At 41.8% G+C, this 288,358-nt stretch overlaps 3 protein-coding genes and 1 long non-coding RNA gene across 4 annotated transcripts; 3 read left to right on the top strand and 1 right to left on the bottom strand.

Annotated features, from left to right (window-relative positions):
- The first annotated feature begins 1,723 nt into the window (after positions 1-1,723).
- On the top strand, positions 1,724-45,609 carry Ankrd29 (ankyrin repeat domain 29). Its single transcript, XM_038331725.1, has 10 exons — positions 1,724-1,744; positions 9,588-9,698; positions 14,355-14,453; positions 19,936-20,034; positions 22,977-23,075; positions 26,848-26,946; positions 35,982-36,080; positions 37,256-37,351; positions 40,316-40,414; positions 45,502-45,609. The coding sequence occupies exons 1-10, from the start codon at positions 1,724-1,726 to the stop codon at positions 45,607-45,609; spliced, it is 930 nt and encodes a 309-aa protein (XP_038187653.1).
- A 22,753-nt stretch (positions 45,610-68,362) lies between these two features.
- Positions 68,363-115,510, top strand: Npc1 (NPC intracellular cholesterol transporter 1). The gene is made up of 25 exons (XM_038329409.1): positions 68,363-68,547; positions 80,010-80,132; positions 81,064-81,170; positions 85,617-85,792; positions 89,382-89,549; positions 90,139-90,388; positions 92,520-92,593; positions 92,976-93,346; positions 94,197-94,423; positions 97,449-97,549; positions 100,497-100,599; positions 103,143-103,332; positions 103,537-103,719; positions 104,351-104,465; positions 105,601-105,728; positions 105,808-105,948; positions 106,489-106,578; positions 106,965-107,155; positions 107,599-107,714; positions 108,190-108,319; positions 110,540-110,740; positions 111,529-111,760; positions 112,667-112,780; positions 113,831-113,993; positions 114,759-115,510. The coding sequence occupies exons 1-25, from the start codon at positions 68,491-68,493 to the stop codon at positions 114,839-114,841; spliced, it is 3,834 nt and encodes a 1,277-aa protein (XP_038185337.1). The 5' UTR covers positions 68,363-68,490; the 3' UTR covers positions 114,842-115,510.
- On the bottom strand, positions 115,165-147,134 carry Rmc1 (regulator of MON1-CCZ1). The gene is made up of 20 exons (XM_038329408.2): positions 146,935-147,134; positions 146,495-146,571; positions 144,594-144,678; positions 142,001-142,057; positions 140,923-141,009; positions 128,387-128,527; positions 127,983-128,086; positions 125,703-125,792; positions 125,502-125,607; positions 124,447-124,558; positions 120,791-120,835; positions 120,553-120,606; positions 119,530-119,658; positions 118,815-118,921; positions 117,006-117,125; positions 116,710-116,787; positions 116,397-116,501; positions 116,238-116,306; positions 115,933-116,158; positions 115,165-115,371 (listed from the first exon to the last, which is right to left on the bottom strand). The coding sequence occupies exons 1-20, from the start codon at positions 147,034-147,036 to the stop codon at positions 115,292-115,294; spliced, it is 1,974 nt and encodes a 657-aa protein (XP_038185336.1). The 5' UTR covers positions 147,037-147,134; the 3' UTR covers positions 115,165-115,291.
- A 1,070-nt stretch (positions 147,135-148,204) lies between these two features.
- On the top strand, positions 148,205-192,223 carry LOC119815557. The gene is made up of 3 exons (XR_005285530.1): positions 148,205-148,450; positions 169,153-169,223; positions 191,733-192,223. It is a non-coding gene; the product is annotated as an uncharacterized LOC119815557 (long non-coding RNA).
- The last annotated feature ends 96,135 nt before the right edge of the window (positions 192,224-288,358 follow it).

Here is a 288,358-nt window from a genome sequence, read left to right on the forward strand (position 1 = left end):
TTTCTCTCCTTCTCCCTTGTGGGTCCTGGAGATCAAGCTCAAATCATTAGATTTAGTGGCACCCCCACCTGCTGAGCCATCTAGTGTAACATGATGTTTCTGTCCTGCCTGGTCTCACAGCCGTTCAGTACCGAAGAAACACACAAAGGCTTATATTAATTATAAACTGCTTGGCCTATTAGCTCAGGCTTGTTATTAACTAGCTCTTAACCCATAATTCTTGTCTATGTTTAGCTATGTGGTTTGGCACCTTTTCTCAGTAAGGCATTCTCATCTTGCTTCCTCTGCATCTGTCTGATGACTGCATCTCTGTCTTTTCTCTTCCCAGAATTCTCCTAGTCTGGTCACCCCACCCATACTTCCTACCTGGCTACTGGCTAATCAGTGTTTTATTAAACTAATATGAGTGACAAATCTTTACAGAGTACAAGAGGATTATCCCACAGCAATCTAGCTGGCCTACTTCCTGTTGATAAAATAAATTCTCCCTTAAGTTGTCTCTGTCAGGTATTTATTGCAGCGATACAAAATGTATCGTATATAATACAATAATATAAATAATTGTATATAATACAATTATTCAAACAAAAGCAACAGACCCTTAATACATGCTGCAATGAAGGATCCTTGGACACAGGGTAGGTGAAAGGAGCCAGATATACTGTGCTTCCTCTTAAATGTAATGTGTAGAATAGGTGACTCCTTAGAGAGAGAAAGTAGATTAGTAGTTAGAAGGGCTAGGAGAGGGAAGGAATATTAATATGTAAATGGGTATGAACGTTTCTTTGTGGGAGTGATGGGACGTTCTGGAATGGATAGTAGTGATGGTTTTATAACCAAAACATATAAAATTGCATTTTTGAGAGGATTATATAGTATGTGAATTGTGTTGAAACACAATTCACAAAGTGGCAGTTGGGAGTGTCTTGAGTGCTTGGGAGTAGAAGGGACGATTACAACCACATGATCTTTGCAGGAGGTAGAGGTGAAGTAACTGAGCAGAGGGCTCCACTACCTAGAGCAATGAGCTAGAAAGTGGAGGTGACCTCCCCCTTGGGGATTAAAGGAAAAGAGGGGAAGTTGATCCTCAACTGAGACTTGGGTAAGTGGAAAGGAAGCTTCTGGGCTGAGGTAATGGCTCAGTTGGTAAAGTGCTTATCTTGCAAACATGAGGACCTGAGTTCTATCCCCCAGCCCGGTGTGTGGCACATGCTTATAGTCCCAGGTAGTCCCAGCACTGAGGAGGCAGGGACAGGCAGAGCCCTGGGGCTTGAGTGCTTGGAGTCTCCACACCAATCTCTGTCTCAAAGAAAAAGATGGCCAGCTCCTGAGGAATGGCCTCTGATCTCCATATACATTTGCATACACATAAACACATACAGACAGACAGACACACACCACACACACACACACACACACACACACACACGCTGCCTGGTTACCTGCCAGTTTTCAGTGAATAAGAAAGTATGGTTCGGTGGTAGCTGCTAGGTGAGGTGAGATAGGTTATAAACTGGGATGGACCAGGTGCATGAACTGGCTTTTTGGAGCCCATTCCCTATGGAGGGATACCTTGCTCATCCTTGATGCAGCGGGGAGGAGCTTGGTCCTGCCTCAACTTTATCTGCCAGACTTTGTTGACTCCCCAAGGGAGATTTTACCCCCTCTATGGAGTGGGAGGAGGTGGGAGTGAGAGAAGGGGAGGGAAGGGGAACTGGGGTTGATGTGTAAAATAAAAAAAAAAGTTTTTAATAAATAAATAAAGTGGGATGGAGATCCTTCTCTAGCATCTAGCCAGATGGAGACCAATACAGAAAACCAGGTTGTATTTATGTATTTAGGAATATATATATATACACATATATGTCATATATATATGTGTCAAATATATGTGTGTGTATATTTGACACATATGTGTATATATCATGAATTAATGAAAAAAGAGGCCATGAATTTGAAGAAGAGCAAGGAGGGATATGGGGGAGAGTTTGGAGCAAGGAAATTGTTTAATTATGTTATAATCTCAGAAAAGAAAAATTTTGTTTGTTTGTTTGTTTGTTTTTTGAGATGGGATTTCTCTGCATTGCCCTGACTGGCCTGGAGCTCACTCTGTAGACCAGGCTAACCTTGAACTCACAGAGTTCCACCTGCCTCTGCCTCCTGAGTGCTGGATTAAAGGTGCACAGTACCACCACTTGGCATTTTTTAAGACCATTGTAAAGTGACTAGCTTGAGTCTTGAAGGAGCAGAGATCTGTGCATCTGACTGGAGGGGTGGGGGTCTAGAACCCAGATGGGTGTATCTTGTGCTGCAGTGTGAGAAGACCCTGCCTCTACCAGGAAGGGGAACTGGAACTGGGGAGGTTGGAGCAGATGGAGAAAAGAGAATTGTGTGCTAGGTAAAGAAGAAAAGTGGATTTAGCAAGAAGCAGAGTGGAGTGGAGATCAGGGGAAGGACCAGCGTCTCGGGCCAGATGTGACTTCTGTTGGCAATGCCCCTCACCCACCTCCCATCCGACCACGGGTACTGAAACACACTCAACAGCCCACAATAATTGTAGAGACTTTATTGTAAATTTCTAGGGGATTTTCATGGCATTTGTGTTCTAAACTATTTATTTAGCCACAAATAACTTACCTTTCAACAATGCCATTTTTCTACGGTTGTTACCTACACTCAGTGACTGGAGGAAACAACCAGGCCTGCACATTATTTTCGCATGGGATCAATATTATAGCAAATTCAGCAGTTAATGTTGTGTTCTTTAATAATTTCATCGACAATTTATTAACTTTAACTTGGAGCCAGGGGTTCAGCTTTTTATTTTCAGCCCAAGTGTTTGGGTCTTCAAACCCCATGAACAGAAAGTCAGCATTGTTGCTGCATCCATGCGAGAGTCTGCAAGGCATTATCCATCAACTCATGCCTTTTGTGTTGAGTTGAGTGCTTGTGGGCAGTGTGAATCTGAACCACATGGACCCCTCCAAAGCTCCCCATTATGGCTTCATTCTGCTGTTAGCTGTGACTTCACTTCATACCCGGGCTAGCACAGGGCGATCAGGCTTTCTATCAGAGCTCCACCCCAGCCCTGCCAGCACCCACTTCCCTCGGTTGGCACCTACCAACTTTCCCCCAGCTCTATCTTTCCTAATTGGCAGTTCCTAATCTGTTCTGGCCAAGGAAATAAGCTTATATATAGTGTGTGCTGTCTAGTTTTATGTCAGCCATATAAGGGCTGGAGTCATCTGGGATGACTGGCCTGTGGGGCATTTTCTTAACTGATTACTGATGTGGGAAGTCCAGCCCACTGTGAGTTAGTAGACCTGGGCAAGTGGTCCAGGGCGGTGTAAGGAAGCAGGCAGAGCAAGCCATTAAGCCGCCTCCTCCATGGCCACTGTTCAGTTCCTGCTCCAACTCCTCTTAGCAATGACTGTTAGCTGGAAGTAAAAGATTAAACAATAGTAAGTTTCCTCCCCAAGTTGATTTTGGTTGTGATGTTTTATCACAGCATTAGAAAGCAAACTGTGACACAGAGTAAAACAGAGTTTTCTTGGGATTGGTGGTAGTGGCAGTGGTGTGTGTGTGTGTGTGTGTGTGTGTGTGTGTGTGTGTAAGGCCCGTGGATTTCAGTGCATTGACTTTTGACTTTAACTGCTATTCCAACCACTCAAGTCTTGGTCTTCAGAACTGAAATTGCTAAGAAAGAGCCTTTCTCATTTGTGGATGTGAGAAGTTCATGATCAGAGTTCACTACCAGCTAAATAGTGAACTATTTAGAAACTAATAGTTTCTGGGACTTTTGCCAGGAAGATGAAGTCTCTCACTACTGAGCTTTATGGTCATAGCTGAAGCCCGCTGTGCCAAGCTAGATGAGTGCAGGGGCCCATGAGCTTCATCCAAGTCCTCAGATATAAATTACCTCATAATGAGCTCCAATTCACCACTCACTGGAAATTACCTGGAGAAGCCACAGGAAAATAAATGAACAAAACTGAGTTTGTTTTAACCTGGCATATAATTCACTCATTTAAAGTATCACCTTTTTAGTTCCTTTATTTTTTACAGAGTTTTATAGTGTGTGTGCCGTGTGGTGGGAAGTCCAGGAGGAAGAGGGGATGAGAGGAAGGGGAGAGACAGAGAGCATCGCCTCCTTAAAGGCCGAAGGACTTGCCCAGCCCCGCCATACATTTTCTGGTTCTGTACATAATGTGTGCAGAGGAGATTTGGAAGTTACCATGGGTTATGATTCCTGTAGACTCCCCACTGAAAGGAAATTTGGGGAAACTTTCTGTCTTGGCAGGAGAGGAGATTAGAAGGGAGGGTGGGAAGGTCATTGGAGGTCCCTGCAGCCTTATTCTTTGCTGTCTACTAAGGAGTTTGTGGGCAACAGAACAGTGTGGTGGTTCACAAAAGGAGCAGCCTGGAGCAGCAGCCTGCCTGGTGTCGGTGCTTGACTTGCCATTTCTCTCTCATCTTGTCTGAGATAGCATGTAGCAGCACCTAGCTGAGTGTAAGATAACATGTAACAGCACCTAGCTGAGTCTGGGATAGCATGTAGCAGCACCTAGCTGAGTCTGAGATGGCATGTAACAGCACCTAGCTGAGTCTGAGATGGCATGTAACAGCACCTAGCTGAGGACTGAATGACATCTAAGCAGACATGCCATGTGGCATGGAGTGTGGACTCCATAAGGTTAGCTCAAGATTGCCCGGCCTCCACTCAGTCTGTGGCCACACTGCCAGAGGGGCATATGCCCATTTCTTTGCTAGACATTTCTACCTGGGTGCTCCCATATGCAGTGGAACTTAGCATGTTCGAAGTTGAGCTCATTGTGGTGGCGCATGCCTCTAATCCCAGCAGAGGCAGAGGCAGGTGGATCTCTGTGAGTTCATGGCCAGCCTGGTCTACAGAGTGAGTTCTAGGACAGCCGGTTTCTCCTGTCCCTGTTCCCACAGCGGTCTGTGGCTCCAGCATCTACATCGCTTGCCTTCTAAACGCCAGTGTCATGTTCTATGACAGTCACTGGGACTTTTCTCATGTGCGAAACTGGTATTTCTCACCTTTAAACACCTCCTTGGCTCCCCAGGATAAAGTCCGAGTTCATGGATCTGCTCTGACCTGGATCGCTGGTCCCCTGACCCCCACAATCCCATTCCTTTTTGCTCCCTCATGGCCTCTACGTTGCACTTTTGAGGGCGATGCTGGGGTAGGCCTCAGGCAACAGTGACCATTGTCTGCTTCCTGTTCTTACCATTAGCAGCCACACTCCTCTGCTGATCTTCAGAACTCAGGCCTGTTGATGTGGGTTAACCTGTGAGGCTATAAAGCCTTTGTAGGCAGAGATCAAAAGCTGACCTCTATTCCTAACCCCTGGCCACTCCCTGTCCCTAGCACATGCTAGGGACCATGTATACTGCTTGGACAAATATATCAAACTCTGCTTGTGCATTGTAGATAGGACTTCTCAGTCAGATAAAGTGCATGCTTTTGTGTTGTCTCGTATACTCCTCCAACACAGAACAGAGGTGCTGTCCCCCCCCCATCTTACTGGGGTCAGGAAGACATAAGGAACTCACTTAAGATATAGTGCTAGAAAGAGGTTCAGACTTGAACCCCGACTCTCTCTTACCCCACATCAACCTTCCTCCACCTCTCAGAAAGCCAAGCCCTGGAGGGAGAATAAAATAGTTACAGCTTTTTACTAAACTCGTTGCTTAGCTCCTTGGAAACTCATCTGTCCAGCCCAACCAGAAAGGAACTTCCAAAACCTTCTTAAGAAGAGAAGAGGCCCTGACTCCAAAGCTTGTTCTGACAGTAGACACATGCTGTTTGCAGGTGTTTTTCCAGGTGTTTGAAGTTCAATTGAAACAGCAAGCTCAGTGTTTGTGGTGGTGCACGCCTTTAATCCCAGCACTCAGGAGGCAGAAGCAGGCAGAGCTCTGTGAGTTTGAGGTCAGCCTGGTCTACAGAGCTACTTTGAGGACAACCAGGACTACGCAGAGAAACCCTATCTTAAAAAATCAAAAACAAAAGAAAGGAAGGAAGGAAAAGAAAGGAAGAGCAGGCAAAGTCACTGAATAAAATGCTATCCCACCCCCGTCTTAGGGGTTCAGTTGCTGTGAAGAGACACCATGACCACAGCAACTTTCATAAAGGAAAACATTTAATTGGTTGGCTTATAGTTTCAGGGGCTCAGTCCATTATCATCATGGCAGGACATGGTAGCATGCAGGCAGACAAGGTGCTGGAGAAGAAGCTGAGAGTTAATTCATCTTGATCCACAGGTAACCAGGATGTGAACTGTCTCACTGGGTGTAGCATGAGCATAGGAGACCTCAAAGCCTGCCTCTACTGTGATACACTTCCTCCAACAAGGCCACATCTCCTAATAGTGCCACTACCTCGGGGGTAATTTCTTTCACACTATCCCACCCCATCCCACCCCATTCCATTCTCCTTTTAGGAAAAGCCTGCAGAGCTATTCCATGGTAACACTGAAGCAGCCCCTCAGCTCATCCTCCTAGATTTCATCCTGGCCTCATGTGATCTCTATTAGAAGGCAATATCTCATGATCTATTAGTCACATCAGTCCCCCTTGCCATGGCTTCACTGGGGTACTAGTAACTAGCAAGTTAGACAAGCCCGGGGCAGATGTGAGAGGCGCTGGTGTGAGCACCTTGACACAGGTTAGCTTGAAAACTCAAGAGAGTCAAGTTTATGCCTTCAGGGGAAATAAATGGTTACCATGGATATGTTGCACCAGGAAACTATCCACACGTGTTTGTGGCCTGTTTCTCACTCTGCGCCGTGCGCCCTCGGGTTTGCACAGCAACACCACTGAGCTCTACTGAAGGCCTTCGGAAACAACCGCTTGCACCAGCGAGCATTCTCTTCATCTCCAGCACTGCACGCCCACTGTCCCTGGCTTTCTTCAGTAGCTGAGGTTAATGGCAGTCACTTTAACTCAGGGAAGCACTGTATTTAATGCCTTTATTCAAGACCCAACCCCCTCAAGAAGTTACCACAGGAATTTACAAACCTTTCATGTTCTGTTTTTCTATACATACATGCTTATGACAGTTCCTAAACTAGACACAGTAAAGATTAATGGCAAAATTAATAAGGTAGGACAGTTATAACGGAATACTGTAATAAAATCCCCATGTCACCACTTTGGTCTTTGGGGCTGTGGCCAGGTAAAGTAAGAGTTACCTGGACACAAGCACAGTGGGTGTCGTCACCGAGGTGGCTAATTGAACAGAGGGTGCGTGGCACACACAGTGTGAATCCACTGTGCACAGGAGAGAGTCCATCCCGGGCAGGTCTCGTCACACTACTCAAAACAGTACTCAGTTTAACACATTTTAACACTCATGTATTGCTCATTTCTGGAACTTTCCACTGAGTATTTCATGCCACAATTGACTGTGGGTAACTATAGCTACATCCACAGCCAAGAGGGACTGCCACATGATTGCCATCCTTCACTCAGTAATAGATGTCTTGAAAAATGGTCTTAGATGGTTCCATAAAGGGAACAGAATGTGTGTATACAAACTAAGATATCTGGTGTCACTGGTCAGAATAATCCCAGGAGACCATCATGGTATATACAGCTTGTCATGGACTAAAATATTATTGGGCATGCGACTGTATTTAAAAGTCGTTCGAAAATAGGCCTCTTGGGCTGGAGAGATGGGTCAGAGGTTAAGAACACTGGCTGCTCTTCCAGAAGTCCTGAGTTCAATTCCCAGCAACCACATGGTGGCTCACAACCATCTATGAGATCTGGTGCCCTCTTCTGGTGGGCAGGCATACATGCAGACAGAACATTGTATACATAATAAATAAATAAATAAATTTTTTTAAAAAGAAAATAGGCCTCTCAGTCAGAGAGATGTTTTTCTCACATTCCCCAAATATTTTTGTTAGATAATGTGAATACCGTAAAATGTCTTGAGAGTAGCAACATTCTGTAATAGTACTAATATTAGGAATTTAAGTTTCCCTATGATTCTAACTTCATAAAGGAAAGCATCTGGAGAAATGTGCGTTGGTGTTGCCTGCCTTTCGTGCATGTGTTTACCCCACATTGAACACAGAGGACAGAGCAAAGAAACAGTTCCTCCAAGTCTGCCTTGGTGAGTCGTGAGCTTACAAGACCATGAGTGACTGAAAAGCCTACCCAGCATGGGTGACGACCCCAGAAAGCTGCCTCCTGCTTGGCTCTCCTGGCACAAGTGGCATGGGCTCGGCTGGCTCGAGAGATTTCTCTCCTCAGCAATTGTTATCACTTATAACCTCTAGGAGAAAGCCATGTGAATCTTGTAGGTCTTAGGAACTTTCTGAGCCCTTCAAACTTTGTTTTTACTTCTTGAGACTTCTGAGTTTCCTTCCAAGAAGGAGTGTTTTAGTTCGGAAAAAAAATAGAGCCCAATTTTTAGGCAATAAATCTACCCTCAGCAGCATCTCTCTTTCTCTCTCTCTGTCTCTCTGTCTCTGTCTCTCTCTCTTCCCCTCCCTCCCTCCCTCTCTCTGCCTCTTTCTACATCCCTCCCTTTCTCCCCCCCCCCCACAAACTTCAGGGTGGATTTTTTGATCTATATCTAAAGCAAAAGGTGACAATGATTCCCATGGACCAAGGCATTTTTGTGTGGCAGTCTGGACCTCAGAACTCTCCCATCTTCAGCAATTCTCCTTTTCAAGGATTCTTTTTTTTTGAGACAGGGTTTCCCTGTAGTTTCTAGAGCCTATCCTGGTACTAGCTCTTGTAGACCAGGCTGGCCTCGAACTCAGAGATCCTCCTGCCTCTGCCTCCCGAATTCTGGGATTAAAGGCGTGCGCCACCACCGCCCGGCTTCAAGGATTCTTCTCTACAAATCCACCCCAGTTTGTCTTAGCACAGGAAGTTAAACCGACTTGTTTCTACCCTTCCTTTTAGAGGCTTTATTTCCAGTCCCTCTTCTTCCACAGGTATGGCCCAAATTTAATTTAGCCACTTCAAAATGTCCCAGCAATGGAGTGAGGGGGAACACAAAACAGCGTTCTCTGCCCAAAGTCCCTAGTTCTCACCCAAAACTTCTGGCAAGTTCCAGGTGAAGAAAAACTTTTGGGTGGAGGGGAAGTGAATTGCCTACCCCAATAGCTGGAATCGCTCAACAATGTTGAAGAAACAGAAAAGGTACCACTGAACTCCTTTCAAGGGTCAGGAGAGAGAAATTCTGCTTCACTTGCAAGGAAGGGTTACACAGCATGCTTCAGAGAGGAAATGGCATCTGGGCAGAACCTTGTCCTTCTAAGATGGGGAAATCCATTTCAAGTTAAAAGGAAACTGTGAACAAAGACCCAACAGAGGCAGGAAGTCAAGGCTTTGATGGGAGGTGGGGCACTGGTTGTGGTTCGTGGGAGTGCTGCTCTGGGGATAGCCTTGGGCCAGAGGAATTCTACTTACTGGAGGAATTCTACTTACTGGTGGTCACACCGCATCCGGAAACTCTCCCTTGGCGAAGGTGTTGTCTGTGTGCACAGAAGCAGCCATGATCACGGACATCTATCTTAAGACCCTGTTTGTTTCCACTCTTGCAGAAGGAAACCCCGCTTGCCAACGCAGCATTCTGGGCTGCGAGGAGGGGAAACCTGGCCCTGCTGAAGCTGCTGTTAAACAGTGGTCGTGTGGATGTGGACTGCAGAGACAGTGTATGGAAGGACATGGTATCTGCATGCCAGAGCACGCCTGTGCACGCACCAGGCATGCATGTGCTTCCTTCACATGCTTATACTTGCTCTTGTCTTTGCTTGCATTATTCTTTCCCAAGAATCCTAAGGTGCAGTGGTGGGCCCAGAAACATGCTGAGCAAGTCAGAAAGCAGTGGTTGCCCACACAGAAAAGAAGGTCTCCAGCATAGTTGGGAAGGAGACTGGCAAGTTCCAAGAATAAAGGGTTGTCTAGTAAACAACTGTTAGAAAGGAAGGGAGGGAGGGCGGGAGAGGGCAGGAGAGGGCAGGAGGATAATCTAGAGCACATGTGGGCTGCCGTGATTGCTGTGATTTTCATACATGGATGCAAAACCCAGAAACTGAAGCCTCCACGGCCTCCGGTCCTTTCACTTTGGAAAAATGAGAGCTGCTGCCACTGGCAGGTCTCCTCCCCAGCCAGAAGCCGTCAATTCTCTGTGTTTAGCAAGACTTCTCCACATCCTCGGGCACAAGGAGGACCTCATATAAGGAGATGGTTTTGTGGTCTGAAACAAAATGTTTTCAAAGGAGCCTTATTTCTTCCTTGACACAGGCTCTGCCATTTTCAACTTGGATGCACAAATTTGCTGAGTGAAAACGCCCAGCAACCCCAGGAAGAAATGGCAAGATTGGCCCTAGTGTGTTCACTGGGTCACCAGGAACATCCTGATCCATTCTGTACCTTTTTCTGGATGGTTCTGGGCCCAGAATCTGAGTCATAAGAAATGCCCAAGAATGAAAGTGTCTTCTGGAAGCAGAAGGAGGAGGAGAGCAGGCACAGTGCCCTGCTGTCACTCAGTCCAAAACTACACAGCCAGACCACGGCTCTATGTGTAGTCTCTTGTTAAATCTCCCTCTGATTGCCCCAATTTGAATATACCATCTGCTCTTTGTCAAAACCCAGGCTTAAAGGGGACCCAGGATGGGAACTGCCGTCCTGGTCTTCCTTGGGTCTCAGTGGACAAGTTCCTGCCCCACACTGATCATCATGAAGATGTAGGAACCAGATGCCACCTGCGACCTTTGTCTCTGACCATGTTGGTGCCCACTCCCCCTCTTTTTTCCTTAAGTCATCCCTCTTCAGACACTCCTGTGACATTCTCCAAGTTCTGGCTTTTGAAGGTCACCCTGCTGGACCTCACAGACCCACCTTTTCTGGTACCCTGAGTTACCTGTGCTACCACCACCCCCACACGCAGGGCTTACGCTATGTCTATCTGTCCAGCAGCTGTTTTGACAAGATTTTTGCTACCACCAATAGATGTTGAACTAATAAGTATGCTTATCCATTACTCCTCTGGAGGGATGGCTCAGCAGGTGAGCGTGCTGGCCACTGGTCTGGTGGACTGGGTTGGAGTCAGGAGCTCATAGACAGGCAGAAGGAGAGAACAGACTTCACTGAGTTGTCATCTGACCTCCACAGGTGTGCTGTAGTGTGCACCCCTCCCCCAACGCGTGCACATCATACAGATAAAGTAATAATAAAAGAAATAACATTTTAAAATAAATTTAGTAGTTACTTACCAGGAGCTTTCTGGAAATCTTAGGAGGTTCCTGCTTCACACAGGAGCACGTCTAAATGACAGAGGTCTCAGGCATCTTGCTGTTCCTGAGGGCGGTCAGAGGTACGGAGGGACAAGGAGCTATGTGGGGACACAGTACAGGACTTCGCTCCTCTTGGAATCTGCCTCTTCCCTGTGGCACCGTGGAATCCGGGTCTAGGATTGTCACTGATTGTGGTGACTGATCTCTAGGCTGCCACTTCGCACTTACATCACCTAAGAAACCAACAGGGAACTTTCAGATACAAAGAGTGCCCCGAGAGGGCTTTCTGGGGAATTGTTCTCAATCCAAGCAGCCATTTTCAGACTTTTCCAAAGATGTAGAACAAATATTGAGTCTCTAGACCACATACTGCTTGTTCAAAGCTTTGATTTGCTGACACTGTTCACCTGGGTTTCCTAGATTTTTGTTTTAATTTTCTCAAATAGAGTCTCAGTGCACAGCCAAAGCTACCCTGATACTTGCTGGACTCGCTGGCTGGCTCCATCTCTTGCTTCAATGGAACAGGCTTTTACTGCCATGCCTGGGGTCCTAAACTAATCCCACTTTATACTGCCATGCCTGGGGGGTCCTAAACTAATCCCAATTTATACTGCCATGTCTGGGGGTTCTAAACTAATCCCATCTTTGCTATTTTTTTTTTTTGCTTTGCTCATCTATTTAACAATATTGATGTGAATTACAAGATTTTTGGAACTTCTTTTAGATATATTAATGCATGTATTTCAATGCTTTTTGTTTTGGGTCTCACTATCTTTATATACATTTATATATGCTTTGTTCAAAACCAGTTTGTTTTAAAATATATTTTTAACTTCAGTCAATAAAATGAAATGCTATTCTAGGAATCAAAATATATTCTAGGAATCAAAAATCTGTCATGCTAATGGGTTTTAAATAAAAGAGAAGTTATTGTATGTTTACTAGGATACCTTTTATGCTCTTTCTCTAGTGAATCAATTTATCATAGTATAGAACTGAAATGTAATTAATCTATAAAGGTATATTTTTGCTATTTATTTTATTCATCTTTTCTTTCAAATGAATTAGCCTAAGTTTTTTTCCTTTCTCTTTTATAGATTAACTTTATTTTTAAGGCTATTTCCCCTTTTAAAATTTTTCTTAAAATTGCATGCATATATATCTGTGTGCATTTATGTCACATGAATGAATTCTTAACCCCTGTGCCTCTCCAGCCTCTGGAAGCATGGCCCATCTGCACTGGCAGTATGTGATCTTAGCCTCTGCGCCTCTCCAGTCTCTTTTCTCTTTTAAATGACCAAATTAAGTGCTTGATACTTTCTTCTGCTTCTTCATTTTAAACGCAGTGTGATTTGTGAGATGTGTATATATATATATATATATACATATATATGTATATATATGTATATATAAAACATCTTATGTAGAAGGATGTATTTAAAGTGTGTTTAAACAAATTGTCTTTAAACCAAGAGTCCACTTGAGGTCTGTAATAAAGTACCTGAGCCTGAGTAGTTTATAAACAACAGAAATTATTGCTCACAGTCATGTTGGCTGGGAAATCAAGACCCAGGTGCCAGCAGATTTGGTGTCTGCTAAGAGCCACATCTGTAGAACAGGACAGGAGCCCCCCCCCCCCCCCCCAGGTTATTTCCTATGAGCACTAATCCCACTTGGGGACAAGTCCCTCCTGTCTTAATCACTTCCTAAAAGGCCTGCCTCTTAAAGCCACTGCAATGGGAATTAGATTTCAGCATGAATTTTGGAGAACACATTCATTCCGGAGCACCAAGGATTTGCCTATTTCTCGTCTAAATAAAAGTTGTCTGCATTCAGGAAGAAGTTAGAGATAGGAAGATTGTCACGCTAGTCAGGACGACTCCAGGGGAAGGCGTTCAACAAAAAATAAACGGAGAAGCCAGAATTAAAAGACGTCATCCATGAAAAGGGCCTAACAGCTATCTACAGAACATTCCGCTCAGGCCCCAAAGAATATACATTCTACTCAGCAGCTCATGGAACTTTCTCAAAACAGACCACATTCTGAGATTCAAAACCACTCTTAACAACTCAGAAAAAATGAACTAACCCCATGACTACTCTGACCATACAATGCAATAAAAGTTAAAGTCAGCAGCTAAAGACTCTCTAATAACTACAGGAACTCATGGAATTAAACAACACATAACTGAACGAGACAAAGAAGAAATCAAAAGATTTTTTAATTAAAATAAAATGTGGTTGACTCTTAAGAAGCCAATGTCCATAGTTGAGGGTATTTTGTCCTTTTCCCGAGATTCTCTCTCTTTCTCTTAATTTAATGCCTAAATCTGAGTTAAAACTTTTTCTAAATAAACTCCCACTTCTTCAAAAAATAAATAAATAAAACAGAAAAGTTTTTTAGACACAGACTCGTTATGTAGTCAGAGAGAGAGAGAGAGAGAGAGAGAGAGAGAGAGAGAGGACAATTTAGACAGTTTAAAAGACTAATTAGTTCAAATAGTGTCCTCTGGACAATGACATGGTCACAGATCTCATGAGCTGTGGTCCCTGCACATGGAACATGCCTGCACACACCTGCACAAGAACAAACCATCAGTCAACATTGTAGCAGACAGCACTGATTGAGTTCAGCTTTACAGAGAGGAGACAGGAGAGGACGTGGAGGTATGAAGGGAAAGAGGGAAAGGTTGGGAGTGGAAATGATCAACTTACAAGAACAATAAAACCCAAATGAAGAAAAGCAGCTGGTAACATTCAACTCACTTTTGAATTAATAGCAGTGTTTTGAATCAGGAGTTCTGTGTGAGTCATAAAATGAGAACATTGTATCATTGTTGGCTTAAAATGGCGCCCAGATGTTTCACTCGCACTGTTTCTGAAGAAGATGGATGCAAGTGAATTTGTAACAGTGGGAATTTATCAGTTTGCTTTTCCTGTGGAGTCGGCATCACAGCTACTTGAGCCGCTCATCATGTGCCTCGTCTGGGGGAAGCTAACATCTCTGTAGTGTCCTCCAGGCTCCCTCTCTACCGTAGGAGCATAACGTTCATCTCTTTCCCCTCCGTGCAGCATGGCACCACGCTCCTCATGGTCGCCTCCTACGCTGGCCACATAGACTGTGTGAGGGAGCTGGTTCTGCAGGGCGCAGACATCAACCTCCAGAGAGAGGTAAGTCAGGTTGTGCACATGAACAAAAATGACCAGGATAAGAGGTCTGCGGTCTTTAAGGCAGTAAACTGCTTAAGAGGATAGAAGTTGCCATTGCTTTGCTCCACACCGAAGCCCATTGAAGAATTTATTGTGCCTAAAATAAACTCTAGGAATGAACCATCTTCAAGTATATTCATTCGTCCGTGCCGTCATAACAGAATAACTGGTGCTGGGTATTTTATTTTAAAAATACAGGGCTACCTAGTTCACAGTTTTCAGGACTGAAAATCTCAGGTTAGGAGTTGCGTCTGTTTGGCATCTGTGAGGGATTCCTTGGCTGCCTCACAACATGACACAGTTACAGAGAGGAGAAAGAAATAACCACAAAAGAGACCAAGCACAAAGTACTCTTTCTTTTTATCAACCCATGTTTATGAGAACCAGCACCCTCTAGATCACACTAATCCTTACTCTACTGACACTCACTGTAGCTCTACCCACAACGACCTCACTCAGTTGCCTGCATCTTAAAGGTTCCACTTCCTCCGTATCACCACATGGACCGCAGCTCCTAGCTCTGAATCTTTGGACGACACATCCAAACCATGTGTGGTCCATACCAGCATAGTTATAAAGATGTTTTGATGAAAAAACTTGGGCAGAATCAAAAAACTTGGTTCTGAAATAAAATTTAGAGAGTACCCAGGATTCTTTCTGTTTTTTTTTATTAAGAGAAAATATTTATTTTTCAGCAATTATTGATACATTAACTAAAATGATGATCATAGCAGCTGAGGTAATTTTTATGTATAAAGTCAGTCATGTAGTTGGATACAATAATCCCTAGCTGACAGGATCTAGATTTCATTCTGAAAGTGAATTAAGTCTTCAGTATACAAGCTTTCCTCCTGAAGCCCAAGACAGTCAAACATTTTTGTCTCAGACATGAATCAGTACTTCTTCCTCTCTTGGGATGAGATACTGTGGAATTTATAGGAATTTCCCAGATATCACTGAATTTTTTTGGCTACAGCCTATTTATCATGAAACTTGGTCCTCACAAAACAGCACTTACAAATCTCTTTTCTGCCTGGCACTGGTATTTAGAAGGTGCTCCAAAAGGGTCACGTGGTGGGGACAATGAAGTAAAATGTGAGCTCCTTGATCAATGTTGAGGGCGTGGTCTCACCAGAGGCACCAGCTGTGGCCTAACCTAGAGCAGCAGCAAGATGGCGGCAGCATTTTAACCTACTTTGGAGGTCAGGTCCAAGCTGATGCAGGGCCTGGTTAGACAAAGCCTTGGGGAGATGTGTAAATTTGGCCTCTCAGTTCACACAGACCCAGGTATGAGATAGACATCCAGGGACAGGTCCTAGACATAGTGGACCCTTGACTTTCTTCCTTTGGCCTGATTCCACAATCTGCCTTACCTCCGACAGGCCTTCACCTACAGCTAGATCTTAGAGGCCTAGTCTGTAGACTGTGAACGAACAACCATTGACCCACAGCCCTTGCGAGACTGGTCTTCAGAGAGAAGCAGTGTAGACACAGCCATCGGTTTGGCCCGTCTTCTCACACACAGGTTCTCCTGGGCAATCTTCACAACACTAGGTCATTGTTTCACACCGGTCTTCACATCGGCTGCGGAAATAAAATTCTTCTCTGGGATAAAGATGTTTAAGCTCATTTAGAGTTATATTTTAAAATTACCCACATATTTTTCTCTTTCTGCTTTATAGTCCTTGTTTAAAACACAAAATGGGTTTTCTCTAATAAAAACAATGCAGTCCAGAGCTCCTTATTCAAAAATTCAGTCCCAAAGGGCAGGTATACCGTGTCCAAAAACTTCTTGAAAACAACTGAGAAAAGCAAAGAAAAGAGAAACAGTGGGCTTCTAGCTGGTGTGTGGCTTTGTGATTTTATGTTTATTCAATCATTTGGTCACAATGACTCAACTGAACTAGCAGATGGAAACCTTCGTGCCCTGAGGACAATAGCTCTTGAGGATTAGACTGAAGCACATTCAGTCCAGAGGTAAATTGTGTCCCAGATGACAATGCTGTGGGCATTTCCAGCAGCTGCTCTAAGCTCCTGAGCCCATGCCAGCCTCGGGCTATATAAGTACTAACCTAGAGGAGGACTCCATCAGGGAGCTTTGGAATATACTTTTGCAGCAGGCTTAAACCATGACCCACTGTTAAGCCATTTGCAGTATCAGAATGTTTTCTTAGAATTTCCATAACCTTGCTTTCCTAGACATACAGAGTTTGCTAGACCAACTGGAGATCAATGGTCCTGAGGTCAGACACTGTAGCGATCCAGCATGGTGGCTGATTGAAAGCTTCCGGAAGTTGGCCTGGAATCCTGGGCTTCAGAAGGAAAGCTTGTATACTGAAGACTTTATACATAACAATTACCTCAAGCTGCTATGATCATCATTTTAGTTAATGTATCAGAAAAATTGCTGAAAAATAAATATTTTCTCTTAATAAAAAAACACCAGAAAGAATCCTGGGTACTCTCTAAACTTTATTTTAGAAGCAAATTTTTTGATTCTGCCCAAGTTTTTTTCATCAAAACCTCTTTGTAACTATGCTGGAACTTAGCACTCTTTGCTGTCAGAGAGCAATGCATGAATGTTGAAGGCTCAGGTCTGTGGGAACACGGGGGAAACCACTCAGGGCACGCAGAAGGGCTCTGGGAAAGGTGAGGTCGCCTTTCCTCTTGGGGCACAGATGGAGGTAGGGTACTAAACCTGCAAAGCTGTTAGTTGCTGTGACCCAGTGTCCTGCCCCCTTCAGAATGGACCGCAGAGTGACCAGTGCAGTTCACAGGACCTGGGGTGCTCCCTTAGCCCTCATGCCTGCTCGGAATCAATACCCTCCCATCCAGGTGAGCTGTGGGAAGAGGGCTTTTCTCAGAGCCCGGAGAAGAGGGTCAGTTTCACCAAAAGCCAACTGTAAAGGTGATGAGCATCTTCTCTTTTCTTCTTTTTTTTTTATTTTATTTTTTTTCGATTCCTTGTCTGTGTGCAGCGTGATTGCATTCGCTGCTGTTGCCCCCTTATTCCCTCTCATTCCCGCTGTGATCCCTCTTCCCAGATAGTCCCCATGATGAGAAACTTCATAGAAATGATATATGCATTGGTCACGGCTGCGCTATCAAGAATTTGTTCATGTGACACTATGATTTGGATACCAGCCTTTGACTAGGCTTCGAAAGAAACATGCTAAAAATACCATGTCTGAGCCGGCTGAAAAATGTGCATTTGACTGCTAGTGGTTAATATGTCCAGTTTTGAAAAAATATTCTGTCCATTTCTGCTCTGACCTCCAGTTAGAGAATCTGTAAGTAAATTGTTTAGATTCCTTCCCCCTCCCGCCCTTTTCTTTCTTTTCTTCTTTGCATTGATTGTTTGCTACTCTGGATTACTAAATTCTGGAACCACAATCTGCCACCAGAATTCTTCCATGTTTTAATTTATTCTGGTTTCCCCAAACACTGTACCAAGACTACTTGTTGCCTATAGCCATTACAACAGATCACCATGAAGTGGATGGTTTAAAACAACAGAAATTAATTATTATCTGGTAGATCTGGAGGCCAGAAATGTAAATTCAGAGTGTAGGTTGGGCCCCATTCCCTCTTTAGGCATAACCAAGCCATGGCCTGTAGGCCATATGCACCCCAGAATAATTATGAGTGGGGCCCAACTCATAAGGAGACTTTTGGTGGATTATTTGCAGCTCATTTACACAGTTCCCAAGCAGGGTCTTAGGAGATGACAGTGTTGGGCTACAGTGTCAAGGTTGGGCATGCCTGCTAGAGGTCTCTGCTGCCTCTAGAGCTGGTGCTACCCCGTCCCATGGCTGTGCCTACAGCACCCCAGGCATCACATGTGTGGCCTCTTTGTCTCTCCTGACAAATATCGCTCTTCATCAATCTTATTTATTATCCTTACCATAGTAATATACACAAACCTGACCATCTTAAGATATGCAGTTATGGTACTGTGGACACATTCACCATGCTGTGTAAGCACGGCTGCATCTTCTCTGAAACTCTTTCCAAGTGGCTGTGCCCACTAGACAATAATCCTCCTCCTCCCTCCCCCAGCTGCGGGCAACCATCTCCTTACTTTCTGTCTGCATGAGTTTGTGTTCTTCAGACGCCATAGCAAAATGTAACAGTGTTTGTCCATGTGAAACAGGCTTCCTCCGTGTAAAAAATCTTTACCTTTCATCCATGTTGTGGTCTCTGTCATAATCCCCTTTCTTTTTAAAGCTAAATAACATTCTGCCCTTGTAGGCAATGCCATGTTACTCCTCCATTTGCCCACAGATGGATGTTTCCACTGCTCCCATGTTTTAGCTCTTGCAAACAAGATTTTTTTTTCTCACTCTTTCTGGGCTCTTTGCTTTCTTTAGTTTGAGCTTAGTTTGCGTTTCTGAGACAGGGTACATTCTGAGGCCCAGGCTGGCCTCAAACTTTCGATCTTGTTGCCTCAGCCATCTTGTTGCTGATGGCTGGGATTATAGGCCTGTGCTACTGTGGCACAGTCCACAGAGCTTAGCAGGGAGTTTGGTTCTGTTTTGCACTTAAAAGGACACTCATCACTGTCCAGGTGATGCAGAATGAGTTCTGTAGGAGGAAGTTTCTGTCCCGCAGCCACTCTCCAATAAACACACTGAAACTCATATTAATTACAAATGCTCAGCCAATAGCTCAGGCTTTTGCTAAACAGCTCTTACATTTTAAGTTAACCCATATTCCTTATTTATGCTCTGCCACATGGCAGTACCTTAGCATGGCACATTCATCCTGCTCCCTTTGCGTCTGGTGACTCCTGACTCCACCCTTCTCCTTCCCAGCATTCTCAATTTGGCTTTCCTGACCAACTTTATTCTGTTTAGCTATTGGCCAGTCTGCTTATTTGTTAAACCAACCACAGTGACAGATGTTCAGAGTGTACAAAAGGATTCCTCCACAGCACAGCGCCTCCTCTCCAGATCCTCGATTTCATCCTTCACGATATAGAGCAATGGTATGTCCTTGAATCGGGACGCAGTCTGATCTTCTGGGGGAGGACCATTCTCTCGTACAAGAATGAAGTCCTCCTCTCATTTTGTTTTACTCATCAAGAACTAGCAGCAGGGGTTAGAGATGTAGCTCAGTGATAAGAGCACTGGCTGCCCTTCCAGAGGACCCAGATTCAGTTCCCAGCACCCACATGGTAGCTAACAACTGTCCGTAACTCCAGTTTCAGAGGGCCTCCATGGGCACCACACACACACACACACACACACACACACACGGTGCACTGACACATGTGCAGACAAAACACATTTAAAAAATAAAATTTTAAAAAAGGAAGAAAATCACAGCAAATCAAATGTGGTCCTCTTGGAGCTAGGAAGTGTTTGTGCAATGATACTACTCTCTGTTTTATTTGCAAATTAATTTTGTTAATGTCTCTTTAAAGCCATCCTCTCTCTCCCAGTCAGGTACAACTGCCCTGTTCTTTGCTGCCCAACAAGGCCACAATGATGTCGTGAGATTTCTCTTTGGATTTGGAGCATCCACTGAATGTAGGACCAAAGTAAGAAAATAGAGATCTTGATTTTTTACACCCTTTTAAGACCTTCTGCAGCCATGCATTCATTTTCTCCTAATCTGTGGCACAAATATGTGCTTCTCTTTTTAAAAAAATATTTATTTATTATGTATACACTATTCTGTCTGTATGTCTGCAGGCCAGAAGAGGGCACCAGACCTCATTACAGGTGGTTGTGAGCCACCATGTGGTTGCCGGGAACTGAACTCAGGACCTTTGGAAGAGCAGGCAATGCTCTTAACCACTGAGCCATTTCTCCAGCCCAAATATGTGCTTCTCTTGCTGGAAAATTCTGAAGCCGAAGGAAGTGGGTTTCACGGGGTGATTTCTTCTAAGTTTTACACATGGAAAATTTCATGGGGAATTACTTTAGCTATTTCTTGCATCGTTTATTTTCTGTTCCGGGACACTAAATTATAGCCACGTGTCTCTCTGACAGTCCTGTTTCTGTGTTTATTCTATTTTTATATTAGTTCCAATAGGAGTTAATGGAAGTATGGCTTGGTCCTAGTGAGCCAGGCACTGTGGCATGCATCTATACTTTCAGCCCTGAGGGTGAGGGGCAAGAGAGACATGAGGACCCCAAAGGCAAGCAGTGTAGATAAGATGATAGGCTCCAGGTTCAGTAACAGACACTGTCCAAAAACATGACTGCAATTGAGGAAGATATTATGATGTTGACCTCTGGCCTCCACATGCACCCACATGGGCACGCCTGTGCACATGCATGCACATAAGCTCATATGCCAGCTCACACACACGTGTTACAAGTTCACTGACCCCAACTCTCAACCCCAGAACTAAGTCAGAATGATCATACATGACCACATGTCTACTCCAGTCAGCTTCTTGCTTAACAATATTGGCTAAAGCCTTTATGCAGGAGCCAGTTTGCCCCCACAAATCCACAGAACACAGAATCCAGGATGAGCAGTTCCATGAGGTCAACCGCAGCTGTTTGAAGAGCTTTCCGTAGGCAGAAGTGAATGTCGGGAGGTTCTGAGCTTTGATGTGAACCTGTCATCAAGACTGACTTGGTTTTAATAATCACCCTCTTTGTTATTAACTGCGTGTAACTTGTAGCCTGAAAATGTTTTTATAAAAAGAGTTTGGTCCTCTGTCAGAGCCACTGTATTTTACTATTCTCTTTCCTCATCAGGCAGAGGGAAGCAGAAAGTTGAGCTTCAAAGGCGCAATAGTCATTGCTGCTATCAAGCAATGTATGTTCCCCCTCTTGTTACCAGCCCCAGCCTTCTGCCCCTCTCCCCTCCATCTCCCACCCTTCAGGGCTGGTTCAGCCCTAATCCTTAGCAGACAGTCCCTCCCTCCAGGCCTTCTCTAGCTACTGCCATGCACCAGGATGGCCCTTGAACTAGAACACAAGACCTCTGTAGCAGACATTTTACAGGTAAGGCCACCTGTGCCTGACTACAACAGCCATCCCCCACATGACCTTATGAATCAGACCTTCTGAGGGTAGAATTTGCTTTAGATAAAATTAAAAAAAGACCCTATGCCCAAATTTAGGAACTAGACTATCATATTTATAGTTAGTATTTTAGTTAAGTCACATGTATTGAATTGCTCCTAATGAGCCCAAGTCTCCACATCAGAGCTCACAGAGCCAAACTTCACTCCGAGGTGGGAAAGCTGCTGCCTTACCAGAGGCACCTGAGGAAAGCCACTAGTGGCTCCCTGACCACAGACTCACTGAGTCAATGGTGTGATGTGGTTGGCATAAGTGCTTGGTCTAATTCCTGCTGCAGAGATAAAAGTGGAGTTGACAGAACAGAGGGATGCCCTACTCTGATCACATGTGATTACAGCACTCTGCTCAGTCTCAACGCCCGTGCTTTAGAGAGACCCAGACACACTGGCACATGTTCACGGGAAATACTAAGTACCACAGTGAGAAGCACGTGGACCATGTATCATCCTCCGCTCTTTTAACAGAGCCCCATCTTGTCCCATGAAAACTATGGCTGTAGGCAGTTAAACATCTTAAACTCAGTGGCTTAAAACTAAATAGCACCATAAGGAGACACCAACGCTTGCACTTTGGGCCCTTTGGGCCCTTTGGGCCTCTGGCAAAAGCTGTGGAAGGCTTTTCTGGTGACTCTGAAGTGGCTTGACAGTGCCGGGTCATGTGCTGCACTTCCTCATTTGGTACAGGATATTTCATATTGATAATAACTTGGTGAGGTAACTGCATTGTGTCCCTGGCAGGTTACACAAGTGCACAACATGTGCACGTCCTCAAGATGAAATCTTTCATGATTGTAAAGAAAATGTAAGACAGGCAGTGGTGGCACACACCTTTAATCCCAGCACTCGGGAGGCAGAGGCAGGCGGATCTCTGTGAGTTCGAGGCCAACCTGGGCTACAAGAACTAGTTCCAGGACAGCCTGGACTGTCACACAGAGAAACTCTATTGCAAAAAACAAACAAAAGACAGGAAGGAAGGAAGGAAGGAAGGAAGGAAGGAAGGAAGGAAGGAAGAAAGGAAGGAAGGGGAGGGGAAGGAAAGGAAAGAAAAGATGAGCCACTGGAGGGACAACTCCATGGTTAAGAGCATCTGGCGCTCTTCCAGAGGACCAGCGTTCGGTGTCCAGCACCCATGCTGGGTAGTTCACAGTCTTCTGCAACTCCAGTTCTGGGGGACCCAACATCTCTTCTGACCACTGTGGATTCTCCAGGCACCCCACATACACATGCCATACACTCAGACACACAGGCATATGCATACATACAAATAAAATAAAATAAGTCTTTAAAAAATGAAAGACAAGGTAAAAGAGATAACAGAAAGATAACAAGGAAGATGTGTTATTATCTCTGGGAATATTCTCTTCCAACTCTATGTGAAGAGTATGCTTGGTAAAATGCAAGTTGCACCATATGCAACGCAGTGTCCTTTCCTTCCATAGGATGGCGGCACTGCCTTGTTGGCTGCCAGTCAGTATGGGCACATGCCAGTGGTGGAGACCTTGCTGAAACATGGAGCCAACATCCATGACCAACTTTATGTGAGTGTCATGCCACTGACCACATCTAACATTCAGTCTAATCCCAATGTCAGGAATGTCAACTTCAGGTACTTGTTAGAGCACAGTGGGGTTTTCTCTTTTTGAAGATTTGTTTTTGTCATTTTAATTATGTGTGCAGGTGTGTGTGTGTGTGTGTGTGTGTGTGTGTGTGTGTACATGCGCGCACACATGCGTGTGTGTGCCCACAGAGGTCAGAGGTGTCAGGTGTGCTGGAACTAGGTTTACAGGCAGTTGTGAGCCACCAGATATGGGTGCTGGGAATTGAACTCAGGTCCTCAGAAGGAGCAGCCAGTGCTCTTAACCACTGAGCCATCTCTCCAGCCCTGCACAGTGGGATTTCCATCTGAGACATCAAGGGAAATGGGCTGATGACATGAGCTTTGTCTGTCATGTGAACCATGTCCCTTCTAAATCTCCTGGACATCTGGCACACTTCTCTTGTGCAGTCAGCTCCCCCCGCAGATATGTATTTATTCGAGCCGTGATGAGCCATATGGTCCAGCAGATGGACTGTACCCTCCTTTTGTAGACATTAGTGCAGAAAGGCTTCGAGAAGAGAAACCAAGCTGTTTGAAAGAGAAACGAGAGGTGAGCCTTGGAGATGCTTGCACAAGGTAGGACCTTGAAGGGCATCTGCTGCCACTGGGAGTCTCTTCCCAGCTAATTGGCAATTAGTACACAGCCCAAGGACTTTTTTAATTGTCACTGTAATTCCATAGGCTCTCTGACAAATGTTATTATCCTGGTTTTGTAGGAAAAATAAAATATGGAAAGATGAGATGACTTGACAGAGCCTGGGGGTGGGGGCAGGGGAGAGTCCTGCTTCCAATTATACGGGAACTGTGTTTTAGGCCATTCCTCAAGTACACTGTGAGCCCTTATACTGAAGGCACCAGGTTTTTATAGCCAGGTAATGTGTGGGTGTGCAGGTTTCCATTTGGATAGCCTTTCCAGAGCTTCCCTCGTTAACTGACAAATCACAGGCCTCTTTGAAGCCCAAAGCAACTAGCCTTACCCTCTGGCACTTCAGAGTTTATAAGGTTTGGGGCCTGAGATCCTTGCTAACTCTCTAACAAAGAGATTTGCCGTCTGGCTACCCATTAGACACACCTGTTGGCGTGGTACAAACTACCAGTTCCCAGGCCTCTCCTCAGACCAGCAGAGCCAGGCTCTGTGGTCACAGCTGCAGCTTGAGGAGGTTCTGACACGTGCTCAAGTCTGAGCAACACAGGCAGAGATGAAGAGATGGCTCAGTGCTTTGCTGTGCAGGCTGGAGAACCTGAGCCTGGATCTGGAGCACCACATACAAAGCCAGGCTCTTGGTGTGCACTTGTAATCCCAGCACTGAGAAGAGGAGGGGGAGGATTCTGAGGCCAGTCTGTTCAAATTGGTAATGAGTTGTGGCTTCAGCGAGACCCTAGCTCCAAAATTAAGGTGAAGAGCAGTTGAAGATGCCTACTATTGACCTTTAACCTATACACTTGAGTATGCATGCACACATGTATCCACACATGAGCACACACATAAACACATACTTATACCACACACATACACAAAAAGGGAAAATAAATGTATGTTCAGAGCTTTGGATACCTCCCTATGGATTGATGTAAATAAAGAATAGCTGAGAATCTGGGCTACTGTCATGTGGGGCTGGATAGAATCGGCTTCCAGAAACTTCACAAATAGAAGTTTTATTTGCTCAACATGACCCAGAGTTATCAGTTCGAATTGAGGGTGGATACAAATTTTGTACTCATTAGACAATATTCTTCCAGAATGCTCTTGGAAGGATAGACTTCAGTTAAATTCATAAGAAATTCTTCTCTGCTGTAAGGTGAATTGGGAAATTTCATGTGCTGTAAATTCATTTTTACTTTTTGTAAAATGGTACAAATATCTCTATTAAAAATAATTGGCCTGGATGTGATGGTGTACACCTTTGATCCCAGTACTAGGGAGTTCAAGGACAGCTTGGTCCACATAGTGAGTTCTAATCCAGGCAGGACTGCAGACTGAGATCCTGTACCAAAAAATAAAATAAAAATGATGGGGGTGGGGTACATGCCAAAGATCTCTGGAAAAAAGTAGGAGATGAAAGTTGTGATGCCCCGCAAGGGACTCAGTGTGTGCACAGTCCAACTCAGAGAGGACCAGAGTTAACCACAGCTAAGGCATGGGGACTTTCTGTGCCAATAACTGAGGAGCCGCTAAAAATCTGTAGCCATTACCAAACATCTTCCTAAAATCTGTACAGGCTGGATTGTTTTTAATGATTGCCTCGAGGGTAATCTGGTAGCTACGCAGACACCCAGTGGAAATCCAGCCCCGCCCAGGTGGCACGCCTGTTGGGCTTGTGCTCAGAAAGGCCTTTGGGATCTCAGCTTGCCTTGCACTCCCAGCACAAGGTGTGGTGATTAGCTGAGTGTTAACTCCACAAGGGCGCGTCCAGGTTTTCTACTGTGGAGTAGAAACATTTGCCCTGTGCACATGTACTCTGCAGTGAGTATGGACAAACGCAACCTATAAATTTGCTGAAATCAGGAAGACATGTGTTTGAGAAAGAAAACAAAGAATTGTTCCCCAAACACAAAAAAGTTCACAGATACTGGGGCTCTTGCTCTGGGCGTGGTGCAAATTTCCCTTTGTGTTCATAGGCTTTGCTGGCGTCTGCTGGCCTGACAGGGAGCAGCGAGGTGGAGAATCTTTCTAAGGCAGGTTTCCTGAAATCATTGTGTGTGTGTGTGTGTGTGTGTGTGTGTGTGTGTGTGTGTGTGTGTGCTTGTGCTTGTGCTAGGCTAGCACTCTGCCGCTGAGCCACCATGCCTTTTAATACTCGGAGAAACTGCATGTTGTTGGACATGAATAAAGGAGGAGGAGGGAGATGCCAAGGGAAAGATACTAACTCCCAACTCATAAAGTCACAGAAAGTGGATTCTGGGGAAATGGCTCAGTCAGTGCAGTGTTTGCTTCCTGGTATGAAGTATTTGATCCCCAGAACTCAAGTAGGAAAGAAAGGAAGGAAGGAAGGAAGGAAGGAAGGAAGGAAGGAAGGAAGAAAGAAAGAAAGAAAGAAAGAAAGAAAGAAAGAAAGCTGGGTCTACTGGAGAGATAGCTCAGCAGTTAAAAGCATGTGTTGCTCCTGCAAAGGACCCAAGTTTAGTTCCAAGACCCCACATAGTGACACACAACCATTTGTAACTCCAGTTCTAGGGGATCCAAAGCCCACATTTGGCCTCTGGGTAACTGGATGCATGGCATGCATACATACATACATACATATGTACATACATACATACATACATATATATTTGTGTATATATATACACAATAAAACATTAATACACATAATAAAATAAATCTAAAAATACATTTTAAAAACCCAGGTGAGGTGGCTTTTGCGTACAATCCCAGCATGTGGGAGGCAGAGAGGAAGATCCCTCAGGGTGGCCAGGCAGCCTGGAGTGAGCCAGGCTTTGAGTGAGAGATCTCAACAAAGTGGACAGTGCCTTCCTGGGGAATGACACTAGAGGTTGTCCTCTGACCTCCGTGTGTGTGTGTGTGTGAGTGCGCGTGCGCGTGTGCGTGAACACACGTCTGCACCATTTGTTTACATAATAGCTCATAGGTATTAATTGGCAATAGAATAGAAACAGAAAGAGATGCAAATGGGGAGCTTTATTAAGTATACATACCTTAATTTTCTCTTTAAATAAATATGAAGCCTGAATCTGAACTTGTTCTCTCTCAGGATGGAGCCACTGCCCTCTTCCTAGCTGCCCAAGGAGGTTACTTGGATGTCATTCGACTGCTGCTGTCTTCAGGGGCAAAAGTCAACCAACCAAGGCAGGTAATGTCATTGCCAAAGTCTACGGAGCATGTGGCGGGAGCGCCAAGGGCTAAAGCAGCATACGTCTGGCATAGAGCAGGCACCAAAGACATCCTTCAGCTCCTTCTGCCTCTGTGATAAGAAGTTAATCTTTGATTAAGATGGCTCGTGCTCTGTGCTTTGAGCTCAGCCAGATGCCTCTGAACTAAAGCTGACGTCACGTCTCAGTATTTTGAAAACTTGAGTGTTTAATGTCTGAGGTCGAGTACACACTCTGTCACCTCCTGTTCAAATAAATTATGACTGTGCTGAAGTTAGGAGTGTTGGCTGACCTGGGACATAGGTAAACAGAAGCAAGTCCCTGCCTGTTCTCCCTCCTGATAGGCTGCTGCTGCCGTATCTCCTGCCCTTGACATTGAAATCGTGAGTAGGTCCTGTGCATTCCTTCATCGCTCATAAGCACACTGCCATTGAGACTTCATTTAACAGTACCTGCCGTCTGTCATCTGCTAACATCTGGCAAATCAATTGGCTGTTACTTAAAGCTTTGAATGCAAGACAACACTGGGGCCAGTTGGTAGGTGATAAATGTAAGGTAGCCAGCTCCTCGTGTCATAGGACCCTCTGGCTCTGAGGGTAAGGTCACACTGCTATGAAGGTTTGCTTAGAAAAGTCAAACTGATTTCCTAATCAATAATATACCCAAGCCAGGTTTCTGTAATTGATCTGACATGGGAATACCTGGGACTTTACATAACATATAGCAATGGGGACCCTCTAGATGAGTCTGTGTTCTGGCCATAGACTTCTCGGGTCTTCATTAACCTAAGTGCATAATGAATAAAAACAGCCTGGGTATAGTAGCTTTGCCAACAACAATCTAGACTTCTAAACCAGTTCTGCCAATAACTGTTTTGGTTACTGGCGGTTGGTTTTGTTTTTAAGGTAGGGTCTCACGATGTTGTCCAGGCTTGTCTCATCCTCATGATTCACCCTCTTTAGCACTGGGATTGCAGGCATGCACCACGATGCCTGCTTAGCTCTGTGGAGATTTTAAATCAAATTAAATGTATTGTGTGTGTGAGTGTGTGTGTGTGTGTACATGTGTTTGTGTGTGTGTGTGTGTGTGTGCTACAGAACATATGTGGAAATCAAAGGACAACTTTTATGAGTCTGCCCCTTCTTTCCACCTTGGATTGTGGGTTGGATTCAGGCCGCCAGGCTTGTGTCACAAGCACTCTTGACCCCCAAGCCTCCTCGTGGACCCAGCTCTGTGATTCTGAGAAGCAGGATGTGCCCATCAAGCCCTTCAAGCTTCCGGAGGGCTTTGATAATTGCTTTATCAGCATTCGGTCAGTATCCTCAGGGCAGTTACCATCCACCAGATAGAGCCAGAAGATGAATTACACGTTTAAGCTTGTAAAGACTTTCTTAGTTTCAGATGGTCCTAGAAATTCTCTTGGGATGGAAGCAGTTTAGAAAAGCTGCACATCAGGATGAAGAGAGGACTGTCAGTAAAGCAAGCATGCCAACCTCTGTCTGGGCCCAGAACCCATGTAAAAATGCCAAACACGGTGGTAAGCCTTTGTAAGTCCTAGCACTGGAGAGGCTGAGACCAGCAGACCCCTGGAGCTCACTGACTAGCCAGCCTCATAGGTGAGCCACAGGCCAGTGAGAGACCCTGTCTCAAAAAACAAGGTCAGTCGCTCCAGAAGGACTACACCCATGGGCAACTTTTGGCCTCCACATAAACATACATATATGTGCATGTAACACACACACATCTACATATACATGAACAGATACACACAAAGAAAAAGAAAAAAATGTACATCAGGTCTTGCCAAAACTGACATTTGGAAGTTGGAGTTTAATATCTTGTTAACTGGTTTTATTTTGATGCAAAGGCTTCATTCTGTCATAATTGATGGAAGGAGCTGGTAGGCTTTTTTTTTTTTTTTTTTTGGTTTTTCGAGACAGGGTTTCCCTGTAGTTTCTAGAGCCTGTCCTGGAGCTAGCTCTTGTAGACCAGGCTGGCCTCGAACTCAGAGATCCGCCTGCCTCTGCCTCCCGAGTGCTGGGATTAAAGGCGTGCGCCACCACCACCCGGCTGAGCTGGTAGGCTTTGAGTGACGTGGATTTGATTTGGAGGTGACAATTCACCACAGGTGCCCCATGAACTTGAATGCCGGGGATTATTGAGATTGCCAAGTGTCTTTCATTTTATCTTTGCAAAGTAATTTCTGTCACTTTAAGAAGCCCGTGTGTAAAATTCATTTCATTATTCTTATTCCTACAGTCATGCTTGCTTAAAAAACAATACCCAAGCTGATATGAGTCGAGATTTCAAAGACTGCATGGGTGCGTATGCACTTGAACCTGAGCTGAGTCACCTGGTCATTGAAGCCAGGAGGTTAAAAAGCAAGCCTGCATGGCAGCAGTAACCACAACCCATCTCCCTTGTTTGCATTCCTCTGGAGTGAGGTTCACCTGGCCAGTGGACAGCCTACTGTGAGGACAATGACCTGCCCTGTGGTTAAAAAGCAAGGGACAGCCGGGCGGCGGTGGCGCACGCCTTTAATCCCAGCACTCGGGAGGCAGAGGCAGGCGGATCTCTGTGAGTTCGAGGCCAGCCTGGTCTACAAGAGCTAGGTCCAGAACAGGCTCTAAAAAAAGCTGCAGAGAAATCCTGTCTCAAAAAACCAAAAAAAAAAAAAAAAAAAAAAAAAGCAAGGGACATACCCTCCCAAAGACCGTTTCTAATGAAATGTTTTGGAACTGGAAGAGTCCAGGTCTGAAAAGATTGTTATTCAGGCAAAGTGTTTTATAAAATTAAGAGCTACTTGGGGTGGGGGAGGAGGGGACATTCCCTTTGTGTTGCACACTCTCACTCCGTGCTGCTCCATGGACTCCGCAATCAGTTCCATTGCCGGCAGGAGCCTGCAGTTCTCTACTTAGAGACTCAGCCATGCAGGTCAGTGACTCCACGTTCTTCCTTCTCTGACAGTAGAACCCTGCTGACGCCATTCTGTTTAAGAAAACAAACATCCCAAGCATGACAAAAGTCTTGTACATGGCTGCTTGGGAGCCATTATTTAGAGGTTTGAGAAAAGCATGGTTTAGAGTTCTCACTAAAATGGCTTGCACAGGGTAGAACATTGCAGGCAGGGCATATGGAAATGTTTTTTGGTCCTGAAATCCCACTGACTCATTAGATCTTCATCAGAGACTCTTGAATTTATAACTGAAGACAAGGATGTGTACCTGATTTTCCAATTTTTAATATTTTTAGGAAAGCTTGATGTGTGTGTGTGTGCACACACGTGTGCGCACATGTGAATGTGTGCAAGTGCAGCACATGTGTGCAGAAGCCAGAGGTCAGTCTCAGTTGTCCCTCCTTAGGAGCCATTCATCTTCGGCTTTGAGACAGTCTCCCCCTGGAACCTGAGAACTTTCAGTTAGACTGTCTGTTCAACAAGGCTCAGGGATTCCTCTCCTTTTCTCTCCCCAGCCCTGGGCTTAGAAGCACATACCACCACACCCAGCTTATGTGGTGCTGAAGGTCAAACTCAGGTTATCATGCTTCTCACACACATGCACATGTGTGCGTGTGCACACATATACATGCACACACGCACACACATCCATTCTGCAGAGTCCTGCCATTAGCATCCGTGACAAGACACTAATGAAGTAGCCCTGAAATCACTCAGCTTACATTTGATATGAGCTTCAGGGAATCTGAACTGGTAACGCTATCCCTGTGGTTTGTGTTGAGGAAGCATGATCAAAGTACCAGCCACACAGATGCTGGGTGGTGTGCAGCTTGGGTTCCTTCCACGTTGCAGAGTCAAAGGGATCACTGAATCCCATTGCCACTTGAAAAATTCGCTTTTGTTTCTTCCATGTGTCCTTCAAAAGGAGAACCTGACAGGAGCCAAAGCATTTTAATCACGTTATAACAAAGATGTCTACTGAATCCACTCCTCTCTCAATCACATGCCTTGACACACACTTTCCCCAGCTCAGCTCGCCCACATTGTTAGAGCAACATTTTCTAGAGTGGCCAAGCCTGGTCTCATTTGCCCAGCATCTGGCTGACCTGTCTCACTCACCTCTAACTAGTCCTCCTTTGCTTGTCAGTGCTTCTATGGAGTTGACAGAAAGACCATCTAATGAGTGCAGTCCCTAAAACAGTGGTTCTCAACCTGTGGGTCGTGACCCCTTTGGAGTCTAATGATCACCCAAGACCATCAGAAAACACAGATGTCTTCATTACAATTTACAGCAGTACGGAAATTACAGTTAATGAAGTAGCAATGGAAATAATTTCATGGGCTGGGGGTCACCACAACATGAGGAACAGTATTAAAACATCTCAGCATTAGGAAGGCTGAGAACCACTGCCCTAACAGAAACCTTCAGCTGGACAGAGAATTGCAAGAACCCAGAAAGTGAATATTCTCTCAGGTCACAAGTTTGGAGACACATGGGAAATGGGAAAAACAAGAGTTTCCAGATTGCTCTAAGTTTCCAAGCATGTGGATACTAAAGTAGACTACCACAGGAACATTTGTGGAGGGCACTGGCTGTCTTAGTCCCTCTGCATTTGGTATAGGCATTTGGAAAAGGCCTATTGACCACCAAAAGACACCGTGACTTGGGCAGAACATCAGAGAGGTCTAGTGGCAGAGAAAGACCCATGATTGGAAAGTAGACATGAGTGGTATTATATATCTTCTATCTGTAGAATATATTAGCTATAGCCTGAAAATAGCAACAGATTTGATAGGGAATGCCAAAGTCACTCTATTAACCACCCATTTGGTCCTTGAGTTCTTTCTGCAATTATCGTCCAATGTTGAACATTTTCAAATACAGGCAACACATTGATATTTATTGGCTTGTTAGTCTTATTCAGCCCTCATGTTTCCTGTTCTTTCCTTGGCTTCCAGTCCCCATGTGCCCTTCATCTATTAGTGCTCTTGCTGATCTACAAAGTAAATCTAAATCTTCTTTCACTGGTGTGAACCCAATACTAAATGCCAGTTACTACTTGTGAATCTTTGTTTTTCTTTTTTTAAGCACGTTTGGGGTGCTGGAAAAATGGTTCAGTCATTAAAGTGTGGCCATGCAAGCATGAAGACCTGAGACTCAAACCCCCAAATCCATACACAAATCACAGTGCAGCTGTGCTCTTCTATGACCCCATGCAGAGATGGCAGGGAGGGCAGAGGCTGATTCCTGGAGCCCGTTGACCAGCCAACCTATCAAAGTGATGAGTTCAGTAACAGATGCGGCTCAAAGCAAGGTGGAGAGTGATCAAGGAAGACACCTAACGCCAACCTCTGGCGTCTATGCATATGCACACACATGCACGTGCACCCTCACCTCATGCTCTGAGCGCACACACACACACACACACACACACACACACACACACAGGAGAGAGAGAGAGAGAAAGAGAGAGAGAGAGGTGGAGTGCCCTTCACAACATAGTAATTTCTTCTGCTTAATATATTTTAAAACTATTTTTTGTTCAGAAGTAGCTAAAAGTATTTAAAAGTTTTAAATATCTTTTTTTTCCCATTCCAATTCACTTCAAAATCCCAGAAAAGAGAGACAATAGATTTGAATTCCATCTTTTTTATGATGGTGTGGTGGTGCATGCCTTTAATCCCTGACTCAAGAGGCAGAGGAAGCAAGTGAATCTCAGTGAGTTAAAGGGCAGCCTGGGCTACATAATAGAGAGACCCTGTCTTTAAAAAATTAAAATAAAAATAAGAAAGAGGAAAGCACAGACTATTTCACAGAAATGGTGGGGTAAAAGAGGGATCCCCCACTCAACTAGACAGCTAGGCTTGGCAGTGTGCTCTGACTCACCCTCCTGGGTTCCAGCGTCAGTCTGGAGATGTAATCATCTGTAATGAGATCACTGGTGACCCATGTGCCCTGTACCAGTCAGTAGGACCCAGCTGCTCCCCATCCAGTTGTTGTACAGGGCCACCTGGGGACTTGGGGAAGAAATCAAGTGGATGAGCTTGCAGATCCAGAAGTCAAGTCAAGGCTTTCTGTTCATTGTTCATGGTAAACGGCACCTGGACCACTTTCTGTTCGTGGTAAATGGCACCTGGACCACTTTCTGCTGTTCATGTAAATGGCACCTGGACCCCGTAAGCATTTTCTGAGCACCTGTCCATCTTCATGCTCTCCGCCTGTCCACGTGTTTGCTCATCAGTGGGTCTCTGCAAGGTTGACATGTTTGCAGAAAATGCTGAGCCTGAGAGGCATTGCCCAAAGCCGCACAGGCAGGAAGTGCAGGCTGGTTTTTTTGTTGTTTGTTCTCCAGTTAACGTGACAGATCTGAGTGTTGCTGTGACTGTTATGAGTTGAGAGTTGTGATAATTGTCCTCACTGAGGATGTCTCAGCACTTTTCCAGGGTAATTTTGCTAAAACAGCCAAGCCCTGACAAGCCCATTCACGAGGCAGTCAGCCCATCTCCCTTCCCTGGCTGCCCTCTGGTGGAGACATCCACAAAGAACAAAATAGACACAGAACAGGCAAGCAACAAGCATACTGATTGCTCATGGCTAGGACATGCCCAGAGCTCTTCTGTTGTCCCCAGGATCCCACCTGTACCCGTGTGCCAAAGTAATAGGATTGATTGTTTGCTCTGCCTGCCACACCATGACTGTGGAAGACACTGTAAATGTGTGCTTGCTCTGCTACCTGACAAACCCTGGCCCTGGTCTTCCTTCAAGACACAACTCAACTATGACCCCATCTCTGGAGCCTGATCCAACGCCCACAGCAGTAGGGGCCTCTCCTAGTTCACTGGGCACATTTGGCTCACTCGTTATCATCTGCAATTGTATGGACATTTCAACATTATTGCCTTCTCTAGAATTTCCTTTGAAAAGAGAGACTTATTCCAGTATTCCGCCTGAGACACAGAAGGGGTTTCATAGTTAATTATTGATTGGGTGAATACTTAATTAAATCCTCAATTGGGAGAATCAAATAAAAACTGTGGAAGTTGTTTTGTTATAAGCAATTCTTTAGTTTGTACTCTTAATTCGTGCCTTTAGTGCAAATTATAATTTGTTAATAATACACAAGTATACAAGAGTATACAAGACACGGAGAGAGGTGTAAAGGAAGCGTGGAGCTGGCTCGCTGTCTTCAGACCTCCTCAGTCCTCCAGCTCCTCTCTTCTCACTCTCCCAAGACACAAGCACCGATGCTGTCCCCCAACACTGCCGCCACCGCCTTTCAATCCATCCTCTAGCCCTTTGCCAGGACGCAGGCTTCCCTGTGTGCCTGCAATAGGTGGTATGCTATGTAGTATCTCCACCCTGCAGCAGGTGCAGCTGCATAGCCTACCCTTGCATCATCTTGCTCGCTAGCCCTCCTTCCAATGGAGAGGTAGGTATTCCACACTCTTGGGACATACTACCATGATGACCTCAGCAGTTACATTTTTCCAGTTCTGGATCCTGTGCCCTCCTCCTGCTTCTCTTCTCAGAGGTCAGGTATCAGGGGAGGGGTTGGAGAGACTCCTTCCTGAATCTGCTGGACTCTCTGGTCCTCAAGCGTCTGCACTGGTTCCTAGAGATTCTCTATGGTTTCATCCTAGGTGTTGGCTCTGCCATAGACTCTGCTCAATCAAGTCATTTCTGTGTCTTTGTCTTCTCAACCTCAATCTTACTTCAAGCCACTCTTCCCTCAGCACGGTAAATTCCTGAATAGCCAGATGCGAGATAGAGATAGAGATAGAGATAGAGATAGAGATAGAGATAGATCGCTGTTGGGGAATCTCTCGGGCACCCTGTGGCCCAGAAAGCTCCCATCCATCTTTTCACTTTCAGGCATTAGCCTAGAGCAGAATTTCTTTAAGGCATTTCCCATTTTCTTGAGTTCTGTTCTATGAAAAGGAAAAAATTCTCTTTCTATCTGAGTTTCCCAGCTTTCCCTAGGTGTTTGTGCCACCTAGCTACCCACCCTTGGGCCCTCCACACAGCCAGAGTCATGCCAGGCAGGGAGGAAACGTGAGTCCCTTTCCCTCTCCTGCTTCTTCCTGTACTACAAAGACTTCCTGTCTGCCAATTGACGGCCTTGGGATCAAATGCTTCCCCTTCCTTCCTTTCTATTATTTCCCCGCCTTCTCAGCCTTGGGGAAAAGGGAGTTAGCAAATAATATACAGAAAGTGTTGCCGTAAATATCCTGTTACACTAGTTTGCGTGTCCGTTCCTAGGAAAAGCATCACCGTCTACATAAGTCTATGCTTGTTTAAAGCATGACATAACTCCATGGACGATTTGGGGTACCAAATACAGAAGTAAGAGAAATGACCCTACTTCAAAAGAAACCGCCCACTCTTCCATGATTGACATGTGCTGGCAGGATACACTGCCTCATCTGAGCACAGGAAGTAGAGAAGTGGGTCATCTGGGGCTGGGAGTGAGAGGAAAGACAAGCTGCCTTGTTGCTAGGGGAGTTCAGTTCTGCAGTGTGGGGTGCATCTTAGCTGTCCTGTGAATAAGGGTCCCACAAAACCTTCCCAGCCTGTTCTACACCCTAGCATCAAAGAACCAGCTCTATGGAGATGTGTCTCAGTTGGCAGAGTGCTCATTTAGCTTGCATGAAGCCATGGCTTCAATACAGTACTAATAAAATGGTGTGGTGGCTCATGTGTGATCCCAGCTATTCTGTAGGTAGAGGTAGGGCTGACAGGATACTGGTTACCCTCGGCTATACAGTGAGCTCTCATCCAACTTAAAATACACAGAACCCTGTCTCTAAGGAGAAAAAGAAAGGCTGTTTGTATAAGACAGATGTGTGGACATGAACAGTTGCTGAGGTCATGCCTGCCGAACACTGTTCTGTGATCCTGCTCTCACTGGGCCTCCTCTTCTCCACATTCCCCTTGGATGGGCAGATTGGCTGGAGAGGGTATCTTCTCCAGGGTTTTTGGACTCGGAGATCTGGTGTTCCTGAGGTTCTGGGATGGGTGAGTAGAACCCCTGTCACACTCGTTACCTCCTTTCCCCACAGGACGGAACCGCACCGCTGTGGATCGCGTCCCAGATGGGCCACAGCGAGGTGGTGCGCGTGATGCTGCTAAGGGGAGCTGACCGTGATGCTGCACGCAACGTGAGTAGACAGCACGCCCCAGCCCCAACTGGGCTCAGATATGGCCCCTGAGCGTGTAGTTTACCACTCAATTGGGCTTCCAAAGCCCTACCTGCTCTTTAGCAGGAAAACAGTCAAAGTCCAACTAAGTGGAAATTTCCCAGGTGCTGTTGCCTTCCTGCCTGTCCGTCTGAGATGGCTTCTAGGGGAGCTGGGGCGGGGTATGGTTCACTTGACCTCTGGCTTGTCGGGAACATGCAGGATCTATGGCGTAGGTTCGGGCAGAGCCCACTGTTGGATGTTGCACCTCATGCTTGCTCCCCACTGCAAACCCCTGTGCTACATCCCTCAAGCACCTGTTCTCCACAGTCGGTTTCTGAGGTTGCTGAATGCCGCCTGCCTGTGCCAGCTTCAGAGCTATAGAAGGAGAGTGACTTGGGAGATTCTACCGGCTTAGGTTGTGACCATTGTGAGAACGAGGTAGCTCGTGTCTGATCCCTTGTCCCTTCTCCTGCACTGCTCCTGGTGGCCTAGCAGTCTAAACTCAGAAAATGGAAATCTGAAGGCATCGTTCCTGACCTCCCCCTCTTCCGTTGTCTTCCTGTTGTCTCTGAAATTAGAAGAGAAAAATCCCCATTCCAGATGGAGACAGCTCAGAAATAGTCCTCCAGACACAGCAGGAAACTAATTACTTGGAAAGGTCTCTCTTCGAGCCAAAAATGATCACTAAAGATGGATTTTTAAATTTGTCTATGCAATTTTTAAAAGATTAATCAAATTTTGACCTATTCCTCCTGCATTTCCACCACCATACATAAGCAAACAACTGCACAGGGCAGATGACGTCAGGACTGTGTGAATTTTTAAGACGGTTCAGTAACATAGACCACTAAAGGCAGCCCAGCAGTCTCCGCTGTCATGAACAACAGAGAAGGTCTCTTGGGTCCATGGTAACCACAAGCTATGGTCCTGAAATACCCCTATCCCTGAAGCACTGTTCTCGGGGACTGCAGCAGCGTCTGCTCCTACGGTACCACGGTCACCCACTGTGGATGATATCCTCCCGTGCAGTTACTGCCCAGTGTGCCCCTAGCCTGCCCTAGATTAGACATTGCTGACTTGTCAGCCGGCGTTTAGTTCTCGGCCAACACAAATGTATGTTGATAATTAGTTCCCATGATCCCCTCTCCCTGCAGGACGGCACTACAGCATTGCTGAAAGCGGCCAACAAAGGGTATAATGACGTCATAGAGGAGTTGCTCAAATTCTCCCCTACTCTCGGCATTTTGAAGGTAAGACCTAAAAAGAAAGTATGCCATTCTATCAAAAAGAGCTAGTTCAGCCAAGAAATATTGGCGACTGAGATAGAACTGAATTGTCATTAGCTCAGGATCCCTGGGTCCTGGTGGAAATGGAAAGATGGTGAAGAGAACACTCTCCTAATACATAGCTTTTCCGGGAGAAAAATATAATTGACACTAGACACAGGAAAGTGAACTGTTGATATCACTTGAAGATTTGTAAAATCAAAGGAAAACATGCCCTTCTCTTCATCCCCCCAATAAAGACCCGTTCTGCTTGGTTAGTTTCAGTGTAAAATTCAAACATTGGGAGCCTCAGACAGTAGGTCTTTCTGGGGAGTTTGATCACTTTGGATGGCAGTATTTCTGTGCTGAGGCGTCTGTAGCATGGAGTCAGCTAACTGCCCTGTAAGGCACCAGATGTGCGTGGGCTTTGTGGGCCTGCAGTTCTTGTTGCGGATTCTCAGTCCTGCATCTCAAGAGCAGCCAGAGAACGTGACAACAGCAATGAAGGCGGCTGCCATCCACGGGTACGTGTTTATGAAACTGCACATTTGGGCGGGCACGCTGCAGAATGTTCTAGGCTGTCAGGACATGCGAGAAAAGAGCAGGGGATGAGGCTTAGCCCCCAGGCAGCCTTGCTGGCTGCAGGAGCGTTTACATTCCTGTTCTAAGTTGACTCCATGGCTTAGCAGTTTGGAGGTTGTGTCCTCGGGACCCATCAAGACGTCCAAGCTCGTCTCCTCGGAATGACTCCGTAGCTGTGCCCCGTCCACCTGGAAACATTGTCTGCCTTTCACATGTTAGACCCATTCTTGCTGGCATCTAATGAAGAATTGTCAGTCCCTGTTTCTTCTCCTAATGAACCAGTGCCAGTCTTCCACGAACTTGGAAATCAGGAAGTTGAACTTCCTGTAGTCATTAAGAAACAAGAATTTATCTCTGAAGGTCAAACTGACAAAAAAAAAAAAAAAAAACTCACGAGCAGACTAGGCAGCATCTACTTGTGCTTCACACACCTTTTTTATTTTTATTTTTATTTTGCCTTTTTATTAACTATTCTGTGCATGTTGGCTAAAACTGAAACATTTGAACTAGTGCCAGTTTAGTGAATTAGCATTCAAACAGGGAAAGCAATCAGAGAAAGGCTGCCTTGCTACAAATTTTTTCCAGATGTGATTTTTTTTTTTTACTTATACCTAATCATAATGATTGTGAGTCATCAAGTAGGAAACCCAGCTTGCATTGTAGTGTTCTTATAGCTATCTGTGCCCACTGGAGCCAGCATCCTATAATTGTACTCCATTATTATAGTGATGAGCTGCGGGCAGTGTTCCTGCCGCCTGGCTCCCAGCCGCCTGGCTAGCTTATGTCCCGAAATAACAACACACAAACTGTATTCATTTAAACACTGCCTGGCCCATTAGTTTCAGCCTCTTATTATCTAATTCTCACATCTTGCTTAACCCATTTCTAATAATCTGTGTAGCACCACGAGTGGTGTCTTACCGGGAAAGATTCAGCATGTCTGACCTGGCGGCTGGCTCCATCACGACTGACTCAGGTCAGAGAATCATGGTGACTTCCCAGAGAGGAGAGGCATGACGATTGCCCGAGGCATCTGCCTCACTCCCAGCATCCTGTTCTGTCTGTTCCACCTATCTAAATCCTGACCTATCAAAGAGCCAAGGCAGTTTCTTTATTAATCAATGAGAGTCCTCCATCACATTATTCTCTAAATTTGGTTATAATCTTCCTTTCCCCTCCCCATATACTTGTACATCTAGCCATATACAATAAACCTATGTATCTGAGGATATATAGCCCTATATGTAGTATACTGTAGTAGGTACTGAAGATGCTGTAGTAGGTAATGAGGACGCTGTAGTAGGTACTGAGGACTCTGTAGTAGGTACTGAGGATGCTGTAGTAGATACTGAGAACACTGTAGTAGGTACTGGGGATGCTGTAGTCAGTAATGAGGACTCTGTAGTAGATACTGAGGACGCTGTAGTAGGTACTGGGGACGCTGTAGTAGGTACTGGGGACGCTGTAGTAGGTATTCGGGACAGTGTAGTAGGTACTTAGGATGCTGTAGTAGGTACTAGGGATGCTGTAGTAGGTACTGAGGACAGTGTAGTAGGTACTGAGGACTCTGAAGTAGGTACTGAGAATGCTGTAGTAGGTATTCGGGACAGTGTAGTAGGTACTGAGGACACTGTAGTAGGTACTAGGGACGCTGTAGTAGGTACTAGGGATGCTGTAGTAGGTACTGGGGACTCTGTAGTAGGTACTGAGGATGCTGTAGTAGGTATTCGGGACAGTGTAGTAGGTACTGAGGATGCTGTAGTAGGTACTAGGGACGCTGTAGTAGGTACTGGGGATGCTGTAGTAGGTACTGGGGATGCTGTAGTAGGTACTGGGGACTCTGTAGTAGGTACTGAGGACGCTGTAGTAGGTACTGGGGATGCTGTAGTAGGTACTGGGGACGCTGTAGTAGGTACTGGGGACACTGTAGTAGGTACTGGGGACACTGTAGTAGGTACTGGGGACTCTGTAGTAGGTACTGAGGATGCTGTAGTAGGTATTCGGGACAGTGTAGTAGGTACTTAGGATGCTGTAGTAGGTACTAGGGACGCTGTAGTAGGTACTGAGGACAGTGTAGTAGGTACTGAGGACTCTGTAGTAGGTACTGAGAATGCTGTAGTAGGTATTCGGGACAGTGTAGTAGGTACTGAGGACACTGTAGTAGGTACTAGGGACGCTGTAGTAGGTACTGGGGATGCTGTAGTAGGTACTGAGGACGCTGTAGTAGGTACTGGGGACGCTGTAGTAGGTACTGAGGACGCTGTAGTAGGTACTGAGGACAGGGAATGATAAGGAGGAGCAAGGCTGTGTTATTCCCCTGGCATGGTGAAAGCCAGCCACTCCTGACACTCTCTCATCTTCTCTCAGAATGGAACTTCGGCTCTCCATGCGGCAGTGCTCAGCGGGAATATTAAAACAGTTGCGCTGCTCCTTGAAGCAGGGGCAGATCCAGCCTTGAGAAACAAGGTACCCATTCAACCTCTCCTTTAACTACCCTGGGCCCTGTGCAAAGAGAACACCTTTCATAAGGCAAGACCAGCATCTCTGAGGCTTCTGTCTCTATCTTTGTAGTCATACACAGTTAGGGCAGGCCTGCAATCACAAGTTATTCCTAGCCAATGTCTTTAGACCCAGGGAATTGTGCTCCAAACAGTATATCATCTATGACTGTCTATAACCATTTACTCATATAAAATGTACAAACATTGGTGGTGGCGATGTATCTCTGTTGGCAGAGTGCATGCCTAACATGCAGGAATCCCCACCACGTAAACCAATAGTGGTAGTGTATGGTTCTAATACCAGCTTTCAGGAGGTGGAGGCAAGGGGTCAGAAGCTTACAATAGTGCGGCTTCCTGGTATGGAGAAGGAGATAGTCACTTGGGGGAGTATGTGCTCTAAAAATGCCAGTGTCCTGGAAGCCTGTCACCTTCCTTGTAAGTTAGATGTTTATATTTTGAGAATTGCTAATGTATGCTTGGTGACTGTCAGGATTTATTTTATTTTTATTTATTTTATCAGTAGGATTGCATGTCACCATTACAACACCAACCCATATTTTTATTATCTTAAATCCTTCAAGTCTGACAAAATTTGAAGTCAGAGAGTTTACAGTCATATCAGAAAGGCTTGTCAGTGTGATTCCTCTTGACCTCTTCCTTGTATGAAGACTGGAAGTTAAGAAGAAACCATTAGCGCTGGTGCTGTATTCTGATGCTGCTGTTGTGATTAAAAAAAAATTAACCCAACAATGGCTGTGTAGGGAAGAAAGAGTTCATTTTAGCTCTAGATGCCATCACAACTGAGAAGACAGGGTGGCAGGACCTAAAACATTTAGTGACATTGCACCCACGTCAAGGCGGCAGGACCTAAAACGTCGAGTGACATCACACCCATGTCAGGGCGGCAGGGCATAAAACATAGAGTGACATCACACCCACGTCAAGAACCCAGAACAATGTTGTGCTGGCTCCCTTTCTCTGCTCTTACACAGTCCAGGACCCAAACCCAGAGAATGGAGCTGCCCACAGTAGGTGGGTCTTCCCTCCTCAGTTTATCCAATAAAGAGCAGTCTGTGATAGGCGTGCCCATAGTCCAACCCGGTTTAGCTCTCTCTTGTTGAAACTCTCTAGGCTGTGTAAGGCTGACAATCAGAACTAACCACAGGCTGGAAGGTGCTGGTTAAGACCTTGCTGCGCACCTGTCAGTTTGGGACCTCAAAACCCTAGAACAAGCTGTCCTGATGCTGCATTCACCTGTAAGCCCAGCACGGAGGGCAGTGGGGACAGGAGACAGCTGGGGTTTGCTGGCTGCCTGTTCAGCTGAAAACCATATGCTCCAGTTTCAAAGAGACTCTGCCTTAAAGGACAGGGAAGAAAGTGATAAAGGACAGCCCTCCTTGACCCCCATGTACATATTAGTGCATGCACCAGCACATATAGCACACACACACACACACGTGCACACACATGCAACCCATTGAGAAGTGTCAAAAAAAACAAACAAACAATGTGCCAGGGCAAGGTCCCATTCATTTTCATTTTACCTAGCACACAGAGGTACTGTTCCCACTCTGTTATCATTGCTGCCTAGCTGTCCCCAGAGACTTAGATTTATCTTCCATTAGCTGGCCTGGCTGGGTGATAAGCCAGCTGAAGTCACAACTGCCTTTCTTTGAATCTTATCTCTAGACTTTGTACGTGGAACTCTTAAGGAAGTCAAACCTGGGTAGTGAGGAACACCGTTAATACCTTGATACAGAAACTGAAAACAATGTGTTTTCCACTGTGCCCCCTTAATGAACTAACCTCGGCATAACAGTTATGGGTAATTTCCAGTGGCCACAGTGCTAAGCTTTCGCCATCCCTGAAGGACTTGCACTTGTGTGTGGAGGCTCACACTGAGGAGAGCCTCACGTCCTGGGAATCGCTGCCAGAGAAACCGTCCCCTGCCCATTAAACACCAAGAGAAGCCATCCTCTTTCATGGCAGCCCCAGAACAAGGTAGCAGGAATCTAGCATAACCCGGAAGTCTCTAAAGACATTTTTTGTTGTTTGTCTCCTGCATCCAGGGATTTCCTTGAACTCCTGAATGGTTGCTTTTTTAATCAATCAGCATTTGTATTTGAATAATTTCTTTTGTACATGTGTGAGAGTGTTAACACACATGCATTACAGTGTGTGAAGGTCAGAGGGAATACCTCCGGCTCCATTCTCTTCTGAACTTTGTGGAGTTCAGGCACTGAACTTAAGGGTGAGGCCTGCACACAAGCTCTTTTACCCACTGAGCCACTCACTGGCCCCAGTTTTATTTGGAAGAATGACTCTTGAAGCTTAACAGTTTATCAGTCCAGAAAATCTTTTCTGATGAATTAGTAGCAATTTTAATGAATGTGACTTTTTGATAAGGCACAAAGAAACGCGCCAATGTTTGCACACCCTGCCTGGCTCGGTAAGCTAGTATGTTCCAAATGTTATGACTAATGCTAGAACCTGTAGATTTCCTTGTAACAAAGTACAAAACTTCATGATATGCTCTAGACCTACATGGCTGTTAATAAGAAATGATTTTTTAATTTGGCATAGTGGCACATGCCTGTAAGCTCAGGCGTCAGGAGACTAAGGCAGAGGACTATGAATGCTATACCATCCTTGGCTACACAGCAAGAGAAGGAAGAAGGAAGGGAGGGGGAGAGGGGGAGAGGGAGGGAGAGGGGAGGGAGGGAGAGGGGAGGGAGGGAGGGAAGGAGGGAGGGAGGAAGAGCCCATAGGAAAAGGAGAGGTGAGAATTGAAGGGGGAGGAGAGGAAAGAGGAGGGAAGAGGAAGAGAGGAAAGGAGAAGGGAAGAGAGGAGCTGTCATTTGACACTATTCCTTGAGAGTGAAAAATGTCTCCTCACCCCAGAGAAGGAACTAACAACAGATCAAAGTAATGGTGCCACCCAAGTAGAGCTTAGTGAGCCAAAGAGTTTATCGAGTTTGCTCATGGGTATAGGGAGAGGTTGCCAACAGGGCAGTGAAGACTCTAAAGCGGTGTTATCAAAAGTTCACCCTAACTAAGTGAAGACTGTGAAAGTCAGAGCCCCCACTCTCTGCCTGACTTGTGCCTGCTGTGCAGGTGAAGGAATCTCTTCCCTACAGACGTCCTTGGTGTTTAACCAGCCTTGGTGGGGAGCTTAGACTCCCTGAGACTTTGAATTGTTTACTTCCCAGATTTAAGGAGTTTCCTTCTGAAATTTGTGAGTCTTACTGAGCTTTCTTCCTGTATGGCAACTGCTACACACTCTGAGGAGAGAAAAGAAAAGGAAGGGCAGGAAGGGAGAGACAGAGGTGAAGGAAGAGTAGGAGAAGAAGAAAAGGACCTGCCTCCTGGCCGGTGCTGGTGTCTTATCAAAAATCTGCAGGGATCTGTGTGGGCGTCAGGGTCCTCCTCCCTTCCCAGCCACCCAGCAGTGTGCAGCTGAGTTTGCTGCACTCTTCCTCCCAAGAAGTCACCATAGCCTGCATGCAGAGACAGACGGAAGTAATCCAGCTGTCCTCTGTGAAGCTCCCTACTAAAGAAATATGTAAAGCCAATGAGAAAGTCCACATTTCTAAGTTTTTTGTTTTTGAAAATGCATTTGGAGTTTTTTTTCAGAAATATATTTTGTCTACCAACCTGTAGTAGATTTATTATTTTTCATTAACTAGGGAATATATTTTTTCAGCTTTCATTTCTAAGTTAAAAAGTACAAGTGCTCTATAATATTTAATAGTATAAAATGAGTCCTGAAATCATAGTTCAAAAATTCTTTTCTTTTCTTTTTTTGTTTGTTTGTTTGTTTTTTGAGACAGGGTTTCTCTGTGTAGCACTGGAGCCTGTCCTGGAACTTACTCTGTAGACTGAGATCTCACAGAGATCTGCCTACCTCTGCCTCCCGAGTGCTGGGATTAAAGGCGTGTGCCACCACTGCCAGGCTAAGAATTATTTTCTTTATAACACACGGCACCTGTGGGAGAGACTAGCTCCCTAAATCCTTACTGGCGTGTCTCATCAGGGGACATGTGGCCAGCAGAGTGGTAACAAGGTCTTGTAGGAAGTTGTAGCCACAGAAACTGCGGCTTTCTGACGGTTTCTCTCCAGAAACACGTCTCTGCGGCGTGCTCCTCCTTACATATGGAAGCTGGAAAGTTGATTTGTTTCATGGAGGAACAGAATAAAGATGGTCTAGAGAGCTCAGAGCAAGGAGGAGGGTGAGAGTCAAGACAGGTCGGATATCAGATACCAAAACAGTTAGTGGAAGAAATAGATTATAGTCAGACAGCAGGTGATACCGTTTTCAATGATTTACTGTGTGTTTTATAAAGAACTAAGAGATGTTCACAGCCCTGAACAAAGTAACAATGAATATTCAAGGAAATGGAGGTGCCAACCATTCTGATTCAATCATCATATTTCATATCTGTGTATCAATTATCATACTGTACCCCATAAATATATAAATATGTACAAATGAAAATAATTAGTGAGGGGCCAGAGAGATGACTAGACAGGCAAAGGTGCTTGCCAATAAGTCTAATGACCTAAGTTCAAGGCCTGGAACTCAAGCCATGGAAGGAGAAAACTGACTCCTCCGCAAGCCACTGTGGCACACACTTGACTGTGCATGCATGCATGTGCACACACACTATGTAATTCTTAAAATAAGAAAAAGAGTTATAATAAATAAATAAATAAATTGAAATGTGGCCAGAAAAAAATCTCTGTCTTGAGCCCTCTCTATCCTACAAACCACCTCAATATACTGAATATAAAAAATCAAATACCTGTATTCCTTCACCAAGTGCGAGATATGCTGGGCACTGTGCTGACATAGGCCTTGCCCTCGGGAGCCTCCAGTATGGTAAAGATTTACTAAGTACAAAGTTAACGTTGAGGTGAGAAAACAGCAGGTACCATTTCCACATTAAAAGGAGGCCCCCTAGTAAAGTGCAAGTGTGGGGTCACCTGCCTCCTTTGAGTCCTGGAAACCACACCAGTGAGTGAATTCATAATGCCCATCTCATCTTCTTTCAGGCCAATGAGCTTCCAGCAGAACTAACCAAAAATGAACGCATACTGCACCTCTTGAGAAGCAAAGAAGGACCTGGCAAGAACGAGTTTGGTTCCAGCTTAGACAGATAGAAACTTAAGCCACATTGTCCGGAGAGAATTGGGTTTTAACCACGTTGGAAATTCTTTGAAGAAAGAATGTCCACCCTGTGGGTTTGTGCATTGCGCATTAACTCAAGGAAGGGCTAGGGTCCACTTCCCCTTACCTACTTACAGTGGGCATCTCACACAGCCCTGTAACTTGGCCCTTGGGAACATGGATATTCACAGATGCTACAGAACTTATTACAACTATGCTAGTGTGAGTCCCTCAGTTAAATATGTTTGACATGATTTTCATGCTAAAAGGGCAAACAAATGGCTTTGCTCTTTAAGAGTCAAAGATGTCCCTTCAATGAATCAATGCATTTTTGCTTTTGTGTTAAATGTAGCTATGCTAAAATACATCGCGTCCGTCATAGTTATGTATGTTCCTTCAGTATAAAGTATTTTCTACCACCTGAAGATCATAGCCATGATTATCGTGACCTAAGCATTCATTATTTAAGATCCACTTCTGACATTCCACTGTGTGTTACTCAAAGATGAGCCAATAACACACAGAAAGGGTAAATTATAGCTGTTGGTGACACCTCGTCTTATTCATGACATAGAAAGTTGCCGTCTCTTAGTTGACACTGTCGATATGAGGAAACCAGCGGAAACCTGAAAACCCCAAAGGCTGCGAAGCACAAGTTTCTTTGAGCTTTGAATTTGGTTGTGTGGTCTGGAGTCAGTCATTCCCCTTGCCACAAGTGAGGACACGCTGGGCTGCCGAATCTGGCTTCCAGCTGCAGCCCTAACACACTGATGCTGAGCTTACTGGACGAAGCATGACACACGTAAGGACTGTTGCTGTTACCATTACCACTTGGGGAGTACCCGTAGGAAAAGGTATTGTTCATATTTAAAGATGTTCAGTGTGCACGCTCATGAATGTTCTGGTTCTAAGAAGGAACCCCAAGTTGACGGATCATTTCTCTGGGGGGCTCTAAAGCTGATGTTCAGTGCCCTCTCAATGGTATCTAACTGCTTCTGTCACTGCCCAACTGCACACACAGAAATCAAGCTTTCTAGGATGCACCATATGAAGCACTAGCAGTGCTTCTCATGTTAAACATACATCCAATGTTCTTGCTCATGTTATGCTTCGGTTTCCAACCGACAGTCTCTGTGTGAAGTCATGTTAAGATGGAGTGAAAAGTAATCCTAAATTAGTTTCACTTAAGTAACATGCAGTGGTACCAGAAGCATTACCTTTAAGTCAGTAAATGCCAGAATGAAACTTTTGAAACTAAAAGACAGTCCCTTAAAATTATGATAAATGCAATTGGAATGAGGAAAGTTTGATAAACATGGCTAACAAAGCCCGTCACAAACAGCACCCAGCTCTCAGAAAAGTGCCAAGGCTGATGGGCTGTGCAAAATCCCGTCTACGTTGCCAGAACACCAGACACAAATATTTTGTAGCTAAACATCAGTGCCAGCTTCCTCACTGACAGCCCCTTATTCAGCAAAGTTATACAAATACTCATTCCCCATAGGAATGTTGAAATGTTATATTCATTGACAAGAAAATACTGTGGACTTAAGTGCTTTGCCTTTTATTCAGCCCTGCACCAGAACCAGTTGTTCATCACTGTTCCAGAGCAAAGGAGTAGTGTAGGAACCAACATTAAAACGCCAAGAAACAGTATCAGGAAGTTCATGTTTTTCACTAAAACATGTCCCTCATATGAACTATTCTAGGACCATTTAATTAGTTCAGTATGTTTAGCAATACTTAATAAAGACCTTTGAACTGTAGCAAGCAGGTATCTGGATTAGCATTTGATCTAGATGCAATTATGTTATCCATGGTAGAGAAAATGTCATTAAGAACGTACCAAAGACTGAATAAAACATCTGTTATTTCAGGAACCACGCTTCGGTTTGCACACGTGTAAAGGACCCTTACATTATATTAGTCTCATTAACAACTAACTCTTTATCCAAAGACTTAACATGAGCAGTTCCTATGCAAATAATCTGTTTAACTGCGCTACAGAAGTCTGCCTCTATACCCATTTGTTTGACAACACATTCCATGTTATACTTCAAATAAAGTTAATACACTTCCCAAATTGCCTGTTGCTTTTTTTCTTTCTTTAAAAAATTCAGGAATTATTTCTGTGGTTTAAGCCTTATTGTTGTGTTCATCGTTTGTAGAAGCCGCTGTGCTCTTGGAAGGTGGGGAGCAATGTGCAGGAGTCTCTCCTTCCACTGTGTAGGCTCTGGGTCCTCAAGCTTGGCAGAGGTGTCTTTCCCACTGTGCCATTTCACTGGCCCCTATGTGATTTTGAATAGAATAAAATTTCAGAGTACTTGGGTTCTGTTGGTAAATAGACTGAATTTTCAGACCCTTAGTAGATCTTTACGTTTCACTTCACTAACGGTTATGCTATCATTAGTTCTACTGTGAAGGAACACTTGTGAACAATTCCCAAAGTTTTCTATTCAAACAAAATTTCCTGGGGTAGCCATTAAAGACATTGAAAATAGAAAGTTCCTAGTTTCTGTTATTGTTGGTGCTGTTCCTGGCTGGTCAGCTCATTGCCTACTAAGTTTCCCTTCTGAAATAGCTGATCAGTTCACAGAACTTGAGTTTAAGAAATATTTATAGCTGGGACATCAGGACTCTAGAGAAGACCCCTGGGAGCTTTGGTTTCCTCTGTCCCATCTTCTGTGACAAAAAGCTACATGTCAGCCGGGCGGCGGTGGCGCACGCCTTTAATCCCAGCACTCGGGAGGCAGAGGCAGGCGGATCTCTGTGAGTTCGAAACCAGCCTGGTCTACAAGAGCTAGTTCCAGGACAGGCTCTAAAGCTACAGAGAAACCCTGTCTCGAAAAAAACCAAAAAAAAAAAAAAAAAGCTACATGTCATTATTAATGTGCCCTAAGAGGAAGGAAAGAACAACTTAAATACATGGCTGCTTGGAGGGAGAGAGATGGTTGCAAATCTGAGACGGGCCTGCACGTGATAAGGGAAGATGCAGAGTTCCTGTCTGCTTAACACGGTGGTGGTGCTGGAACTGGCTGAGTGTACACGCGGTAACCAGGGCTGCATCACAGGTTAATAAAAAGCTGATGCTTGTTAGAGGGCCTTGGCACGAGTCTGGCAGGAGGGATGGACCTGTGCGGGAACCTGCAGGTGTCTGTAAAACCACTGGAATAGATTTATATCTTGGTGTCATAGAAAAGCTATGCCATTAGGTTAAAAGGCATGGACATTTTAGAAGACAATTAGAGAAAATTGAAAACTTTTGAACCTCTGAAGTTACATCTGAAACCTGTTAGTCCTGGACTATGAAGCCTGTGAAAAAGGCACGCCTGTGTTTTTAACATGAGACTTAATAAAGTCATGAGCTTCTAGTGTCTGGTCATCAAACACCATCAGATGGAAGAGGGACAAGTAAATGAGCAGATGAGAGATGGTTTTTCCAGCTACCTACACAATCCCAAGTCTCTCCGTGTGTAACCCCACTTGGTGGGTCAACTATTCAGGGTCCTCTGAAGGGGCGCTACCTGAAAGACATGGGCTGGAGAGAGAAAGGAGACCAAGCAAGATTCTATTTATCAAGGTCTCGTTTACTAGGGTGAAGGTTACAGCTTATATAGCCCTTGAAAGAGGAACTTGACATGGGATGGAGGTAGGGGTAGGAAGGAACTTTGCCGGGATAGCGGAAGGTCATCAGTCAGTACCCCTGGTGTAAGCCAAAACATGTGATTCCATTAACATTTCTCAAGATAGTTGGGATATGGGGCGGGTTCTCCGCAAACATCATTAGGGCAATGACCTCTGCTATCCTTTAGGACAATGGTCCCCGACATCTGTGGTCTTTGGCAAACACTAGTTTTAGAAACAGTATTTTCTTCAGTTGTTGAGCCCAGGACACAAATTTTCCTGTGGAGGTAGGATTCGGTCTACCTGTCTTGGCAGGATGAGACGATTGATCCCCCCCTCCCTGCCCAGAGTCCTGTTGTCCAGTGCAGGCAGGGTGAAAGGCTTTGTTTTTGTCTTTTTGGGTTTTTTTGGTTTTTTGTTTGTTTTGATTTTGCTATGTGGGTAGATTTGCCACATCCAAAGCAAGCTTCCAGGAGGAAAGTCTTCTGCAGCCATCCATCTTCTTGGAGATGCAGGATGCTGCAGGAGCTGGCATGTCTCTATCATAAGAAGCTTTTTATTAAATACTCTCCGATCTGTAAAGGCACATGAGAATCAGGGTACCATTACCTGTCAGGTGTATCTAAATTGAACCTAAGTTAAATTTGGACATACCATTTACCTGATCAGTTACAGCTTACCAATGTTAGTAGAGACAATTAGAAGGAATATTTTAGTCTCTAGTTTTTATTTTTTAAATATTTATTTATTTATTATGTATACAATATTCTTTCTTCGTGTATGCCTGCAGGCCAGAAGAGGACACCAGACCTCATTACAGATGGTTGTAAGCCACCATGTGGTTTCTGGGAATTAAACTCAGGACCTTTGGAAGAGCAGGCAATGCTCTTAACCGCTGAGCCATCTCTTTAGCCCTAGTCTCTTGATTTTAATTGTAGTCCTGAGACCTAGAGTATAATCTTAATTTGTAGAAGGCAGAACCAAGCTTTAACATTGTAAACAATTTAGTGTTTAAATCAGTATCAAAGGGTTTACTCTTAAGTTACAAAATCTGGCTGCCTGCAAAATTCATTCCTGTACATGAATGCAGAGGCACATCTTTAATATCTCAGTAAATCAGCATTGTTATACTCCTTATTTTTTAGGACAGGAATTACCATATAGAAATATATTGTAAACCAAAGTATATCGGAGAGGAAGGTCTCCTTGGTGGAGCCAGTGCACATGGGTGCCCTTAGTAAAGATGGAGCTAAGGTTTTTGTTTTGACCTCAAATGGCGGCTATCTATCCCTGTGTTTATACTTTTCCAGAGCTACTGTAGTCTGAAGTTACAAGTTTTACAGCAAAACTGTTGGACCCTAGCGTCCAATCACCGAGGAGGAGGAGTCTCCCCAAGAGACCATCTCTCATATCACAGCTGATGTAAAAGCATGAGGATTTTATTAATTCTGTCATGACAGGGTCTTCCAGCAGTCAGGAGGCTAGAAGACCCTGAATGTCTAGTACAGGCTATTTTTAAAGGGAAAAACCACAGAAGGAAGGGGTGTCTGGGGGTTGTTCTTTAACTATTATGATTGGCTTATTCAAAAAGGCTATTACCAATAATTGGCTGGAGAGTGGTTGCCAGATCAGACGAGGTAAAGGGAAACTTCTGAGTGTCACTTTGCCCCTTCCCAGGGACTGAGTCAAAACATCAGTAACTGAGTCAACACCTAAGGGTTATCTTGCTCCTATTCAGGGAGATGGAAAGTTCCCAACATCTCAGTACGTGCATGCATAGCTGTTATGTCCTTGGTTTCCAGGGGAGGAGGAGAAGTACTGAGAATTGTCAGAAATGGCTTCAGAATTTTCTTAAAGTTCTACAAAAACAAGCACTCATACACACAGAGACATAAGACAAGCATACTGTGGCCACATTATTTACACATACAAATTAACAGACAGTGAAAGACCCCCAGTGTGGGGAGACTCTCACTCAAGTCTTGGGATAACACGACCCCCACCCCCAGTAACTCACGAGAGACCGTCCTTGCTGCAATCACAAGAGGTTTAATGGATAAGATGGGAACCAGTACACTGGAGCCGAGACTCATAACCCACGCAAGGGAATAGTTTGACCCCGAGTGACCAAGAGTAGGTGTTTTTAAGGGAAGAAACCACAGCCCAGTGATCCGAAAGGGGCAGGGAGGGTTTCATAGAAAATTCTGAAAATACCAGTGATGACCACAAGGGGGCAACTCCCTGCCCCTCAAGATTATTCACAAGATTACAATCTAACTTTATCTTCAGCTAGTTCCTGAAACACAGTCGCTGAACTGGCTAATCCTAGATTTCTGATTCTTCTCTTCCTACTTAGATTTTTGGCTATTTTCTTCCCGCGGCAGGGGGCGGGGGGTCTGGATTTATCCAGGTCTTTCAACAGATGAACAAAACTTTTCCTAGGAAACTGTGTCAACTGACCAATTTAAAAATTCTGGAGAGTGAGAGAGAGAGAGCGAGAGAGCGAGAGAGCGAGAGAGCGAGAGAGCGAGAGAGAGAGAGAGAGAGAGAGAGAGAGAGAGAGAGAGAGAGAGAGAGAGAGAGAGGCAGGATGGGATGACCAGGAGGTGGGTTTTGGCATGGAAGGGAGGGGTGGTAGGAAGGGGAGGAGAGGAAGGTGGGTAAGGAGGAGGAAGTTGGCTTCAACCTTTGTTCCAGAGAGGGGGAGGGGGAGTGAGAGGGGCCGTGAGAAGAATGGTAGCCATTGAATGGAGCATGTGGAGAGAGTGGATTGGGTCAGCAGGGTTAGGGGAGGTGGGGGCCGGGGACAGTGTCTCCAGCAGCAAGGTTAGGGCAGAAATTTTTAGGGTCCTAATTTCCAGATAGGTGGGAATTTGGAGGCAGCGTGACCCTAGCAAACAAGACTGGTGCTGTGAGACACTGGCTGCTGAGGGAAGGGTAGGAATGTAGTACCCAGAAACCACGGGCAAATGGGAGTTCTGTCCACTTGTCCCCTGCGTGGCAAAAATTTTCAAGGTCTCAAAGAATGGAAAATTTAAAAGTTTCCTCATTGTCAAGGACATATTGAGGCCAGGGGTTAGTGTACAGAGAAACTAGGCCTTCAGACAGCCCCAATTTAAAAAGATTTTGTAAAGGCAGCCCAAGGGCGTTTTGGAATCTGGCTTCAAATTTCAGGTGCTCAATTAGCAAGTCTATGCTGGGACACAAAGCCTAGAGTAATGTGTCCACTGTGGTAGGCTCTTTGAGTCAAAAAAAAAGAGGGGGGTTGTTGTTCTTTTTCTAAATGCTATGAAGTCCCAGGCAGCAGCGGACTCTGCAAGCAGCCAGTCCCAGAGCAGTGGCCCGAGTGGTGGTGGCGGGCCATGTGGTGGCAGACAGGGGGCCCTGGCAACAGCCAGTCCCAGGCAGAGATGGATGCCAGTCCCTGAGCAGTGGCTAGTCCCAGGCAGGGAGACACGTGGCAGGCGGGCAGACAGAGACATGGATAGACACGACTTGCAGAGTGAGGTTGAATATTTATTCAGGGGGTTATGAAGGGGGAAGAGAGAAGGGGGGAGAGAGAGAGACAGAGAGGAGAAGAGGAGAGAGGAGAGAGAGACAGGGGGAAAGCAGAGAGGTGGAGAGAGAGGCAGAAGCGAAGCTGCCTCTCCGAGAGGAAGATGGAAAAGAGAGCCAGCTCAGGCCGGAAGCTCAAGATCAGCCTGCCTCAGCGGATGGGGGAGGGAGTGGGCATGGCTTGTCTCTTAAAGGGACCAGGGACCAAATCCATAACAGGGGGAGTGTGGGATATTCCCTTGAACAGAACAGCTTCTTGTCCCAGTAACAGATCTGGGGCCTGGCATGGCTACATCTTTGGCAGAGCACCCCCCAAAAATTGCAGGAGATCCTGAGCCTCCAAGGTAATAACTTGGAAAGTGTTAAGAATCCCTGCCTACGAAAATTCCCAATAAAGCCAAATCAAAACAAGCCAAATTAAGAAATATCCAGGTTTAATGGGAGTTCTGTGCTCTCAGTAGCGCCAAGGGGGAACCGAGAAGCTAAGTCTTGCAAATGCGACCACCCACCTGGAGAAAGGAAAAGGGACCACGTGTTCCTCTTTTAGGGGCTCATTTAAATACCCTGGGGAAAATGGTCCTGATCCCTCCCTGAGGGTGGGGTCAGGCCCTGGCCTGCTGGGATTTGGAGTCCAGACCAGGCCTAGGGGGTGGGATATGTGCAAGGAGCTGGGGCCTACGCTCCCAATTTGACACATTGCAATGTGCTTGTGTGCAACTCTCTGTGATGCTACCTGCCATATTTTGATATAACCAGAAAGCTCTCACCATGACCTAAGCAGACAAGACTGCCAATCTGGGACTTTGAGTTTCCGAACAGTGAATAAATAGGCCTCTTTTCCTTATAAACCCCAGCAGAAGCTGGCCGCAGTCTCGAGTAGCCTTAACTCCTGGTGCTGCTGACCATCCTCTTGTTGCTGTGACTACAAACATGCTCCATGATGCCCACATGCATGAACATTCTGAACATGTCTACATTCAACATATAGTCTCAATTCTTTGGAGTTCTGCAATTGGACTTTTTAGATTTAAAATAAAATGTTATATATTTACGAGTGTTTTGCCTACTTGTATGTGTATGTGCCACAATCATGCTTGCTGCATGCAGAGACCAGAAGAGGTTGTTGGATGCCCTGGAACTGGAGTTATCCATGTGGGTACTGGGAATTGGACCAGGATGCTCTGTAAGAGCAACAAGTGGTCTTAACTGCTAAGCTACCCTCTCCTGCTGCTGGTTCGTCAAGACTTTTTAAAGCTCCTACTTAAGCAAGCTAAATTTTACTGACATCTCATTTAGAACAGCTTACAGCTACAACACATTACTTCAGTGTCAGTAGCTATGACTGACTCAGAAACCAGACAGGGCAAAATTTTGTTTACCTCCTTAAGTTTGCTAAAGTCTGATAATCCAATAATGGACTAGTGTTGGGGCAGCTGGCCCAATCCCTGCGTTCAGGGGCGTGGCTGCCCCAGCAGAGTAGCATTCCCCTTAAATAGGATCGGGGCGCCGGAAGGAGCCCCGTTCTTTGGTCTCCCCCACATACCTTCTGCTCCGCTGGACCCTTGGTTCTGTAAGTTCCCTTATCTCCCCTTGTATTAAAACTGAGTAATTATAAAAGGACTATCGTGGTTATTTCCTAACCCCTCCTACCGCTGGCAGCCGGCACATCTGGCGCTCCCACGTGGGGCAAAACCCCAGGCAGCCAAGCCACCTGAAACCACTCATATCCCACAGTCTGCTGCGGTCGGCAGATTCCTGCTCAAAATTCACAGGCAGGCGGAGCCGGCTCAACTTTAATTAAGCTGATTGAGCCGGAGAACACATTTTTTTTTTATTATTATTATTCCCACGCCTCCATTCGGAGCAACGCAGTATCCTTTACTGTGCCAGGCCTGCTGCCTTGCTCCACCCAGGAGCTGTTTGCCCGGCCTCACTGGCCGCTCTGCGCAGCGGGACCAGAAACCGAGGCTCGCTCCTGCGCTCAGTGTGCGTCCCAGTAGCCAGGTACAGACACCAGCCATTGAGAGCCGCACGCACACCCGCGCGCGATCCGCCCCCTCGGCTTCCCTCGGCTCTGCGCCCGGCGCCGCTCGCGCGCCCCGCCGCACTCCCCCTCCCCCCACCTCAGGGCGCCGGGTCGCCCGCCAAATCGTTTGTGAAGTTCTTGCAGGGAACCGAAGCTGATATTGAGCTGGCGGATCATTACCCGCTCGCCCGCCAGCTGTTTGTGCAGCTTTTGCCGAGGTTCACCGTTGATTTCAAGCTACCGGAACATTGCCGCCCCTTCCCAGCTACTGTGCTCTGCGTGGAACGCCATCTTTGGTTTCCCAAAACATGTGAAACTCGGGGCACTGCGCCATCTAGTGGCAGACAATGGTAATTACAGGTAATTTTTCATTTGATAAAATCAAGCATTTAGATTGACCATGTCTGATAATATCACTATTAAAGGATTCTATAATTTGTTTAATTACACGATGACTGAATTTTTGAGCGATACAGATGTGGTTCCCTTTGGCTGGATATTTACAGGGCTTGGTATCTTCTTTATTTTTGTTTGTTTCATTACAACGTGGTTGGAAAATAAAAAGGAGATAGAGTCCTTACAGGCAGGAGCTAAAAAACTAAACAAGGACATAACTGGTTTGGAAAACACTAATAAACAGCTTGAAAAGACGATTGCAGCTCTCGAGGAAAGGAATAATAGACTTTCCTCTGAGATGGCCACTAATAAACAACTTGAAAAGACGGTTGCAGCTCTCGAGGAAAGGAATAATAGACTTTCCTCTGAGATGGCCACTAATAAACAACTCGAAAAGACGGTTGCAGCTCTCGAGGAAAGGAATAATAGACTTTCCTCTGAGATGGCTTTGTTACTTGAGAAATTTGGAACTTTCCAGGAGAAGTTTGAATTTCATGAGGAAAGGAATAACAGATCTCTCTCTGAGATGGCTTTATCACTTGAGAGGAAAATGCAAGGTATGGAGTCAGGAACAACGGATCTGAATCATAAGTTACAATCCCTGTCGGTAGAAACTGAAACATTATCTGAGGAGATTCGGACCGTTAAATGTATTAACAAGACTTTATCAAAGAGCTATGAAAGATTGCTGGACAGAATTTCAATACAAGATGGCACCATTCATGCCATGAAAATTCTGTCCAAGGATGAGACGTTATCGGTGTTGGACAAACTTCATACCCTTGAATCCTCTATGAAAGCCTTGGAACATAATTCTGGGCAAGAGATTGAGGCATTGCAGAAGGCAATGGTAAATAGATTTGAAAAGATCGAGGAAATTATGGACTCTCATGAACAGGAGCAAATAGTACAAAAGAAAGTCCCAACCCCATCGAATAGAACTCTCCGGGATAGCTTCAATAGAACTCTACCTATTTTCCCAGTGATAACTACAGAAAAGGTGACTGGTTCTAAAAACCCTAAGATCACCAAGGAATATACATGGGAACCTATCCGTATGAATGATCTGAAAGAAATTAAACAAGCTGTTATGAATTTTGGGATGCATAGCTCCTTTGTTAAGGAGATGCTAAAGTCTTGGTCCCTTACAATTAACCCAACCCCTAGGGACTGGTTGGACCTAGTCTCAGCTGTTTTAGAGAACGGTCATCAGTTGAGCTGGAAGTGCATGTTTAGACAAGAGGCTAGGCTTTTAGAACAGCAGGAAAGATCAAAGGGAGTTGACATCACCCTAGATCAAATTATGGGTGAAGGACTTTATTCTGATCCTCTAGAACAAGCTAATTATGATGAACACACTCTATCCATATGTACTACCGCAGACTTGAAGGCTTGGGACAGGGTTCAAGACCCAAGACAGAGAACGGAATCATATATCAGAGTTAAACAAGATCGAGAGAACCATTTGTGGACTTTTTACATAGACTAACTAAAGCTGTACAAATAGGGATATCTGACCCAGAAGCAAGGCAGGTAATAATTGAGTCCTTGGCTTATGAGAATGCCAATGTAGAGTGCAAAAGGGTTTTGACGCCTCTAAAGATCAGATCAGCACCCCTGGAGGAATGGGTCTTACATACAATGAATATTGAATCGAATGAGATTCACGCCCATCACGCCGATAAGTGGGTAGAAGACGCCATTGCCAATGGTAGAAGAAGATATCAGAATACCAAATGTTTTAATTGTGGCAGAATGGGACATATGAAACGGAATTGCAGACAAAGGACTTACAGAAATAATAATAATAATAATGCCTTTGCCAGGAATAACAGGAATAGAAGGCCTCAGCCTTCAGGGTTATGTAGGAGATGTGGGAAAGGTAGACATTGGGATAGCGAATGCAAATCATCAAGAGATAGGCAAGGAAATCCGCTGCAGGCGGGAAACGCCATGGGGGGCCTCTCGCAGGCCCCCATGGCGAATGTGGTCCAGTCATTTCCCGTTACAACGGAGAACATGCCTTGTCAGGACAATTAGAAATCCCCATGTCTGCTGTTGGAAGCAAAAATAGCCCAAAAGATGAATTACGTGTATTTTGGCAAACTTCTATAAGTGATCAAAGACCAAAGTTAAGAGTGTGTGTAAATGGCATTTTCATTACTGGCCTGCTGGACACAGGAGCGGATGTTAGTATCATTACTCCAGAATCTTGGCATCCGTATTGGCCACTACAGGATGTAAATGTTCGACTTTTGGGAATTGGGACCCTATCTCGAGTAAGGCAAAGCACTAGATGGGTCGAATGCATCGGTCCTGAGGGACAGATAGGAAAATTAAGGCCATATGTAGCTAATATTGCAGTAAATTTATGGGGTTGTGACCTATTGCAGCAATGGAATACTCAAATTAACATTCCTGCTGCCTCTAGAGCATATATTTCTGAGGAAAACATCAAAAGGTATTACAGATGGCGAAAACCAGCCATTCAGGCTGTACAAGAACACAAACCAATGGATGCCCCTCTAGAACCACCAACGGCCCTACCTCTAAAATGGTTGACTGAGAAACCGATATGGACAAAACAATGGCCTTTATCTGAGGAAAAGTTGCAAGCTTTAGAACAGCTAGTACAAGAGCAATTGGATGCTCAACATATAGAAGAATCTACCAGCCCTTGGAATTCTCCTGTATTTGTGGTTAAGAAAAAATCTGGTAAATGGAGAATGGTGACGGATCTCAGAGCTATAAACAGGATTATTCAACCTATGGGCTCTCTGCAATCTGGACTTCCTTTGCCTTCTTTATTACCAAAAGGATGGCCTCTCATAGTTATTGATTTGAAGGACTGTTTCTTCACAATACCTTTACAAGAAAAGGATAGAGAAAAGTTTGCCTTCACAGTGCCTACTTATAATAACTCTCAACCTACCAAGAGATACCAGTGGACCGTCCTCCCACAGGGCATGTTGAACTCTCCTACCCTGTGCCAATACTTTGTGAATCAACCATTACAAATAATACGCAAGATGTTTCCCAAATCCGTTGTTTATCATTATATGGATGACATCTTACTGTCTGATTCAAACATGGATACCTTAGAGAGACTGTTTGAAGAGGTAAAAACAGTTCTACCTAAATGGGGATTACAGATTGCTCCCGAAAAAATTCAGAGAGGAGATTCTGTTGATTATCTAGGTTATAGAATAGGTTTGCAAAAAATTAAGACACAAAAGGCACAAATTAGAAGAGATCAACTGCAAACTCTTAATGACTTTCAAAGGTTGTTGGGAGACATTTCCAGCCTTCGACTGGCTGTTGGGATAACACCTGATATGATAATTCACTTAAACAAAACCTTAGATGGGGAAAGAGACCTAAACAGTCCCAGAGAATTAACAGCTGAAGCAGAAAAAGAACTGACAATGGTTGAAGAAAGATTGCAAGAAGCACATGTGGATAGGGTGAATCCAGAACTCCGTTGTATTCTCGTTATATTGCCTTCAAAAATTTCTCCTACAGGAATTCTAATGCAAAGAGATGATATTATTTTAGAGTGGCTCTTTCTACCTCATAAGCCAAGTAAGAAATTAAAAACCTATGTGGAAAAGGTTTCTGAACTAATCATAAAAGGTAAATTGAGACTTCGTCAACTAGCAGGCATAGACCCAGCAGAAATCATAGTGCCTTTCACCGCTGATGAGATACGAAAATTGTGGGAAGATAATGAACCATGGCAAAGAGCTTGTGCTAACTTTTTAGGAGAAATTAATAACAACTATCCAAAAAGCAAAAGGCTTAACTTTATAAAGAGAACTTCTTGGATTCTTCCTCGAATTGTCCGTGATGCTCCAATAACTGGAGCCCGCACGTTTTATACTGATGCTAATAAATCAGGGAAGGCAGGCTACAAATCAGAAGACTTGAGTAAGGTGGAACAAAGTCCTTATGATTCTGTCCAAAAGGCAGAGTTATTTGCCATTCTTATGGTGCTAAGGGATTTTAAGGAACCTCTTAACATTATTACTAACTCACAATATGCAGAAAGAGTTATCTTACATATTGAAACTGCCGAATTCATACCTGATGATATTGAACTAACCTCATTGTTTATCCAGGTACAAGAAATGATCAGGAACAGACTTTGCCCTATGTATATAACACACATCTGACCCCATACGGGTCTGCCAGGTCCTTTAGCACGTGGCAATGCAGATATTGATCAGCTATTGATTGGTAGTGTGCTGCAGGCTTCCGAATTTCATGAAAAGCATCATATCAATAGCAAAGGCTTGAAAAAAGAGTTTTCTATTACATGGCAACAAGCTAAGGAGATTGTAAAGAAATGCCCTACTTGCTCTTTCTATAACCAAGCACCACTGCCTGCAGGGACTAATCCAAAGGGCACCAAAAGGAATGAAATCTGGCAGATGGATGTGTTCCATTTTGCAGAATTTGGAAAATTAAAATATGTACACCATACCATTGACACTTATTCAGGATTCCAATGGGCAACTGCTTTAAGCTCAGAAAAGGCAGATTCAGTAATCACTCACTTATTAGAAGTCATGGCCATCATGGGTATACCTGCGCAAATAAAGACGGATAATGGTCCAGCTTATGTCTCTAGAAAAATGAAACGGTTTTTTTGCCTATTACAATATTAAGCATGTTACAGGCATACCCTACAATCCTACAGGTCAAGCAGTCATTGAAAGATCAAATAGGACGATAAAGGATATGTTGAACAAGCAAAAGGGGGTGGAGAATACCCCCAGAAATAGATTACATAATGCTTTACTAACTTTGAATTTTCTCAACGCTAATGAGAAGGGGACAACGGCTGCAGAGAGACATTGGATAATGGAAAAGTCTGTTGAATTAAATCAACCAGTTTATTTCAAGGATGTGCTAACCTCACAATGGAAGCCAGGGGATGTGCTGCGTTGGGGAAGGGGTTTTGCTCTTGTCTCCACAGGAGAAGAAAAATCGTGGATACCATCAAAGTTAATAAAGGTTCGGTTTGAAGAGGAGAAGCCCCTTGGAAAAGAAAAATAACAATTCATGCACAAGGATGGTGAACATACTGATGGTAAGAGACCTATAGTTCGGGAGCAGGGTTCTTTTTTTATCCCCACAGGAATACACTCACCTTCAAAGGACCTGAGGGACCCTGGATACCTTGAATATTGATGAATTGGAACCAATTGCAACCCAACAAGGATCAGCATTAACATTGGGTAAGCTCTGTGAGTATAAAAAACAATTTTTGTATGTGTGTCAATATGCATTTCTTCATAGATATTTAGAGCTGGTTTCTTGGAGTTGGACTCTGGCCCAGTCCCTCTCCAATTCCAAGCTTGTTTATAAGAGATTTCTCAGAGTTTCTGTCTCAGGTTAGGAGTCAAATTATGAGACAGAATATTAATAACAATAATGTTGATAATGGTACCAATATATTTGCCTTCTTTGCCTTCATTCATATCTATGGTTGTTTTTAATGCACCTTTCATTGAAGATATGCACGTATACGTCTGTATGTGTCCTTGTAGATAATGCTTATCTCTCTCGCAACAAACGACAAAATTTTTTTCTTCAGTAATATTTGCAGTTTCCAGGATGAAGACGGGGCCCCGCAACATCAACTCCAACTGGTTGTTATGACGTCATGTTTTAGTAGCGCTAATATTTGGCCTGTTTTTTGGTACCAATTGCACAGAACACTTTTGAATGGTGCACATTTTTGACAACATTCTGGACTCATTTTCTAAAAAAATTCAGAGGCTGGACACATTTTTCCTAGATGAAATGTTACCCTGGGTATTTTACCATCATTTGCTTTCACAGGAACCCCTGGGAAGAAAAGTCGCCCCTATGTCAGCTGGAAGCAATCTTGGATGACGACGCCCCCCCCTCCCAACAAAGTTTACCCTCAGATTTAGGGACACTAATTGGTGGCTGGTATAGGGTGGTCGGGTTGTGGAAGGCTTTATATGGACTCAGGGGTATAAATTATGTGTATATCTATATGTACATATATATATATATAAAAGGGGGAGGGAGGGATTAAGTGGTGATCTGAAGGAATAATTGATTTTTGTGAGTTATTGTTTTTTTAAAAAAAACTATATGTGTGTTGATTCTTGTATATTGATATATTGAACATTGTATGAGAGTATGATACTACCTCTGTTTGAAACAATTGTTATATTGACATTGCTTACTATATTGCAATGTACATCTCTACCTCTGATACTATTTATGTAATGACATTGTTTACTATATTGCAATGTACATCTCTACCTCTGATATTATTTATGTAATGACATTGTTTACCATATTGCACTGTACATTTCTACCTCAGATATTATTTATGTAAGGACCCTGTTTACATTTGGAAATCATTGTCTTCATTTATTGCACAGTTGTCTATTCTATTAGTCATACAGTTACATAAGTGTTGAGAATTATATGTTGGTCATATTTATATTTAGGACAATCAGGTTTTTTAGACACATAGAGGTTGTATTTAGTATAGATAGCATAATCTTCGACCTCTTTGAAGAGCTGTAGAACATGGCCTTTAATCTAACCTAGAGTTTTGTATTTATGAGACACAATCACTCCTGGCAACAATGCTCTACTCCCGAGAGAACGTTGAGCACCAAAGACACTCCACTGGGAGTTTGTCTTCTACTTGGCAGAACTGGCCTTGGGGCAAAGAAAAGCCCATACCTCCATTACTGACTAAAGTACGAAATATCCATAAGTGGATAAAACAGAATTGTCTTATCTTGCCAAGACAGGATAGGATAGTTCTACTAAAGGTTCCTTGCCATTGTATAATGGTATGTCAGGTTTTTTCAGGCCTCAGCCAAAGTTGGTTGCCTCAACATTGCTATCAAGACTTCGTGTGGTTGCCCAGGTAGTCAATTGTCTCTGTCTTCTGTTGCACATTTTGGAAGTTTCTCGTTTGTGCTTCCTGGTTGCTTTGGTAACTTTACTCTCCTTCTCAGATCTTTGATGGGGTTGAAGATTAGATAATGGTAGCTACCTTCTAGATTATTTAGATTTCCCAAAGTAGAGTGATTAGAAAAATTTTTCGTTATATACTCCTCGCCTGATATTGTTTACTTCTTGTAATTTTATATGATCTGTTCCCATTGTATATAGTTGTATTTGGTTTCTGAATCTGTCTTATTTAGACAAAAGGGGGAGATGTTGGGGCAGCTGGCCCAATCCCTGCGTTCAGGGGCGTGGCTGCCCCAGCGGAGTAGCATTCCCCTTAAGTAGGATCGGGGCGCCGGAAGGAGCCCCGTTCTTTGCTCTCCCCCGCATACCTTCTGCTCTGCTGGACCCTTGGTTCTGTAAGTTCCCTTATCTCCCCTTGTATTAAAACTGAGTAATTATAAAAGGACTATTGTGGTTATTTCCTAACCCCTCCGACCGCTGGCAGCCGGCACAGACTAGGGTGTACCTTCCACCACTCACATAACACATTCCTCTATGTGTAGAATGATTAATAAAAACTCAGAGACAGAAATTGGGGTTCAACCTGAAGGTCAGAAAAACAAAATAGCCATCTACTGGCTTTCGACTCTACCTCAATCCGAAAACTCCCCCTTACATCAGTTCTGATATGTACCCTTCTTATTTCCAGTAAAGTTACCTCACACGTAGCCTTAAACATAACGTGGAGTGAAAGACATTACATAAAAGTACTACAACTGAATTTACATGAAGTTCAAGAAAAGCATAGTGACCGTTGGGGTTGCATCTCGGGTGGTAATGGGTCCTGATAGTTCGGGGAACAACATTCATGGAGCTTCTGGAGAATAAAAGCCTCCCATCCTTGGTGGACAGTGGTAGTTGGTTTTCACGGTCAGCCTAACAGGACTTGAAACACATGTAGACATAATTGTGGCTATGTCTGTGAGGGTGTTTCCAGAGATTTAACTAATAAGGGAAAACCCACCCTGAATGTGAGAAACCTCATCCTATGTGCTGGGGTCCCAGACTGAGTTAAAGAGTGTAGTAGTTTGAATGTAATTGGCCCCCATATGCTTATAAGGAGTTGCATTGTTAGGAGGTGTGGCTTAGACAAATAAGTAGCACAGGAGAGGAAGGTGTCAGCAACACATATCATAAAATAATTTTCTTAATAACAACCTTTTGCAGGGGACTGGAGATAACTCAGTCAGCAAAGTGCTTGCCTTGTCAGCATGCAGATGTGAGTTCAGCTTCCAGAACAAATGTAAACACGTTAACAATGGTGGCATGTGCTTGTAACCCCAGTACCCGGGAGGGAATGACAGGCGGCCACCTAGCCTAGCCTAACTGGTGAGCCCCAGGCTCTCAGCCCCAGGTGGGAAACTTTGTCCCAGAAAACAAGGCATGGTCTGGCGAGCACTTGCTGCTCTTGCTCCCAGGGACCAGGGTTGAAGTTCAGCTCCCAGCACCTATTTGGCAGTTTACAACCCCTGTATCTCCAGCTGCAGTGGATCACAGCTCCTTCCAGCCTCTGCAGGGACCTGTATTTATGTGCACATATCCACACGCAGACTCAGAAGCATATACATTTTAAAAATCATCGAGGTTTATGTTAGGGTTAAGCCCCACTAAACTTCTCAGGATTCAGTGGGATTGCTATAGCAGGCAAAAATTGGCTAAAGATATCTGAGGGTAAATAAAATAAATTAGCTCACTAAATCTTTTTATCATGTCCCGTTTATTCTTACTATGCTCTCTCTAATGATCTCTTGATTTTTCCCTTTCAATGTTCCTCAGTGTTCCTCTGCATTGTTCTACCCATCCAACAAGGTTTTTAGTTTACATACACAGAGATAGTTCGCAGTTCTATAGGTGATAACAAGAGTATCGAGCATGCATTTTTTTTTTTTAGGACTAACAGGATGGACAAAGAATGACAAGGTGGGCACCTTATGTCTCAAAAAGGTTGTGGCCGTGAAGCTCCCCAGCAAATACCAGGAGGATTAGGACAGAGCTTACCACCTTGGATAAGCATCATGGTGCTGTATCCATTGGCACCCAGGTAAGAAGGAATTTCCTTTTCTGGGGCTAGTTTAGTGACTCAAGCTTTTCCCCTGTATATTTTAGGGGTAAGGTTACAAACAGTTAATTTCCTAGGCTAAGACCTTGTGTCAAATGAAAGGAGAAGGTAAGCACAGAATATTAATAGCTTGTTAGGGTAGAGTAAAGGCCAGTGGATTACCCCTTCCTCAGTCTGCTGCTAGAGAATTCAGGGCCACCCAGACCTGTTTATCAGTAGAGCAGACATGCTGTCTCTCTGCTCAGTGCCTCCTGCTCAGGGCTCCTTTCTTTTTTTAAATATTTATTTATTTATTATTTATACAATATTCTGTCTGTGTGTATGCCTGGAGGCCAGAAGAGGGCACCAGACCCCATTACAGATGGTTGTGAGCCACCATGTGATTGCTGGGAGTTGAACTCAGGACCTTTGGAAGAGCAGGCAATGCTCTTAACCTCTGATCAGGGCTCCTTTCTTGTCAGTGAGCCCTGTCAATAAGGATAATTGTGGGGGACTGGCTTTATGTAGATTTGACTATGAGAACAAAGGGTTAACAAAGGCTCTCACACCAGGGCCCCATAGTGTGGAAGAAGTCATCCAGTTGCCTGTACAAGAAAAGTCAGGTTTAAAGAATGATTTATACACTGCTAGGGTGTTTTGGGGTGAATCCCATTATAGAAGGGAGAAGCATCACGATTTCACAAGATGTCTACAAAATTGACCATGACTGTGCCAAAGACAAGTGTTTCTGAAGTTCCACAAGTGTTCACTACAGTGTACACTCCGCAAGTATTCACTACAGTGTACACTCATGTGAATCTGTCAGCTGCACTTCTGCTAAATGGTACTTATGGCTCACATCATAAAAGAGTCTTTAGGACAAGGGATAGCTCAGTGGTTAAGAGCACTTGCTGCTCTTCCAGGGACAAAGTTTGGTTCCCAGCACCCACATAATGGCTTGCCGGTGTCTGTAACTCCAGTTCTAGGGGATCCAGTGTCTTCTTATGACCTCCATGGGCACCAGGCACTCACATGGGGCAAAGATATACATGCAGGCAAAACACCCATACACAAAAAATAAAAATTAATAAGTCTTTTTAAAAGCATACAAGATTGTCGGTCAATGGTGGCGCATGCCTTTACTCCCAGCACTCGGGAGGCAGAGACAGACAGAGCTCTGTGAGTTTGATGCCAGCCTGGTCTACAAGAGCTAGTTCCAGGAAAGCTAGGACAGTTTCACAGAGAAACCCTGTCTCAAAAAACAAACTAAACAAACAAACAAGCAAAAAAACCACATAAGATGAATTACATCTAAAAAAAATTCAAATTTAAAAAAAAGATGAATTACATCTGAGGAAAACCTCTAGCCTCCATACACACATATGTGCAGAAACACAAGAACACACATGCATATATTTATTTATATATGTATACAAGGTTTTACAAAATATATGAAAAATAAATATATCTAATAAAAATATATAGAAAAGTCACTTAAATAGGTAGACTTTTATTCTTATAATTAAAAGAATACAAATTAAATCATGTGGACACTTAAAAAAAGAAAATAAATTACAGATTTGATATTTCACTGATCAGAATGGAGGTCTTGGAGAAGGAGCAGGGAATCAGAAATTTCCATGTTTTACTGACAAAGGGTTAGCCTGAAACCTCTTTGGAAAGCAGCTTAACAACAATAAAAATTTAAATGCATATTTCCTTTGATTAAAAAATAAAAAAATCTACAAGGCATATTGTTATATGCCTGCAATCCCATCTAGTAGGAGGCTGAGGCAGAAAGATTATAAATTTGAGGACAACCCAGACAACTTACTGAGAGCCTGTCTCTGTAATGGTAAAAGTAAAAATGCTGCAGGTCCCCGAGTGGCTGCACTGGGCAGCAGGTCCTGAGACCAGGGCAGACCATGAAGGCAGCAGGTCCCAGGCAGGAAGCCACATGGCGGGTGAGAGACCAAGACAGGCACACCATGCAGAATGAGGTTGGATGGGAAGTGGAGAAGGGGGAAGAACAGGGAGAGAGGCAGAGAGAGAGAGAAACAGAGAGGGGGAAGGGGAAAAGTGGAAAGACACAGAAGCTGCCTCTTCAAGAGGGAGATGGAAAAGAAGGGGCTCAGGTTGGAAGCTGAAGATCAGCCTGCCTCAGGGGAGGGGGAGAGGGAGTGGGTGTGGCTTGTCTCTTAAAGGGACAGAGCAGACCGTTGCTTGGGTCTGGGAATGTAGCCCAGTGGTAGAGCATTTGCTTGGCATGTCCAAAGCTCTGGATTCAACCCCCCAGCACAAGGGATAACTTCTGTTTTCTTCAGAAGATTTACAAATTACAGAAATTTGAGTATTGTATCGTTCTTTCCTATAGCAAGTGCCAATAGGAACTCCAATGGGAGGTTGTTTAAATAAGTTACCCAATGGGTCACAAGCTATTAACATAGGCATTTCAGGCCTTCTTTCATCTGCCAACTAAACAGATTTGCACACACACACACACACACACACACACACACACACACACACAGTGACCATGGTCCAGGAACACAGGTTCAGGTGCCCCAAATACCCTGTGCCCATGTGGTAGCAGTTTCACGAACAAAACAGAGCAAAGAATAATAAAGGCACCTTTTTAAAGCTAGAAAAATCACAGCAAAGCCAGGAAGCCTCTGTGTAGCTGTCTCAGATGTTGTCTCTTGATACTTTAGCTTTTGGATTGGTGGAAGATAGGGCTCTCATACATTTCAGAGGGATTTACCTAAGAGTCATGAGGAGTAAGGTCAAACACAGGCAGGTGGTGCGTGGCTAGGGGGACTGAAATAACTTGACCCTGGACCTGCATTATTCTGGCTCTGCACAAACACGGAAGTGTTTACCAGTCCATCAGCCTTGGAGAAGGTCTGACATGGGCGCAGTTGCTTTCTGGTCACACCTCCCTCTTTCTCTCTTCATGAGGAAAGTCAGCAGCAGCTTCCATGCTATTGGACTGCAATGCCACGGGGAAGCAGAGTACAGGAAGGGGCAAGGCTTTGTGGAATCCAGAAAGTTAGGGAATGCAAGAGGTTTAGGGAAGGGAAAGTAGTGGTATTGTGCAAACAAAAAGCTTCTCTTTGGGTCTCAACCATGTTAAAATAATTTTCACCAAGAAAAAAACTCATAAAATACAGCACAGTGCAACATAGACTGACCATCATGGTGGAATTATAAGTGATTTTTTAAAAAAATTCTTGTATACTTGTATATTTTGTGTATATATATACATATATATGCAAATATATAATTTTTGTATATTTTATATTTCCACCATAAGCATGGGTTCACTGCTAGACGCGCCTTGGCCGGTAGGTGGTGCGATTTAGTGCGCTCTCAAACCTGGTCTGAGTTAACCCAGCGGTCAGATCCCAACAGGGTCAGGCCACCGCTCTGAAGAGCCCCAGTTGGCTAGAAGATGCGACAGCAAGGATTCCTTTTGGGTAATTGGGACTGGGAGAGTTGATCGGGGCCTAAAGAAACAAAGTTTGAAGACTGTTATATATAACCCTATCTCGAAAACCAAGAATAAATAAGTATAAAAGAAACAAAGTTTGAAATGTTTCAGTGATCCGAGGAATGGCTTCTTAATTAGGAAAATTCCCTCGAAGTAGTACGTGCTAAACCCTCGCCCAACCTCTCCAATCCAGGAGGAAAAAAGGAGCAGTAAATTGAAACATCAAAGTCAAAGGTTGTTGGATTAAGTCCAGAGCACCATCCCAGGATGGATTTTAAAAGTGCAGCTTCCCAGGTGTGAGAGATCCCAGCCCGAGGGGCGCGCAGGGATGGCGCAGCACAAAAGAGCTGGACTAGTTCCCGGGGAAGGCGCGAGCTAGCGTGGCTTTGGCAATGGGTACTGAGTCCCCAAGCAGCAGGGCTGTGCAGACCCACCGAGGACCGGAGTATAGCGGATCCAGCAGTGGGGGCTGGCGGCGTGGCTCAACCAAGGCTCCGCCCCGCTCAGTGCTCCAAGCCCCGCCCCTGAACGCTTAAACCCGCCTCCTGGGGGTTCGGAGTGGCGGCAGCCGACACCGCCTCCGTCCTTCCTGACTTGCGCGCGCAGCCCGCCGCCTGCGTCTGCCCGCTCCTTGGTCAGGCGCCTGCCCTGAAACCGCCCAGCCAGTGCCCGGGAGCTCGGGTCGCGGTACACAGCGAGCTTCACAGAGGTCCGCAGCCCCGCGCGGTGACAGCATGAGCACGCGCCTCCCGGCCCTTGGCCTCCTGCTGCTGCTGCTGTGCCCTACGCAGGTGAGCGGCTTCCAGAGCCCGGGGCTGGCGGGCGAGCGGGCGGGCCGGGCCGTGCGGCGGCTCCGGAGACCCCGGGCGCAGGCGTGGGGGAAGTTGGTCTGCGGGTGCAGCCGCGGAGGTCGCCTTCTCCTGTGTCTGTTTATCCTCACGCTGCCCTGTGGTCTGGGAGCGGTGACAGCGGGGGCCGCTATTTGGCTAGCTTTGAGCTCATTCCAGCTGTGGTCACCTGATTTAGGAAGTGGGATTGGAGGGACAATGGGTGCAGAGAAGAGGGACTTTGCTTGTTTTTAATCCATTTTAGACAACACTAATTCTACATGCACATCAACTCTTAAGTTTACGTAGCTCTTATTGCATTATCGCTCCTTATCTCCAGACGGTGGAGGCGGAGAACAGAATTCAGGCACCAAATTGAGTACTTGAATCAGCCTGATGTAAAGAGTGTGGTTTGCCTCTTATCACGTATGTTATAAAGTTTCGGGAAACTGAGACCCACAAACGCAGTAGGCCCTCATCTGGCTTTTCCTGGCTGTGGCCAGTTTGGGCATGGGTGTGTCACTACTGTTTGTGTATCTAGTTTTCTCTTTGGAAACAGTGGGTGTGTGTTTGGTGATGTCTACGGAGGGGTACTAATTAAACCACATCAGGATGACTAAGTCGGTGGAAATCCTGTGCCCTGTGCCCACTAACTCCCCTCTACTGGACTTATGACATGGTGGTGATTCAGTTACCCCATCTAGGAAGCCTGTCCTTTGGACTTTACATCTCTGTGCAATGCTCAAGGATGTAGGGATGCTGATCCAGGAGGACCCAGGAGCCAGGAAGTGTACACACGCAGATACCAGGCTGAACCCAAAGTCAGGGAAAGCAGTGGGGCTGTTTGGGACAGACCAGACCAACACTTGCCATCTCTGGTTTTAGGTGTTTGATTCAGCCTTGATTTTTTGAAATAATAAAAACCTCATCATTATTGAGATGAAGTCAGTGTGTGGAGAAGCCGTTTCCCTGCCTAGTGTGGTGTCTTTGAGAAAACGTCAGCAGTTTCTTTCCCCCAGAGTTTTAGGTCAGGACCTAATCAGCAGACTCCACGTTATAAAGTGGCTTAAACTTAACTCAAGGTTGATAAGCAGTGCGCCTCTTCTAGAGCATTTGAGTAGACTAAAGTTGATTCTCTTGCAAAACGCTGAAAGTCTTTCCAAAGCCCTCTGAACTAGGAACACTCTTATTGTTTTAAAAAGCAGCTCCCTGCTATGGAAAGGCTCCCAGGGCAGCTGAAAATATGGGGGTGGGGTATCTGGTTTTGGAACTTGTGCTGGTGGTTGGCAGCAGCTCATCAGGTTTCAGTCTGAACACCAATCAGGTTGCTTGGGGATTAGACACAGCTGTCCTTTGGAAAATCTAAAATGCATTTGGAGAGATTTTTGGTTTTTCTCTTTAAATTTACAGATGATGGAATAACATCTCCAAGTTGAGTGTTCTGCTTTCCTGTTTGTTTTGCCTTTTTTGCATGTCAGTTTCTAAGGGCCCAGCTTTTGACACTCTGTTGCCCCGGTGTGCTTTGAATTCACCGGGCCTGCTTGAGCCCCCTACGAGCTATAAGTTGCAGGTGCCTGCCTAGACAGCTTGTTTGTAATGCTTGTCTTTGCTGATAGTCATACTGTGCACGCCTTTAATCTGAACCCTAGAGAGGAAGAGTCAGGCAGATCTCTAAATTACAGGCCAACCTGGTCTACCTAACAGGTTCTAAACCAGTCAGGTTAATATCAAGACCCTAACTCATACAAACAGTAGCCCACCTGTGTTCATCCTGGTATGAATGCAGTTGGGGAAATAAACGAGCCTCTTCTGGCTGACCTTTGTCCCCCTTGAAGAACTTGGGATGTGTTGAGGTCTGAGCACTCCTTAAATATTTAAGTGGCGTTTTCAGAGGTGATCTGGGGTGGGTTAATCTTTTGACCTGGAGGAAGGGATTAATAACTTTGTGAAATTGGAGTGGGTATGTGTGATCTCCAGCTTCAGGCAGATTGATAACAAGTCACCAACTGGAAAAGGAAGGTTTTGTTTCTTTGTTTGCAAGTGGGTAAAAGGATTGCTGAATAGAACCTTGTATTTCTCCGAATTTATTATATTAGCCAGAACAAAGAGTCCCTCTGTTGAGGGAGGCACAGGCACTCTCTCCTGGCTAAGTCTCCTCACGTCCTTGTTAAAGACTCACTATTGGAAGCATGGCGCATCACCTCCTGGCAAGTCTGCTCTAGGCTGTCTCAGGTGCCCCCTTCACTGTCACCTGGAGCTCTGCAGAGGACATCTGCTCCCCAGACAGACCACACAAGGTCTGTGCCAGCTTCCCCAGGCCTCTGTGCTGTTCCCCCGCCAGGATGCCTTCCCATGGAAGCTCTTGAGTTTTGCTTACACTGCTGCAGTGGCTTTTTCTGTTAACAAAGTCTTTGAGGGGGCGGGAGGTGGGAGGGGGTCCTTAACTCCATCTCTCCCCATTGGAACTCCAGTCCCCTCCCCTATAAAGTCATAGTAATTGTGTCTACTTTCCAGGGTGTTTGTAAAAGTTACTTGTTTTGTTACTGAAACGCCAAACTCGGGCCTCTTGAGGGCAAGAACTATATTAGTTGTGATCAAAGCTGGAGAGATGGCTCAGCAGTTGGGAGTGCTGGCTGCCCTTCCAGAGGACCTGGGTTCAATTCCCAGCACCCACATGGCAGCTCACACCTGTCTGTAACTCCACTTCCAGGGCTTCTGACACCTTCACACAGACATCATACATTCTGCAAAACACCAATGAACATAATATAACAATAAATTATATATATGCATGCATCCATATATAATGTATTTGCAGTTGATTTCTGGTGATGACATTGATTGTAATGAAGGGGTAAATTATGGTATACTAACTATCTTCATAAAGTTATTAAAATAGCCAGGATCTTTTTCTTTTTGAGTCGTGCTTGCTGTGTAAGCAAGGTTGGCCTCTGGTCTCCTAGGCGCTGTTAGTTCTGCCAGGTGATGTGCAGCCACTCTTCCTAGCAGGCAGTGGGAACGATTCTGGGTTACAGATGAGAGATGCACAGTGTGTCATTATGTGCACAGAGCTAACCATTTTGTCCTCACAGAACCCCTTCAGTAAAAGCATATTTTCATGTTTTTAAGATTTATTTATTTTTGTATTTTACATATATAGGTATTTTATCTGCACGCAAGAAGAGAGCATTGGATCCCATGAGACGATAGTTATGCGCAGTTGTGAGCAGCAGTGTGTGCCTGGGAATTGACTCAGGACTTCTATAGTTCTACACAGTTGTGAGCAGCAGTGTGTTCTTGGGAATTGACTCAGGACTTCTATAGTTATACGCAGTTGTGAGCCGCAATGTGTGCTTGGGAATTGACTCAGGACTTCTTGAAGAGCAGCTCTTTGCCACTGAGTCCTCTCCAGCCCCAGATTTTTCTTGTTTTATTAACAGGAACATTAAGTTCATGTTTGTCTCATGGTCACATGACTAGTAAATGCTGGCCCAGAAGCTTGCGCTGATTTCTGCAGTCTACTCAGGCTCAGGTGTTGCTCCCTGATTCCTGGTATTTAGCAAGCTGAAGTGAGTGGGTGCCCAACAGTTACCTGTTTGACCAGTAAAGCTTCTCATTCAGTACCTGCTCCTGTCTTCGGTGTGGCTTGGTTGTTGCCGGGGAGTGGCTAGTCGGCTGACCATGGCCCTCTGCAGATACATACCAGCACTCACTTGCTGTGGCTTTGGGGCTCTTCTGCCCCTGGTGTGAGCTGAAGCTCATACACGTCTAACAGTAACTAATAGTGTGGCCTTGCGTGAGTTACTTCCACTGCAAACTAAATGAAGAGCTCTAGAAATATTTGACTTGAACCCCATGCACAGGCAAGTCTTGGTGTGCACAAAATTTCTCTGTATGCGCACGCGTGCCAGGCTGGCTTTGAAACAGAACCAGAGGTTTATACCCTAGAAGTCAGATCAAAACAAGCCTCTACCCCTAAGACCTGCCATGTTTGTTTAATATGTCTTCTGAATTCCAAAGGCAGTGTACTTTCTGGGCAGGGTTCCATCCACCCCATCCTATTTTATTGTTATTGTGTCCAAACTCCCTTCAGAGGCAGTGGGCAATGGGGCTAACCAGCAGCTACCTGGCCTGCTCCCCTCTTGGAGCTGGTTCCTCTATTGCCTTTACCTATCCACAATGGTAGCACGTATGATAATCCCAACTGTAGCATCGTGGTTGGGTGCTGGCAGGGAGCTGAGGACTGTCAGTCACACTGAGGGGAAGGAGTTATCACTTGACAGCCACCTTGAGATGGGAATGGTAGTCATTGTTTCTACAGATGACCAGGTTGTGAAAAAGAATATTTGTGGGCCATTGCCGCAGCAGGTGGGGCTACCTGTCTGCTGCAGCGTTTTCTGAGGAGGAGTCAGTGCCCAGACAGGGCTGGAGTTTGAACTGTGCAGGCACTCGGGTTGGGAGTGTGGGAAGATTCAGAAGATGGGCTGGAGAACATTGGTCTTGTTTTTCAGAATTATGTCACTTATGAGCTCTGTGGCCTTGGAATATCATTCCTGAGCCTTAGTTCCCTTGCCTGTAAATTTTTGTATTCTGTGTGATGGAGTGTTTGAGAAGCTAGTGAGGTGAGTGAGAAACTACATGGCTTTGTGCCTGGCGTGCCACCTGCGCGCCTCCTGGGCTTGCGAGTTTGGCCCTTAGCAGGATTCACGAGAGGCCTCCAGGAGTAGGCAGCTCTCTTGGTGGTGGTCAGGGTTTCTTTCTGTGTAGTGTGGGTAGTGGCCCTCCCTATGTGCTCATGGACAGTAGACTGTAGTTGCTGATAGATAGCAGATGGGTTAGTTTTTCTTAAATCTTCCTGCACTAGCCCTGTTGACGGCAAGTTTCTGACTCGGTAATATTTCTAGTAATTAAACCACATCTTCCCTGTCTTATGAAAGTAGAGACTCTAGCCTTGTCACCACTAAATCTGGGCTGACGCCAGATGGCCATGCGTTCTCATCTCTTAATGGAAGAAACCCAGTGAGATTCTCTCAGCTCACTAAGTCTTGCCGGTTTCTGAGTTGTTGTTTCTGAGTTGGGATGCAGCGTGCAGAGTGTTTCAAAGGAAGACTTATATCTGGGCCCAGTTGTTGAGGATCTCATGGTCTTACAAGGCATCAAAACAAATGCAAGAAAATACTCTTGCAGATCTCATAAATTTTGCTTGATCTTAGAGCAACAACCAGCAAACTGTGACCTAGCCAGAGCGTTTGTAAATAAAGTTTTATTGGATGTGTCCTTTCGTTTACTTTGTGCTATGGCTGCATTTGAATGTCTACAGGCAGAGTTGAGTATTTGCCACAGTAACCTGAAGTCTCAGAAACCTACATATTAAATGTTTGGCCCTCAGAGGCAGACTTTGTCAGTGCCTGGCCCTAGTGGATCTACAAGGGCGCTCTCAAGATGTGACCAAAACATGTCACCATGGCACAAGACATCTGCTGCCTCACTTGGAGGACTGGTTTTGCTTCAGTGCCAGGCCCTGCTGAGCTATTAAGACAGCTCACCTACTTTGAGAACACAGGCATTAGACCAGGGTGAAAGGGGTCAGAGTTCAGCTTAATGAGGAAGTGAGTCTTGAGGGAGGCATCTAAGCAAAGGTCATCAGAGAGGGCAGACAGGGTGGGTAACACAAAAGCCTGTGGAAGAGACAATGAGGCTTGTTTTTTCTGTGGTGTGGAGTTTGACCCTAAGGATCTAGATAAAAATAATTGAGGGGAGTTCAAAAAGAGCCAAAAAAAAAAAAAAAAACTCTGTGGAAGGAAGACCTGGGTATGATGAGTTAGCACTGGTTCAGTGTGAGAAATGGTAGGGTTGATCCAAGGAAGGCCTTCAGTTGTAATTCAGTGTATCTACAAAACCTGGATATTTGTGATAGGTGTTTGATTTGCAATTAAAGAAAAATATGTAGTCTTTAAAAAATATTTTAGGGATGGACAAAACATACTAGTTAAGTAATGTTGCCCTTTCAGTAGGGAGTACCTCTACAAGAGTGGTCAGTGTGAGCACATGCCACATGTGCAGCCACTCTTCCTAGCAGGCAGTGGGAACAATTCTGGGTTACAGATGATCGCTGGCTTGAACGCGCCGCAGAGTTCTTGTGCTGGAACACACACACACACACACACACACACACACACACACACACACACACCCTGCAAGCGTTGATTAGCTCAATATACCTTTGTCAAAATGAGCGAGTAGATGCAGCCCCTCCACCTTGGGCTTCTAGCCTCCAGCTCTGTGAGACAAATATATTTCTGCTTATCACTTAGTCTCAGGTATTCTGTTGTGGCAGCAGCATACAGACTGTGGAACACCCCCAGGCCGCGAGTCAGCGGGATGCACTGTCAGAGACGTGGGTGAGGTGTGACCCTCAGCTTGTGATCCCCAATCCCGTTTGACCTCGGGACGGCTGAAGCTCTGCCGTCTATGACAACCGGCTTTCATTTCATCTGGTGAAGAACAGCTGAGACCAGGCTTTTGCTTTGTGTTATTTTGGTGGTAAAATTCACATATGACTTTTGCTTTTAGCCGTGTTCAGTTACCTCAGTGTGTCACACGTGTGCACCCTTTGCTACTGCCCATCCCTAGAGCAGGGCTCATGTTTTGGTTAGACTCACTTTTTGGTGATGGTAGACCTCAAACATGGTGAGTTTCATTTTAATACTGCAAGAAGATGCTTCTGAGCAGAGAGGTGGTGGCGGGCGCCTTTAATCCCAGCACTCAGGAGGCAGAAACAGGCAGATCTCTGTGAGTTCGAGGCCAGCCTGGTCTACAGAGCGAGTTCCAGGACAGTCAGGATACACAGAGAAATCCTATCTCAGAGGAAGGGAAAAAAAAAAGAGGATGTTTCTGAATTTAAAACCAGGGTGTGTTTTGTTCAGTTTGGTTTTGTGACCAAGTCTTGCTGTATAGCCTGGGTTAGCCTCCAGTAGCAATCCTGCTACCTCAGCCTCCCAAATGCTGAGTTTAGGGGCAAACGTCACAGCCCTCATCTCAGAATCAGGCTTCTGTAGCAGAGAACAGGCAGCATTGTGTTTGGAAGTCAGGTTCTTTGTCTAAAAGGGAAGCGTGTGGCCGCACGAGTTTCGCTTGCCCAGAGCGAGGTGGCATTAGCGTGTGCTGCTGTACTGTCTGGGGAGACGTTGTGACACATCAGGCCTCTTTGTCACTCAAGCCCTGGCTGCTTTCTGTACTGTGGTGAGGTTGAGATTGCAAATCGTGCCACTAAGGCACCAGTTAGATTCTCCATGGGTTGCAGAGATGAACACGGCCCAGCCTTGACTCTTTAAACCTGTGGCTTTGGTGCAGCGGAAGGTGAGCCCAGCCTCCTGAAGCACCTAGGCCACAGGTAGGTGTCCAGCTCGACCTTAGATGAGGCACTTTACCTGCTCATCTGTATTCCAGTACAGATGAGTCACAGATCTGTCTGGGTGGGGCTGTGACAACAGAGACTTAGCAAGTGCCGTGGGGTAAGTGTGGGAAATGTGCTGTGTCCTCATGGGACTGTATGCCTAGGTGCATCGACGGGTACCACACGGGAGCTGGAGAATGGCCTTAGCAGGTAGTGAGGAGGACGGAGCAGTGTGGAGGCAGACAGGTCTCCTCAGGATAGGGCAGAAGGAAGGGAAGAGCCGAGACAAGGTGTCTGGAGCCCTTTTCACAGGCAGCGGGAGAGGGTGGTTGAGCAAGGGAGTCCCATCAGAGCGGATGATGTTAGCAGTGGAGGCAGTTTCAAAGGTTAAACTGTTGCAAGAGGCCTGGGTATAGATGCATGAAAAGAGATTGGTTTTTTCAAGCCCCAGAGGCTGGCAGGCAGCTGGGCGGGTGTGGAGAGCTTGGAGCCGTCCATGAAATTAGAGCGTTGTTCATAGGCAGGTGCGGATACCAAGAAGGCAAAGATACGTGTTGACAAGAAAGAGGCCAGGGGAAGAGTCGGCAGGAAACAGGCTCTGCTTGCTGTAATTGTGAAGAGGGTCTCGCCCTTCAGTGCTGCCCGGCAAGATAGTAGGCTCTGCCCTGACAAAGGAGGGAGTGGGCGGGGACTCTAGAGAAGAGCCTTAATTGTGGAGTTAATTACCTTTTATGAGGAGTCTGTGCCTGGCTCCAAAAGGCCCCAGTTTCAATCCCGGCTAAGCCACTACTTGTATGATCTTGCACAAATTATGTCTGTAGTCTCCTAGGACTTCAGTGTGTGTATCTGTGGAATACATGAAACACTGTGCACGGGTGCCGCCCATCACAGCTGGGAAGACCCTGAGCTGATGGACACCTTGGGCCCCTCTGCCTGGGGCTGCTGCTGTGGGCAAGATGATTCCGTGAGATGCCAGGCTGAGCGTGGCCAGGAAACCCCAGATGGTTTTGTTCTAGTGAGGTGGTTAAGAGACTCCTGCAGGGGTAGTGGGCTCAGCCTGCCTATTGTTGACGTCTTGGGATCCAGAGCGCCCCACTTCCCTCCTGCCTTCCCCTTTCCTTCCCAGGGGCAGGGATACTTGGCTTTGAAGTCAGGGCCCCAGCATGAAAAGGGTGGTCTTTGTAAAACCACACTGGGCCATTCTGATTGTTTATTCACCATGGATTTGGGGTGGATGCTTGTTGATCTGGGATTAGTTAACTGTGGCTCTTTGGCAGCCAGTCCCCTAGCTTTGTGTCTCATCCTTTGTTCTGGGAGATGCCATCCGATTACATTGTTTGAATGTTCAGCTCAGAACCTGCTTTGGTGTCAGCCCTGCTGAATTCCCTGGTCAGTTTTGCCCAGATAAACTCTAACTGTTCTTCCCCGGAATTCTGCTGTGAGACGGGCTTGGCATCTAGTAGAGATTTCTGAGGAATGAGAGACGCTGCTGTGTCCCCACCTCCATAGCCAGCATTTGTCCTTTTAGACTTGGCATCTAGTAGAGAGCTGTGAGGAATGGGAGACGCTGCTTGTGTCCCCACCTCCATAGCCAGCATTTGTCCTTTTAGACATGAGTTACATTGGTAACCACCTGTCTGTGGAAGGCCAGAGCTTCAGTTCTCGGCTCAAGTTGCTGAGTTTGGTTTAAAATCTTGACACTTGCTCTACAGAGAGAGAGAGAACAAGGAAAGAGATATCTTAATAGAAAAAACATCATGGGGTTAATAAGGAACCTGACACTGGGGAAATTCGCAGAAATACACAAGGATGACCCCAGCTAAGACTCTAAGCAATAGTGGAGAGGGGTCTGAACTGGCCTTTCCCTGTAATTAGGTTGAGGACTACCTTAATTGACATCACAGACCCTCATCCACACGCTGAAGGAAGCAGGTGCAACACTAACCACTGGCCCAAGCTCCTGCAGTCCAGTCGAAGAGAGGAGGGAGGAGCCCACAGAAACAGCTGGACTTAGAGCTGGGGAACCTGCATAGGACCAAACTTGGTCCCCTGAAGGCAGGTGACAATGGTGGGGGTTGGGCAGTATGTGGGGCCACTGGTATTCGGACCAGGATATAACTGTAATGCATGAGCCCATTCTCTGTGGGCTTGCTCAGCATGGGGGAGGAGGGGCTTGGTCCTGCCTCAACAAGGTGATGGGACAAACTTAGTTGACTTCCCAGGGAGACTGTGCCTGAGGAGCAGATAGGGGGAGGGTGGGGAGAGTGAGAGGAGAGGAGGAAGGTAGAACTGAGATTGGTTTGCTAATACACAAATAGATAGATGGATGGATGGATGGATGGATGGATGAATGGATGGATGGATAGATGGATGGATACATAGATATCTTGACACTTCCCCATTTGGATAATTTCCCTCCCTGTGGCCTAGACTTTGTGAGTTCAGAGAGGGAGATTGTGCCATAGACACAAGCAGCCTGGGGAAGAAGCTCCTGAGCTACTGTCCCTGTCTAAAAGTGACAAGGTGTGGTACCCCACATACACACACTCCTACATGTCCCATGTGGGGCTTGGGGTGTCTCTCTTTGCCTTTTTGAATGCAGGCCTTCCCCATGATGAGCAAACACTCAGTCCTAAGCTACTCCCTTTCTGTGAAGGCAGGGGCTCCATGTGGCCCAAGACATTTCCAACCTCTGCTTCTCCTACTTCCTGTTTCAGCCCTTCTCTGTGGTAGATGAGGTTCCAGCACACTGTAGTTTTAATTTTGCTGTCTAAACAAGTTATATTGTCTCTGGATTCCCTGACAATTGAATCCTGGTCTGGTTGATGGGACTGTTCTGCCTCTATTTCTCCTACCCTCGTAGTTTCTGTTACGGGATCTGCATCTTGCCTGGGAACCATGGAACACATGGGTGTGGATTGGTCCTGTTGTCCAGTGTGTTCAAGGCTTTCCACCAGAGATCTCAGGATCCATCTTGCTCCTGGCTGTCATGTTCTCCCTGTTGACAGTTACAAGTCCCTGGCATGCTCGGTCGTCTCTGCTGGGTTAGCTGTGATGCAGTCGGCTTCGTCTGGGCAGCACACATGGACAGGGTGGTGACTCACTGGAGCCCTTCCAGATAGCCGTGTGACTGTCACATGGAGACTATGAGTGGCTCTTGACACATCTTTTCATACGAAATTTTAACGAGTTAATGTTGCTTAGGTGATAGCCCTTAAAGTTAGCACATGCAGTCCTTGCGTTCGTTTTCCTTAGCCCTCAGAGACAGTGTGCGTCCTGCACCACTTTAGGTGGGACCAGTGGTACTGGTGGTTTGTTCTCCAGGGGCTTGTGCCAACATCAGCTAAACTAGGTATATGTGGAAATAGTCTTTGGTTGGTTTATCTAATTTTTCGTGTGTTCAAATGCCCCCAAAACAGTGCCTTGTGATCACTGACTTGCCAAGTGCCCTGTCCCCATGTCGCCCTGTGGCTTCTGCTTGTACCGTGAAGCTCCTGGCAGGAGATCCTCATCCAGATACACGGGAAGCCTGTATCTGGTAAATACTTTCCATGCCTGCATCACTGACTTGGCAGAGCCGTTTGGGATATTGAGCCTGGTTGCTTTTTTAAAGTATGTGTGCGTGTGCATATGCTTGCACACACAGAGAGACCTGCAGTAGGGGTCAGACAGTATGGAGCTGGGTTACAGCTGGGTCCTCTGGAAGAGAGGGAAGTACTCACGACCGCTGAGCCGTCTCACCCTGTGGCCTGCCTATTTTGTCTTGGTTTGTGAGACAGTGTTGGCTGGGTCTTTACTGTGCAGCCCAGACTGGCCTTGAACTCATGCTTTCTCTGTCCAGCCTCACAAGTGCAGGGGTTGCTGGTTTCGCCCCACACGCCTGACTTGTTCCAGCGTTCTTAGTATTGCCTGGCATGTTTAATAAGAACCTTTGTTGTTGTTCCTTCACTTTTAGGTATCATTGACCGGTTTGCTGGCTGAGCACCGTTTCTTGCTAAAATCTGTTTTTTTCCATGTTGACTTTCTGTAGGTGTTTTCACAATCCTGTGTTTGGTATGGAGAATGTGGGAAAGCATTTGGAGATAAGAGGTACAACTGCAAATATTCTGGTCCACCAAAACCCTTACCGAAGGACGGGTATGACTTGGTGCAGGTAAGGGTGCTGCTGTTGTGGGGCCTGGCGACCAACATGAACTGAGTTCTCCATAGGATTAGTAATCACTCCTAACTTCTGTCACTCCAGCCCTGAGGTTTAAATCTTATCCTAGGTTCCAGCCTGTACCCCAGAACGCAGAGCCCATAGAATGGCTTCCGGCATCTTCCAGGTGCTGACTTAGTAAGTCTCCTGGAGTTTCCCAGTAGTGAGTTACTGTTTAGAGCTGACCTTAGGACCTCAGATGCTGCCTTTTAGCTACTTCTGCAAAGTGTGTTAGAAGTTAGCTTGTTTGTTTGTTTGGCTGGTTTTGTTCCTAGATTTCAAGACTCACTTGGACTCCGGCACTAAGAGGCTGGGAACTCTCTTCCCGCATTTTAGCTATTTTCTGTTCCTGTGCAGGCCTGTAAATTCTGACTGCCTCCCAGGACTCTGCTTTTTGTTAATGTGATTCTTAGGCCTGTTATAAAAAATATTGGGAAAAAAATCAAGCTGAAAGACTGGCTTTGAAGTCATAAATAATCCAGCGTGGTACTAGATCTTCTACCCACTTTGTTCTTTCTTCAGACTTAGTCTATGATTTGACTGTCTGTGGAGCGGTGAGTGAATATAGCACTGTGGCTGGACTGGAATGGGTTAACTTGTAAAGCAAAGCAGTAAAGGAAAGGAAAAATAAATACAGCTGTCTCCAACTGCTTGTGAATCCCCACTTTCTGGGTTTTAAGAGGGTTTTGCCAGAACTGTGTGCCCCGCGTCGCCCGCGCTGACTGTGCCCAGCGTGAGTGATGGCTCACTGCTCCCGTTGCCCGCGCTGACTGTGCCCAGCGTGAGTGACAGCTCACTGCCCGCGTCGCCCGCGCTGACTGTGCCCAGCGTGAGTGACAGCTCACTGCCAGCGTCGCCCGAGCTGACTGAGGCTCTCTTCTCACAGGAGCTCTGCCCAGGATTCTTCTTCGACAATGTCAGTCTCTGCTGTGACGTTCAACAGCTTCGGACACTGAAGAGCAACCTGCAGCTGCCCCTTCAGTTTCTGTCCAGGTAGGCTTCTAGATGCAGTACCACTCTGGCCTGCTTTTACAGACCAGACATTTGCTCTGTTGTGCTCGGAGAAGACGCTCATGGCCTGTCGGGAGGAAAGAAAGTCACACGGTCACTCAGTTCTCCTAGCTGCATTCAGAGTTAAGACTCGGTTTCCTTTGAGCTGTTCTGGCCCCAAGAGGAGCTGCACAGGGACTTATGGCCTTTAAGAGTGGAGCTTTTGTTGTTGTTATCTCTTTTCTTTATTATTCATTTTTATTGAGCTCTACATTTTTTCTCTGCTCCCCTCTCTGTCTCTCCTGTCCCCTTCAACCCTCCCCCAAAGTTCCCATGCTCCCAATTTACTCAGGAGAGCTTGTCCTTTTCTACTTCCCATGTAGATTAGATCTATGTAAGTCTCTCTTAGGGTCCTCATTGTTGTCTAAGTTATCTGGGATTGTGATTTGTGGGCTGGTTTTCTTTGCTTTATGTTTAAAAAACACCTATGAGTGAGTACATGTGATAATTGTCTTTCTGATGTTTTCTAGCTCTATCCATTTTCCTGGAAAATTCAAGATGTCATTACTTTTTCTGTTGTGTGGTACTCCATTGTGTAAATGTACCACATTTTCCTTATCCATTCTTTGGTCGAAGGGCATTTAGGTTGTTTCCATGTCCTGGCTATGACAAACAATGCTGCTATGAACATAGTTGAGCACATGTCCTTGTGGCATGATTGAGCATCCTTTGGATATATACCCAAAAGTAGTATTACTGGGTCTTGAGGAAGGTTATTTCCTAATTTTCTGAGAAATTGCCACACTGACATCCAAAGGGGTTATACCGACTTGCATTTCCACCAGCAATGCAGAAGTGTTCCCTTTATCCCACAACCTCTCCAGCATAAGTTGTCATCAGTGTGTTTGATCTTGGCCCTTCTTACAGGTATAAGACGGAATCTCAGAGTTGTTTTGATTTGCATTTCTCTGATAACTAAGGATGTTGAACATTTCCTTAAGTGTCTTTCAGCCATTTTAGATTCCTCTGTTGAGAGTTCTCTTTTTAGGTCTGTATTCCATTTTTTAAATTGGATTATTTGTTCTTTTGATGACCAATTTCTTGAGTTCTTTGTATATTTTGGAGATCAGACCTCTGTCTTATGTGGGGTTGGTGAAGATCTTTTCCCATTCTGTAGGCTGTTGCTTTGTCTTATTGACCATGTCCTTTGCTTTACAGAAGCTTTTCAGTTTCAGAAGGTCCCATTTATTAATTGTTTCTCTTAGTGTCTGTGCTGCTGGGCTTATATTTAGGAAGTGGTTCCCTGTGCCAATGCATTCAAGTATACTTCCCACTCTCTCTTCTATAAGGTTCAGTGTGGCTGGCTTTATGTTGAGATCTTTGATCCATTTTGACTTGAGTTTTGTGCATGGTGATAGATATGGAGTTGAAGAAGATACCAGAAAGTGGAAAGATCTTTCATGTTCTTGGGTAGGGTAGAATTAACATAGTAAAAATGGCAATCTTACCAAAAGCAATCTACAGATTCAATGCAGTGCCCATCAAAATCCCAGCAAAATTCTTCACAGACTTCGAAAGAACGGTACTCAGCTTCATATAGGAAAGCAAAAAACCCAGGAGAGCCAAAACAATCCTGTACAATAAAAGAACTTCTGGAGGCATCACAATCCCTGACTTCAAACTCTACTACAGAGCTACAGTACTGAAAATAGCCTGGTATTGGCATAAGAACAGACAGGAGGACCAATGGAACCAAATCAAAGACCCAGATATTAATCCACATACCTATGAATGCCTGATTTTTGACAAAGAAGCAAAAAATATCAAACGGAGAAAAGAAAGCGTATTTACCAAGTGTTGCTGGCGTAGCTGGACATCAGCATGTAGAAGAGGGCAGCTTTTACATGGTGTCCTCCTCAGGACCCCGCGCCTTCACCTCTGTGCTTCCCCAGCTTGTTTCTCACTCATTGCTGCACTGCTTTGCCCGTCACTCTTTTCTGAGCTTTGAAGGCGGTTATTTACCAGATGTACATGGTGCACAGGAGCAGAGGACAGCTTGCGGGGGTCCTGCGGGTCCTAAGGAGCAAACGCAGGCCCTCAAGCTTGGCAGCATTGGCCCTCGCCTGTCATTCTTGCGTCTCTCAGCTGAAATGGCTGTGCTTGCATTAGCTCCTCCATAAATCTGGGCTATGTCAATGGTAAGCTTGTGCTAGTGTTGTTGGAGTCCAGAAGGATTGTAGAATAGGTTTCCTTTTGCCTATCTAGCTGTTTTCAACAGATGGTGTTGTCTTTAAATTATCTAGACTTCAGCAGCCTAGTGAAGGTGGTTAGGATGACGATGAGGACCCTACCCTGCTTCAGCTCAGGAGAAGTAGGCAGTGCAGGGTGGAAAACCATTGCTAAATTGTTCTCCCGGAATCATAGAATGTGCAATAGGTCAAAAATGAGGAGTCTCCTCAGGCCACTCTAGGCTCTAGACATTGGCGCCAGATCAGAGTCCTTGCCAGTTATCAAAGCCCATTTATTTTAGTATGCACTTTATTGATGGACACGGATGCGAGCATCTGCTGGAGTCAGGTTGCCTGTGTGATCAGAGGGTCAAGCTCGCCCTGCAGCAACAAGAGAAACAACCGTGGAGTTGTGTGCAGCTGTTGAAACCAACGATCATGGAGATTAAATGAAGGAGACTTATATTGGGTATGAGTATGCATCTCAGGAGCCATTCCTGCCAGAGTGCTGCACTGGTGCCCTGTGACTAGGGTGCTGCACTGGTGCCCTGTGACTAGGGTGCTGCACTGGTGCTGTGACTAGGGTGCTGCACTGGTGCCCTGTGACTAGGGTGCTGCACTGGTGCCCTATGACTAGGGTGCTGCACTGGTGCTGTGACTAGGGTGCTGCACTGGTGCTGTGACTAGGGTGCTGCACTGGTGCCCTATGACTAGGGTGCTGCACTGGTGCCCTGTGACTAGGGTGCTGCACTGGTGCCCTGTGACTAGGATGCTGCACTGGTGCTGTGACTAGGGTGCTGCACTGGTGCCCTGTGACTAGGATGCTGCACTGGTGCTGTGACTAGGGTGCTGCACTGGTGCCCTGTGACTAGAGTGCTTCACTGGCGCCCTGTGACTAGGGTGCTGCACTGGTGCTGTGACTAGGGTGCTGCACTGGTGCTGTGACTAGGGTGTTGCACTGGTGCTGTGACTAGGGTGCTGCACTGGTGCCCTGTGACTAGAGTGCTTCACTGGCGCCCTGTGACTAGGGTGCTGCACTGGTGCTGTGACTAGGGTGCTGCACTGGTGCTGTGACTAGGGTGCTGCACTGGTGCCCTGTGACTCTCACTGCTTCTGTAAATATTTGTTTTCAAGTCTAATTAGGGGCTGGAGAAGTTAAGAGCATATAGCACTCATTCAGACAACCCTGCTCACAGCCACGGTCTGAAAAAGAGTCATGCATATCCGCGTCACCCTAGTGACAGCCGCACTCTGACAAAGAACCGCTGCATGTGTGTCCCCTCTGGTCGGAGGCTCCCGAGGACTGAGCCCATCTTCCTCATGCCTCCTCTCTGTCATACCCGGTCAGTGGGACTGTGTCAGACGAGGTGGTAGTCTCAGTTGCCCCTGTTTCTAGAACTCCATGGAACAGTGAGGTGACTCATTAGGAACTTTGAGCCCGAACGACCGCAGTCAGCTGTGGTCTCATAGAAACCCGAGCGTCACTGCAGGTGCACATTAGGCACTGCCATGATGCTTCTCTGAGTTTTACCTTTCCTATGCCAGCCTCTGCAGTGGGGAAGGGTCCTCCTGTGAAGAAAATCTTTCAGTAAAGTGAAGAAAGATAAATCCTATAGTGGTCCTGTACACACACACACACACACACACACACACACACACACACACACACACACGCACACCCTCTACCCCCTCATTCTCTTGATCAGAAATGTGACATCTTTGGTATAAAGATAGGCATCTCTAAATTACAAAGCACAGAATTTAGAAAAGCCTCTCCCCCCCCCCTTTTTTTGAAATTACTTCTGAATAAGCTAAATGTAATAGGAGGGCAATTTTAAAAGCTATTTCTTTGTTACTATAAGGTTCCAAGCATTTGTGAGTCTAGGGACTGGAGAGATGGCTCGGTGGTTGAGAGCACTGGCTGACAGAGGACCTGGGTTCAATTCCCAGCACCCACATTGCAGCTCACAACTGTCTGTGACTCCAGTTCCAGGGGTTCTGAAATCCTCACACAGACACACATGCAGACAAAACACCAATGCACATAAAGAATTTGTGGGTCTGGGGAAGAGGGTTAAAATTTTCCTGAGTCTATTTGTTTTCATGACACTTATTTGTCTCTTTAAAATAAATTTTAAATATTCTATAAATATTTTACATTTTACCTTTCATTTTTGCTGTTCTATCTGAAGCCATAAAACATAATCTGCTTTTTCTTTAGATGTCCGTCATGTTTTTATAACCTAATGACCCTGTTTTGTGAGCTAACGTGTAGCCCTCACCAGAGCCAGTTTCTGAACGTGACAGCCACTGAAAATTACATTGATCCCAAGACCCAGGAGAATAAAACAAATGTAAAGGAATTGGAGTACTATGTTGGACAGAGCTTTGCACATGGTAAGTAAAGTAACTAGAATTCCTTTTCACAAGCTGGTGTCAGGTGCCGGGCTGGGCTATGCGCTTGTTGTTGTCGTCATCCAGGGAGCTGTGGAAAGTTAGATTTTAGTACTTTGGTCATTGTTTTGCCATATGCTGGGACTTGAGCTATAACCATTAAAACAATCTCTTTAAATCATTTGTTTTAAAATTCTCTAGTTCGGGGATTGGAGGAGGAAAGCTCAGCAGTAAGAGCATATACTGCTCTTTCAGAGGACTGTAGTTCAGTTCCCAGCACCCATATCAGATGGCTTTGTTTGAAAATGTCATAATGATATGTAATTCTATTTCCGAATTTAATAAATAGTGTTTAAATATACTAGGACCCATAGGATCAGCCAAGTTCAAAAATCAACCCAGCCAGGTGTGATCATACCATACCACCTGTACTCTTAACACTTAGAGGGCTGAGGCAGGAGCATGAAACGGAGGCCAACGAGGACTACATACACTAAGTCTTAAAACACCAAAAAACAAACAGAATTTTTAAATTGATTAGTAGGGAAAAGGTTGCATTCACAAAAGTATTAAAAACAGCAGGATGAACTCTTCCAAAAGATGTGAAGTAATAGCCCAACTAGAGAGGACTCTGGCCAGAAACAGAACTGTATGTGCAGAATTGATACATAATAACTGTTTCATTATAAATCATTAAGAGAAGGGACGGGTTGTTGGTAAATGGGGCAGTAAAACTGATATATTCATCTATATTTCAGTATGTATGAAAAGTTGTATAAATTAAAAGTACTTAGAAGCTTGTACAAATAAACATAGGATTTTTTATGACTTTAAGAAAATATTTCTAGACAAAAGAATAAATGTAAAAATCAAAAGTGGGTAGTGTCCAGAGCCATCCCTGAAATCCAGAGGGAAACAGTGTCACTCTTCATGCCTTATCAGATTGGCACAAATCAAGTTTGTCAGTTCCAGCTCTTTGTGAGGACATGAAGCAAGAGGGACACCAATAGCCTGGCCCTCACTGCTGCCGCAAATGCTTGAAACCATTAGAAAAACAATTTCACAATACCCAGTGAAGCTGAAGATAAACACACCTTTACCTCAGAGAGTCTGCATGCCAAAGCCCTCCCTACAGAAACCGTGAACATATGTGAGCAGGGAGACCCGTACGTGAGACCCTACAGAAACCGTGAACATATGTGAGCAGGGAGACCCTACACGTGAGACCCTACAGAAACCGTGAACATGTGGGAGCAGGGAGACCCTACACGTGAGACCCTACAGAAACCGTGAACATGTGGGAGCAGGGAGACCCTACAGAAACCAATAGACTGACCTACCGTTAAGTTTCCAGAGTCTTTCTACATGGGCAACTACATGGCGTCTCTCTGATCCTGCCTTCTTTCTCTCTGCATTCAGTTTAATTTTCCTGCCTAGCTCTATTCTGTCCTGCCGTAGGCCAAAGCAGCTTCTTTATTAACCAGTGGTGATAAGGCATACAGAGGGGAATCCCACATCAAGAGAGAGAGCGAGCAAGAAAGAGAATACAGACACACCATACACACACACACACACACACACACACACACACACAGAGAGAGAGAGAGAGAGAGAGAGAGAGAGAGAGAGAGAGAGAGAGAATATATATACACACACACACACACACACACACAGAGAGAGAGAGAGAAACCGTGAATATGCATAAGCAGGTAGATTCTCCCTCCAGAAACGAGAAATGCATGTGAACAGAGAGCCAGAAAAGAGCACCATTGATGCAGTGAAGGACAAACATCAGAGCATAAAAGATAAGGCATAGACTGGGAGAAAATGTTTACAAAAGGCAGAACTGGTGGAGATCTGTCACCTTGAGCATACAAAGAATTCTTTACAAGGGGCCAGAGAGATGGCTCAGAGGTTGAGAGCACTGACTGCTCTTCCAGAGGTCCTGAGTTCAATTCCCAGCAATGACATTGTGGCTCACAACCACCTGTAATGGGATCTGATTCCTTCTGGCCTGCAGGCATGCATGCAGACAATACTGTATACATAATAAATACATCTTAAAAAAACTCTATACAAAAGTAAATGTAAACAGTGTGAATTAAAAAATGGCCAAAAATTCTGAACAGATACTTCACCAAAGAATGTGTGAAAATCTACGAGAAGGTGCCCAAGGGCATGTTACCAGGGAAGTTCACATCAGCATGACTGCAGGAGATGCTGGGGAGGGTGCGCAGCAATGGGAACTCCGTTCATCCTGAGTGGGGATCTTAAATAATACAAGTGTGTTTGAAGATAGTTTGGCAGCTTCTTGTGAGGCTGAATTTGTTATTTGGGAGATTTTGAGACTCAAGAAGGTTGGCCTTCAACTCTTGATCCTCTGCCTCTATCTTGAATGAGAGGCACACACCAATGAGCCTGGCTCACAGTGGTTTTGTGATTTTGTTGGTTTTTAAAGCTGTGCCCTAGGCTTGTTTGTGTTGTTTTAAGAACAGCACACAGAACAATGGGCCACATTTTGTCATTTTCTTTCTCTTAGATGTATAGCATTATATCTTGTTCATGTTGGCATCCTTGCTGCCCTCGACTTAGCCGTAGCTTCAAAAACTGTTAAGCTTCACAAACAAATATCTTAAAACAAAGGTGGATGTGGTAATGCCTGTAATCCCACACTCTAGGCCAGTGTTCTCAACCTCCCTAATGCAGCGACACTTTAATACAGTTCCTCATGTTGTGGAGATCCCCAACCATAAACTTAACATTGCTACTTGATAGCTGTTATTTTGTTAGTTATGAATCATAGTGTAAATATCTGATATGTGAACCCCCCCAAAGGGGTCTCAGGCTGCAGGATTGAGAACCACTCCTAGAGGATGAGGCAGGAGGATTGAGAGCTCCAAACAAAACTCCAAACCAAAAACCAGCCCTTACAATCAAAAATTTTCTTTGCTGCCAGGTTTCCTCTCCTGACTCTTAGGGAGCCCCTCTATAACGGGAGTGAGACTCCATTCCCCGACTCTTAGGGAGCCCCTCTATAACGGGAATGGGACTCTGTCCCCCCGACTCTTAGGGAGCCCTTCTATAACGGGGGTGGGGCTCTGTCCCCGGACTCATAGGGAGCCCCTCTATAACAGGGGTGGGACTCTGTCCCCGGACTCTTAGGGAGCCCCTCTATAACTGGGGTGGGACTCCATCCCCCGACTCTTAGGGAACCCCTCTGTAACGGGGGTGGGACTCCATCCCCAGACTCTTAGGGAGCCCCTCTATAACTGGGGTGGGACTCCATCCCCCGACTCTTAGGGATTCCCTCTATAACGGGGGTGGGATTTCTCGAAGCTGCTGGGAGAGCAGTTGGAATGCTGTTTCCCTTTCCTGGTTCTTCAGTTCACTTGGAATCAGGCCTGCCACGCTGCCGGGTTTAATGGGTCAGTTTAGAGACAGTCTCCTTCCCTCCTGCCTCACAGTGTCCCGGGTTCTCACCACTGGCTGCTGTGTGGTCATGGTGCATCTCGTTCCAGAGGCCTTCAGTTAGATCTTGAGTGGAGAGTTGGAGCAAACATAACGTCTCCATCTTTTCCTCTGATTCTTCTAGCAATGTACAATGCCTGCCGTGATGTGGAGGCCCCGTCAAGTAACGAAAAGGCCTTGGGGCTCCTGTGTGGAAGGGATGCTAGTGCCTGCAATGCCACCAACTGGATCGAGTACATGTTCAACAAAGACAATGGGCAGGCGCCATTCACCATCACCCCCATCTTTTCAGGTAGGATGGCAGCTCTCAGGCTTGCTGCAGTTACAGTTTTGCTTTAAAAACCCAGGAGTCAATCAGCTATAGAAAGATAAATTCAGAGATACAAGTAGGACATTCGTCCTGCCTGGTTAACTTCGGAGGGCTGGGTAAGAAAAGGAGTTGCTTTTAGGGATTGATACTGTAACTAAAAGAATGAACCAGCGTGTGTGTGTGTGTGTGTGCATGGGTGCGTGGTTTTTAAAGACTGAGAAGTATTTGCTGTGTTATTAGCCCAGCTGCTCAGAGGACCCACCCTACGTGACTGGTGCACGAGAGATCAGGGCACATGCTGTGCACAGGGTTAACGTCACAGTAAGGGATGTAGCCTAGCTGAGAGCGCTTGCCTGGGAGTCCTCAGGCTCCAGCACAAAGCCAGGGGCGTCAGTGCCCATCCCATCCCACCCCCAAAGCCTAGTGGATGATAATGGTGTGGCTTTTCCACTCTTAGTCCCCAGCTGTGCCACCCTGTTCTCGTGTGCTTCCCATTGGGTTAATGTAATCAAACACAAAACTTAGAAGGTAGTCTCAAGAGATCCTAATTCAGCATAATTTCTTCTTATAGACCTTCCAATCCATGACATGGAGCCCATGAGAAATGCCACCAAAGGCTGCAATGAGTCTGTAGATGAGGTCACAGGGCCATGCAGCTGCCAGGACTGCTCCATTGTCTGCGGCCCCAAGCCCCAGCCTCCACCGCCTGCCGTACCCTGGAAGATCTTGGGCTTGGATGCCATGTATGTCATCATGTGGATCACCTACATGGCATTTCTGTTTGTATTTTTTGGAGGACTTTTGGCAGTGTGGTGCCACAGGTAAGCTGGTTGGTTTGCTTTTTTCTTTAAGGCAAGAAGAGCAAAATTGCTCACGTATTACCTTTAGCTCACAGTTGACATTAATTAATCCTGGCCGGAAGTAAATGCATACATGGATACCATCCCCTGGTTGGCTTATTCCCTGAAGCTAGTACATAGTTTGGTTTTGTTTAGATATTTAAACATTTGAGGTTAGTTTTACTGGTTTATTCAGAATGAGGTGTGATTTAAGGCATAGAACCACAGGCGGTCTGTGTAAGCCACATCTGATTGGACTCTAGTTACATGAAGTACTACATCTGTTTGTGTGTTGTCGTATGTTCACACACATGTGCACGTTTGTGTGTGTGTGTTAGGGTCAGTTTTGCTCAGTTGCCCTCTACTTTGTTTTTTGGATCAAGGTCTGTCATGGCCTAGGGCTTACCAGTTATGGAAGCTGGCTGGCCAGCAAGCCCAGGGGTCCACCTGTCTCTGCACCTAGTGCTGGGATCACCAGTGTGTGCCGCCGTGGCAGGCACTTTGCAGACTGAACTATCCACTTCACCTGAGGCAACACTTTTTTTTGTTTTTTGTTTTTTTTTGTTTTTTTCAAGACAGGGTTTCTCTGTAGCTTTGGAGCCTGTCCAGGAACTCGCTCTTGTAGACCAGGCTGGCCTCGACCTCACAGAGATCCTCCTGACTCTGCCTCCCTAGTGCTGGGATTAAAGGCGTCCGCCACCACCACCCAGCTCCTAGACAATGCATTTTAGTAGTTTTCTTGTAAAATGATTTTAAACTCACCTAAATGCTGAAGTAATAGCAAAGTTTTTGTGTGTGTATTCTGAGCTTCCTGTAACATTACAGCTTACAGAATTCATAAACAATGCCCACAATCCAAAATTGGCATTATCATAATGTTCCCAGCTAAACCACAGGCTTTTTCACCAGTGTTGCTGAGGTCATGCTCATTGTTTGCTTCAAGGGCCCCTCAGTACATTCATTTTTTTAAATTTTATTAATTTTCTCCATTCCAAGACACTCTTGGTAGGTGTTGGTCTGGTCTCTCCGTTGCCAGCATGCGGTGCTTGCTTGGCGCTGCATTGAGGTTGTGTGTGGATAAGAACATTGCAGACGTGGTCGTGTTTCTGGCTGCACCTTGGCAGGGAGTGTGGTGCTCGTGGGTTTCATTGCCATGGAGGTTTGCCTGGAGTACGTAGTTACTGCTTTCTACTGCGCCTTTCTGAGGAGGAGGAGCTACTTCTCAAACCAGCCCTCGCAGCCCACCGGTGGGCCCTTTGAGTCGATGGCGTTTGCCCCGTGGTGATTATAGGTTACTCTCTCTCTCCCTCGCCATTTACTAATTGAACCCTTTCTTCGTTCACTTACTCAGTGGTGCACCTTTTAGATTTATCGTTCTGTAGACAGTATCTAATAACCGGGCATTGGAGTTCCCTCCCGTTAGCTCCTGTGTTCGTTTGACATGCTCCCACCCCCAGGCTCACTGGATACCTCCCTACCCTAGGCCTGGAATCATCCTCCTCACCAAGGAGTTTCTGGTCCCTTTTGTTAGGGAATGGCATTGAGGAGCTGTGGTCTGGACGCTAGGGGTGCTTATTGCTCCTGGAAATACGTTCTAAAGGACCTAAAAGCGACACCTGTGGGTTCCATTATGAAAGTACCTTTGTCATTTTATTACCTTCCTTAGTCTGATGCTGTAGGAGCCTGCTTGTTCTTTCCTGGCTGCCCAGACTCCAAATAACCACACAGAAACTGTATTAATTAAATCACTGCTTGGCCTGTTAGCTCATGCATATTTCTAGCTCACTCTTACCTCTTAAATGAGCCCATTTCTATTATATTTTACCATGAGGCTCATGGCCTACCAGCAAGGTTCTGGCTGACAGCTTGTGTCTTTCTCCTCTGGCAGCTCCTTGGCGACCCCCTGACTCTGCCTACTCTCTCTCTGTATATCTCTTCCAGCCTGGCTATATTCTGTTAAGCCATTGGCTGAAAGCAGCTTCTTTATTCAGTAACCAATAAAAGCAACACAGACAGAAGGACCTCCCACACCAAGCCTAGACTGAAAATGCTGACAGGGAGCAAGGGACCTGGGAGCAAGTCTACTAATACCACCTCCATGCTTCTGTTCCAGAAGGCGGTATTTTGTGTCTGAGTACACTCCCATCGACAGCAATATAGCCTTTTCTGTGAACACCAGTGACTCTGGTAAGTCTGTGTATAGGTCAAGGAATGGGATCATAGTGGCCTGAGAGCCTTGCTCTTATGTGAAGCAGTGTGCTATTGCTGAGGACACAGCAGCCTAGTGAAGGCAGACGTAGCCCTCAGTGTGGCACCTCAGAACCAGGTAATCTAGCAATGATGTAATTATGGACTAAGGAAAGAGCCACAGAAGCCCTGAGGGCAGAGTTGAGTGCAGCAAAGTCACTGGAGGGTTCGTCCTGAGCACCCAAGAGCCACTTCACTGAGAGAGAGGCAGTCAGAGACTCTGGGAACTGAGCACAGGGCAGCTGTGGGACCGTTTCCCTGTCCCCACCTTTGGGATGGCTTCACTAGTGACCTCCTTCCTCCTTTCCTCTCACTCTTCCAGGGGAGGCCTCATGCTGTGACCCACTTGGCGCAGCATTTGATGGCTGTCTGAGGCGCATGTTCACAAAGTGGGGAGCTTTCTGTGTCCGAAACCCCACCTGCGTCGTTTTCTTCTCATTGGTCTTCATCGCTGCATGCTCTTCTGGGCTGGTGTTTGTCCGGGTCACCACCAATCCTGTGGAGCTCTGGTCAGCCCCTCACAGTCGGGCCCGCATGGAGAAGGAGTACTTTGATAAGCACTTTGGGCCTTTCTTTCGCACGGAACAGCTTATTATCCAGGCCCCCAACACCAGTGTCCACATCTATGAGCCATACCCTTCTGGAGCCGATGTGCCCTTTGGGCCCCCGCTGAACAAAGAGATTCTGCACCAGGTAACCTGCCATTTGCAGTCACCGTTTACCCAGGGAAGCTGCAGTGCCTGTCCTGGTGCTGTGATTGATACCCTGAGCCAAAGCTGCATAGAGAAGAAAGGGGTTACATGGCTTACAGATCACTCAGTTCATCCCTAAAGGAAGTTAAGCAGGAATGCAAGGCAGGAATTTGAAGGCAGCCTGCTTGCTGGTCCACACAGCTGTTCCAGTCAGGGAACTCACTTCATAGCCAAAGAAATGCCGTGGGAACCGTGGAGGATGCTGCTTGCTGTTTGTCAGGCAGGCTCATGCTCAGCTAGATTTCTTACAAAGGTCAGGACCACCTGCCTGGGGAATGGTGCTGCCCATAGGGCTAGGCCATCCTACATCACTTAACAATTAAAGGCAGTCTCCTGCTGGTATGCCCATAGGCCAGTCTGGTCTAGGCAATTTCTTCATTGAAATTGTCTTCTCAGATAATATCTTCTATTAGAAAATGTGCACATATACATAAATGGCCACAAGGCAGAGCAAGGCAGGGAGTGGTATATTTTGGCAAGGGACAAATGTCAGAAGACCAAGAATTTGCTTCAGGACTGGTGCCTTGGTGGATGCTGGAAGAAGAGTGAGGGATGATTTCATGTCCTGTGTGGGGATCTGTTATGGTCATGTCTTCTTCTCAGACATGGCTAACAGGCGCTCGCCATCCTAATTCCTGTTTAGAGGAGCCATCGGCTCTCCCTTGCTGTGGTACAACCTTCCCCCATCCTTGGGAGGATATGCTCAGAGCATCCTTCTCGTCTGAGTTCTCAGGGCAGTATGGTTTGTGACGATGACGATATAGGAAGCCTGACGTGTTTCTGGGTTTCAGGTGCTTGACCTGCAGATTGCCATTGAGAGCATTACGGCATCTTACGACAATGAGACCGTGACACTTCAAGACATCTGTGTGGCCCCCCTCTCGCCATACAACAAGAACTGCACCATTATGAGTGTGTTGAATTACTTCCAGAACAGCCATTCGGTGCTGGACCACCAAGTAGGCGACGACTTCTTTGTCTATGCCGACTACCACACACACTTCCTGTACTGTGCACGGTGAGTGGCGGCAGCCGTTCCTGCACCCTGTCACTCTTTGAGAGCTTCTGTGGCTCACTCTGTGCCCAGGACTTGAGACCCAGTGGACAGAGCAAGCTGTGCCTTGGGGAGCTCATGTTCTAACGGAGGGAGACCAACGTTTTGGGGGCACATTGTGAAAACATCAGTCTTAATTTAGTACAGACATTAATACTTACACAGACAGAGACCACTGTGATGCCGCTGAGCAGTGTTATCCCAGGGGACCCAGTCGTGTGTCGGGCCTGCCGTTGAGAGGAGCAGCTGTCTGGTATGGGTCTGTGTGTCGTGTCAGGTGGGGTGAGAGCACTAAGGCTGACCAGGAAGGGGTTGGAATCCATGCTGCCTTCACATGTAGAACTGCACCAAGGAGAAAAAAAGGGACCTGCAGATAGATACGAGAGGAAAGTGCTGCAAGTCACATGAGCAGCGAGCATGGAGGCCCTGAAGTGCACGGCGTACCTGGGAAGAGCAGGTGCCTCTCAGCCTAACTCACACAGCAGCAGCATACAGGGTCATCCTTCCCCCTGAGAGTTAGGAGCCCTTTGTGCTTTTCCTGTTCTTCAAATAGAACCTTTGGTCATTGCACTTAATTAGTTTTAATGCATGAAGCCTTTCTTCAAAGAGTGAAGGGGGATTGGCATGCGGGTCCCATTGGAGGTTTCCTTTTGGAGGCTGTGTGTCAGGTGTAGACGGAGGTTTCTATCCTGCCTGGTTCCACAGCCATTCAGTCCCAAAAAACCACACAGAGGCTTATATTAATTATAAACTGGTTGACCTATTAGCTTAGGCTTATTATTAACTAGCTCTTACAACTTAAATTAACCCATAATTCTTATCTGTATTAGTCACATGGCTTGGTACTTTTTCTCAGTGTAGCATTTTCATCTTGCTTCCCCTGTGTCTGTAGCGACTGCAGACTAAGCCTTTCCTCTTCCCAGAATTTTCTTAGTCTGGCCACCCTGCCAGTACTTCCTGCCTGGCTACTGGCCAATCAGTGTTTTATTAAATCAATACAAGTGGCAAATCTTTACAGGGCACAGGAGCATTATCCTACAGTAGTCAGGGATTAGTCATTCAGCTTGAGTGACCTGTGAGGGAGCTGACTTGTCAGGAAGAGTGGCATGACTCCTAGTGGGCCTACCATCCCTGAGTGTTCTTGACCTGGCTTATTGTTCACCATGGAAACAGAAATGACTTGCTCAACTTTGTCCACAGTAGAGCTCTCTGACTGAGCTCTCATACCCTGAAGTTGTGTCTGTGACTGGTATGTGATGGTTTGGCTGCTGGCTGTGTTCACTCTTCAGTGATACTGCCACTAAAACCAGGTTGTTTGCATGAGACATGAATGCCCATGTGTTCATAAGCCCTAAACTGGGATGGTGGGAGGGAGCTGTGGGTGGCTGAAAAGCATTCAATATTATGTAATTTCTATATTTGGAGGAAAAACTATTTTCCTGTGGTGCAAATCAAAAAAACAAAATGTGTGGGCGAGAGGTACACAGGTGTCTCATCAGAGCTGAGGCTTAGGCTCAGAGCCTGCCTGTGATGGTCTCCTGTGAGCTGCATACAGGTGTGGTCTAAGGTCATACTTTCTGGTCTCAGGTCTATACCCCGCTTGTACCTTCCTTAAGTGATGGTCCTGTTGTGCATTTTAACTTCTGCATGGCCTCTTCTTTCCCTTCGTAGTCAGGCTTGGCAAAGGACTGCTCCTATAATGTCACCTGCCTCCAGGGCTCATCTTGGCAGCTCTGAAGGGCAGTGCTATTTGAGGACCTCCCAAGTGCCCAGCTGAGTTTGGGCTGCTGACTGTCTCAGGAGGTGTGCACAGCCTCCTGATTGTGCTCCTAGGCAAGGCTTCCCTCTGCTGAGTCACCACCCTCTGGCTTTTCTTTCTCCCCGCCACCTGCTGTGTGTTCCATTCACAGTTCACCCCTCTCGTGACCCCTTCTAACCCGAGAAAATTTTTATGGATTCTTGGGTATAGTGGTCTGTAAGTAAGTACGGAACAAACATTTACTGGTGATAAATCTTGAAATTTGTTTTGAAGCATTTCTTTGGTAAATTTACATTAAAGATTAAAGAAAATTTACATAGTAATGAGGTGGTGTGCTTATTTACTTGGATATAAAGAATGCAATCTTGGGTGGACATTGGCTAGGCCATTTTCAAAGCCTTTCAGAGTTGATCAGTACTCTGATTTTACAATGATCAATACTAGAGCATTTCTTCTCATAAATACATAGTATGAAAGGGCAGAGTCTGTTTGGGCAATTTTAGAAATTGCTGGAAATACTGACTTAATCCCAAACCACGAGTCTTTTAACAAGTTTTATGAAACTTAGTCATTAGTTTTGAAAATGAAACCACTCTAACAAAATATAGTCAAAATATATACTATTATAATTGGACACGTGCTGGGGAATGATCAGGGGGAAATATTGGAAGGCTTTGTTTTCAGAGAACAACAGAAAACTGTGTGTGCACAGTAGTAACACATGGCAGTCTGTAACATACAGCAGTCTTGAATCAGGCTGCATTTGTTGGCATGTGGTGTGATGCATGTAACACACTGCACGTGTTCAGAACCAGGGCTGCATTGAAGCCACACAATGTAGCATGGAAATACCTTGGATTTTTTAATAACTTTTTAAGTAAGTTTTTTAATAACTTGATTGTTGAACATTCAGAAACTTTCATTGTTAACAGTTGGGCTCTTTTGTATCCCCACATTTATGTGTGACCCCACATGGGCTCACAAAGAACAGTTTAAGAGGCTTTGTTTACAGCCATCTCTTTCACCTACTTCATGCTCAGAGAGCTAAGTCTCGTGGGCTGCCCGTACCCTTTATCCCTCTGTCCCACACAGCACCGTGTGTCATTGGTCTCTCTGGGGTGTCTTACTCGGCTAAGGAACCTGAGTTCCTGGAGCACAGACACTGTGATCGGAGTGTTTTGGCTGATGTATCTGGGGCTCTAATTGTGAGCTTTTCTGAACTTTTGGCAGGGCTCCCGCCTCTCTGAATGATACAAGTATGCTCCATGATCCTTGCCTGGGTACGTTTGGAGGACCCGTGTTCCCCTGGCTTGTGCTGGGCGGCTATGATGGTAAGAAGCTGTGGAAATGTTTACAGTTCAGAAATTGGCAGTCTTAATTTCTCATCCTTGGAATCCAAAAACTATCTCCTTTAGCTTTGAGTTTGAAGCCAGATTTGATGGCACCCACCTAAAAAAACCTCAGCATTCAGGAAGTAGCAGCAGGGGGATCATAGTCGGGGACTAGCCTAGGCTGCATAGTGGGATCTTGTCCCAACATAACAAGAAAACAAAAAGAGTGGATTGTTTTTCTAAACCAGCCAGGACAGTGATGTAGCAGTTGTTTGCCACAGCTGCTTCTGAGGGCACTTCTGGGACAGGTGACACCTCCAACATCTGCAGCCTGATTGCTGCCAGCCAAACAGGTCTTCTCCAGTTGCTAAAGAGGCCAGATAGCTTTTCTTCCCCTCTGAAGTGAAGAGAGAAGTTGTGATCTGTGTTTGAGATATGTTCTGCCTCATGCCATTAAAAAAAAAAAAAAGCCCTTTCTTATATGGTGGGAAAAAGGGATGATGTCATAACTGGGCCTTGGGGGTGGGATAGGATCTGGTCTCTTTTTTTCCTTCCTTCGTCTTCCCTTCTCTCTTCCCCTCTCTCTCTCCCTCCCTCCCTCTCCCCCCCCCCGCCCCTTTTTTTGAGACAGGGTTTCTCTTTGTAGCCTGTCTGTCCTGGAACTTACTCTGTAGACCAGGCTGGTCTCGAACTCCCAGAGATCCACCTGCCTCTGCCTCCCAAGCGCTGGGATTAAAGGTGTGCACCACCACCACCCAACTGGTCTGGTTCTTCTTCCATCTGAATAAACTCCAAGGGATTAACGATGGGTGTGTGAAAAGTGAAACCGCTGAAGAACTGGAAGAAAACCCAGGAGGGATTTAAAAAAAAATCAAAAGCTGCAGAAGAAAAGACTGAATTTGACTGTAAGAATTTTAGTCAGCCTGGTAATGATGACACACGCCTTTACCCAGCACTCAGGAAGCAGAGGTAGGATCTCTGTGAGTTCAAGGCCAGCCTGGTCTACAGAGTGAGTTCCATGACAACCAGGACTGTTTCATGTAGAAACCCTATCTCGGGGGGGGGGAAAAAAGGAATTTTAAAGTCATGTGTGAAAGAGAGCATACAGTTTGTTTTAAGACAAGAGGAAAATTCATTTTTCAGCACCTTCCTGGCTGTAGCTATTTCTTCTCAATAAATTTTTGTTTTCTTGCCTTTAAAAAGTAAAATGCAAGAAACTGCATACACACACCTCCTATACTCATAACAGGTGACATTCCGCTGTTAATCAAAGAGCTGTGTGGTGGTGGGGTTGAGTTTAAAGTAGTGGAAAGTTACAAGAAGCAGAATAGGTATTCCACATGTGTGTGCGTGTGTGTGTGTGCACGTGTGTGCATGTGCATGTGTATGCAGTTCATGAAGGGGTGGGGCAGGGCGCGTGCTGTGTGCACAGAGGCACCTGGAAGTAGGCTGGAGGCGAGCAAGCTCCAGAGCTCCTCCCTTCTCTGCCCTATACAATGCTGGGATAGTGGGTGGGGGGGTGTGTGAGTGACCACTCCCACCTTCTTACAGGAGTGTTAGGATTCAAACTCAGGTCTCACCAGCCAAGCCATTTCTATAGCCCTCAAATTAATTTAATTATGTGGAGGAAATACTCATGTTCACCTCTATTTGTGAAGTAAGATCACTTCAGTCTTTGTACCTAACAAACTGGCGAAAGCTACAGAACTGAGAAGACCCTGATGGTTAGTTATTAGACTGTAAACCCAGACAGGGACGACTTCTGTCCTTCGTTCCTGGTGTGTATACAGGTGGGACTCGGTATTTTGTTAGATTTGGATACGTGATCAAAACTTTATAGGGAAGTTTGAAAGAATTTATCAAAATGACAGGAAAGGTTGATTCTACAAATAGGAACTTTGTGTATTCAAATATTTGTAGATAGCTTTTGTAGTCATTTTGTTTGTAGTTTTAAAAACTGTAAAGATATCCATCAGTGGGGACCTGGTTAGACTGTGCTGGATATGTTACACTGCAGAAAGGAAGGAAGCACTTTGTATCTTTAGATACTGAAATGGAGCAAAATCTTAAGACACATTTTTTGTTTTGTGAGTTTTGTTTTGTGTTTGGAGACAGGACCTTACTGTGCAGCTCAGGCTGGCCAAGAAGTTGGCCAGGTGGCCCTGACTGCCACAGACTTACTTTCCTCAGCCTCCAAAGTTCTGAGGTGTGTGACACAGAGGGTTCCAAGACACACAGCTTTATACTATTGGAGAGCAAAGTAGGAAAGGAGAATACACACGCATGTTTGCTTGTGTGTCCCTGAAACTGCCCACAGCTGGCTGCTTCCAGGCTCCGGGAGGACGAGGAATAGAGTGAAAAGTTAAGAGACTTCAGCGACTGTCTTGCCGCTTGGCTCGATTTCACAGTGCACACCTGTGACAGTAAGAGCCATCATTGGCCGGGTGTGATCCTAGCACTCAGGAGGCAGAGGCAGGTGGGTGGATCTCTGTGGCATCAAGGCCAGCCTGGTCTACAGAGCGAGTTCCAGGTGAGTCCGGGCTACATACAGAAACCTCATCTCAAAGAGGACCTAAAAATACAAGAGAGACTGGAAGAGCAGGGCATGGAGTCAGGAGTGGGGAGTGCAAACGAGGCCACTGGGCAAACGTGCTCAAAATACATTATATACATGTGTGCAAATACCAAAGTAAAACTCATATGGATAATTAATAAAAAACCAAAAAATTATAAAAGAGGAAAATAAATAAGAATTAATGGTTAATTTTTTTTAGTGAAAGGTCATTCTCCCTGAATGACACTGTCAAATGCTTTGTATTTGTTGACTGCATACATAGCTCAGGGGAGCTTTGGTGGGGACAGAATCAGCAGGGGACCGTGGCAACTCATGTTTCTTGACTTTGCATGTTAGTACTCAGCTCTTTTATGTCCTATTTTTGCTTTCTAGATCAGAACTACAACAATGCCACTGCTCTTGTGATTACCTTCCCTGTCAGCAATTACTATAACGACACAGAGAAGCTCCAGAGGGCCCAGGCCTGGGAGAAAGAGTGAGTCATTCATGGGGCGGGACACGGGCTGTGCACTCACTTGAACCTCACGCTCTGAATTGCAGCAGATCTCAGTTACAGGACCATTTTCACTTGGCAGTAGCTATGCTAAGAAGTCTTTGAAGAGATCTTCCTAGAAGCAGATGATTTAAACAGCTCTCTGTATGCAAGAATACAGATGAATTCATATACCTTTGTGCGATCCACTCTATCTGTTCCTCTTGGGCTTCAGCCAGTAGGATGCTCTGTTAGGATGAACACTGTTCCCTTCAGCTGCCCTGCTCCCCATCTTCTCAGCCTCTTGCCCACAGCACTAGGCAACCACAAGTCTGCCTTTTGTCCTCATAGACTTTTCTGCTCTGAATGTTGTATGAATATGGTTATATATGTGGACTTTCATGTCTGACTTCCTCTACTTGCCATAATATGTTCAAGGTTGTTTATATAGTGAAATGTATTAATGCTTTGTTTCTTGTTTTGACCAAATACTCCACCAATAACCATACCACATTTTATTTATATATTTATCATTGACACGCATTTGAGTTGCATCTGTCTTTTGGCTATTTTAAAGAATGGCTCTGTGCATATTTATATACACACTTTGATCAGACAAGCCTTAATTCCTTTGGAATTGAATATATATCCATAGGAATTGAATCCCTGGGTCGTATAGTAACTCTGCTTTGATTATTTGAAGGCCTGATTGGCAGTTTCCCCTATGTGGTGACGCGCCATCTGTGCTTGCTGCTTTATCTGACCTTTTCATGCCGGCTGTTAGGATGAGTGGCACTGAGTAACATTTTCTGATTTCTTTATTGTGTTCTAGACAGTGACGCGTGGCTGAGGCTGGCCTTGAACCTTCTGTGTAGCGGAGGCTGGCCTTGAACCTTCTGTGTAGCGAGGATGGTCTTGAACTTCTGATCCTCTTAGTTCCATCCCAAGTGCTAGGATCATGGGCTTGCACCACCGTGCCCTGTTTTGTGTAGTGCCAGGGGCAGAACCTAGGGTTTTTTGCACGCTCAGTGGGTGTCCCACCATTGGAGCCAGCCCTGTGATTTGCATTTTCTTGATTAAAAAAGTCTCAAGCATTTTTTTTCATGAAGTTATTTTCCATATCCTTTGCCCATTTTAATTGAATTTTCTGTGCTTTTATTTAGAGTTATAAAAATCTGTTATGTATTCTAGGTAGAAGTCAGTCCCTTATCAGACATGTGATTTCGAAATATTTTCTCCATTTCTGTGGTTCTCCCCCTTGGAACTCTTGAAGCACAAACGTCCTTCATTGTGGAGCTTAGACCTTTCCTTTCATCGCCTTGTCTTCCGTGTCCCCACAGCCATGACCTGACACCATGACAGATTTAGTCCTGTGTTCTCTTCTGAGACTTTCCTCTGCTTGATCTGTTTAAATCTTTCAGACCCAGGCCCCTATGCCGTGGAGCTGCATGACCAGCCCTTGGTTCTGAGACCAGGTCTTACTGTGGAGCTTTCAGGCTAGCCCTCAGTAGTCCTATCTCCCACTTACAGCCTGTCAGTGTTGTGTATGGTACAAGGTTGGGGTTCAGCTTCATTCTTTGCATATAGCTGTTCATCCAGTTGTCTTTAACCATTTGCTGAAAGGGTTTCTCTTCACTGTCGAGTGGCCATAGCATCCTTATCAGGCACAGTGCAGCCCTTACGTGTATATGTTTGTATGTCTGTTCTTGTGCCAGTGCCACACTTTCTTGATCGCTGTGGTGAGTTTAGAACTAGAAAATACGAGTCCTGTTTTGTTCCTCTTAGTCTGTTATGGCTGCTTGGGGCCTTGCTGTCGCAGGTGAATTTTACAGGCAGCTTTTGACTTCCTATAGAGAAATTAGATGGAATCTGACAGTTTGTATTGAACTTACATATCTGCTTTTAAAAGCTTGTCCTATGAGCCGGGCGGTGGTGGCGCACACCTTTAATCCCAGCACTCGGGAGGCAGAGGCAGGTGGATCTCTGAGTTTGAGGCCAACCTGGTCTACAAAAGCTAGTTCCAGGACAGGCTCCAAAACTACAGAGAAACCTTGTCTCGAAAACAAGAACAACAACAACAACAACAAAAAAACCATTTGTCCTATGAATACATATATTAACTGACACACGTTCCATTTAAGCCTCCCGTGGTGGTGTGTGCCAGCGATCCTGGTGCTCTGGCTAAGGTGTAAGGATCACTTAACTCAAATACTAGACCAGCTTGGGCACATAGTGAGATGTATCTCTGAAGATGAAGGGGGGAAAAAGCCAATTTTAAACATGTTCTAAACAGTAGGTCATTTCAGGACTGGGTTACACTTAAAGGTAGAACCATGACCCGAGAGTGCCAGGATCTTGTGTCTGGCACCCTGCACCACCACAAAAGGCAGAACGGTCAGCAGCTGGAATTTGCCTGTGGTCTGAGGGTATCTCACCAGGTTCCTGGGCAGAGGTGAAGTGAGATGGCGTTTGTGTTGAGGAGACTGCTCTTACTCAACTATCATATAACTTTCAATTAAAAATATAAAAATTTGTCTACTCTTTAGGTTTATTGATTTTGTGAAAAACTACAAGAATCCCAATCTGACCATTTCTTTCATTGCCGAGCGAAGCATTGAAGATGAACTCAATCGGGAAAGTAAGAGTGATGTGTTCACTGTTGCCATCAGCTACGCCATCATGTTTCTGTACATTTCACTTGCCTTGGGACACATCCAGAGCTGTGGCCGGCTTCTGGTGAGTGCGGGGACACAGGGAGGGTGCTGGAGGACGATCTTGTCCATGCTATCACCTGTGAGTGTGTGAACTTTGTTTGTTAGGGAGACACCTAGAGGTTTCTCTGTATCCTCGCACTGTGGACTGTACATTTAACTTATTTTGGATAGTCCCTATAACAGGTAGGACAAAGCTCTCATGATCTGTGCCTTTGCCCGATATCAGGTGGATTCTAAGATCTCCCTGGGCATCGCGGGGATCCTGATAGTGCTGAGCTCAGTGGCCTGTTCCCTGGGCATCTTCAGTTACATGGGGATGCCCCTGACCCTCATCGTCATCGAAGTCATCCCATTCTTGGTGCTGGCCGTCGGGGTAGACAACATCTTCATTCTCGTGCAGACCTACCAGGTAAACCTTCATCCCCCCCGGGGAGCTCAGACTTCCAGCCCTCGGGCTTGTGAACGCCTGCTCAGCAGTTACCACACTGCCTTTGAGAATGCAGACAGCTTCATGACCATTTCCTCAGCAGCTCCTGGTGCCTCTGATTTGTTCTACACATTGTGGGACCAAGAAGTTCAGCCCTTACTTTAATGTGTGGAATAGATACAAAATAAGAATTTGGTATTAAACACCATTTTCATATGTGTGCAGTAAGAACCGACACAATAAGGAAATCACTTCAAGTATAAATGTTATTAAATTGGTTCCAGCCTGCTGTGGACACATGACAGATGTGTCCACACAGTCAGCCGTTGTAGACTGTGGTCTGCTGCCTGGGGTCCTTGCTTGTCTGAGTGGAGACTCAGTAACATACAAGTGTCATTTAGTGATCCACCCTCCTGCAGCCATGAAGCCATGAGTGCAGGTCAAGGGTCTAACTCAATTAGCCAGATAATTGAGTGGCTCACCATTCATAGGCTTAGTTGCTGCAGCTCCTGATCCAGCCATCGATTCTTTGCCCTCGAGTTAATGCAAGACAGGAATGAGCTGGCATTCCTGTTATAGAAAAATTTTAATAGTGCATTTTTTTTTCTTTAAGAGAGATGAGCGTCTTCAGGAAGAGGCACTGGATCAGCAACTGGGCAGAATCCTTGGGGAAGTGGCCCCTACTATGTTCCTTTCATCCTTTTCTGAGACCTCAGCGTTTTTCTTTGGTAATTTCACTGCAGATTGTCCCGGGCCTGTGGCTTGTGGGTATCTGATGATGCCCCCTTTGTTGCTCCCTTTTGTGAGCTGTTGAGTATCGCTTGCTAGACCGCAATGACCTGGCTATTGGCAGTGTCCTCTGTCCTGTGTGTCCCAGAACATTATTGATGCTGGGATCCAAGATGACAGAGGCTTGAGCTCTCCTGCCACCTCGTGCGCTTGTGCTGTAGCAAGTGCTAGTATTTGAAATGACACCCTACATGGCCACTACCCTCGGCAGTGCCATGCACATTGGCAGCAGGAGGCTCTACCTTTGTCTTCAGACGGGCTCCTCACTGAACACAAGCTCTCCGGGCAACAGGCTTGTTAATGAGCAGAGCTTCTTGTCCGAGGAACCAGAATGAGCTAGAGTAAAATCCTCACGCCTGTTTGGTGCAGAGCAGCACTGAGCAGCTGCTGCCTGCCCTGCACGTCCAGAGTGGGAAAGAGAAAGTGTCTTGGTGCTTACAGAGACTGAACGAGGCTGGAAGCCTGTGCCGAGAAGACAGTCTTCACGCTGTCTGAGGTCACCAGCACAGTGCCCACGTGAGCGCCGGCTCCCACACGCCTTTGGAGGCTGGGCTCAGGTGGCAGGCTTTCAGTGGAGGCGTGCTGCCACCATGTCACTCTTCGTTTCTACAGAGCAAATGCTTTTGAGACCTGTGGTCTTTATTGTGCCCTTGACAGGCACAGGTGCAGCCGGGACATAGCATTCCGCTTTCCTAAGAAAACCAGTGCGTGTGTCAGTGACAACAGCTGAGACGGTGCCTCGGTGCCAGTGTGACTTGAGCAAACTCCACCACTTGCTGTGGCATCCCCGGGACTGCATTTATCCCATCTACAGAGGCCGATATCTGTTTCTACGATCATGTGGCCAGCCCAGCATCATAATGTTTGATTTTTTTTAGCCCCAAAATAATATGGTGAATCTAGATTTTTGTTTAAGCTTAATTCCACTAAACGCTGACAACGTATTAAAAATAGTTTTGATCCTAAAATGATCAGTATAGAGTGGGTCAGGAGGAAATAGCGTATGTGCAGGGCGGCATAGCCTGAGACCCTCAGGCCTTTAAGTGGTGTCACAGTGCTTTCCTCTCCCTGCAGGGGCGCTGTCCTCCATGCCGGCTGTCCACACCTTCTCTCTGTTTGCGGGCTTGGCGGTCTTCATTGACTTCCTCCTCCAGATTACCTGCTTTGTGAGCCTCCTGGGGTTAGATATTAAGAGGCAAGAGGTAAGATCCAGGATATGTGGGACTCTAGAGTCTAGGTGAAGTCAGTCTTCGCATAGCCTCGTCCTCTCTTTACCCTCAGAACAATCGGCTGGACATCTTGTGCTGTGTCCGAGGTGCTGACGATGGACGAGGCATCCAGGCCTCTGAAAGCTACTTGTTTCGCTTCTTCAAAAACTCCTTTGCCCCGCTTCTGCTGAAGGACTGGCTGCGACCAATTGTGGTACGGACTTTTTGTGGTTTCTCTCTGTCTTCTCTCCCTACACAGGTGTGTCACATGCCTTCTGAGAGGCTTGGGAGGGCAGTTCTACCCACTGTTAATACACTGCAAAATACAAAGACAAAAAGTACAGCAGCAGGCCCTTTCTAGGGCTTTTTGGTTCTTTTGGTTTTTCAAGACAGGGTTTCTCTGTATAACTGCCCTGGCCATCCTGGAACTCACTCTGTAGACCTGGCTGGCCTCGAACTCACAGAGATCTGCCTGTCTTGCCTCCTGAGTGCTGGGATTAAAGACTTGTTCCACCACCTCCAGGGCATCCTTGGGATTTCTGTCTTATATTCTAGCAAAGTCTGGCTTTGGACTGGGAATGTAGTCCAGTGGTAGAGTACTTGCCTAGCCTCACACAGGGCATGGGATCAACCTCTAATGCTACCAACAGTAAAATAAAGCCATGTCTTTCTTTGGTCTGTAAGATTTTATTTCTGTTCTTCAATTTATTATTATATTAGCCATTGGTGTCTTGCCATTTACTTTTCTTTCCAGATAGCCGTATTTGTGGGTGTTCTGTCATTCAGTATTGCAGTCGTGAACAAAGTGGAAATTGGATTGGATCAGTCTCTTTCAATGCCAAATGTAAGGTGCTTCTCTTCGTTAACTTTTAGCTGCTGATGGAGTTTTCAGGGCACGTGTGTAGGTGTTAATGCTTGCTTCTGAATGCAAACCCTGCGAGGGGTGATGGTGAACTCCAGGGCTGTGCTGTAGTAGCTGCTGGCGCTGTGAACTCACACTGCTCTTCATGGTACATAGCCTTAGCGGTGAAGCAGCCAGTCTCCCGAGGTCACCTAATGAAATCCCCTCTGGTTGGGGCTTAGCAGCAGGTGCACACTGGGACTGGGGACGAGAACCCTGAGTCTAAGTTGGTGGCTTGGGCACCCAACATCCTCTTTTTTCGTTAGCCATCACCATGTCTTTCAGTTCCCATCAAACCATACTTTTCTCCTCTTTGGTTTTCCTTTCAGGATTCCTATGTGATTGATTATTTCAAGTCCCTCGGTCAGCACCTGCACTCGGGCCCACCTGTGTACTTTGTCCTGGAGGAAGGCCATGACTACACCAGCCGCGAAGGGCAGAACATGGTGTGCGGCGGCATGGGCTGTGACAGTGATTCCCTGGTGCAGCAGATATTTAACGCAGCTGAGCTGGACACCTAGTCAGTGTCGGGACCACCTGCTCCTTTATGCTTCCTTTCCTCTTTACTGTTTTTGAGATAGGGTCTCCTGTATAGCCCACGCTGGTCTTGAAGTTGGAGCTTGCCCTGTTCAGCCTCCTGGGCAGTAGGGTTACAGACCAGATGTGCACCACCATGCCCAGCCCAGTTTGGGTCCTCTGAGCAGAAACAGGCAGAAGGAGGAACTCTTGGCCAGCATCTACTCAAGCCTGAAATTTTGCACTAAAAACAGATTTTCTTGGGAAAGTTGCTTTTTGTTGTTGTATCTCAAAGTCTGTTAGACCGAATTTCATGTAAGCAAAGCAGGCTATTGTCTTGAAGTGTTCTCTTCAGTCACACCAGTACAGCAGTCTCAAGTGGGGAGAAGGAACGGGAGTTCCTAGGAATTCCCGAGCCAGTCATTGATTTTCTCTCCTCTCCTCCAGCACCCGCATAGGCTTTGCCCCCTCATCCTGGATTGACGATTACTTTGACTGGGTTGCACCGCAGTCCTCCTGCTGTAGACTCTACAATGCCACTCACCAGTTTTGCAACGCTTCTGGTACCTTCATCTCCTTTTCCACATCTTCCTTTCTTTCTTTAATTTCACTTACCCATGTCATTTCGCCCTAGTTGGTGCCTGCTTGTCAGTGTGGGCTGCACCTCCTTCCCGCTGTCACTACCCTGTCCTCAGCCGTACATGCACGCACCCGAACAAGGACACTTGATTCCCCAGTCCGACCCTTCAGCTTGTCCAAACCACATTTATTTTCTTCATGAAAGCATGAGAGAGTCCTGTGCTCTTTGATGCTGCTCGGAACAGGACACCTACTTCAGTGGGGGGGTCTGTGTGGTTTGCCTGAGACGAAATGACTTGGGGCTGACGTTTATTCAACTATGAAATTACATGGAGCTGAAGCTTTCAAAGGGGGGGGAAGATGCGGGAAAACACTGTACTTTGTCTTAAGGGGTTGTTGTTGTTTTTGTTTAAATCGTGAGGCCCTTTTTTCTAACGATTAGCTCTCCTCTTTTGCCAGTGATTGACCCAACCTGTGTCCGTTGCAGACCTCTAACACCAGAGGGCAAACAGAGGCCTCAAGGGAAAGAGTTCATGAAATTCCTGCCCATGTTCCTTTCTGATAACCCCAACCCTAAATGTGGCAAAGGGTAAGTACTGTGGAACCATGTCAGATAAGCATCCTATTTAACTTTAACTAAGAAACAGAGCTGGATGGGTAGACTGGTGGGAAAGGGTCTCTTCTCTGGCCTGGACCAATTTCCTGTAAAAGCAGAGCCCCCACTTAAAGAAACCTCCTGGTGTTGAGCAGATTTAACCCTCACTGGGCACTGATTTTCCATGCTGTGGTTCCTGTCCTGACCCTGGGCATGTGGATGGAGGCAGACTCCAATGCACACCATGAAGGAGCAGAGGCAAAGGTAGACACACTGGAGAGTGAGAGGCCCAGGGCCGCTCCATTGTGCTCAAGGAACAATATCTCTGCTTTGGTAATGTTGGCACAGTTTAAGCCAGCCAGACCACCTGTCTGAGGGTCTCAATTGCTGTGAAGAGACACCATGACCACAGCAGCTCTTATAAAGAAAAACATTTAATTGGGGTGGCTTACAGTTGTAGAGGTTTAGTCCAGTATCATCATGGTGCGGCAGGGCAGTGTCCAGGCAGACATGATGCTGCAGAAGGAGCTGAGATTTCTACATCTTTGATCACCAGGCAACAGGAAGTGAACTCAGACACTGGGCAGTATCTTGAGCATAAGAGACCTCAAAGCCCGCCCCCACAATGATACACTTCCTCCAACAATGCGACACCAAATAGTACCACTCCCTATGAGCTTATAGGGGCCAATTACAGTCAGACTGACACACTGCCCATTGCCCACATGGACAGGAAGATGTGGGCCCATGCCTGGCCCAGAAATATTAAAGATGAAGGGATTGATTTGGAAGCATTTGTGGGTGAAAGTTGACATCACGTGTGTGATATAACTCACATGGATGTGCTTGGTTTTGTAAGAATCACATCTGAGAGTCTTCTTGTATGTTGTATGTGTCATGTCTGTTTTGAGATTTCCGCTAGTTCTGATAAAGACTATCTCTAAAAAGTTAAAAAAAAAAAAATTGCTTGTGATTATTGAGGATATTCTGGAATTTTCTTCATGAAAGCATGAGAATTCTTTGGAATTCAGTTAGAAAGTATTAGCTAAAGGGAGTATATTTAGCATGAATTCTAATTGTTCTTAATCATAAACATCCAGAGTCAGGTATCGGGGTGAAAGCTGAAGGATCAGAGAAGCAGAGTGGCCAGAGCTCTTCCTGCTCCAGTGCTCAGACCGAAGGGGCCATCAGACTGTTGCCTCAGACTGCTCTGAGCTCCTGTCCCCTCCCACCTTATAGTCCTCTCTCTGCTCAGCATATTGCTCCTGTCTCCTCCTCCCTAGTGCTGGGATTAAAGGCGTGTGCCACCACTGCCTGGCCACTATGGCTAACTAATGTGGCTAGTTCTGTGTTCTGATCCTCAGGCAAGCTCTGTTTGTTAGATCATAAACAAAATATCACCACAAGTATCCACTGTACAGTGTCATGCCAAGCACCTCACTGGCCTTGACCCATTTGACACTCCCAGAGTGTGGGCATGTGCTGGTATGCCCGTTCACAGAGGTGTTGTTGGGGCTAATGCCCAGCCCATGTGTATTTTCTGGTAAGCCTGTGGGCATGTGCTAGTATACTCATTCACAGAAGGGTGGTTGGCGCTAAGGCCCAGCCGTGTGTATGCTAGTAAGCCTGTGGGCATGTACCAGTACGCCCATTCACAGAGGGGCGGTTGGGGCTAAGGCGAGGGGACTCTACCAGGGCGGGCTCAAGTCCAAGTCCTTGCCCTTTCTACCTGTTACACTGCAGTACCAGGTCAGCTCTGTGTCATGTTTGATTTTGAATGGAACCAGATAGCAAAACAATAGCGGCTGTGCACCAGACAAACCACAACAGTAAGATAAGGTAAAGCCTTCTGTAGGCCCTTAGCAGGAGGCCTCCTTCATCCGTCTGACCTAAGAGCCAGGTCAGGGGCCTTCCTCATCTGGAGTGCTCACATTCCACCCTTCCACTCTAAGCCATCACCGCGCCGACACCCCTGCCCTTCCTCAGGGGACCGTAGCCATGCTGACACCCCTGCCCTTCCTCAGGGGACTGTAGCCATGCTGACACCCCTGCTCTTCCTCAGGGGACCGTAGCCATGCGGACACCCCTGCCTTTCCTCAGGGGACTGTAGCCGCGCCGACACCCCTGCCCTTCCTCAGGGGACTGTAGCCGCGCCGATACCCCTGCCCTTCCTCAGGGGACTGTAGTCGAGCTGACACCCCTGCCCTTCCTCAGGGGACATGCTGCCTATGGTTCTGCTGTTAACATCATCGGAGATGACACTTATGTTGGGGCCACTTACTTCATGACTTACCACACTGTACTTAAGACCTCTGCTGACTACATTGACGCCATGAAAAAAGCCCAGCTTGTAGCCAAAAACATCACAGAAACCATGAATTCTAAGGGGAGTAACTACCGCGTGTTCCCATACAGGTAAGACAGGGAGGGCTATATGGGGTGAGGTGGGTGGGCCGCAGATTCCTCCTCTCCTCTGACACCCGCTTTACCCTTAGGCAGGAGTGGAGTGCGAGGGAATTGGAGGTGAGCAGGGCCGGAACCTTGTGTATCTGGGGACTGCAGACACAGAACTTGATGTACTGTCCCAGTCCAGAGAGACACATGGCGAAGTAACACAGGAGAGCAGGCCTTGCACAAGGGACACGCCAGTCATTCAGTCAGCAGCTGGCAGGGATCCCTGCCCAAGACCTGGGACAGTGCTTTATACAGACTTTTCATTGCTGCTGCCTTTTCCTTGAGAAATAAGGAAGGCAGAACAGACAAATGATTGTTTTTCTCAGAGCATAAGCATGATCTCAGTTGAAGAATGGCAGCTTCTTTGTGTGAGTGGCCATTCAGAGTGTGTCCTAATCCTCAGGCAGAGCTGAGCTAACTCTGTCACAGCCCAGGTTGTTTCCCAGAGCAGCTCTGAGTGGTGTTTCTTTTTCTAGCAGCCAGTAGAATTCTTTGGAAGTGTTTGTAAAGCAGCAGGAGTTGGTCTTACAAGTGAGAACTACATAAACACTCATTTGGGTCACTTCGAACCTTGTTTTGGATGCCAGCGGCTATCAAAGACAGTTGGGTGGCTCTGGGTGCATCATGCCAATCTCAGGTGGTTGTCTGGGGTGTCACCTTTCAGCAGTCTTCCCGCTTTGCAGGGTGGTGGGGTAAAGAGGAAGACCCCAGAGTGTGAGCGAGCTCTAACCAAATACTGTCCTTCCTAGTGTGTTCTACGTCTTCTACGAGCAGTACCTGACCATTATTGATGACACCATCTTTAACCTCAGCGTGTCTCTGGGCTCCATATTTCTGGTGACCTTGGTGATTCTGGGCTGTGAGTTGTGGTCAGCAGTCATCATGTGTGTCACCATAGCTATGATCCTGGTCAACATGTTCGGTGTCATGTGGCTGTGGGGTATCAGTCTAAACGCTGTTTCCTTGGTCAACTTGGTGATGGTGAGTCCAGCTCTACTCTCGCTTTGTCCCTAGTTCCTGTGACTCCTGCACGAGCTGTTCATGGCTGCCTTTTGCTCTTAGTGCACAGGGAGAGTCAGGATGAGCGCTTGAATCAGGCAGGGCCCGGGGAGCACGGAAACCATCTGGGAGCAGAAGCTCACTCAGTGTCTGAGCTGGGCAGTCCCAGCTCTGGTGGCTGAGGCAGGAGGCTCGCGAGTTCACGGCTGCCGTCTTCTCCCCTTTGGTTTGCAGCTGTAGTGTGAGCAGTGTAGTTCCTGGTGCTGGCGTGAAATGTGGCCCCGTGACCTGGTGTGGTGGCACATGCTTATCATCCCAGCATTCAAGAGGACAGTGAGTTCCAGACCAGCCTGGACTACAAATTGAGATCCTGTCTCAAAAACAAACAATCCAACCAACCTGTAGCCTAATGACATCAAGACACCCAAGTTTTACTTACCAGGTTATTCTGTAGGGCTTCCCATAGAGTTGCCAGGTAGTTAGAAAGTACTGAAGATGTAGCCAGGCATGGTGATGTATGTACTTGGGAGGCAGAGGCAGGCGGGTCTCCAGAGCAGTTTTCAGGACAGCTAGGGCTACATGGGGAAACGCTTGAAAAACAACAAAAAGAAATTATTGGAGATGTGAGCTTGAAAAAGTGAATGAAAGGTAAACATTCGGATAGGAACACCTTCAGAGTGGTAACAGGCCCAGATGAAGGCGTGACAGTGTGCTAGCTCAGTGGGGAAGGACAGGTAACCATGAAAAGTTCCCAGAAATCCTAGACAAAACCAAGTCGCTCCAGAAAAGTAGAGCCAGGCAGCGCCTAGAGCACTTGAGTATCCTGCTGTGGTTTCGGGGGACTTCCAGCTGAAAGAGATCTGTTCTCACAGAAATGCTTTGTTTCAGAGCTGTGGCATTTCTGTGGAGTTCTGCAGCCATATAACAAGAGCATTCACCATGAGTACCAAAGGAAGCCGAGTGAGCCGAGCGGAAGAGGCGCTGGCCCACATGGGTAGTTCAGTGAGTATACTAGGCCCCAGGATGGGTGGGGCCTGCAATGGGGGTGCCTCTCAGAGACACAAACAGAATTTGGATCCATTCCGTAAGTGGCAGCTCCCAGCAATGACGGATTCTCACACAGGTGACTAGATAGCTAACTACGTCTTGAGCAGACTGATTCCTCGGAACTGTCCTTGTTGTGCGGTCTCTTAGGCAGCGGATAGCTGAAACAGGAAAGCCAGACTTGGGAGAGCTGGCAGCTGGCCCTGTGCGGCTACAGCGAGGCTCTCCTGAGTTCCAGAGCCTGCAGAGCTGTCGAGTTGATTCCTGGAGGCCCTTGATGCAGCTCTTTATCCCTGTTCCCCATCAGTCACTCTGCTGCTATAGAGAATATCAGTAAAGCAGAAATCTAAATATTTGCTTTGTGATGTCAGATACTTAAAATATTTCTCAGGCCAGCAAGGTGTCTCAGCAGGTCTGTTGTGCTTGTTCTGCAAAACCCACAAGAAAGAATGAGAAATGACTACAGTGTTGTCCTGAGCGCACACACATGCTGCCTGCCCACCCCCACACTGTAAACTTTTAATTTTTTAGTTTGTCTTAAGAACAGATACTGCTTGATTTGAACCAAAAAACCAAGGCCATTATAGTTGAGGAGCGGAAGACAGTTTTCTCGGAAAACACATTGCTTTTACCCTTTCTCCAGGACTAGATGGCTCAGCCAGTGAGGTGCTTGCCACACAGGCGTGAGGACCTGAGTTTGAATCCCAGCACTCACATAGGAAGGTGGCCACAGAGGTAGCCGTTTGTAACACCAGCTCTGATGGACAGAGAGGGATGGATCCCTGGAGTTCACTGGCCAGCCCGCCCAGCTGTCTGAGCTCCAGTTCCAGTGAGGTTCGGATCCACTGAGCAAGGCACTCAGAGTCAGCCTCCAGCCTCCACACGTTTGCCCTTTCCTCCAGGCTCAGAGCAGTGTCTCAGTACTTCTGCAGCCGCCCACAGCTAGGCAGGCTTGTGTGAAATGTGTGCTCGTATATATGGGCTAACAAGTCATTTCTACCTCTTCAGGTATTCAGTGGAATCACACTTACAAAATTTGGAGGGATTGTGGTGTTGGCCTTTGCCAAATCTCAGATTTTTGAGATATTTTACTTCAGGATGTACTTAGCCATGGTCTTACTCGGAGCCACTCACGGGCTGATATTTCTTCCCGTCTTACTCAGCTACATAGGTAAGAGTGCTAAAAGAAAAATGTATTTACTGGGCTTGGTGTCACAACCCTGCAGTCCCAGCACTGGGGAGGTGGAAGGTGAGAGCCAGAGTTCAAGGTTATCTACAGTTTGAGGCCAGCCTAGGCTGAAAGACCTGACTCAAAAAGAAATTTTTAATCTTGAACATTCCTTTGTATTTGAATTTGCACTGATGGCTACTTGATAGTTCATACTGCATACACAATTATCCAAGGAAGAAATGACGTCTTCCCAGGACTTTATGGTTAGCCAGATTACTTCACTAGGCATTCACTGCCCTGTTTGCTCTGAAGTCAACTCTTGACTGTCAGCAGGCTTGGGCTCACTGGCTGCTGCCAGCCCTCCCAGCAGTACACGGTGGCCTTTGTTTTCCCTACTGGTGACTGTCCAGAGCCAAATGCTATTGCTGCTCTTAGTGATTCGCCTTTCAGCGTTGTTAGGAAGTTGAAGCATTAAAACAGAAAAACCGGAGGCTTGGAGAGATGGTTCAGTGGTTAAGAGCACTGGCCACTCTTCCGGTGGACCCAGGTTTGATCCCGAGCACCCACATGGCAGCTCACAACTGTTTCTAACTCCAGTCTACGAGAAACTGACACCATCCTCTGGCCTCTGGAGCCCTGCATACATGCCATGCACAGGCATACATACAGGCAAAACACCTGCACACAAAATAGAAAAATCAACAGAACCAGGGGCTTTCTTCTATACCTAGATTGTTTATACTTCTTTTCTTTTGTCTCACATAGGACCGTCGGTAACTAAAGCTAAAAGACAGACCACTCAAGATCGATACAAAGGGACAGAGCGAGAACGGCTCCTCAATTTTTAGCCTTGTAGCGGGCTTTGGTGACTTCGTCTATGGATAGGTCAAGTCTACTGCAGGACAGCCGCACTGTCCAGGCCATGCTGGGTGCTGGTTGTTCCCAGGCGATGGGCTGCGTCACAGCTGTGGCAGGTGCAGCCCACTCACCTTTTAAACTCAGGAGCTCACGTAGTATGGAATCTGAAGGTGACGGTTGTCAGCCCTACAGCAAAGAAACCTTGTCTCGCTCGGGCAAGAGGAAGGACAGTGGATGCGGCCCAGTCACCACTCTGACAAGCCAGTCCATGTGCTGTCTCCTTTTTCAGGAGTTAGCTACCACACACATTGTATAGCTTATTTTTAGCAACATTTGAGAATGTTGTAGGTACTTTATTACAACGTTTTGTAGTTTAAAGAGCTTTATTAATGCAATAAATTAACTTTGTACATTTTTATATTAAAAACTGTCAAGGGACTTCAGAATGTCGTAGGCCTCATTAGAGCTTGTTCTCCAAAAACCTGCTTGAAAAAGGCGACGTGTTCCTCACAGTGTTCTCCTGTGGGGAGAATGTAGCTTTAGTCAGCAGCTAGCGATGTGTGGCGGGGAAGGAAGTGCAGACAAAAGCTCCTGGGTTATATACTGATATACTGGGTTTTAACTTATTTTTCTTTAATAAAATACCTCATCCTCCTAAATTTTGAGATCACTAATCTTTTTGCAGAGCTCCTACCTTCAGCCCCAGCCAACTGCCCTGTGTTAGACTAGTGGGTGGCTGTGACCTGTCACTCACCCTATCTGCACTACACACACACACACACACACACACACACACACACACACGCATATAGTAACTAAGCTTGTTCTCCCTCACGTCCTACTTTATCGCTATTTTCGTCTTAAGGGATACTCCAAGATCATATATACAGTATGTCTGAGATGCCTGAATTCCATCCTGAATGCCTCAGCCCTGAACAATCCTCTGCTGAGATCCATCAGCAATCTGAATCTACTCAATAGAGACCCCAGGCTAAGGGTGAGGTGGGCTGCTGGAAACTTTCCTAAGTTCCCACCCAGAAGTTTGCTCCTGTTGTTTGTGGTCACTCCGGGCCTCTCCCACCTGGTGTGAAGTTAGGGTTCCCTCGCAAACGCTGGTTTCGCTGTTCAAAGAAGCGGAATATGGTATAGAAGAGCATGACATCATCAGTCTGCTTTGCGGCATCTAAGAATTTGCGTGCAGAAATGTTGTCATGGCCACCAATGCCTCGGATGAACCTTAGCGCGGCCAACACCTGGTGTTTGGATAAAAGAACTTCTACTATCTCATCGTTTGCTGTTGACAGTCTCTGCAAGTGAGGAAGATGGAGGTCAGGGCAGCCACAGGAAGGGAGGCTGGTGACATCTAAACTGTGGCAGAACAGTTACCTTCAGCATGTCCAGTGACAGCTGGTGGGCGGGAGGATAAAAGCTCTCGAGGGACAGCAGCAGGCAGGCCTGAAAGACAGGGTTCCAACTACCTTCAGTTGAAGGGCCACCACTGGGAGGCTGTAGTGACTACCAAAGAGAAAAACCAGCGGTACAGACCAAAGGCTTGGAGTCGCTGAGCACGTGGTACTGCAAGAACTGGTGGAGCATGTAAAAGAGGTTGTGCTGGACAAGGGTCTTGATGACAAGTTCGTGTAAGTAATGCTAGGAACACAAGAAAGGTAAAAGATATTATTACCAAGTCGCCCACCATGGCTGGCTGAGGCTGCAACAGTCTGAACAGTGTTCTCCACCAACGTTTCCATCCCCACTAAAAACAACTGCCATGTTAAAAATCACCCAGAATTTTGCACACGAAAAAGCCATCTCTTCTGAGACCGCAGTGTTCTGACCTGATCCCTTCTGAAGCTACCTGCACTGGGATCTGGAACTGGTTCAGAGAACGAATATATTCCATCAGCACAGCTATCACGAACTTGTGCGGCATCTCCTACGGAGAAAGAAGGGGTCTTCTCAGTTGTAAAAGGAGCTGTAGGCAGCCTGCTGATCCCCAGTAAAGTGGTCCAGTGTTCGGCTCCGCTGGAGTTGCATTAGCCTTGTGAACCATCCACACTGGACAGCCCCAGGCCCTCTCCCGGGGCTGTACTGCTGGTTTAGTCACAGTGTGAGTCCTGTTGCTGCCCCACAGGAGCCCGGAGCCCAACACACCTTGTTTTCCACGAAGGGCGACAGCACGTGTGTGTACACATCAGACTGGTCCACCACTGCCTGGGTCCGCACCGGCCTTTTGAGAGGTGGGTTGCTCCGGCTTTGCCCTGCTTCTACTGCCTGAAGTGAGACAAGCAGTGTCCTTAGTCACCGTCCACAGAGACAGTCCCATTACAGTCAACCCAAGGCTGAATTCCTTACCCTAAACGAACACGAGCAAGACCCGGGACAGGCCAGACACAACTGGCAAACACGCCAGGGTTCGTGCACGATCAGAGTAAATAACCAGGCCACAGTCGCACATTTTCTAACCTCTGAAGACTTGGAACCAACCTGACGTCCTTTTTCCTCTTGGCCATTGCACCATAATTTACAAAGCTCTGCCAGACAGTAAAGGAATGGCTCTTGCATTTGGTCTGTGTTGGAATTTTTGATTCCTTTTTGTAGTGTTTGAAATGGATCCAGGGCCTCACCCATCTCCACATCTCCAGCACCGTCTAGGTCACAGCCCAGTGTGATGGGGATTCAGTGGTGACTGAGCAGAGCTGCTCCACCTGTGTCTGTCCCTAGTGAGCATGCTCAACTTCTGTGCAGATGACTTGTTCTTCACACCTCATGATCACAGTGTGGAAGCCCAGGGTCTACCGCTGGGCCCAACCCCACTGACTGCAGCCCAGGACAGCACCAGTGGGATACAACCAGACAGGGCTGACACAGGACAGGGACAGAGTTGACTGAGGCAGCCTATCAGACCCACTATCCTTAACCAAAGCAGTGTCCCCTGTGGGTAATTACATCCTTGAACTAATTTCTCCTATTGTCCCAATGTCCTTGCTTCAGAAACCAGAAGTACTCAGTGCTGTACAGCTACACGGATTCCCCCCAACCTTTCACTGAACATGTGACGTCTACTAACTGGAACACACTGGGCTAGGAACTTAACCAGTGCGTCTGATACTGATGGCAGCAGTATTCTAGGATATCCTTTTTTGCTAATCTTAGGATAAACCTTCTTGTGGTCCTGCCAGTGAATGCAGAGATGTGGCTGCTCAAGACGCTGAGGACAGCTGAGCATCAAATACTCATCCCTTTGAGGCTCAGAGAACATCACAAAAGAGGAACAGGATATAAAAGCCAGAAGACAGGGAAAGGGCTGCAAACTGCTGTCTTTAGAGCTTGACACAGCTATTGCCAGCATCCCACAACAGCTGCATTGCACTACACTGGGCCTATCAGCAGTCAATCACGGATCTGGGAGGAGCTCACAAGGCCCTAACCCTCACTGCTGAACTACTGGCTACTGGTGGACTCTGGGGGAGGGACAGTCATGGCCTTCAGGTGTGACCCCAACAGTGATCCAGGCTCCAATGGACATTTTCAAACCTCTACTCACAGTCCTCGTTAAAATCTGGTCATGAAACAAACCCATCAAAATGAGGGAAACATTGGACACTCCTCACACCTCTCCCACACTTCCCTCTAGATAACCTTGTATTTGTAAATACTCGCTAAGGTGAAGGAAAGAAGGTAGCCAACAGCGGAAACCACATTTTTAATTTACCAAGTGCAGGCTCTGGCCAAAGCCAAGGCTGATTTTCTTTCTACAAAATAGAAGAACACCGAGACCATAAACACATGTAAGCTCAAACAGGTTTGAAAAAGCAGAAAGACTGAGGTATTGATGGAAGCCTCAAGCTAGGAGGGGACTCTGGGCCTGTGACTGTCACCCTGTGCTGCCAACACCAAGCCTCTGACATTACATTACATAACCTACATTGTGTGGCGGAACTCCCTCACAGTTTAACTTACCATGGTGTAGCTCTGCTCAGCATCCAAGTACTTTTTATACTCATGGTTGAGTTTATCAAAAACAGTGGCTATCACGGGCAGCGTGGCTCTGTCTGACTCGGCCAGCACTAGAAAAGACAACACACTCGTCAGACCCAGTGTAATCAGAATCCCAGTATGACGGTGACAAGGACTCGCAAAGGTGACCAATGCAAACCCTGTCTTAAAGGACCTTCAAAGAAATGTTTCAGAAGACCAATACCTCGTAGTCAGAGTCCCTTTCAGGGACGAGAAGAAGCAAGCAAGGCAGGTGTCACTAGAGGGCACTGGGTATGTAATCAGATCTCGCCTGAAGCCACCTGCCTACAAATCATTTGTGCGTTTCCCAGTATTTCTGAAGTGTATACAGTCCTAAGTACAAAAGATGAAAGATGGGGGTAGGGGCACCTGGCGAGATGGCTCAGCAGGCAGTACGCACCCACCCACCACCAGGCCAGTTCAATCTCAGACCCCAATGCTAGAAGGAGAGCAGACTCCCGTAAGTGGTTCTCTGACATCCAACTGTGTACCATGGCACATGCCCATACACATATATACACAGGTATAATTATTTTTTTAAGGTGGTTGTAGGCTGGGCAGAGATGGTACACATCTTCAGTTCCAGCACTCAGGAGGCAGATAGGGAGGAGGATGGTGGTGAGAGCACAGACCTTGTGGGAAGGACCAGTCCACTTACTCTGTGAACAGACAGATAGGATGACCATCTTGCACTCCTTCCTCTGGAGAAGAAAGTCCATCAACCTCCCTTTATCTGGCAAGAGATTGACTATGGGCTGAAGTTTCACCTGGAGGTTCCAGAGGTAACCTAGGGGTTGAGAGGCAGCAAGCTCAGCAACACAGTGCAAGCCAGAGCCAGAGCTAACAAAGAGCACCCCCAGACCTCCTCAAACACACACAGTTAGTATCCCTGTCTTCCTAACCAACACTCAGGACACTCAGGAAGGTGGCGGATTGGAGGAACTGACAGTCGTGCTCGCAGCAAACTGCAGAGTCGCACCAGTGTCATCTCCATGGAGACAAGGACAGCACTCCACTCCCTCCAACGTGCCCATCCCGGGCCATCAGCTGTCGATGGCGTACCTAGTTCCTCCTCTGTACTGACTCATGGATGCAGAGGTAAGGCCCAAACAATAGTGAGATTGCTATCCACTCATTAACCTATGAGTTCCATGGGAGAAAGGTATGTCACACCAAAAATAATCGGAGGGACCAATTTCTCAGCTTCCAAGATCTGGCACTGTTGTCAATGTATGGAAGAGAAGTGGATTTGTTACTCCCCCAGAGGATGAGGCTGGAAAATTCTCAAAGTGACTAAAGATTAATTCAGCGTTCTCAAATGCAAAGCCACAGGAAGAGACAGCAGGCTGAAGGAAGCCTCACCCCCAAGACAAAATAAGGGGTGAAGCATCTTAGAAGTCCATGGGGAGGTGGAGTTAGGGATGAGAACGCGGACCACTCACCAAGGCAGTTTTCTGAAATGGCCACGGGAATGTAACAGGGACTGGCCATTCTCAGCCACCTTACTTGTAAGAATCACACATGCTCATGGAAAAAAGAATGAACCTACACGCGCGAATATAGGGTGAGATGCAATCCCATTCTCAAGACTGAAGGGAGAGGTCATTTTGAAGATTCATACCGAAGTGACAATGGAGGTGACGAATCTAAAGTCAGCACACACTTTCCTATGCAGACCTACCTTGGCTTGCACTGATAATGATGTCTGGTTGAAAGACGATCCATGATGAAGAATCTATACGTTAAAGGAAATTCAAAGTCGAAGAAAATTGAAGGCAAGCCCTGTTTCACTTAGCACTTGCCCAGCCCCCACACTGGAGGCCACACAGGCCTGCGTCCCCAGGAGCAGCTCCCAGGGCTGTGCAGTGGGTGGGAACACAGTCCCTGTGTGCACAGCGGCACCACCTTTGTGAGGATACAGAGTTTACAGGGAACTGGAGACTGGCTGGTCACAGCAGCAGGACCTACAAATTGAGAATACAAGTGTGACCAGGCAGCCAGGAAATCCTGCAGGAACTACAACAAACTCGAGCAGACATTACTAACTGTAATTAGGTGAGGGGGAGGAGGAGACTGTCCTGTCTCACTAATGACACACCAGGGAAGAAGGACAGTGTCTGTTACAGACATGAAAATGTCCCCACAAACAGGAAGTGTGTCAAAGATTTCCTCACTGTGGTTGATTTTAAAGTTTATTTTTTAAATGTTTTATGGGTTGAGTGTTTTACCTGAGTGTGTATGTTTGTAGCTCATACATTTCTGGAGCCTGACGAGGCCAGAAGAGGACACTGAATCCCCGAAACCGGAGTTACAGACAGCTGTCTACCACTTTTGTTTGACTGTTAATCACCTGGGGTCTCAAAAGACTGAAATGCCCAGGCTCTGCACCACCACACGGTTGCTGGGAAACACACCCAGGTCCTCTGCAAGTGCAGCAGGTGTTCTTAACCATTGAGTCGTGCGTGTCTCCAGCCCCAGGTTTCTTCTAACTGGAGATGACACATCACCATTTACATGTGTATATTAAAACTCTAAGAAATTGACCTGGGGCTGGAGAGATGGCTCAGTGGTTAAGGGGTTTGCCTGCTCTTCCAAAGGTCCTGAGTTCAATTCCCAGCAACCACATGTGCTCACAATCATCTGTAATGAGATTTGGTGCCCTCTTCTGGCCTGCAGGGATACATGCAGGCAGAATACTGAATACATAATAAATAAATGTTTAAAAAAAAAAGAAAGAAAGAAATTGACCTGGGATACCCAGATTCACTGATGGTGCAAAGGAAGATGGCTGTGGTTTAGTCACATGGACAGTGAGCCCCACTGCACTGCACTGGCCAGCCGGACTAGGCTCAAGAAAACTCAGCTAAGAAGTCCTCCTGTCCTCACACGACAGGGACCCATCCCAGTCACCCTGGGGAAATGAGGAGGGCTCCCAGTTCTGTGCCAATTACCCAGATAGACTCAAAAGATGGCATTAGTGAGCCGCCTCAGTAAGACGGTCACTCTGAACACACCACCCACCCAGATGAGGGCTGTGCACAGCAGACTAGCTTCAGGAAAGCACCTGCACACCAGGCAGAAGAGGAAAACTCCAGTGCCCGTGCCATGCCCCAGTGCAGAGCCTGGGCATTTCAGCCTTCCAGACCCCCGGTGATTAGCAGTCAAACAAAAACCACCTGTTCAGCAAGACAAACCCAACATCTCTCTCAAAATCAGTTCCAGTGTCGGTACCGGCTGGGCTCATGACACAGCAGGAAACACAGAAGGAAAGGCTAATACTCGCGCATGCTCTCTTGACCTCTTACTGTTAGGCGTCTCCCAGGCTAATCTGACCCTTCAATTAGCAGGCTTATCAAGCAATTAGCCTCTTTATTGATCCTCTACTACTAGATCGGAGCTGAGGGTTTTCCCCAATCAATCATTTGCCACCATCTCTTCCTTACTGGTCGTGTTATTATCTAGGGGAGCCAGATGCCAGAAAGCACACAGGAGGGCGTTAGGGCCATCAGACACCTGGCGCTCACCGGTGTCAGGGCCTCCTTCTTCCCTCCGTGCCTTTTACTGAGCCAGCACGATGGGCCAGCTGCCCAAACGCTGAATGTTTGATGACCTACTGAAAGACTCTAAATGCATTTGTAAGCCCCCTCAACCCTAGACATTTTTCTAAAACCTTACACTCACTCTCTATTAAAAACTGGACAGTCGCCCACACACACATGCTGGACTGCCCATTCTCCTGTGTCCTGTGAATAATCTTCAAACATAACTCCATTCTGGGAACTGAGGCAAATATAACCCACAGATGTTGACTCAGTTCCTGATGTATTGATTTAGTCACTGGAACAAGGTCAGGAAGGCCCACAGATGCTCCCCTTATCTGCCCAATCGTGCAGCTATTCTCCTGCCCTGGAATAGACCAATCACTGCTAGTAACCCTTTGAATAAGCCAATCCAATAAGTTGGAAAACAACCTACAGGTCCTCCCCTCCCCCCCGCTTGTGTCTGTGGCTTTTTGCTTTAAAAGATGGACTGTAACAGCTATCGGATGTCCTTCATATGTCCGAACCTGAAGGGCCCTGTCATGACAGAATAAAAACCCCCTTGCTTTTACATCAATTGTGGCCATGTGAGTGGTGTCTGGAGTGACTCCTCCCTGATGTTTGGACTTCGAGCCCAACACTCCCACCTAGAGTGTGGCTCTCGGCTGTTTCTACAAAGCACACAAAGAGATCACAGGCTGAGCGACTATCACAGGCAGCTCACACATGTGCCTCCTAAGGAAACACCAGACACCGGGGATTCCATCAGCTAACTCACTGCAGTCTCCTTTAGAACTAAGGAAACCCTGTTCTGAGTGGGTTCTCTCAGCTCCTAACCTGCTACTCTCTTGACTTCCTCCCCGATCTCAGAAGGAGGAATGATCTAGAATACACTCAGGAACCACACCTGTGGGCACTGGCCAGAATCAAACCTGTAAGCTGTCACTGTGGGCACTGGCTGCATCTACTGTAACCCAACATGCAGGTTTGGCTGGGTGGCTGAGTGGGGAAGAGTGATTGCTGCTCTGACAAAAGACCTGGGTTTGGTTCCCAGCACCCACGTGGTAGTGTAACTCCTATTTCAGGGGATCCAGCATCCTCATCTCTTATCAGGCACCAGACGTGGATGTGTTACACACATTTAATCCATAAAACATTTTTAAAAATAAACCTTAAAATCAACCACAGTGAGAGGTCTTTACACACTACTCCCTGGGGACATGTTCATGGGCTGCTGGAAACCCAACACCCTCTTCTGACAGCACCCATACACACATGCTCATACATATATGCAGAGTCACACAGACGGACATAAAATAAGAGGCAAATCTTAATAACTACAACCCAGAATGTTAGAAACAAAGGGGTATGTGACCCCATTAAAATAACAGCCACAATCAGCTGAATTTAATTCCAGGATTACAAAGCTAGGGGAAACAGAAAAATGTTAAGGGCTTATCAACATTAAAAGCAACCAGGTGTGGTGGTGCACGCCTTTAATAGTCTGGTTTACAAGAGTGAGTTCCAGGACAGCCATGGCTGCACAAAGAAACCTTGCCTCAAAAAAAAAAAAAAGAAGAAGAAGAAAAAAAAAGAGAGAGGGAGAGAGATAAAGGCTTTGGTTTTGCCTTCTGGTAATCTCAACTCTCCACTGTGAGACCCAAGGAAGGAAAGGTATTTTCTCCAAAGGAAAAAATCATTTATTGTATAAATTGCTTCTCGAGAAACAATGACAGCTTCTCTAACCAGCAGGAGTGTTTTGTTTGGTTTTTATAAAAGAGAACAAACTGGCTGGAGACGTAGCTCAGTGGTAGAACATCTACCCAGCAAGGATAAGGTCCTGAGTTCAATCCCCAGCGGCTGGAGACATACATAGCTCAGTGGTAGAACATCTGCCTGGTGAGCATAAGGTCCTGAGTTAACCCTCTGGGAGTCCATTTTCCTTCTCCTATTCTGAATATGAGTCCTGACGATTCCAGCAAGAATGTGGCCCTGAGGGAAAAGGCAGCACTGCCAGCCCACGGAATTGCTCTTACCTGCCACAGGGATCTGGTAAGGTTGGATTGACCGGGCTGGAAGTACAGGGTGGTGGAAAGTAACAGTGCCATCGAACTCTCCCCGCAACTTGATGTCAAATATCACTGATGTCTACAGGGTAGGGAGAAATGCATTGCACTGTCGCCAGTGTGGAAGCCTGGAGCCTCTGCTCACACCCATCCCACAGCCCAGCACTCGCATACAGAGGGACCTGATCCTCACAAGTTCCTTTCCACTCTCGCCACTTCCACAATACTCCTGCACCCATGGCCTGCTTCATTGTAAGGTTGGAGAGAGAGACAGGCAGGTCGTTTTCACTTGGACTGGAAATAGCTTCAGAGACAGAGATAGAGTGGTGTGACCCCCCCAGCCTTGCCTGCTGCCAGGTGTTCAGTTAGACATTTGGAGAAGACCTGTCACAGGCTCATGGGTCCTACATGGTCAAATCCTGTTACCCATACTCACCACGTGACAAAGGCCACAGACTCGTGACACTGGGATCTGAAGCAGAGTTCCAGCCCAGTTGGCTCAGTCGAGTAAAAGCTCCAAAGATCAAATCAAAAAATTTCTCAACGTTTCTTACTTCTTTGGTTCTTTTTGAGACAGTTGAGACAGGGACTCCTGTAGCCCAAGCTGCTCTCAAGCTCGCTACTATGCTAAGGAAGACTTTGAACTTCTGACCCTCCCGCCTCTGCCTCCCTAGTACCAGGGAACAGGTGTGCCCCAAAACAGTTGGTTTTTATCTGGGGAGGGAACACATTGGGCAAGTGCTCAACCAAGCGAGTTGTGTCCCCAAACTGCAACAATTTTTGACAAACTGTCAGGGAATCGTTGTTTAACTCCTTTGCGCTTAAGTACTCTTCCCACCCGTGTCTAGGTGTGCCAGTTCTCACAAAGCCTATTGAGAGTCCTGGCACAAGCCGGTGGGGGTGGGGGTGGCAGTGGCAGTGCACAGGCGGATCTGACTACAGAGTGAGGTCAAGGACAGTCGGGGCTACACAGGGAAACCCTGTCTCAAAACAGACAGCAGCACAGCTTGGGGCACAAGTCCTACCTCTGTGTCCTGGTGGTGGACCACTACCAGGTTGTCCACGACATTCAGAGCAAACTTTCCTGTCCTATTTAACTTCAGAATGTGCATCTTCTTACACGCGCCCTCTCTGAAAGACAACACCAAGATTGTGGCAAGAGGTCAGAAAGCCTCAGTTCCGGTTTAAAATCAAAGAGGGACGAGAACGTGCGGCAGCAGACATACCGTGGGAGGTGATACAGCACCACCTCTGCTCCCGTACTGTTGGAGGTCCGCGAATGGTGCCGCAGGAAGAGAACGTAGAGCTGTCCATATCTAAACAGAGACAGAGGTGCATGAGGCATAACTGGCCATTTAAAAGTCCCTCCTGCCCAGAGCTGGGTATGCAGCTGCGTTGGTAGAGTAAGGCTCGCCCAGCTGCACAAAACTCTAAGTCTGAACCCTAACATGACATAGACTGGGTACGGTGGCTTAGCTCCTAATTTTGACACTCGGGAGGATCAGGAGTTCAAGGTCACCTTGACTACGTAACAAAACAAGATCTAGCACACCCTAGGCTGTATAAGCCCCGTCTTAAAGGGGTAACAAAATTCCTCCACATACAGTTTGACTACAGTCTTCTAAAAGAAAGCCATGAACAAGCACCGAGTTCCAGCCAGGGAAGAGCAGGCCAGCAGTCATGACAAGCAATGCTTATTTTACTTCCAGCTCTGTGTTCTCTTCCATAGTCGCAGGACATATCCCATAACAGACAGGACACTCACTCTTCACAGTAGACGTCACCTCGTGGACGCTCCTGTGAGCAGCTTGAAAATGTACACTTCTATCCCAGCAATGAATTCAGTGCTGGGCCCGCCCCGGTGACAAGAAAAGAGACACAAAAGGGACAGAACAGGTCCCAGCCATTGCAGCCAGACTGTGCTCACTTCTCTGTTCTCAGAAGGAAAAGGAGCAAGTATATTCTACTAAAATAACAGTAATTTTTAAAAAGCTAAGTTGGGAAACACAGAACTGAACTAGAAGTGATTTGGAATTTGTTTTTGGACCTGGGGGTAATCTCAGGTAATCTCAGAATCTTGAGCAGCCAAGTGTTACTAAGTCACATCCTCAGCCCCTGGAGCAAACCCGTGGTGATCCCTGAAGCAGAGATGAAGGGCAGAAAATGTTTCTTTGTACTGATTTCATTTTGGCTTAAGGTTTAGTGTATGAAACGTAAAATTTGAGATACCTGTATTTCCAAGCAATTATATAATTCCCTACATAAGGGGGCTGGAGAGATGGTTCAGAGGTTAAGAGCACTGACTGCTCTTCCAAAGGTCCTGAGTTCAATTCCCAGCAACCACATGGTGGTTCACAACCCATCTGTAATGAGATCTGGCGCCTGCAGACATACATGACATACATGGAGGCTGAACACTGTGTACATAATAAATAAATAAATCTTTAAAAAAAAAATAATTCCCTACATAAATAATTCCACTTCATGTTTGTTAAGAGTTTTAAAAATTATGTATTTTGATGGCCTGGCAGTGGTGGCACACACCTTTAATACTAGCAGGGACAGGTGAATTTCTGTGAGTTCAAGGTCAACCTGCTCTACAAAGTAAGTTCCAGGACAGCCAGGGCTATGCAGAGAAAGAAACCCTGTCTTGAAAAACCAAAAAAAAGGGGGGGGGGGGGATATATGTATATACACACAGAGACACAAATATATAAATGTTGTGTGTGTGTGTATAAATATATATATACACACATATATATGAACATTTACATATTAGCTTAAAAAATCCTTGTTACGCTTCAGTTAACAATTTTTTAAAATTCTAAGGCAAACCTATTTAATTGTTTGAATGTTTCATTGAAATTGTTTCAACGTTTTCATTGTGTCAGACAAGACAGGTAAAAAAAAATCATCCTGAGATCACAAACTAATACAATCAAAAGAAAATAATACAATTGGAAAGATGGTTCAGCAGTTAAGAGCACTTGCTATATCTCCAGAGGACCCAGGTTTAATTCCCAGCACCCACAGGGCAGCGAACAGCCATCTATAACTCCACTTCCAGGGAACTTGATGCCCTGTGTGCACTGCACACATATGGTGCATATGCATACATACAGGTAAAACATGCACATAAAAATAAATCTTTTTAAAAAAGTGTTAAAAGACCTTAGATTTTTCTGTATTTGCTAAATTCAAGTATGAAACCGAAAAAGGGAAGTTCCTGTTATCTGTTTTTTTTTTTTTTTTTGGTTTTTCAAGACAAGGTTTCTCTGTCGCTTTGGTGCTTGTCCTGGAACTCACTTTGTAGACCAGGCTCGCCGGGAACTCACAGAGATTTGCCAGCCTCTGCCTCCCGAGTGTTGGGATTAAAGGCGTGTGCCACCACCGCCCGGCTCTTGTTATCTATTTTAAGGATTCTTGTCCTGTGAGCTCCTAACACGCCCTCGTTACTTGGGTCACTAGCAGCAATTACGAAAGGAACCCTTTGAAGACAGACATACATGGTTGCCATTGCGATGTCTCGTTCTGAAAGGCTAAGTTTGGTTGACTTCGGTGCAGCTGGTAATTCAATCTCAAACTTGGGAAGCTTCGACATGGTGCCAGCCTGTTTGGGGGAAAGTTTAGGAAAGTTCACACACTCCTCCCATGTTTTAGCTACGCTACATTAAATCAATGAAGGCACACTCTATCTTCTAACTCTTCACAGAGCTGGCCGGACAGGGAAGTGCGCCTCTGGCGGTCATGTTGAGGATGGGGCTCCTCTCAGGGGCCTGACTCATCACAGAGCTGGCCGGACAGGGAAGTGCGCCTCTGGTGGTCATGTTGAGGATGGGGTTCCTCTCAGGGGCCTGACTCATCACTGCTTTAGAGCTGGGCTAGGGAGGGGCCTGGGGCTCGCTCTTACCCTAAAATAAAAAGGCTGCAGAACATTCTCAAGGACTGTGGTGGACAGAAGGATCACAGCGCTCTCGGGACAGTACATGTACCAGTTCACATTGAGGTTGTGGCTCTTGAGGAGTTTGAGACTTCGTTTCTCAGGCAACACCTGGGACCAAGGTCAAGAACCAAAACATTAAGAGACTGCCCACTGAGGGCTTGGGATAGCCCAAGTGGTAGGGAGCTTGACTAGCAAGCATGAGGCTCCAGTTCAATCCCAATACCACCAAACACCAAAACAAGTCCAGTCAATGGGTTACACAGGTAACTGTCATTCCTATTTATGGAAATAAATAGATAAAGCACCATGTACCTAGTGCTTTCCAAGGCTCTTTACTACACCCTGAGAGACAGACAACATAAGAGACGAGACATTCGGGTTGACAAGAGACTGGGAATGGTGGGACAGCAATTATAACTATGGCTGGGCCTCCATACGCTCTGGCACCATGAACTGAAGAGCTTTCATTAAGCAGTCAAAGTGAAGCAATGCTTGGACCCCAGGCATTGAGTCAGCTGCCTTCCCATGAGCCACCAAGCTCCATCTGCACTCCACCTGGCACTGGGTCCCAGGTAGACCCCTTTGAAACCTCACTATTACAAAGACTGCCTGCAAGTGCAGCACTTTAGAGTCTAGGCACATCTAAATGTTTGTTCCATATTCTGACACAGTCAAAACACTGCGCAGACTCAAGATAGCAATGCTCACTCAGTAACATGCCAAATACCTGTGAGGAAAATCAACATCATGAGCATGAGCCTTGCCAGTCAAGCCTCACAAAATCAGAGTGTAAAGGGTCAAAGAAATAGCTCAGAACGTAAAGGCACCTGCCGTGTGACCTAAATCTGATCCCAGAACCCACGAAAAGGTGGCAGGAAATAAACTCCAGAGTTGCCCTCTGACCCCCACACATATGCACTGCAGCATGACAGTACACACTAAAAACCAGAAGGAGCATGCTAGAGTTCTATTTCTTTTTTGCTATTATGTGTGTGTGTCGACATGGGTATGTCATACTGTGCACAGGGAGGTCAGAAAACAACTTTGGGAGACAGTTTGCTCCATACACTAGGGCTCCAGAGATCAGAGTCAGATTGTCAAGCCTGTGTGGCAAGTGTTGACCCACCTCATCAGACCTAACATGTGTTAGGACCCGAAGACCTACAATGAACACTTTCTCACTAGAGACAGCAGATTGTTTTCAGAGTTATTTTATGTGTAACAAATGTCTCGCCTACATGCATCTATTTGGACTATGTGCGTGTTTGGTACCCATGAGAGTCAGAAGAGGCTTTTTAATATGCTGGCACTGGAGTTACAGGTGGTTGTGACCCACTATGTTCCTGAAAGAGCAACACGTGCTCTTGACCACTAAGCGCAGATAGATTTTTAAAGATGATTGTAGGGGGCTGGATGGTGGTGGTGCACACCTTTGATCCTAGCACTGGGGAGGCAGAGGCAATCAGATCTCTGTGAGTTTGAGGCCAGCCTGGTCTACACAGTGAGTTCCAGTATAGCCAGGGCTATACAGCGAAACCCTGTCTCAAAAGAAAAAGAGAGAGAGCTGACTGCAGGGAGCCCCTCTGTCAGCCTGTGTCCAGAATATCCAAGCTTCTCCTTCTCCATTTATGGATTTAAACTTTACAGTCCTTGTCAGAGGCCATGGGAATATAAAGCAGGTGACAGCTAGTGTTCAGACGTCAACCCGTCAGAGGAATGAATCTCTGATGGAGGAGAATCCTGTTCAGCCAAGGCCTGCAGGACCACTGACTCTGGAAACTGTTGCTCCTATCTGTAATTTCACTTGTGCAAAAGAAGCTACGGTGTCTCCCCAATACCTGCATTGCAGTGTGTAATCTCAGGTGATGTGTATATGTAATCTCATGATTGCATCTCAATCTTATGGGCACATATATCTATGGGTCGTCAGAAAGATGACTTCTCATTAACTATATAATTTTGATATATAGAAATATATGTACTAGGATATGCTTCATAGCTAGATCTATTGTCCCACAAGGACTGTAAGACACTTAACAGCCTACTTTGTTCCTTTTACTCAAACTACACACAATTAGCTCACTTTTACCTCAGAGCAAGTTCAAACTAGACAGAATGTTTCTGTAAATGGATCGTAAGTTAAAACTTTACAGATATGCACAAGGACAAAGTCACAGATGTCCACCGAGATTGCTAACACAAAGCAACCTAAGTAAGAGACATGCCAGTTCTTCACTTGCCAACTCTGGCTGAAAAGACACAAGACTCTGTGCAGATCTCTCAGTGGGCACTGTGCCCTTGGCCTGTCTTATACCTGGAACCCTGAAACCTTGCATCGCCATGGCAAATGACTGTCTCTTATTGTTTACTCAAGGAATATGCTATGACCTTCAGAGGTAGCTTTGTAACTTTTCTTCTTACTGCCTAAGCCTCCTCTAATATGTGTATTAAAAGGTGGGTGGTGGAGGTACAGGGGAGTAACCGCTGAGCGAGTGAGCCAGAGCCAGAGACCGCTGAGGGTCTGGACATGAATATGGGACCTTCAAGGGAATAGACCTAAGCCAGGACCCCTGTGGGTCTGGGTGTGAGTCTAGGACCTCCCAGGAACTAGGCCTGAGCCAGGACCTCTCTCTCCCAGTCTGGGTATGAATCTGGGACCTCCGAGTGAGTAGGCAGGAACCAAAGATCTCTTCAGGGCCAGGCATGAGTCTGGGACCTCAGAGGGAGTAGGCCTGAGCCTTGACCTGTGTGGGTTAGGCATTGGTCTGGGACATCAAAGGGAATAGGCAGGAACCTGGAACCTCTGCGGGTCCGAGCGTGAGTCTGGGACCTCTGAGGGAGAATGCCTGAGCCTGGGAACTCCGAGGGAGTAGACTAGAGCCAGAGACCTTTGCGAGACCAACTCTAAGCCAGGGACTTCTGAAGGAGGGGATCCAGACCAGGATTTACAGAAACAGGGAAAAGCAGGTAAGCTAGGCCAAAGTAGGCCTGAGACAGCAAACTCCAAGGGAGCAGAGCAAAGCACCGGAACACTGAGCAATCTCCAGGAACAGGAGTAACCAACGGGGTAACTAGAACTGTGGCACTGACTGTACACGAGGAACAACCATCTGAACTTTGGATTCACTGGCACCTAGAAGATTATTCAACAGAATCTCAGACAGCCCCAACCATACCTACTAGAGAGAAAGATGAGTAGAAAAGGTAAGATCACACGCTACACCAGAAAGAGCAACACAATACCAGTAAAATCTAAAGACCCTACAACAGCAAGACCTGAACAACCAAATATAGATGAAGCAGAAGAAAATGACCTAAAAAATAACCTCAAGAGAATGTTTGAAACTCTTAAAGAAGAAATGAGAAATTCCCTTTAAAAAAATAAAGGAAAAGACAAAAAATTGGAAGATATCAGCAAACCCCTTAAAGAAAACCAAAACCAAGAAAAAGAAACCAAACATATGAAAGAAACTATTCAAGATTTGAAAACTGAAATAGAGACAATAAGGAAAACACAAGCCGAGGGAAATATAGAAACAGAAATCATGAGAAAACGATCAGGAACCACAAAAGCAAGCATGAACAGCAGAATACAAGAGATGGAAAAGAGAATCTCAAGCACTGAAGATACAAGAGAGGAAATAAACTCATCAGTCAAAGAAAACATTAAATCTAACAAAAGCTTAGCCCAAAATATTCAGGAAAATGGGACACCATGAAAAGGCCAAATCTAAGAATGAAAGGTATAGAAGGAGAATGTCAACTCAAAAGCATAGAAAATATATTTAACAAAATCATAAAAGAAATCTTTCCCAACCTAAAGAAAGATATGCCTATAAAGATACAAAAAGCTTATAGAACACCAAATAGACTGGACCCAAAAGCCGTCCTCTCACCACATAATAATCAAAACATTAAACATACAGAGTAGGAAAGAATATTAAGAGCTGCAAAAGAAACAGGCCAAGAAACGTATAAAGGCAATCCTATCAGAATTATACCTGACTTCTCACTGGAGACAATGAAAGCCAGAAGGTCGCAGTCAAGCGTTATGCAATCATTAATTGACCACAGATGCCAGCTGAGACTACTATACCCAGCAAAACTTTCAATCACCATACAAGGACAAAACAAGATATTTCATGACAAAACTAGATTTCACCAATACCTAGCCACAAACCCAGCCCTACACAAAATACTAGAAGGAAAATTCCAACCCAAGGAAGATGGCTACACCAACAAAAACATACACAATTGATGATCTCATAGCAGCAAATCCCAAAGAAAGGAAAACTGCACAAATTAACATCACCAACAATGACAACTAAATTAACAGGAGATAGCAATCACTGATCATTAATATCCCTTAATGTAAATGGACTCAACTCACCTATAAAAAGGCACAGAATACGATACGATAACAGAATCCATTCTTCTTCTGTAAACAAGAAACACATCTCAACCTCAAAGACAGACATCATCTCAGAGTAAAGAGTTGAGAAAAAATATACTAATCAAAGGAACCTTAGAAACAAGCTGGTGTAGCTATCTTGATATCTAACAAAGCAGACTTCAAGCTAAAATCAGTCAAAAGAGACAAAGAAGGTCATTTCATATTAGTCACAGGAAAAATCCATCAAGAAGAAATCTCAATACTGAACATCTATGCCCCAAATACAAGGGTACCCTCATATGTCAAAGAAATACTTCTAAAGCTTAAATCATACATTAAACCCTATACAATAATAGTGAGAGACTTCAACACTCCACTCTCACTACTGGACAGGTCAGTAACATGAACAGAAAAATAAGAGAACTAACAGATGTTATGACTCAAATGGACTTAACAGACATCTATAAAATATTCCATCCAAACAGAAAAGAATATACCTTCTTCTCATGACCTCATAGAACCTTCTCAAAAATTGACCATATACTAAGAAACAAAACAAACCTCAACAAATACAAAAAAATTGGAATAACCCAGTGTACCTTATCAGATCACCATGGTTTAAAACTAAAGTCAACATTAATACTAATTCCAGAAAACCCACAAACACATGGAAATTAAACAATGCTCACCTAAATCATCAATGGGTCAAGGAAGAAATAAAGAGAGAAATTAAAGACTTCTTAAAATTTAATAAAAATGACCACACAACATACCCAAATTTATGGGACACAATGAAAGCAGTGTTAAGAGGAAAGTTCATAGCACTAAATGCCTATATAAAGAAGCTGGAAAAATCCCACACTAGTGAATTAATAGAACATTTGAAAACTTTAGAACAAAAAGAAGCAAACTCACCTAAGAGAACTAGAGGGCAGGAAATAATCAAATTGAGAGCTGAAATCAACAAAATAGAAACAAAGAAAATGATACAAAGAATCAATGAGACAAAAAGTTGGTTCTTTGAGAAAATCAACAAAATAGACAAACATTCAAACTAAGCAAAAGGCAGAGAGACAATATCCAAATTAACAAAATCAGAAATGAAAATAGGGACATAACAACAGACAAATTGGAAATACAGAGAATCATCAGGTCATATTTCAAAAACCTGTACTCCACAAAACTGGAAAACTTAAAAGAAATGGACAACTTTCTGGATAAATATCACTAAAATTAAATCAAGACCAGATAAGCAAATTAAACAGACCTATAACTGCTGAAGAAATAGAAACAGTCATCAAAAGCCTCCCAACCATAAAAAGCCTAGGACCAGATGGTTTCAGCTCAGAATTCTACAAAATTGTCAAAGAAGAACTAATACCAATACTCCTCAAATTATTCCACACAATAGAAACAGAAGGAACACTGCATTGCTGGTGGGAATGTACGCTGGTCCTGCCCTTTTGGATGTGTGGCAATTTCTCAGAAAATTAGGAAACAACCTTCCTCAAAACCCAGTAATACCACTTTTGGGCATATATCCAAAGGGTGCTTCATCACACCACAAGGACATGTGCTCAGCTATGTTCACAACAGCATTATTTGTCATAGCCAGAACCTAGAAACAACCTAAATGCCCCTTGACCAAAGAATGGATAAGGAAAATGTGGTACATTTACACAATGGAGTACTACACAGCAGAAATAATATAACAACGTCTTGAAATTTGCAGGCAAATGGATGGAGCTAGAAAACATTATTTTGAGTGAGGTAACCCAGACACAGAAAGACAATTATCACCTGTACTCACTCATAGGTGGTTTTTAAACATAAAGCAAAGAAAACCAACCTACAAACCGCAATCCCAGAGAACTTAGACAACAATGAGTACCCTAAGAGAGACATACATGGATCTAATCTACATGGGAAGTAGAAAAAGACAAGATCTCCTGAGTAAATTGGGAGCATAGGGACCTTGGGAGAGAGTTGAAGGGGGAAGGGAGAGGCAAGAAGAGAGCAGAGAAAAATGTAGAGCTCAATAAAAATCAATTTAAAAAAACAAAGCTAGGTAATGGTGCTGCTCTTCTTTAATCCCAGCACTCGGAAGGCAGAGGCAGGTGGATTCCTGTGAGTTTGAGGCCAGCTTGGTACACAGAGTGAGTTCTAGGTCAGGCTCCAAAGCTACACCGAGAAACCCTGTCTCAAAAAACAAAACAAAACAAAAACAACAATAACAAAAAAAGTGTATTTAAGCTACGTAAACAAAGAAGCAAGAAAGAATTGAAACAGAGAATTAGAGACAATTAGAACAAGGGAATTAGCACTCAGAATAATAAAACAAAATTACGCTCAAATTGCTTTGTAAGTCTTTACATCTCAGATAGAAAACCCTTAAGTTCAGTTTCGCTACACTGTGGGTGGACCTTTTCTTTGAATACTGGTTGTAGCCTCGATAGCTTTCAGGCCCTAAGTGCTCTTCATGTTGGTTGCCTTAGAGCAAAGGCCATGGCATGAGCATCTCACATGTCACTTAGACTACGCATATTTTCTCCATCAATTCTGATTTACACTCCTTTCATTACATTGGTAAGATTACAGCTTGAAGTCAGGTGGTGATGGTGCATGCCTTAAATCCCAGCACTCAGGAGGCAAAGGCAGACGGATCTCTGTGAGATCAAGGCCAGTCTGGTTTACAAAGCAAGTTCCATCAAGCACAGCAGAACTGTCACACAGAGGGCACCCTGTCTCGAGAAAAAAGAAAAAAGATTACAGCCTGAAACTGAAAGATCCTAATACCTTCTACATTATCCCTAGTTAAGAGATCACAGAGGCAGCCTCTACAGGCCATAGAACATATTAAAGGATGAAGAGAGAGCAATTCAAAGACTGCTGTCAACAGTGAGAAAAGGCCACCACAGACTGGGGGAAAACACTGCCAATCATACATCTGATGTTCCAGAATATACAAATAACTACAATTCAGCACCTCAAAAGTAAATAATCCATTGAAAATCAAGCAGACAGCTGAAGAGTGATTTCTTCCAAGACATTACACAATAGCATTGCTCATAAGAACATGCTCCAGGGTGGGGCAGAAGCCTTTCCAAGTACCAGGCCCTAGGTGTGAGCTCTAGCAGCTGTGAGGAGGGGTGTTCCACATTAGTAACCATCAGAGAAATAGAAGTCAAATCCACAGTGAGAGTGTCTCATGTCCATCAAAACAGACATTAGCAAAGCAAAAAACTTGGTCACTTAGGGCACGGTGACAACTCTAATACAGCAACTGAGACAGGACGATTGTCAGGAGTTCTCAGTCAGCTTGGCTAGCATGCATAAGGTCCTGGGATTGATCCTCAGAACCACAATAACAAGTGTGGGCAAGGATATGGAAAACTAGAGCCCTGTGCACTTCTGCAGGGGTTACAGCATGGTGATGGGAAAGCCCAGCAGTTGGCCAAAAAGTCAGCAATCCCACTCTGACTATATGCATCTAAAACAACAAAACCAAATTGTGAAATGTATCTGCACACCCATGATTCAGAAAAGCAAAAAGAATCAGTCAAATACCCATCATGAGATGAGTGGCCAAAAAAAACACAGTCCAGTGACTGTATCCAGTGACTGTCTTAAGATGGAAATCCTGCCAGAAGCGACAAAATGAAGGACCCCTGACAGCAATGCAAACTAAAATAAGCCAGCAACAAACTGACACTGTATTAACCACTATTACATGAATAACAACACAGCCACACAAGTGCAGTGATATTGGCTGTAGGCTGGGTGAAGGAGAAAAAAAGCTGTCTGTGTGAAGAGCTTCAGTTCTGGGGATGCTTCATAAGGTAACTGACTGATGTGGGAGAGTCTTCTGTTTGTGTTGATTTCATTCGTTAATAAAGAAACTGCCTTGGCCCATTTAATAGGCCAGCCCTTAGGTGGGGGGAGTAGACAGAACAGGAAGAAAGAAGTGAGGTAGATGGCTCAGACAATTGCCCTGCCTCTCCTCTCTAGGACAGTCGCCATGAAGCCAGCCACCAGGTCAGACATGCTGAATCTTTCCCAGTAAGACACCACTCGTGGTACATAGATTATTAGATATGGGTTAAAGCAAGAGATGTGAGAATTAGCTAATAAGAGGTTGGAACTAATGGGCCAGGCAGTGTTTAAATGAATACAGTTTGTGTTGTTATTTCAGGTGTAAAGCTAGCCATGCGGGAGCCGGGCAGGATGAAAAGCAGGTCTGCCCGCAGCTCCTCACTACAACTGACAATGTTTAAAGCTACTCAAATATACACTTTCTCCAAAGCCAAGGAAAGCTGACGTGGTCCCAGGAAGGAAAACATAAATGGTCACAACCCAAGGGCTGAGAACCCTGTCCTAGTAGGCAGTGAGACTCTTTTCTCTCTCCAAGATGGGAACTGTCTATGAACTAATGAATCCAGGCCCAGCAACATAGCACAAAAGAGATTCCCACACTGTTACTGAAAGTGCAAACTTCTATGACAAATGTCATAGTATCTGTTTGCATCTATGTAATTCCAAGTACTGCTTTATCTATGAAGATGTGAGCAAGCTCACCAAACTTTCTAACTATCACTATAAAACACTGAACTTGAACCAGACATCCTGGATCAGGAAATGCAAGACAAAAGCAGATCACCCACAGAGCAGAACTGTTCTCAGAACAAAATGTGGGAACAACAGCAAAAGCATACAGCTACGCAAGAAAAAACTAGGCTGCAGAAACTTATATGCAAGCGTCCCCTGATGTGGGATTGCCCTCTGTATGCTGTGAATACCACTGGTTAATAAGGAAACTGTCTTGAGCCTGCACAGGGCAGAATAGAGGTAGGAGAGAAAAACTAAGCTGAATGCTGGGAGAAAGAAGGACAGAGTCAGGAGAAGCCATGAAGCAGCTGCCAGAGACAGACACGCTGAAACTTTGCTGGCATGCCACAACCTCGTGGTGATGCACAGATTAATGGAGATGGGTTAAATTAAGATGTAAGAGTTAGCCAATAAGAAGCTAGAGTTAACGGGCCAGACAGTGGTTTAATAATATAGTTTCTGTGTGATTATTTCAGGGCTGAGAAGCTGGGAACCAACAAGTGGTCTACCTTACAATAAATTGGCACCCAACATGGCTAACTAAATCCACATAAAACCTGAGAAAGCTTAAAAAGAAATCCTAGACACAAAAGAACACAGTTAAGCATGGTTTGGTAGCAGCATTTTCTTGGGTGGGCTCTGTTTGCTAGAAGCAAGCAGAGGCATGGATCCTTTAAAAGAGGTTTTCCTGATTCAGTGGTAGCAAAAAAATATCTGTGCTATTTTGAAATGGCTGTGGCTTCCTGGGCCGTGCTGACGGTGTGAAGTCTGCCAAGGTCCAGCCACGGAGCATTAAGTGGGTTTGTGAGCAGAGAGCTACAAGGGCTTAATGGCAACTGAGTGCCTGAAGATGGGGCAACGAGCATGGCACTCAGAGGCAGGGAACAGCAGCGCTGGACTGGGCGTGGCAAGCAGGCAGGGCCCTATTTCCCCTAGCAATGCTCCAGCTTAGGTTCTTAAGAAGCCATCCTGGTCAGAAAATAATTACAGATATACAATAAAGACAGATTCAGAGAGCTATAGACCTCTAAGTGGGTCACAGTGTTGGATAAATGTACGTAGGCTTGCGAGAGAGAAGAAAAAAAGAGTATAGAGAGTTAAAAACAAAACAAAGTCTGAAGGCCAGCCTGGTGTATAGAATAATTTACGAGATAGCCAGGGCTACACGGAAAAACCCTGTCTCAGGGAGAAGAAAAACTGCAATCTGTACACTATTTGTGATGAACCTAAATACCTGATGTGCCGGTCTAATATGTGTTTACAGATAAAAATTATACTACAATACTTGGGAGGTTGAGGAGGAAGGATCTCAAAGTCAAGGATAGCCTAAGCTTTATAGTAAGTTTCTATCTTAAAAGCAAAAAAAAGTCTTTAGAGTTAATAAAATAAATATTAAAAAGTAATAGAATAAAAACATAAGATGGACTATAAACAGAGAGTTTGGATTATGTATATTATTGTGTTTTCTTTGAATTGTTTGACTGCAGAGGGACATTTGATTCTGGGGATTGCTAAGTTAAACCAGCATGAATATTTTAAAGATATCTTGATTTCAGAATTTGGGTCTAAGGATATGTTGCTTTGGAAAAGAGGTTCTTCTTTTGTTTCCACAGAGGTTGAGAACCTGTGGATTCATTCCAGGCTAATGTGGTTTGATGAACCAACACCTCCCAAAAGGTCACTGTGAACACTCCTAAAAATTACTTTGCCCAACAAAAAGCAGGAAGCAGTTTGGAGAAGAACTACGTCCATATTCCCAAATATTGTTTATAAATGTTTGTCTACATTTAAGGGGGGATATGCTATAGAGATTTGCTTTGGTATGAATCTTCGTTTATTGATACAAACTTAAGATCAATTTTGCTATATGTATATTTCCACTCTTAATTAAGGTATTGTGTTTGTCCAGCTCATTTAAAAATGAAATGTATAATTAAGAAATATAGGTTAATAGACAGTCATCTAGAATAGCCAAGCTTGTAGTCATGTTAGTTAGATTTTCTAGATTAACCAGGCAGTGGTGGCACACACCTTTATTTAATCCCATCACCCAGGAGGCAGAGACAGGCCAATCCCTGTGAGTTCGAGGCCAGCCTGGTCTACAAGAGCTAGTTCCAGGACAGGCTTGATAGCTATAGCAAAACCCTGTCTCGAAAAACAAAAAAAAAAAAACCAAACCAAAACAAAAAGACAAAAAGGTTTTCTAGATATACAGAGATGTATTGCTGATGGATAAGCATTCTTTAAACCTTTCAAAGACTACAGAATATGGCATTTAAAATGTTTTAATAACTTAGGACTTTTCATGAAAATGAGACACATATGCTGCTGGCAGCACCAATTACTTCAAAAGGAAGATGGGCATTGAAGAGGCTCCTCATGGAGTTTGTTAGCCATTTGTGCAAGAAACTGCTCTTGCCTGGACTGCTTGATGAACTGGACATGCAGGACCCACAGAGAAATGACAGCTGAACTTGCCTAAAGATGAGACAATCCTTCGGGGTTCCTGCTTCATAAAAGAACAAAAAGAGTCTGCTAGATATTCTGAAGGACACAGAAGAAAGTGACTGACAAGCTGCCAATATAGGCTGAACTGTCTTTGAAATTTTCTGCTTTGTGGAAAAGTCTGCTGGATACTATGGGCCTTTAGGCCAAAGATGGATGCCCAAAAAGTACAGAACAAGTTTGGGTGACTGTCCAGGCAGTGAGATGTCTCTGTCAATTCTAGAGTTTTGGAAGTTGCTTAGAATGCACTTCCTGTTTACTTAGGTAATATTATATCCTTCTGGAGTCTTTGATGAAGTTGATGAATTTATAGTTATAGTTACAGTTTTCCTTAGTTATAAAAGATAAAGTAGATATAAATATTGTAACTGTAATTATTGCTTGATACCTGTTTTGTTATATGTAATTTTACTATGTTAAAGTTAAAACCTTCCTTTTTACTTAAACAGAAAAGGGGAAGTGATGTGGGATTCCCCTCTGTATGCTGTGAATACCATTGGTTAATAAAGAAGCTGTCATGGGCCTGTGCAGGGAATAAAGGTAGGTGGGGAAAACTAAGCTGAATGCTATGAGAAAGAAGGACAGAGTCAGGAGACGCCATGGAGCCTCTGCTGGAGACAGATGTGCTGAAACTTTGCTGGTAGGCCATGACCTTGTGGTGATACACAGGTTACTAGAAATAGGTTAAATTAAGATGTAAGAGTTAACCAATAAGAAGGTAGAGCTAATGGGCCAAGCAGTGATTTAAATAATACAATTTCTGTGTAATTGTTTCGGGGCTGAGCAGCCATGAACCAACAAGTGGCCTCCCTTAAACAGTCCCCTTTTTGTAAAAGATAATAATAACAGCAATGTGTAGAGAAGAGTGAAGATGTGTGCAAACTGCTGCTGACAGCCATGTTTAGGGATGATGAACTCTTAGTTTCTGTGACCCTGGTGCACAACACAGGCTGCTGAACTGCCCTTGCCTTCTCTGGAAAACCAAACAACCCACACATACCTGGTAAAATTCAATGCCTTGATCTGTTATAAAGACGATTTCTGTAGAACTGGTCCAGCAGAATCCTAGTATGCTGGCATTCTTGGTCTGGAAGAATTACAGAAAGAAAGTTTTTAGCTGGCTTTGGTTGCACATGCCTATGATCCCAGCACCTAGAAGGCTGAGGCAGGAGAACCGGGAATTAAAGGAAATCCTTGGCTGCATTTCAAGTGGGAGGCCAGGCTGAGCTATATGAGACACTATCCCCCCAAAAAATAAACAAATAAAAATGAACAAAAGGGGCCAGGAGCTGCCTCAGTGGGTAAGAGCCCCAGCTGCACAACCCGAGGGCACTCACCTACACCACCAGGAATGGCCATAACCCTAGCATTGCAATGGGAGGGAACAGAGAGAGTCTATCTCTTAGGCTTGCTGGCCACCAGCCAGATTCAGTAAGAGATCTGCCCTAAGGGCCTAAAATGCGGAGCACAAGGCAGGGTTAAGTAATTTATTTAAAAAAAAACAAAAAACAAAAAACAAAACTCGGGTAAAAACCTGACTGATCAGAGAAACAGTGGAAAAGCGATCAGTGACCTCCCCTCTCTCCTTGATCCAAAAGCACCTACAAATCTTTCAGATCAAAGGGGCCCTTGGATCTCTCTAAGGCCCTCCCTATTACTTCCTGTGTCCCTCTATATGTCCTGGGTCCTCCAAAACCTCTATGGCTAATTCTGATCAGTTAGTAGCTAGCTCCACCCTCTGATTCAAGACAAACTCTATTGGCAGTCTCAGGAGCGCAAACAAAATATCCCACGACACAGGACACTGCATCTCTCACTGACCTGTAAGAGCATGAATACCTACACACATTATATGCTTATACCATACACAAATAAAATTTATATTGTGGTGTTTTAAAGACTTAAAGTTTCTAATTTGTGATAAGAAAGGCTGTGCATCATAGCTGAACCCACAGCCAACCTCTGCAGCTCATCACCAACCTAGACACCTCCCCAGACGGGGATTCCCAGCTTGTGCCTCCACCACACAACCAACAACAGAAGCTGCAGGGAGGAATGAGGCCCCACCCCCCACGTACCTTGCACTCTTGTGTGTATTCCAGTTGAGAGTTATCGGGAATAAAATTACAAAAGTCCTGAAAGACAGGGAAAAAAATGGAGAGAAAATTTCAGACACAACAGCCAACGGCACGATAAAATGGACAAATGTGTTTGTTTTGATACAATGTCTTGCTATATATATAGTCCTGGCTGTCCTGGAATTCCTCACAGAGATCTGCCTGCCTCTGCCTTCTGAGCCATGGGAGGAATTTAAAGATGTGAGCCACTATGCCAGACAAACAGATTTTTTGTTGTTTTGGTTTTTTTTTATAGTTAACCACAGGTTTTTTAAAAAATATTTATTTATTTATTATGTATACAATATTCGGTCTGTGTGTATGCCTGCAGGCCAGAAGAGGGCACCAGACCCCATTACAGATGGTTGTGAGCCACCACGTGGTTGCTGGGAATTGAACTCAGGACCTTTGGAAGAGCAGGCAATGCTCTTAACCTCTGAGCCATCTCTCCAGCCCCTTGTTGTTTTGGTTTTTTAAGACAGGTTTCTCTGTATAGCTTTGGAACCTGTCTTGGAATTCCCTCTGTAAACCAGGTTAGCCTCAAACTCACAGAGATCTGCCTACCTTTGCCTCCCAAGTGCTGGGATTAAAGGTATGCGCCACCACCGCTCAGCTCTGACAAACAGATTTTTAAAATGATTAAAAAATAGCTCATGTCAGGCAGGCAGTAGTAACACACTCCTTTTATCCCAGCACTCGGGAGGCAGAAGCAGGCGGATCTCTGTGAGTTTAAGGCCAGTCTGGTCTACAGAGTGAGTTCCAGGACAACCAGGGCTACAAAGCAAAACCTATCTCAAAAATATAAATAAATCAATAAATAAAAGAAAATAACTACACAAACACCCACAGACAAAAAAACAGAGAGACCAATTATGGCTAATTGTCACCAACACCAGATGACCAGTTGTGGGGGTTGGGAGGAAAACGGCCCCCCAGAGGAAGTGGCACTATTAGGAGGTGTGGCTTTGTTGGAGTAGGTGTGACCTTGCTGGAGGAAGTGTGTCACTGTGGAGTGGGCTCTGAGGTCTCCTTTGTTAAGGCTACACTCAATAAGACACAGTTGCTTCTGCAGCCTACAGATTAAGATGTAGAACTCTCAGCTCCTTCTCTAGCACCATATCTGCCTGTGTGCCACCCACCATGACAATAATAAACCTCTGCAGCTATAAGCTGCCCAATGAAATGTTTTCCTTTAAGAGCTGCCATGGTTATGGTGTCTCTGCACAGCTACAGAAACCCTAAGACATCAGTCAACTGAAGAGTCCATCCAAATGCTCAGCTGGAACTCATGAACAGACTTTTAAAATTCATTCCTCAAGTAAGGTACGGCAGCTTATGCCTAGGATTTCAGCACTCAAGAAGCTGAGGCTGGAGGATTGCACTAAGCTCAATACCAACTTAGGGCTATGTAGTAAGTTCCAGGCTAACCCAGGTCATAAAAGAAGGACTTGTTGGAGAGAAACAGAGAGGGAAGAGAAAGAGGATGAGAGGGAGAAGAGGGAGGAAATGGCAAAGGAAAGAGGGAGCGGAGGAAAGAAGAAGAGAGGGAGAGAGGAGAAAGAAAAGAAGAAATAAACTTCTCAAGTGGGTGACATCAGGAAAATGTACTGACTTTCCTCAGGCTTCCTGCAAATACAATACTAAAGCACAGCAAGTACAGCCTGCTTCTCCTCCCGAAGCTTCTCCAGACGACAGCAGTGAGCTGAATGGACAACACTGGTTAGCTGGTGAGTGGGTGCTGGGAGCAGACGCAGGCCTCCTTTGTGCTAGGCTGAAGTGCCACGCATCCCATCCCACGACGGGCAATGGCGATGATTCCTAAGAGATGAAGTACCAGCAAGCTGCTCCAACTATGTTTATCTACCTATTCCTACCCAATCCAGCAGCAGACAAGAGAAACACCAGCAGATGAAGTGACTTGAATAAAATTAATTTGCCAAGTAGTCAAAAATATACCTCACATAATCCATGTTACCAGTTAGCAAGCAACACATATATGCAGGACAACCCAAATTACTTTTTAAAAAAACACAGGCTGTTGAGATGGCTCAACAGTTAAGAGCACTCACTCGCTGCTCCAGGAGCCAGATTCAATTCCCAGCACCTACATGGCAGCTATCAACCACCTGTAGCTCCAGGTCCAGGAGATCCTATGCCCTCTTCTGAACTCCTCAGGCACTGCACACACATGCTGCACAGACGTACATACAGGCAAAACATCCATACACATAAAAATAATAAATCAAGCAGAAAAGGGACTACATGCAAAGAGAGAGACCAGAAGAGGAGACAGGAGAGGGTAATGGGGGCAGAACATGAGCATGGGACATAATACACAAGTGTGACAATGTCATGACAGACAGTGTCTTATATTATAAATACACACTGTTTTAAAGTCAGACTGATGTTAAGCTCATTCATCCACTCAACTGCAAACGCTCTCAATAGCTCCGCATCTCTGGATTCCTCAGGCTAAGGAAACCACTAGAACTCAGCAGCCCTGCCTCTGTCAAGCACCTGTCTACTGTTCTTGCTGGTGTGTAAGCTGCCTTACCACGGCCTTGGAGGTCCTCTGGACAGCCAGGATCTTATTTTCTAAAGAAAACTTAATGCACTTCACTTCTCCTCTGTCGTCCATTCTGAAACAAGAAAGAACATGTTAGAGGGAACGTACCCTGAATCCTAGCTCTTGCTTCTGTGACAAAAAGCCACGTGACTCTGAGGGAAGCCTAGTGTTAGAATTGCAACTCTGAAGCTGTGGACAAAATCTACTGGCATCAACAACTTGCTAGAGAAGTGGACAGAGGACACAGCCAAGTGGCTGGAGTCACACACACATCACCTGAGAACTGCTGGATACCTGAGGACCAGAGATACACTCATTCTCAGGATTAGAGTGATGGTTCCCAGGGTGTGTAAATATCTCAGTATATAGTAACTGTGCAACATACTGTAAGTCAATTACAATTCAATAAAGCTTTTTTTAAAAAGTATTTGGGCTCAGTTGGCTCACAGAGACCTAAGTGTGATCTCCAGAGTGTGAATCCATGTAAAAAATTGATACTGTGGCACTGTAATTCCAGTGCTGGGGACACAAAGACCAGCAGGCCCCTAAGGGTCACTTATGCTAATATGCCAATGAGAGCTTGTCTCAAAACACAAGGAGTTAAGATGCACGCGCACACACACACACACACACACACACACACACACACAAGTTCAATGTTGCACCCTACCAACACTCTGAGCTCCTGGGAACCCTGAGACGTCACCTATGGAAGGCAGTCCCCTCTCAGTTTCCAGTGTCACTGGTGTATCTCCACCCCCTAACTTCCTGAGCCTGTGTCTGCACCTCAGAGCTCCGTGGCTTTGGGCAACACACATATGAACTAACACTATCTCTCCGACTTATTGCTGTCTCTGCAATACAGGGAAATACGCTATATCCAAATGCTGAGTACCCTCACCACACCTGACCTGACAGATTTTCACCATCAAGGAAAAGCCCTAATCCCCATAGGTAATGCATAATGTCAAGGCAGTCTCTGCCAGTGGGCATACCTTCCCCATGTCCCTTTCCCTACAGATACCCTGACCTAGATTCCCCAAAACACTATGCCTTTGCTCATGGTGTTATTTAGGTCTAATATCCAACCAGAAATCACCCCTTCATATTTCAAGCCTTGCTCAACCCCGTCTCATCCCTCAAGTCCCCCCACATTCTGAAGCGAACCCTAGCACAGAGCTACCCACATCAAACACTGGCTGAATCTCTTCTCTGCTGCATTAAGTCTGAGTTCCGGAGAGAGGCAGGCTAATTCAGTCTTCACTTGTTTGCCACCGCTGGTGTGTGCCACCGAATGAGGACCAGTAACTGTCCTCTACTTCAAACAGTTGACTCATGTAAAAGCAATGTGCATTTCTGAGATTTTTTAAAACAGGGTCTTGCTATGCCACGCAGACTGGTCAATAACCTGCAAGCTACCTCTCTAACTTCCCAGAAGGCTGGGGTCACAGGCCTGTTCCACAGCTGAACTGAGACCCTATGCGATACTTTCTCTCTACTGCTGCAATCTGAAGAATTAAGATCACCCAAACCAAGACACTTGTGAAGGTGACAGGGGCCGCTGTTATCAATCTCACTCACTCATGTCAAGTAGGCCAGCGGGTCTGTCGCTTTAACCTCAGGGGAAGTCCCCAGGTCCAGCACAGCAGAAATGAGTGCATGAATACTGGACTTTCAAGCACCAGGAAGTAGGTGTCCTGGGAAATTTTGATTCCCCCGTCACTCTGACAGTCAAACTGTACCCGCAGGTGCCCACTGCTTTCTCCTACACACAGGATTCCATCCCAGGCTGCTTATATGAGACCAAAGAAAACAATTCAACTTTCTTAATCAGAAAAGCCCCAGTGTTTACATGTGGATATTAGTCTGAAAAGGGCAGAATTTATTACCTAAAAGAGATGGGATTCCTATCATCTGGGCCTTTAACAACCACTCCGGTAGCTCCACCTGATCGAACAGCAAAAACCTGAGGAAGAAGGGCAACGTTAATGGTCAGAGCTTTGTAAAGACCTAGAGTCAACCTTCCAAGGATCAGGTCTACCGTACCACACCCTTGATTTCGTCTAAACAAACTAACCTGGTAAATTCCTAGGTAGGTGCTCAGACGAATTTAAGAAAGAGAGCAAACAGAGCACCGAGCACAAGCAGGCCAGACCCCGAGGTTGCCCATCTGAAAGCCAGCTCGCACTCTGGCACCGCCCGTGCAATTGCACACCCGTCTCTGCTCCCGCACAAAACACTGGGCACTCAGTGTTAAGTCCTTGTGTGCACGGCAGGTCCGGCGTCGGGAAGCGTCCGGGCGCCGGGCCTCGCTGCGGGCGCCGCTCACCTGCTTGTTGGCCTCATCGAAGAACACGCAGTTGACCGGGTTCGCCTTCTCGAACTGCACCGGCCGCTCACACAGCTCCAGGTAGTAGTCCTCGCCGCCCATGGCTGGGACCCGCGGGAGCCCCGCAGCCCCGCTGAGGTCCGAGGTCCCCGCCGTCGCCCAGGCCGCTGCCCTAGGCTCCGCCCCCGCCTCACGAGACTCGCGGCCTTCGGCGCTTCACTGGGCCCTGCGAGGACCCACCATCATAGCCACGCCCCCTCTGGGTGGGGACCCAGAATCACGTGACCCGGAAGCCTGCTGGCTGCTGGGAGACTGCCAGTCGATAGTAGTTGTCGCCTTTACGCAGGGTTTTTGCCTGTCAGTCTAGTCGGAGAGACGAGGCAGGAGGCCGGCTATAATCGTGCAGCAGAGGAGACCTACGAGCCAAGACTGATTTCTGTGCTCCTCTCAGGACCTCACTCGCTCCAGGCAACCACTCAGGGAGATCTGTGCCCAGCCCCGACAATCAGTCATCCGCTAGGATACTGGGGACTAAATTCTGCCCTCCCCCCACCAAATTTACATGTTGAACTTTTAACCCCCAATATCTCAGAATGTGCCTGCGTTTGGAACTTCAAAGATGTAATTAGGGCAAAATGAAGTCATCAGATGTTGCCTTAAACCGATATGACTTTTATTTAAAGAAGAAAAAGAGAGAGGAGGGAATTAAATTCCCAGTCTGCCCGGTGGTCGGCCATCTAAAAAGAAGCAGTCCTGGTCCAGCAAGATGGCTCTGTAAGTAAAGGCCTTTGCCACCCAGTATGATGACCTGAGTTTGATCCTTGAGACCTACATGGATGGAGACTAGAAAGACCCCCTGCAAGCTGACCTCTGACTTCCACACTGCACTGTAGCAAGTGAGCACCCACATACATAAACGAACGTAATAAAAAAAATGTGAGACAGAATTTATCTAGGTAGTCCTGGCTGGCTTGGAATTATCTATGTTAATTAGACCAAGCTGGCCTCAAACTCACAGAGATCTACCTGCCTCTGCCCCCCAAGTGTTGGGATTAAAGGTGTGCACCACCCACCACACCTGGAAAAATGTAGTAAAATTTTCAAAAAGAAATGAGATAGCAGGAGAGATGGCTCAGCAGTTAAGAGCACTGGCTGTTCTTCCAGAGATCCTGAGTTCAATTCCCAGCACCCACTGGGTGGCTCACACCACCTGTAATGAGACCTGGTGCCCTCTGCAGATGTACATGCAGGCAGAACACCATACATAATAAACAAACAAACAAATCTTAAAAAAAAAAAAAACAGAAGACACGAAACAGCCCTGCTGACCCTGACTTTGGGCTGAATACCTTGAAACTGAGAAGATAGATGTTTAAGCCCTTAGCCTGCAGTTCTTTGCTGTACCTGAAGACCCTGTTCACAGTCAGCTTCACAGTGTTGTGGGCTCAGGAAATGCTCCAACCACTACAGGCTGAGAGAATCCAGAAGATCCAGAATCAAGTCTTTTACCGTCCAGGTATTGTCTCTTTCTATGGCAAACGTAATTTTTATTTATTTTTAAATATGTATGTGTGGTGTGTTGAGTGTGTGTAGATGCATATCTGTGTGAAGGTCAGAGGTCAGCACTGGGTGTCTTTCTGTCACTCAAGTTTTTGAGACAGGGTCACTGATGAACTCAAAACTCACTGGCTGGAATGACTGACCAATGAGCTCCAGGGATCTGCTTACCCAACAGGGTTTACTCAACCTTTCCAAAGGTGCTGGGGATCTGAACTCAGATCCATCAAACTTATATCTCAGGCACCCTACAACCTAAGCCATCTCCTCAGCCCCATTGCAAACATTCCCATCAACAATAAAGACCACTTGATTGTTAGTCCTGTGCCCAGATAGGAGCACTTATTCTTCCTAGATTTAAGAAAAATAATAAGTTAAAAAGTAAATTAAAAATTGATGGAGGATTCTCATTGGCCAATAAACAAACTGCCTTGGCTTTTTGATAGGGCAAGATTTAGATAAGTGGAGTAGACAGAACAGGAAGAAGGAAGTGAGGTAGATGGCTCAGACAATTGCCCTTCCTCTCCTCTCTGGGAAAGACCGCGTTCCTCTCCTCAGGGAGACAGATGCGATGAAGCCAGCCACCAGGTCAGACGTGCTGAATCTTTCCCGGTAAGACACCATTTGTGGTGTTACATAGATTATTAGATATGGGTTAGTCAAGATGTGAGTAAGAGGCTGAAACTAATGGGTCAGGCAGTATTTAAAAGAATACAATTTGTGTGTTGTTATTTCAGGGCGTAAGCTAGCCGGTGGCTGGGAGCCGGGTGCCGGGAAGCCATCCCACAGCTCCTCACTACAAAAAATAGTTAAGAAAATGAAGCTGGGTTAAAGCAGAGGAAGGGAGGGGAAACTGTGGTTGGTACGTAAAATAAATAAAAAAATTTAAAATAAAAGAAATGGGAAAGTAGAATTAAAAAGAAAAAGAAAATGAAGCTGGACATGCTTCATGCAAAATTGAACAAACAGGTATCTTGAGGACCTGGAGTTCCAGGTTCCTGGTACTTTTTTAGATCACCACAAAGTACCAACCTCAGTAGAATTGAGAAGCCTTGCCTTTGTGTGGCGCCCCCTCCTGGGCTGACTTGTATTTCCGTTTTCTGAAGGTTTTGTCTATGCTATGTCCTTTGCTACCTAGCCGATACCTTCTTTTCCTTAAAGAGTGTGTGTGTGTGTGTGTGTGTGTGTGTGTGTGTGTGTGTGTGTGTGTTGGTGGGTATGTCCACATGAGTGTAGGTGACCTTAGAGAACAGAAGAGGGTTTGCTTGCTAGGCAGCCAACCAACCGCTCACCTCCCAAGAGCAGAAATTATAAGACTACTCAACAACTTTTGCTACATCTGAAAGCTAAAATATTGGAAGATGGAAGACGAATTAGCAAACCAAAGTCTTAGCTCGCATTCATTGTGGAGTCTTTTCACTGCTCATGAAGGCCCTGGCATGCTCCCAAGGCAGCCAGAAGCTGAGGGACTGAGCTCCTGGGTGAGGGCTGGACACTAGCTGCCCCTTTGCTCCACCGAGAATGTGCTGGTTTAGAAGTGATCAGCAAGGGTTGAGGCTGTGCAGAATGGGAAAGATAAAAAGTTGAAGGGCTGACCCGAACACATGGGACTGGAATAGGTGAAAAGAAAATAACAACCAAACAAAAAACAAATCCAAAACAATAATACAACAATAAGAAAAGCAAGGTTGAGACCAGACTTTCTATGCAGACATGGAGACTCTAGGAGAGATTCCTGCCTGGAAATAGGTGAGCTCACATTAGTAGGGAGAGCAGCTCAAGCAAGGATCAGTGTCCCTTCCTGCGCTGACACCCCGACACCCCAGGAAGAGTGAGTGAGCAGCCACCAGGCTGGATGTTTACTTCTTCCTCTGACTCCTGGCCTGTGTTTTCCTGAGCTCAGAAGCTCTGGCCTGTGCGATAAGAGGGTGCTGTGCTAGTCCACGGGTGCTAGAGGGTGCTCCTGACACTTCCTAGAATCTAAAAGCACACCCAGTTTCCTGTTGCTGTTTTCTTGTTTTGGGTTTTGTTGCCTAGTCTTTGTCAGACCATGTGTCAGAGGACCAAAAGATTGTTGACCTTAATCCCTGGAGCGATTCTCACTACTTAGCTGCTGTTTGGATGACTTCTGTGTCCCTCTTTGAACTTTTCAAATTCCTTTTAGTTAGAAAAATTAGCAAGAATACTATATTATAAGAGAAGCTAATTTTCGAAGTGTGTGCGTGAGGTACAACCCAGCATTGCTGCCAGCAGTCTGGAGGAGTTCCCTTCCCAGTGAGAGAACTTTAGTCAGGATCAGCTGGTGGATCCTTGACCAGGCCTCCTCCCACCTTATATTCCTCTCTCCACCCAGCCATATCACTCCTGTCCCCACCATCCTAGTGTTGGAAATTAAAGGCATGTGACTCCCAACTACTGGGGTTAAAGGTGTGAGCCACCACTGCCTGGCTCTGTTTCTCTTTTAGACAGGATCAATCTCACGTACTCCAGGGTGGCCTTGAACTCACAGAAATCCCTCTGCTCCTGCATCTGCCTCTGCCTCTGCCTCTGCCTCCCCAAGTGCTGGGATTAAAGGTGTGTGCCACTACTGCCTGGCTTCTTTGGCTAACTAGTGGCTGGTTCCACACTCTGATCTTCAAGCAAGTTTTATTTGTTAGATCACAAACAAATACACACACACACACACACACACACACACACACACACACACACACCTGGTATCATTCAATTGGAAAATACTGATTTTTTTTCTCTTCAGTAGGAAAAAATGAGAGGCCTGTTGTTAATCTTTGCCTTAGTACCTAGGTTGATATTCAGTCATTCATCCATTCATTTTTAAAGAAAATATAACAAAATAAAATACAATAAGGTAAAACAAAAACTATGACATCATTGTAGTTGGACAAGACAAACCACCCACAGTAAAAGAACCCAAGAGTAGGAGACTCAGTGTTCCTGCACTCAGAAATCCCATTAAAACTGGAAGACATAATTTAAGTGCAGAAGACCTGGTGAAGATCTATGCAGACCCTGTGCACACTGTTTCAGTCTTTGTGAGTTCATATGAACTTCATATATGCTGATGTAGAGGACCTTGGCTCTTTGTCATCCTCCACACCCTCTGGCTCTTACATTATTTCTGCCTCCTCTTCTGCTGGCTTTGTTGAGTTTTGAGGGAAGGTAACTTATGGAGACGTCCCATTTAGGGCTGATTTTTCCAGGTCTCTCATGCTCTGCGTAATGTCTGGCTATGGACCTCTGCATTTGCTCTCATCTGTAGTAGGTACAAGTTTCTCTGATAATGACTAAACAAGGCACTGGTCATAAGTATAGCAGAATATCATTAACAGTCATTTTATCACTATATAATTTTTAGACCAGTATAATTTGATTTTTTTCCTAAGTCTCTGGGCTATGTAGTCTCAGGTTCTTTGTTTCCCAAAAACTGTCAGATGAGGATCCCATCTAGTGCAGTGGGCCCTTAGTGAGGTAAGTCATAGGTTGGTTACTTACATGAAGTGATTACTTCCATGAGGCTTGTGCGACCAATACCCTGGTATATCTTATAGACTGTGCTTTTAAATATAAACATGCTGTCCCCTCTTCTCTTCCTTTTTGCTTTTCTTTTTCTTAATTGATTTCTTTTTCTGGCATAAATAGTATATTTTAGCAATCAATATCTTAGACTTCAAAAACCCACTAATCTTGATTTATAGGCTATGTTTCTGTTATTAGCATGGCACCTTATATTATTGAACATTTTCTGACTTAGTGCCTCACATAGCAATTTAGGTAGTAGGTGCTTGCTTTACTGAATATTTAAGAAGACTCAATGAAATCATACATGCAAAAAATCAACATCTCATTTTTTATGACCCTAACATATAATTTTTAGATTCTTAATAGGACTGTGTCAAATCTATTGTATAAATCTCTGATAAAGCGTTTGGATAACATAGAGTTAGGGATGTATGTGGTCTGGGAAAGCAGATACAGTGTTACAGGAGCATATGCCTTTGCCTGAAGAGAAACATATCAAACATTTATGATAATTTCTCAGTTAAATTGCATTTTATTCTTTATGTGAATATCCTCTATCTGTAATAGACTCTGTAATATTTACATTAAGGCACCTAGAAGGAGCACCATGTGCAGCATACTCAGGAGTTTTTGAAGAAATTTGTCTAGTTGAAATCTATGTAGCAATGGTATCCTGCTGTGTCACATGACTATGACATTCTGAAGGGGTCCACCCTTCGGATTGTATTGAGACTAAACGGAAAGGAAAAAGTCCTTCTTACAGCACTCTCAAGAAGAATAGCTATAGAGAGAAGGTTAAGTTGGCTGTGCTGGATACTATAAGGTGGAAGAAAATGAAAACTTAGTTGTCTCTGTCAAGAACGTCCTTCGGGTGAATGCGACACTGGTGTTTCCTGAATAGCCACATTGACAGATGTTACTGTGGCAAATGTTATCTGATTTACTACTTCAATAAACCAGAAGACAATTAGTTTTGTATGAGTTAATAAAAAGACAAGAACTGAAAAAAAGCTAGAATTGCTAAGTGCAATTATAAATGGTATATATTTAGAAGAAATGATCATACTGCCTATACAGTATAAATATTGGAAAAATAATTGAAATGGATAAAATATAAAATATTTTTATTAGGGTCAGAGAGAAGCCCCAAAGAAGACAATAGCCATGTATGCATTAACTAGAGCGCTTTATTAATTTCAATGTTGGGGTGGCACTTGGCAACCCACAAAGAAAGTCTCAAGCTCCTTTTAAGCAGAGTTAGTGGAATTCAGAGAGAAATGATTAGTCTGGTGCTGATTGGTGGAGGAAAGATTAGTTTGGGGGCCGATTGGTAGAAGGTGCTAATGGTTAGGGACATTCCAGCAGCAAGGTAAGGATAGCTATCATTAGTTATCAGGAAACTTGGGGGAGATGCCTTCTGAGCCAGAAAAGGGGCGTTGGGAGCCCGCTGAGCCAGCAGAAGGCTGTGGTTTTTCTGAGGACTGTCTGTTTAGCACTGTCTCATTTTAATGAGCTAAAACTAAGGCTTAGATTTTTGTCAGGCTACTATGAGAGCCTAGTCTGCCCCCCCTCCCCCAGTTCTCTCAATTTTATTCTTTATCTTTATGTATTCTATGCTCTTAACACTTCCATATAAAATTCATACAATAAAATCTAATCACCAATATGATAGTGCCAGGCGTGTCTTTGAAAAGTCGTAAGGTCACAATGAGTCTGCCCTCACAAGTGGATTAGAGCATTTATAAAAGAACGCCTCAATTGTTGGTTAGCGTATTTTATCCTGTGAAATTCAGTGGGAATGAAGTCTCTAAGAGGAAGTTCAGGTGTTACTGAACACCACTGCTGCCTTGAACTTGAATTTCTCAGCTGGGAATTGATAGAAATACATTTCTGTTTCATGTGAGTTGACTAGGTCTAAGAAATTTGGTCACACAATCCCAATAAAATAATGTAATCTGTAATTTTATTTGCTATAGTAACTGATTACTTCTTTCACCTAAGTGAGATTTTATATTAAATAATTTAAATTCAGTTAAGTAAATAAATATACCTAAAACATGTGGCCAGGTTTGAAACACACTTACTATTTAATTTTCTATTTTCTTATTTATCAAAGACTTTCCTGAGAAAGAATTAAGTCATTAAAGAGTGCCACTTAACTGAGATATAAACCACATAAACTTTACCCATACGAAAGGAATGCTTGATAAAATATAAATTAAAATTCATTCTACACATTCTATTAAAAATGAAATAAAAGTTGTATATACTATCTATGGGTTTAAACTTTTGAGAAAGAAAACCAAGATAGCCACAGTCCTGAAAAGGATTAGGTAGTTATGTAGAAATGGAGTGAAATGTAGTTAGCCTACCATCAATACAACAAAAAAAACCTTCCGAGAATAATGAGTACTTCAAAGAACTTGAGGCTATGGCAGATTACAAGATGTGCATGCTAGCAATTATTGTTCTCTGTTACCTGTTACCAGTTCCTGGGACCTTGACTTCTCTTGGATGATGCGGTACTGCCTTGGTGGTATATTCCACAGACTTCAGTATCTATTACTGACAATCATTACTGAGGATTGCATTTTTATGTAACAGTTCAGTTGATGATGAAAGCCCACAGATTTCTGTTCCTCATATTTGCCTGTGTTTTTTTAGGTATTCTTATTTAATGCTACAGTTCTTGGTATCACTGTACATGTTAATAACTCTCAACACTATTTCCTTTTCCCATTATCTGTCAACTCTATATCAATCTCTATGAATCAACTCAGAATCTCTTCTCTAACCTGAAACTCTGTAATCTACACTCTGAGAATTACCCCAATTATGATACTTGATTTTAAAAAAACAAAACAATCACCGCTCCCCAGCCTAAAGCAATCCCTGAAAGTCATTTCTATTACAGAAAGAATAAACTTGATCTCAAATTGAGTGTCTTCTTCAAGACTATGTTTAAAAATGTTCCTGTGCAAACACATATCTAAACCCAAGCTACATTATTTTAAGCAATAAATTAACTCCATTGCCTTAACAAAGTGATAATACTGGTACTATCATGAAGACAGTGATGAAACAGTTCGGATGGACATTTGACCTGAGGAAATGATCAGGTACAGCCATGAAACATGATGCTTTTCCAGAATGTGGAGCTGCTCTGTAAAAGATGGCGTGCCCTTAGGAACCAAACTCTATTGAATACTGTGTAACTTATTTTATGTCAGTGATTATGGGCTGGACCTGCATCAATGCATAGTTTCAACCAAGTTTTAGAAACTTAAGTAGGTAGAGCTTATATCTAGTAAAAAAATAAACCATGAGAGAAAAAAAAAAAGAAATCAAAGCCCAGAACAATGCAGTTCCATAATGTGATGTTAATTTTAAAGAAGTTAACCATAGAAAGTAGATTAAGCAGATGAATTTGAGAAATCTGGATACTGTCACCTAAGCAATTCCAAGCATAATATGACACCCTATATTTTCTAATATTTTGGGGAGCTTTTGATAAAGTATTCTTAAAGAAAATCTATATTCCTATGTCCTCTTTGATAAACCATGACAGCACCTTCATATGAAATAAGAATTCCTCATTTTCTTGAAACCATACTTTTCTATTATTGCATACAACTGTTGAATTTATGGCTAAAAACTTCCATGTATAAATGCTTTAATTGAAAAAAATACAGAAACATTGTGAATGGAGAGATGGGTAAGTAACTAAGAGGGCTTTTTGTTTTTCTATAGAACTATAGTTCAGTTATCACCACCCAGGCCAGGCAACATACCGCCTCCCGTGATTCCAGGTCCAGGAGAACTCACACTGTCTTCTGGCATCTGTGAGCACATAAACACATGCACACATACACAGGTATACTTATATATACATATAATTTAAAATATTTATATATATAAAATATTTTTAAGAAAAAATTTTAATGGTTTAAGAATCTGACAATAGCCAAGTCATTAGTGTTATGGTGCTCTACTGACTCACACAATATTAAAGTAATATAAGACAAAATGTGTGAAGGCAAACATTCATTTCTCAGTGTTCTCTATATTAAGCTTCATATTTGAATAAGCTACCAGTTAAATAGATTATGAATATTTTAAATTTGTAATAAAAAGGCTTCAGAGAATACAGGTAGGACATAAGAATTCAAGTTTCTTTGGTGTGAACTGTAATGTCTTTATCACAAGTAATGTAAATAAATATTTACTTAGTAAATTAAGTTAAAATTCATTAAAGACTTCCTCACACTGGGACATAATTGTTATTAATGAAGTGTGACAGAGAAAATACAAGATGTATAACACTATGAAAGTATTTAAATAAACTACTGCAGACAGTATAGATGCCTAGGAAACAATAAAATTAGGTATTGTTTTATTCTCAGAATGTTGATATAAGTTTCTATTTTTGGAACTCACAATTCCTTTTCTAAACAAATAACTAATCATGAGATTTATTGATCTATGAATCACTTTTCCATACTACAAAGAATTGATTATTTATTAAATGAGAATGTAAATTCACAAAATATATATTTAAAATTTATATGCTAGTTTGTAGCAAATCAGACAGGCAGCAAAAGAACATTTTGCTAAATATTTCTGATCTACTTTACATGTGAATTTTACATTTTAACATCATTGTTTAAGAGTCATAATAGTTTTTAGAACTTATACTTGTATGTTTGAAACAATACAGTATCAGTTTTCATAATGTCATCTGATTACATAATGTCTGACTACAATGAATACACTGGTTAGAAGTGAGTAGGCTCCCCCCCCCCTCTCTTTCTCCATATTTAATTATATCTAAGTCTGATTTAAAAAAACTCACTTTATATCAGAATATCAAGATGAATTTTCATGATCTTTCAGATCTTGGACCTGCTGAGATAACCAGGAAGCTATATGAAAGGGCTTTCTCTGCCCCAATTCTACTACTGTGATAGAGTATTCCAGTCTCATTAGGCAGCAATTATTACCTTCCTGTCAAAAGCATTCCTGACAGAAATGGTTTGAGTTGAGCCCTAGATCCAAATAGTGCTATAGTCTCTCACTCAGTTTCATTCTGCCTGATTTGCAGCACTTTACTGTGGGTAACTGAAGGTTTGAGCATGTTTTTATTAGAAGAAATGCAACACAAATCTGTCATAGCCAACATTTGGAGAATTCTGCCATAAATCAAGTATCATTTAACAGTTATACATCACACAGAATGATCAATTATTGCAATATTTATTCAAAACTGCCGAAGTTGTATCCACATAAGACATCAGTCTTCATCATTAACATACCTTTAATTTCTAATGCTCTTAAGTGGATATTATATACTATAGTCAGTCACTCTCCGAATACTCACAACATTATAATTTTTTATTTCTTTTAGTCATTTCTCAATTTATCTTCATAACTACTATATTAACTCAATAAGTTATTATTGTATTAATCCAATCTGTAAGCCCTCACTGAATCTTTTGTAATTACTTCAAAATGCCAGGGAGAGATGGCTCTGACACCTCATCATTTAAAACTGCAATGGAAATTTTATCAGATCATACAATGTACTCACTTAACATCACACTGGGATTTTTGTCACCAAAACATGAATTCTTCAGACAAACTGATAGGAAATAAAAGTAAACCTTTGCAAAAGAGAGCTAATTATTTATTGACCATGTTGCCTATTGAATATTCTTAATGGTCTTCTGGAGTTTTCCTGTCTGTAATAGGTTGAGTTGTGTGCCAGCGAATTAATATAATTGATGTTAATATTTCACATAAGCTGACAATATACACCACTACTTTAATTAGTATGGGGATGAGAGCTCTGTATAACATAATGTTTAGAAGAAGGATGGGCAAGACTGGTAGTATTCTTCCTCAATATCCTATCACAGTACAAAAATAAATCTGTTCATTTGAGTCATTCTAGACTACTAATTCTCAACCTTCAGAAAGCTATGACCCTTTAATACAGTTCCTCGTATTATGCTGACCATGAACATAAAATTATTTCATTGCTACATTATAGATGTAGGTTTGCTATTATTAATCATAAATACCTGTTCTGCAGGATACATTATGTTTGACTTCCAAAGTAGCTGTGATTCACAGGTTGTAAACCACTGCTCAAGGTGGAATAGATGAATTTGTAGTCAGCTAAACTAGAATATACATGATGCATGGATTTTAAACTTACTTAATAACCTGACCAATGCAGAAGGAAAAGAAAGAAGTAATGAGCAGTTTAAAAACAAAGCCAATGTTTTACTCACTCTCTGAGGTACACCAGGCTCTCCTATAAGTATTACAGCTGTTGTATTGTAAAGTTTCTAGCTACAGAATGCATTAAGCAATATCTTATGACCTTATTTATTTCACAAAGGTTGTTTTTAAATGATGTTTGTTTTTCTTTCAAACTTTCATTTAAAAAGTCTTAAAAGAGACATAATGCATAACATAGATTTACATGCAATCTACTTTTGAAACATTCCTGTTATTAATGTGAGTTTTTTTTTTCTGGATTTGAATTAACATTGCTCTCTTTATTCAAGAAAGTTTCAAGCTATTATCATTAAATAGATGAATTCATTGTGCTGTTGTAACTACAATGGGAGGTCTTTGAGCTACTGATGCTTCATGGCAGCCTCTCAAACTCTACTTACTGTACCAGTTTTAATAAGACAGGAGCCCATTTCACAAGGAGTTATCTTTTCAATTATTTTCATGAACATTTATGCTTTTAATGACCAAATAATTTGGTTTTGTGATTGAACATTGGTCCTAACATCAGACTGTCTACTCCAAGCTCTGCTTCCTTTACCTCTTAACTGTTTGAATACATTCCTGTGCTAGTTACTGTTAAGGTGAAGATAAGCAGAGGGTATGAGCTTCACATGTTTACAGATAGCACTAGAGAAACAAAAATATTTAAACATGCAGGGTTTTCTCTTCAACTGAAGGAATTTCCAAGTTTGTTCTGTCCAGAAGTCTAGAGTGGATTTTCTATAATAAAATGGTGATCTGTTACTATCTGTAAGGCCAAGCCTCACATGAATAATCCATTTCTTAAAAAAATACCATGTAATTTGCAAAAGTGTGTGATATTATGCTTATTACAAACCTTTTTTTTTTTTTTTTTTTAGTTCCTTATCCTGAGCTTTGCTTCTCGGTCCGTAGAGCCCATTTCTATTGAAAAGGTCACAGGTACTTTGCAAAAGAAATATACTTTGCAAAGTGTTTCATGTAATCATGCCTTAAGATATTTTGCAATAATTGACACGTTAAATATTTTCTGAAGTTTTACTGCATTAAAATTTGCAAAACAAACTAAATCACTCAGGGTCAGATGCCAGAAGTTTGAATCAACTTTCTTGCCTCTCTAAAGACCATTTCATTGCTGTTTTTAAAGCTTTTAGGGATCCCCATAAAGATAATGTGAATCATGAAATAATTTAAAGATTGAGTCAGATATAATACAAGTTAAAGGCTTAGAAAAGTAGATGATAGTCTACAGAAAGCAAACAAGCAATAATAAAAAGAAACACTCCCTTGAATAAAATATGCTCTCTCTCCTAGACACACCAATTTATTTATTTATACTTATTTACTTATTTCAACAGCAGTCCTACAAAGACACTGCTAGTTCCACAAAGAAGCACCAATTCTATGGCTCTTGTTTAAATCAGTGTGTGCCTGGTCTTTATTGTATCATGAGATATTTGTGATTTCATTTTAATGTCTAACCAACATGGAGACAAACTATTAATGTTAATTGAAGTGCAAACATTCTGAGGTAGCTATATTCAAAGTGAGTTAGTCTACAGTTTTATGCATATCTTGATGTGTTGGTGAGAGCTCTCACGGCTCTTTATTATCACCTGTCAAGTCCAATAATGATTAGGTAACTCTTCAAATGTGAAGGTCAGAAACTAGTCATCATGAAGATTAAATAACATACCAGAAAAACTGAGCCTGCAGGTTATGTATCCAATCAGAGTTCAAGAAATTCTGATCCTATGTCTTCTGGAAATGAATATTTAAGACTTTTGTCAAGTTGTCAAATAACTATGAAACTAAAAGAAATGTTAGGATTTTCAGCACATTAATTATGAACTATTGTTTGGTCTCATTAATACAACTCAACTAAATATGAAGGTGAGAAACGTAAAGATATGAACACAGTGGTGGGAGATTAGGGGAGGAAAAGCAGAGGGAGAAAATAACAGAGAACTCTTGCTGAATAAAACTAAATCTACAAAGAAGTAATCAAAACTAATAATAAGGCCATAACTCAGCCTAATATATCCATAATATCATCTCTAGTTTTATAAAAACAATGGCCAGTAGAAAAGGAAAGCTTGATAATACAGCACTGGAATTTACCATGAATTCCACCATGCCTGATTTTCTGTATTAGCTCTAGGTTTTGAATTATGTCCCAATAGTTGCAAGAGAAACATTTTAGTAACTGAACCATCTTTCCACTTTGGAATGTACTCACGTACATGCACTTTGGTACTTGTGTTTATGCATATGTGCAGAAAACCACACTAGTGTAACCCCCCATTTGGCAGGGAGGCTCCCAAAATCAAGAGTCATTTTCATTGTTATATCTAGACCCTATTTAATTTGTTTGTTGGAATTCCTATATGAAATACCATTCCCCACCCACACAATGAAAAGCAAAGTTTATTTTACCTGATTCTGACCATGAGTGTCTTTCCACAAGAAAACTTGCTATGTTATTATTTATTTAGTCTTAACTGTGAATTAATAAGATGAGACTTGGGTGATAGCAGACTTTTTTTTTTTTTTTTTTTTTTTTTTTTTTTTTTTTTTTTTTTTTTTTGCAAATCAAAACCACCATAACATTTTATTTTACCACAGTAAGAATGACAATTATAAAACAGAAAAAAGAAACCCACAAAAAAAAAAACAAAATATGTGCTGGTGAATTTATAAAGAAAGGGGAGTTCTTATACCCTGTTGAAATGTAAATTAGTAAGGATATTATGGAAAACAGTATGAACATTACTCAAAAAACTGAAACTGGGACTAGAATTATGAGGCAGAAATCTGAAGTTTTTCAGCATTATTTATAATAAACAAAAAATGAAAGCAGCCTAAATACCCTTGAACTGATATGTGAATTCAGCAATACTCTATGCATATATGTGGAAATATTATCCTGCATTAAAAATTTCAATTATATTTTTTTAAAAACATGGATTGAATGGAAAGCCATATGTTAGATAAAATTAACCTGATATAGAAATATGAAGACATGATTTTATTGATGTGTAAAATATAACAAAAAATTTCCCTTCCCATTTTAAAGTTTCACTTCATGTCATTCATATCTTACTTTTCTCCTCTCTAGCAAGACACACATACACAGAGACATACACATACACACACAGACACACACAGACTTACAAACAGACACACAGACAGACATACACACAGCAAACAGACACAGGCACACACACATAACACACCACGCAGCACATACACAGACACACACAGCACACACATAGACATACACACAGCAAATAGACACAGGCATACACACAACACACACGCAGCACACACACAGACACACAGCACACACACAACACACATACAACACACACAGCACTCATACACATAGACACACACTAACACACACAACACTCACATACACAACACACACAACACTCTCACACACACAACACACACACACACAACACACATACACACACATGGTATATTGTTACTCTGTATTTTTTACTTTCCTAGGTTCTGTGATTACTTCAGGTTGTATACTCACATATACAGGTTTACAGCTAGGAACTACAGTTAAACAATGACATAAAGTGTTGTGCAATAGCAGTATCGATTTCTTGGCAGTAACCAGCAGCTCTGTAATTGGACTTAACAGGAGAGAGAGCATGTCTGGTACTGCAAATCTAAACGACTAGATGTGACTGCCAAAGTCAGGGAGTATAGAGGAGAACCTGCTACCACCATTTTTTTAAAGCAGACTACTTCCTCAGTGAATTATAAATACTGATTCTTATACCCAGAGACAAGTATGTCTCTCAACCTTCATCAAAGAAACTCTTTGTAACAGATGGAGATCATTAAAACACACACACACACACACACAAATGGTCAAAATTCAAAAACCAACTGATCATGGGTGCCTGAAACATGTACAACACAATTCCTCATCTAAGACTCTAGGAACAACGTGGAAGATGGGGACAAAGATTGGAATAACCAGAGGACTAAGAATCACGTGTGAGATCCTGTTTCTTAGAAATAACAGAGAAGCTACACCCATGGTACCTCAACAGTATAGTTGCTTAAAAGACATGAATAAGGGGAAAAAAGAAAAGCATGCTGATATTGAAGAAGCAAATCTCCCAGGTCCCAACCACTAACCTAAAAAACAACAGGCAACCAAGGAAGGCTGATAGAAGGAGAAACAGTCTTCTAGAAAAATGGTTCCCTTCATTGGTAATCAGACACTAGAAGTCAATACTGAAATCATACATATATAGTGAATACTAAGCAGATTCAGTGTGTTTTATTTATATATTTTAGTGTATATATATATACATATATAATAGGTATGTATATATAATAATGCATGTCTGTAACAATAACAATTGAGAAAAGAGGCCTGGAATTTGAAATGGATCAAAAGTATGGAATGTGGGAATATTTGGAGGTGGGAAAAAGAGGAGCATAATATAACTATATTTTAATTTTAAAAGAAGCTGAAGCTTCACAGTAAAACAATCAATCCCTTATGAAATGGCTGAATTCCATTATCTTAAAATTCTGTGCTGCAATGTAGCTAATATGCATTTGATTCAGAAAGATTTAGAAAAATTGTAATAACTTTCTAATGTAATTGTTTTCTAAATATTTAGGTATTAATTCAATATCATATTTTACTATATAATATTAGAATGACCTATAGTAATATAATTAGTAATTGATACATTCAATAGTGTTTAGTAGTTTCTGTAATTGATGCTAAATATTTTAGGTAATAATTTAGTTCAATGACATAAAACACACTTTTAGGATAAGAAAACTGAGGCAAATACTTTACTCTCCCTGGGCAATAATAATAGTAAATGATACAAATGACATTCAAATGTAGCCTTTCCGGAATTTTCTTCTATACCACACTGAAACCATATTCTGACCAAAAGTTAGTTCATATAAAATTATGAGAAATTTTTATATACTTGAAGTGAGAAAAAAATTCTAAATTGTGTAACATATTTGAGGATTGTTGGTAAATACGAAAATGTGTAATCATGTGGCTTATGTAATCTGGACTAAATACTATCTTATTATCATACAATATAATTGACCTATGTAAATTCTACAATTAGTTCAATAAGAACTAAAGTTTTTTAGTCTCACTTAACTGATTTAACACTTCAAAATATTTATTTATTTTTTTCTGTACTATTTGAATCTTTTTTTTTTTCTCATGGTTTATTTTTTTAATATTTAAAAATTTCCATCTCCTTCCCTCCTCCTCCCCCCTCCCTCCCCTCCTCCTCCCCCTTCCCTCCCCTCCTTCTTCCCCTTCCCTCCCCTCCCCTCCACCCATACCTCCCCTCCCTCCCTCTCAAGGCCAAGGGGCCATCAGGGTTCCCCACTCTATGCTAAGACCAAGGTCCTCCCAACTCCCCCCAGGTCCAGGAAGGTGATCGACCAAGCTGAGAAGGCTCCCACAGAGCCCGTCCATGCAGAAGAATCAGAGCCCAGAGCCATTGTCCTTTGCTTCTCAGTCAGCCCCCGCTGTTGGCCACATTCAGAGAGACGGGTTTGGTCGCATGATCCATCAGTCCCATTCCAACTAGAGTTGGTGATCTCCCATTAGTTCTGTCCCACCGTCTCCATGAGTGAACGCACCCCTCTCGTTCCTGACTTTCTCCCTCATGTTCTCGCTCCTTCTGCTCCTCATCAGGACCTTGGGAGCTCAGTCCAGTGCTCCAATGTGGGGCTCAGTCACCTTCCCCATCTGTCGCCAGATGGTTGTTCCCTCACGGTCCTGACTTTCTTTCTCATGTTCTCTCTCCTTCTGCTCCTCATCAGGACCTTGGGAGCTCAGTCCGGTGCTCCAATGTGGGGCTCTGTCATTTTCTTCATCTATCGTCAGGTGGAGGTTCTATGGTGATATGCAAGAAATTCATCAGTATGGCTATAGGAACTGGCCTTTTCAGGCTCCCTCTCCTCAGCTGCCCAAGGAACTAACTGGGGGCGTCTCCCTGGAAACCTGGGAACCCCTCTAGGGTCAAGTCTCTTGACAACCCTCAGGTAGCTCCTTAAATTAAGATATATGCTTCCCTGCTCCCATATCCACCCTTCCTATATCCCAAAAACTTGCTATGTTATTATTTATTTAGTCTTAACTGTGAATTAATAAGATGAGACTTGGGTGATAGCAGACTTCTATTAGTAAAATAGACAGAGATTAATGCACAAAATTACTTCAGCAGAAAGGGAGGGGATAATAATTCACATTTAAAAGCAAGATCCAAATGTCAAGGAAATATTTAAGAGCCAACAAATATATACCTCAGGAAAAAAAATGCCAAATTGAATAAATACAAAATCTAGAAAATTAGTATGTGGATTTCAGTGTTATAGGCAGAAATGCTTTTTTAAAACAATGAAGTCGGGGAAATTTGGGGTGTCTATCCAATGTCTGGTTTAACTTGAGACACAGAAGTGTCTATACTGGCCCCCGGAAACATGATCCAAAGGCTCTTCTCCTGGCTTTGCCTTTGTTGTAGTGGATTTTCATTGTATTTTAATAAATAAAGATTGCCTGAAGTTTTGAGAGTAAAACAGTCCCACTGGTTAGCCTTACAGACCAGACAATGATAACATACACCTTTAGTCCCAGTAGCTATACTAGTTGCCATAGAAACTGGGTGGTGCATGTTATCAATGATGGTGGTGCACGCCTTTAATTCCAGCCCTAGGAAGGAATATAAACTGGGGGAAGACAGCTCTGAGATGAAGTCTCCTTTTGAGATTCCAGGAGTCAGGATGGCCATTTCATACTGAGGTCGAGGTAAGAGCCAATGGCAGGCTGATTTGCTTTTTTGACCTTAAGGTTGAACTCCATTTTCTGACCCTGAAATTTTATTAATTGTGCAACACTTTTTGTGAGTTACAACCTTCTCCATCACAGAGTAACAGTTTTATATATGTGAAACGATTCATAATTATATTCTGCTATGATTATAAATTGGTGTTTTGTGCAATAGTCATCAGACATGCTTTCTCTAGCCACAGATAGAAGTGAATGCAGACACACATCTGTGCAAAGAGAGTCTAAATTGGAGATCTCCATGGGTCATTCCCCTGTAGATTGTAGAAGTCAGAGGGATGGAGGGCCCCAGGAGACCATAACACACTGAGCCAACTAAGCAGGGCTCATATGGGCTCACAGAAACTGAAGCAGCAAGAAAGGGAACTGTCCATGTCTGCGCCAAGTCCTTTCTGTGAATGTTGTTCTGTTAGCTTAGTATTTTTGTGGGACTCCTAACTGTGGGAACAGCTATTTTTTCTGACTCTTTTGCCTGCTTTTGGGATGCTTATCCTATTATTGGACTTTTGGATAACCTTGCCCAGCCTTGATATGAGGGTTTTTGCCTTCTTGCATTGTCTTTTGGAGGTCTACTCCTTTCTGAAGAAAAATGGAGTGGGAATGGATCTCGATGAGAAAGGAGGTAGAGCTCACTGGAGGACTGGAGGGAATGGAACTGTGATCATGGTGTATTGTATAAGAGAAAATCTATCACCAGTCAAAGACAGAAAGAAGAGAAAATGTTAGAGGCAAAGCTATAGACATGTTAGCAAACACAGTTTAGAGTCTTATGTAAAGAAGTAGAAGCAAAAATGAGTAAATTAGAAAGGTGTGATCGCATAAAAGAGAAAAAAAAACAATCAGTAATCTTTAACACTAGGCAAGAACTAAAGGAAGAGACTGGAATAACTGGACCAGAGGAAGAAACAAAGATGTGTAGAAATTTTTTTTCCCAACTAATACATTACTCTAGAAATTGTATTTCTGAACTATCAATTATGAGGTATTGATATGTATGAAGTTAGAATCCCACTGTTTACAAACATGTAAGATACAAAAGTCAAAACAGTTATTCCTAAGAAATTCTTTATCTAGGGTTTGGTTGAATCCACAAAGATCATTTGCTCTGACAAAATAACTAGCCAACCAAACAACTAACTTACTAATAAACCATGACTGAAATTATTGGCCATCTATATGTATAAATATACAAAGTCATTACATGAAATCAATCAATACTTATAATAACACACATTCAATAGGAAACTAGAAAATAAAAAAGTTTGAGAATATGTAAAGTCACAAGGGTGAGCTAAAAGAAAAAACTGTAATTAGAAAATACTCTTAATGCTGAAACACAAAAATGTTAAGAATAGCAATGTAATCAGCATTGAAAACGGACATCTTTAGTGAATATGTTATATAATTGTAGCAAACTATATATTACTTGTGTTCACGTCACCTTTTCAGAAGTTACAAATATAGAAGCAATAGCAAGCAAATAGTGAAAAGAAAGAGAACAGCTTAAGAATGACTACATAGTACAAAGAATGGATAAACACATTTTGGAAAGAATAAAACTTAAAGACAGTCTACAGTATAACAAAATGTACCCACTAGCATTAGTAAAATACAGTGAAATGTTTATTATCAAAAATTATCTTTGATTTACATGAAAGTCAAGTAGAAACTCAGGCAAATAAGTGTTTTATATAAAGGTTAGCTTTTATCTGAAGATTATGGATGAATAGATTCCCAACCAATTATTTATCAATAAAAGTATTTATGAAAGCCGGGCGGTGGTGGTGCACGACTTTAATCCCAGCACTCGGGAGGCAGAGGCAGGTGGATCTCTGAGTTCGAGGCCAGCTCGGTCTACAAGAGCTAGTTCCAGGACAGGCTCTAGAAACTACAGGGAAACCTTGTCTCAAAAAAACAAAAAAAAGGTATTTATGATTGGCCAAGCACCCATGGATGTTTGTAAGGGAGGTGAATGTGGATCCTGAAACCAATCCCCTATGATGATTACATACCATCTAATATCTCATTTGAGACATTTATTTTTCTTTAACTAAAAAAATTCTGACAATAATATAACCATACGAAATGTACTATGATTACATTCATGACTAATATGTGATGACATTTTTCTGTCTAAAGAGGAAATTGCCACCTAAAGGAACTTCATGTGTATTTATTTATAAGGAAGAGAAATACTGTTTTGTCTGGTGGAAAAGAAAAAAATGGTTTTAAAGTAGCTTTATAAAACAGGAAATAAGTAATATAATTCAATTCTAAAATTTTAAAAGGTGAAGCTCTGTTACCTGATGCTGAGATACGTATTATTAATTTGAAAGTTTTTCTTGGTGCCAGTGGGGGACAAGAACAGGCGTAAATTGTATCATGTGATACAGTTGGCTTAGCCATCAATGTCAGTTAGCTTACTACTATAACACCACAGGAGTAGAAAGACTAAGATGTTACAAATCACCAAGTATGGTAATTAGACAGCTAAAAATGGCAGCAATGACTACTGAAGACTAACAATCAAGTTGATCACAGTCCTAAAGCCCAAAGGAGAAATTATTTTTCCATAGTATATGGGAAGGGACAAGATTAGAACTTTCCATAAATCTAGAGTTAGAAGGCAGATACCACATTCAGACAAACATATATCTGGGGAAAAATTAAGCATTTTCTCCAGATATTTCAGGCAGATCTTGGCCATTCCACATGAGAGAAATACGTGAATACTTCTGTGCTGATATTATTTTATTCCTGGCTTGTAATTAGTATATATTTTTTTTCGTGGTGCTGTATGGGTTCTGTCACTCCCAAATGTGATATGTATCTTAGCATAAATTTGTAGGAATACTCTCAAGCATTTATTCAGACAATTTAGTGACCTAATGAGAAAACCATTGCTGGAGATTTGAGAGGTGCTTTTTGATATATCTGATGAATAAGACAAGATTTCCAGGATTGTAGTTGAATTATGTGTAGGAAGAAGAAGCTTCAAAGTTTCTGTCCAGAAATTTTATCCAAACCCTGTTAGGGTTTGATTTGAAATGACTATCCAGGTTCCAGTGTCTGAACACCTGGTCCAGTACCAGTGATGCTATTGTGGATCCTTTCTAGTAGGAAATATGGCCTTTGAGGAGGATACTAGACTGTATCAACCCGTCTTTGCACATATACATACTGCTTATGAATCCACTGTGTTGTGGTGCATGCCATCCCAGCTGCCACACATTCCCTGTTGTGATAGGCTGTATTCACAGAAATATGAGCAAAATGAACATTTATTCTCATAAGTTTCTGACAGGAATATTGAGACAATGAGAAAAGAAACTAATACATATCTTCAATGCAAAAATTTTTGACATATAAAAGACATATAAAAGACAACTATCTACAAGAAAACAAAATATTATCTGCTTCCATGCTTTGAAATAAGAGAAAGTAACATTGGTGGTAATCATTGAAACTCATGGAAAAAATTGAAAACATGAGTTTCAGAGATATTATCAGTTTATTTTTACATTTAACTCATCATGTCATATATCCATATATCAAAATGTAGGGATGATACTATTGAAAATCTTAGTTACCAAGAGAAGAGGCAAATCTTTTTGTATACTTTACCTTAAAAAGTGACTGTTTTATTAGCTAATAATTAACTACTAGTAGTTAATTCTATTTCTGGTGTTACTATACTCACCTGAGAAACCATCTTAAAGAACTGTATAGCAGAGAAGGCAATTCATAAGAACATGAAATTGAAATGGGAGATATGAGAATGATTACACAGTTAGCCATTAGACTAGTTAGACAAGAAAGCATGAAAACTGAATTATGAGATAAAAGAAACATTAAAAAGATAAGGAATGTGAGTGTTTGTATAGGAAAGATTTATTGTCATCCTTGTGGAGAAATGTAAAATCATCTCCCACTCCATCCATAACCTCTCTCTCCATATGTTTCTCCCACAGAGTATCCATTAAGCACTAACACATATGGCCTCATGAGAGACAAGAAATAGATTGTTTCCACAGCAGTGATGGTAAGTGAATCCTGGGGTATGACTGATATGAGAGGCAATAAATATCTGAATAAATTTCTTTAATAATAAAAAAATTAAAAATTAATCAGTTCCATCTGTTATATTTCTGCACATTTCTTATGTGGCTATCTTGATGTATAGAACCAAGGAGAATATTCCTTCTGGATCTTCAGGGGGATACCTATCTGGAATAAAGGTCCCAGATATGTTCTTGCACCCTACTCAGAACGGCTTTCTTCTGGGAATAGTCCTCACTTCTTACTGTTAAACACATCCAATTGCAACTGAAGAGGTTTAAGTAATTTTGCAGGCTGAGACTCTCAAGGTGTTAATCTAGGTTTCATGTCTCTTGCCTTTGCCCTCTCCTTATTATATTGACCCACTTTATATTAAAAAGAATTAAAACAAATTCATAAAGCAAGTTCATGTTCCTTCATAAATATTTATTTAAATCAACATTCACAAATTAAAATTATTTTTCTGTGAATGTTTTGAAGAATTTGCTGGTCTTGTCATGGGCCAGAGTTCAGTTCCAAGCAACCTGCAGTCCTGGTTTTAGAGAATCCCAAATCCTGTATTGGATCCACAGGTATGTGCAAACATGTTTCATACATATGCAGAGACAAGTGAATAAAATAAATAATCTTAGAAATAATAAAAACACAAAATAAATGCATTTTGGTTTTATGAAGGTATTAACTATTTTACAGCCTTCACATCTCTTTCTCAGACATTTTAAGATCTTTCCTTTGAAGATTTTTTTCAACCAATTATAAAATTATTCCTTTCAAAGACTTTTGTTCCATGATCCTATATGGTCTAACTTTAATATTCTATTGAATGAATTAATAAATCGCTTTTATTTTTATGTCTAAAACACTACACTAATACTACTATACTTTGCAGTTCTGCTTAGAGACATTCACTACATTTTTAAATATAAATAATTTCAATAAATTAATTATAAATTAGTACTGAGTGCTCTAATATAACCTTTAGATACCATCTATGAAGCAATAAACTGAATAATCAATATGATACAATATTGCTCTCTAAACTGTAAATTTTATGTCCCCAGTTATGTTTCTTTTCTCATTGTGCTTATTATTATGTTTTCTTCAACCTAAAATCTGGTCATATCCCTTGTAGACTTTCATGAAGCTAACACTTTAGATTATTATTGAGTGACCTTTTCTGAAGCATTTCTTAAATGAGAGTTATTATTTTGTTATGATTAGATTAAATTATGTCTAGGTCAGTATACTACCTCAATGACAAGGTACTTGTGTGAGTATGAGTGTGTGTTTGTGTTCTATAACTTGGGAATTTTCCAGACATTTCTGTTTTTCAAAACTGGTTATCACTATTGGATTATAAATCTTTACATTCCATGACTTTATTAAATTCATAAATTACTTTTAGGAGATTTTTTTTTACATTTGGATATTTTTGAATAGTCAATTGTATTGTAGGACCACAGAGTTGATTTATTTCTTACTATCCTATCTCTATGGCTTTATTATTTTCATTCCTAATTACAGGAGCTACCACATTAGCACAAATGCTGAACATAATCTGTTTGAGTGTAATCTCTCTTGTTATCATGATTGAGCTATTCTATCACCATTAAATAGGATCTTAGCTATAGTTTTTAACTGAATGTCTTTCTATGTTAAAGAACAGTTTTTGCTGTAGTTTTTTAGTCTTGCTTTTGCAAGTGTGTAACACTGTTTTGGCCTATGTACTGATAAAAACCTAAGCATATAGGATACCGGAAAAGGAAGGAAGGGTTGGGAAACATGAAGTGTTTGAGAGAAATATAGGTGCAACCTCCAAGCCATCTTTTTAAACATAGTGTACATTCAGTCTTGAGGTTAAATATCCAAAATATATATAACAAATTGTGTGTTCTGGAAAATCATGGTATAAGCTTCCAGAATGATTGCAAGTGGTCTGTTGGCTGTGTGACTAGAGAAGATTGGCTAAAGGATTACATACTGAGAAATCATGAACAAACACATAACAAATGGCTCAGAGGGGTTTTAAATTTCAAATAGCACAACATAAATCATAGATGGCAAGGTCATTGTCCTTTGACGTTCATCTTTTGTAAAAATGACAGATGTACAAAGACACTAAGAGAAAAACAGTTGCTTTCTTCTAGGGGTAAAAAAAAATAAATGAATGTCTTATAGTCATTATATTTTTATAATAAATTTATCTGAGATTCTCCCCGGATACTGCCTCTCTCTTCCTGTCCCTTCCCAGCTTGCACCCAGAATCCTCCCCCCCTCCCCCTGCCTCATCCTCCCGTCTTTGGGGCCACATAATCCCACAGCTCAGCCTGTTTGGGCTCTGGGGACCTGGAATTGAGTGCACCCAGGCCCGTGGGAGGTCCCCTCCTTCATTTGACTGCCCGGGGCAAGGTAGGCCTTTGTCTGAGAGCTGCTTGGCCTGCAAGGGGACCTGACAGTCTGCCAGAGGATCCATCATTCTTTGGGGTGAGTGAGGAGTGAGTGCCTGAACCGCGGCAGCTGCCCGGAGAGGGACCACAGACATTCCACAACTCCCCCTGCCACCAGCACACTTCCTGCTCTTCCTGCAGGGGTTATTCTCCCCTGATACTGCCTCTCTCTTCCTGTCCCTTCCCAGCTTGCACCCAGAATCCTCCCCCCCTCCCCCTGCCTCATCCTCCCGTCTTTGGAGCCACAAAATCCCACAGCTCAGCCTGTTTGGGCTCTGGGGACCTGGAATTGAGTGCACCCAGGCCCGTGGGAGGTCCCCTCCTACATTGGCCTGCCTGGGGCAGGGTAGGCCTTTGTCTGAGAGCTGCTTGGCCTGTAAGGGGACCTGACAGTCTGCCAGAGGATCCATCATTCTTTGGGACACTGCAGTCCTGATGACGACTTCTGGAGATGCACTTTCATACCTCGCTGACCTCTCAACACAGTAGCACCAGTGATATTTTCTTAGTTGTTCTCAGGTGTCCTGCTCCAGTTCTAAGGCCATCCACCCAAAGGGGTCAGACTCTGGCCTCCAGGCAGGTCTGAGGATTCCTGCGGAGGGGTGCGGGCTCCTTCAGATTGTGCTGCCAGGTTCGCTGTGTGGTATTCCATCCCGTCCTGCCCCCACCTTGGCCCTTTTTTCTGGGCTGCGACCCTGGGCTGCCTGGAATCCCTGATCCTGTGCACTGACATTCCATCTGAACTGGTGAGTGAATGCGGACCCTGGGGCAACCTGCCCTGGAAGAGAGCACAGACCCCCTACCCCCACGTCCCTCTGCAGGCTTGTGTCTGTTTCTCCCGTCCCTGTGTCTCCCAAGCTTTACCTAGTGTTCTCAGGTGTCCTGCTCCTGTTCTACGGCCATCCACCCAAAGGGGTCAGACTCTGGCCTCCAGGCAGGTCTGAGGATTCCTGCGGAGGGGTGCGGGCTCCTTCAGATTGTGCTGCCAGGTTCGCTGTGTGGTATTCCATCCCGCCCTGCCCCCACCTTGGCCCTTTTGTCTGGGCTGCGACCCTGGGCTGCCTGGAATCCCTGATCCTGTGCACTGACATTCCATCTGAACTGGTGAGTGAATGCGGACCCTGGGGCAACCTGCCCTGGAAGAGAGCACAGACCCCCTACCCCCACGTCCCTCTGCAGGCTTGGGTCTGTTTCTCCCATCCCTGTGTCTCCCAAGCTTTCCCTAGTGTTCTCAGGTGTCCTGCTCCAGTTCTAAGGCCATCCACCCAAAGGGGTCAGACTCTGGCCTCCAGGCAGGTCTGAGGATTCCTGCGGAGGGGTGCGGGCTCCTTCAGATTGTGCTGCCAGGTTCGCTGTGTGGTATTCCACCAGTTCAATTCCACCTGAACTGGTGTCCTGCTCCTGTTCTAAGGCCATCCACCCAGAGGAATCAGACTCTGGCCTCCAGGCAGGTCTGGGGATTCCTGCAAGGGAGTGCGGGCTTCTTCAGATTGTGACGCAAGGAATAGGTCCTCCTCTGACACAGGGGAGATCCAACCAGTTTCAGTCACAGCAAAGATTGGTCTAGGACACCAAACGCCTCCGGGCTCCTTTTGAAGGAAGAGATGGGCAGGCGCCAATGCAGGAGCTCCTCCAACAACATGAAAGGCAACATGACATCACCACAATCCAGACATCCCGAAACAACAAGAATTGAATACCCTACCCCGGAAGATATAGAAGAATCCGACCTTAAACAGTACTTTATGAAAATTAAATAGAGGACCTTAAACAGGAGGTAAAAAACTGCCATAAAGAAATGGAGTTGACAAACAAAAAGGTAGACGAAATAAATAAATCTCTCAAAGATACCCAAGAAAAACAAGAAAAACAAGAAAAAGCAATCAAACAGGTAAGGGAAACAGTACAAGACCTGAAAAATGAAATGGAGGTATTGAAGAAAACACAATCTGAGGGACGACTGGAAATGGAAACTCTGAGTAAACGAACAGAAACTTCAGAGACAAGTATTTCCAACCGAATACAAGAGATGGAAGAAAGAATCTCGGACTCTGAAGATACTATAGAGGAAATAAACTCACAGATTAAAGAACTAAACAAATCTAACAAATTCTTAACACAAAACATTCAGGAAATCTGGGACACCATGAAAAGACCAAACCTAAGAATAATTGGGGTAGAAGAAGGAGAAGAATTACAACTCAAAGGCCCAGAAAACATATTCAACAAAATTATAGAAGAAAACTTCCCCAACCTAAAGAAGGATGTTCCTTTGAAGGTACAAGAAGCCTACAGAACACCAAATAGACTGGATCAAAAGAAAGCATCCCCACGCCATATAATAATCAAAACACAAAACATACAGAATAAAGAACAGATATTAAGAGCTGCAAAGGAAAAAGGTCAAATAACATATAAAGGGAAACCTATCAGAATTACACCTGATTTCTCAATGGAAACCATGAAAGCCAGAAGAGCTTGGATAGATGTGCTACAGACACTAAGGGAACATGGATGCAAGCCTAGACTACTATACCCAGCAAAGCTTGCATTCACCATTGATGGAGAAAACAAGATATTCCAGGACAAAAACAGATTTAAACAATACGCAGCCACAAATCCAGCCTTGCAGAAAGTAATAGAAGGAAAATCACAAACCAAGGAGTCCAACAATGCCCACAATAACTCAGGCATCTAGCAACCCTTCACCAGCACAACTAGAAGAAGGGAAACACACAAACTCTACTACTAAAAATGACTGAAGTTAACAACCACTGGTCATTAATATCACTTAATATCAATGGACTCAATTCACCTATAAAAAGGCACAGGCTAAGAGACTGGATACGAAAACAGAATCCAACATTTTGCTGTTTACAAGAAACACACCTCAACCACAAAGACAGACACCTACTCAGAGTAAAGGGTTGGGAAAAGGTTTATCAAGCAAATGGCCCTAAGAAACAAGCGGGTGTGGCCATACTAATTTCCAACAAAGTTGACTTCAAACTAAAATCAATCAGAAGAGATGGAAAGGGACACTTTATACTCATAACAGGAAAAATCCATCAGAATGAAGTCTCAATCCTGAATATCTATGCCCCTAATATAAAAGCTCCCACTTATGTAAAAGAAACACTTCTAGAACTCAAGGCAGCCATCAAACCACACACACTAATAGTTGGAGACTTCAACACTCCTCTCTCACCAATGGACAGGTCAATCAGACAGAAACCTAACAGAGAATTGAAAGACTTAATGGAGGTAATGAACCAAATGGACTTAACAGACATCTATAGAACATTCCACCCAAATAGGAAAGAATATACCTTCTTCTCTGCGGCTCATGGAACTTTTTCGAAAATTGACCATATACTTGGTAACAAAGCAAACTTCCACAGTTACAAAAAAATATTAGTAACCACCTGTGTCTTATCGGATCACCATGGATTAAAATTAGAATTCAACAACAATGCTACCCCCAGAAAGCCCACAAACTCATGGAAACTGAACAGTCAACTACTGACCCATACCTGGGTCAAGGAAGAAATAAAGAAAGAAATTAAAGCCTTTCTTGAATTTAATGAAAACAAAGACACAACATACTCAAACCTATGGGACACAATGAAAGCAGTGCTAAGAGGAAAGTTCATAGCACTAAGTGCCCACTTAAGGAAAACGGAGAAAGCACTCATTGGTGACTTAACAGCACACCTGAAAGCTCTGGAAAAAAAAGAAGCAGACTCACCTAGGAGAAGTAGAAGACTGGAAATAATCAAACTGAGGGCAGAAATCAACAAAATAGAAACACAGAAAACAATCCAAAGAATCAATGAAACAAGAAGCTGGTTCTTGGAGAAAATCAACAAGATTGACAAACCCTTAGCCAAACTAATCAAACGGCAGAGGGAGAACACGCAAATTAATAAGATCAGAAATGAAAAGGGGGACATAACCACAGACACAAAGGAAATTCAGAGAATCATTAGATCTTACTACAAAAGCCTGTATGCCACAAAATTGGAAAATGTAAAAGAAATGGACAGTTTTTTAGATAAATACCATATACCAAAGTTAAACCAGGACCAGGTAAATGCTCTAAATCGTCCTGTCAGTAGCGAAGAATTAGAAACTGTTATCAGAAACCTCCCTACCAAAAAGAGCCCAGGACCAGATGGTTTCAATGCGGAATTCTACCAGAACTTCCAAGAAGACCTAATACCTATACTCCTTAAGGTATTTCATAATATAGAAACACAAGAGTCACTGCCAAATTCCTTCTATGAAGCTACAGTTACCCTGATACCTAACCACACAAAGACTCAACCAAGAAAGAGAATTACAGGCCAATCTCACTCATGAACATTGACGCAAAAATCCTCAATAAAATACTGGCAAACCGAATCCAAGAACACATTAGAAAAATTATCCATTACGATCAAGTAGGCTTCATCCCAGAGATGCAGGGCTGGTTCAACATACGAAAATCTATCAATGTAATCCATCATATAAATAAACTGAAGGAAAAAAACCATATGGTCATCTCATTAAATGCTGAAAAAGCATTTGACAAAATTCAGCACCCTTTTATGATAAAAGTTTTGGAGAGATTAGGGATACAAGGGTCATTCCTAAATATAATAAAAGCTATTTACAGCAAGCCGACAGCTAACATCAAATTAAACGGAGAGAAACTCCAGGCTATCCCACTAAATTCAGGAACACGACAAGGCTGTCCACTCTCTCCTTATCTCTTCAATATAGTGCTTGAAGTTCTAGCAATAGCAATAAGACAACATAAGGGAATCAAGGGGATTCAATTTGGAAAGGAAGAAGTTAAACTTTCATTATTTGCAGATGATATGATAGTATACATAAGCGACCCCAAAAACTCCACCAAAGAACTCCTACAGCTGATAAACTCCTTCAGTAACGTGGCAGGTTACAAGATCAACTCCAAAAAATTAGTCGCCCTCCTATACACAAAGGATAAGGAAGCAGAGAGGGAAATCAGAGAAGTATCACCTTTCACAATAGCCACAAATAGCATAAGATATCTGGGAGTATCTCTAACCAAGGAAGTGAAGGATTTATTTGACAAGAACTTTAAGTCTTTGAAGAAAGAAATTGAAGAGGATACCAGAAATTGGAAGGATCTCCCCTGCTCGTGGATTGGGAGGATCAACATAGTAAAAATGGCAATTCTACCAAAAGCAATCTATAGATTCAATGCAATCCCAATCAAGGTCCCATTAAAATTCTTCACAGAGATTGAGAGGACAATAATCAACTTTATATGGAAAAACAAGAAACCCAGGATAGCCAAAAAAATCTTATAAAATAAAGGTACTTCTGGAGGCATTACCATCCCTGACTTCAAACTCTATTACAAAGCTACAGTATTGAAAACAGCTTGGTATTGGCATAAAAACAGAGAAGTTGACCAATGGAATCGTATAGAAGACCCGGATCTTAAACCACAAACCTATGAACACCTGATTTTTGATAAAGGAGCTAAAAGCACACAATGGAAGAAAGAAAGCATCTTCAACAAATGGTGCTGGCATAACTGGATGTCAACCTGTAGAAGAATGAAAGTAGATCCGTGTCTATCACCATGCACAAAACTCAAGTCCAAATGGATTAAAGACCTCAATATTAATCTGAACACACTGAGCTTGATAGAGGAGAAAGTGGGAAGTACTCTACAACAAATGGGCACAGGAAACCGTTTCCTGCGCATAACCCCAGCTGCACAGACATTAAGGGCAACATTGAATAAATGGGACCTCCTGAAGTTGAGCAGCTTCTGTAAAGCAAAGGACATTGTCACAAAGACACAAAGGCAGCCTACTGACTGGGAAAAGATCTTCACCAACCCTGCAACTGACAAAGGTCTGATCTCTAAAATATATAAGGAACTCAAGAGACTAGACGGTAAAATGCCAATTAACCCAATTAAAAATTGGGGCGCTGATCTGAACAGAGAATTCTCAACAGAAGAAGTTCGAATGGCCAAAAGACACTTAAGGTCATGCTCAACCTCCCTAGCTACCAGGGAAATGCAAATCAAAACAACTTTGAGATATCATCTTACACCTGTCAGATTGGCTAAAATCCAAAACACCAATAATAACCTTTGCTGGAGAGGTTGTGGGGTAAGGGGTACACTCATCCATTGCTGGTGGGAATGCACACTTGTGCAACCACTTTGGAAAGCAGTGTGGCGGTTTCTCAGGAAATTCGGGATCAACCTACCCCAGGACCCAGCAATTCCACTATTGGGAATCTACCCAAGAGATGCCCAATCATACAACAAAAGCATATGCTCATCTATGTTCATAGCAGCATTATTTGTAATAGCCAGATCCTGGAAACAACCTAGATGCCCTTCAGTGGAAGAATGGATGAAGAAACTGTGGAATATATACATGCTAGGTTACTACTCAGCGGTAAAAAACAATGACATCTTGAATTTTGCAGGCAAATGGATGGAAATAGAAAACACTATTCTGAGTGAGGTAACCCAGACCCAAAAAGATGAACATGGGATGTACTCACTCATAATCGGTTTCTAGCCATAATTAAAGGACATCGAACCTATAAATTTGGGATCCTTGAGAAGATAATAAGAAGGTGAACTCCCAAAAAAAGATATAGTAATCCTCCTGGATATTGGAAGTAGACACGATCGTCAGGCAAAATTGGGAACTTGAGGGTTGGGCGAGACTGGGCCAAGGGAAGATGGGGAGAGAAAAATGTGAAGGGGAGAATGGGGGGAGCTCGGAGGAATGGGATGCTTGGGATATAGGAAGGGTGGATATGGGAGCAGGGAAGCATATATCTTAATTTAAGGAGCTACCTAAGGGTTGTCAAGAGACTTGAACCTAGAGGGGTTCCCAGGTTTCCAGGGAGACGCCCCCAGTTAGTTCCTTGGGCAGCTGAGTAGAGGGAGCCTGAAAAGGCCAGTTCCTATAGCCATACTGATGAATTTCTTGCATATCACCATAGAACCTCCACCTGACGATAGATGAAGAAAATGACAGAGCCCCACATTGGAGCACCGGACTGAGCTCCCAAGGTCCTGATGAGGAGCAGAAGGAGGGAGAACATGAGAAAGAAAGTCAGGACCGTGACGGAACCTCCAGCTGGCGACAGATGGGGAAGGTGACTGAGCCCCACATTGGAGCACTGGACTGAGCTCCCAAGGTCCTGATGAGGAGCAGAAGGAGCGAGAACATGAGGGAGAAAGTCAGGAACGTGAGGGGTGCGTTCACTCATGGAGACGGTGGGACAGAACTAAAGGGAGATCACCAACTCCAGTTGGAATGGGACTGATGGATCATGCGACCAAACCCGTCTCTCTGAATGTGGCCAACAGCGGGGGCTGACTGAGAAGCAAAGGACATTGGCGCTGGGTTCCGATTCTTCTGCATGTACGGGCTCTGTCCTTCTCAGCTTGGTCAATCACCTTCCTGGACCTGGGGGGAGTTGGGAGGACCTTGGACTTAGCATAGAGTGGGAAACCCTGATGGCTCCTTGGCCTTGAGAGGGAGGGAGGGAAGGTATGGGTGGAGGGAAGGGGAGGGAAGGGGGAGAAGGAGGGGCGGGAAGGGGGAGGAGGAGTGGAGGGAGGGGGAGGAGGAGGGAAGGAGATGGAAATTTTTAAATATAAAAAAAAAACCATGAGAAAGAAAAAAAAATCTTTACAACAGTAAAAAAAATAAAATCATGAGCTGGCTCTAAACTCTCAAAAAAAAATAAATTTATCTGAAACAAATAGATATTTAACTAGAAAAACAAGTTATGCATCAGTTCTTTGGACACTATTTTTTATAAATTTTAAGAAACATATTAATTTTTATCTGTACTAGACATTGTTGGTGTAGGGAGGGCCTGCTTTTGGTCCCAGCCGCCCTGTTAGCTTACACCTGAAATAATCACACAGAAATTGTATTAATTAAATCACTGCCAGGCCCATTATTTTAGCCTCTTATTGGCTTACTCTCATATCTTGACTTAACCCATTTCTACCAATCTGTGTAACACCACGAGGTTGTGGCTCACCTGGGAAAGATTCTAACCATTGCCCTTCTTCCCAGCATTCAGTTCTGTCTTCCCCTACCTATCCAAGTTCTTCCCTATCAAAAGGCCAAGGCAGTTTCTTTATTCAACCAATGAAAGCAACACATAGACATAAACTGAGGGTGTGTGTGACAAGCACAATACTAAGGAGCTACACACTTAAACAATGGTAATTGATCAGGACGGCAAAGCAACTTTGATTTACAGGGACAAAACCTAGCTGTATGTGATATATTCTTATACATAACATTCTTCTCATTGAGGATTTAATTGTTTTTGTTTATAAAAAAATGTCAATTAGTAATTATTTTTGTAATACCTATCTAAATTGGCAATTATGAAAATTTTATTCGGACATTATGACATGAAAAAGCAAGTTTTTATAGCTACAAATATTCTCCATTCCACTGGTTTCCTTGCACCAGTTTCTCTCCACCCACCCAGTCCCACTCACTAGCTCCTATAGCTACTTATGAAATAACTAACCTGAGGCTTCATTGTTAATTACATACTCTTTGAGCTATTAACTATCTTCTAATTGACTAACTCTTACATGTTAAATTAACCCATTTCTATTATTATTATTATTATTATTATTATATTTTACCATGAGGCTAGTGGTTTTTTCACCTCTTGCTTCTTGGCAGCTACGTGGCATATGCCTGACTCTGCCTTCTTTCTTTCTCTATCTCTGCTTGGATTTCCTGCCCTGTTATATTCTGTCCTGCTATAGGCAAAAGCAGCTTCTTTATTAACCAAGGGTAATAAAACATATTTATAGCATACAGAGGGCAATCCCACAACAAGTTGGAAAGGACAAAAGATTTATTTGGCTTACTTTTCCACACTGTAATGCCTTTTTGAAGGAAGTCAGGACAGAAGCTCCAGCTGGTCAGGAACCTTATGGCAGGAGCTGATGCTGAGGTCGTGGAGTGGTTCTGCTTACTGACATGCTTCTCATAGTTTTGCTAAGCCTACTTCCTTAAGGAACTCAAGAACACTGGAATCACCACTTAAAATGAGCTGGGCCCTCCCAGATCAATCACTAATTAAGAAAATGCTCTCCACACAGAGCCACACATTGGTGCACCACACTGAGCTCCCAAGGTCCAAATGAGGAGCAGAAGGACGGAAAACATGAGCAAGGAAGTCTGGACTGCGAGGGGTCCCCTCATCTACTGAGATGGTGGGGCTGATCTATTTGGAGCTTACCAAGCCCAGCTAGACTGGGACTGAAAAGTATGGGATAAAACCGGACTCCCTGAACATGGCTGAGAAGCCAAGGACATTGACACTGGATTTGGATACTACTACGCATACTGGCTTGGGTGGGGCTGGCCTGTTTGGATGCTCACCTTCCTGGACCTGGATGGAAAGGGGAGGAACTTGGACTTCCCACAGGGCAGGGAACCCTTACTGCTCTCTGCATAGGAGAGGGAGGGGGCGTGGAGGGGGGAGGGGGGTAAATGGGAGGTGGGGAGGGGCGGAAATTTTTAATAAAAAAAAGATACAAACAAACAAACAAAAAAAGAAAATGCTCTCCAGACTTGCCTACTGCCAGATCTTTTGGAGGTATTTTCTCAACTGAGGCATCCTCCTTTCTGATGACACTAGCCTATGTCAAGTTGACATAAGAACTAGTCAAGACACACATCCCAACAGACGCCACACTATATATATGATGTGCATGTATACACACATATATGTATACATACATAACATATATATGTGTATAATATATATCCACATAAATAATTTTTTAAAGTTAGGTTTGATATTTTTGTCTTTAAATTTTTAAAATTTGGTCTTCTTTTCTTTAAATATGGACTAATGTATGACCCTGGCATTGTTGAGAGTGTTTCCCTTCTTATCTTTGTAATTACTATATGTTCTCTGTATGGTGTCCACTCTTTCATCCACAGTGTCTATAAAATGAGCCTTCTATCATCATCTTAAGATATCTCAACAAGACATTTATTAATTCTGTTAATCTGTTTAAGAAATCAAATTTAGGTTTCCTTGATTTTCTGTGTTGTCTTTCTGCCTTCTTCATCTATGTTCTGCTATTTTTATTGTTTCCCTTTTTTCTAGTGGAATTTTAATTTCCTTTTCATTCTCTGGTTTTATATAGTAGAAATTTAAGTTATTTACTCTAAACCCCTTTGTAATATGAATATTAAATATTATGAATTTTAAAATAGTCTATTCATTTTCTGCATAGGGCAGATTTTATATGCTAGGTTTACTTTTCATTTTTAGACAATTAATAACATATTTTAATTTCCCTTCCTTTTATCTATTTGTATGATAAATATTCAGAAGTGTGATGTTTAGTTTCCTAGTGTAGATTATTGATTCTTTTTCTTTTGTGTAAAGATCTGATAGTCCTGGCTGTTGCTGAGCTTGATCCTCCATTCCTTAGCCTCTCCACTGCTGGGATTAGGGCATGTGTCATAACAACTGGCTTTTAGTGACTATCATTGGTTTGAAATTTAACAACTCAATCCCTAAATTCACTGGAAAGGACCAAGTCTACTATTGTCCCAATTAAACCAAGCTGTATTTGAGTGTACTCAAGGCTAGCCAGCAGGCTGTCTCTCCCTAAATTGGGGTTTAGAGAGAAGGCTCCACGAGGGTGAGGGAGTTGGTTATTATCTATTGTTAAAAGGATACAATGAGAGTCCGGTTTGGTCCCCTGTTCCATCAGTCCCATTCCAACTGGACTTGGTGGTCTCCCGTTAGATCTGTCCCACCGTCTCAATGGGTAAACGCACTCTTCACGGTCCTGACTTCCTTGCTCTTAATCTCCCTCCTTTTGCTACTCATCGGGACCTTGGGATCTCAGTCCGGTGCTCCTATGTGGGGCTCTGACGGTGGAGGAGGACTGAGAAACCAAGGACAATGGCAATGAGCACGAACTCTACAGCATGGACTGGCTCACTGTGAGCCTTGTCAGTTTGGTTGCTCACCTTCCTGGACTTAGGGGGAGCTGGGAGGACCTTGAACTTAACATAGTGAAGGGAACCCTGATGGCTCTTTGTCTTGGAGAGGGGTGGAGTGGTGGGGGTATGGGTGGAAGGGAGGGGAGGGAAGGGGGAGGAGATGGAATCTTTAATTAAAAAAAAAGAAAAAAAAGGATACAATGAAAATTTAAGGAACAAAGGCAAGGATACACATCAAGGGAATGAGGGTTACAAGCAGTTTATGTCAGACCAGGAACTTATTCTTGATTACAAATACATGCTTAATTGCTCTTCATTTTAAATTTGTTATGATACACCATATAGTCTTCTTTGGTTCTCACTACACATGCATTTAAAAAGAAAGGGTGTCTGGCTGTTGTTACATGGAGTGCTCATAATGTTTTAGATCAAAGTGGTTGATAATGTTTTCTACATCTCCTGTGTCTTACTGATTTTGTGTCTCCTTGATCAATGACTGAGAAAAAACAGTGTTTCAGTTTCCAACTCTAATTGTGGATGTGTTTCTTGCTTAAGTCTTATCATTTTTACTGATCTATTTTGAAACTCTGCTACACATATTTTATATACTTTAGATTATTTCATCACACCATTTATAACTGGTTTAATATGTGATATTTTTTCTGAAACTCATTCCTCTCACAAAAGTACAGTTTTCCCATTGTTATCTATTCTTTGGTTAATATATCATTCTCCACCCTACACTTTTGAAAAAACATACATGAGACATAATTTGTGTTTCTATAATTTACCTACATGAACTATAAATTATAATTGTTTCATGTATTAATTAAGTTAGATGAATATATAACATTCACTACAATCAGTATTTTCCATTAATTACTCACTGGGTCTTTCTGGGAACACCTTATGTGTTGTGCTTCCCAGGTTTAATTGGATTGTTTCTTGTGGGGTTTGTTCAAGGGACAGTCCTATGCAATCAAAGTGTGGTAGATCGCATGCTTTTCCACTTGCTACATATCCAACTTTATTAAGCAGTCATACATGGTTTACTCTGTCTTCTTGCACTGAGTTTTTCCCATTTGCATTTTCCCCTTAACTGTATCAAAAACACAAAAGTCTTAGAGATATATTTATACTCCAAACTATGTAACTGAAATTAGAGGTGAGAATCACATAGGTATTTACTGGTAAACCTTCCTAGCCCAAAGAGAGGCTGTACAAGCAAATACTATTACCAACAAAGAGCTACACAGCTCACTTCATGCAGCAGCTCACATTTCCTTCATCTACTGAAGCACTTACATTCCTCTGAGTGACAGTTTGTCTATAGCACTTCTGCTTTTCTGTACCCACAAATCTTCACTATAATTTGGTTTTCTTCAAATCATTCAAATTTTTGCATTTCATGATAAGGCTTCTTTTTATGTAATTTACACACCCCCAAATGCACTCCTGAAAAGCTCCCAGTATCACACGGTGCTTACCATCATGCTTTACTGATTCACTTTTTGTTTATTTTATTTTTTTTGTTTTTATCTTCTTTTTTATTACTTTAAAAATACCAATCCAAATTACCAATTTCTCCCCTCCCCTACCCTCTACTCTCACTCCCTCAACACACTTTTCCCCCACCCCTTCAATTTTTTTTTATTTAAAAAATTTCCATCTCCTCCCCTCTTCCTCCCCCTTCCCTCCCTTCCCCTCCCCCCATACCTCCCTCCCTCCTTTTTCAGGCCAAGGAGCCATCGGGGTTCCCTACTCTATGTTAAGACCAAGGTCCTCCCAACTCCCCCCAGGTCCAGGAAGGTGATCGACCAAGCTGAGAAGGCTCCCACAGAGCCCTTCCATGCAGAAGAGTCAAAGATCAGCGCCTTTGTCCTTGGCTTCTCTGTCATCCTCCACTGTCGGCCACATTCAGAGAGTCTGGTTTGGTCTCATGTTCCATCAGTCCCAATCCAACTGGAGTTGGTGATCTCCCGTTAGTTCTGTCCCACCGTTTCCATGGGTGAACGCACCCCTCACGGTCCTGACTTTCTTTCTCATGTTCTCTCTCCTTCTGCTCCTCATCAGGACCTTAGGAGCTCAGTCCGGTGCTCCAATGTGGTGCTCAGTCATTTTCTTCATCTATCGCCAGGTGGAGGTTCTATGGTGATATGCAAGAAATTCATCAGTATGGCTATAGGACCTGGCCTTTTCAGGCTCCCTCTACTCAACTGCCCAAGGAACTAACTGGGGGCGTCTCCCTGGAAACCTGGGAACCCCTCTAGGGTCAAGTCTCTTGACAACCCTCAGATGGCTCCCTAAATTAAGATATATGCTTCCCTGCTCCCATATCCACCCTTCCTGTATCCCAAGCATCCCATTCCTCTGAGCTCCCCCCATTCTCCCCTCCACGCTTTTCTCTCCCCATCTTCCCTTGGCCGTGTCTTGCCCAACCCTCAAGTTCCCAATTTTTGCCTGGCGATCGTGTCTACTTCCACATGATTTCTCCTGCAGGGTAGGCTCCTATGCCAGTAAGCTACCCTAACAAACCCAAGCCCATACCAGGACTTGTTTACCCAAAAGTTGGGAGCCTCTCAGCCTCCTATCTCTAAATATGATGACAAAGCCAGAATTAGATGAAGAAAAGCCCTCAAGAACCCTGAAATCCCCCAGCCCTTGCATCTTTCTGTGTGCCTTGATGTACATGTTTTTCCTCACTCCTATTAAAAGCCCTTTTCCACAGGGAAAGAAAGAGAGACAGAGAGAGAGAAAAAGAGAGAGAGGGGGTTTAAATACTTTCAAAAACAGCTTTGAGTTCTTAATTTTACATTCTCATGTTTATCTATTTTATTTCCTCAGATATTAGTAAACAATCCTTTGGAAAAACCAAGTAAATAATGTGAATTATAAATATAATTAATCTGCTGAAATATTGGTTATTTTCTAATAGCCACAAGGTTCAGGAGTCAGAAGATATGAAAACTGAGCAGTAACTACATTTCAAACATTTGAAAACACTTTCTAATATCCTTTCCTTCTTCCTTCCTTCCTTCCTTCCTTCCTTGCTTCCTTCCTTCCTTCCTTTTTCTTTCTTTCTTTTTCTTAATTGTGTTTGCTTTCTTTTTTTTTGTTTTGAGAGAAGTGTCACTGTGTAATCCAGACTAGTTTTGAACTTATTATATAGAGAAGGGCAGCTTAAAACTCAAAACAAGCCTTCTGCCTCAGACTCCAAGTGTTGGGATTATAGTCATGAACTACCACAACAGACAACAATTAATCACAAAGATTTGAAATGATTCTGGAATCAGGAAAATTACTCCTATGAAAAAAGTTCAAAATAAAATAGTAAAATGTAGAAATATTTCTACATATGATACATGGTAATTATGTAAATCTTTAGTGATTAATTTTATTTCCAACTTAATTGCAGTAATAAATATTTAGAGTACTACTGAGAAACAGTTTGAATGTGTCTGTGAGGGTCTTTGCAGAGAGGATTAACTAATAAATTAAAGCATGCCTTAGACTGGGCTCCAACCAATAGGCTAATATCTCCTTATGAATAAAAAGAGTTAGAGATCTAACACTAGTCTTCTACATTCTCTGCTTCTTGGATGTGCACATATTGTGAGAAGTTGCCTCACACTCCCACCTCTGCTGCCTGTCTGTGACTCCTCAAACTGGGAGGCAAAATGAAACCTGCCTAAAGACATTTCTTTGGCCGGTATTTGGCAATGGTACAGAAAAAATAAATGGATCCAGAAATGATGCATTTTTTAACTGAAAATTCAACTAAAGAAGATTTAGACTCCTTTAGTCAAGAGTCTAAAGTAAACAAGCCTTCTTCTAGACACTTTTTTCATGTCAACATTCTCAAGGATGCTATTTCATAACAATGACCACACATCATTGAAAATATATCCACCCCTGAACAGATATAAAGAAAATGTATACTTTGCAGTGTAAGAGAGTTATTTTCACCATCGATTTTCTAGATAATTATAAGATTTAAATATTTGTCATGCATGTCTTTATACCTAGGTCAAGTTTCTTATTCTTCAAAACTCTGGGTTTAGCAGTCCTTCTAGCTATGATTCTGCTGTCAGAAATACTTACACTACAATGGATTGAAACCCTTTACACAATCTGTGTTGAAAATACCCATAAAACATCTAAAACACAGATTTCTATATATTCAGTCAAACAAGACAAAAATGCTTCAGACAATACATAGATAAATAGTAGATGGATAGATGATAGATATTAGGTAGGTAAATGTAAAGATATAATATCAAAATAAAATTATATAATATCACTTCCTCCTCCCTCTATTCCTTATGTCTCAACTAATAATGCCTCCTAAATTCAAGGTTTTCCTCTTTTTAACTATTGTTCTTGCATATACAAATAAATAAATAAATATGTATATACCACATTCTGAGTTCATTTAATGTTACTTATAGTTGGTATTGGATAACCAATCAATAGTGCCATCACTGGGGATGTCTAATTTTCCCTTATCAACAGTTGTTAATTGCCTGTAACTCTTCATCTACCTGATTTAGGAGAAAAGAGAGTTAATCAAAGCAGGACAATGACATTTATCTTCTGTGTCAAACCCGTAAATTTCCTAATTCACCGTCTTGATAATTACATTTATCCACCCCTCAAGTCTTGTATTGTGATAGTTCCTTCACTTTTTCCCATTGTATGCATGAAAATTGTATTCCTTTGTTTTCATGACAATATCAAGTTCTTCTTAAATGATTGTAGATGAATTATTGATTTGGAAAGTAAAATGGCCAGTATTAATTATTAGAAGAATATTATAAAAGTGAATTTACTCATATAAAAAACTACTGTTAAGAAAATCAGTCAAATAGTTTGGAGAATCCTAAGTAAAGCTCAAATTACCAAGTTTTACAATGAATTGAAAATAAACCAATACTCGGTTAAAGGCAGTTTTGCCTTTATGAGTGTAATATAAGAAGATATAACACTTCTTTTATGTCTTATAAGTTTATAAGTTTAAGGTAAAATTATTTTCAAGATTATAATCAATCATTTCTAAATAATCTATGATTAGATAACTTATAAGAATTCTATAGCTATTTTTTGTATTGTTTTTGTTTGTTTATTTGTTAAAACTCATTGTATTTTCAGGTCTTCAACTTAAAAATCAGTATTATGTGTCTTAAAATTGTATTGCTTCTTTATACTTTTTGTTTTGAGATTATAATACATTTCCTTCTACCCTTTCTTTCCTCCCTCTAAACCACCGAACCCTCCTTTGTTCTTCCTTGTTCTCTTTCAATTTTATGGCCTCTGTCCTCATTAATTGTTGTTTCATATGTTTAGATATTTGTAAATATAAAAAGATATTCTTATAAATACACAAATATACATACATAATTTTGTAAATAAATAAATACCATACCTGCTAAGTTTTCACAGTGTTACTTGCATATTCAGGCCAACACACACCTAGAGAACATGCAGGACCTGAATGTAGTGCTGTAGAACTGGGATGTGGTGTCTCTTTATTCTTGAATGGCTTTGTCCGTGGCACTTGTATTGGCTTAGAACATAAGCATTTTGATCAAACACTGTCTTAGCACTAATATAATGAGATGTTCCTGTTGGAAATCTAGGTACAACGGTACCATACTTAGCCTAGTGTTCAATGAGAGACACACAGTCTGGTCACTTGGCTGCAGGCTTCATAAAATTACTAGGCAAGAGCAGCAGTCTCCTGATAACCATGCATCATTGTGCTTTACTGACAACAAATGAGCCACCCAGAGGAGGGTGTCAAACTATGACATCATGAGATTAAATAAAAGAGTATTTCAAACTACCAAGTTGATTTATTTTACAAAGCAATATACAAATGATACAGTTAATAGAAACGTACAAAGATTTATCTACTTATATAATTTATACCAGTAATGGGTTGCCAAATGATTGGGGAGTAATTATTGGAATTGAAGTTAGAAATGTAAATTTTACTATGGTGATATAAAATATGGTTAGAAGGCGGTAACGAAACCTTGGATTGACAACCAATGGTGATAGTTCACCTGAATTCCATCAAAGTAAATCAAAGAACATTTCTGTTTTATCATTATTAAAAAATCTATGTGCATTGCTATAAATCTGGAAGTACATATTTCACACGAAAATGGTTGAAACCAACTAGCATTTAAACAGATTAATTAGGTTTTTATAAAACCATAACTCCAATTCTACCTCACATTTAGTAAATTTGAAATTTTTATAATAAATATAGTCAAATTTTACAGAATATTATCTTTTTATTATTGATTTTTACTGAACTCTACATTTTTCTCTGCCCCCTCCCTACAGAATATTATCTTTAAAATACTTTAAAAGTGTATTCACTGTTACTACTTGAATTTGCAATAAGCATTTTAGATTTCAATTTTCTTGTCTTAAATTTATAGAAACCAAATTGCCAAGTCTTTTTCTTTGCAACCACAGAAGGAAAAAAATGAATTTTTTTCATGAAATATTATCTCTCTTTGGAGAGCCACCTAAAATTTTTGGAAAGACAGAAGACAAATCCCAGGAAATCAACTCACAGAATATATTTTGTGGCAGAAGTAGAGAAATTTTATGTAAGTAGAAGGTCAGTTCTTAAACATTAAAATGCACATCAGAAAAAAAATAATATCGTATAAATTTAGACTTAGCTACTGTTTTTGCTTTAGGTTTGGGCAAAACACTTATCCTACATCTCTCTTTCCATAGCTGTAGAGTGAGAGTGGAATTATATCATATTTTTAATGGCATTACGGATCAGACCCAGGGCCTTGTTTATGCTGTGCTAGTCAAGTTATAGACTTGACAAAGAGTCTTTCTGTGTAGCTTAGGCATAAAGCCTGTTTCAAAGGCATTTATTCCTTCACAGAGCCTACAATTATGTCATGTTCTCTTATTTTAAGTTTTGTAACACCCTACCTATAGTAATGTTTAATTTAGCATTGTCATCTCAGTCACATGAATGTTTCTTGTTTGCTTGTGTAATTATATACACATTAAATGACTAAATCACTAAGTATAGGGTGTTGTGACTGTAAGAAATGAATAGACTAGACATCTGTTCATACCATCTATTCAATATAAGCACCTTCACAATCGATATCATGTGGTCAACTGTCAAGAAAATGTAACCAAGACAAATCACCACGGTCCCACATTTAACCTTAATATTGATTTGCCCTCTTTGATTTATAAAATATATTATGGCTTCCAATTAATGTCATTCAGTTGTATTTTATTCTCTGACTGTTTGAAGAGTTTAATTATTGACGCATTTTAATGACAATCACATTACATATCTAATTTGTTTCCTGAAAAGTTTAATATAAATGTATTAATACTAACATACTAACATATATGAATATTATTTTTGTTAGTTTATAAACTATTTCATGGTGGAGCAATAATCTAATATATATATATATTATGTTGATTCTTACTTTGCTTTTTATTATTAAAAATGATATAGATAAAATTACCTGACAAGAAAAATGTTATACAATCCCAAATAAGATGAGTTTCTTTGGGGTTGTTTCCTGAAAATACATAGTTATAGCATGCTTATAGAACTCAGAATAAGAGTCTAAAATATAAAAGTTTTCAAGTTTGAGAGTTTGGAGAGAGGAACAGGAGGGGAAAATGATGAAATAATATTTTAATAACAAAATAAAAGTAAAATAAAGGAATAATTAATCAAAATAGAAGTATCAACACTCCAGAGTTCCCTTCATTAATATAATCTTTTGTTTAAAATATTTTCTTACAAACCAAATTAAAATTGCATCTACCTAACCGTTCAGTTATTAGATAAAGTACGATTAAGAAATGCATACCTTTTTTTAAAGGTTATTTATTTATTTTTAAAAATTATCTTTTTTCTTTTTATATACCAATCCCAATTCCCCCTCTTTCCCCTCCTATCACTCCCTCCACCTTCTTCCCCATCCATCCCCCATCTACTCATCAGAGAGGATAAGGCTTCCCATGGGGAGTCAGCAAAGTCTAGCACATTGTTTGAGGCAGGACCAAGGTCCTTCTACTATATCTAGGCTAAGCAAGGTATCCCTCCAAAGAGAAGCAGTAAGGATAAATCCTGGTCTCACTGCCTCACAGTCCCGTCCCAGTCACACAACTGTCAACCACCTTCAGAGGGCATAGTTTGGTTCTATGCTGGTTCTCTCACTGTCAGACCAGAGCTGGTGGGCTCCCATTAGTTCTTCAGATAAATTTCAGATATATTTCAGTGAGTATAATCTTTAAAATTAGAAGTTCCTAGAAAATCAATATTATCTATTTTATTTTTTTATTCATTTTATATTCCAACCTCAGTTCTTCCTCCTATCCCTCTTTTTTCTCTCCTGCCTCCCCCCAGACCATTTCCCATCCATTCCCAGTGTAATTTATTAGTTATTAATATAGTAGATATAAACTCTAAAGACTAAAGGAATGTTTAGATACTAGAATTAGTACTGAAGGGATTTGTCATATTCAAAAGGCAAAGTTAAGACTAGAGATGTTGCTCAATGGTAGCGCATTTGCTTGAGCCACATGAATTTCTAGTTCCATCCCTATCACCAGAACAATGGAAGAGAAGGAGGGGGAGGAGAATTCACAATACTTTCCATGCCTTCATCTTACTCCAATCTAACTCATACTCTGAGATGCTGAGATACAACTCCAGTTATTATTTTTCTGAGAAATACTATTGAAGATTTACACAGTAACCAGTATAAGATAATCATGTACTTAGACTGATTCAAACAAACTAGGAGAAGGTCATTCAAGAAGGCAAGAAAGATTGTGTGGCTAAAATATGCCTTTGCTTAGTTTTCAGAAAAGAAGCTGCAACAGTGAATATTCAAAGGCAGCAGCAAACACAAGGCAAATCTAAATGAATCAGAATAAGCTTCTTGTGCAAGGTGTTAATCCCATGCTCAGCAAGGCTCTAGTTATCTCCTTGCTCTTTCTCAGATTGCTTGCCAGTTTCCAAGAACTGAACAGCTTCTTGACCACATGTTCCTGATGCAAAAATCTACCTCAGTCTTAGCTCAGAAGTGATTGCACTAAACAGAGGCTTAAAACTTTGAAACTTTGAACCAAGGTAAGTTTTAACTTTCTTGAGCTCATTTTCTCAACATGTTTTCTCACTGAAAAAGTAATTTGGTTTCTCATTATTCATCTCCAACAAACAAAATCGCATGGCATGAGAGCTCATACCCTTAACTCCCAATCTGGAGGTAGAGATGGGTGGTTCTTCATGAGTTCAAGAAAATTTTTACCTACTTCTTAAGTTCCAGTATAGCCAAGGCTGTATAGTGAGATCTTGTCTCAGAACACAAAACCAAAATCATAAAACGAATCAAAACCAAGGAGTATGCCTTTAATGTTACTGACTCAAAGAAATGTTAAGGAAATAAAATAATGTAATAATTTAAGAATAAAAGTTCATTAATTATTGGTTTGTTTTTGCTTATTTTAATGTTTGTGTTTCAGTGTCTTTATAATAGAAACTCATCCAACACATTGAATTTCGTTGTGTCTGACATGTACTGTCATTTAGATATATTTGTCAAAATTTTCTGTTCATGTAAGACCAATCAAGCATTAAAATCAATGAGTCTCTGAAGTGTATATGTGACACACCTTCTTTATCCATTCTTCTGTTGAGGGGCACCTAGATTGTTTCGAGGTTCTGGCTATTACAAATAGTGCTGCTATGAACATAGTTGAATAAATGCTTTTGTAGTATGATTGGGAATCTCTTGGGTATATTCCCAAGAGTGGAATTGCTGGGTCCTAAGGTAGGTTTTTTCCCAGTTTCCGGAGAAACCGCCACACTGATTTCCAAAGTGCTTGCACAAGTGCATTCCCACCAACAATGGATGAGTGTACCCCTTACTCAACATCCTCTTTAGCATAGGCTATCATTGGCGTTTTTAGCCAATCTGACAGGTGTAAGATGTATCTCAAAGTTGTTTTGATTTGCATTTCTCTGATTGCCAAGGAGGTTGAGCATGAATTTAAGTGTCTTTTGGCCATTTGAACTTCTGTTGAGAATTCTCTATTCAGTTCAGTATGCCATTTTTTAATTGGGTAAATTAGCATTTTAAAGTCTAGTTTCTTGAGTTCTTTATATATATTGGAGATCAAACCTTTGTCTGTTGCGTGTTGGTGAAGATCTTCTCCCAATCAGTAGGTTGCCTTTTTGTCTTAATGACAGTGTCCTTTGCATTGCAGAAACTTCTCAGTTTCAGGAGGTCCCATTTATTCATTGTTGCTCTTATTGTCTGTGCTACTGTGGTTCTACGTAGGAAGTGGTCTCCTGTGCCCATGTGTTGCAGACTACTTCCCCCTTTCTCTTCTATTAGGTTCAGTGTGGGCAGATTAATATTGAGGTCTTTAATCCATTTGGACTTGAGTTTTGTTTTACACAACAGTAAAAAAAAATGACATCTTGAATTTTGCATTCAAATGGATGGAAACAGAAAACACTATGCTGAGTGAGATAACCCAAACCAAAAAGATGAATATGGTATGTACTCACTCACAAGTGGATTTTAGCCATAAATAAAGGACACTGAGCCTATAATTCGTGATCCTAGAGAAGCTAAATAAGAAGGTGAACCCAAAGAAAAACATATAGTTATCCTCGTGGATATTGGAAGTAGACAAGATTTCCAGGCAATAATTGGGAGCATGGGGGTGGGAGTGGAGTGGGAGTAAGGGGAGATGGGGAGAGAAAAGGGAAAAGGGGAGGATTGGGGAGAGATTGGGGGAATTAAATGGTTGAAATGGAGGAAGGGTGGCTATAGGAGCAGGGAAGTAGATGTCTTAATTAAGGGAGCCATTTTAGCGTTGGCAAGAGCCTTGACTCTAGAAGGGTTCCCAGGTGTCCAAGGAGATGTTTGTTCCTTGTTCCTTGGGTAGCAGAGGAGAGGGTGCCTGAACTGGTATTACCCCATAACCACACTGATGAATATTTTGCATATCACCATAGAAACTTCATCTGGCGATGGGTGGAGATAGAGACAGAGAACCACACTGGAGCACTGGACTGAGCTCCCAAGGTCCAAATGAAGAACAGAAGGAGGGAGAATATGAGGAAGGAAGTCAGGACCGCGAGGGGTGTTTCCACCCACGGAGACAATGGGAATGATCTAATGGGAGCTCACCAAGGCCAGCTGGTCTGGGACTGAACAAACATGTGATCAAACCGGACTCTCTGAATGTGGCTGACAATGAGGGCTAACTGAGAAGCCAAGGACAATGGCACTGGGTTTTGATTCTACTGCATGGACTGGCTTTGTGCGAGCCTAGTGGGTTTGGATGCTCACCTTCCTAGACCTGGATGGAGGGGGGAGGACCTTGGACTTCCCACAGGACAGGGAACCCTGACTGCTCTTTTTACTGGAGAGGGAGCGAGAGGGGTTTGGGGGAGGGTTAGGGAAATGAGAGGTGGGAGGAGGTGGAAATTTTTAATAAATAAAAAAAGAAGAGAGAGATAAAAAAAGGAATTTTCATGTCACCATACCATGAATGAAGTTGAGAAAAGGCAAGGCAGAAATGAACGAACTGAGAAGAATGATAATGTATCATCCCTGTCCCTTTCCTCAGCTTTCTGAGCTTGTTTCTGGTGAAACACCTTTCTCACCAATACGGACATGTCTGGTGAAAGAGCTGACAAAGTAGAACACTCATTAAATTGTTTTTGTCAGGTCTTATGGTTACAGAAAAGCAAAGTAACTAATACTTGTGTTTTCTATATTATTATTTTCTACCTTCTTAAGGTTTCTGGACAACTCAAGACACAGAAGGGATCATATCAAAAACCATACCTTATAAAATGTGTTGTGAATATAAAGTTTTGGGAGGCTTCTCTAAAGATTCAAATATATTTAGGAGATTTTATATTTTTTTGAATTTTATGATATATACGTGTGTGTTTTTAGGTTTATTTTTAAATTATGTAGTTTTAGATAATATCAAGATAGGTTCCATGAAGTTTTGATATAATAAGAAAATAAGAAAACTACTTAGAAAGAAAAATATCTTTTTATATGTCTCTCAAGTTGAAATTGGAAACCTAGAAATGTAGGAGATGGTGAAATTGCAGAGAAAGTGCTAAGTTGGTAAAAGTGATTGTCAGTGTCTGTCTCAAGCTCAAAATAGTTGATACCAAATATTTAAATCAGATCAACACTATATGCCAAATGAAGGTTAACTGAAAATGACTAGGAAATTTAGTAGTCATTTTCCTTTTATATTTTCATACTACCAATCAGATAATAAAATATTTAAAGTAAACTCTGCTACTTATGACTTATGAGAAAATCAAATAAACACCTTTGATCGTCATTGTAACTGGATTCTATATTTTCAGAAATTTTCATTACTAAATTCATTTGTAACCCCAAATTTAGGGTAGTGGTTTGTTGGCAGTTATCCAGGGGCACAAAGACACAGGGGGCAACAACTGTTTTACCCAGCAATCCTTTCCCGTCTAAGACTGAACATGTCAGTGCTCTACTTGCTCATTCCAGTCTTCATATATAAAAAATGTCCTTTCTATCATGTGCTTCAAACTATGTGTTCTCATATATGTGCTTTTCTATTGAGTGGTTTCTATTTAATATAGCCTTCAGGTATAGACACAAAGTACTGCCTAGTATTTTTAAGTTCAAGGAGATTGTAATTTGCCTGATAGATGAACTGCATCTTGTTAGTTAATCCTGTTCAGGCATGATCATAAACGATTTTGATTGTAAGTTTAATGCTAGCATATAAACAATATACATTAAATAAAAATTAAAATAATTTTGTATATTGTTTGCATGAAAAGAAACTGGGGATTAGAGACCCACAAGAACTTAGTCCTGTTTCTACCTTGGCATAAATGCTATTCACTAGCATAGTGCCTCTAGGGACCCTTAGAGTGTGAGTCAGACTGGGTTAGGCCTCTAGCATATTATCCTGTGCAGTTGTCAGAAGGAAGTAAAATGGACACCAATTCAAATGAAAGAGGCAAATTTTTTTTGTATAATGGTACCCTGCTTGTCTTAGGACCACAAATCATCCTAAGCAGACTGCATAAACAGTTTTTATTTTTGAATTTTTTAAAATAAAATAGACTTCTATATGTATATATAATATGTATGTATATATGTATATTTGTTATATTTTATCATATAAACCCCTCAATCTCCTCTCACGTTTCCCTTATCCCCATATCAACTTCATGTCCAACTAATAATTTTTTTAAATTTATTATTTATCTTCCATTTATTTTGACATACTGAGTCCAGTTTGTACTGTCTATATGCTCATGGTCACTGATCACCAAATTTTTGAGGATAACCTAATAGAAGATAGTTTAATTTCCATTCTGTAATGACAGGCTGAAAACTAAATACACCTAATATTCTTGCCCAACCGGAATAGTAAAGAATGCAATAGTAACAGTTCCACAATTTCCTAGGTGCCAACGCTGAAACACCCAACTCAATTTAATGGAAGCATGTCTGAAGAGTAATATTTCCAAGAGAGGAAGGCACAGTGATAATGCTAGTTATGTTATATTAATTTATTGACAAATAATATCGCAAAATTTATTTCTTATACTAGTGTTTGATACTTAGGAACCCAGGAGAGTGTAGTGGGATGATTCTGGCTCAGGTCTACTCATTAGCAATCAAGTAATAACCAAGGCCACTGTACTGCCATTGTAGATATCCAGAGGCACCTGAAGCCAAAGAATTGGCTTCTATGTTCGCTGAAATTTTTGATGACGAAATTCTGATTCATGAGAAAAGATTGGTAGCTTTCTACTATCATTTTAATCACAGAGATCTCTCCATTTCTTGGCACCTGATCTTTCTTAGAATTTGTAGGTGTGAGAAATAGACAGGGCACAGTAATATAACAGAAATGGTTGCTCTTTAGAACCAAGGAAACTTGGAAGAGGTTAAGCATTATTAATGCCATATCATGTTGCCCACACAGACAAAGTCTGTTGCAAAATGGGAAAAACAAAACAAAACTACACAAAACAGAAAATACCATGAGGTGCCCAGTGGTAATATTACCACTGGCTACTAGAATGGTAATGCTTGAATAATTGCATTAGTCTATATAAAATCTTTTGAGTAGGAATGAAAAATTTAGTGAAAAATTTGAAAGGAGGAAAACGCAAAAGAAGTAAAGGAAGAGACAAGAATTCAGTATCTAGCCTAGAATTAGACAGAGAGAGAGCCTTAATTGACAAAATTCAGACCAATGATTTGTTGAAGCTGATGAAGACAGTCATGTGCAAGGGTTAAGATTAAATGGGAGGAGGAAAGGGAAAAGGTGGAGAGAGAGATAACACTAGCATTAGATAATATTTGCTTTGGAGAAAATGTAACCAGCAGAGAATTTTGTCTTACAATATTAAAAGCTTATCCGGAAATCTTGTCTACTTCCAGTATCCAGGAGGATAACTATATGTTTTTCTTTGGGTTCACCTTCTTATATAGCTTCTCTAGGATTTTTACGAATTATAGGCTCGATGTCCTTTATTTATGGCTAGAACCCAATTATGAGTGAGTACCTCCCATGTTCATCTTTTTGGGCCTGGGTTACCTCACTCAGGATGGTGTTTTCTATTTCCCTCCATTTGGATAGCCAAATACTTATATGTTTTAGATCAAATACGTATTACATAATCATCACATGTACCTAAATTTGTGACCCATCATTTTATCAAGGAGTTTCTCATCTAATTTCTAGATCCATCCAATGTCTGGACAGACTTATCAAATATCTGGAAACTACTTCCCTAAATTACCCTGATTCTAAAAAGAAACCTGCTATTCTGTTTTCCTTCTCGATCTCATTTGAGAATTTTCTAAGTATTTCCTGAATTCTTTTGATGAACTGTTCAAAAATAACAAACATGAGAGAAATCATGAGAATGCATTAAAGTTTCAGTCTTAGCTCTTAGCACAGGGGCTGAGAGCACAGATCAGTGCTAGAGTGCTTCTCTGCAATGGGGGAGGCGTGGGCTCTAATCCCTAGCAACATAAAATCAAATAAAACAAGAGAGAAGGGAAAGGAAAAAGAACCAAGTAAATGCCTAGTACTGAGCTCTGTAAGACATTTTTTTGCACCTGTTTTATGAGGGAATCACTTTAATTTACCACAGTTTCCTACCTTGCTTTCCAAACTCATATTCTGAAGGAAATATTAAGAGCTGTAAATGTCCAGGAAGCTCCACCTCAATTTTGTAAGACTGTTCATCATTGGGAGTTCCTTTACCACAAGCATTGCATTATGTTGAGTTATAGATAAATATTTCACATGCACAATAACTCCACTGTAGAGGCAAATTGGTACTACCTGCCATACTCAGTTATTTAGAGTCTTGGCTTTAAACAAGACGACACATTCAAAGACATTCCCTGAAGTATAGTGGTGTATCCAGCTAAATCCATTTATAACAGTGGTTAAGAAGGCTCATTATCTGTTATCTCTAGGTTTGAAGAGATTTGGATGTCAAAGAAGTTAAATCAGTTTTCTGTTTCACACATATTTGTATATTGTAGGATACTCATAATTAATAAGTATCACTTCAATGCTTCTATACCCTATCATATTATTGAGTGTATTCAGGTTTGTCACTCAGATTAATTTGATTCAATATTTTGTGTTGATAAATTCTCACTTTTATGGCACACGAATGGGTCTAACTTGAGGTTTTTGCCTCAAGCCAAATTCTAAAATATTTTCCTCAGTTTAAAATAGAGTAATATCAAATACATTTTGCCCTGATAGCCAGAGCCATATTGGAATTAGTGGTGACAATGGGATGCCTTGAACATCAAGAGGCATTATTCTTTCCAATCTCCACTTCAGTCTTCTTTTACCTTTCTATATGTCTATGCAAATGTGATTAACCTAATCAAAATTTTTGAGAACTACAGTTTTTGATTAAGTCAGGCAATAAGACCCCATCACATATTGCAGATGTCACCACCAAGACGGGATCTCTTAAAGTTTACTATTTTCACTTGACTTTCTCTATAAGTAATTTTTATCTTGTGTAGGAGTCTCATATGTGAATGCATGCCGATGATACATAAATAAAGACAGTGAATCTGGTCAATGAATTATTCGAGAATACTACCTTTGAAAACTCTGAAATTTCTCTCGGAATTAATTTGTCATCTACACAAATAAGTAGAATTGAAATTGATTGCTATCAAATATATACGGCAGGACACACCTGAGCTTCACCACCACTTTAACCTGCTTTCCTTAGTAAATAGTCAGTGATTGCTCCTCAGACTTATACAGACACTTTGACTGATAAATATCATTTGGTTATTAAAAATCAATAATGAGCACAAAAACCTGTTGTGAAAATATATCATTTTTCTGAGCAATTAGGGTTTACATGGATAAGGATACTAAAATTAGAACTGAGAGAAAAATTTAAAGATAATTAGATGCAGTTAGTTATCAGTAGCCAGTACACTCAGAGAACCAACCACTGAAGACTCTCGGAATGTTTATGAGTTAATCTGTGTTTTGTGAATGTTGCAAGAAAATGTTGACTCTGAACTGAGATTAGAGGTAGTAAATAAAAGTAAGTATTTTAAAGGCTGAAGGCAAAGTGATACTAGGTAGACAACGGGTTAAACTTATGTCGATATAGAGCCAGTACAAATATGTGATACAGATGACAGGCAGGTCAAAATGATATGGGGCCACTGTGATGGAGGCTAATAGGAAAGGACAAGAAGATTTATCTGAAAATGTTGGAGCAAATGCTTTAGCCCGGTTCTTTCCTCCTGTGTTTATCACCAGCATGACTGTGCTACTTTATTTACACCACTGCTTGAAGCCGATATTCCCTTTCTACTCTCAGCGTCAACACATGTCCTACTCAAACTGGGTAACTACAATCTCCTCTCTCCCGGACTTCCTAGTGTGAGCAGATGCTGTGATATCTCAAATTGTTATTTGTTACAAAAAGAAGTATACAGCTTATGAAATGTGCTCCAGTAAGGGAAAATAAGTCTAGGTCATTTTCTAAAGCAACAGCTACATGAAGAATCAGCAATTATTAGTTACCTTTGTGTGGCTATGACCACATTACCCTAAAGGAACATTTTAATGGAGATAAGATTGATTTCCACTCATAGTTTTAGAGTGTTTCTGTTATTCTCGGCAGAGAAGACATGATGGATCAGCTCTAGTCACGGCTGTGAAAGGATGGGGTCAAGGTAGCTCACATTAAGGATCATGATGCAGACACAAGGCTGGATCCAGACACAGAAATTCCACTCCTCATGACCTACTTCTACAAAGTAATTTCCTCTTTCTGAAGGTTCCATAATCTCAAAATAGCACCAACAGCTGAAGAGGAAGTGCTCAAAATGTGGGTTTGTAAAAGACACAACATATCGAAGTTAGAACCGTAAGCCTAAAGAAGAGAATACTTCCGATAACCAAATCTCCTATCTAAATACTTGGTAGGTTGATAATGGATAATGGAAACGAGGTCTGCTTACTGCCTGTAGTGAGTCAAAATGGAAATAATGTTCAGCAAACTATTTTGATATGTTTTCCTTTTCATACAGAATATTAAGAATAATAAAATTGTTCCCATTAAGAAGGTCACATTAAGGCCACCAGAATGGCTCAGAGGTTAACGATCTTAGCTATTTTTCTATTCCTGTTTTCATCTTTCCCTATCTAATTACAACCAACAGAACTGAAGAACGTACATTTTTACGCAGATTATCCCCACTGTTTTTAGGAGTAAAAGCTTTACTCCATCAGAAGAAAGTCCCAATGCCAGGACTATAATTGAACTGGCAGTTTGTCCTTGGAAATTTTCAGTCTCCAGTAATTTTTTTTCAGGTTACAATTCACAGGCTGCATTTCTCATTTAGAATTTCGCAACTAATATAATTTACAGTGCTGCTCATCTAAATATGAGTTCCATAATAACTAAATGCTTGTTGGAAAAAAAAACACATTCTAGTTCCTTGCTATAATAGTCATACATTGAGTTTTTCTCCTCAGGCATAGGGGGGAAAAGTTAACAACCTTGACAAAAAGAATCAATTGAAAGACCATTTAAAGCGACTTAACTCTTCCTAATGTTCAGTTTAAATATTAACACAGGAAAAAATCATTTCCCTAAACCAGTAGTTAAATTAGAATAAATTGAGAATTTTGGTCAACCTATTAGGAAAAAAAGTTTCTGTAATTGGTAATAATGTTTTTCTTAAAAAACAAAAACAAAAACAAAAACTTTCTTTTTCCAAAATGAATAATGCTCCTGCATAGTAACCTAGAAAATAACCTGAATATAGTTTCTCTATCTATCTATCTATCTATCTATCTATCTATCTATCTATCTATCTATCTATCTATCATCTATCTATCTATCTATCTATCTATCTATCTATCTATCTATCTATCTCTATCTCTCCTTCCCCCTCCCTCCCTCTCCAGTCTGACTCCTTTTCAGTACTACTCTGTCTTTTATTGGAAGCTGGTCATGCACACAAGGTATGTAAGAGATGAACCCCAGAGACTGAGCAGTGAGTGAAGCTCCTCTGTGACTCTAGGATGGTTTCTGTGGCCTGGTATGGGGCCACCTAGGGACAATGACAATGAGCTCCCCTGGGTCCATTGAGCAGCACTGCCTAGAGACTGCTCTAGTAGCCAATGAAAAGGGAAATAGAAAGCATTAGGCACTTGACTGAATAAAAGTACCACTGGTTTGCTCTTAAGGCAGAGTGAAAAGCCTGAAACTCTTGGCCTTTCAAATAATTTTATTCAAAGTCTTTTCTCAGAGGACATTTAATAATCAGGATAACAAAACTTCTAATATTTTATTGAACTGCTTAAAGGAAGGGAATGGCAGTATATCAATGATTAGTAACCTAAATTTATTAGTGTTTGTCTGGTGATCTGGGGTTTCATGTGGCATCAAAAACTGTGGGAAATTCATTTTTTATTTTGATGTAATGAAAATAACTATTGTTAAAAATCTAAGAAATTAGCTTATCTATTCTCTTTTGGCTAAATTATATGTTCACTACAAATTATATAAAAGTAATTTGACAAATAAAATACTATGTTGTGATAAAAGATAAAGTCATGACTTTATATCTGTATTCTGACTTTAAGAGTATATTAAAATCATAAAAATTAATAATACCTCAATCTCATTGAGTACTTTTGGTATTTTAAACGATTAGAGTTGATACTGAAAATTTATTATATAATTTTATGAGCTTGTTATATCATTCTTAATTTATGCAATTTAATATGATAAAGAATGGTTAAGGTAACTCTCCTGCATTTCTTAAAGGATATGCAGAAGTTGGGAATTCAAACCAGGTACTCTGACCTCCTAGTCTTAGTTCTCCCTGAGAGCTCAGTTTGTAGTTTGTTTGTCTGGAACCTCCCGCTCTGCTCCACTTCTTCCTCTCCAAACCCATCCTTTCAGAAAACCTGCCCAAAGTACAGACTCCTCCCCCAAATTGCTAGCTGTTCAATATCATACCTACAGGGTGTTTAAGCCCCTGCCTTCAGACCAACCATGTGATTTCTTGCCTGCCCCTTCTCCCACCTCACCTACGGGGGCTGAATGATCACCAGTGTCTGCTTTGCCCAATAAACCTGGTGTTTTACTTTTAATTTGGCTTGATCTGGCTTACTACATTGGTGGGTAAACCTAGTATTGGGGTATGACTTATTTTGTATAGAGAACTTTACTTGGGGCTGACAGTGTTATTGATATATCATTCATATTTTCCAGGTGAGGACACAAAGAGAGATGGCAAATCATCTCCTTTATCCAGAAAAGCTGAGATCCCAATAGTACCTTTGCATGCTGAATTACACAGGCATCCATTTTCCTGGGAGTAAAACTAGAGATACTAGAATCATGCTTTAGAAAATCATGTAGCAAGTTTAGTGCAGAAAGAGCTGAGTCAAAGGTTTATTGAGGATGTGGGACCAACTGTGTAAATGAATAGACTGCATGTGTTTCATTAGGGAATAATGCCAGAACTGCTCACCGTGTCTGCTAAGTCCTGAAATGTAAAATAGCTAAAATTTGAAATTATCCTTTGAATGACTAGCAGCAATGACCTGGAAGGTGTCTATCAATGCTATCAAAATAACAGAGGAATTACTATTTACGATTAAAACTGCTATTGACATATTCAGTACTGATGTACTTGGCCTGCTACTTTCTAAAGAGTCAGTTCTATGTATAGCAAAGATGTTAACAAGAAAATCAGTATTCTTGGCATTTTGTGAAAGCGGCCTGTCCTGTCTTGTTTATTGCCAATTAGACATAAGTCAGAGATATTTGGGAAGAGGGCCTTAAGTTAAGAAAATACCTCCATAAGATTGCAAGTCTGTAGTGCATTTTCCTAAGGAAGTAATTCATGGGAAGGCATGCCTCAATGCTGGTTTTTAGTGCTGTAATCAAACAAGCTGAGCAAACCATGGGGAATGGTGAGTAGCAATATTCCTCCCTGACCTCTGCATCAGCTCCTACCTTCAGATTCTAGCCCAGACTGAGTTCCTGTCATGGCTTCCTTCAGTGCTGGACTATAATATGGAACTGTAAGCTAAAATAAACCTTTTCCTCCCACAAGTAGCTATGGTCATGGTGTTTTATTACAGTGAGTGGAAACCTAAAAGATACAGCCCAAAATGACTGTGACAGCAAGGAATTCATTCTGAGTTTAATTCCCAGGACAAGAGGAGAACTAACTGTCTCAAGTTGTTCTTTTACCTCCACACACACACAGTGAGGTAATATATATACACATATAGGAAATATATAAATATTTTTTCTACTGGCCCATCTCTCCTTACCCTACAAGACCTCTTTTTGCCAAACCAGGTGAGCATTTTCTTTTCCACTGTGACAAACACAATATTTTCTTTTACTGACATTGGTGAATTTATATAAAAATAAATAGTTTGGGTTAAATTAACACTTTTAAAAATATATTTCGATGGTACCTATCATTTTTCCCACAGTCAGGAATCTATGGATGGAAGAGTATAAAGGGATGGGACCTGTGAGAGCTATTGAGTGAATACAGGACCAGCTCAAAAATAATACAGAAAAAGTAAATTTCCTCTTTGAAATATTATAGATATTTAAGAAGGTACTCACCAAAAAAATCAGACTTTTAACACCCAAGTAATATATCTTCTGTCTAAATAGTTGCTAATGGTATAAAACTTAAAAACAAATAGGAAGAAATGGTAACTATTTCTTGTAATGTGAGGGAGCTGCTTGTTGGGGTTCCTGCCCTGCCCGGTACCCCACAACCAGCAAGCCCCCAAAGAAAAATCACATTAGATATAAACTGATTGGCCCATTGGCTCAGGCTTCTTATTAGCTCTTGTAGCTTATATTAACCCATTATTCTTCTCTATGTTAGCCAAATGGCTTGGTACCTTTCAGCCGGGCAGGTTATACCTTGCTTCTCAGTGGTCTGGGCTGGAATGTGAGGAATGGGCTTCCTCCTTCCTAGGATTCTCCTGTTCTCATTGCCCTGCCTCTACTTCCTGCCTGGTTGACCCATCTATACTTCTTGCCTGTCCAATCAACATTTATTCAAAATATGATTGACAGAATACAGACAATTCTTCCACACCAATTTCTTCCACATAGTCCTCAAGTTTTAAATCAGATAAAACAAATCTGAAGAATTTTTGCATTTCTGTTAAAAAAAATATGTTCAAAAACTATTGTCTTGAGTTTTGACTGTCTTTTGTAAATCCTGACTCTCCTGGTCTATATATATTTCTAATGATTTCACTGAGGCACCTAGCCTCTGGTCCTCATTCTGCACATGTAATTCCAAGGTCCAAAGTTTTTCCTTTAAAGATAACACCTCATCCTTGGATATTATTTGAAAAGTATGTAGATTACCATTCTGGAGAGATACTTTATCTGCTAGCCTATCATGACTTTTTAACAAATTTTGATTGTCAAATTCAACAGTTTGAATTCTTTTAGATAATTTCTCAGTATCTTTTGACATGGATTTAATTTTGTCTGTCAAATTAATGTACGCTTTTCAATAGTATTAATTATTTCGGATAACTTTTGATTTTTAGTGGTATTAATCCTGTCAGATAGCTTTTCATTATTAGTCTGTTAAGACTGTATCATTTCTAAAAGTGCCTCATTCTTGGCTCTGTTATCAAACCATTTTCTTAAGGATATAATCTGATAAAAAAACTGAGTCCCAATATCCAATAAATGGATATATCAGCATAAACATACAAGCCTTGCAGAATACAATCCATAGTATTAGCAAAAACGTTTCTAAAAGTTTCAGTGGCAATGTTGTCTGCAATTATATAGCTTTCAAGTTTATTAATTTATTAATTACCTGTAATGAAATCCAGTAAATTGTTTTAGGTGTAATAATCTTTATTGTCCAGCAGTGTCACGGTTGCTGAGTTGCGACTGGAGTTGCAACATGGCGCCATGAACAGTCCTAAGCAGCTTTGGTTCCCCTGCCTTGGTGCTGGTTAAATACTGAGAAATATGCTTTGCTTGACAAATTAAAAGCATTTAAATCAATTCTGTACACGGAGCAAAAAAGCCCAGAACTCAGGAGCCAGGAGTATAAACCAGAAGTTGCACAAGTTGCCATACATCTGGGAACGTGCAAGCTGAACAGGAAGGGGTGGGAGACTTTCTGTGTTGTGCACCAATTAGGCCTTTAAGCTGATCCACCACTGGGTAGGTGTGGAGTCTAGATCCATGTGGGTGCCAGATCAAGGATGGACACTTAAAAGAAAGCCCACACTAGCTCAGAATTGAGTATAATAGAGGGTTATTTATTTAGGGGCATTATATAGACATTTGCACGAATGGGGAACGGGAATTTAATCACACCAGAAGAGAGGCCAATGCTCGCTTTACACGGGCATATATAGTACAAGAGACCACACCCAAGTGGGTGGGTAACTTAAAGGCTACTGGTGGTAAGAATTCCTACAGCATGTTCGTATTATTTTCTTATGCCACTCTGGATCACCAGCCCTGGAATGTTACTGCCCACATTGAGCTGTGCCTCCTAGTTGAGCTATCAATCAATGTCCCACAGGCTTACTTACAGGCCAATCTGGTGAGGGCATTTATTTTAGTTTATGTTCATGATTCTTAAATGATTTTACCTGTGTCAAGTTGCTATAAAACTCACCAGCACAGTAATGAAGCACATTGTTTTATAAAATAAATAAATTCTAATAAAAATGAATTCATCTGAAACTTAACTTCCTTCCCTTCCAAAGGCTAAAAGATAGATGAAATCTTTCTAATGAAATTTACTACCATACACTGATTATTGTCGCCTTGACTTTTCAGCTATTGCTCAGTTTCTGAGATGGGTCAGGTAGGTAGGCATACATATGCTAGCACTAGGAGGTGGAGTTAAGGTTTAATATTCAGGAATGTGTTTCTGAACCTCAGATTGTTATCAGAACTAAGATCTACAAGGAAGTGGGAACTTCCTGTTATTGTGAAGAAGTTGGATCTCAGGTGAGATCTTGATGTTTCTCTTACCTTATCTAGATTCAAGTATAGAACTCTGAAATTCTGTAATTGAGCCTGGCTTGTTAATTTCATTTAACCACTCTTGCTAATGAGAGGTTTCCACAGCTTATATAATCTACTCTATACAGGTTCATCAAAAGTCATGAGGGAGTAACCCAAGAGACAGCCTGTACAAGCCAGCTCCATTACATTCTTCTTTCTTTAACAGCTTTATGGGAAGCCTAGAATAAAAACCATGCAATGGAATATAATTAAGTTCCTTTGTCCTCAGGTGACAGAATAAGCTTGTATTTCTTTGGATTAAGTACGCTAATAGTATCTACCTTGGCCATAAGTTGATTTACTTTTGCAACTCATATGGACATTGAGGGGAAAGAAGATAAGAGCACAACACTCATTAGTAAAATGAGCATTTATTTAATGTATGTAGCAATAGTAGAAAAGATTTGGGAAAGGTATTTTCTGTCTTTTCTACCTTAGCAGCTCATTATGACATATTTCTTTTTAGTATATATTTTAACCTCCATTCATTTCAACTCAACAAATAAGTTAAAAATACAGTGTGCAAAAAGCTAAACGTGAAAGATAATGCTAAAAGTACTGCTAATAAGGAGTTCTAAGGACAGTAATGCACAAATAATCGCACTTCTTTGTGCCATTGGAATTTAAAGAGAGTAGAAAAGCAATACAATTTAAAGACAAGATCCACTAAATTAACTGCCTAAAGGATCAATGGCTAAACTCCTAAGTTCTCAAATGAATGCTGATGACACGCACTCCAGGTAAATGTATTTTCAGTAGCCCCAGACTTCTATTTACCACGAATCCAGAAAGCTTTTCTCATAAAAACTGAATATGCTTCAGCACTTAAATTGCAGACTGTCTGAAGAACGGTATTTCTGAAGCTCTGCTTCTGTCTGAAAGTTCATCGTTTATTAATTTCCCACCAAAGTACAATCTACCTGTCTTCCTTATTGCAGGGACCCAAGGCTAAACACTGCCTGCTATCCTGGTGAATTAATATGCATTTCCTCTGAGATGGAGAGTGAATGAACAAAGTACTTTAGTTTTAGACAGCTCAATAGGCATGGAAAATGCTAGTAGCAGTAGAGGCATGATTAAACTTTAGAAATGCAGGGGTAACATAATTTTATGGTATGATTTTAGTTAACCTGCATTAATTCATTTTTCCAAAATGAGCTTTATATTAATTTTGCTACAAAATATTAATTTAAAGAAAAAAATCAAGTAAAGTGGTCATAACTATACCTAGTGTTCTGGCTGTAAAAGTAAATTCATTTTTTCTTCCCTCTTTTTGAAATTATAATATAACCATTAAAGTTTGCCTTTTCTTTTCCTCCTTCAAAAACCCTTCCATATATCTTTTCCACTTCTTTATGGCCTCTATTCACTAATTATTATGGCATGCATATATATTTGCACATATATACAGATATGTATGTATGTGTATGCATATGTATTCCTAAATATGACCTTTTATTCTGTATCATTTTATAAACAAAAATGCTACCTCTTGGTATGTTTTCAAAACTATGCATTGACAACCAATTGGTGTGCTTATCCCTGGGAAAGGTCGCCTCTCCCATTCCAAGCTTTCCTCGGTTGCCTATAGTTTCTGGTGTAGGGTTGTTGCCTCCTGGGATTTCCCTTGTCCATCTTAGCATGGCCATTGATGTCATCCTTTCTCAGCTCATGTTTAGGCAGTCATGTTGGTAAATTTTTATGGGTGCAATTTTTTATATTACTATGAGAGACAATTTCACAGAAAACTTCCTTATCCTTATATTCTTCAAATCTTTTCTCCCTCTCTTCCACAATGCTCCCTGAATTTGAGGTATGGGAATGTTTTATAGATATGTTCATTGGAACTGGGATCCAAAACTCTGCATTTGATTGGATGTGTTTTCTGCAATGGTCTCTGTCTGAATAAAGAGAAGTTTGATTGATGAGTGGTGAGCACTGCACTTATACCTGAAGGGAAAGAATGTTTTTCACTATACATCAGACAAGGAATTAATATCCAGAATGCACAAAGAACTCGAAAAACGAAGAGTCAAAACGTAAATAAGCCATTTAAAAAATGAGCCTGGAACCTAAATATAGAGTCTTAAAAGAAGAAAAATAATGGCCAAGAAATACCTTAAAATATTCATAATCCCTAGCAATCAAGTAAGAACAAATAAAAACATCTTTGAGGATTTCACCTTATTCCTACCATAATGGAAAGAAAATTAACAAAATAGCCAACAACAACAACAAAAAATTTCTGGAGAAAGTGTGGGGGAAAGTGAACCACTTCCTTCTTGCAAACTGGTGTGCTATGAAATTCAGTATGGAGAGTTCTCAAAAAGGTAAAAATAAATCTACTACATGACCTGGTTATGTCACTCCTTATATGTCACTCCTTAGCAAATGCCCACAGGACTCAACATCCTATTCCACAGAAACTTGCTCAACCATGTTTATTGCTGCTCTGTTCACAAAAGCTAGGAAACAAAAACAGTTCTTCATTTGATAAATGTATAATGAGAATGTGGTAAATATTTATTATAGATAGAACAATATTTAGCTATAAAAAATGAATCAGCCGGGCCGTGGTGGTGCACGCCTTTAATCCCAGCACTCGGGAGACAGAGGCAGGCGGATCTCTGTGAGTTCGAGACCAGCCTGGTCTACAAGAGCTAGTTCCAGGACAGGCTCCAAAGCCACAGAGAAACCCTGTCTCGAAAAACCAAAAAAAAAAAAAAAAATGAATCATAAGCCGGGCGGTGGTGGCGCACACCTTTAATCCCAGCACTCAGGAGGCAGAGGCAGGTGGATCTCTGTGAGTTCGAGGCCAGCCTGGTCTACAAGAGCTAGTTGCAGGACAGGCTCTAGAAACTACAGGGAAACCCTGTGTCAAAAAACCAAAAAAAAAAAAAATGAATCATGTACTTTGTTGGTAAATTGATAGAACTAGAAAAGATCATGAGTGAGGTAACCCAGGTCAGTAAGACAGATCCTACATGTTCTCTTATTGGAGAATCAACACTCAATTTCAAATAATCACAATATATTAATTAATATTGTGATAGGAACAGGATAATGATTGGAATGTGGCTGATATTAATGGGAAGGATGGTACAGGTAAAAGTCATCTTATTGTAAGGTAAGGATGATAAGGAAAAAGCCATGGTAATGGTTTCTTACTGCCCCATAGTAACTTTATAAACAACTCAAAAAGTATACATGGAGTTCTTTTCTGATTACTTTATACTGTTTGACCTTACATAAGTGTCAAATATTAATTAGGAGATTCACAACATGTAAATACAAATCTAACTAAGAGGAGCCATGATACAAAGGATAAAATAGCAGTTGCACTAAAGGGAAAAGTGTTAATAGGATACGGGACTTAGAAAGATGTGACTTAGTGAGCCTCTATGACATGCATGTCTTTTATGTTTGCCAAGAGGCATGTTAATACAGCAGCTAATAAGCCTTATAATGTATTATTGACTACCCAGAGTATGTATAATCCCAAGATAAGAGTGCCCTGATACTATCATCTCAGACTGAACATCTCAAACATATTAAAAATGAAAAGAAACAGCAACTTGGCTCCAAACAAGACACTTATTTATAGTTACATGGTGCCCTACATGTCTCCCTTCCATTCAAAATTGGAGGTATAAAAGTGAAGACTTTCTATTGTTTGAAAGAGTAAATATCTCAATGGACATAACATTGTGAAGAACTTAGTCCATAGCCCCTGCCCTCTGAAGCTTGTGGAGAAAGATCCAGGTAAATTTATCTTTTCTAAAACATCATCATTGTCCTGGGAGCTCTTGAGTTCATGTCACCAATAGCTTGACGGGCAGCCTCAGTAGGCGTGCACAGTGCCATTTCAGCTGCTGGCATATGTCTTCCCTCTTCAGCAGCTTACAAATCTGAACTTCCTCATAAACACATGAAGTCAACAGTAGTAGCTGTCACCTAAGCTGTAAAATGGTGTGTATTTGAGAACCCATCACACAGACCCATTTTTTGTCCAGCGACACGGAGTGGTGATGAATGTGTCGGTAGTGACATTTGAGATGACGGGGGATGAAATCCCCAAGTCAGACACTGTAGTCCTCAATGTCTCAAGAGTGGCATTGTTGTCAGTTAGCCTGGATATGAGCAAACACAGGAAGCATGGATGTCCCATGAGGCAATTTATTATCACAGACCATAAAAATTACTTGGGGCAAAATCAATTGAGAATTTCAGGCACCAGGAAAAATAATGATAAGGTATTAGGAGAAATTTTATTTACTTTAACTTTGAAAACATCTTACAGTCTAATGAGGAAAAGTATATTATATTCTAAAGCATTCTATAAAGTTGTAGTTCAGAAACCATGCCAAAATAGTATTTTAAAATAATTTAGAACATTTGCAGAACTCCAGAGCACAATATATAGAAATAAGGTTTAATAGGGCAACAAAGAAACACTTCATGATAAAGAAAACAACTTGATTCATTAAAAACATATTGTTTCAAAACAGAAAAGTTCTACAAAGCAGTATTTACATAACAAAATAAAAATTTATCATTTTATTCTACTCAACAATTTCTGAAATGATAGATGGAAAATGAAACCTATCAAACTTGTATTATGGGATGTATTGAATTTCTGACAGAATCCTACCATTATTAATTTTGTTCCATAATAAGTAAAGCTAACAAAAGCTAAAATTTATTGAATTGAACACTGTTGTGGGATTTATGTGTCCAGATACAGATTAATTTTTAAAATAAGCAACCAGGTGAAACTTTTATTGCCCTCTTTTTACAACTAAGCTAAAGCAGAGGACTTCTATATGTTGATAAATACTATGGATACCTCATGGTGCCTGGAGAGAAGCTATGTCTCTTTCATGGACAGATATAAGACTTCAATGTCTGAGTGCATGCATTTGGTTTTATTGCCTATAATATGCTCAGTTATCCTTTCCAATACATTATGAAATCCCTTCTTAAGTGCTGCTGTGGCCTCAATCATAATATCTGTCAGTTTGTGGTTTCCTTAAAATTTTGCAAACAGTAATAAAATGAACAATGTCTTTGCAAAAGCAAAATGTTTGTATCTAGGACATACGTTGTATTTAATTTAACTAATTAAGAAATCGTTCAACTAATCTTTAACCTAGCATTTGTGTGTCATATTTCTAAAAGGATTATTAAGGGAAATTAGCTGAATTACACAAAGTCTGGGAGTTTTCTTTATTTCTAACATATTTGAAAATAAATATAAAATCATAGAGATCTGATTTGTTAATGATACACACCCTTGCTCAAATTAATCTAGTACTGATTTATTATTATTGCTTTGAAGACTAGGTATAACTTAACTTGCTACTAAATCAAAAACAGTACTCACAGTGGTTACAAAATAGATGGCTTCAAATTATATAAAAGTTCTTTACAGAATGAATGAATGAACAAATAAGTAAAAGAATGAATGAGCATAAAATTTATACAATGTACAAAAAAAGCATATTCCCTCTTCAGGATTTACACCAGCTTTGGCATTAGAGAATTTCCACAGATACCATAATCATTGTCACATTGACAAGAATATTAGGGGTATTAGAACAAGCACTGTGAAACAGTTTCCTAAATGTATAATTCCTGTATTCAGAGATCTACCACTTTGGTTAGCATATATTCTCCAAATTTTATAGAATTTCAAATATTTGACATTAGTATATTATAAAACCCACACAGGACAAACATTGAAATTACGATAAATAGAGGGGGACACACACATAAGAAAGAGATTTATACAGAGCTTTCTAACAGTATATGAAAATAAAAGAACCCTTAAGCTACAATAAAATATCAATCTCTTCTGCTAGAGCAAAGCAGAATTTAAAAACTAAGATCAAGAATTACTTAAACAATGCCGGATTAAAGACCTCAATATCAATCTGAACACACTGAACCTGTTAGAGGAGAAAGTGGGAAGTACTCTACAACATTTGGGCACAGGAGACCGCTTCCTATGTATAGCCCCAGCAGCACAGACATTAAGGGCAACATTGAATAAATGGGACCTCCTGAAGCTGAGCAGCTTCTGTAAAGCAAAGGACACTGTCACTAAGACAAAAAGGCAGCCTACTGACTGGGAAAAGATCTTCACCAACCCCACAACAGACAAAGGTCTGATCTCCAAAATATATAAGGAACTCAAGAGACTAGACTTTAAAATGCTAATAAACCCAATTAAAAAATGGGGCACTGAACTCAACAGAGAATTCTCAACAGAAGAAGTTCGAATGGCCAAAAGACACTTAAGGGCATGCTCAACCTCCTTAGCAATCAGGGAAATGCAAATCAAAACAACGTTAAGATACCATCTTACACCTGTCAGAATGGCTAAAATCAAAAACACCAATGATAGCCTTTGCTGGAGAGGATGTGGAGTAAGGGGTACACTCATCCATTGCTGGTGGGAATGCAAACTTGTGCAACCGCTTTGGAAAGCAGTGTGGAGGTTTCTCAGGAAATTTGGGATCCACCTACCCCAGGACCCAGCAATTCCACTCTTGGGAATTTACCCAAGAGATGCCCAATCATATTATAAAAGCATCTGTTCAACTATGTTTATAGCAGCATTATTTGTAATAGCCAGAACCTGGAAACAACCTAGATGCCCTTCAGTGGAAGAATGGTTGAAGAAAGTGTGGAATATATACATGCTAGAATACTACTCAGCGGTAAAAAACAATGACATCTTGAATTTTGCATGCAAATGGAGGGAAATAGAAAACACCATCCTGAGTGAGGTAACCCAGGCCCAAAAAGATGAACATGGGATGTACTCACTCATAATTGTGTTCTAGCCATAAATAAAGGACATCGAGCCTATAATTCGTAAAAATCCTAGAGAAACTATATAAGAAGGTGAACCCAAAGAAAAACATATAGTTATCCTCCTGGATACTGGATGTAGACAAGATTGCCGGACAAAAAATGGGAACATAGGGGTGGGGTGGGATTGGGGGAGGGGGGATGGGGCGAGAAAAGTGTGAAGTGGAGGATGGGAAGAGCTTGGGGGAATAGGATGGTTGGGATATAGGAAGGGTGGATATGGGAACAAGGAATTATATATCTTACTTAAGGGAGCCATTCTAGGGTTGGCAGAGGCTTGACCCTAGAGGGGTTCCCAGGTGTCCAGGAAGACGCCCCCAGCTAGGTCCTTGGGCAGCTGAGGAGAGTGTGCCAGAAACGGCCAGATCCTATTGCCATACTCATGAATATCTTGCATATCACCATAGAACCTTCACCTGGCATTGGATGGAGAAAATGGCAGAGCCCCACATAGGAGCACCGGACTGAGCTCCCAAGGTCCCGATGAGGAGCAAAAGGAGGGAGATCATGAGCAAGGAAGACAGGACCGTGAGGAGTGCGTTTACCCATTGAGACGGTGGGACAGATCTAACGGGAGACCACCAAGTCCAGTTGGAATGGAACTGAGGGAACAGGGGACCAAACCGGGCTCTCTGAATGTGGCTGACGGTGGAGGAGGACTGAGAAACCAAGGACAACGGCAATGAATGTGAACTCTACAGCATGGACGGGCTCACTGTGAGCCTTAACCTTCACCTGGCGATGGATGGAGATAGAGACAGAGCCCCACATTGGAGCACCGGACTGAGCTCCCAAAGTTCTGATGAGGAGCGGATGGAGAGAGATCATGAGAAAGAAAGTCAGAACCAGGAGAGACGCGTTCACCCACTGAGACGGCAGGACAGAACTAATGGGAGACCACCAAGTCCACTTGGAATGGGACTGATGGAACATGCGACCAAATCGGACTCTCTGAGGGTGGCTGATGGTGGAGGCTGACCGAGGAGCCAAGGACAATGGCGATGGGCTTGGTCTCTACGACATGGACGGGCTCTGTGTGAGCCTTGTCAGTTTGGTTGCTCACCTTCCTGGACCTGGGGGGAGTTGGGAGGACCTTGGACTCAACATAGTGTAGAGAACCCTGATGGCTGTTTGGCCTCAAGAGGGAGGGAGTGGGGGTGTGGGTGGAGGGGAGGGGAGGGAAGGGGGAGGAGGAGGGGAGGAGATGGCAATTTTTAATAAAAAATAAATAAACTGGGAAAAAAAAACAATGCCGGGCGGTGGTGGCGCACGCCTTTAATCCCAGCACTCCAGAGGCAGAAGCAGACGGATCTCTGTGAGTTCAAGGCCAGCCTGGTCTACAAGAGCTAGTTCCAGAACAGGCTCAAAAGCCACAGAGAAACTCCGTCTCGAAAAACCAAAAAAAAAACCAAAAAAACAAAAAGAATTACTTAAACAAGTTTAAGGAGTAAAAAACAATTACTTGTCTTTTTCTAATTAATTTAAGACAAGATTCAACTCAGGTTTTTATTTTATTTTGCTCTATTTGGAAAGAACTAAAGAACTAAGTAAAGTGTGTGTGTGTGTGTGTGTGTCTGTGTATAAAATAAATTCCTTAATACTTCTTTTGACATAGACATAAAATAGGCATGAAAAGCATTAATAAAAATCTCTATGAAAGATTTATAGTAATGAAAGCCTAGATCAAATATATATACAGAAGTAAAATATGTATAATGTATGTATAATTTTTAATTTGTAGCATATTTTTATCTCAATATATTATAGGATATTTACATAAACATACATATTCACCTCCTCCACTCTTAGCTGTACACAAGTACATGCTAATGTTAGTTCTTTTCACCTAGAAGCTCAGGTCAACAGTTCTTGACAGCCCTTCCAGATACCCACTGGTAAGGCCGCATGCAGGCAAGTTCTGCTTTTTCACTTCGGCATTTCTTCCCACAGTGACAGGCCAGTGCCAGCAGGGGATCATGTCTACATTATTTGCCTCCTTCGCATCTTCTCTGTATGATGGTTTTAAGTCTCTACAGGAAGAATTTATTATAGTTTGTTGCCCAGTGGGGTCCCACTTCTTTTGCCTATATTCACAGATTATCCTTAAAAAGTAAACATAGTACCTTGAAATATTAACACAGTTCCAGCTTCCCCATTGCTGTGATCAAAACAAACTTTACTGGCAGGAGTTGGGCAAAAGACCAACCAGAGTTAGTCAAGGTAAAAGGCAGACTGCATGGTATATTAGAAGATCCTTGAAAATATCTAAGCCATCAAATTCTGACAACCAGATCAGACAGTTCAGTCAAATTGGTGAGACAGAAATTAACACCAGAGAGCTGCAGATAATACAAATCATATAAAATCAGTAATAAAAATTCATATCAATTTCTTTAACATGTTTTATAGGAGATAATGAAAGCACCTCTGAGTATGTAATTGAATCAAAATTTGAATACATTGCAAGTATAATTAAATTCAACAGAATTATGAGATAACCAATGGAAAATAATGAAAAAATACATCATTATATTTTCAATTTATTCAATATGGATAAAACTCATTAGTTTCATCAAACAAATAGCAACTGCATGTATACTGTGGATCTGAAGTTTGGCACTGGGCATCTGGTAGAGGAGAAGATATAAACATTTCTGCTGTTCTCATGCACTTTACAGTTTAGTAAGGAGGAAAATGAAAAGGTTATTGCAATCGGGTATAGAAAGGTTTTAATTCATTACATAAGGTTGTGAAAACTTTATGCTACATAAATTTAGATGTTGCTATGGATTTTAATGAGGTTGAAAGAGAAGATGAATTAATAACAGACATCAGTGAATGAGAAATAGCTATCTACAGCACTAGAAGCTAAAAACTTCACAATCAAAAACAGGAAATCCAGCCTCATATGGTTCTTGAGTCCTGTCTCTGATTCTACTACCTGGGGGTGGACAAAGAAAGAATAGGGGCTGAGGAGTTCCATCCAGACAGGTGAGTGTGGGCTGCCCCCAGGGAGGACTGTCCAGGAAGGGAGCACAGGGCCCTCCCCAGCTCCTGCTGCAGGTACTTCTTTGTTTCACATGACCCTGCCTCCCCCAAGCCTGCCCTATTTTCTGCAAGGTCCTTGGCCCAGGAACAGTTCCTGTTCCTGCACTAAGGCTATCCATCCAGAGGGCTGAGTGTCTGCTGGCCAGGCAGGCCCGAAGGTCCCTGCAAGGGAGTGCAGGGCACCTTCAGCTTCTGCTGCAGGGTCTTCTGTGTTCCATTCGAGCCTGCCCTCCCCCAAAGTTTGCCCTTGTGTCTGCAGGGTCCTTGGACTACCAGGAGTCCCTGTTTCTGTGCTGAGTAGTTCCATCCAGATGGGAACAGTTCCTATTCCTGCACTGAGGAGATCCACCCAGAAAGTCAGTTACAGCAAAGGTTGGACCAAGACACCAAGAGTCTCCTGGTTGCATTTGAAGGAAGCAATGGGCAGGCACCAATGCAAGAATTCCTCCAACAACCTGAAAGGCAACATGACAACACCAGAATCCAGGGATCACACAACAAGAAGAATTGAACACCCTACTCCAGAAGAAATAGAAGAAATCAACTTTAAACAGAACATTATGAAAATAATAGAGGACCTTAAACAGGACATGAAAAGTTGCTGTAAAGAAATGGAGATGAGAAACAAAAAGGTAGAGGAAATGAATAAATCTCTCAAAGATACCCAAGACAACCAAGAAAAAGCAATCAAACAGGTAAGAGAAACAGTTCAAGACTTAAAAAAAAGAAATAGAGGTAATGAAGAAAACACAAACCGAGGGAAGGCTGGATATGGAAAATCTGGGTAAATGAACAGGAACTACAGAGACAAGTATTACCTAGAGAATACAAGTGAAAGAAGAAATAATCTTAGACAGTGAAGATACTATAGAGGAAGTAAACTCACTGATTAAAGAACAAAACACATCCAACAAATTCTTAACACTAAACATCCAGGAAATCTGGGATACCATAAAGAGACCAAACCTAAGTATAATAGAGGTAGAAGGAGATGAATTACAGCTCAAAGACCCAGAAAATATATTCAACAAAATAATAGAAGAAAACTTTCCCAACCTAAAGAAGGATATTCCTATGAAGTTAAAAAAAAAGCATACAGAACAAAAAGCATACAGAACACCAAATACACTGGATGAAAAAAAGCATTCCCTTGCCATATAATAATCAAAACACAAAACATACAGAATGAAGAACTAATATTAAGAGCTGCTAGGGAAAAAGGTCAAGTAACATAGAAGGAAAAACACAAACCAAGGAAGCCAACAACACCCTTAATAACACAAACATCTGACAACCCTCCACCAGCACAACTCAAAGAAGGGAAACACACAAACACTACCACCAGAAAAAATAACCATAGTTAACAACCACTGGTCATTAATATCACTTAATATCTGTAGAAGGAGCTGCAGGCAGGCCTGCTTTTTGTCTCACCTGGCTCCAGCATGACTAGCTTTACACCCGAAATAACAACACACAAATTGTATTCATTTAAACACTGCCTGGCTCATTAGCTCTATCCTCTTACTGCCCTAATTCTCACATCTTGATTAACCCATTTCTATTAATGTGTATTGCCACTTGACTGTGCCTAACCGGCATGAGTCTAACCATCATCCATCCTGGGTAGGAGAAGCATGGCATCTGCCTGACTCTGCTTTATTTCTCCCAGCATTCTATTTGGTATACTCCACCTATCTAAATTCTGCCCTATCAAAAAGCCAAGGCAATTTTTTTTATTAACCAATGAAAGTAACATATAGACAGATGACCCACTTACATCATTTCCTCTTTTTCTGTTTAAACAAAAAAGAAAGGCTTTCACTTTAACATAGTAAAATAACAAAACAGTTATCAAGCAAGAATTACAGTTATAATATTTATATCTACTTTATCTTTTATCATAACTAAGGAAAACAATAACTATCTATTTATTCTTCAACTCCATCAAAGACTCCAGAAGGATATAATACTACCTAAGTAAACAAGAAATAAGCAACTTTCAAAACTCTAGAAACAACAGAGACATCTCGTTGCCTGTACAATTACCCAAAGTTCTTTTGTACAATTGGAACATCCATCTTTAGCCTTCAGGCCCATAGTATCCATCAGACTTTTCCATGAAGCAGGAAATTTTAAAGACAGTTCAGTCACTTTATTTTGTGTCCTGCAGAATGTCTTGCAGACTCTTTCATGAAGCAGAAACCCTGAAAGACCATCTTTCCTTTAAGCAAGTTCAGCAGTCCTCTCTCTGTGTGGGTTCTTAATGTTCAATTCATGCAACAGTCCAGGCAAGAGTAGTTTCTTGCCCAAATGGCTAACCAACTCCATAAGGAGCCTCTTTGATGCCCATCTTCCTCTTGAAGTAGATTGGTGCTGCCAGGAGCAGACATGTCTCATTGTCATGAAAAGCCCTAAGTTATTAAACCATTAAATGCCATATTCTGTAGTCTTTGAAAGATATGAAGAATGCCTATCTAACTGAAATATATCTCTATATAACTAGAAAATCTAACTTACATGACTACAAGCTTGACTATTATAGATGATTATCCATTAACAACCTATATTTCCTAATTATACATTACATTTGTAAATGAACTACACAAAATTACTGGTAAAACGAATCCAAGAACACATCCAAAAAATTATACATTATGATCAAGTAGGCTTCATCCCAGAGAGGCAGGGCTGGTTCAACATAGGAAAATATATCAATGTAGTCCTTCATATAAATAAACTGAAGAAAAAAACATATGATCATTTCACTAGATGCTCAAAAAGCATTTGACAAAATTCAATATCCATCCCTTTATGATAAGGTCTTGGAGAGATTAGCGATACAAAGTTCATTCCTAAATATAATAAAAGCCATATACAGCAAGCTGACAGCTAACATTAAATTAAATGGAGAGAAACTCAAAGCCATCCCACTAAAATCAGGAACAAGACAAGGCTGTCCACTCTCTCCATACCTCCTCAATATAGCGCTTGAAGTTCTAGCAATAGCAATAAGACAGCCTAAGGAGATCAAGGGGATTCAAATTGGAAATGAAGAAGTCAAACTTTCATTATTTGCAGATAATATGATAGTGTATGTAAGCAACCCAAAAATTCTACCAAAGAACTCTTACAGCTGTTACACACCTTTAGTAATGTGGCAGGATACAAGATCAACTCCAAAAAATTCAGTTGCCCTCCTATACACAAAGAACAAAGAAGCAGACAGAGAAATCAGAGAAACATCACCTTTCACAATAGCCATAAATAGCATAAAGTATCTTGGGGTAACTCTAGCCAAGGAAGTGAAAGATCTATTTGACAAGAACTTTAAGTCTTTGAAGAAAGAAATTGAAGAGGACACGAGAAAATGGAAGGATCTTCCATGTTCTTGGATTGGGAGGATTAACATAGTAAAAATGGCAATTCTACCAAAAGCAATCTATAGATTCAATGCAATCCCCATCAAAATCCCAACAAAATTTTTCACAGACCTTGAGAGAACAATAATCAACTTTATGTGGAAAAACAAAAAAACCCAGGATAGACAAAATAATCCTACACAATAAAAGTACTTCTTGAGGCATTACCATCCCTGACTTCAAACTCTATTACAGAGCTACAGTAATGAAAACAGCTTGGTATTGGCACAAAAACAGAGATGTTGACCAATGGAATTGAATCGAAGACCCAGATATTAATCCACAAACCTATGAACACCTGATTTTTGACAAAGGAGCTAAAAGTATACAATGGAAGAAAGAAAGCATCTTTGACAAATGGTGCTAGCGTAACTGGATGTCAACCTGTAGAAGAATGAAAATAGATCCATAACTATTACCATGCACAAAACTCAAGTCCAAATGGATTAAAGACTTTAATATTAATATGACCATACTGAACCTTATAGATGAGAAAGTGGGAAGTAGTCTACAACACAAGGGCACAGGAGACCACTTCCTACATAGAACCACTGTAGCACAGACAATAAGAGCAACAATGAATAAATGGGACCTTCTGAAACTGAGAAGCTTCTGTGAAGCAAAGGACACTGTCATTAAGACAAAAAGCCAACCTACTGAATGAAAAAAGATCTTCACCAACCCTGCATCAGCCAAAGATGTGATCTCCAAAATATATAAAAACTCAAGAAACTAGACTTTAAAACTCTAATTAACCCAATTAAAAGATGGTGTACTGAACTGAACAGAGAATTCTCAACAGAAGTTCAAATGGCCAAAAAAGGCTTAAGGTCATGCTCAACCTCCTCAGCGATCAGGGAAATGCAAATCTAAACAACTTTGAGATACTATCTTACACCTGTCAGAATAGCTAAAATTAAAAACACCAATGATAGCCTATGCTGGAGAGGATGTGGAGTAAGGGGAACACTCATCCATTGCTGGTGGGAATGCAAACTTGTGCAACCACTTTGGAAATCAGTGTGACAGTTTGTCAGAAAGCTGCGAGTCAATCTACCTCAGGACCCAGAAATTCCACTCTTGAGAATATACCCAAGAGATGCCCAATCATACTACAAAAGCATTTGTTCAACTATGTTCATAGCAGCACTATTTGTAATAGCCCGAACCTGGAACAACCTATGTGCACCTCAATAGAAGAATGGATAAAGAAAGTGTGGAATATGTACGCGTTAGAGTACTACTCAGCGATAAAAAACAATGAAATCTTGAATTTTGCATGCAAATGAATGGAAACAGAAAACACTTTACTGAGTGAGATAACCCAGACCCAAAAAGATGAATATGATTTGTACTCACTCATAAGTGGATTCTAGCCATAAATAAAGGACATTGAGCCTGTAATATGTGATCCTAGAAGCTAAATAAGAAGCTAAATTCTCTAGAAGCTAAATAAGAAGGTGAACCCAAAGAAAAACATATTGTTATCCTCCTGGATATTGGAAGGAGACAAGATTTCCAGGCAAATGTTGGGAGCACGTGGGTGGGGGTAGGGTTGCGGTAAGGGGAGATAGGGTGAGAGAAGGGAGAAGGGGAGGATTGGGGAGCTCTTGGGGGAATGGGATGGTTGGGATCGAGGAAGGGTGGATATGGGAACAGGGAAGTGGATATTTTAATTAAGGGAGCCATTTTAGCGTTGGCAAGAGACTTGACCCTAGAAGGGTTCCCAGGTACCCAAGAAGATATCCTCAGCTTGTTCCTTGGGCAGCAGAGGAGAGGGTGCCTGAACTAGCCTTATCCTCTGCCACACTGATGAATATCTTGCATATCACCATAGAACCTTCATCCAGCAATTGATGGAGATAGAGACAGAGCCCCACACTGGAGCACTGGACTGAGCTCCCAAGGTCCAAATGAGGAGCAGAAGGAGGGAGAACATGAGCAACTAAGTCAGGACCGTGAGATGTGCCTCCACCCACTCAGACGGTGGGACTGATCTAATAATGGGAGCTCACCAAGGCTAGCTGGACTGGGACTGATGGAGCATGTGATGAAATTGGACTCTCTGAATGTGGCTGACAATGAGGGCTGACTGAGAAGCCAAGAACAATGGCACTGGGTTTTGATTCTACTGCATGGACTGACTTTGTGGGAGCCTAGTGGGTTTGGATACTCACCTTCCTAGACCTGGATGGAGGGGGGAGGACCTTGCACTTCCCACAGGACAGGGAACCCTGACTGCTCTTTGTACTGGAGAGGGAGCAGGAGGGGGTTGGGGGAGGGGGAGGGAAATGGGAGGAGGTGGAAATTTTTAATAAAAAAGATTGTTGGTTGAGATGATCAAGCTTCACAGAATATTCAAGTCAGGATTTGAGTATTATCTAAATTTTCCCTATATGATTATCAGTGCCCACTATAAGTAGGAAGAAGCCATGAAAACAATTCCCTCATTCCCAAAAAATTGATTATGGATATTTCTCTTTGTTTAGAGTGTTGGCTACAAGTTATTATGGATAACGGTCAGTAAAAAAATGAACAAAGAAAAAATAAGTACTAGAAACAAGTGTAATATCTCACAGCAAAGTCAAAGAGTCTAACATTTATCTGGAGATTAATAGGAAGAAATGCCTTTAACCTTTTTAAACACAGGCTCAACAGTGTTTGGAAGCATGATTGCAAAATATTCTATAATGCCAGCTGTCTTTACCCGATCCTCAGCTGAGCACTGTTGAGAACGGCAGCTCTATTCTTGTTGGCAGTTAGTGATGTTGTTCAGACATGAACTGTGCTTTATTTATTATTTCATCATCTGGTAGTCAGAATTTGCTGGTCTACATGGAGAGAAACATTTTAGAGCTGTGGATAATTCTTTAACTCAAAGATGGCCATGAGCAGCTGAAGGTCTGTCCAATCATAGCAGAAGAATTTAAAGCTGAGATACAGGAAACATGAGCCATCTCGACATTTAGATTGGAAAAGAACCTAAAAACTAAATAAAATTGTATGCTTAGATCAAATGCAGGAAAAGAGTCCAAATTAACACCAGATTACTCTGGCTACAAAAATTCTAAAGTGATTAATTTTAAGCTAGTCTCAAGCTGGTAAAAGCAGATAAACCAAATTCACTTTATATTTTTTAAAAACCCAATAAGAGAAAATAAGTTAATTTTGTTTTAAATTTAAGACTATACAGGAAAATATCACAGAAATAAGCAGCATATCTAGCAACTAGTAGATTTAGATTCCTGACAACTTAACAACGAACAATGCAAACATAATGACCAAATATTTCATAAATGGTTTGCAGAGACGAAAGAAGAATTAGAAACCACAAAGGAATGATTTATAGGTGGCTAAGTTCAACGTAAGAAAATAAAAGAACTGGTAAAAGTTTTAAAAATACCATTATAATTAAATACTCAAAGGATAAAAGAAAAAATTCAAAGTTACCCCAAATCCAACACAGAACAACAAAAATGAAAAACATGGAAGAATATTTGCGCCATACAAGTTAGAGTGTGAAGTTAAAATACACCTTCACTAGAAAGTTCTCATTTAGATACATAGGGAAGGAATGAGTGAAGCAGAAATAGAAACTGCTTATGAAAAAATTGCTGTAAATAATTTAGAAAAGTTGATCTGAAAAACTGAAAAATTTGTGTTCAAACAGTGCAAACAAATATAAAGCAGGGCCCAAATATTTTCTAGAAAATCATGTAGCTGGGGAATATGGAGAGCAGTTTAATAAAGACACACATCTCTGTCTTTGTGAGGACTCTTCCAGAAAGTGACAATTGAGGTCGGTATAATGCTTCACTGTGTTTCACTGTGGAATACAAAACCCCAGAGATTATCTTTAAAAAAAAAAAAACCTACCCTTTTAACACTTTCATAAATTCTGAAAATTGCAACTGAGCACAAATCCCCATTGAAATATAATCAAAGTCAGAAGGATGACATGATGCTTAAAAAGGCAATGATGGTGCAATTATGAAATTTATAAAAAATAAAACTGTCCAGGAATTGGGAGCAGTGTGTGTGTGTGTGTGTGTGTGTGTGTGTGTGTGTGTGTGTGTGTCTAAAGTACTAAACAAGAATGTTATAGAAGATGAGAGATGGTTTAATCAAAGGTAAAATATTCCCCGGCTTATTTGTTCTTCATAAGATGCCAAATGTTAGTGAAACCTGGATTTGATTTAGTTCTGTCAGGAAGAAAACTTTGCTCAGTATATGATAAAAATTGACTATCTAGCCTTTAAAGTAGAAACTGAAAACAAAAGTAAATAGAAGCACATAATTTGATATGTGAAAGGAAAGGCTAAGAAACAGCAAAATAATTGTAAATACTAGGAAATAGTGAAGAACTAATCATAAGTACATAAAACAATAATTAATAAAAATTAAGTGTGCCACTTTACAGGTTTATAATCTGTGCTTTGAGTTTGTGGATGTCCCAGAAATACACCATGGCATTTAGCTTTCAAAGCAGACACAGGAGAAGTAGGTAGATGTGTTACTTATTCCCCCCAATACAAAACAAAACAAAACATGGAACAGGAAATGTTATGAAAATGAGACTGAGCTTTAGTAAAATCAAAAGACAAAATACATTTTATATGGGTACCCCCCACTACCAAGTTACAAAGTACAAAGGAGGCAGAAGCAGCTAGCAGGGCTCTGTATGGCCTGTGAGCAGGACAGAAACAGCCTTCCTGGAGACATCCTCAGCAAGACACCTTAACTTTATTCCAGAGTGAGGGAAATATACAGGATGGGAGCAGTAGCTGGGGCATCACCTGATTTGCATTTCGCAGCACAGTCCTACCAAGCAGCTGGAGCACAGTACCTAACTACCATAGGCTGGCAGGGCAGAGCATTTGCAAGGAACTATGTCAAAGGGTCAAAGGTCACAATTGAGTCAGACATTTGGGTTCAAAGACAGCTTTTGATTATGGTCAGGCAGAGGGCAGGAAACCTATGCTGGGGGAAGGGAGTCCTCCATCTTGTGCTGAGCTCAGAGAGCTGTCCAAACATGGTGTGCTGCAACCTCCAAGCAGCAGGGCCCTCCAATAAATTAGTATGGGCAAAAAATAAATGGAAGTGAAGTTGAGTGTAGTGATCTCAATAGGAAAGATTCACATGTCCCTTGTGCCTCTGAACATATGTAATTTTATATTTTTTAGTTTATCTGTATGTGTGTATGCTGTTAAGAGATTGGGTGTTTTAAAATCAAAACTAAAATTTTCACTAAATGATAAATAATGTTGGAGGTCTATTTGTCAAGAGAAGGAAGTCTAAAAATGTTGAATAAAACTAAGTTCTTTGGTAACTTATATAACTTAAGCATAAAATTTCATATATTATTTTTCATAAACACCAAATATGGCTAAGAATGATATTCAATCTAGATTCAGTAAATTGTTAAGGAGGACCAGTAAGCAATAAAGTTCTTGGTGATATTCTCATTAGGTTTCACATCATTGTAAATGCTAGGGTTAAGAAAATCCCATCTAATTTAATGATACATATGGATATAAATATATATTAATGATATATATGGATATATATATATATATATTAAATAAACTCTTTTAACCCTTTACTGTGACGAACACTAAAATAGTCAATGACGGAGTAGCTCAAGGGCTCTCTATCAGCCCAAGAACAGCTAATATGGTGCCTGCATTTCTTCTTATCCTCTCCCCCCTTCCTTGGTAACCTGTCAGTTTATACACCAAATGCTACTGATCAATGCCTCTTCCCACATTTAGCCACTTAGTTATGCTTGACCTAAACTCCAATATTCAACTAATCAAAACACCAAGGTCCTGCAATCAAAATTCATTATGCAATCATGTTAGCACTGGCTAACATGCCCAATCAAGACTTATGAATTCGTCTTAAGGCACACTTCCTCTTTACTCCATAAAAACCACTTTTACATAGACACCTGCTGCTGCCGTTTTCTGCTCAAGAGACAGCCCTACCCCCAATTGTCGCTCTCGGTTAATAAATCTCTTTGTCCTGAGAATTTGGTGTTCAGTGTGTTTTGTGCCCACTGCAGGACCCCCTTTAGCACCAGTAGTCAACAAGTGCCATAGAAGTTACATTAAATTCAACTCCCTCGTGTTGTCAGACTGTGTTGAAGTCATACTAACATTGCAGTTCTTATAAATACATTGATTGCAAGTCTAATCTAAAATAGTTTAAAGCACATTTGAAGATCTGTTCATGGACTTTCACTTAGTATTTGGCCTCAGCATCCTGGCAACAGAGGAGAAAAAGAAGAGCAAAAAGACTTAGTTTCCAGGTCTTACAGAAGCATATTACCCCAAAAGATCTCTGTTAAACTGTTCTGAGCTTCTGCAAGCATAGAGTGTCTATTGGATCCAAGAGTCTCTTGACAAGTGAGGAGGAAAGTGAGCTGACTTAATCTTAGACATGCAAAGTCATTTGCACTGCATCCTTAAACAATGCCTAGAGGCTAAAGGTTTGGTAGAATTAGCAGGGTGCATTCAGTGTTATAGTGTTGCAGAATTTATCCCAGTTACCAACAAAGTAGAAAGGGATTGCTGGAAATGCTCACCTTTCTGCCTACCTTGGCTCTACACAAGCTTCAACTGGAAAGACTCTCAATTAGGCACATAAACAGCAAGGATTGTTGGTATAATTAACATTAATGCGGAGCTTGAGGGTGAAATGCTTCAAGATTGATGGATTTCTCTCTTGGACCTACTTTGTGCTTTTGTTGATTTTTAATTTTATTGTGAAGAGTCTTTTGAAGCAACTGTAAACCTCTAAAAATTTGGCAGAATATGGAAAAAAAACATTGAATCAAACTCTTTTACACCTTTCTATAACACCTGGAGATAAGGAGCTGGGGTAGGGAGGGGGAGCCACTACCAGGCTTCTGCTGTGGATATTTGATTACAAAGGCATTTGAACAGTGTCATCCCTAAATACAAGCTGTTTCAAGTTCACAGAAGCATCGTCAAAATTGGTGACAGAAGCTTGTAGTGCTGCAGAGACTGCTGAGCAGGAAAGGGCTTGCTTAGCTTGTGAGGTCTGGGTACAGCTCCAACCTCTCCCAGCACCCCCCCTCCCTCTCTCTCTCTCTCTCACACAGACACAGACACACACACACCACACAGAGGCTAAAAGCTCATCTAGCCACATTTATGAGCTGCAACTCCCTTTACCCCTTCATCATCTGAGCACTGTATCGGTCTATTGAGAATTGTTTTTCTCGAACTGGCAGTAAGTTATCTTCCAGAGAAATGAACTATGCTTCATTTATTAGTATATCGTTGACAACCAGAATTTGTAGGACTATATGAGGAGAAAAGGAAAGGCTAGTGAAAGTGGAAATGGGATGGGAAAAGTTCTTAATGAATACATGTAGTTCAGTTCTTCACATAATAGATAAAGAGCTCAGGGAGATGTGGAAAAGATGCCTAGCAGGGAGTTGGCAAGGAACATTGCAACCGAGGATGAAACTCCATCTGTCTATTGGGCTGAGCACCATGGGAAGAACAGAAGCGGGTCCGGGACTGGGGGTATACAGGGGTCCATCCAAAAGACATGGTGTGGGAAGACATCTGTGAATTGAAACCTAGAAAAATGTCGATATTTATACGTATTTACGGGGAGATAAGAATTAAGGAAATTACTTTTAAAATTCAACATTTTCAAGGGAGAACAAGGGAAAAAGAATGTTAGGTAAATTGTAGTTTTGCAAAGAAAAACCCTAAGTTTTGAGGTCACAGGTAAGAAAATATTTTGAGTACTGGTAAATTTAGTTGAACTGAGACTAATAATCTGTAATACTGTAAGATTTTAACAAAGGGCAGATAATAACAGGGAGTTATCAAACCCAAATTACTATGTCAAGACACAATAAAATTACTATGTCAAGATTACTATGTCAAGACACAACCATGATTATTCAGTCAGACCTGAAGTTCTCTGTGTATTTGATGGGTTTATCTAAGTTTTTAATGTCTTCTTTCCCTTGCCTAAAGGCCATTCCACTATAGTGGCAGGACTGTGTGGTAACTGACTGCAGTGTGTCTGCTTTCAGCAAGCAGTGAGAGATAAATATTGCCCATGTTTTTCCTGCTGTTAGTCCATGAGACTATGTATGCCACCCCCATTTAGTGGGGCTTTTCTACCATAACAAACTTGTTTAGAGATCCTTTGACAGACATGACTAGAGTTTTGTCTTTGGTGATCCTAGATCCCCCTAAGCTAATAATCTGTATTAATCAACACAATAGGTATCTTACAAAAAACAGAAATTGTTCTGTGATGACACTAAAGTTCTTCCAGTCCCCATTGCCAGTATCTGATGAGTATCAGCCTCTAAACTCACTGATGACAGATCTTCAATATTTCTTCACATAATGAGAGGAATCTATTAAGTCTCTGTTTCTAAAGGTTTGACCCTCCTGACCTACTTACCTCACAAAGCCATGTCTAGTATTATTATGCTGGAGATCAGATTTCAATATTAGATATTGGTGGTGCCCATTTAATCACATCACAGTACGAACTCCAAAAGATTCTTGGTGTACTACACCAGTTTTCTTTTATAACTTTTCTAACTAGGTACTTTGTCAAGAATCATTTTCAAAATCCACTTGCTCTACATGATTTTTGGTTTTTTTATTTTTTTATTAAAAATTTCTGCCTCCTACCCACCTCCTATTTACCTCCCCCTCCTCCCTTCACTCCTCCTCCCTCTTCTGTCTGAAGAGCTGTAAGGGTTCCTTGCCCTGTGGGAAGTCCAAGGTCCTCCTCCCTCCATCCAGGTCTAAGAAGGTGAGCATCCAAACAGGCTAGCCCCCCCGCTTCCCTCTACACCTGATCCCTAGAGTAAAATTAAGGAAAGTGCATTGTATTTCACTACAGGAAGGATGGAGGATGACTCTGCTTATCTTTTCTATGAACAGAGCACTCGCTTCATCCAGCTCTCAACTCCACAGCACTGCCTTTGTGGACTCAGGTATTCTCCCCCCAGTAATGAAGTGCTGAGCATACCATCCTTGTATTACTGCCCTGACTGTGAGTACATGACCCTACCGCCGTTATCCCCAATGGCTTTAAGCAAATGTCATCATCACTGTGCCAGCTCGTGTGCTCCAAACACACCTGTCATTCGTTTATGCCAATTTTCTCCCTTCCACTCCTGCCATCTATGTAGATACATGGTGCACTTGTTTGTATGTCAGTTAACATAGGAAAGAATGAGTTTCATTAGGGATTTTTATCTTTATCTTGTTAATCTTTCTCTTCCCTCTTTCCCTCATCCTCATATCTCTTTACCCTTATATTCTTCCTCACTTTCCACTCTCATGTCACATATAATCTATATTTCCTCTCCCACATGTTTAAGTTTTGCTTTTTACATGCATGATGACCTTTCCAGGTTCATGACTTGCATCAATGCTCACATAAATTCATATTTATGAAGTAAAACCTAGACCATGTATATGAGAGGAAACATACAGTATTTGTGTTGCCAAGTCAGGGTTATATCAATATAATAATGTGAAAAGCTGTATAATTTTCCAAAATTTTTATGATATTATTTTTCTTTACCATTTATTGAAATGTAATAATGTGTGTGTACATTGTGGATTTGGATAGGTCTACCCATTCATTTTGGCAGCCTTGTCAGTAAGTTACATCTGACTACCTTGATGGATACCTTGAATGGCTTTTCTTACATTTGACTTTGCCTCCTTTGATTTTTTTCCTTTAAAAAAGAAAGAAGGGTAGAAAGAAGTATGAAGGAAGGAAGTGTGGAATAGGAAATAAATATTGGAGGAAGGGAGGCTGGATGGAAAGTAGATTAGGAAGGAAGAAAAGAGGAAACATTAAGCCACAGGAACACTGTAGTCTGTGACCAGTAGATGCAATGTCTTCTCTTACTTGAGGTAGTGGAATGCACTGTCCCAAAGAAGGAAGTGTATATTATAGGCAAAGAGAAGAGAGCTTTTAATAAAGCAGATATAGTGTTTACCTTAATTGTTCTAGTATTGATAAAAAAAACCCTCTAGAGTCAGAAAGTGAGACAAAACCCTGATAAATTCAAGGAACAGCATAGGGACAATTAGCTGACCATACTCACCACATTTTCTGAATCCAAAAGCCCAATTCCTCTGCCCATCCTTCTCTTGGCCTGTTTCTCTCTATCTGACTTTTCCTCAGTCCTCCAACATCTCTATGGCTAATCCCGGTCAGCCTATTGCTCACTCTGTCTATGAGTCAAGGTTGCTTCACTGGTACATCAATGTGGCAGATTTAACCATTTTCCCACCACAGAAAAGTAAATCGTGAGAGTCAGCATGGTCTATCCGAGAGAATAGACTCATGAGTGCATAACATTATCAGTTGAAGATTTTATTAAGGTGGGCATGAAAATTGTTTTCAGAGAAGGTGAGGCAAACTTTAGGTGAGAAGCTGCACTCCACCTTCACAGGTCAACCAAAGAAGTAAGTAGCTACATTTGGTGACTCCAAGTCTGTAATCAATTCAAAGGTTTCAGCAAGCTGTCAAACTCCAGTAATTAACTGTGTCTCCTGTGCATCTAAGTGAGGTAACTAACTGTGACTACTGTGAATTTATGTTGTGTTAGTTTAAGTCAAAAAGGCACAGGTAACTGCAATTACTATACTTAAGTTCCAACAGCTCAAAGCCCTAGCTAATTTTCTGGTTTATTTTCATATAAGCAATGGCAAGCACTTGAGGATTGTTTCCTGAAACATTGCATCTAAAATATTTTAGATGCTTCATTGAGAATCAGCTTGCTATTTAACCCCCTAACCCTTGCTTACCCACACAGAAGGACCAACACTGTGAAGGTCTATAAATAATGTCCCATTTGATTTCTCTGCTTAAATGCATCCATAGCATTTCTGTATCTCTGGAAGATACTGTTCTCAGTTTGATGGCTTAGATGCTTCTTGGGAATTTGATGCTTTATTTTATTTGTAAATAAAGTAAGTATATGTTCTTTGGCAGTGTTGCTTTGCATTGGAACCACAAAGCTAAAAGAGGTAGTAAGATATGTTTTGTGATAGAAGTGGGTCTTTGTGGAAGGAATATATGAGACATGTTGATTGTAGATGGCTCTTCACTCCTACTTCAACAAAAGCATCCCAGGCACAGAGTTAGTAGAAAAGGTGACATATGCATAGTTGAAACTTTTCTACAGTATTACTAGTAATTGTTTACTTAAATTCATTGAACTGAGTATCACAATCTCACATTTCTTCTTTAAACTAACAAGAAGACTATGCCTGTTAATCATGGATATATATATATAATATTATTAATTATATATATTATATAATATTATATATAATATATATAATATTATATAATATAATAATATATAATATTATATAATATTATTAATTATATATTATATAATATTATATATAATATATATAATATTATATAATATAATAATATATAATATTATATATATTATATATATAATAAAGCTGAATATATATATCCTTCAACTATTTTTGCAGCTTTTAAAAATGTAAGTGTATCTTTCATAGTAACTGCTTCTGAAATAAGAAATAAATTTAAATTTTAGGAAGACATCAATGATTTCAATGATGTGTTCTATTTAAACTAACCACACCAGGTAACTAAAATTTTAAATACCAAACAAAAATGAATGTGTATATTTGATGAATTTGATGAATTATTTGTCTTAAAATTCAAGTTCTTAAGTTGTGAATAGTTGTAAAATTGGCATTAATAATTTTGCTGTATATTATATTCTTTCTGGACAAAGAATTGTGACATTTACAGTTATTCTAAAGGAGTTTTTAGCAGTCCCCCAAATAGTATTTTTGTACGTTTCTAGTGGTATGCTACACGGTAACAATGTAATATCATGTCACTAGATCTAGATGTCTCTAGATCCCAATCATTCCATGACTGAATACTAAGTCTTTGTGTACACAAATCCCGGTGTGTTTACAGGACAGGAGCTATGTGTCCTGGAGGCGGGACTGAATGAGGAAGCAGATTCTCAGGGAGTTCACTGACCTATGACAGTTCACATACTAAGTATGCTGTCAACCTGATAGGGAAGATGCCTTTAACTGCATATAATAAACTGTACAATTCTTGTAACCCTTCTGACTAGAGTCCTTAATCTGAAATTATTTCCGAACTTCGTATTGCTTATGAAGAGAGATGTACAGATTTCACCCACACAAGGAAATATTCTCTTTGGCAAGCGTCCAGTCAACCCAAGTCTTAGCCACCTGGGCTCCATTCCTGTGATTCATTTATATTGAGGGACTGTGTACACAGCATAGGTAAGGGATGGAAGCCTGGCTGTAGAGGACAGAAGACATTAAAATTCTAGAAATATTGTCTACATTGATCAAAACCAATCATGAAGACTGAAGGCATTTTGCTTTGTTTGTAAAAGTGAAATAGAACTTAAATGATGCTGGAATAAAGGCTCAGTTGATAAAGTTCTTGCCTTGCAAGCCTGAGGACTTAAGTTTGGTCCCAGAAACCATGAAAAAAATATAGAAAGTGTGTGTTAAATGCTTGCACTCCTATTACATACACACACACACACACACACACACACACACACACATACACGTGTACACACAGATACAAACACACATAGAAAAATATAAAACAAAGAAAAATAATGGTGGCATGCCAGCAGAACCAGAAATAAAGATAACAATTTGAAATATTCTATAAATATAGGTATATTAATCAGAAAGGGTATCACATTTGCACTGGAAGGCCAAAGACTTAGTAATGAAGTGTAAATAATAAAGAGTATTTCCCCACTGCCTAAATCCAGAGGGCTTTCCTCAGATTCAACCTCTCCTCTTAGTTACCCCAATTTAATATTAAGCATCATTTTGATGAAAATGTAGAAAGAATTCAGTTCAATATAAAAATACACTTTTCCATACATTACCATCACCTGTTTAGCCCTAGAAGTCATTGCTAAGGACAGGAAAACGTTTAGAATGGGCTGCTGTGGTCAGAGTCATATGGTGGCATTTGCAATTTTACCTGAACACTTTCAGTTTTATAAAATTGGGAAAAGCCCAAGTGTTCAGCTTTGTCCCTTGCTAGCTGGTTAGAGATCTGTAGAGGTGGTGTTTTGGTTAGCATGGAGAATGAAACACTGCAAGTGATAGAAATGCATTTCCCAAGCAAGTAGTCTGATAAAACAACCATAATTTTAAAATTATGTGATAAAGAATCTCTTTTTTAAAAAAATAGGTCATTTCCCAAAATCTCTTTTAATTTCATTTAAGTCTTCCATTAACTATAATCTCTTCCTTTGCTGCCTCTTCACGTCATGCTCTGCTAAGCCTGGAATAGAGCCTTGACCTTACCAAATGTGTCAAATATCTTTAGATCTATTGTCTTCCTATGTTTTTCTCTTTGCCATCTTTTAATCCCTTGAACTTCATTGTTATTATTACCCAGAAGCTAAGCTTGTTGATAGTGTCTACTTAGATTCATTACTCTAAAGCTAAAAATATATCTGTCTTAAGACTCCCACAGAAGCTGTCCTGAAGTATAGCGTTTGAAATCCAGTCTCTGGACTCAACAACTGGAGCTCCTTGATCTTCACCAACCATTACCAATTACACATTCTTCCATCACTTTTGGTTGAAACTCAATAATTTTCAAAGCAGCATCTAGAGAAAAAACTGGGCATTGAGGTAATTATATATGTATTATCTGAAAGGAAAAATATTATTCACTGAAAGATCTCAATAAAATGCATTTGTGAAATCCTAGTTTAAGAAAATTATTTTGTTGTAGATCATTTCAAACATGTAATATAATAATTCACAGCTTGAATCTTCAACACAGGTCAAAATATGTCTTCTATTTATATTATATTATATTTATAATAAAATAAACCATTTTTGTTTTATGTCTTTGTATAATTATAATTAATGTAAATAGAGTGACATTCATGTGGACTCAAAATATTGGCATTAAGTATTTCAATGAAGCAAAAAAACATTTTCCGGAGACTCTTTATATTGAAATTCATTCATCTCAATCCTTCTATACCCACATCCTTAGACAACCTTTGCTCCATTCTACTTTTAATTAACTTGAGTATTCTACACTATCATATAAATAGAATAATTTTGTTATAACCCTTTCACTTGGCATAACTCATTGAAAGATAATCCAATTTCATGTGTGTGTGTGTTGTTTCTTCTCTTCTTTGTCACTCCATAATAATTCATTGAATGGCTATGTAACACATCTTTACTCACATGTTGGCAGTCATTTGGATATTTTATATTTGTAGATTATGTTAGAGAAAGCATCTTTGGAGATGTGCATATGTTTTAGGTAAAAATGTGTTCTCATTTTTCTTTTTTTAAATTTAAATAACTTTTTCCATTTATTTTACATACCAACCAGTTGTACATACCTCCCTCCTTTCCTCCCATTCTCTTCCCTTTCCCATTTAACCTTCAAAACCCCATCCACTTCCTTTCCACCTCCAGGCCTCACACGGGCTTGCACAAAGCATGGCACATCAAGTTGAGGCAGGATGGAGCTCATCCCCTTACATTGAGTTGGGGCCAGGTAATCCAGCTTGCAGAACAGGTTACCAAAAGCAACCTGAGCACTAGAAAGAGGTCCTGCTCTCACTGTTAGAAGTCTTAGTAAGAGACCAACTATATGTATGATTTTCACACACATGCAGAAGGCCTAAGTCCATCCCATGCAGGCTCCGTGATAGTTGGTCCAGTGTCCATGAGCTCCTGAGAGCTTGGGTCACTTGTCTCTGTGGATTTCCACATCATGACCCCTCTTGCTGTTACAATACCTCCTTCCTTCCTTCAGCAAGACTTTTGGAGCTCAGCATAGTGCTTGTCTGTGGATCTCTGCCCTCATTCACCAGGGTCTCTAATAGCAATTAGGGAAGTCACCAATAAACTTACAATAGATGACCAGTTCTAAGAGTCACTCTAGTTCCCATCCCTCCATTCCCCTAACCTCACCCCCAGTTTAACCAGGAGGTCTTTTCTACTTCCACTTACAAGGGAAATTCTTGTATACTTCTCTGGACACTGCTTGTTTTCTAGTCTCTCTGGGGCTATGGATTGTAGGTTAGTTATCTTATACATTTTTCCCTAATAACCACCAATTAGTGAATACATACCATGTTTGAATTTATGGGTCTGGATTACCTCACCCAGAGTGATTTTTTTCTAGTTCCATTCGTTTGTCTGCAAATTTCATGATGCCATTGATTTTTACAGCTGAATAGTACTCCATAGTGTAAATGTACATTTTTCTTATCCATTCTTCAGATTAGGAACATCTAGGTTGTTTCCAGGCTCTAGTTACTATGAATAAAGTTGCTACTAACATAGTTGAGCAAATATCCTTTTAATATAACTGTGCATGCTTTGTGGATATGCCTAAAATTGGTGTGGCTGGGTCTGAGGTAGATTAATCTCCAATTTACGAAGAAACCACCATACAGATTTACAAAGTGGCTGTACATTTTGCACTCCCACCAGAAATGAGGGATTGTTCCCCTTATTCCACATCTTCTCCAACATAAGCTGTCATCAGTGTTTTTGATATTAGCCATTCTGACAGGTATAAGATAGTATCCCAGAGTCATTTTGATTTGCATTTCCCTGAAGACTAAGGATGTTGAGCAATTTTTAAAGTGTCTTTCAGCCATTTCAGATTATTCTGATGATAATTCTCTGTTTAGATCTGTACCCCATTTTTAAAAATTGGATTATTTGATATTTTTGATGTCTAGTTTCTTGAGTTCTTTATGCATTTTGGATATCAGTTCTCTATCAGATGGGCTGGTCAGGATCTTTTTTCACTCTATAGGCTGCCATTTTGTCTTATTGATAGTGTCCTTTGCCTAACAGAAGCTTCTCTGTTTCAGAAGGTACAATTTGTTAATTGTTGATCTCAGTGTCTGTGCTACTGGTGTAGCACAGGAAGGAAGTAGTCTCCTACACAAATGTGTTCAAAATTACTTCCCACATTGTCTTGTATTAGGTTCCGTGTAACTGGATTTATGTTGAGGCCTTTGATCTACTTAGACTTGAGGTTTGTGCATGGGGATAGATATGGATCTGTTTCCATTTTTCTACATGTCAGCATCTAGTTATGTCAGTACCATTTCTTGAAGATATTTTCTTTTTCCGCTGTATAATTTTGGCTTCTTTGCCAAAAATCAGTGTTCATAGTTGTGTATATTTATGTCAGGGTTTTCTATTCAATTCCATTGATTCATGGGTCTGATTTTATGCTAATGCTATGCTGCTTTTATTAGTATAGCTTCATAGTAGAGTTTGAAGTCAAGAATAATGATGTATCTAGAAATTTCTGTATTGTACAGGATTGTTTTTGCTATTCTTGGTTTTTTCTTTGATTGTTTGTTTTATTTTGTTTTTCCATATGAAATTGAGTATTGTTTGTTTGAGGTCTGGCAAGAATTGTATTGGGATTTTGATGAGGATTACATTGAATCTGTTCATTGTTTTTACTATGTTAATCCTACTAATCTATAAGCATGGTAGTTCTTTCTATTTTATGATATCTCTTTAAATTTCTTTCTTTAAAAACTTAAAGATCTTGTCATACATGTGTTTCACTTGTTTGGTCATAGTTACCCCAAGTTATTTTATGTTATTTGTGACTATTGAAAAGGGTGATACTACTCTGATTTCTTTCCTATCATTATAAATGATGTAACTTATCATTTATATATAGAATGTCCACTGATTTTTTTTTAATTAACCTTGTATCCAGTCACATTGCTGAAGGTGTTTATCAGCTGTAGGAATTCCCTGGTAGAATTTTTGGCATCACTTATGTATACTATAAAACATCTGTAAAGTTTGATTTCTTCCCTTCCAATTTGTATCCCCTTGATCTCCTTTTGTTGTCTTATTGCTCTAGCTAGAATTTCAAGTAATTTATTGAATAGATATGGAGAAATTTGACAGTCTTGTCTTGTTCCTGATTTTAGTGGAATTGCTTTCGTTTCTCTCCATTTAATTTGTTGTTGGCTGTTGGCTTGTTTTATATTACTTTTATTATGTTTAGATATGTTCCTTCTGTCCCTGATGTCTCCAAGACCTTTGTCATGAGGGATGTTGTTTTTGTCAAAGGGTTTTTTTTTTAATATCATGTGTCTTTTTCTTTCATTTTGTTTATATGGTGGATTACATTGACAGATTTTTGTATGTTGAACCATTTGTACATTTCTGGGATGAAACCTAATTAATCATGGTTGATGATTGCTTTGATGTGTGTATTTGTTGTTACATGGTTTTGTTTTGAATATTCAAATTAAAAGGTTTTTTTCTAAACAATTAGTTCTTACTTGGGAGAAATGTTTCTACCCACCTGATTTTTGTCAATGTCAGTAAGCACAGTTGATTGTCACAACTGAGCAAGTACAGAGATACTACAGACATGCACTCAGTAGAGGCTGAGGTCATCACTAAATACTACAAACACAGCAGCCAGGCCATGCAATGAATTATTGATCCCAAGAAGACTCTGGAGCTTCATATTTATTGTATTCTATTTGGATTTTTATTTTTATGGTGTATGTCTGTTTACCCAGGTTAGTCACCAATGGAGGACAGAAGAGAACATCCAATCCACTTTAGCTATAATTCAAAGCTTTTATAAACTGCCAAATGCTGGTACTGGGATTCAAACTATGGCCCTCTGTAAGAGCACACATGTGTGTGAAGGTCAGAAGGAAGGAGAAAATGGAAGGGGGAAATGATGTAATTAAAATTTAGAAAAATAATAACCTATTGATAAAAGTTATTGTTTTCAGTTTTGCAATTTATTTTTTGCTTAGCCATGGATTCTGTGTTAACAACATTGTATTTAAAACATTTGTTTACATTTTCAGTGAAAGAACCACTTTTATGTTTGTCTGAGTGCAATGCATTTTTCATTTGGATATACATACACACACACACACACACACACACACACACACACACACACACACATATATATATATATACATATATATATATATATGTAAATGTACCCTTGTAGAATATTACTTTATGTGATGGTGTGTTACATTTGTTTCTGCTGCCTTTGTATATATGTATATTTGTGAGTATATATACACATATATAGTCTGTATATATGTGTGTGTATGTATGTATATATATATATATATATATATAAAACTTCTTTTCACTATCTTTAAGAAATGAGTCAATAACAGATTTGCTGTAACTTTCTTTATGTTTGTTGTGATGGGTTTATTGTGCTTTGGTATCTAAGTCTATATGCTTTTAATCAGCTTATCTTATTTACCAGCCAATATGAAATTTCTGGAAAAGCTATTCTTTTCAAGTATATTTCTAAACTTTGCCACTTCCCTCTTCAGTTTGCCACTTCCCTCTTCAGAGAATTTAAATTCACTACAACAGGCAAATAATCATGTGCCTCAGCTCCATGGTGTCCCATTTGAAGATTTTTTTCTAAGTAGATTCTGTTGCTCTTTTCCAATTGATTTATCTTTGGTTCTTCAATAATGATGTCATGAATCACATACACTACATATTTCACCATAGACTGAATTTTCAACTCCTGTGCTTTAAGTCATCTTAGTATCCCTTTATGTCTTTAGATAGCATATTAAAACTTTCCCTTTGTTAGATATGTGAAATACAGTTTAAGTACTATCATTTAATATAGCAATTCTGGCTTTTTAGTATTTGTTAAAATGTTATACTAATTGTTATTTTTCTGATTCTTTTCATTACCTGAAAATCATTAATTGGATGAGACATTGTGGGTTTACTTTCTTGTGCAGACAAATTTTAATTCATTACACACATCTACATAAGATGGATTGTTTGGAGCGACAGTTAAACTTGTTAGAGTTTTATTTCATCCAGCCTTTTCTTATTCTTTGTTATTTAAAAATACAACAGCTTGCAGTTAGTAAAATTTGTCGTTACCATTGCTGGAGTACAGGCTTTTGAAAAATTCGTAGTCCCCATGCCTGGATCATGAGATGTGTTTAGTCAGACTGAGAACACTTGAAGTGATTCCTGAGTGTCTCTGAGTTGTGCTAACTTTGCGTACAGTTTTCTTTAGTGGTTTTCTCCTCAGGCTTAGGTAGTTGCAAAATATTTTGTTGCTATTCTGTACTCATCAGACTGTTTTTTATGGGATTTCTTATAGATCTTAACTGTACTGGGACTATAAAACTCTTGTCTGGTATTATCCCCCTTCTCTCTGATTCCCTTCTCTTTGGTCCCAACTCTGTCTCTGTCAAACTAGCAGCTCTTCCTCCTCACTTCAGAGGCTGCAAGACACAGCATGATACCCCATCAGATGTTTTGGTAAACAAGTATATTTGTGGAACTAACCTGATTCTTGGGTATCATATATTGGCTGTCATTGCCTGATGTACAGTGTTTTCAGAACTATTGTCTTTTATATTTTATTGGTTTTGTGTTTTTAAGATGTTTCTAACAACAGTTAAGTTCATCTACTACCACCTTGATGAACAGCATAAGTCTTTTTATCAAATAATAATATTCCAGAAATCCAAACATCAAAAATTTCCATAGAACAAAGCAAAGGCACCTAAAAGTATTTAAAGGTCCATTATCACTGAAAGCAATAGAGAGGAGACGAGAAGGACATTTAAATTTTCATTGCGCATCAAAGATTTGCACAAAGACCATTTTGCACTTTTGCAAATATATGTGTTTACTTACTCATGAGTAGTAAAATTGTTTTACATATTAATGAATAAATAAAAGCTTTCTTCTGTATGCATTGCATGGAAAGATACTTTACCACTGAGCTAGCTCTTCGATCACTATTTAGAACTTTGAATGAGCTATGAGATAAAAATCAAAGATATATAGTAGCAGATTAACACAAATATATTTCATAGATATGATGAATCACAGAGGTCCTGGGGGACACAGCTTGGAAATATGGAGACTGGCATATGCCCGGTCAGCATTTAGAGAAAGGAAGTCTACTGAAGTGTCTTTTTACTTCTTCGCCCATAAAAGAAGGGTTATTTGTAACACACGTTCCCAATTTTCTATAACTAATTCCTATTTCCCTTTTACAAAAATTAAAGATGCCCCAGAATATTTAATAATATCATACAAAATAAATGAAGTATAGGAATTGATGGGGTGAGCAATAAAGACCCACTTGGTTATTACTATTATATATAAATAGATCTCTCTACATATGTGAGAAGAATCAGGGAAAAATAATGACAGAATCTGAAAGAATAGAACAATGTAAAAACTTCAAGCAAATAACACAATGTAATGTCACAGTAAGAAGAAAAATATTTGGGGGACCCAGAAAATATGTTTCATTGTTAAGTCAAGAGTTGGCGAAATAACAAGTGAGACAGTGTCTGAAAATGTGACCCAGAATTGCACTGATTTTCTGTTTTCTATGTAACATTAAAATATTGGAGAAGTCAGAAAAGCAAATTCATAAACTGTGTAAAATAGAATGGAAAGAAAGTCTCCAAGCTCCTAAAGTAATACAACAACAAAAAGAGATAGAGAACAGGGAAAAGTTAGAAGTATGATATATGACTGACTAATTTGGGAATTGTGTGTGTGTGTGTGTGTGTGTGTGTGTGTGTGTCCGCACGCGAGAGCACATGCACACGTGTCTATGTAAATATGTATTTATTAATTTGAAGATAATGAGAAAGGATAATTAGTTTAAAATATGCATTTTAAATTTTTTGATAATACACAGTCATTTACACGACAATCTTATTAAATGTGTCATGGTCTTGTAAGACTTCTAAACTTTAAGGAGAAATAAATCACAGATATTATTCAGGTATAAAATTGGATTATTGTTAAATTAAAAAGTTATGGATTAATTTTCTTCAAAATTAAATCTTAGGAAAATGATATTTTCAGATGTAGACAAAAAATGACCTATTCACCTTTTATTCTGACACAGTGTTAAAGGGAAATGATGGTGTCAGGCCTGCTCTGAGCTGCTCCATACTCAGCTGTATCCCCGCTGCCCGCCATGGGCTCCTGACACTTTACCACAATGTTCTATCTGATTTCTATTCTATTCCTCAGTCTCTACACATTCTGAAACCATCCTATCTGTGTGATGAATTGGATGTGTTTAGAATTATATCCTATATTTTGATAACTTAGAAAATCTTTAATGGATTTACAATAGTAATTTTTTCTTTTGTCATTTTAGTTGTTTTATTCTCTCAGGCAATACATCCTGGCCTTCCCTCTAAGTTTCCCTTCCCTCTCTTCCTCTAACTTTCCCCTACATTTCTCCTTTCCCCCAAATCCATTCCTCCCCCTTTTCTCTTTAGAAAAGAGCAGGTCTCCCAGGGTTATCAACAAAATACAATGCAACAGGTTACAACAAGACTAGGCAGAACCGCTCATATCAAGACTGGACAGGCAACCCAGTAGGAGGAAAAGGCTCTGTGAGGCATGTGGAGGAGTCAGAGGTATCTCCACTCCCATTGATAAGTACCCCACAAGAACATTAACTACTAAAATCCTTCCTCCTCTTCTACTGCAGGATTCCTTGAGCTCCACTTAGTGTTTGTCTGTGAATCTCTGTTTCTCTTCTCACCAGTTTTTGGATGTCTTACTTGTTTGTTTTATGGGACAGGATCTCACTTAGTCAAAGCAGATCTCAAACTCTGCATGTAGCTCCTGTTTCATCCTCCCAAGTGTTAAGATTGTGAATGTACATCACAGTGCCAGGCTAGTGATTCTTTCTGGTGTGTTTGTGTGTGTGTTTTCTTCAGTGAAGAAATTTATTTTTTTGTTGAGGTTGTGAAAAGCTATTTTTTACATTGCTTTTTTTGGTGTATAAACAATTTCATTAGAGTTATCTTATACCCTGATTAAATATGCAAAATATGCAATTATCCAAAATATACAGAAAAATTGATTTATTTGAATTTATTTGCAGGAAATCCAAACATCTTTAGAATATCTCTCTTTCTCCCTCTCTCTCTCTCATACACACATTACTTTTTGGTTTTTTTGTTTGTTTGTTTGTTTTTCAAGTCAGGGTTTCTCTGTAGTATTGGTGCCTGTCCTTGAACTAGCTTTTATAGACCAGGCAAACCTCAAACTCATAGCTATCTGCCTGTCTCTCCCTCCTGAGTGCTGGGATTAAAGGTGTATGCCTCCACTGCCCGGCTTAATTTTTTACTTTATAAAAAAAGTCATCACATTTTATTGTGATTTCAATTTTTCAGTTCCCTAATGACACACAAAATTGATCATTTTCGCATGTCCATTTGCCATCTATCTTGTTTTTTCCTTTTTGAAATTATTTTTGTAATTTTGTCATTTAAACATTTCTCCCTTTTCTTTCCTCTCCGCAAACCCTTCCATATAAACCTTCTTAATCTCTTATAAGTTCATGGCCAATCTCTCTCTCTCTCTCTCTCTCTCTCTCTCTCTCTCTCTCTATATATATATATATATATATATATATATATATATATATATACACACATACATATAGTGCTCAGTCTATATAACATGGTCCATTTGTATGTTTCCAAGGCGGATCATTTAGCACTGAATAACCAATTTTGTGGATTCTTCCTGGGCAAAACTGTTACTTCTCCTCTCAGCATTCCTTATTCCTTTGTGTGTGACTGAATCTTCTGGACTTTTCTATTGCATACCCATTAGTGTCACCCTGTCTCATCTCATGTTTAGATAGTCATACTGGTGACATTTTATGGGTGCTGCTTCCTACCTTATTAGGTGACACAGTCTCACAGGACTGTGTCTTCATGACCTTCTGACTCTTACAATCTTTGTCCATCCCCATTTCCACAAGTTCTCTAGAATAACTGCACTACATGCCGGGCGGTGGTGGCACACACCTCTAATCCCAGCACTCGGGAGGCAGAGGCAGGTGGATCTCTGAGTTCAAGGCCAGCCTGGTCTACAAGAGCTAGTTCCAGGACAGGCTCTAGAAACTACAGGGAAACCCTGTCTCAAATAAAACAAAAAACAAACAAACAAAATAACTGCACTAAATTTCTAATTTTTTAATTGTCTTCTGAGTAGTATATTATTTTTCTTTCATTCTGCATTTTATAATCTTCTACTATGTGAAAAAATCTTTAATTCCAACTATTTTAGCGTGTAAAGTCAACATGTTAATTATTCCCTCTGCTCATCTAATTATCTGAAATATGTTCATGTATATGAGTGTGTGAGATTGAAATCTTAGTACTAGAAGGGAAGAAACCTTGCAGTATTTTTATTTAACTTAAAAGTAAACTCAATATAATTAATTCAAGTATATGTTCATAGACTAGATTTTAAGTAGTGTTACATTAAGTAACTAGCATTGCATAAGTAAATTTTAAAATAATTTTATTTTTATGATTGAGTATCAAACTCTGAACCTATTTGTCTTTTAAAATAATTTTAAGTAGACCTTTTAAAATTTTTAAATGTGGTAAAACTTTTTGGTAAGTTCTAGGTAGTATGGCTTTTTTCATTTGAAATAGGTTTTACATTTATATTTTTTAAAAATATCATTTTAAATAATTATTCATTTTCTCTCTCGTGTGTGTGTGTGTGTGTGTGTGTGTGTGTGTGTGTGATGCCTTTTGCTTCATGCAATGCACATGTACATACTGACACATCACAGCACTTGTGGCGTATGTAGAGTTTGAAGACAACTTATGGAAGAAAAATTTTTATATAAAGTCATCAGACTTGGCAATAAGTGCCTTCACTTATTAGTTGTCTCACTGACCCTAGTTCATTTATTCTTAATCCACATAAATAGTTGTACATTTTCAATGATATTTTATTGTTTTATTTTTGATATTTGACATCTAAACTTGTGTCTGGAAGTCTGACAATATTAAGTCATTTAGTCTCAATGTAACATGTATATTTCATTGAGTTATCTTGATTTGTACAATGTTGTGTACTTAATAGGTGGTTTGGTGGGCTGTGGATTATTATATTGTTGCTGTTTGTCTTTCCCAATCTGCTTTTGATTTGTTTCTTAATCTCAGCATTAAGCATGCCAATTGAAATACATAGCAGTGCCACTTGCCTATTTCCTTTTCTTTCCATAAAAAGAATGCTCTCAATATTACTATAAAATACAGTTTGCTATAGTTTTATGTGGATGGATTTTATCTGATTAAAAAATACACTTGTAAAGCATTCTGTCAAAGAATTGCAGAAAAACCCAACATGAAAAATGAATCATAAATAATTATCCTTTTCAAAGGAGAAAAGATAAAAAAATGTATAGTTGCTGTAGATACTTATTTAGATAATAGATATTTAAAACTGTTCTCATTAACTGGTTTTCTGGGATGAACATATCCTAGAGAATAAGTATGTTAACTGCAGGATGAGGAGTTTGGATTTGTTTTTGGAAAACAGATTCATCAAAGCACCGTGGATTTATTTGTGTTAAGTCAGAGAACTGATGAAATTCTTGGTTTTAGATAGGCATGTCCTCTGATATAATAAATGTTCTATGTGATTAATACTTCCTCTACTTTGTAATTTACAGTATGGGAAGTCTCGTTTCCTTGTATAAGCATTACAAGTTGTCAAGTCCCATCCAGAATCTATGAGGAAGAAAAGGCAGTCTGCAGCCTAATAAAGACACTTTAAGGAGCTGAGGCAGATGGTTCACGAGGCTGAGGGTAGTGTTTCCTACAGAGGAAACTTCCAGGGACAGCTGTGCCCTTGACCTGCACAATGAGATCCTCTGCTTTCTTTTTTCCATAGGGAAAGAAAAGAACAATTTGATGACCTGAATGAAAATGCCCCCCACCCAGGTTCACATATTTGAATATTTGGTTCCTAATTCCTAGAACTCTTACTGAAAAGATTAGGGCATGTGCCTTGCTGGAAGATCTATATCCCCGAGGGTGATACAACTTTGACGGTTCAAAAGCTCCTGCCAGTCCCTCCCCTGACCCCCATCCCCATGTGTAACTTGAGGACCAGATGTGGGCCCTGAGCACCAATCACCAGCACAGCATGTATATTTTCTCATAGTTTGTGGGAAACGAAAGTCACAAGACAGAAACTTGACTGAGAATCCTGAAGAAAGAATGCAGGTCCTCATTCCGTGTCACACATCATTCTACTGGTGCTGCTGTCTCTTAGGAAAACACCGGGTCTACTGTTTTCTGGAAGGGTCCTTGTGGCTGATATTTGCATTTCTAATGTTTTACCCTTCCATCTACAGTCACTCCACTGGTCTCCACTGCCTAAATTTTCCAAACAGAGAGTGAGTCTCTATCATTCTTCCTCCCACTAGTTTTCATGGGAAAGTGCAAGCTTCCTATTTAGGTATCCCATTTATTGTATTTTTATACGTGCTATTCAAAACACTCTGGGTTTAAAATGTAATCTTACTGGTTTATTTCTTTCTCATTTTCCATTTCAGTGTAAAACACTTTCGAGTATAAAGTTTCTTTTCAAATATACACTTTGTGAAGAAATGCATTGATCCCTGTTTGTTTTGTGATTTCTTATATTTCACAGGTGAAGAATTGTTATCTGAAAACCAAAATATGTGAATTCAACTAAAGTATGGGAGCCACAAATCTTCTATGTTGATAACATCTCTCTTAAGTAACCCCAGTTTGAAGTGGATCCCATTAAAACAAATATAAACATATAAATGCAAGTTTAATAGAAATCATACCTGGCAATTAGAAATTTTAATCAAGTAGATGTATTTCCTTTCAAAACAGCCAACTAAAAATATTCTTCAGGCTCCAAATAAATTGATTCTCAAAAACAGAGACTCTAGAATGTCCTTTGGAAATGAAATTAACTTCTGCCAAAGCAACCACTTCTGTGTGTGGAAGCCTAGGGCAGTAAGCTGGCCCACAATGTAGAATTTAGGATTAGAATTGTGGAAGTTCTAAGAACTATTATATTATTCCTATCTTAATATGATTGTGATGATAATGTTGAGGATGATGATAAAGTAGATGAGGAGAAGGAGGCTGTTGCTCTTTAGATGGAAACTTAAGTGTGAAATGAAAGCTTGGCAGAGGCAGATGGTTTATAACTGTTTATAATACACAATGTTTTAGGATACAGAAGGTTGATTATTGAACATGGCAACCTATGAGGTACCAGGAAGAACAATTCATCACTGAAAAATGAAGGTCAATGGAAAGGCCAAGTGTATCACACACAATCCTTAGTGATAGAGCTGATTGATACCACAATAAACTCCTCTTGTAGAAATATTTATAAGGGGAGCAAATATGGACACCTCACCAAACTTGCTGACTCATGAGGTGGTTTTATGTGCCACTGTGCCTTATGTGGTTACAGCTCTACAGAGAGGGAAGGCACATCTGTGAGGCATTGCTCTGGGTCCAGAATCGGATCATCCTCAAAGCAATGAGCACACATGTGAGTAACAACACTTTCAGTGAAGGAGTCGAGTGTGAGAAAGAGGAGTGACTTTCTGCAGCTCTGAGCTGCCATCAACGCTGCCTGCTAAGAGGCCAGGGATGAATTATTGCTAATGGTACATGCCTCCCATTATTTGGGTTCCAAACACAGATGGTAGCACACTGGAAGCATCATTGCATTCATTTAAAGATTAGAAATAGTGTGACTTAAAAAAGAAGAAAAACAGAAAGAGAATAAAAAGTAGAAAGGGAAAAAGGAAGCAACAGGTGAGAAAAGGAAATCGGGGAATGAAGAATGAGAAGAAGGAGGAGCAATAGAAGGAAGGACAAGAAGAGAGGAAGTGAAGACAGAAGGAAATAAGAAGGGAAAAATAATCAAGGCTGCCCCAAGGCCCAGAATTTTGAAATGTTGACGCCTTTTAAGCATGCTTTCTACTTAACCTCTGTTGTTTCCAAAAGATGTTTATAATTATACCGATTTAGTGTAATTTACAATTATGCCCTTAAGATTAAAATAAAATCAGTAAGCGTGTTTAATGTAAAAACTTAACCGTTTTTAAAACTGTAACGTATATTAGAGAACAAAGTTCATATCTCTAATGATCTAATTTTTTAAAGAAATTTCTTCATTAACTTTAGGCAAACACCTTGAAAATAGTTATTTTTTTACATGTTTATTAACAATATATAGCTACTACATAACTAAGAGTTTTGACTGCAGGCACCTAAAAATCTTACATCATAATTTAGAATTGACTCTACATCCAGCCTTCAGAAAGAAACTCGGCTCAATCAGCCATACTATAAAAATAAACAAACCTGTGTTTGTCTGAAGTATTTCTATGCTAAATTTAAATGTTGGAGTCTAAAAAGAGGGTTTGTGCAAACATAAAACCCTGAGTAGACCCAAGCACCATGTAAATCATGGTGAACATTAGGAACATGGAGACAGATGTTTCTCATCCTAGACCTGAGGATGAAGAAACGGAGAAGCTTACAAGCCAGTCAGTTTTCTTCAATTGGGACATACCAGACTCAGAGAGAGACCCTGCCTAGAAAAGTAAAATGGAGCATTGTTACAGCAACCTGGTGTTGGATTCCGATCTTTTCACACAAAACAAAGCATAAGAAAATAAAGCAAAAAAAGCAAACAAAGAACACACATTGATTGTTTTAGATGTTGACTATTAAGAATAGTATTAGATTATTTTTCCAAGTTTCTAGTGATTACACTCAAGTGCCTTTCCTCCTTTACTTGGCTATGGACAATTTCTTTTGGTTCTTGCCCAAGACTTGCTGATGAGCACAGCCAATGGATTTGCAGTCAAAGAAGCCTTTCTCTCCGGATGTCTCTTTCCTTGCAACCTGTCTAGTATAGCATACAGTACAAAGAGCTCTATAAATGTCAATTTGCTTTCTATTCTCTGCATCATAATTTTGATGAGTGCTACTATCAGCCTCCTAGACATGGAGCCTTTCTTAAGATGTATCTTGAAACCCAGTTTTATTCTTACTACCTCTTTATAGACTTCTACTGCATGTTTGATCAAAAAGCAACAGATGATACAACCTAGATTTCTGCTGTTATGTAAAATCTCTGTGATCTAATGTGGCATCCCATATCAATCAAACTTTACAAGTATAAGTGTTTATCCATGTCTAAATCTCTATATAGTAGTTACTTTTCTATGATAAACACCATGACCAAGGCAAATTATTAAATAAAGCATTTAATTGAGCTCACAATTCCAGCTCATTAGAGCCCATGATGGTGGAGTGAAAGCACCGAAGCAAGAACAACTGAGACCTTATACCACAAACTGCAGGCAAAGTAGGAACAAACTGGGGATTGCATGAGTCTTTAAAAACTCAAACCCTGGCCTTAGTGACACACTTCTTCAAGAAGACCAAACATTCTAATCCTTTGCTAAGAGTTCCACTAACTAGGGACTGACTGATGTGGGATTCTCCTCTGTATGCTGGGAATATATTTTATTACCATTGGTTAATAAAGAAGCTACTTTGGCCTATGGCAGCAGGACAGAATATAGCAAAGTGGGAAATCCAAGCGGACATAAAGGGGGAAAGAAGGGAGATTCAGGGAGACACCATGTAACTGCCAAAGAGAAAGACACTGGAGCCTTACCAGTAAGCCACAGCCTTGTGGTGATACGAGATTAATAGAAACGAATCAATTTCAGATATAAGAGCTCAACGGAAATACTCATGAGCTGAGCACTCAAATATTTGAGTTTATGGGGGCATTTTCAATCAGACATTACACCCCAATCCTGGGTCCTCATAGACTCCTGGCCATTTCATCATGGAATATGAATTTAGTCCAACTTCAAAATCTCCATATCCATTCACACTGTCAACACTTAAAGTACAAACTCTCTTCTCGGATTGTAGGCAAGCCCTTCATCATTCACCTTTAAAAATCAAGAGGAAACTTACATACTTTTAAAATGTAGTGACACAGAGTATATGCTAATACAAAAAAGAGAAAAATGGAGACATAGTGAGAAGATATACCAGACGAAAGCAGGAATAAAGCTCAGCAGGGTAAGTGAAATCTTGTAGCTCAATGTCCAATGTCAAATATGGTTCTATCCCTCCAGCTGCACTGCTCAGAAAGACTTTCTCGCTCTCCCTTTCTCTCTTGGGCTGGTTCCACTTCCTGTCTGCAGCTCTTCTTGGCAGAAATCCCACACTTCTGTCACCTCTAGCATGTTGTGATTTCTAATTTGTTGCAATTCAGGCATTACTTTCGCAGCTTTATGCGGTGACTCTCCTGTCACACTATAGGCCTCTGTGACTATCCATGAGTATGGGAGAAGATGAAATGGCCCTTTTACTAGTATATCCTTCATGACTCTAAAACCAGTACCACACAGATGACACTGAAGTTTGGCTACCAACTCAGGTTAATCAAGTAGTCCTTGGGTCACAATTGTAACGACTTTGATTGGTTGTCTTTCAGCAGCAGAAAATATCTTAGGCCCCCTTTTTCTTTAACAAATTTGAAGCTATTGGACACATACACCCTTTATTACAATACAGATAAGAATTCTCATTTATCTTGTTATTTCTTTCATTATACCAAATTTCCTAGTGCTCTTTTTTCTCTTTAAACTTGACATTTTGTATTTCTTTTTCCTCACTTTCTCCTTTACATAATAAACATGTATATGAATGATTACTAGTAACAACAAAGAGAGTCAACATTAGGCCATTTTGAAATCTCTACAACCAAAGAAATTAGTCTATTAAATTTATTTAGTTTTTTCCATTTTTAATTAAATTATGTAATTTTGCAAATTTTCACCTCCTCCCGTCCTCCCATTTCCCCTCCCCTCCCCCCTACCCTTTATCCCTCCCTCTCCAGTCCAAAGAGCAGTCAGGGTTCCCTGCCCTGTGAGAAGTCCAAGTTCCTCCCACATCCATCCAGGTCTAGGAAGGTGAGGATCCAAACAGACTAGGTTCCCACAAAGCCAGTCCATGCAGTAGAATCAAAACTCAGTGCCATTGTCCTTGGCTTCTCAGTCAGCCCTCCTTGTTAGCCACGTTCAGAGAGTCCAGTCTGATCACATGCTCCATCAGTCCCAGTTCAGTTGGCCTTGGTGAGCTCCCATTAGATCAGTCCCATTGTCTCGGTGAATGGGTGCACCCCTCACGGTCCTGACTTTCTTGCTCATGTTCTCCCTCCTTCTGCTCCTCATTTGGACCTAATTTAGACTCAGTCAAATTCTTAGGACAGGGCATAAGGCAATCATATTCTTTGTCAAAATATCACAAGAATAGCCTTAAGCTAGTTGCTATTAAAGCCCTTGTTTCCCTCTTAAACTTCTAGGTTTAGGCTTCAACAGTCCACTGAACTTTCAGTACTAATGTCTTTAAAGCCTCTATTAAGCTCTGTTTGCGGTGTTCAACTGCCTTGTCAACAGGGTCCTAATGTCTAACATAGTCAAGAAATAAAGAAGAAAAAAACAGAAATAAATGAAAGAAGAAATGGAGAGAGAGAGAGAGAGAGAGAGAGAGAGAGAGAGAGAGAGAGAGAGAGAGAGAGAGAGAGAAATAGTCGAGTCCATCAGAGCGATAACCAACTAGGGATACAACTTCTGTACTAGTTATTTCTTTGATCCTGCAATAAAACACCATGACAAATATAACAGAAAGTTAAGTGAGCTTACTGTTCTGGAGGGTTAGATTCTGTGTTAAGGGGAGAAACCATGCAGCAGGAACAGAGGCAAGTTTGCCTCTTAAACTGGAAACAGAAGGGAGAGAGCCCAGTAACAATGGCATGAGTCATTTGAAATTTGAAAGTCCTCCACCTGTGCCTCTGACACACTTCCTCCAGAAAGGCCACACACACTAATTCTTTCCAAATATCTCTACCAACTGGGAACCAAACATAGAAACATACAGAACTATGGAAACCATTCTCATTCAAATCACCACCACCGAATTTCAACTCTTCCAAATCCTCTAGTCTTTGCCCAGATTCTATGCCCACTACTCTGTTTGCAGCAACACTAAGTTGGAGTTAAAATTAAAATCCAAAAATAAATAAATAAATAATAAAAGAATAAGGGGGGCTAGAGAGATGGCCCAGAGGTTAAGAGCACTGGTTGCTCTTCCAGAGGTTCTGAGTTAAATTCCCACGAACCACATGTTGACTCACAACCATCTGTAATGAGATCTAGTAACCTCTTCTGGCTTGCAGGGAAACATACAAGGAGAACACTGTATACATAATAAATAAATCTTTTTAAAAAATTTAAGAGCCAACTAATGCAACAAACACATGCAAGCACACACATACACATGCACAAACATATATGTACTGTTGTTTTCATCATTTACATATATTTTCTATTAATGCATTAAAGAATAGAACTCAGAAGCATTTTTGTAATACATCTCAATTACGTTTGAAGTAGAGTGTAAGATTTAATAAAAATGTCTTCTGGGGTTTGGGAGAAGGCTCAGTAGGAAAAGTGCTGGATGATCGTTCAAGCATAAAACAAGGGTAGAGGTACCCAGCATCTATGCACAAAACCAGGCATACATCTATTTAAATAGCATTGTAGGAGCAAAACTGGATGGATACCCAAATTCACTAAGCAGCCAGTGTAGAGAATCAGTGAACTCTAGTTTAAATGAGAAATCTTGTGAGAAAATAAGGCAGGGTGCATGGGTACATGCACACAAAACAAAAAAGAAAACAGAATACTGTCTTTTTAATCTGCTGAACCCTATAATATTTTCACCAAGTCCTAGCCACATTGTTTTTGGGAAAAATGATATCTTTCTGTCATTTTATAAATAATTGAATCGATTAAATGCTTGATTTCACCAAAGCCATAATGATAGCACATTTTCACAAAGGACACACTCATATGAAATTGCTAGCCTGAATGTAGTGAAGTTTACTTTTTCATTTATTCATTAGACATAAAAGAAGATGTGGAACTATCATATTCTTCTCTGAAAGTGTTTTTTATAACAAATGATAACTGTTTTGATAAATCTCTGAGCAGTGCACTGTCATCATAGAGAAAGTTTTTGGAATTTTTTTTGTAGATTTAGCCATATGTTATATAGACTACTATGATACAATGATATCCATAAGTCCATGAAGTTCTGATGAGTTATTTAAGAAATAAATATTTGCTGTGTGTTTAAGCAATAAACTTAGCAGCAGCAGAAGAGAAAGAAAGAAAGAAAGAAGGAAGGAAGGAAGGAAGGAAAGAAAGAAAGAAAGAAAGAAAGAAAGAAAGAAAGAAAGAAAGGGCACTAAACTCATTGTGTCTCAAGTAGGCAAAGGGAGTGATTTATTACGGGATCGGTCAATCTGTAGACCTTTCCAGAAAAGAGTGAAAACTCATCTGTCTTCAGGCACAAGGAATGTGCAGTGTCTCAGAATAAGGCAAAGAGGGCCTGCACTGACCTGGAAACAGCACACTCCTCTTGAAATATGCTCATCGATCTGACTCTTCATACATTCCTATGCACAGACATGAACACAGAAACCCACCAATTGTTCTAAACAAACCAAGTATGTCTTTGAACCAGAAAACAATATATTTTCAGCAAAAATAAGTAAAATGAAGTGGGAAAGTATGATATGTATCCTGAACACATCTACGTTTAACTCATTTCAAGTGTGTGGAACATTAGACATGTCAAACTGTGATGACAATAGTATTCCTTTTCTCTAAGAAATAAAAAAAAGAATCAGTGGGAAAAACAGTGAATATCAGTATTATATACATGTCATTCAGTGGAAGCAAATATTTTGTAGTTGGGAAAATCTACAATGTTGATTAAAAAATAGATGCTCTTTGAATTAGTGGAGCTGCTACCTTTTCTCAGTGTTGAATGAAACAAGAAAAAATACTTTTGTTCGGTACAGAAAATGCTATTTGAAAAACCTGTGGAGAGAGCCAGTGTCATATATTATTATCAGAAAAATACATTCCAGGAGAGAAATGTTAGTCATAGGAGCTGAGTGAAGATTTAGTGCTTTATTAGGTGTCCACAGTAGAATAAAGTGGAAGGGGATTCATTCCAGGAAGAAATGGGGCAAACCTGTGGCAGTTTAGGTACTGAGGAATGGAGAAAGGAACCCAGAATCTAAGACCCATAGTGACTGAATGGTGGCAGAAACGTATGGCAACAGTGCAATTTGGGGGCTGGAGAGATGACTCAGTTGTTAAGAGTATTGATATCTTTTACAGAGGACCCAGGTTAAATTCCTAGTACCCACAAGTAGGTTTGGCCACATACTACCATTCTCAACTAGTTTCAGGGGATCCAATGCCCACCTCTGTGTTCCATAAGCACCAGGCATGCATATGGTGCATATGCATAGATACAGGCAAAACACTCATCTACATAAAATGGCAATATAAATGTTTTTATTTGCTTATTTTTGGTTTTGTTTGTTTCTTTGTTTTAAGAAGCACAGAATGTGTAAAGATCTCGGGTTTGAAAATTAATCCCCAAAGCTACTTGACAATTCTAAAGACTGTGGTAAAGGATGATAAGGAAAAGAAATAAAGGACATCGAGCCTATAATTCGTAAAAAATCCTAGAGAAGCTATATAAGAAGGTGAACCCAAAGAAAAACATATAGTTATCCTCCTGGTTATTGGAAGTAGACAAGATTGCCGGACAAAAATGGGAACATGGGGGTGGGGTGGGATGGGGGGGATGGGGGGATGGGGAGAGAAAAGGGTGAAGTGGAGGATGGGAAGAGCTTGGGGGAATAGGATGGTTGGGGTATAGGAAGGGTGGATATGGGAATAAGGAACTATATATCTTAGTTAAGGGAGCCATTCTATTGTTGGCAGAGACTTGACTCTAGAGGGGTTCCCAGGTGTCCAGGAAGACGACCCCAGCTAGTTCCTAGGGCAGCTGAGAAGAGGGTGCCAGAAATGTCCAGATCCTATTGTCATACTCATGAATATCTTGCATATCACCATAGAACCTTCACCTGGCATTGGATGGATAAAATGACAGAGCCCCACATAGGAGCACCAGACTGAGCTCTCAAGGTCCTGATGAGGAGCAAAAGGAGGGAGATCATGACCAAGGAAGCCAGGACCGCGAGGAGTGCTTTTACCCATTGAGACGGTGGAACAGATCTAACGGGAGACCACCAAGTCCAGTTGGAATGGGACTGATGGAACAGGCAAAAAAAAAAACGGACTCTCTGAATGTGGCTGACGGTGGAGGAGGACTGAGAAACCAAGGACAATGGCAATGAACATGAACTCTACAGCATGGACGGGCTCACTGTGAGCCATGTCAGTTTGGTTGCTCACCTTCCTGGACTTAGGGGGAGCTGGGAGGACTTTGGACTTAACATAGTGAAGGGAACCCTGATGGCTCTTTGTCTTTGGAGAGGGGTGGAGTGGGGGTATGGGTGGAAGGGAGGGGAGGGAAGGGGGAGGAGATGGAAATCTTGAATAAAAAAATGAGAAAAAAAATAAAATAAAAATAAATAAAAAGAAGCTATTACCTTGAGGCATTGAGTGTTTGGCCCTTAGAAAATCGTAGAATCAACGACTTTTCCCATCCTTACTGTTATGTGCAAAACTTATGCCTAAAACAATTTGTCAAGGAAGAATGGAAAATGAAGATGAGGAAATGGACTCTAACTGCAATGAAGACAAGAATAATGTACCTTCGCATGGTATCTGGAGGCTGAGATAATGAAAAATAAAATAGTAATTTGATTTTTCCAGTGTATAATTTAGCTTCTTTGTCAAATATCAGGTGTTCAAAGGTGTGTGGGTTAATATCAAGGTCTTCAATTTGATTCCATTGTTCCACCTATCTGTTTGATGCAAATACCAAGCTGTTTTCTTTTTTTTTTTTTGTTTGTTTTTTTTTGTTTTTTTTTTGGTTTTTTTTTTTTGGCTTTTTATTATTAGGATTTTTTTTTTATTTTAGTGATAGCAAAAAGGTTACATGCAGGATCTTGTACATGTTGGTCCTGAAGTTATGCCCCCAGCTCTTGCTTTTTTTTCCATGGGAAGTCTCACTATGTAGCTCATGTTGGCCTTGAACTCACTGTGTGGCCCAGGTTAGTCTCAACTACAAGGTCCCTCCACCCCACCTCAGCCTCCTGGAAACTAGGGTGACAGCAGTACCACAAATACCTAGATTTATAGCATTGCTGAAAATGTACCCTTCTCACACCTGACTTTAGTCGTACAACGTCACTGAGTTAAACAAGTGTTTACAAACATGACCACCATTCCAACCAGGACAAGACTCATTCCACACACCCACAGTTGTGGTTCCTTGCTACTCTTTTCTGCCAGCAATTGCATCTGCTGTGTCAGTCAGTCAATCTTTTCTCTGCCACTACTTCTTTTTGATTTCATACAAATGTAGCAGTATAGAATACAGTCTTTTATTATCCGTTTCTTTTGCTTACATAATGTTTCTGAGAGTCTTTCATGTTATTGCCTAGGACGGTTCATATTTTAAGTCATCATCATGTAGAATTCCATTCTCACTACCACTGAGTGTGATGATGCAGAAGTCAATGAAAGACTGTATCCAATAGCAGATGAGAGAGTGAAAGGGTGAGTAAACCTGGAGACACAGAATCACATATGTCTTAGTTATAGCTTCCAGTGCTGTGACAAAACAACATGACCGAAACCAACTTGGTGAGAAAAGGGTTTGTTTCATCTTAGACTTCCAGGTAACATTCCATTCCTGAGGGAAGGCAGGAACTCAAGCAAACAGTAACTCAGAGGCAGGAACTGCTGCAGAAGTCATGAGAGTGACACTTACTGGCTTGCTCCTCAAGGCTGACTCTCCTATAACATTCTGAAAGGACCACTAGCCCTAGAGCAGCACTGCCCATCATGATCTGGGCCCTTCCATGCCAATAATCAAAAAATAAAATGTACCACAGGCTTTTCTATGGGCAAACCTAGCATTTTATCAGTTGAAGTTCTTTTGGTGGAGACTACTCATTTGTTCCTGGCTACCCTGACCCAAAATAATCACACAGAAACTATATTATTTGTAATACTGTTTGTCCAATAGTTTAGGCATATTCCTAGCTAGCTCTTTTATCTTAAATTGACCCACTTCTATTAATCTCTGTATGGCCATGTGGTTGTGGCTTACAGGTAAGGTTCCATCCAGCATCTGCCTCCTGTGGTAGCACCATGGCGTCTCCTTGACTCTGCCTTCTCTCTCCTCCTCTATCTGGTTGGAATTCCTGCTTTATTCTATTCTGCAAAGCCACTGACCAAAACAGCTTTATTCATTAATCAATAAAAGCAACACATAGACAGAAGGGCTTCCCACACCTTTTCTCCTTTTCTGTTTAAACAAAAGGAAGGTTTTAACTAGACCATAGTAAAATTACATAAAATAAAACATGTATCAAGCAAGAATTACATTTACAATATTTATATCTACTTTATCTTTTACTATAACTAAGGAAAACTATACCTATCTATTCTTCAACTCCATAAAAGTCTTCAGAAGGATATATTATCTGAGTAAATAGGAAGTGCATTATAAGCAAGTTCAAAAACTCTAGAATTTACAGAGACATTTCACTGCCTGGACAGTCACCCAAGGTTCTTCTGTAACCTTTGGACACCCATCTTCAGCCTATAGACCCATAGCATCTGAAAGACTTTTCCATGAAGCAGAAAATTTCAAAGACACTTCCACCTATATTGGCAGTTTGTTAGTCACTTTCTTCTGTGTCCTGTAGAATGTCTAGCAGACTCTTTCATGAAGCAGGAACCCTGATGGACTGTCTCACCTTCTTTAGGCAACTTTAGCAGTCATTTTTCTGTGGTTCCCACTAGTCCAGTTTATATAGCATAACATCAAGCAGTCCAGGAAAGAGCAATTTCTTGCCCAAATGGCTAACCAACTCTATAAGGAGCCTCTTCAATGTGCATCTTCCTCTTGAAGTAGATTGGTGCCGCCAGGAGCAGAAGTGTCTCATTTTCGAGAAAAGTCCTAATTTCTTAAACATTTTAAAAGCCATATTCTTTAGTCTTTGAAGGGGTTGAAGAATACCTATCCACCTGAAATATATCTCTGTACATCTTGAAAACCTAACTAACATGACAATAAGTTTGACTGTTACAAATGACTATCTATTAATCTGTATTTCTTAATTATACATTATATTTTTAAATGAGCTACACAAACACAATACCTTAATCAAGAGCAGAAATATATATAACAAAATTGACCTTAAATTTGTATCAAAAGACCAAGAGTCATACCATTGCAAAGTATCCATCACTATAGCATATCCCCCTTTAAATGAAAACAAATGTTTATAAACAATCATTTTGGGAATTTTTTTTTCTATTTTTTTTTATTTTAAAAATTTCCATCTCCTTCCCTCCTCCTCTCCCCTCCCTCCCTTCCTTCTCCCCCTTCCCTCCCCTCCCCTCCACGCATACCTCCCCTCCCTCCCTCTCAAGGCCAAGGAGCCATCAGGGTTCCCCACTCTATGCTAAGACCAAGGTCCTCCCAACTCCCCCCAGGTCCAGGAAGGTGATCGACCAAGCTGAGAAGGCTCCCACAGAGCCCGTCCATGCAGAAGAATCAGAGCCCAGAGCCATTGTCCTTTGCTTCTCAGTCAGCCCCCGCTGTTGGCCACATTCAGAGAGACGGGTTTGGTCGCATGATCCATCAGTCCCATTCCAACTGGAGTTGGTGATCTCCCATTAGCTCTGTCCCACCGTCTCCATGAGTGAACGCACCCCCCTCCTTCCTGACTTTCTCCCTCATGTTCTCGCTCCTTCTGCTCCTCATCAGGACCTTGGGAGCTCAGTCCAGTGCGCCAATGTGGGGCTCAGTCACCTTCCCCATCTGTCGCCAGATGGAGGTTCCCTCACGGTCCTGATTTTGTTTCTCATGTTCTCTCTCCTTCTGCTCCTCATCAGGACCTTGGGAGCTCAGTCCGGTGCTCCAATGTGGGGCTCTGTCATTTTCTTCATCTATCGTCAGGTGTAGGTTCTATGGTGATATGCAAGAAATTCATCAGTATGGCTACAGGAACTGGCCTTTTCAGGCTCCCTCTCCTCAGCTGCCCAAGGAACTAACTGGGGGCGTCTCCCTGGAAACCTGGGAACCCCTCTAGGGTCAAGTCTCTTGACAACCCTCAGGTAGCTCCTTAAATTAAGATATATGCTTCCCTGCTCCCATATCCACCCTTCCTATATCCCAAGCACCCCATTCCTCCGAGCTCCCCCCGTTCTCCCCTTCACACTTTTCTCTCCCCATCTTCCCTTGGCCCAGTCTTGCCCAACCCTCAAGTTCCCAATTTTGCCTGGCGATCGTGTCTACCTCCAATATCCAGGATGATTACTATATCTTTTTTTGGGAGTTCACCTTCTTATTATCTTCTCAAGGATCCCAAATTTATAGGCTCGATGTCCTTTAATTATGGCTAGAAACCGACTATGAGTGAGTACATCCCATGTTCATCTTTATGGGTCTGGGTTACCTCACTCAGAATAGTGTTTTCTATTTCCATCCATTTGCCTGCAAAATTCAAGATGTCATTGTTTTTTACCACTGAGTAGTATTCTAGCATGTATATATTCCACAGTTTCTTCATCCATTCTTCCACTGAAGGGCATCTAGGTTGTTTCCAGGATCTGGCTATTACAAATAATGCTGCTATGAAGATAGATGAGCATATGCTTTTGTTGTATGATTGGGCATCTCTTGGGTAGATTCCCAAGAGTGGAATTGCTGGGTCCTGGGGTAGGTTGAACCCGAATTTCCTGAGAAACCGCCACACTGCTTTCCAAAGTGGTTGCACAAGTTTGCATTCCCACCAGCAATGGATGAGTGTACCCCTTACCCTACAACCTCTCCAGCAAAGGTTATTATTGGTGTTTTGGATTTTAGCCAATCTGACAGGTGTAAGATGATATCTCAAAGTTGTTTTGATTTGCATTTCCCTGATAGCTAGGGAGGTTGAGCATGACCTTAAGTGTCTTTTGGCCATTCGAACTTCTTCTGTTGAGAATTCTCTGTTCAGTTCAGCACCCCATTTTTTAATTGGGTTAATTGGCATTTTGCCGTCTAGTCTCTTGAGTTCCTTATATATTTTAGAGATCAGACCTTTGTCAGTTGCAGGGTTGGTGAAGATCTTTTCCCAGTCAGTAGGCTGCCTTTGTGTCTTAGTGACAATGTCCTTTGCTTTACAGAAGCTGCTCAACTTCAGGAGGTCCCATTTATTCAATGTTGCCCTTAAAGTCTGTGCAGCTGGGGTTATGCGTAGGAAACGGTTCCCTGTGCCCATTTGTTGTAGAGTACTTCCCACTTTCTCCTCTATCAAGCTCAATGTGTTCAAATTAATATTGAGGTCTTTAATCCATTTGGACTTGAGTTTTGTGCATGGTGATAGATATGGATCTACTTTCATTCTTCTACAGGTTGACATCCAGTTATGCCAGCACCATTTGTTGAAGATGCCCTCTTTCTTCCATTGTGTACTTTTGGCTCCTTTATCAAAAATCAGGTGTTCATAGGTTTGTGGTTTAAGATCCGGGTCTTCTATACGATTCCACTGGTCAACTTCTCTGTTTTTATGCCAATACCAAGCTGTTTTCAATACTGTAGCTTTGTAATAGAGTTTGAAGTCAGGGATGGTAATGCCTATAGAAGAACCTTTATTGTATAAGATTTTTTTGGCTATCCTGGGTTTCTTGTTTTTCCATATAAAGTTGATTATTGTCCTCTCAATCTCTGTGAAGAATTTTAATGGGACCTTGATTGGGATTGCATTGAATCTATAGATTGCTTTTGGAAGAATTGCCATTTTTACTATGTTGATCCTCCCAATCCACGAGCAGGGGAGATCCTTCCATTTTCTGGTATCCTCTTCAATTTCTTTCTTCAAAGACTTAAAGTTCTTGTCAAATAAATCCTTCACTTCCTTGGTTAGAGATACTCCCAGATATCTTATGCTATTTGTGGCTATTGTGAAAGGTGATACTACTCTGATTTCCCTCTCTGCTTCCTTATCCTTTGTGTATAAAAGGGCGACTGATTTTTTGGAGTTGATCTTGTAACCTGCCACGTTACTGAAGGAGTTTATCAGCTGTAGGAGTTCTTTGGTGGAGTTTTTGGGGTCGCTTATGTATACTATCATATCATCTGCAAATAATGAAAGTTTAACTTCTTCCTTTCCAAATTGAATCCCCTTGATTCCCTTATGTTGTCTTATTGCTATTGCTAGAACTTCAAGCACTATATTGAAGAGATAAGGAGAGAGTGGACAGCCTTGTCGTGTTCCTGAATTTAGTGGGATAGCCTTGAGTTTCTCTCCGTTTAATTTGATGTTAGCTGTCGGCTTGCTGTAAATAGCTTTTATTATATTTAGGAATGACCCTTGTATCCCTAATCTCTCCAAGACCTTTATCATAAAAGGGTGCTGAATTTTGTCAAATGCTTTTTCAGCATCTAATGAGATGACCATATGGTTTTTTTTCCTTCAGTTTATTTATATGATGGATTACATTGATAGATTTTCGTATGTTGAACCAGCCCTGCATCTCTGTGATGAAGCCTACTTGATCGTAATGGATAATTTTTCTAATGTGTTCTTGGATTCGGTTTGCCAGTATTTTATTGAGAATTTTTGCATCAATGTTCATGAGTGAGATTGGCCTGTAATTCTCTTTCTTGGTTGAGTCTTTGTGTGGTTTAGGTATCAGGGTAACTGTAGCTTCATAGAAGGAATTTGGCAGTGACTCTTGTGTTTCTATATTATGAAATACCTTAAGGAGTATAGGTATTAGGTCTTCTTGGAAGTTCTGGTAGAATTCCGCATTGAAACCATCTGGTCCTGGGCTCTTTTTGGTAGGGAGGTTTCTGATAACAGTTTCTAATTCTTCGCGACTTACAGGACGATTTAGAGCATTTACCTGGTCCTGGTTTAACTTTGGTATATGGTATTTATCTAAAAAACTGTCCATTTCTTTTACATTTTCCAATTTTGTGGCATACAGGCTTTTGTAGTAAGATCTAATGATTCTCTGAATTTCCTCTGTGTCTGTGGTTATGTCCCCCTTTTCATTTCTGATCTTATTAATTTGCGTGTTCTCCCTCTGCCATTTGATTAGTTTGGCTAAGGGTTTGTCAATCTTGTTGATTTTCTCGAAGAACCAGCTTCTTGTTTCATTGATTCTTTGGATTGTTTTCTGTGTTTCTATTTTGTTGATTTCTGCCCTCAATTTGATTATTTCCAGTCTTCTACTTCTCCTAGGTGAGTCTGCTTCTTTTTTTTCCAGAGCTTTCAGGTGTGCTGTTAAGTCACCAATGAGTGCTTTCTCCGTTTTCTTTAAGTGGGCACTTAGTGCTATGAACTTTCCTCTTAGCACTGCTTTCATTGTGTCCCATAGGTTTGAGTATGTTGTGTCTTTGTTTTCATTAAATTCAAGAAAGACTTTAATTTCTTTCTTTATTTCTTCCTTGACCCAGGTGTGGGTCAGTAGTTGACTGTTCAGTTTCCATGAGTTTGTGGGCTTTCTGGGGGTAGCATTGTTGTTGAATTCTAATTTTAATCCATGGTGATCCGATAAGACACAGGTGGTTACTAATATTTTTTTGTAACTGTGGAAGTTTGCTTTGTTACCAAGTATATGGTCAATTTTCGAAAAGGTTCCATGAGCCGCAGAGAAGAAGGTATATTCTTTCCTATTTGGGTGGAATGTTCTATAGATGTCTGTTAAGTCCATTTGGTTCATTACCTCCATTAAGTCTTTCAATTCTCTGTTAGGTTTCTGTCTGATTGACCTGTCCATTGGTGAGAGAGGAGTGTTGAAGTCTCCAACTATTAGTGTGTGTGGTTTGATGGCTGCCTTGAGTTCTAGAAGTGTTTCTTTTACATAAGTGGGAGCTTTTATATTAGGGGCATAGATATTCAGGATTGAGACTTCATTCTGATGGATTTTTCCTGTTATGAGTATAAAGTGTCCCTTTCCATCTCTTCTGATTGCTTTTAGTTTGAAGTCAACTTTGTTGGAAATTAGTATGGCCACACCCGCTTGTTTCTTAGGGCCATTTGCTTGATAAACCTTTTCCCAACCCTTTACTCTGAGTAGGTGTCTGTCTTTGTGGTTGAGGTGTGTTTCTTGTAAACAGCAAAATGTTGGATTCTGTTTTCGTATCCAGTCTCTTAGCCTGTGCCTTTTTATAGGTGAATTGAGTCCATTGATATTAAGTGATATTAATGACCAGTGGTTGTTAACTTCAGTCATTTTTAGTAGTAGAGTTTGTGTGTTTCCCTTCTTCTAGTTGTGCTGGTGAAGGGTCGCTAGATGCCTGAGTTATTGTGGGCGTTGTTGGACTCCTTGGTTTGTGATTTTCCTTCTATTACTTTCTGCAAGGCTGGATTTGTGGCTGCGTATTGTTTAAATCTGTTTTTGTCCTGGAATATCTTGTTTTCTCCATCAATGGTGAATGCAAGCTTTGCTGGGTATAATAGTCTAGGCTTGCATCCATGTTCCCTTAGTGTCTGTAGCGCATCTATCCAAGCTCTTCTGGCTTTCATGGTTTCCATTGAGAAGTCAGGTGTAATTCTGATAGGTTTCCCTTTATATGTTACTTGACCTTTTTCCTTTGCAGCTCTTAATATCTGTTCTTTATTCTGTATGTTTTGTGTTTTGATTATTATATGGCGTGGGGATGCTTTCTTTTGATCCAGTCTATTTGGTGTTCTGTAGGCTTCTTGTACCTTCGTAGGAACCTCCTTCTTTAGGTTGGGGAAGTTTTCTTCTATAATTTTGTTGAATATGTTTTCTGGGCCTTTGAGTTGTAATTCTTCTCCTTCTTCTACCCCAATTATTCTTAGGTTTGGTCTTTTCATGGTGTCCCAGATTTCCTGAATGTTTTGTGTTAAGAATTTGTTAGATTTGTTTAGTTCTTTAATCTGTGAGTTTATTTCCTCTATAGTATCTTCAGAGTCCGAGATTCTTTCTTCCATCTCTTGTATTCGGTTGGAAATACTTGTCTCTGAAGTTTCTGTTCGTTTACTCAGAGTTTCCATTTCCAGTCGTCCCTCAGATTGTGTTTTCTTCAGTACCTCCATTTCATTTATCAGGTCTTGTACTGTTTCCCTTACCTGTTTGATTGCTTTTTCTTGATTTTCTTGTTTTTCTTGGGTATCTTTGAGTGATTTATTTATTTCGTCTACCTTTTTGTTTGTCATCTCCATTTCTTTATGGCAGTTTTTTACCTCCTGTTTAAGGTCCTCTATTATTTTCATAAAGTACTGTTTAATGTCGGTTTCTTCTATATCTTCTGGGGTAGGGTGTTCAATTCTTGTTGTTTCGGGATGTCTGGCTTGTGGTGATGTCATGTTGCCTCTCATGTTGTTGGAGGAGCTCCTGCATTGGCGCCTGCCCATCTCTTCCTTCAAAAGGAGCCCGGAGGCGTTTGGTGTCCTAGACCAATCTTTGCTGTGACTGAAACTGGTTGGATCTCCCCAGTGCCAGAGGAGGACCTATTCCTTGCGTCACAATCTGAAGAAGCCCGCACTCCCTTGCAGGAATCCTCAGCCCTGCCTGGAGGCCAGAGTCTGACCCCTTTGGGTGGATGGCCTTAGAACAGGAGCAGGACACCTGGGAACACTAAGGAAAACTTGGGAGACACAGGGACCGGGGAACCGACACAAGCCTGCAGAGGGAAGTGGGGGTAGGGGGGTCTGTGCTCTCTTCCAGGGCAGGTTGCCCCAGGGTCCGCATTCACTCACCAGTTCAGATGGAATGTCAGGGCACAGGATCAGGGATTCCAGGCAGCCCAGGGTCGCAGCCCAGACAAAAGGGCCAAGGTGGGGGCAGGGCGGGATGGAATACCACACAGCGAACCTGGCAGCACAATCTGAAGGAGCCCGCACCCCTCCGCAGGAATCCTCAGACCTGCCTGGAGGCCAGAGTCTGACCCCTTTGGGTGGATGGCCTTAGAACAGGAGCAGGACACCTGAGAACACTAAGGAAAACTTGGGAGACACAGGGACCGGGGAACCGACACAAGCCTGCAGAGGGAAGTGGGGGTAGGGGGGGTCTGTGCTCTCTTCCAGGGCAGGTTGCCCCAGGCTCCGCATTCACTCACCAGTTCAGATGGAATCCCAAGCTGTTTTCATTATTTAGTTCTCTAGTAGAGCCTGAAGTCAGGGACGGTGATGAATCCGGGGGTTCTTTTCTTGTACAGGATTGTTTTTGCTGTCCTGGGTATTTTTTTTCCACATGAAGTTGCCTATTGTTTTTTCAAGGTCTGTGAAGAATTGTGTTGTGATTTTGATGGGGATTGCATTGAATCTCTAGATTGCTGTAGTAAGAGGGTCATTTTTAATATGTTTATCCTGTCTTACCAAGAACATGGGTGATCTTTCCAATTTCTGGTATCATCTTCAATCTCTTTCTTCAAATACTTAAAGTTCTTTTCATACAGGTCTTTCCCTTCTTTGGTTAGCATTACCCCAAGATATTTTATCATATTTTTGGCTATTGTAAGTTGTAATGTTTCTGTGATTTCTTTTTCAGCCCTTTTATTATTTATATATAGGAATGCTAATGATTTTTAATTGATATTGTATCCTCCCATATTACTGAAGGTGTTCAGCATCTTCATGCTCTTGCTATAACTATATGTCAATATGTAGAAGAATGCAAATAGATCTATATTTATCCCCATGCACAAAACTCAAGTCCAAATGGATTACAGAACTCATCATAAATCCAGCAATGCTGAACCTCATTGAAGAGAAAGTGAGAACTAACCTTGAACATATGGGCACAGGAGACCACTTCCTAATGATAACATCAGTATCAGAGACCCTGAGAGCAACAATTAAAAAATGGAACCTCTTGAAACTAAGAAGGTTTTCTAAGGCAAAATTCACAGTCAATACGGCAAAAAAAAAAAAAAAAAAAAAAAAAAAAAAAAAAAGCTGCCTGCAGAATGGGAAAAGAGCTTCACTAACCCCACATCAGACATGGAACCGATCTCCAAAATATATTAAAGCTCAAGAAACTAGACTTGAAAATACCAAAAAATCTACTCAAAAAATGAGTTACATATCAAAGAATTCTCAACAGAAGAATTATAAATAGCCCAAAAAAACAACTTAAGGAATTGCTCAACATCCTTACTCATGAGGGAAATGCAAATAAAAATGACACTGATATACCATCTTACTCCATTCAGGGTGGCTAAGTTAAAAAAAACCACCAATGATAGCTTATGCTGGAGAGGAGGATGAGGACTAAGGTAAACACTCCCCCATTGCTGGTGGGAGTTCAAATGTTTACAGCCACTTTGGAAATCAGTATGGTGGTTTCTCAAAAAATTATTAATCAAACTACCTCAAGACCTAGCAATACTACTCTTGGGCGATAGTCAAATAGCCACACTGATACCACAAGGACATTTGCTCAGCTGTGTTCATATCAGTATTATTTCACAAATCCAAAACCTGGAAACAACCTAGAATCCCCTCAAAAAAAGAATAGATAAAGAAAATGTACATTTACACAATGGAGTACTGCTCAGTGGTTTAAACACACACACACACACACACACACACACACACACACACACACACAAATTTGCCTTTTAAATTTGCTTGCAAATGGATGGAACTAGAAAAAAGCATCCTGAGAGAGATAACCAGGACCCAGAAAGATAATCGTGCTATGTACTTACCCATAAGTGGTTACTAGAAGGAAAATAATGGATAACTAGCCTATATTCCACAACTCCAGAGAAACTAGGGAACAAGAAGGACCCTAAGAGAGACATACATGAGTACCAATGGAACTGAATCGAAGACCCAGATATTAATCCACACACCTTCAAACACCTAATTTTTGACAAAGAAGCAAAAATATCAAATGGAAAAAAGAAAGCATATTTTACAAATGGTGCTGGCATAACTGGATATCAATATGTAGAAGAATGAAAATAGACCCCTATCTATCACCGTGTACAAAACTCATGTCCAAATAGATCAAAGACCTCAACATAAAGCCAGCCACACTGAACCTTATAAAAGAGAAAGTGGGAAGTACACTTGAATGCATTGGCACAGGAGACCACTTCCTAAATATAACCCCAGCAGCACAGACACTGAGAGAACAAGTATTAAATGGGAACTCCTGAAACTGAAAAGCTTCTGTAAAGCAAAGGACATGGTCAACAAGACAAAAGACAGTCTACAGAATAAGAAAATATCTTTACTAACCCCACATCAGATAGAGGTCTGATCTCCAAAATATACAAAGAACTCAAGAAATTGGTCATCAAAAGAACAAATAATACAATAAAAAATGGAGTACAGACCTAAACAGAGAACTCTTAACAGAGGAATCTAAAATGGCTGAAAGACACTTAAGGAAATGTTCAACATCCTTAGTCATCAGAGAAATGCAAATCAAAACAATGCTGAGATTCCATCTTATACCTATAAGAATGGCCAAGATCAAAAACACTGATGACAACTTATGCTGTAGAGGCTGTGGAGTAAAGAGAACACTCCTGCATTGCTGGTGGGAATGCAAACTTGTACAACCCCTTAGGATGTCAGTGTGGCAGTTTCTCAGAATATTAGGAAACAACGTTCCTCAAGACCCAGTAATACCACTTTTGGGTATATATCCAAAGGATGCTCAATTGTGCCACAAGGACATTTGCTCAACTGTGTTCATATCAGCTTTGTTTGTCATAGCCAGAACCTGGAAATAATTACACAACGGAGTACTACACAGCAGAAAAAATAATGACATCTTTAATTTGCAGGCAAATGGATGGAGTTAGAAAACATCATATTGAGTTACATAACCCAGATCTAGAAATACAATTATCTTATGTACTCAATCATATGTGGTTTTTAAACATAAAGCAAAGAAAGCCAGCCTACAAATCACAATCTCAGAGAACCTAGACAACAATGAGGACCCTAAGAGATACATACATTGATCTAGTCTACATGGGAAGTAGAAAAAGACAAGATCTCCTAAGGAGCATGGGGACCATGTGAGAGGATTCAAGGGAAGGGGAGAGGCAAGAAGAGAAGTAAAGGAAAATGTAGAGATCAATACCATCAATAAAAAGAAAAAAATCTCCACTTAAAAATAAAAAAAAAGTCCAAGGTCCTCCCAGCTCCCCCTAAGTCCAGGAAGGTGAGCAACTAAACTGACAAGGCTCACAGTGAGCCCGTCCATGCTGTAGAGTTCATGCTCAACACCGTTGTCCTTGGACTTAACATAGTGAAGGGAACCCTAATGGCTCTTTGGCTTGGAGAGGGGCGGAGTGGGGGTATGGGTGGAAGGGAGGGGAGGGAAGGGGGAGTAGGAGGGGAGGAGATGGAAATTTTTAATAAAAAAATGAGAAAAAAATAAAAATAAAAAAAATAAAATGAAAAACAAAAAATAAATAAATAAATAAAATAGAAAGAAAGAAACACACCTGCCTCTCTATTCCTGAAATCCAAGGTCTGGATATTAGCCACACCTCTTGACAATATCCTTGACAGAGCAGAACTCCCTTATCTAAATCTAGGTGAGGTGTTTGTTTGAGGTAGAAACAGAATAACCTTGAAGGAAGAGAGGTAAATTCCTACTCTCTTATCTTTGGTCTAGGTGGAAATAGGCTCACATTTTTAGGCCTCCATATCCAGTATCTCAAAATTGGAGATGAACTTGGATTGGGCCAGACTCAAGTGAAGGGTTGAAGCAGGCTGCCTTTGCAGAATCAGTTTATTTTGATATAGTTTGATACTGGCAGACTTTTAGGACTGGGGATAATTGGCAGTGATTAAATTTTGAGAGTTGTCATAATGTATGATTCATTTATTATTCCATATATTATCAAACCATAATACATTTAGGAATCCTTCCCAGGTGTCAAAATGATAGAAAAATATTGCAAAATTCTGATGTTTCTTGAAGACTTACAGTAATGATGAGATATGTGTATACATGCACAATTTTTGTAATTCTGAGAATTATATAAACTGTAAAAATAACTATTACTTATTCTTCTCCAATAAGGGTGCAAGTTACTTGTAGGTATATAGAATTAGATAGAAGACCCCTTTGAAATTTAACAGTGTTATGGTGTTTTAATTCTTTAAAATATTGCATCCTAAAGTGTTCAAGTGCTATTTCCTCTGAATGACTCATACAAGCCAAGGTATTTCAGTGGGGTTCAAAAGCTGAATGCTTTGTGATGTTATCCTATTTCACTGTTGAAGAGACTAATTTTTTGAAAAGTAAGCAACGATTCTAAGTTCAAATAGCAGGTGAAATGACTTGAGTTTAAATTATGATTTTCATCATTTCAAAGTAGCTATGCTCTTTGACCCTTACAATATTTTTGTTTGGCATTCGTTGTTGTCAGTAATATTTTCTTTTTATCATATGTTACATCAAATTAACTCTCAGTTTAGAAAATACCTATCATATATGTATATGTTATATGCGACTTGATATCTCATTAATTGCGTTAGATTGAACTTGGTGGCTTGCCATATTTAATAATTGTTTAAGTTTACAGAATCCATGTGCTTTGGATAATAGTAACACAGAAATGATTCACATAGGGAATTTGAGAACCATGTCAGTTATCAGATTGCACAGTCACTACTGAAGAATGGAGGGATCGATTTCACCAATGATAGAAAAATCCAACCAAATAAAACCTTTCTCACCTCATTTGTGTGAGAGTAAAGTACAGACCTTGAGAGAGACTGATTTGTGCTAATTATAGAGTCAGTTCAGAATGTTAGAACCAGTTATGCCTCCATGATTACCTTTATCTTTTGAACTCATGTGTTGGGAAAGTTGCAAATAAATTATTTTCTTTTTTTCTGGCACTCAGCATGATTATCTCAGTATTTATGCCCTATTTTAATAATGCTACTGGTTTCATGATGAGTAAATAGGACGAGTTTGTCATTACTGCTGACCTCCAGTGGAAGATTTCTCTATATTTCATTCCTTACTCATTTACAACCTAAGATCAGACTTAGGGAACAGATATTGCCTTCTGTCTAAAGCACGTTTGATACATTTTATAGTTTTACTAAAATTAAATATATTTACACCATTTTGCCTTCACTTTCTTCCCTCAAACCCTGCTTATGGAGCCCCTATTATTCCCTTTCAATTAATGACTTCATTTCTTTATTTTTTATTATTTCAAATATACATGCGCACAAAGACATACACACACATACACATACAACATGTTGAGTCCGTTTAATATCACTTGTTTGTTCTTAAACTGGGTTGGACACTTAGGACTGAGTAAACCACTAAGGGGCTCATCCTTGACTAATATTAATTTCTTGTTCTCTGCAGAATTAATCATCTATAGATCTTTTATTAGGGTATAGCTCAGTGAGAGTACCTTTTCAAAAGAGGATGTACACTGGTGTGGACATTATTCAAGTCTTATATAGGTTTTCATGTTGTTGAAGAATCATAAATATTGGATACTAGAAATGGAAGAATTAATTTTCATATTAATAGAAATCTAGTGTTAAAGCAAGTAAGAATTACAATTTTTAACTAGAAGAAATATGTAGTTATATGTAAATTATTTCTCAAATAAAGCACGATATTATATTCATTACATTTTAAACCACCAATGATTGAATTGTGTTAATTTTGTGTTTTTCCTTGTATCATTTAGTTATGAAATAAGTAGCATTGCTCCTAATCTCAAATAAATAAGTGTTCAGATAATATACTATGACCTTGATTCCCCATTTCAAAAATAACTCTTGCATTGGGACCATTTGACTCCACTTCTAATTATCTTAAGAGCTTAGAAAATATTAACAATATCTTTTTAGACTTACTGAGTGAATAGTCTTTAGTCCATAACATCTTTACTTGCAATTGTTCATTGCCATGAGTCATTGATTTGGTTCAAAGCCTCTGGCTACTGCTACATCCTCCATGTTGGGTCCTCTCTGGGACTTCTCTTGACTATCCTTGTGTCATGGAGATCCTACAGCTTTGGATCTGTAGTTCTGGCCCTTTCACATGATTCAGCAGTTTGATGGGCATTAGATTCTCCTCTTCACTGTGTGTGGTGTGGTAATATTGGATGTCAATTTGGGTGTGTCTGGAGAAACTGATTTTTGCCTACTTGAGTTCAGGTCTCACTGATGAGTTCATTTTCCTTGTTTCTGAACTCACTACCTTGTTGCTACCTCTGCTGTTGCCATCACTGCTACATTCCTTCCTTGATATGAGAACCCAGCTTCTTCCAGCTGCCACCTGATGATCAGGCCATATCCAGGAATCCTCCAGGCCTTCAGTCAGCAAAACAAACTGTTGAGGCCAACAGACTGGTAGACTGAGAAGTTCCCAGATGTTCACCCTCTCAGTGTGATGACAGCCATAGTCAGACTGCTCAGGCTACACTGTGCGAGACGATCTACTGAGTCTCTATTTGATAAGTGTCTACTACACTTGCTCATTCCTATAGATAACCCTGAACAACCTATGTGCCATTTCTGTTATCTTTTTTTATTAAAAATTTCCTCCTCCTCCCCACCTCCCATTTTCCTCCTACTCCCCCGACTCCTCTCCCCCCCTCTCCAGTCCAAAGAGCAATCAGGGTTCCCTGCCCTGTGGGAAGTCCAAGGTCCTCCCCCCCACTCCAGGAAGGTGCAGCATCTAAACAGACTAGGATCCCTCAAAGCCAGTACATGCAGTAGGATCAAAAGCCAGTGCCATTGTCCTTGGCTTCTCAGCAGCCCTCATTGTCCACCACATTAGAGAGTCCGGTTTGATCCCATGCTTTTTCAGTCCCAGTCGAGCTGGCCTTGGTGTGCTCCCATTAGATCAGCCTCACCGTCTCAGTGGATGGGCGCACCCCTAGCAGTCCTGACTTCCTTGCTCATGTTCTCCCTCCTTCAGCTCCTCATTTGGGCCTTGGGAGCTCAGTCCAGCACTTCAATGTGGGTCTCTGTTTCTATCTCCATCCATCGCCAGATGAAGCTTCTATGGTGATATGCAAGATATTCATCAGTATGGCTATAGGAAAGGACCATTTCATGCTCCCTCTCCTCAGCTGCCCAAGGAACTAGCTGGGGACATCTCCATGGATACCTGGTAAACCCTCTAAAGTGAAGTCTCTTGCCAACCTTAAAATAGCTCCCTTAACTAAGATATCTTCTTCCCTGCTCCCCTATCCACCCTTCCTCCATCCCAACCATCCCATTTCCCCAGGGTCTCCCCATCCTCCCCTCCTCACTTTTCTCTCCCCATCTCCCCATCTTTAACTAGGGATACATGTGAGGTTTGAGTGAAGTCTGAATTTTATGATTTTGTTAAAGGCATATGATTAATAACATTTAAACCCTGGTTCTAGCTGCCTTCTTAATGAATATCTCTGAGTAATAACTTTCTAGTATAGCAATCATAACAGTTACAGACAAAATACATTATGATAGGTCTACTTTAGCTATTTAGAAGAATTTCTGTTTGAAACATTCATTTTTAAATTCTAAACAAATTACTTTTAACTTATTAGCATTAACATTCTTACTTATACTGTATTTATTTTAGTTACAAACTATTACAGTGTTTCAGCTGTTGCCTTTGAAGATAATTTTCCTATTATATACACATTTAAATTTGAAGATAGTTGTTTCATATACTCATGTGGCATTTAATGGATAGAAATATACTATTAGTGAAGCTAATGGCAGACAGTCTTAAATACACTGAGGCTGTCTGTACAACCTATTATCTCTAAGCTGTAAATTAGTGTAGCATGTTATTATGGTGAATACTGTATAAAACTGCAATGCAATGGTATACGTGCATCTAAATAAGTGTATGAAAGGGAAAGATGCATCAGTGCTAAGGAATAAAAATTCCTCATCCCCATTTTAATATTATAGGGTCTCCATGGCATATGTTGCCACATCATTAAGTGAAAAAGTGTTATCAATAACATTGTTATTCAGTGCACAACTATAAATGCCATGTAGCTAATGACTATCCAAAATATATATAAAAAATAATGAGGAGTTGGCTCAGTGGAACAGCTTGCTTAGCCTTCATGAAGCACTGAATTTAATCTACACATCAATAAATGAATGAATGAATAACAAATACACAAATAAATGCATAAAAAGAATATACTTATGTTGATAGGTAAGATTGAATCTAAGACTATCCTAGAACTTGTATTAAATTAATAGAATAAAGGAATGCTCTCTTAAACCATAGAGCAACCAGTATTTGTTAGATGATAAATACCCATGTATAAAATATGAGAATATTCCTTATACTTTGTAAAATATTTATCTGTCAGCCATTTAAAGAAGAGAAATATAAATTTCATACTTATCTATCAATTATAGAGTCAGGGTAGCCTTTCAACTTAAAATGGTTTTCTGATAGGACTACCAAGCAAGACGAATGGCTAGACTCTGTCTTCATGGGATCAGGGAAGGAGGTAGTCAAAGTAAAAGCAAGCAAACAAATATACTTTATAGGAAAGCGAAAATGGTACATGACAACACATGAAAAATAATCCAAGTACAGTCCCCTGCTAATAGAAAGGATAGCAGAAGATACGTCACAGCAATCCTATCCTTGTGACAGTACCACAAGCGTCAGGCTCAGTTGTGGGCTTTGGTGATGCAATATTGTTCTGGTGTATGAGTCAATGGTGGAAGGAAATTTCACCTTCCATGCTGTATCGCTCAGAGAACAACAGATAGGCACCATCTTTGGAGAGAGCCTATCATTAAAACATGAGCTACCTCAAGGGCTAAAAACAAGGAGCAAACAGAGACCAGGGTGCCTCAACCTGACTTAGCACAAGCCAAGGACAAGAAAGGGTTCAAGGGAAAGACTCTGACAAACCAATTCTTAAAGGTGACAAGAGGTTCCTCTAAGGCAGGAAAGAAAAGTTTGCCCTTAATAACAAGAAGATCTCAGCTGATAAAGCACCTGGATGTCGTTGTTCTCCGCCCAAGGCCAGCAGGAAGGCCAGACTCGGGAGCCAGCTCTCTGCTGCATGGGCCCTTGATACAAAAAGCTTCATTTCTCCAGCAGGATGGTCTGATACTCAGTAGAACAAGTCTCTAGCCTCCACATATATCAGAAATATGCTTGGTACCCATATGCTCCATGCACTTAAGATGCACTCCATACATCTCACCATCACCAGTCAGCATGCTCGAGTCAGGGTGTGCTCTGGGACTTTTAGGGGCATGAGGAAATTCTGCCCAATGTATAGTTTAAGCAGCTAGTTATGGCTAGCAGAGACCCTAGTGAGCAAGGTAGGAAAATGAGCACAGAGAAGATAGCCATCTCTCTGACCTTTGTGTAGTAGACTCAGCAACCATGTGGATAAGAGTCCATTAAGTCCAATCAGGCTTCCTTTCCACCATCCACATACTTACCACTGTATCAAACCAAAAGAGAAGCCATTTGAACACTTTATTCTGTGGACTCTTTACTTTTTCTTTCTTTTTGTTTCATTTCTTTGTCTTCAGTTGACTTATAGTTCGCCGATTCACTTACTATACTCAATATGTTTAAATTATTATACATTTTAATTTGTATCATAATTGGTATAATTCTCCATGCACTCAGAAACTTTTATTTATGCATCTTTTACATGATTGGACAATCTTTTCCACCTTAGTTCTTTTTTTTTTCTTTCTCATGGTTTATTTTTTTTTATATTAAAAAATTTCCATCTCCTTCCCTCCTCCTCCCCCTCCCTCCGCTCCTCCTCCCCCTTCCCGCCCCTCCTTCTCCCCCTTCCCTTCCCTTCCCTCCACCCATACCTCCCCTCCCTCCCTCTCAAGGCCAAGGAGCCATCAGGGTTCCCCACTCTATGCTAAGTCCAAGGTCCTCCCAACTCCCCCCAGGTCCAGGAAGGTGATCGACCAAGCTGAGAAGGCTCCCACAGAGCCCGTCCATGCAGAAGAATCAGAGCCCAGCGCCAATGTCCTTTGCTTCTCAGTCAGCCCCCGCTGTTGGCCACATTCAGAGAGACGGGTTTGGTCGCATGATCCATCAGTCCCATTCCAACTGGAGTTGGTGATCTCCCTTTAGTTCTGTCCCGCCGTCTCCATGAGTGAACGCACCCCTCACGTTCCTGACTTTCTCCCTCATGTTCTCGCTCCTTCTGCTCCTCATCAGGACCTTGGGAGCTCAGTCCAGTGCTCCAATGTGGAGCTCAGTCACCTTCCCCATCTGTCGCCAGCTGGAGGTTCCCTCACGGTCCTGACTTTCTTTCTCATGTTCTCCCTCCTTCTGCTCCTCATCAGGACCTTGGGAGCTCAGTCCGGTGCTCCAATGTGGGGCTCTGTCATTTTCTTCATCTATGGTCAGGTGGAGGTTCTATGGTGATATGCAAGAAATTCATCAGTATGGTTATAGGAACTGGCCTTTTCAGGCTCCCTCTCCTCAGCTGCCCAAGGAACTAATCCACCTTAGTTCTTAATGATTATTTTTTCTCCATCTTTTTTCTTTTTGCGTGCTTATGTTTCTTATTTTTTCCTCCCAATCTATTGAACGTTTAGCAATAATTTGACTTTAGATGTTCGTGAGAATGATTTTTAAAATAATCTTACATTTCCATTTGTGTTCACATTAATATTTTTTGCTTTGGTATTTATTTATTTACTTTTGATTTATCATGATTCATTATTAGAAAATATAATGGATTTTTCCTATTCCATGTTTCCATCTCTGTCTTTCCAGGAGAGATTTAGAGATTGCCTGCTTTTGTTTCTCTCAACTTCAAATAAAATTCTTTTCAGCCTTTCTTCTGAATCCGTTTCTAAATTCATTTATTAGTGAACTAAGAACCTACAAAAAGTAACCCCAATTTCTCCAGTAAATATAATTTTCCAAAGGCACCTGTTTATGATAAATAACAATGTTAAAGCAATATATAGATGTAAGGAGTGATTGGGTTCCTAACTTTATTATATACTTTCCTTTTTACTTGTGGTATAAATAGGTCCTAAAAGCTCCCATATTAATAACTCATTTGTACTGTGAACCCAAAGGAAATCTTGCCCTTCACCTCCCAGTCTCTAGAGAACACTGTTGCTTTTTTGCCATAAACAAAGGATGGCTTCTGCACTGGGAGATCACAGAAGAAAATGAAAGTCTTCCCAAGGTCACTGTTTAATAATAGTCAAAGAGAAAGACATTAGCTAAAGGAATCGCTATTCTTTAACAGTTTTTCAACATTTGAAAGTTTCTTTTTCTTTAAAAAGTCCTTTAACCAATAGCTAAATCTGGAACAGCTTTTTTTTTCCCTCATTTTTTTAATTCAAGATTTCCATCTCCTCCCCTCCTTCTCCCCATTCCCTCCCCTCCCTTCCACCCATACCCCCACTCCACCCCTCTCCAAAGACAAAGAACCATCAGGGTTCCCTTCACTATGTTAAGACCAAGGTCCTCCCAGCTCCCGCTAAGTCCAGGAAGGTGAGCAACCAAAGTGACAAGGCTCACAGTGAGCCCGTCCATGCTGTAGGAACAGCTTTTTAAAGGGCAAGAATCTCCAATTGCTATAAATTCAGAAAGGTTAGAAAAGTTATTGTGGGTCTTTAACAACAGGAGATAAAAACCAGCTCTCTTGTTGAAAACAATTCTTAAAATACTTTTAAGATTAAGATTCATCAATGAAAGGATAGGAAGTTATGAAAATCTTGTCACTGTCTTCCTTATCTAAGTAAATATAGCATAGTTTCAAACCACATTAGCCTCTTCTGACCATTAATGCAGGTTACTAGAACAGGTCTGCTTCCTAAGGCCTGCTGGTCATGTGTGAATATTTCTGAAGCATGCTGAAACTCTACATTCTTAAATCATGTGCAGTCAGTCATGCAAAGAGATGATTTTCTGGGGTGAAATTTGCAACTTGGAGTTGAAGTCAGAAGAATTTTAGCGCATGTTTAATGGCTGAGCGATCAGACAGAAATGTTCATTCTTAGGACACCTTTCATTGTGTGAGGTTTTAATTTATATTTTATTTGGTATTTTCTTTCATACACTCAGCAGTTTTTATTTATGCAAGATATGTTCCATGGGACAATTTCCAAGTGAGAAGACTGTGTCTTATTCCACGAAACACTGCATTTCTCCAACAGGATTGTCTTGAAATCATGAAAACAGGTCTCCCATGGGTACAGATCTCTGTACTGTTCCTTACCCATACACTCAATGCACATGGCAGACTGCCTCCTGCCCTGGATATGGAGCTAATACGCCTACTATGATCAGCTTTAAGTCACCAACTGATATATAGGAATGTGATGATTAGTGTGAACTCTGAACATTGCTGAATCTAGATTGACCTAGGAAATTGATTTTGAACCTGCCTGTCGGAATTGTTTTGATTTTATCAACTGAAGTGATAAGAACCACACGCCAGGGGTGACAATTTCATGCTTAGCTGAGATCCTGCACCGTAGAAATGGAGAAGGGGTGCTGCTTTTTGCTTATTGACTGAGGATGTGATGTGATCAAACATTTCAGGCTCCTGCTGCCTTGTCTTCTGTCATGATGAATTTTACCTTCAATTGTAAGTCAAAATCAACCCTCTCTCAAGTTGCTTTTCTGAGGGTGTTCTACACTAGAAATAAGAAAGTAACTATCGTATTGAACATAGATTTAAAAAGCAATGGTGGTGGCGCACGCCTTTAATCCCAGCACTCAGGAGGCAGAGGCAGGCGGATCTCTGTGAGTTCGAGGCCAGCCTGGTCTACAAGAGCTAGGTCCAGGACAGGCTCTAAAAAAGCTGCAGAGAAACACTGTCTTGAAAAACCAAAAAAAAAAGAAAGAAAGAAAGAAAAAGCAATGCATACAGTCTAGACCATGAGTAGTGCTAACTTTTACATGTTAATGGAGTCCTGGATTACTTATCTAAGATAAGCTGCTAATGATCATTTCACAGCATTTTAGTCCTAAAGAATGAACTTCTAATTAAACTATGCCAGTATGATTTCTCATCCATTGACTTCTTTTTTAATTTTATATTTATTAAAAAGATCCTTTAAAAAGTCATCTTCTCTACAAGGTGTTTTATATCCCACAGCAAAGCTGAGAGAAAGAGAAAAAATACACAGAGAAGGAGAAAAATGAAAGCAAGCAGAAAGAAAGCACTAGGTGGTTGCATTATTGAAGGATCTTGAAACCACAACCACACTGCACTATGCTATATGAAGCATTAAAGGTTACCTGTCGATCCTGGTGTAGGTTCATAGTTACCCAGCATAGTGCAACCTGGAGATAGTGAATGTTCTTGTTTAACACATACAGTTATTATGTGCAGTCTTTTTAATACTCCCAAAGCAACTAAAACCTCTAATTATGAACCAAAACATGTTTTATCTTTGTGAGTTGATTGTCTCTAGTACTCAGTATCATAATTAATAATATACCAGTTATTGGAGGCTTAGAGGAATCTTTGCGGGTGAGCAAGTAACTTGCATTGTGCAAAATATGGTCCAAAGATTTTAAAGACATTGGAAGAAAGAGACTGGAACTTTAAATTCCATATCATGAGAAGGTGAATTCCAAATCTTTTTGTAATATCTGCTGTGATGTGGGATTTCACTATGTATGCTCCGAATATGTTTTATTACCATGGGTCAATAAAGAAGCTACTTTGGTCTATGTCAGGGCAGATTATAGCTAGGCAGGAAAATTAAGCTGAATGCAAGGAGAAAGATGGCAGAGACAGGTAGATGCCATGGAGCTAATGAAGGAAAAAGATGGCAGAAACTTACCAGCAAGCCACTCTTGTGGCAATACACAGACTAATAGAAATGCGATAATTTAACATGCAAGAGCTAGCGAAAAATATGCCAGAGCAATTGGTCAGACAGTGTTGTAATTAATATAGTTTCTGTGTAATTATTCCGGTCTGGGTGACTGAGAAAGGAACGTGCAGTCTCTGATAACACTGCTGAATTAATTTTTAGTTTAGTTTGGGTCAGTAGTAGGAAGAATAAAATAACAAACCGTTGTAAGATACAATATCAAGGTTTCAATGTCGTTAAATAAGAAAACACAGCTTTGGAGTCAATAAGCTACATGCATATATTTATGTTAAGTATATCAATATTGATATTTAGAAGTGAGATAATTTTTTATATCTATAAGATTAGATAAGTTCTCAACTTTCTTTGCAGTGAAAAGATGTTAAGTTCTGATGACCTGGATGACATTGTGAAGGTATTTCTACCAAGGCCAACATCCTGAAGTTTATCCCCCAGACTCGAGTGCTGAAAGGAGATAAGCAACACCCCCCCCCCAGGCTGTACTCTGCCCTTCAGAAAATAGTATTGTGCATGGAGTGTACATACACACAAATGAATATATAAATAAACAAAGAAAATATTCTGTTATTCTGGCTGGCTGGCAAAGTTCTTAGGAGTCACCAGTTCTGCATTCATAATGAGGAAAGAATAACACAAAATCAGTGGATTTCATGGATCCATATGAGAATTGATCTGCTATCACTGCCAAAACTGCCTTCATAACACCTAGGAAGAAAGACAATCAAACACTGAAATATGTAATTTACTGCAGCGGAGAGCACAGGGCCAGAGTCTCCTCTATGGGAATCAGCGTTGGGATAGGAGATTTAAGCAGAGTTGATGAGCTGCAGGAGGTTCAGTGTAGACACAAGTGAAAATTACAGTTCCAGGTGAACCCACATTAAGACAGCACCTGTACTTCTAGGAGCTACAATGGAAACTAAAGGTAAAAGAAGAGCGATATTGCAGATTTGGGAAGAGATGATAGGAAATAAGGGAAGGAAGGAAACGTAAACAAGTAAAATAAACTCTACTTCTGGTCCTGAGAACAGTTCTCAAATGTTGTTTCAAAGATGTGCATATTACAGAAACAGAGCCTGCCCTTTGGGTGACAACATTCAAGCAATAGACAATTATAGTTTTGGGTATTGCATCAAATGACTCGGATCTCATCTGAGTTTTGTGTAATATACCTTTATAATAGTTACTGTCATTATCTTTGTGATAACACATGAAGCAGTCACACACTGAGGGAGGAAGGTTTAATTGTGATTCATGGTTTGAGAGACTTCAGTGCATAAGCCTTGGCTCTACTGAATTGGGCTGCAATGAGGCAGAGCTTCACAGGTAGACAATATGTGGGAAAAGACACTATTATCTGAAGACGGATGGAAAGAGAACTGTCTAAGACTTCAGAGCCACTTCCCTTGGGGGCCTATTTCCTGCATCTGGGCACTATGTCACAGTGTTCACAACCATCAGCTGGGAACAACCATGTTCACACAGGCAGCAGGGGGCGCCATTTCACTCAGGCTGTAATCCCCTTATATCTACATAGCAAGCATTCGTGGATTTCTACCATAACTGACATCTTTGTGTTTCCTAGGCGAACACTTGGGAAAGCAGCTTGTTTGGGTTGTTTATTTGGGTGTTGGATTTTATTCGCTCACTGCACAGCCGCGGCTTTAAATTTTTAGTGAAATCTAAATCTTCCTGGAGGGAGAAACGCAAAGGAGAAATAGAAGCACCTCCGCAGACTTCCCATAATCAGAGACCTTTGAAAAGCTACTCGATCAGAAAAGCAACTAGAACTTAGATGTGAACCACTGCTTCATGCTGAGTGCTGACACCATTGTGTTAGTGAGTGAGGCTTACCATCAGAAACTGTTGTGTTAGTGAGTGAGGCTTACCATCAGAAACTGTTGTGTTAGTGAGTGAGGCTCACCATCAGAATAATGCTTCCTTCCAGAGAATTTTTAGACCTGCTCAGCTATGCTCTAAACAAGTTTAAATTCATGGACTTCAGGATTATCCTGGTAAATATATAAAAAAGGAATACAGCACACAGATAGAAAAGTTTAAAATATTTCTGTGATCTTCAAAACAATGAGCAGAGCAAGTAACAATGTCCCCCCCCCCAATGTTACAAAAGATAAAAAAGAAAACCACCTTTAGAACTGCCTGTTTTTTTTAAAAAAGTTTTTTTGGTTTTTAATTTTATGATTATTTCTTTTGCATTATTAATCATTTGATTTTTTAAAATGCACAAAAACATTACAGTTAATGTTTTTCTTCACCCATACACATAGTTAACAGTTCTTTTTAAAGAAAAATGTTGATGCCCCAGGAAAACAAATGTGTAAACGAATAAGAGCTTCGTTGCTTGGTTTACACTGCAACACACTGCCCTCCTGTTAATTAGATAGACATTTTAACAACAGAGTTAGAAGAGAGAAACATAAGTTTTATTAGTGTGTATATATGTAGCTAAATCCAAGAATATTCTTAAATTATTACTTTAAGTTACCAGATGGAAAAGGGTACAGCAATAAATGACAGGCCAAATCTGAAAAATGAGAAAAAAATAGTGCTGTAGTATCTATTAAGAGACAAATGTCATAAAATGAAACACTGCAGATTGTTGGAATGAGGTTATAGATATATAATCCAAGGTGTAAATTTGACTTGCTTAAGGGCATATTTTTGTGTATGATCATAGCTAGGTCAGGAAATAGTATAAACACAATGTTTAAAAACATGTTTATGAAAAGGGTTTAGTTCTTGTTAACAAAGTGTAAAGTTTTCAAAGTCTATCAAAGTAGATAAGTAGGGAGAACGTGAAAAGGAAAAGACTTTTCCTAGATTCTTTTTTTTTTTTTGGTTTTTCAACACAGGGTTTCTTCTGTAGCTTTTGGAGACTGTCCAGGAACTAGCTCTTGTAACCCAGGTTGGCCTCGAACTCACAGAGATCTGCCTGCCTCTGCCTCCTGAGTGCTGGGATTAAAGGCATGCACCACCACTGCCCGGCTCCTAGATATTTTTTATTAAAAAAAATACTGCTCATGAAATAGATTGTTCAAGTTGAACCTGATCTGGGTAGTCCACCCTGTTTACCCTGATCAATCCTGACTCTGAGATACAAAATTGTAAATATTAACATCCATGTAAATCTGTTAGGCAAGAGATGGTGCTGCAGTTAGGAGGTCTTGCTGAGTACTCAGGAGAATGGGATCTCAGATACCAGTACCCCACACAAACCTGCATCTGTACACACATAAAAATAAATCAACCTTTCAAAAGAAAGAAAGAGAGAGAGAGAGAGAGAGAGAGAGAGAGAGAGAGAGAGAGAGAGAGAGAGAGAGAGAGAGAGAATACACAGAAGAGGAAAGGGAGAACAGAACAACCTCCTGATAATAAACGCAACCTGGTTTTGTACAACTCACATATAAGAAAACTCTTTAAAAAGTGTAAATTTGATGATTTCTTCTCTCTGTGAAAAGTCCATTGTAGAGGAATGCTTGATCCAGATTTGCACATAGGATCTCTGAATATCCAATACATTTTTACAGGGAACTGGCTGATTTGAATTGTGTGATTCTGTTTAAGAATTTGTAAGTCATTCCACCAGAGATAAAGTCTTAATCTTGGTTATTGACACAGATAAAACTTGGTCTTTCTTCTTTAAGATATCTGATTGGAAACACTTCCCAAGACAAATAATATTATTTAATTCGCAACCAGAAAGTTCTTTTTTCTTTTTGAGAACAGGGGGATGAATAATCAAAATAGCAGGAATAATATTTAAGCAATAAGCTGGATGGCAGAGTGACTATGGATCAGAATACTCTTGTCCATCCCAACGGGTTCTGGATACACACACCCTTCATTGTTCTACCTAGTGTACTAGCTGTCATTCAGCCAGATCATTAGGTATAAGACAACGCACTGTGTCACCTGGATGAGAACAGGCATCAGCCAAATCAACATAAGAGGATGATGGGGTTGATGGGCACTCACAGCATGGAGACTTCCATGAAGACAGGCAATGATTCCACACCAGTAAATCATTTCACGTGTTTGCTAGAAGTGTGGATCCCTGAATTCCAATCATACTCTTAGAATGAGGAGCTACAGGGTTTCACTGAGAAAACTGAAGTTGTATTTCACATTTGAGATGCTTTTTGTGATTGCTGAAGCTGAAGGATCAGTTTTTAACTGTGTGAACTTACTTAATAGATGCATTCAAGAATAAAGTTTCCAGGTGTGCTGTCTGTGGAGAAGGGTAATTGGTGTCATTTAAGCAAAGCTGATAAAACCATGATAAAGTCAAAAGGGCACAAGGATTAGGTAGGAAATATTGTACTTTCAAATGGTAAGAAGAAAAATAAAAACTGCTCCCTATGTGTTTCAAGATATCAAATGCTATCTTGAACTCTGTCCTATCTGATCATTTCCTAAATTTTCAAGCAGAAACTTGAGCTAATTGAAATATTGAAATATGACAAAGTTAGATAACTGTAGGTATATAACTTGTACTGGCATTTCAAAAGTGTTTCATTAAATAAAGACTGCCTGAAAATGTAAGAGTAAAATAGTCCCACTGGTTAGACCAGATTATGGTAACACACACCTTTAATCCCAGTAGCCATAATGAGATACACCTTTAATCCCATTATCCACACTAATTGCCATAGAAACTGGGCGGTGCATGCCTTTAATGATGGTGGTGCACACCTTTAATCCCAGCTCTAGAGAGGAATATAAGACCAACAGAGACAGTTCTCAGTCTAATTCTGAGATTCCTGGAGGCAGGATCACCCTTCAGACTAAGGTGGAGGTAAGAGCCAATGGCTGGCTGTTATATTTTTTGGATCTTCAGGTTGAACCCCAATTTCTGACCCTTAGCTTTTATTAATCCCTCACATACAATTTTTAAAGCATACCTCATAAATATTTAATGAAACTGGATATACACACGTAGCATCGTTTATTAACAACATTTATTTCATTCTGCCACTTCTAGCAGCCCAAATCTTTCTGGTTCCTGGATATATTCTCTGTTGTATCATTAGGCAAATTGCACTACCTGAAAAAAAAAATGATCCCTTAAATTTCTATTTATATTGTTTTAGAAAGAATTTTCAAAAAATAATAATGATCCTTAAAATGTATAGCAAATAACTCTACAATTGCACACATTTCTCCTGTTCTGTCATACTGGCCAGGCTTGTGTGGCAATATGATGGCTTCTAGGTGTGAACATCATTAGACTTCAATGCAAATTCATGAATTGACATTACATTATGTAAGAACACTGTCCAGGAATAGAGTAGTGTAAGGAGATTTCTCAGTGCTTGTGAAAACACAAGAATCTTGTGTCATCAGTTTTTTTTTTTTTCAAAAACACAGAATTGTTTTTAGATTATGTTTTGTGGCCAACTCAGTTGTAGTGGATAGGAATGAGTTTACTTCAGATTGTTCATTACAACTGGCTATTGTTTGTATACATGCCTGAAAAACATTAGAGCGGTGAGCAGTATTGTATGTGAGATAATTTGCATAACTATTACTAAACATTTCACCAGATTATCTGTCCAAATTGTTAAGTGTATTTGATGACCAAAGAAACTGACTTCTACTGAAAAAATTGACAAATCACCTTATATTCCCAGAAGACATCACTTTCTGAATATTAATAAATTTCATATTATTTAAAAACTGTTGAAGGCTTCTAGGTAAAAACCTCAAGAAGGAAAAGATATAAATCAACAATGAGAATATAATAGCATGGGTTCTCCAAATTAGTACCACTAACAGAATGTCAAAAGACAACAACTAACCACACCCCACTCCCTACTATTATATTAGCAATGCATACATTTTTGAATTAATTCCAAACTTAGTTTTCATTGCCTTGCACAAATTTTGTGTGGCTTTGAGATACAAGCAGAAGCAGGTACTGATTGGATTACCATCTGAATTTGTTACAGGAAAGTTTGTGTACCACTTAAACATCATGAAGGATACATGCTTCATCTATTCAGTTCAGAGTAGTGTTCTCATCCCATCCTGATGCCTTCACAATTTAGAGCATAGCAGTCACTTTTGAAATTTGTTCATTCATTGATTTTTCCAGCAAACATTCATTCATCCAGTAAGCATATTTAAGTGTTTCCCAGAATGCCAGACCCTTAAAATTGAATCAAGCTACCGGTGAGGACTCTCTTCTGTTAGCATTCAGTGAATGAGCAGTACTGACCTTTTCAAACAAAAAGCTAGCTTTTCACCAAAATGGTGCTAACAGCAAAGGAAACTTTAGCTTCAACACAGTACTGAAAACTAAGCAAAAAAAAAAAAAAAAAAAAAAAAAGAAAAGAAAAAGAAAAAGTCACAGAGTCACAGTGCTGAAAGATATCCATCACCCACATTCCATCCCAAGAAAAAGATCTGCATATTTTGTACCTTCAGTTTTGCTGGCATCTTTTAGATAGAATCTCCAAAAAGAACAGGTTTAACTGATATGCCATCATCTAATTTCAACAACCGCTGAAGTTGTGGTAAACTTAAGACACACTACTACTGATCATTGTATAGTTGGCCAATAATCGTCAGTTCTGATGAGGTGGGAAAAAGAACCAGGATACTAGTGTGGCCCAGGTCAAAACCACAATAATGCCTGGTGAAGAGCAGGCACCTGTTGTGCTGGTTGTTGGCTATGAAGCTGTGGATGGCTCTAGGAAAATGGGTATTATTGAATGTTACTTGTGGTATATGATTTTAGGACTGAACACCTGGTATTGCACAACAAAATAAAGGTTGTTTCCTATGGTGGAATATGTCTCCCACTCTCAGAATTCCTAGATACCTTTCTCTATAGGTGGGACCTATGAGGTTTCCCCCTTCCATGTTCGTGTGTGTATTGGTATTGTGCATGTCCAAGCCATGATATGAGGTATAGTGCATGAAACCTAATAAAAGGTGCTATAATCCCAAGAAAGACCAAGGGTGGGAGTACCTGGGAAGGACTGGAAGACAGGAAGGGAAGAAAATGATAGAATTATATTTAAAACTTTCAAAAAAGTTTTTTTCTTAAAAAAAGAAGAAATAAAGAAAAAGACAATCATCTAAATAAAGCCCAGGTACCTAATACAGAATTCTACCCTAGATGAAATAAAATAAGATTGAACTGTCACATCACTTTCATCGCCGCCAATCATTTACTGAGAGCATATAAAACTTAGTACTGTTTTTAGACATACTACAGAAATTAGAAACACAGGTTTAGGAGTTTCTGCTCCTACTTTTCTTCCATTGGAGCGCTGGACTGAGCTCCCAAGGCCCAAATGAGGAGCTGAAGGAGGGAGAACATGAGCAAGGAAGTCAGGACCGCAAGGGTGCGCCCACACACTGATAAGGTGGGCCTGATCTAATGGGAGCTCACCAAGGCCAGCTCGACTGGGACTGAAAAAGCATGGGATCAAACCGGACTCTCTGAACCGGGCAGACAATGAGGGCTGACTGAGAAGCCAAGGACAATGGCACTGGGTTTTGATCCTACTGCATGTACTGGCTTTTGGGGAGCCTAGTCTGTTTCCTGGACCTGGCTGGAGGGGGGAGGACCTTGGACTTCCCACAGGGCAGGGAACCCTGACTGCTCTTTGGACTGGAGCAGGACTGGGAGGGGAGTGGAGGGAGGAGAGGGAAATGGGAGATGGGGAGAAGGTGGAAATTTTTAATAATAATAAAATAAAATAAAATCAATGATAGATCTTAATTGAATCTCTTATACATGCTGACTCTTTCTCATGATATGGTATGCTATAGAGTTCATATATAGTAATTATTAGTGCTATGCTTCTTCAGTGTAGCCCTTCTGGTATTAAACCTAGATCGAGTGGCAACACATCATGAAGTGCTTAAATTCTTCCACTTTTACAACTGAATTTAGGTTTCAGTTCTCTGAGAGGGGCAAAACAAGTTTCTCTCCCAACAAAGGGCCATGAAGCAACAACAGCCTTACATTCAGGGTTGAGAACACATAAAAGGCCCTAGTCAGTCTCACAATATCTCTAGAAAAAATCCTGCAAATCTCCCTTCTGAGTCATGTCTGGACTTGCCCAAACTTGATCAAGTATGTCCAAAAATGGTAATACTGAAGCTCAGGCAATTAAAAGTATACTAGTGTAATTGCTGCTTGCTTGACCAATGATGCTTGAGATGACCTAACCATTACTGAAATTTCCATAGCTGTGCTTACAATGACCGCATGCTGCTCTCACAGTGGTCACCATTTTGTACCTGGCATGCTGGTCAATAAATGTTCTTTGCTCTTGTTTGCTATTTGAGTCTAAGGTCTTCCTTCAGCATTTCCCCAGATCCTTACAATAGATAAATATTTAGAACTGCACATAGATTCTCATGCCACTGACATTAAAGTTGACATGTAAATCAAACAGTGGACAAGATCCCACCACCCTGCGTTACAGATGTGATAAGAAAGTTTATTTTTGATTATTCTGTTCCTTCATAGTCCTTTGTTCCTTCTCAAATTTGAAGATGGCCTTTCTTCCTCTTTAATAAGTATATAGCACAGAAACCCAAAAGTTTCCCAAGTAAATATTTAAATATTTTTCAAGAACAAAAAGCTTTTTCTCTTGTCTCTTTTAGGTACCTCAGTCCTGAAGCCGAATTCAGATCATCATTTGAATAAACATGGTGGTCAGTTTAATCCAGGACTACTTGACATATTTAAGTCTGAAAAACTTCTGAGTAGAGATGTTGCTGAAGGAAAAGTTACTAAATAACAGGCCTTTCTCAGATGCAAGTTGACATCATGTGGTATAATCTCATCAACAGTCTAATCGTATACATACATAGTACACATAGCGACTGTACATTATTGGGAAAAGAATTATTGGGCTTTTTGTTTCTCAGCCCAAGGACCAGTGAACTATATAAAATAACGAGAGAATATAAGGGGCAACAAAGCTTTGTTGTTATCTCTATGTGATGCTCAATTTCACACCGAACAAATACAACTTGTCTACTGGGTATCAAACACCATTATATACCATGGATATCTGGAGATAACACTGGTTTGAATATTAAACAAGAAAAGATACAGGTCATGGATGTTTCTGTGAAGAACCTGAAAAAAATCAGACTTGAAGGCTGAGCATGGAGAGGATACTCAGGAGATTAGAGCTGCTCGGGATGGGTGGCAAGGGAACAGAAACAATGTGGAGGATGTTGTAGTGCTCTTAGAACATCTACCAGGGAAAGAAACAGAAGATGTTATTGACATGGAGAGTTTTCCAGGACTTTGTGATAAGTGGTCAGTGTTTCCCCTTGGACTTTCAGCAAGGGTGGATACCATTCTCATCAATTATACTACTTTGAATCAATCTCTCATTTATTTTACCAGTTGTTTCTGTCTTAATTATTTTGAAGAAGTCTAAGAGTAGGGGGAGAATACTTTTATTCAAATAAGGAATATTCCACTCTCTTAAAATGGTGAGTGAAAAATCAGATACTTATACCAATAATGAGTTTGTATTACAATTAATACTAAGAAGGAAGAATTTCCATTGCAGTTATAGAAAGAAAAACATGATTCAAAAATGTATATTTAACTGTTTGTCACACACACACACACACACACACACACACACACACACACTGTCATTGCCAAAGTAGGGCAATTCTAGACAAAGACTATCATGTTGGAAGGCACTGAGACTCTTGAAAATGTTACATTTTGACATACAGGTCTCCAGTGTGGAGAAAGGAGGTGTGGAAAGAGAGGAGGAAACCTCTCCTATGTGAAGGCCATCAGTACACAGGCAGTGGAGCAGCACAGCCTTCTTGAAGGATGGGGGATAATACTAAAACATTCAAGAAAATATAAATCATCCCTTCTCCATATCACTGGCTTCCTTCTCTTTTATCTACTCTTCCTTCTTTTCTTTCTTCTCTTTCATACTCCTTTGTTATAAAACCTAGAGAAGCTATATAAGAAGGTGAACCCAAAGAAAAACATATAGTTATCCTCCTGGATATTGGAAGTAAACAAGATTGCCGGACAAAAAAATGGGAACATGGGGGTGGGGTGGGATGGGGAGATGGGGGAATGGGGAGAGAAAAGTGTGAAGTGGAGGATGGGAAGAGCTTGGGGGAATAGGATGGTTGGGATATAGGAAGGGTGGATATGGGAACAAGGAATTATATATCTTAATTAAGGGAGCCATTCTAGGGTTGGCAGAGACTTGACTCTAGAGGGGTTCCCAGGTATCCAGGAAGACGCCCCCAGCTAGTTCCTTGGGCAGCTGAGGAGAGGGTGCCAGAAATGTCCAGATCCTATTGCCATACTCATGAATATCTTGCATATCACCATAGAGCCTTCACCTGACATTGGATGGAGAAAATGACATAGCCCCACATAGGAGCACCAGACTGAGCTCCCAAGGTCCTGATGAGGAGCAAAAGGAGGGAGATCATGAACAAGGAAGTCAGGACCGTGAGGAGTGCGTTTACCCATTGAGACGGTGGGACAGAACTAACGGGAGACCACCAAGTCCAGTTGGAATGGGACTGATGGAACAGGCAACCAAACCGGACTCTCTGAATGTGGCTGACGGTGGAGGAGGACTGAGAAACCAAGGACAACGGTGATGAGCATGAACTCTACAGCATGGACGGGCTCACTGTGAGCCTTGTAAGTTTGGTTGCTCACCTTCCTGGACTTAGGGG

The sequence above is a fragment of the Arvicola amphibius genome, chromosome 5, assembly GCF_903992535.2.
Source record: "Arvicola amphibius chromosome 5, mArvAmp1.2, whole genome shotgun sequence".
Classification (NCBI taxonomy): domain Eukaryota; kingdom Metazoa; phylum Chordata; class Mammalia; order Rodentia; family Cricetidae; genus Arvicola; species Arvicola amphibius.

Coding starts and splice junctions, on each gene's coding strand:
- Ankrd29 (XM_038331725.1), top strand. CDS start 1,724: ATGTGTAAAATAAAAAAAAAA. Junction 23,076..26,847: donor ACATCCATGACCAACTTTAT/GTGAGTGTCATG, acceptor GTTCTCTCTCAG/GATGGAGCCACTGCCCTCTT. Junction 26,947..35,981: donor AAGTCAACCAACCAAGGCAG/GTAATGTCATTG, acceptor CTTTCCCCACAG/GACGGAACCGCACCGCTGTG.
- Rmc1 (XM_038329408.2), bottom strand. CDS start 147,036: ATGGGCGGCGAGGACTACTACCTGGAGCTGTGTGAGCGGCCGGTGCAG. Junction 125,793..127,982: donor GACATCGCAATGGCAACCAT/GTATGTCTGTCT, acceptor GTCTCTGTTTAG/ATATGGACAGCTCTACGTTC. Junction 116,307..116,396: donor TCAGCGACTCCAAGCCTTTG/GTCTGTACCGCT, acceptor CCTGTCTTTCAG/GCCTGCCTGCTGCTGTCCCT.
- Npc1 (XM_038329409.1), top strand. CDS start 68,491: ATGAGCACGCGCCTCCCGGCCCTTGGCCTCCTGCTGCTGCTGCTGTGC. Junction 97,550..100,496: donor TGTGCTGGGCGGCTATGATG/GTAAGAAGCTGT, acceptor TTTGCTTTCTAG/ATCAGAACTACAACAATGCC. Junction 104,466..105,600: donor GACCTCAGCGTTTTTCTTTG/GTAATTTCACTG, acceptor CTCTCCCTGCAG/GGGCGCTGTCCTCCATGCCG.